Genomic DNA, 283367 nt, shown 5'->3' on the forward strand with positions numbered 1-283367 from the left:
AAGTAAATAAAACAAACTCCTGACACACGAATCAGTGTCTAGAACCTCGCTGGAACAGGGTTTCCTGCCCAGAGAAATCAGAAACACAACTCTTCAATCTCACCTTTCACTGTTTTTTTTCCAAGGGGACAGCACACTATAGAAAAGCCCTGACATTCATGTTACTACCTGCACTGCACCTGGAGAAATTTCAGTGTAAGGAGAAAAAGCTTTGATAAATTGGATTTATCTAATCTCTCTGTGGACAGGTCGGGAAACAGCCAGGAGAACAAAAGGAGGCCAAACTCCGGCTGGTTCCACATAAATAAGGCAAGGGAAAAAGTACAGTACAAAAGCTGCTTACCTCAGCAGTCCCTTGCATTATCCAAAAACAGTCAGATATAGATAGTTCCTACATAGGCTGGCTTCCTGCCTTCTCCCTGGGGCCCCTCTAACCCTTCTGGGCCTTGTTTTCTTTTCCTGTAGTGAGGGAAACTTCCCTCAACCCAGAATCCCTTGCGGACTGGTCCAGATAATAATACGAGTTTCCTATATACTTCCTCACACTCATTCCAGAATACATCTGAGCTATACTATCCCCCCTTATTCCAATAACTCTTTCTTCCTCCTGACATTAATTCTTCCCTCCGCTTTACATTTACGCCTCCTCCCTCCCTCCCTCCAGATCCTCCTCTGCTATCTGTATGTGTTTTTGCACTGCACTTCCTGTGTCTCTCTATCTTTCTGTTTCACTCTCTGCCGTATGTTCTTTCTCTCCATTCCTGTTGCTCTGTCAATCTGTCCTTTTCTCACTCTGTCTCTGTCTCCCTGGTAGTGTGACCAGGTTATAAGAAACAGGTTAATCCTAGTTTAGAAGTATTCTGGGAGTTCCTCAATGTGCAATGTTTTGAAGCAAGAATGAAATCCAGGTCTGACTCATCTGTTCCTTTTGACCCAGAGCCAGATGGCCATTATACTCATTAGCGCACCAATCTCCCAAGATCAAAGTATCAGGAAAGAACAAAAAGTGTACTCGGTTCACACCAGGTGAGGAGATCCTGAAATGTGAAAGTACCAGAGCAGTCGCAGCTGCTGGGCATGTTTCCCCCTATTTAAACCAGTGCCGACGTCTGATAGGTTCATGCCTGCTTCGGCTGCAATTTAAGACAGGTACTTTAATAATTCAGACATTAAAAAAAGGATACGATTACTCTTACACTGCACTAGTCCAGAGTTTCCCCAATTCTCTACTAGAGGCACATCTAGCCAGTCAGGTTTTCGGGATTTGCCAGAATATGCACGAGATAGATTTGCAGAGCCGGGGTCTCCAATGTATGCAAATCTATCCCATGCGTATATTCATTGTAGATATCCTGAAAACCTGACTGGTTAGGTGTGCCTCCAGGAGAGGGCTGGGAAACCCTGTGCTAATCAAAGGTTGTATTAGTAGTAGGTTTACAATTGTAGGCTCCGAACAATCCTGCTTCGTGCTGGTCTCCGCTTTCATTTCTGTCCTGTACAGTAGGCTTTTTAGAGTAGCCTAGTGAGGGCTTTCTGCCTAGCTGGGAATTTAGGGGATTTCCAGAGAGATGAGAGCAGGAAGCTGGTGCTTCTGCTGTGGGGAAGCAGGCGGAGTTGTTCCGTCTCTCCCTCCTGCCCTCAGCAAAGGGAGCGGAGGTGACTGCCCCCCCCCCCCACCCGAGCCCAAGCAGAACTGCAAATGGAAGTGAAAGCAGGGCTTGTTAAGAGGGGAATGGGAGCACTTCCCCGTTTCGGAAAGGCAGACTTCATTTCCTGGGATGCACCTGCGACAGCTCTTCCTCCATTCCAAAGGCAGGTCCCCCAGGGTTTCGGAGGCACCACGAGCTGCACGGCTGGAGAACTCAGGACAGATCAATTCTGGTTTTATAATTCCCACTTCATCACCTCCATTCCTTCCCAAAACAACCCCGCTAACAAAGGGCTCCGACTGCCCCTGCTATGTGGCATTGACCTGGTAAAGCAGTGACCCTACAAAAAGACACCCAGGCCTCAGGACACTGGAGTGGTCAATGTCTTCGAGAGACTTCTCATACCCTCCTTCTTTTTGGTCCTATTTCCTATCTGCCTTCCTGCATCTCTCTCTCTTCCACACCTGTCCTAAGAGGGAGATACGGTGAGAGAGAAAGGCAGGTGTTGTCACCTGCCATTGAAGGAAGATGTTAATTTTGGTTATAGAAGTGGAGTTTCCTTGCCAAAATGAGAACTTTGCTGTCTCTCTCTCTCTCTCCTTTTATCTCCTTTGCTTCTTTCCTTATTCTCTCTCCCCCACCTCCTGTAGTCTCCGATTCAGTTTTGTACATGTGCTTCCACAGTAACACATGGGGAGGACAAGTTTCAAAGCCCTTTACCTGGGTAAAGCTGCCCTCTGCCCGGCTAAACGCTATTCCTAGTCTGCATCCTTACAAAATATCTCTTCACATAAAAAGTACTGCATGCAGGGGAGGTGGCAGAGACAAAAGTGATAACAAAATCTAAGAAATTCTGGAATAAGCACAGAAGATCTCTAGTTACAAAGAAGTGAAGGAAAAGCCAGAGAGAAACTGAAGTTCACGCCATGTACCAGGAAATAAATTGGGCAGAGACTGCATGGGCTTTATGGCTCTTACCTGCCATCAGATTCCATGTTGCCTGTAGTGTCTTCATACCCATGCGTTGTTCTGCCAAGGTGCATGTCTGAGTGATAGGATGTGGGGGAGAGACGTGGGAAGGAGGGAAGTTTCCCCTTCCCCTGACCCAGGTAATCCATGCCAATCTGACAGGCTGATGCAATATCACACGTGTAAAAAACGTGCGTCCAAACTGGGTGTCCGTTTTCTCAATGCACGCACATCCACCTCTCCTGGGTGCACGATGCTATATTTTAATGAGCTGCTGTGTTAAAAAAGGAAGCGCTCGGCTAAAATTGTGTGTCCCTAGTGCTCAAAAGCATCAGGGGCACAGGAGACACGGCTGTGCGCGGGCCAGGAAAACAGGCGCTCAATACTAGTGCCCGTTTTGTCCCGCCGCACATAACTGCAGTGTGTATACTGTGCGCCCAGAAATTTGGTTTTTTTTTGTAATCGAGCCCTTACATTTTCCCCTTAATTTTAAGCGCTGCAAGCAGTAGAACTTAGTATTGCAACAATACTAAGTTGTAGGAACCACAGAGACCAGTTTTTTTTGTTTTTTGATGTGCCTTTGACTTGTGGTATGACTTAACATCAGTTCCAGGGCTGGCATTAAATTTGCTGCGTTAAAAAGTGTGCTTTGGTTGACCAGTGACTTTTTGCATTGGGTTAATAGCCTCATCTACATGGCATTTACATGTGATGAGCACTATTAGCTTTGCGTTTGTTTGGCTGCACTAATCCCCTTATCGCATTGGGTGCTAGTCTAGCGTGTCCAAAATGTGCATCCAACCGCACGTAAACCTGAGCACTTTATTTGCATCGTCCCCTGAGTTGGGAGAAGAGAAAAAGGTTGAATATCTTCTCTCCTAACTAATCCACAGGAATCTCAGGGTAATCAGATCTCAAAAGTTTAGGGCATGCTCTATTTCTTTATTATTGAGTTAAAATTTGTTGGAGATTTTGCGGCTTTTTTTCCTGCAAAATCCTACCTGTCGCCTTTTCCAGATTCACATGGGCCCATAATTTGCAATAATTCAAAACAAACATACGTCTAAGAACAGAGGGTGAAAGATATCAACATATAGATCCTTAGAGACTTGAACATGTAAACCACAATTATGATTTCTTTTCTGTTAGAATGTCAGAGCACACAAACTAATTCTGAACTGGCAGGCTCCTTATTATCCACTAGAAGCCAAAAGCAATCAGTTTCCCCTCTTCTCCAAAATAGAGTCAAATGCTATATTAATTGCAGTAAAGCATGCAAATAGTCTCCTATGTGGGGGGAAGGGTTTCCCCCCCCCATGCTTCTTAATTAGTGTCTGCATGATGCAGATGTGGTCACTGGTTGTGCTTAGGAGGAACCCAGTCTGTATTGTGTGCAGGGTTTTGATGTTCAAGAGGAATTGCAGTCCTGTTGGTGAGGACAGGACAGAACAGTTTATTAATGATGGAGATGACACAGATGCTTCTATAATTATTTGGATTAGTGACATGCCCATGACTGTAGATGGGTGTAATTAACCCGTCTGACGAGGTCTGTCTCCTTCTTGCTTCCTTCCTCTCTCTTGCCTATGTTCTCTGTGTTCAGTCTATTGTTATTACATTTTCAGATACCTGAAGACATACAACACTGGAAGCAAATAAGGCAGATATATAAGGAGAAAAAGAACAAGAAAAACCTATTAACAATGATCATGGCTGATATTTTATCATAAACTGTAGGATAGGGAAGGCGAGAGATGAGTGGAGCTAATCCCCCAATAGAGGTACAACAAAGGAAGAAAGAGGAAATACCAGCAGCAAACATTTTAGAGAAAAAAAAAAGTCAAAGAATTTTAAAGTTCAAACAAACCAGAAGTGAGAGTCAGAGACAAAAAAAGGATTCAAACCCATTTCCCCTCCCATTCTCTTGCCTGCACAGGAAAAGATCCAATTAATCAAAAGTCTCAAAAAAATATACCAGAAGTTCCTACAATTGAATCCTGCATTTAGAAAGAGAAAATGAATGAAACTGGGCTCCAATTAAAAGAGCCCCCGCTCTCAAATTTAGGAACTTCTTTCTTCTGGCTTGAGGGGCATAAATCAAATTCTCCTACCCAGAAACCATGTTCCAAATCTGCACACCCAGGCCCCCTCTGCTTCCAGCAGGAGATAAATCAGGAACGTCTGTGCAGAAGAAACCTCTGAGGGATCAAAACTTGAGGCCAAACTGATCACTGGTTCAGCGTTATCCTTTTCCTCCAGCGATGATTTTTCTTGAAAATAAAACATTTAAAACTGAAGGAAGAGTCACTTTAAAAGTTTAAGGAGTCTTCACATTAGCTTAGCTGTTGAAATACAGTCAACTGTAGGAAAGTGTTCTTAAAATGTCTTTGCTTCAAAGAGTTTTTCATACATTCACACACACAGCATCATCTTTAATAGGAATTAAATCAGCACACTTTACAGGCTCGGTCTTTAAGGCTATCTATTGGACTTCTTGGATTTTAAGCACCACAATTCCTTGAGTAGAGTTCCCCGGCTTCCAGAGGTCCCGCACCCCTTGCGGCAGATGAGGACCAGTTCTCCACACTTTCCTGGCTGCCCACCCTGGCAACGCCTGCAGGAATAGTGGACCCTTGGTGCTGCGGAATGATTGGCACTGCACAGTGAGCAAGCCCACTAGGCCCACACCGGCAGATGATGGAAAGCCCTGTGCCGGGACCGGCTGGAGCTTCGCTTATACCAGCCGCCTTCCCCGCAGGTTGAGCCCTAGGGTTCTGGCAGCCAGCAGGTCTCAGGTGGGTCCCTAGCGCAGTCCAGAGATGAGAGTCTGTCGAGACTTGGGGCAGGCGGCAGACAACGAGCCAGAAGTCAGGGCAGGCAGCAGGCTAAAGCAAGGTCAGGTTCAGGCAGCGATCAAGGAAGGTCAGAGTCCAAGCCAGGGTCAGAGCTCAGGAAATCAAGCCGAGGGAAACAAGATGAGACAAGCACACAGGAACTAGCAACACACACTGGGACCAAAGGCACACCAGGGAACTTGTTGTGGAGGCAAGGGGAGAGAATCTGAAGAGCCCTTAAATAGGGCTAGGGCCAATGATGTCATTAGTGGGCCCTGCGGCCTTTTTCCGCCATGGACCCGTTAATAGAGTGGCTGTCGGGCGCCCACATCTAAGGAAGGACATCTGGAAGCAGCGGTCATGGCGGCGTCCTGCCGTGTTGAAGAATCAGCTGAGGCGCGGCATTGGGGGTGAGGCGGTTTGTAGGGCTGTCCTGCAAGCCTCTGATTACAACAACCTTGTTTCAGGTTTTGGTATCAGCAAAAAAGACAAACCTTTCCCGACAATCCTTCCACAATGTTGCTCACAAAAATGTTGAAAAGAAACGGTCCAAGGTCTGATCCCTGTGGAACACCCTCCCCCGGAGTGAACTCCATTTATTACTGCCCTTGTTGCCTCCCACTCAATCCAGTTTCTAACCCATTCAGTCATTTAGAGCCTATACCAAGGGGGCTCAATTTACTTATAAGTCGCCTATGCGGAACCGTGTGAAAGGCTTTACTGAAATCCAAGAACAGTAGATCGAGCGCTCTTGACGTTCAGCAAGGCTTCTGACAGTTCTTTCCTGGTTTGTATAGTACATACAAGAGGTACACAGCGCTGTACAGAGATGGACATTCCTTACCAGTGCACCACTGGCCAGGGCGGTCATGACAAGATAAAACTTTAGTGTTTAGAAAAGTAAGTCTCTCCACTTCTTATTCTTTTGCCTTATTCCTAACTTCCAGGTCCCGGGCAAAAGACAACAAGGATCCCACAATTTCTCATCTATTATCAGATCTACGGGAAAGAATTACCAGGATTAATACAAAGAGGCCAAGCTTGGGTATCGCTGCTCCTATAATACCACTTTTTTTCTGGATTTAGAAAGGCTGCCTGTCACTCTACTCTGTATTCAGGACAGTCTCCCCCCTCCCAAAGAAGAGTTTAACTATTCCAGTGGTGTGAAATAATTGTCATTTTCTTTCACTTTCTTACCACTTCACTATTCTTTCTTCTCTCTCTCTCTTTACTCCCTCTTTTTCGTCTCTTTCTTCCCCCCCTCTTCTTTCTCCCCTTTTCCTCGCCTGCTCTTTTCTTCCGCTCTTCCTCCTTATTTCTTCCCCCTCACCCTCTTTTCTCCCCCTCATCTTCCCCGTTTTCTCTCCTCCTTTGCTCTCCGCCGTCGCCTCCTGGCTTTCTTTTCTTTCCTTCCTCCCCTCTCCTTCCTAGACCCCGCCCCACCCGACGTCAGCACCACCGGACGTTCGTGTAAAGCTCCAAGATGGCGTAACGAACCAGGAAGTGAGTCTGGAGCGCCGGACCAGAGAGAGAACCGGGGCAAGAGCGGAGTGGATCCCAGGTAAGAGCAGCTCGAGCCGGAGCCTTCTCCCTTTCTCCCCGTCTTCCTACGCGCCTTGGAGGGGGCCGGGCGTTCTGCCTGTGGAGGTCTCTGCGGCGGACAGTGCCGAAGGAAGGAAGGGAGAGAGCCTAGGGGGGAGGGGAAAATGAGGGGGATACAGAAGGGGAAAGGAAGGTGAAGGGTGAGGGAAGAGGAGGAAGTCTGGGGAAGGAGAGTCAGCACATAGCCTGGGGAAGAAGGGGAAGAGATGCTGGGGGTGGAGGGAAAAAGAGTGCGGGGGTAGAGTCTGGGGGAGGAAGAGAAAGTCCTGTAGAGGGGTAGAGAAAGCATAAGGGGGGGGGGGAAGAACTTGAGAAGGAGATTTTGCATGGATATGAGGAGAGATGGAAGCGAGCGAGTCTGGAGGGCAGGAGAGCCTGAGAATGAGGAAGAGAGGGCAGGAGAGACGAGGGAGAGAATCTGATGGAGGGGGATGAGGGAAGGAAGGGAGAGGGTGAGAAAGAATTGTGTCGGGGAAGCGAGATGAAAATAAAAGTATGAACAGAGTGGAGAACCGATAGGCATGAGAGACTTAAGAGAGAAGGTGGAGCCTGAGGGGGTAGGAGAGAGGTTAAGAGATGGGGGGGAGAGGGCAGGGCAGGAATGTCTAGGCCTGTGAGAAGTGGAGGCACAGAGGCCAGACGCTGGGCTGGGTTGAGTTGTGAGACGTCTGAGTGATCCTACTTTAGGCAGAAATCTGTCCATTGAAGTCTCTTTCCTGGGAAACAGAATGCACATGCTTATTCTTTTTAGTGCATTTAGATGCCCTCCACTTTAGGTTTAATGATCTTCAATTTTGCTTGAGTTGGTGTGCTACTGCTAGCAGTTCTATACAGGACAGTGAATAACTAGTTTAGTCAATATACTGGATCAAATTTTTTCTGTTATTAAGATTGTGGTTGCCGTTCAGTGCGTTCCTAACAGAAAGCAGAGCCAAATTGTGGTGCGTGAGATGTGGCAGAGTCTCTGGGATCCTCTGGAACTTCTATTAGCTGGGCATGGGTGGTGGCAGTATCTGTGATAGGCATTTCACTGTGTTATACTATAGCATGTTGGTGGTGCTTAGTCTTTCTCTGTCACTGAGCTATATTTGCAACCACCCCATGGAGCCACATTCAAATGGTTTCCGTACCTAATCTTAACAAGACTGGAAAGGTATATTCCGTTAAGTACACACAATTTCCAAAGGCACTCGTTACATTGAGCACACAATTCCAGAGTGTATATAAGAGTGTGAGATATTGGTTTGTTTGTGTGTGTGTGTGTGAGAAAAGCATACTGCGTACGTAAATAGTGTTCGTAGACATGACACATGGGGTGACATCATTTAACAGTGTCGAACGGTCCCATCTCTCTAGCTCGGTAGTGCTTTTATATCCTGCTGAGTCTGGAATGTACTATTACTGCCCTGGTGTAATCTGTACTGGACTATATCTATTAGGAAGCTGTGGAATATGTCTGTTTAAATCAAATAAAATCAAAATCAAGCGCAAAAGTTCCCACATGAGTACTGTCTCATGGGCCTCTTCAAGTCATTTGTGGCTAAGCTATAGAGAGATTGTTGAATCTCCAGGGGAGCAGGCAGCTATCAAGGATGGCTAATTCATCCTGCTGTCTATGGAGAACTTAGTAAGCAAATGTGCTTTTCTCCCCATTGACAAGCAGGGCTGAATTAGCCATGACATGTGGGGAATCCCAAACTGAGGGTTGCACAAGCAGATCAGTTACTGAAAAAGCAGCTCAGCATCCCCATGGAGAGTGGACTACTCAGAGAACAGATTGCGTAAAATTGCTTGTCCAAAATTACTTTCAACCTTGGAGAGATTGTCCAGTCAGTAATGGGAAGCAAAGGTATGCACAGATGACCAAGTCTCAATTTTGTAGATGTCATCGATAGAAATCACACTCAGATGAGCAACTGAGGTAGCTATGGTTCTGATTTGATGAGCCTTGATGGAGTCTGATATTTGCTGTCCAGAAAGTGCTATACAGTCCACCAGCCAGTTGGAAATGGAGTGTTCAGTAATAGCTACTCCTAGTGTACTAGGATTGTAAGACACAAACAGCTTGAGAAGCTTGACAATGAGGCCAATGCTCTTTTTCAGTCCAGTGTAGGAAGGGTTTTTTCACCCTTATGTGCGTGGGTCCTGGGGAAGGGGGGGGGGAATGTAGGCAAGACAATTGACTGGTTGATGTGAAAAGCTTAAACATCTTTGGGAAGAAACTTAGGATGGGTCAGAGCACCACCCTGTTTATGGAAAATCTGAAGTTATGGTGAATAGGAAACAAAGGCCTGAAATTCGCTGACACACTGAGCCAATGTAACAGCCGCCAGGAACACTACTTTTCATGTGAGGCAAGGAAGACAACTCCAGATGCTCAAATGGAGGCTTCATAAGCTGTGTTAAAACTATGTTGAAGCCCCAGGGAACAGCAGGTTTCAAAATCAGCAGCTTTGTATGTAGCAAGCCCTTCATGAACTTAGACAATACAAGATGAACAGAGAAGGGCTTGTTGTCCCTCTTCACATGGTAGGCTGCTATTGCACTAAAATGGACCCTCACCAATGAGATACTGAGGCCAGAAGATAACTGCATTAAGTATCTAAGTAAGACCTTGGGTTCGCAAGAGAACAGGTCCAAGGAAGCTGCTTTGCACCACAAGGAGAACTCTTTCCACTTGAAACAGTATGACCTCCTGGTAGACTGTTTCCTGGCTGAAATAAAGACGACATCTAAATGCTAGAGAGGGTACTACTGAATACTCAACATCCATACTGTCAGGTGGAGGGTCTGCATGTTTGGGTGAAGCAGGTGACTATCCTCCTGCATCGATAGTGCCAGGTCTGTTCCCAGGTGGATCAACAAACAAACTGATGAGATATGAAAACCAACTTTGCCTGGGCCAAGCTGGTGTGATGAGGATGAGGTGGGCTCTGCTTTGAGTCCCTTCTTTACCGTCCTTGCCATCAGCGGAAAAGGAGGGAATGCATAGAGGAATCTCCTGGTCCAAGGAATTGAGAAGGCATCCAAGTGAGATGAAGAACACTTAAGCAGATGGAATGGAACTTCTCTCGACTTTTCTGTTCCCATCCGTGGCAAACAGTTTGACCGCTGGTGTCCCTCCAGAGGTTGAAGAGAGAGTTTGCCATGGAATGGCTCACCAAATACCTATGAGGCAGTCCATGAATGTATTTGCCATTCCCAGGAGGTAAGCTGTGTGCAGCGATGCCCCATGGGCGATTGCCCAGTTCCAAATCAGCTGGACTTCTTGACAGAGGGCGAGGGACACCATGCTCCCCTGTTTACTGATATAAAACGTGGCCACGTGATTGCCAGTTTGGATCAGAACATTTTATCCTTAAGAACACCTCCAGAGCTTTTTGAATGGCATACAACTCCAAAAGATTGATGTGGAGCTGCCATTCCTTTCACTTGCCATGAGTGCATAGTGTTCCATTGTGCATGCCCCTCCCTTTGGTGGATGTGTCAGTGCTCACAGACAGCTGACACGGCAAGGGTCACAACGGGCAGCCCATTTTCAGAATATCCGGGTTCATTCACCATTGTTGGGATGATCGCATTGCTGGAGTTACAGTGAGCGGCCACGAGAGGGGCTTAGCTGATTCCATCGTAGACAGAGGCCCCACTGCAGAGGTCTCATGTTGAGATGGGTGAGAGGACCAATATGGACTGCTGCACCGTGTGACCCAGAAGCACTAGGATGGTACTGGCTGAAGTTCATGAGCTTTGAGATAAATCGGAGGTCAGAGACCTCCACTTTAATGCCCTTTCTGCCGGCAGGAATGCTCCCTTCATCAGGGAATCTCTCCAGGCTCTGAACTTGAGCCATTAAGCTGAAACCGGATGGGACTTGGGGTAGTTGATTTAAAAAAAAAAATAAAACCCCAAGGAGTGGAGGAGATTGATAGTTTTGTCCCAGGCATTGCACACCAACTCCAGAGACGAGCCCATTACTAGCCAGCCATTCAGATAAGGGAAGATGCAAATTCCTTGGTGGTGAAGAAATGTTGCTACCACCACCAGACATTTTGCAAAGGCCCTCTGTGCCACCAACAGGCCCAACAGAGAGACTTTTTGTATTGCTAGTGGGAACCGTCCAACATTGAAGCAAAAGTATTTCCAGAGAGCTGGATGAATCGGGATATAGGTGTAAATGTTCTTCAGATCTAGGGTGCACATCCAATATTCCTGTTGAATGAAGGAGAGGATGGTGTGGAAGGGCGTACATTTTGAACTTTTCTCAACAAATGCAATTGTTCAGCTTCCTCAAAACCAAGATAGGTCCCAGGTCTCCTGATTTCTTTGGGATAAGGATGTATCTGGAGTAGAACACTTGGTGACGCATCTGTGGTGGGACTAGTTTGACAGCCCATTGCTGAAGTGGAGATTCCATCTCCAGGCAGATTTGAGGGGTGTGAGATGAATCTAGGTTGTATGTTGGCTGCGAACAGCATGGGACATGGGAAAAGTGCATGTGGTAACTATACTGCACCACTTTTAGGACCTAGTTGTCTGAGGTAACCTGCTATCTGAACAGGAACAGTTGAATCCTGCCCCTGACTGGGGCTTCTGTGGCCTGAGGCTGTGGGACCATCAAAAACTGAGGCCTGGCTTAGGCTGGGCCTACAGTTGTTGCTTCAGCTGTCTGTGTTCCCATTAGTGACTCCATGCAGGAAGCTGTTGCGAAGGCAAAATGGCTGGAAGCTTGCATCTCTGGAAAGACCTGAAGGAGTACCTCTGATAAATCGTTCTCATATAGGAGAAGTAGCATGACTGGATCGCTGCATGCTGTTCTTTGATTTTTGCAACTGTATCCCTGACTTTGTTGCCAAAAAGATTGTTGCCAATACATAGAACATTGGCCAGCTTCTCATAGACGTTCTTTCTTAGGTTGCTAGCTTGAAGCCAGGCTGCAATGGTGGCAGCTGATGAATGTGCCAAGGTGTGGAAGGATTTGTACACTGGGAAGAGTAAGTGATGCTGACATTCCTCCATGTCCAGGAGGACCTGATGATAGGCTTCGTGTTCCCCTTCCAGGGACAGAATTAGGGATTTCAGATCCTCCAAAGTATTGGATCATGTATAGCTGATGGGCTGCAATGCTCACTTTCATCATCGAGCTGTGAAACATCTTTTTCCCAAAGTTGTCTAGCAACCTTGGGGGAGTTGGAAAAGAGGTGGATCTTTGTGGTCCGTTTCAAAGCAGATTTGACCACACCATCTGGTGGGGGATTTGAACATACCAAACCCTAGGGATTGCTGGTCTCTGTATTTAAGGTCGAGCTTACACATGGCTGGCAGACTTGATAATGGAGGCTCCTATATCCTGAATTGTAGATCCTGAAGAATCTAGTGAACGGGATTACAGCCAGTTCCACTGGATTTTCTGGGATCTTTAGGATTCCAAAGACCTCTGTCCTGGGATCAGTGTCCTGTCCTTGGTTGAAACCCCAGTGCTTTGCCCATTTTGACCAAAAACTTGGCATAAATAAGGTCCTTGGATGGTGAGGAGTATTTCAGGGAGTCAGGAGGTGGGTCAGATAAAATCCTCGTGGAACCTTCTTCCTCTGAATCATTAAGTAAGGTGTACACCTACCCAGGAACCGGAAGGGGATGATTGGTCATATTTCGACTCTCCAGGAGGAGAAAACTTCATGTCTCCTGTTGCATTTTCCAAGGCTGGCTCAACGTCGCCACAAACAGGAGAGGCAGGAAGTTCCAGAGCAAGCATATTCGCGGAGCCTCTTGTCAAAGCTTCTGAGGGTAGGTGTTGCAAAGTGGTCAGCTGGGTGAAGAAAGGTTGTAATGTGCCATCCTGTGAATTGTCCATCAGGGAGGAAAAGAAGCCCTTCATTAGCTCTGGATTTCGTCAATGGAATGTTGAGACCTTTGGGTCTGTGTCAGGGAGGAGTGATCCTCCTCAGACACCAGGATTGGTTCATCCTTTTGTGACAACTCTAGGAGATTCTGGAGGGGGTGGGGTGCTGTCCTTCTAGAATGGAATAAATTGGGTCCGAAGTAATATTTCTGGCACCCAGGGATGAAATGGGCCCTCTGGGGGCCTGGAGTCCAGCTAGAAGAGTTACAAAGGGGACATCAGCTTCTTCCTAGCCAGAAAAGAGGAAGAGACTTGTGCAGAGCCCTCAGGCAAAGAAACCTGAATTGCCTGCACTCTCAGAAGAGGGAACGAGTAAGGCCAAAGATGTGGAATGTTTGTGGTGCCTTGACAGTATCAAGGAGTTCAGAGATGCTGACTGTGTTCATGGTGCCAAGTGTCTTGATAGGCTCCACCTGCACTGATGGAGCTAAATGTTTCAGATGTGCTACTTGCACCAACTGCTTCTTCTGCATTCATTGTGCTGGTAGCTTTGATTGCACCAAGAGTGCCCGGTGCTCTGATGGTGCTTGGGGTGCCGATGACACTGGGTGCGTCGCTAGCGCAGATGGCACTCCGTGCATCTGATGTGGAATGTGCTCTGTACTTGGAGAAGGCTTCCAAGGAAGAGTGATGTTTCTTGCAGGAAACCCCAGAGGCCCCTTTGAGGGATGATGTCCGGGATTATGACACAGAGCTAAGGGACACCGGTGCCCCACACTTTCTCGATTTGCTCGACTCCCCCCGCCCCCTATACTGTACTGCAGTCCCGTGGTCAGACCATCAGGTCATTTCATCAGAGTTACAAATCAAAGATCACCCCCAGCCTGTCTTCCCTAACACCACCATTCAGTTCAGGAAAACTTGTCCCATGGACGATCTAAGTAATTTGCTTGCAAAGGATCTAGCGCAACTTGATCTTTCTGATGCCATCACCGCAACTTCCTTCTGGCTTAAGATAACCAACAAGATGGCAGAACAAGTTTGTCCACCCGTTATCAAATCACTATACCCTCATCAGGATAACAGGAAACCTTGGTTCACTCCAAATCTAAAGGCCCTTAAACAAGATCTACGGAGCAAGGAGCACAGTTGGCGCAAGAACCCTTCAACATCGCTATCAGCCTACAAATCACTGCTGAATACCTACAGGAACGCTATTCTTAGAGCTAAGAAGGATTTCTTCTCCAAAAAAATACATCATTTCTTCTTTGATTCCAAAGCCTTATTCTCGTATGTCTCATCACTTACTAAACCTTCCCCTCCTACTATTCCAGATGTCCTTGCACTCAACAAAGCCACAGAGCTGGCAATCTTCTTTGAGAAAAAAATAGTAAACCTCTTAAAGCCTCTCAACTTGTCCAAAGTAGGTACTCACTCATCCTTACCTTTTACTCCTAATAATAAAACCACACTAGAAGCTTTCGAGACTTCCTCCTCCTTGGAAATCGAAAACATCCTCAGAAAACTCAAACCTTCATCTCACCCTCTGGACGCAATGCCCTCAAACCACCTGCTCTCCATCCCGAACACTATTTCAAAAGCTTTAGCAGCCATAATCAATTGTTCCTTAATACAAGGTATGTTTCCTGACCAACTTAAAATGGCTATACTTAAACCCCTACTAAAAAAAACCCAACCTTCCAACAACAGATCCTGCTAACTTCCGACCTATAGCCAATTTACCACTGATCTCTAAAATTATGGAAAAAATAGTAAATAAACAACTTTCAGAATACCTGGAGGAGAACAACATCCTTTCCCCTTTCCAATTTGGATTTCGCAAAACTCGAAATACTGAGTCACTTCTAACATCACTAGTGGATACCATTCTCCTTAACCTTGAAAGGAAACAGTCTTACCTACTTGTACTTCTGGATTTATCTGCGGCATTTGACACGGTAAATCATTCCATTCTTCTCCAGCGACTAGCTGACATCGTTATCAAAGGAATGGCTCACAGTTGGTTTAAATCCTTTCTGGAAAACAGATTCTACAAAGTGAAGATTAACAATAAGGTTTCTCACCCCATCAGAGCAAACTTAGGAGTTCTGCAGGGCTCAGCCCTCTCTCCTACACTATTTAATATCTACCTGCTTCCCCTCTGCCAACTACTTTCTAACTTAAAATTAACTTTCTACCTTTATGCTGATGATGTCCAGATTCTTCTTCCGATCACAGACTCTCTTCACAAAACCTGGTCCCACTGGAACAAACTGTCTTCAAACATTAACAATTTACTTACTAGCCTTAACTTGATCCTTAATACAAATAAGACTGAGACTCTCATTATTTCTGCTGATGAAAACCAGGTTCTCTCCAACCCCTTAAATGCAACACAATCACTCACAACTGATATTAACCACTCCTCCTATGTCAGAGATTTAGGAGTTCAACTAGACAACCAATTCAATTTTCAATCATTTGTCCAAAACACTTCAAAAGAATGTTTTTTTAAATTACAAGTATTAAAAAAACTTAAACCTCTCCTTCACTTTCGAGATTTCCGACTTGTGCTACAGTCCTTAATCCTTACCAGATTAGATTATTGTAATTCCCTCTTGTTTGGTCTCCCTGCGATAAAAATAAAACCTCTGCAGATGGTACAGAATACCGCAGCGAGACTACTTACTAATTCAAACAAAAGAGATCATATCTCTCCCATACTGCAGTCCCTACACTGGTTACCTATCAAAGCCAGGATTTCATTCAAAGTACTCATGATACATAAAGACATTCATAAAACCGCCCCTCTCAATCTGTGCCATCAATTCCGTGCTCACTCCTCTGAAAGACCTATCAGAAGAGCTTACAAGGGCTCTCTGCATGTCCCCCCTACTAAATCTTCTCTAAGCAAATGAGCGTTATCTACTTCTGGGCCGACGCTTTGGAACACTCTCCCACCTGACCTCCGTCAAGAACAGTGTCTCCTAACCTTCAAGAAGGACTTAAAAACTTGGCTGTTCAATCAAACTTTCCCTGAAAACCCTGGTTCTCCTTGATGCAGATCTCAAAACATGAATGCAAGACTTATGACTAACATTTAGTCGACTTATTGAACTTTCTCTTCACAGCCCTTTAAGGTCACAATCCTATTTTAATAATGTACTATATGATTTTTTTGCTTCATTCATTTCATGTCATTTATTTATTTTATTATTGATTCACAATTTTATTTATTTTTGCTCTCGGCTTGCTGTTCTTCCTTGATTCCAATTGTTTTTTAAATGTTCAATGGTTCATGTTCACTGTTTAATGTATCGCCTTCTAGCGAAAGTTTAGTTCTTTTGTAAACCGGTGTGATCTATATTCTTTATAGGAATATCGGTATATAAAAAATTCAAATAAATAAATAAATATACTTTGGAGGACCCAGAGGGTATTGAAACGGGGTAGACTGGCGAGACTAAGATTTGCTGGAGCCTGATGAGCAGAGAAAGAGTGGAGCCTGTGTCCCAGGGCCTGGTGGAGTTTGGCTATCTTATAGGCCATTTTTTGTTTGTTTGTTTTTTTAGCTGTGAGACATCCTGTTGCAATGGCAGTTGGCCAAGTCATGGTTGGGGCCAAGGCAATGAACTCTATCCCTGTCCAAAAGGGACATGATCCTACCACATTCGTAGGCCTGGAAGCATTTTGGGGTGGTGCCCTTTCCTGGTATCACAGTTTTTTTAGTAAAGATATAATAGTTTCTTGTTAATAGCACTTTTCAGTGTTACCATGGGAGCAGCAGGAGCAACAAGGCATTGAATGAGATCAAAAAGGAAAAAACTTTTAGAAGAGAGAGGGTAACTGTCTGTGGAGCTGTGCAGATAAAAAGAGACTGAGGAGATTCATGAGGCAGTGCTCACATGGGAACTCCCGCTCATGCTCAGTAGGGTGTAAAAGCTAGAGAGAAGGGCCTGTTCAGCGCTGTTGGATGATGTCATCCATATGTCATAGATAATTCAGGCCTGCTTGTTGATGGAGAAAGAGGTTGATAGATTAAGAGGATATCATGACCTTAGGAATTTAACTACTTTCTTATTAAAGTTATTGAAAGTTATTGTAGAGCTGGCTTTAGAATTTGAAAAGTTGGCGGGAGATTTACTGTTCGGGGGGGTGGGGGTTTAGGATTCACTCAGAACATCTGTGAGCTAGCTCGCACTGCAGGACATAAATTTGATTTTTTTCTCTCTGAAATACCTTAGGACTTAGGTTTTTCTGCTCTTTCTTGGACTGATCATTATCTGATTAACTTCAAACTGAAGGAGGAATTAGGGTTGGCACTAGTTCACAAGCTACTAAGAAATTTTGCACCTGGGGTAAAGTTTTTTTAAACACATTTTTGAGCTTGCAGTCCATCCTTTTGAATGGAAGGTGAAGCATCAGGAGCAGCGTTAATGAATGTATGGGATTCAGAAGTAGCTAGGATTAGCGACCACATGTCCCCCCTCAAGGATCCTATCCTTCTAAGCTGCAGAAATATGGTGCCTTGGTTCTCTAATGATCTTCACCAAACGAAATATTAAAGACACAGATTGGAGCAATAATGGAGGTCCTCACAGATTCTGACAAAGTACTGTGTAAATCTTTTGCTGTAACTTTGAATAAGATAATTACCAATGCCAAGACAGATTTATTTCTCAGCTGAAATTTCCTCTCCTAAAAGCTTGACTAAAGAATTGTTTCGAGTTGTCATAAGCCTTATGACATGAGCTTCTGGTATTAACATGTTCTACCATCTATTCAGAAGTGGGAGCGATTTGCAACTTGTTTTGATGATAACATTTCCCAGGTTAAGAAAATCATTGATAAAGAGATTTAGCGCAACTAGTTTACGTTCCCTGTCCTTCCAATTGCTACAATGAATTTGTTCTTTTTGATTTCATCTGATGAGGTAGGTAAGATCATTGTAGACACAAATCCAGCTGCTTGCTCTTTAGATCCATGCTCAGCATGAATAGTTGAGGCCAAGGTGGGTCACAGGGATGGATTAGGTGAATTCCTTGTTAAATGAAGGCAGATTCCCAGATACCTTGAAGAAGGCAGTAATTCATCTTGTATTAAATACTATATTGGACTGAAGTGACTTAGATAATTTTAGATCTGTCTCCAGTATTCCATTTTTAGCAAAATTAATCGGACATTCAGTGGCTGTACAAGTGGTAACATTTTTAGATGATTTTCAACTTGGGTCAATTTTTAACCTTTGTACCTTCTGTAAACATTTTAAAGCTTGGCTTTTATGAAACTCTTTTAATTAACGATGTACTTTATTAATTGTGTATTTTATGATGATGAGCTGCTCTGTTTTGTATTTCTAAGTTTATTAAATTTGAATTTAAAATTGTGTTCTGTGACTGACTGGGTTGTACATTGCATTGAGCTATGTTTGTAAATGCGATTTATAAATTGAATGAATAAGTAGATCAGCAGCAGTCAAGTTTTAGGGGGGGGGCCACAGCAATGAAATGGTTTTGATTTAAGCTTCTAGATGTCCCCTTACATGCATCTGATAAGGATCTGTTGCCCGCATTCAGTACTATAAGACAATGATATTTTATTGGTTTGATTAATGGAATTGGGACTGGGTGGCACTATTTAAACTTGGTTTAAGTAATTTCTGCAGAGGAAGCCCCGGCAGGCGGTTTTCAGGGATTTCCATGCCTCTCTGAGACCTCTAAGTCACAAGGATCAGTTCTAGCCTCAATTTTTTTTTTTTTTTTAACATCTAGTAGTGGAACGCGTGTTGCATTGCATTGAGTGGAGAATGATGAAGACAGTAGTGGGTTCTGTGGAAAATAAGTCTGAGGAACGTGGCAGACTTTGGATATGGAAATACATAAGAGTAGTCTTTCCTCACCTAAGACTCCTTTATATTCCTCTGACTCCTGGCTTCTTTCTTTGTCTCTCTTCTGCACCTTTCTGTAATGACTTAGTTCTTTCCTTCTAATACCGTTCATGCTTTGCCTATACTGCTTTCTCCTTCGACACCTCGTACTGCTCTCTTATCCTATTTCCCTGCTTTTCTCCCTTCTCTTTTCTTTTGGATCTTTTTTGAAGCCTCTATGCTCTCTTCTCTGGTGATTCAACAAGTCTTTTTTTTTTTCTCTTCATGTTTCACTTGCTTTACCATCATGTCTGGGAAGTCATCCTGTTACCGTCCTCTCGGTTTGTTATCCAGCCCTGATAAGGCTTTCTCTGTCTGTCATTACTCTTTGCTCTTCTGGTTCCTCATTACTGAGTCAAACTTTACTTTCTTCACGCTCATTTTAATTTGTCTGTGGAAACAAAAGATGTCATCATGTCCTCAGAGAAGAGCATCTCATGCCAACGAAATACATTTTTTTCTTTGGTCACACAGGCCTGCGAGGTGAATTGATGTGATCCTCAGCTTGTCAGCAGGGTAGTCTTCAACCGGTTCACCCAGCATGCCAAGAAACGCCCCCAGATCAAATACCTGCTTGATTTCTGGGTTTAAACCCAGGCTCGGTTTTGAAATGTATAAGCGATCAACGTTTCAGTCATCCCTCCTAGCATCAGCGATCTGTAGAAATACACCCAAACTCCACCCCATATCAAATAACTGTCTTACTTCTAGATTTCAGCCCATACTTGGTTTCGAAATTTGCAAGTGATCAGTATTTCAATCATCCCTATAGTCTTAGCAGTTCTCTTGCAATACATTTGAGTTCCGCGCAGATATTTATATGGGTAAAGCACTGTTTTACCTGCAAAGTCCCTTTGACAGTTACCCTCAGAGTAGGTAATGGCCTCTTCCACAACCCCTCCTTAAACTAGCAGGAGTTCCTCTGCTCATGAAAAACCAAGCTTGGAAGTGGCAGTAGATTTGGAGTTGAAAATGGAAAATCATTTTGCAAACGTTGCCAAGCTTGCTTTCTGTCAGCTCCATTGTACATATCAAATGTGTAATTATTTTGCTAAACCATACCTTGTTCATGTTCTGGTAGTCACATAACGAAACTACTGCAAAAGACAGTACAGAGATTACAACTTTATTTTATTTAGATTTATATTCTTCTTTTCGCACTTTTTTTCAGCGCTTCAAAGTGGATTACATTCAGGTACTGTAGGTATTTCCCTATCCCCTCAGGGCTTACAATCTAAGTTTTGTACTTGAGGCAATGGAGGGTAAAGTGACTTGCCCAAGGTCACAAGGAGCAACAGCGGGACTTGAACCCTGGTCTCCTGGGTCCTAGCCCACTGCTCTAACCAGTAGACTACTCCTCCACTCCAACTTGTTTGTAATGCTGCAGCCAGGGCACTCTCTAAGGATCAGGGTATGGAGAGAAGATGATAACTTTTTTTTTTTTTTTAAAGAGCCTTCATTGACTCCTTATTAATTTCCATGCCCAGTTTAAAGCACTGTTCATGGCCTTAAAAGGTGTGAATAGTAAAGGTCCTTGTTATCTACAAGACTGTCTGATGACAGAAGTACTTACTCTCTTGTTATCTAAGACCTCCAAACCAGGCCTTTTTGTCTGCACCCTATCGAGAAGGCAAACCTAGGCTTTTTCCTGTTCTCTTCCATCACTGTGGAATTGCCTTCCAAGAGAAGCCTTGCTGGATGAAGAAAATCAGTCTTTTTGTTTGTAAAGCTTTGCATAGTTAAATTTTATTTGCTTTATTTAGCTTTGTTTATCTAAGGTTTTGCTTTTGAGGTACTTTTATTAAAGTTTTGATGTTGTCATTGATTATTGTTAATGGTTAGCTTTCAGTAGTATGAATTTTCTGAATTTGTGTGTTTAACTCTCTCTCTCTGTTCATACAGTATATGGCTTGTGTCAGTTGGTTGGTCACATTGTTGTGTTCGTCTGTGGGCACATGGTGGTAGGTGCACTGTGCAAAGACAGCATGCCTTGTCTGTCTGGCTCCCCCCTCACAGGCTTAAGAGGCTGAGCAGCAGGGGTGTTCTGCTCCAGCCCTTACTCCTCAGGCAGCCTGCAGGGAAGATAAGATAAGAGGAGAGGCTGAGCCTAAAGCACACAAGAGAGGAGAACAGCCATTCTGCTCCCTAATCCATCCCCTCCTCTCTGGTTCCCCCTCCACCCACTTCTCCTCCTGTATTGCAGGGAACAGAAGGGGAAGTGGAGTGTGAGGAGGGCTGAACAACTTCAACTTTTATTACCATAAACAGCAAATCAACATCACGGTTGACTGCCTATCTTCTTAACAGTGTACTTACAAGAGCTGCCCTCTCATGGAAACATAAACAACACTTCAACATTACAGTAGACTTCCTACCTTTGCAGTGTACACACAATACCTTCAAGTTAGGTTAGAGGTATTGTGGGAGCTGCTTTCTCCTGGAGATGTGGGGCCTCCTGATCCCAGCTGAGCTCACAATCTTATTCCCCTCCCAGCAGGGTCCCACCCACAGAGCTTTCTGTCCTGTAGGATTTAAGGTGGGTCAGGCTAAATGCCTGGTTCTGCACAGGTAAAAAGGGGGGGGGGGGGGAAACAGGGTCACTTCATCACAGGGTGATACTGAAGCAGAACAAAGAACAGACACAAAATGTTTGAAAGTTGTGAGCAATAATGCCAGTTGTCAGTGCTTCAACCCTGGTCTTGATGAATGACACCACTGCTCATAACTTTCACATTTATGTTAATTCAACCCCTTCTTTGTGTCCCTTATCGAGGGTTTAATCTCTCGCAGAGCAACCCAGAGCAGTGTTCTGCCACCTCTATTCTGGGACCCGAGGAAGCAGAGCTGGCAGTGTACATCAGTTCTGGCTCCCCTGAGGAAACGGACAGATCCAGTAGTTACATGGATCATTTATAGCCCTGCAGCCCTTGGAGGAAGCAGAGAAGAACAGGGAGCTGCTTATCCTGCGACAAGGGCAGCCACATGACTGATTCGGGTATATGAGAGAGAAATTACACCTGGCCCTGGCCCTTCCCCTCAGCCCTGGCCCTGCCCATCTCACCCCCCCACTACAGTTTCACTGCCTTTCTGTCTATAAATTAAGCCCTGCACACACCCACAGGCTCCCCACACATATACAGACACGCACTCGCACAGGGCCTCTTCTTCAGCCACCGCCAGAATTTCCTCAGACTGGCCACCAGGCGTCATCAATAAGCAATGACCATTAGTCCTTCCCCAGCCAACCTAGGGGACTGAACCAGGCCCTTTCCGCATGGCAGTGGGCAGCAGCAGTCCAGACTTTGTATTGTTTTTAAGTACTTACTGTACCACTTCTTCAACACTTCTGTGGCAAGGCATGTAACAAAATGCTGTGTGTGGGCGGGTGATAGAGAAGTAAGATTTGTGAGTGGTTCTTTGTGTGTATATAGATTTGAGAGAGAGAGAGCCTGAATCTGCGGTTGTATTGGTGTCAGATGCTGCTGTTCTGTTTGTGTGAAATAAAGGAGGTTTGTTTGTATGTGGGTGGGTCAGAAACAAGTGTGTTTTTGGTGCAAGGAGAAGGAATGATTGAGAAGTGGAGTGTGTGTGTGTCTGTGTGATTTTTGAATTTTACGTATGTCCTTATTTTTCAGCTTCCACACATAACTTGCTGGAGGATTTACCTACACAAGTTCTACAGCATTGAAAGAATCTGCTTTTATGTAGACCTGGATGTGTAATCAGACACCATCTTGACACCTCCTGATTTATTTGATGCATGCACCTCTCTTTCCTGTGTCGTAGAACTTATGTGCCTAATTATGAAAGTTACGTGTGTAAGTCGAAAAAGGAAATGATTGGAAATCTGCACGGCCACGAGGAGTTCTCCAGTAATTCCTGTACAGAAGGCTTCTCCTTCATTCTGTGCTGTCTAAGGGGGCCTTAAGGAGCCACAAGCAGAGCAGCCCAAGTAACTCAGATCAAGGAGGGAGCTTTCAGGCCAGGCCTGTAGTTGTGATGTCAAATAGTAGATATAGGGTCTACAATACTATAAGGCCCAAGGATGGAAGTTTAAAAAAAAAAAAAAATCCGGACTGGCCTAAAATCTCCCAGCTTGAACCGGGTCACCTGGCAAAGACTGGGAACACTTCAGATTTCCTGCTGAGGCTGTTTTCACACAGAATATCAGCACCCGTGGACTCTTTCTTTGAATAGGCTTTAGAGTGAGCTTTATCTGCTTGTTGGCTTCTCTTTATCCTCTGGGTTTGCTCCAGGCTCTGAGTGTAGCACATCTGTTTCTGGTGCAATGTTTGTCTTCAGGACTGATACCAGTCTGTACAAAAGTTCAGCTTTTTAAAGCTTTCTCAATTCCTTTTCTTGTGCCTCATTATGCTGCTCCCACCCCTTTCCGTGTAGTCCTCGCCCTCGGCTGCTAATTCTGAATCACCTTCCCTTTATTTTTTGTGTTTTTTCAGCTGCCTCTCTGCCCAGATATCAATCTGTAAAGCAAGCTAATTCCCTCCAGCCGGGGGGGACAGCCATGCTTTTTGTAGTTACTGAAGCAGCTTGCCTAACCTTGGGGAAAGAGGTTTTGTTTGTCCATGCCTGTAATGTGATGTGGGCTATCGGAAAAGTGTGGAATAGGTAGGGCCCCTTCCATTTCATACTGCCTATCAGATCCCAGGGAGGTGTCTGTAAACTCAGCCTGCTCTCAGAAACTCATTCAGACTTAGGCGTGAGCCACATGGCACGTGCTTAGGGTGCCAAATTCTGAAGGCACCCAAGGACTATAACTCCTGCTGCTGCTCTCTGACATTCAGGGAAGAACCTTGTGCTCACAAATGGGGATAATGTCCGGGTAGGTGCTCACCCGAGCACCCATAATCCGTCAGACAGTAAGGTTCAATATCACAGCCAGGACAGAGAGAAGTCGCACGAACATCCAAGTTGTGAATTTCAAAAATATAGACTTTATCCAAATGGGAACGTACCTGGAGGAAGAACTAGAAGGCTGGTAGAACAGCAGCGGGCCAAATTAAAAGGAGCTGATATTACAAAGATGACAAATCTATGCCAGAAAAACTAAACCGAAGTAAGAGAAAAAAAGAAACCTATTTGGTTCTCAAAGGAGGTGGCTGAAAAAAGAGAGGCAAAAATTACAGCATTCAAGAAGTACAAGGGGTTGCAAGAAGAGGAACACAGGGAAGGGACTACCTGGTGAAGCTGAGGGTGACGAGGAAGGAAATCGGGAAAGCAAAAGGTCAAGCAGAAGAGAGAGGATTGCCAAAGAGGTGACAAAACATTTTTCAGATATATCAGAGATAGGAACAAGGTCTGAGGAGATATAGTGAAATTGAAATGTGACCAGGAACAAGGCATAGCGATAGATGAAGAAATGACAGAAATCAGTTTGCTGTTCAATAAAGCAGACCCTGAAGAAGGACTGATGCTGGTTGACAAGAGCCTGGATGGGAGTGGGGTAGATGCAACCCTATTTACAGAAGAGAATGTATGGGAAGAGCTAGGAAAACTGAAGGTGAACTGGATGAGGTTCATCCCAGGATACTGAAGGAGCTCAGAGATGTGCGAGACCCGTTCAATAGATCCCTGGAAACGGGAGTGGTGCTGGAAGAGTGGTAGTGGTCCTGCTCCACAAGAGTAGGAGCAGAGGGGAGGCTGGAAATTACAGGCCAGTTAGCCTCACCTCGGTAGTGGGGAAAACTAATGGAGACTTTTGCTGAAGGAAAGGATAGTGAACTATCTATAATCCGGTGGGTTGCTGGACCGGAGGCAGCATGGATTCACCAGGGGGAAGGTCCTGTCACACAACTCTGATTTATTTTTCAATTGGATCAATTGAGGAAGAGCGCTTGATGTGATTTATCTGGATTTTAGCAAAGTTTTTGATACGGTCCCACATAGGAGGCTCATGAATAAAATGAGAAGCTTGGATGTGGGCCCAAGGTGGTGGAGTGGATTACAAACTGAAGAAGGAACAGTGCTAAGTGAAGTACTTCAAGGATTGGTTTTGGGACCGGTTCTGTTCAACATCTTCATGAGCATCATTGTGGAGGGGATAGAAGGTAAGGTTTGTCTGTTTGCGGATGATAGTAAGATCTGTAACAGATTGGGCACGCCTCAAGGAGTAGAGAGAATGAGAAGTGATTTAAGAAAGCTTGAAGAGTGGTCGAGGATTTGGCAGCCGGGATTCAATGCCAAGAAGTGCAGAGTCATGCGTCTGAAGTGCGGTGATCCAAAAGTGCTTTATATGGTTTTTTTTTTTTTTGGGGGGGGGGGCAGGGGGACCTTGGTAAGATAGTGTCTGGCGATCTGAAGGCAGTGAAGCAATATGACAAGGCAATAGCTAAAGCCAGAAGAATGCTGGGCTGCATAGAGAGAGAGGAATAACCAGTAAGAAAAAGGAAGTGGTGATGCCCTTGAGCAGGTCCTTGGTGAGGCCTCACCTGGAGTATTGTGTTACTTCTGAGACTGTATATCAACGAGGATAGAGACAGGACGAAGCTGGTCCAGAGAAAGGCACCCAAAATGGTGTGGGGTCTGAATCGGAAGGCAGGCTGAAGGATCTAAGTATGTACACCCTGGAGGAGAGGAGGTGCAGCAGTGATATGATACAGACCTTCAGAGAGCGGAAATGCATTGATGATCCACAAACTTCAAAAGGAAACTGTAGAACTAGGGATCACAAAATGAAACTCCAAGGGAGTGTGTGTGTGTGTGTGTGTGTGATGCTGTAACCCAGCTTGAGGTCCCCAACCAATTGCACAGGTGGAAGGGGAGAGCCGCTACTGAATAAAATGTGCTCGCCCCTTAGAACAGGAAAACAAAAATGGCTGAGTGGAGGAGTGGCCTGGAGCAGTGGGCTGAGAACCAGAGAAGTTAGGATTCAAATCCCACTGCCATTCCTTGTGAACTTGGGCAAGTCACTTCACCCTTCATTGCCTCAGGTACAAACTTAGGTCCTTGTTTACTAAGCTTTATTTCCCCATAGACACAGAATGGGAGAAAAGCCTTTAGTAAATTGAGGCTTTAGATTGCAGGCCCTTTGGCGATAGGGAAATATCTACGGTACTCGAATGTAATCTGCTTTGAAGTATTACAAAAAGCAAAATCTAAATAAGAAAAATATCATTATTATTACTGTTCCCTGCCGGCAAGTGAGTAAGATCCCAGCAGAAGAAACGATCCTGATAAGCCATTCGATTGATTAAAAAAGAAGTCCGGTAATAGCCAGCAGACATACATCTCCATTTTACACGCACAAGAAGAAAAAAGGATACGTAGAGGATCTCGTTTCATGCTGCCTGGTCAGGGAATTTGCCTTTGCTTTTTTTTTTTTTTTTCTCTGCATCGTTTGCTCGTGGGATCCTCTCTTCTGAACCCTGCCCTACAGCAGCACCAGCACACGGATCGGTGGAGAAGCCATCGTCCGCTAGTTAAGATGGAAGAGAGCCCCCCCAGGACAGGGGCTAAAGGTTTTGAGAGGAAAGTCTGTGCCGGGACTTAGGCTCGGATCTTGGACTATGGAGGAGGTTATCTCGTGTCTGACTGGTAAAGAAGTGGGAGGAATGTGGTGAGAGCTGCACGGATTGGGTCCGATCCTTGGCTCTCGCCAGGCTAGCGATTGTTCAAAGCTTGGGGGAAAAAATATGCCCAAATTTCCAGCCTTGGGTGACGCAGTGGTTTTTGTCCTATGGTCCTTAACCTGACGTTTCAGTTCCTACTTACACTGGCATTTAAACTGCAAGAGGGGGGGTGCACAGCCTGCTCTTCCTCATAAGAAGAATCAGGTGATGTCAACGTGGTAAGCCTTGAAGACATAAAAGCCCAGCGTAGATTGGGCAGCCGCGTACAGGAAACAGCAAGGAAAAGGAGAGAGAGAGCCACCAACATAGCTTAAGGAAAAAAAAAATAGACATGGAAGCCGACATAGTGAGCAATAAACTGCCCAGGAGGGTTCGGGTATCTGCAAGTTCATTTTCCAAGGGTATAAATGTTGCTCTTATAGTAACCTATTAAATGATGGCAGGTAAAATCCAGGTAGTCCATCCCCTCTGCCCCTCTCTAGTTTTCGGCCACTTCGGCTCGCTGATTATGTAAATTTCCATACTTGGACTAGCACCAGCTCCCCCCTAATATTATTCCTATTTCTACCACTGCCCTCCTTAACTTTCCCAAGCTTGTCCAGGTTCTGCTGCAGTTCTTCCTCCACCCCCTCTGCTGGTAGGCCACGTCAGGCCTTGTCGTTTTTTTACCATTATTTAATCCAGGACCCGGGCCCTTTTCTGTGTCGTACCAGAGGAATTCATAACAATTCACGCAGCCATCAAGATTTGTGAAAGTGTCGTCTCCTGAGCCTCTGGCTTTCTCATAGCAGAAGCAAAATGAGTTTAGTTGTAATCACTGAGTCTTGGCGTAGTGGCAACCCAGATTGGGATGTGGCCACTCCTGGCTGTATAATTTCTGCAGGAGAGACAGAGTAGGAAAAAGGAAGAGAGGAATTGCACTTTTTATCAGAAATACAACAGCCCCTGAAATAAAGGGAGAAACTGAATTACTGTAGCTTGCCTTGGAAAACATCAAGAGACGTTCTGTGTACATGGACATATTATACAGACTTCCAGCACAGGGAGAAGAAGTGCGTTCAGACATAAGAGGTATTACAAGGATGGTGTGCAGGGTAGGTTCTGCTTGTAAGTAACTTCAGCTTACCAGGTATGGACTGGATGTTACCTGCTGTGATGTCAGCTAGGAGTGGAGAGTTATGGTTTTGAGGTGTTGGAGTGGATTCTTGGGTACTGCGGTGGTGGCCTCTCCCACGGGGAGGAGCCCCGTGAGGAGCCACAGTACTGGGCTAGACTCTAGACACGCAGACACAGAGATTTGTCTTTTATTATACAACTGTAAGATACCACCAGAGGTGGCAGAAGTGAGGTGATCCAGTAGTAGCAGTCCAGGGGCCCTCGGCAGAGGATACCCGTCTCACAATGGTAGATGTTAGCAGCACACGATTGTATAGGGAGTTCTGGATGCAGGTTCCCAGTGCTGAGCTGTAGATGAGACAGACTGACAAAGGTTAGATTACTCACTAATAGGCCGATACAGTAAAAATCGCGGGAGAGCGGCCGAGCGCACAGGCCACTCTCTTGTGCGTGCGATTCAGTAAATTAATTTATTCAAATGAGGGCCCGCGGTAAAAAGAGGCGCTAGGGACACTAGCGTGTTCCTAGCACCTCTTTTTGGACAGGAGCAGCGGCTGTCAGCGGGTTTGACAGCCGACGCTCAATTTTGCCGGCGTCTGTTCTCAAACCCGCTGACAGCCATGGGTTCAGAAACTGAACGCCGGCAAAATTGAGCATCCGGTTTTCAAGCCGCGGGCCCATTTTAATTTTGAACTATTTGTAACTTTTGGGACCTCCGACTTAATATCTCCATGATATTAAGTCGGAGGGTGTACAGAAAAGCAGTTTTTACTGCTTTTCTGTGCACTTTCCCGGTGCCAAGACAAATTAACGCCTACCTTTGGGTAGGCACTAATTTCTGAAAGTAAAATGTGCGGTTTGGCTGCACATTTTATTTTTCTGAATCGCACGGGCATAATTTAATAGGGCCATCAACATGTATTTGCATGTTGCGGGCACTATTAGTTTTGGGGGGGTTGGATGTGCGTTTTCGGCGCACTGTTACCCCTTACTGAATAAGGGGTAAAACTAGCGCGTCGAAAACGCGCGTCCAAATGCCGGTTAACAGTGTGCTCCGCTGGAGCGCACTGTATTGTATTGGCCCATCAGATGGTAGCTGTATAGATAGAGATCCCAGCAGGCAGAAGTAGTTGGATTACAGGCACCGAGGCAGGGAGAGCAGGCCCTCAAGGAGCGAGTACCTGATCCCAGTAAGGCACCTGAAAGAAAGCAAAGGGCCCCCGAGGAGTGGGTACCCAGGTTAGAGAAATACCCTGAAGGGCAGAGAGAGAGCTTCAGCGGCAGCAAGGAAGCAGCAGAGTAGCTTAGACCGGACTAATCCAATCCTTGCTAACTCGATTTGTTAGCAAACGAAGGGCAGGGTAAATACCCGGATGGCGTGACGTCACTCGAGGGGGATGCCCCCGAGGTTCCCACCATGATGTGGATAAAGACGTGGGTGGCGTGCGCATGTGCACCCTAGGAGGCCCTCAGGAGAAACATGGCGGATTGCCTTGCCATTGCCATTCCGGGGACGCTGGAGAGAGCGGCATGCAGACACGGCAGTAGCCATCTTCCCAAGGCTAGCGGGGAGAGCAGAGAGAAAGGTGAGGCACAGAGGTCGAAGCTGTCTGAGGCCGACGGACGCAACATGGAGAAGTCCTGGATGTCCTGTAATGGGTGTTCTTCAGGCAACTGGAAGAGGTGTGCCACTGAATCTATCCAGCTATCCTAAAGTTAGCCAGATAAGTCTCTCCAGCTGTTTTCAGGACAGGTCTACAGGACAACCAGACTAAGCTGGATAAGTTATCTAACTTTAAAATCAGAATTAACCAGATAACTTATCTGGCTAACTCAGCTCCTCCCTAGTAACACCCTCAAAATGCCCCTCGCTTACCTAGCCGGATAAAAAAAAAAAAAAGATCTGGCTAGAAATTAACCAGACAAAGTGCCCAAACATTCATTTAGCCGGATGACTTCTGAATTATCTGCCTAAATGTTTCTGAATCTGGACCTCTTAGTACAGTGACCGCTAGACCCTATCTGGTTCAGTATTCAACTCCAACCTGAACCGAACTGTTTGAAGACTAGGGGCTTGGACTTCAGGAGGATGAGTGGTGATGTTGAGGAGGCTGTGCTGGAATCCCAGGAGCTGAAGGGTATGGAGGAACTTTGAATGGCAGTAAAATTTATGGAACTCATTACCAGCTGTATTGTGCTCTTTAAAGGAGCCGAAGTTCTTTTAAAAAGGCACTAAAGACCTATCTTTTCCAGCTTGCATATAGTGACCTTATTTGATTTTGCTGTTTTTTATGATGCCATAATGTAATGTTTGTTTTAAAACTATTATGAATGTTTTTATGTACCACGCCCTGAGCTATGGAAGGGCGGGTAACAAATATATTTTAAATAAATAAAAAAGGAGCATCGAGAGGGCAACAAATCTTTGTGCAAAGATCATGCAGCCCTTTGAAACAAGTAGAGTACAGGACGCATGCTGGGAGGAGTGAAAAAAATGAAAGGGGACTTGAAAAAAACGTGAAAAATGGTCATAGGTTTGGCAAATGAGCTTCAGTACCAAAACATTTTAAAATCCTGCATTTGGGATGCAGAACCATATTGGTCGCGTATCAGTTAGATTAGAAGGACAAGAACTGGGAACTGTCAAACTAAAGGAAATCTTTAGGAGTAATTATCTCAAATGACTTGAAAGTACAGGGAGATTCACTCGAAAGAGGCCCCAAATATTCTGTTGTAACTTCAGTTAGGTTGAAGCAATCTGAACCAAAAAAATACGCTACATACCTTGACGTATGTGTAATCTTTTGCATTACATGCGATGCTGGAAGCGATCGCCGTTTTCTGCCAGATACATTTTGACGCGGCACTCAATGTACCTGAACGTGTCTGTGAGCATATCGGCGGGGGGGGGGGGGGGGGGAGAAGGGGGGGTGGGGGGGGGGGGAGAAATAGCAATTTCACGTTGGATGTTTTCCTTCAAATCTTCTACAGTGCGAGGCTTGTTCAGATAGACTTTTCTTTTGAGCATACCCCAAAGGCAGAAGTCTGGTGGTGTCAGGTCCAGTGACCGTGGTGGCCAAAGCTCCTTTGAAATTACCCTGTTGCTGAAAAAGCACTCGATGGACACATTGCTCCATCTCGCAAACAGAGGTTAAATGTCGCGACGGCTGTCGAGCACTTACCTCATCACTCCGACGCGGGGGCATCCAGGCTTGTTTGAAGCTACATATACTGAGTAGCACATCGCACTTTGTTTCGTCCAGATTGCTTCGTCCTAGTGAGAGTTATTACAGAATATTCGGGGCATCTTTCAAGTGAATCTCCCTATAGCAGATCAATGAGAAGAGCTAACAGGGTGCACGGTTGCATATATCAGCTGGGGAAAGAGGTCACATTGCCTCTGTGTTGATCCCCCACCTTGAGTACTCAGTTCAGTTCTCCATTCAGTTCTGGTATCTTTGTAAGGACATGGAGAAGGATGGAAGTGGTTTAGGGAATGGCTACCAAAGATCATGGAAAAATTAGTCAATGCGCAATTATCAGATTACATCGAAGATCACAAAATTCTGTACCTCACCCAATACGGGTTCCGTAAAGCATTAAGCACCGAAACTCTACTCATATCCCTGACAGACCACCTCATCATGGGCCTTGATAAAGGTCAATCCTTCTTACTGATTCTCCTTGACCTCTCGGCAGCATTTGACACCGTTAACCATTCCATCCTCCTCAACCAGTTGTCGGACATCGGAATAACAGGAACAGCGTTTACTTGGTTCAAAACTTTCCTTAGCAACAGAGGCTACAAAGTCAGAATTCACAATAAAGAATCCCCCCGGTATAACTCCTCCCTAGGAGTTCCTCAGGGTTCCTCCCTATCCCCCACGCTCTTCAACATATACCTTCTTCCACTTTGCCAGCTGTTAACCAACCTAAAACTAAAACACTTCCTATACGCCGACGATGTCCAAATTTTGATCCCCCTTAAAGAATCTATCACTAAAACACTTGAATATTGGGAAAATTGCCTTTGAGAAATCAACCTCCTCCTCACCAGCTTAAACCTGATACTTAATTCATCTAAGAGTGAACTCCTCATCTCCCCGGAAAACAGTAATATCACTTCGAGCCCACCAGCCAACTTACTCATTACCCAAGTAAGAGACTTAGGAGTAATTATCGACAATGGTCTGAATTTAAAATCATTCATCAACCAAACAACTAAGGACTGCTTTTATAAATTACAGGTACTGAAAAGAATTAAACCACTCCTTCACTTTTAAGACTTCAGAACGGTCCTTCAAGCAGTAATCTTTTCTAAGATAGACTATTGTAATTCTATCTTACTAGGTCTCCCTTCCTCCTCCATCAAACCTCTTCAGATGCTCCAAAACGTGGCAGCTAGAATACTGACAAACACTAGGAGAAGAGACCACATCACTCCCATTCTCAAAAACTTACACTGGCTGCCAATACATTTCAGGATTATTCATAAGTCCATCACCATCATCTATAAAGCCATCCATCACCATGCTCCACTAAACCTACAAATCCCGCTCAGACGGCATTCCTCTTCCAGACCCATTAGAGAAGCTTACAGAGGATCACTACATGTACCCCAATCCACTCATTATCTAACATTCAGAGACTGGGCCTTCTCTACAGCGGGACCCTCGATAGGAGCTCCATTCCCCCTGATCTGAGACAGGAACCATGCCTACTAACATTCAGAAAAAGGCTTTAGATTAAACAAGCCTTTCCAGACCCCAATTGAATCTCAGCAACAACGATAGAGAGACGCTGCAGAATATTGTAAACAATTACTCCTCCTTTTGTTAAGTTACTCGAGCTTTTGCCTCTTCCCCCAAGTTTGATCAGCCCTGTTTTATTGTAACTTCATTGCTTCTATTCACTTGTTCAAGGTTCAAAGCTATTACACCCCCTGTTATTTGTAAACCAGCATGATGTGATTGTATCATGAATGCCGGTATAGGAAAAACTCTAAATAAATAAATAAATGATACAAGCCCAGCAACCAACTCTACTAATCACACTCAGGATGTATTTGTGGGAGGAGAGAAGGAATGGGTGAGACCAGGCAGAAACATTCCAGTATGCGTCAGACTTCAGAGAGGGGTGGAAACGTCCATGGCAGAGGAAACCGAAAGACAACAAAAATCATGGGCTGAAGCTGGAGGGAGGAAGGCACAAAGGGAACATGAGAGAAACCTTCTTTTCTGAGAGGGCAGTAGGTGCCTGGAATAGCAAGCCAAAAGCACCACAGAATCTATGTAGGTTATAGGCTTTAATTTCTTGGTTGCTTCAGATTACTTGCAGTATATCCAATAAATATAATAAACCTGCTTGGGACCAGGGATGTTAAATATCAGATGGTGAAACAGTAAGTAAAGGTCTGTCTGTTTTAGACTCCATTTAATAAACCATGGCCCTTTCTGCTATGGGGACAGTGCGAGTAACTTTTGGCACTTCCTGTTTGTGTCCTTTGGATGTCTCTCACTGCCTTCCTGCGCAAGGCTTCTTGCCAGCGAGAAAGCTCTGCTGCCCCTCACCTTATGTTAACATTTAAATGATTAACTTTATGAACCGTACTTACACCCTTCCTTGGAGCAGACACAGAGTGCAATGATAAAGCAGGTAGGTGGGGGGGGGCTTGAGTGTTGGCTGTTTCATATGAAACTTTAGAGGGCCGACGAGGAAAACATACACGCCAAGAGGCAGAGCGTGGTGGCACGACTTTAGGCTTTCAAGAAGGCTGGAATGAGCTACGTGAAGGGGCTGGTGCAACCTTAACAGCAGTGCTATAACTGTATTGGGCTTCCAGGAAGCCTGGAGAAACCTGCATGGAGTGAGCACAGTTAAACCCTCCTCCAGCCACACTGAATGTAAGGAAGTCAGGTGTTTAGGACAGCACTCTTACGGGTCTTGGTGGGTGGGTGAATTGTTGCAGGGCTTAGTTAGGGCTGCCTGAGCGTTGGCTCTCGTGGGACTCTAAGAGGAAGATGACCAGGCCTGGGACGGCCTGTTGGCAGAGGTGGTAGAGGCTGGCATAATGGCAGGGCTTGAACATGCTTGGGATGGATGATAGGGGAGTGTGTGTGTGTGTGTGTGTGAGGGTGGGGGTTTGAGATAGGGTGGAGCTAGAGTTAGCTGGTTTGGGTATTGGAATTTTGTGTGCTTGTCGAGCCAGAGAGGAGGAATCGTACCAGGGCAGACTGGATAAGCCAATTGGCCTTTATCTTCTGCCGTGTTCTCTCTTACCATGTCCTGTCCCATGTGAGACTTCAGTTCATTGGCCTTGCTGCCTGGTGCCAGTGAGCTCCATCAGAACAGTGAGGTGTGGAGCAGTAGGTGACTTCTGATCCTGCAGGTCAGCGTTTGCATTTACTGTCCTGGCTGGTGACTAAGGGAAGCCGGGTGTATTTCAGGGCAGAGAGATGAAATATACAAATGATGGGAAGTGGAATTCTGTTCTGCATTCATCCCTTTCTCGGACAGATCTCTCTGCATAATTTTCCTGACATGTGTTGCTGGCATCTAATCTGCAATTCGTGTGACTTCATCAGGAATGCCACAGTGATTTCACTCTGTCCACTAAATAGTATTCTCGGTTGTGACTAAGACCCTTTGTAACCTGGAATTGGAATGGTATGGGAGGAACGTAGCTGGCTTGTGTGAGCATCCCAGGGATCTTGTACTGAGATCTTGGACAATCTCCCCCCCAGATCTCATTCTTCTTTCATGTTTAGAAGAATTTCACTGCAATCCTGTACATCTCCCCTTGCCTTTTTTTGCTGTCTAAAGGCATCACTCTGCATTGTTTTAGCATTAAAATAGGAGTGGAGAGCTACTTAGTGGTTGGAGCAGTGGGCTGCGAACCAGGAAGCCAAGGTTCAAATTCCACCACTGCCCCCTCGTGACCTTGGGCAAGTCACTTCCCTCTGAAGTAAGACTGTAAGTCCTCTGGGGACAGGGGAAATACCTGTAGTACCTGAATGTAATCTGCTTTGAAGCGGCCCGAAAGGCGGAATATAAAATGAAATAAATAATGGATTTTGAACCCTGTGCACCTTACCATCCAGGGCATTTTTTTTTTTTTGTATCTTGTCAGAGCAGTGGCGGCAGGTCCTCCTGTCTCGGGGATACTGTAGCTTTAGCAGAATATTTGGGTTTGTTTTTTTCCTGGCCGTCCTTGCTGGCTGGGTCCAGATCCAGGTTCTATATGGAGCGTTAAGAGCATTTTCCTTCCTGACCCAATCGAGTTATGTCCGTTACAAGACCCACCATAAATTAATGATTACAAGCTGTTGGTGGTGAATATTTTTTTTTTTTTTTTTTTTAATATATAAAGTAGGAACGTCTCTGAGCTCAGGTTATTTATTGTAGCAGCGCCTCGTGGGACAGGATCCAGGCTGGCCATGCTGTCTTTGTTGCTGAGCTTCTCGGGTCGAGCCTTTTGGAAGCACTGTGTTGACATTCTAAAATACTTTGTTTTCACGTGAATTATAAATGTGGTATTGTAAATTGCTGGGACCTTAGGAATAGCGATTTTATAAATAAATAAAAATTAAAGTAAGTGACATTCTGATGCCACTGCAGTCTGTTTCTGATGGAAGATCCTGAGTAATCCTCTTGTCAGTGGATCTGAAAACACCAGAGAAGTGAAAGCAGGGCTTGTAGCTGAGCAACTGTGTGACCTTCGAGGAAACTTGGCTGTTTTTCCTTGTTTGTACCTGTGTGTGTGTCAGATACTTCATAATAATAAAAGTCTGCCCTTTTTTTTTTTTGAGAGACAGAGTTTGATGGGATGAACCCTTTCCTTGTGTCCAGCGGGAGCACATCGGATCATTCCCCCCAGGACACATCCTCTAGTCAGCTCATCCCACAGGGTGCACAGCCCCTGGAGTAGCTCTTTCTTGTCCCCTCTCTCCCCCAAGGCATGACCCCGAAGCACAGCTCAACCCCCGCATGATGCAGCCTCCTTCACAGCTCACCCCACCCCACAAGGCATTATCCCGGGAACAGCTCAACCTGCAGGGCCCAGCCTAGGGCACAGCTTGAGGCCCTTCTAACTCCCCCCACGCATCTTGTAAGTCGAGAACTTGTGTATGCGAGGGGTTTCACAGACTTCTGCCTTGTTCTTTTTTGGGTAGGCTTCTCGCACAAGCATAGGATTGGTTGATGCCTGTATTGGGGTAATTTATAACCGAGAATGAGAGGTGTGCTGGTTTTTTTTTTTTTTTTTGGGGGGGGGGTGCTGATTTATGCTTGGTCAGTCTTCCTTTTTGTTCTCCTCACCGACTCGTACGCTGAACTGGTTTCCCAGGAGTGTGACTTGTATCTTTCACCTGGTCTGCAGCCAGCAGTTTGAGAGCGTGCATGGAAGGGGGAAGTGTGTGGTTCACTTTCTTTTCTGCCTTTAGGACGAACTAATTCATGCGCCTTTTCTTTCCCCAGCTTTGCTTTTTAGACTGTTCCAATGTCCCAGCATAGACTTAGGGTTAAGAGCAGTGGGTGCTCAGAGGTGTCCTAGAGTAGCAGGAACGATATTAAGTGCTGAGTGGTCTCTCTCTCTCATATATGTGACCTGGAGTGGCAGGGCTACTACTACGTAGCATTTTCTATAGCACTGCACGACATATGCAGCGCTGTACAAATATAAAAAAGGCAGTCCCTTCTCAATGGAGCTTACAATCTGTAAGACATGCACACAGGATAAGAGACTTGGGTGTTTCATAAAGCAAGCCAATGGTTAAAATGAATGTTAGTTAAGACTAAAAGCAGATAAATCGGGGGTAAAGATTTAAAAGCGGTTTCAAAAAGGTGGGTCTTTAGATGGGATTTAAACATGGCAAGAGAAGGGAGCGTGACGCACCAGTTCAGGAAGACTATTCCAAGCACACGGTGCAGCCAGGTGGGAAGCACGGAGTCGGGAAGTGGCAGTAGTGGAGAAGGGCACAGATAGGAGTGACTTATCCAATGAGCGAAGTGCACAAGGAAGGGGTGTAGAGAGAGATAAGAGAGGAGAGGTAGTGAGGTGCTGCAAAGTGAAAGCTTCTATAAGTGAGACAGAGGAGCTTGAATTGTATGTGGGAGTGACTCGGAAGCCAATGCAGTGACTTCAGAAGAGGGATTATGTGAGCATAGTGACTTTGGCAAAAGATAAGTCATGCAGCTGAATTTAGGACAGATTGCAGTGAAGAGAGATGGCTTGCTAGGAGACCTGTGAGGAGCAGGTTGCAATAGTCTAAGCGGGAGTTGATGAGAGAGTGGATAAGGATTCTGTTAGTAGGTTCAGAAAGGAAAGGACGGATTTTGGCAATGTTATAAAGAAAGAAACGGCATGTTTTAGCAGAGTTTTGGATATGCGTAGAGAAGGAGAGGAGTCTGAGAGGACTTCAAGGTTATTGGCTAATGGGACCAGGATGATGACTGTGTTATCTACAGAGAAAAGAGGGAGTTGGGCTTGAGGGGGAGAAGATAAGGAGCTCCATCTTGGTCATGTTGAGTTTAAGGTGGTGGCGAGACATCCAGGCAGAAATGTCAGACAAGCAGGCCAAGATCTGGGACTAGATTTCTGGTGAAATTTCTAGTGCAGAAAGATAGATCTGGGAGTCATCAGCATAAAAACGGTATTGAAAGCCATGAGAGGAAATCAGAGCATCAAAAGAACTAATATATAGTGAGAAGAGGGCCCAGGACAGAACCCTGAGGCTCACCAATTGATAGAGGAGAACCACCAGAAGAAATGCTAAGAGTGTGATGGGAGAGGTAAGAAGAGAACCAGGACAGGACAGAGTCCCAAAATCCAAGCGAGGACAGAGTATCAAGGAGGAGGTGGTGATCAGCAGTGTCAAAAGCCGCAGACAGGTCAAGGAGGAGAAGGACAGAGTAAAGACCTTTTGGCTTTAGCCATAAACATGTATGTGACCCGGAATAGCAGGGACTGCAGATAAACCTCTATAGTTGGCCTGTGACTGTGCTTACGGTAAAGTGCTGTGCACGTGTGGTAGCGCTGTGGAAATGAGAAATAGTAGTGGAGTGCAGCTGAAAGGGGCGTTGGGTTGAAGGTTTGTCCTTCCGTCTGCTGCTGTTTTCATACAAAAGCAAGAGAGGGGGGGAAAAGTAAAGTAAAGGAATGGAGACGGAGAGGAAGAATTTCAGCACTGACCGTGGAGGGGACAGGCTTGCCTAGTTCGTTTTTTTGTGGCAGGAAACGAAACCCCCTTTCATCCTCTCTCTCATAGGACAAGTTTCGGAGCGGCATGCTGCGCTAAGGACTTGCGTACCAGTCTTTGCTGTGACGCCATGCTGCAGAACGCAGCCTGATGCTCTCTGTGTGTCGCGCCATGGACGGCGGGAAGAAGTACCCACAGCATGAGCAGCAGCAGGTGGGCAGCGTGCTGTATGGTGTGCCCGGCCTCCAGTCCCCGCTCTGCTTGCCTGCCATGGAGGTGAGTGTGAGGCCCAGGCCTAACGTCAGGGGCTTGGGACGAGCCTACTTTTTCAAAGGGAAAGTAGGCTCGTATTTTCCCTTTCAGAACTGATTCAGAATTACCCGTGGTCTCTGCATCTATGGGGGAAACAACAAAGAAGTAGATGCCCAAGAAAGTCTTTGCCAAATCGTTATTAGGTGGAGACGTGTAATGTTAGTGAGACTGCCCGACTCGGGCCGGATTTCGCCACATTCCCAGTGGCTGCCTCAGGGGCTTAGATTTGAACACACTGAGAAATATCGCAGTTGGATTCAAAAAGCCATCCGCAGTTTAAACATATCTTAAATGAAATAAGTTGCGCTTAAGCCTCTATCGGTCCCATTCACTAATGGTGCCGCATGCGTTTTCCTGCAAATCAGCGCGGATCGTCTTCCCCTCTTATCAATGCAATGCTTTGATAAGATATGTTTAAACTGCGGATGGCTTTTTGAATCCAACTGCGATATTTCTCAGTGTGTTCAAATCTAAGCCCCTGAGGCAGCCACTGGAATGTGGCGAAACTCGGCCCGAGTCGGGCAGTCTCACTAACATTACACGTCTCCACCTAATAAAGATTTGGCAAAGACTTTCTTGGGCATCTACTTCTTTGTTGTTTCCTCACGGCTTTGTTAGGTCGCCTGCCTTGCTGTTTTTTGGGCCCCTCTGCATCTATGGGCCTGCTTTTCATAGTTGCCCCAGAAATGTCGGGCTTGCGGAGAGCACCGGCACCCTCTGGCATGTAACGCTTCTCTTTCCCATCAGTTTTCCATTTTTCTCTTTCAGTTGTGGTTGTTTTTTGTTTTTTTTTCCCCCCCAGCTCTGTTATTTTTGGTTTATTTTGACACCAGTTTTTGCAGCAAATGACATTCTGAAAGTGATAAATAATTAGTGCCCACCCAACACAGGCCCATCCACTCCTGGTACTCTGCCGCCAGCCAGCTAAGGACAAGGCTACAACTGTCCTGGCTTCTAGTTCTGCAATATGTTGGAGTTTTATTAGCTAAGTAGCAAAGGCACCTTGGGCTTCCATCACGCTATTGGATTCCTGTGGTAGAATGTTATCGCCAAACATCCAGACCTAACAGAGTCCCAGCAAATCTATGATGGGCACAGGGGAGCAACACTCAACCCTATGATAAGACTCCCAGCAAATTCAGGGCTGCTAGAGGATAGCAGAACACTTTCACGGTGATGGTAACATAATACAGTAGTCAAATACAATGCAATTGGTAAAACAAAGTTCAGAAACAAGCCACCCTGCCTGGAAGAAAAGACCAGATTTACTGTCTCAATATGTTCTTGACCAACAGCTCAGGTAGGCAGTGAGGGTCAGCTCTGGGGTCAGGTGAGTATTAGGCGAGGGGTGGGCTTTGGAGATGGCTGGGTGTCAGGGAGCATGGGTTCTGGTAGGGGGGGAGAGTTAGTCAAGGATAAACAGGGTGGGCTGTCGGGCAGTGATCGTCTCTAGATGGTGGAATGTGGTCTGGGCAGAGAGGGTGGGCTCTGGGTGGGTGTGGTGTTGGGCCAGGAGTAGAGTCTCTGTTTGTGGTGGGTGTTGGCAAATAAAAATTCTCTGGTTGTGGGGGTGTCATATTGAGAGCCGAGGCTGTGGGTGTGGATGGTATTGGGCAGAGGGAGAGCTTTGGGTGGGAGTAATGGGCAGAAAACAGGAGCTCAGGTTGTGGGGCTGTTGGTCGGAGAGCAGGGGCTTTGGCTAGGGTGGTGTTGAGCAGAATGCTTGGCCCTGGTTGTGGTTGGTATCGATTGAAGAGCAGAGGCTGTGGGTGGGAGTCATGTTGGGCAGAGCACTGGGCCTCTGGGTGGGGTGGTATTGGGTAAGGGGTCTCTGGTTATGGGGCTATCAGAGAGCAGGGCTCTGGTTGAGGAAGGAGTTGGGCAAAGTATGTGGGCCTTGGCTGTAGGGGAGAGCAGAAGCATATATAACACAAATCAGAGAAAATTATTTTCCACTCAGTGCACAATAAAGCTCTGGCAATTGGTTGCCAGGGGATGTGGTTAGTGCAGTTAGTGTAGCTGGGTTCAAAAAAGGTTTGGATAAGTTCTTGGAGGAGAAGTCCATTAATGGCTATTAATCAAGTTTACTTAGGGAATGGCCACTGCTATTAATTGCATCAGTAGCATGGGATCTTCTTAGTGTTTGGGTAATTGCCAGGTTCTTGTGGCCTGGTTTGGCCTCTGTTGGAAACAGGATGCTGGGCTTCATGGACCCTTGGTCTGACCCAGTATGGTAACCTCTGAGGTTCTTATGTGTGGGTGTTGTTGGGACAGAGAGCAGGGAGGACTGGGTGGGGGTAGTATTGGGTAGAGCACATGGGCCGTGGTTGTGGGGATGTCAGTCAGAAAGAAGCAGCTCTGGGTGGGAATAGTGTTGGATAAAGAGCAGGGGCTCTATGTGGGGTGTACTGGGCATAGAGTGAAGGTTATAGGTGGAAGTGGGGTTGGGCTGAGAATGGGGTCTCTGGTTGTGAGGAGTGTTGGTTGGACAGCAGAGGCTCTCTGGATGGAGATGGTGGCAAGAATGTGTAGGCTTTCGGGGGTGGTGAGCAGAGAACGAGAGCTCTGGTTGTGGGGCATGTGGGTCGGAGAGCAGGAGCTCTGGGTGTGGGGTCTTGGAGAATGGAGACTCTGGGTGGGGCTGGTGTTGGATCGATTGTATGAGCTCTGGTTGTTGGGGTATTGGTCAAAGAGCAGAGGCTGTGGATGGGAGTCATGTTAGGCAGAATGGTGGCTCTGGGCCTTGGTGGTGTTTGTCAGAGAGTGGGGGCCATGGTTCTGGGTGCTGTCAGTTGGAGAGTGGAGGATCTGGGTGGGGGGGGGGGGGCCTGTTGGGCAGAGAACAGGGACTCTGGTTGTAGGGGGTGCTGTCAGTTGGAGAGTGAAGGTTGGGGGTTCTGCTGATATTGTGGGAGCTCTGGGTGGAAATGGTGTTGGGCAGGGAGTGAGTGCAGGTGTTGGGTAGTGCACATGGGCTTTGTGTAAGAAGGATGTTAGGCAGAGCAAGTGGGCCCTGGGTGTGGAGTGTGTTGATTGGAGAGCAGAGGCTCTGGGAGGGGTGGTATCGGGAACAAAACAAGGCCTCTGGGTGGATGGGATATCAGTGGCTCTGGGTAGGGGTTGTGTGAGATAGAGCTGTGGGCCCTGGTTGTGGGAGGTGTCAACTGGAGAGCAGAGGTTCGGCTGGGGATGGCGCAGCAGAACAGGGGCTCTAGGTTGGGGAGAGGGGGTGTTGGTCAGTGCAGCAGCTTTGGGTTGGGTTTGGTGGTATTTGGAGAGTGGGGGCTCTGTCTGGGTGTGTTTTGACCTGTCTTTGCTCTGCTTTCAGAACTCGATGCTGTCTCCCAGTTTGTGGAATAATTTTTCATACCCATCTGCCCCTTACTTGCCTCATACGCCATTTGCCAGTGAAAACCAGTAAGTGTTTTTGTGCTTTTATATATTTGCTTTCTTTTTTCCCCCATTTCCTTTGTTTTGAGTTTCTATTTTGTTCACTCCATGTTTCCCCTAGCCCCTGGTGTCCCTCTGCGGTGCTGAGAAGGCACTGTGTCACATGCTAGCATGAACAGGGGTGGATATGAGCTGCCATTGTGCTTTTAAAGACGGATGCAGAGCACGCAGGATGCAACACTCTGACCAATAGCAAGGCTTCGTCATCGGCTTTTGATGACATCGCTGTGCACGCTGCTTCTCTGACCTGTCATCTGATATTGCTGCTACTTAGCTCTTTGTTACAATTTTAAAGTGGATAATTTGACTGTTGGATCCTTTTTTTTTTTTTTTTTTTTTAAGAGCAATGACCCCATACAGGGAATTTTGCTTGTTAGTTTCCCAGTGTTTTCCAGCATCCTCCTGCCTTCTGGCACAGTGATCCTCCTCTTTTGGTGTATGGCTTGCTCGCAAAGCGACTTTCACTTGGGATACCGAGGATTTGAAAGGGGCGTTTGTGAGTGTGAGCAAAAACGTCTGCATGTGCTGTGATACAGGATGATTGCTGGAAATCTTATGGCCTCCTGGGAGCTGGAAGCACGTTTCTGCCTGGCTGCAGTCTGTTGCTGTTTTAGATCATGTTAGCAGGTACAGTTTCTTCCCCTGGCCATTGCTTGCTCGGGCAGCCTCTACAGGTTCTGGTAAGATGGACTATAAATCCTGTAACAAATAAATAGATAAGGCCGCAGATAGCAACATGGCACATGCCGTTGGGTATGTGTGCGTGTCCCTATATGTTTTCAGCAGGGTTCCTGGCATGCCGCGCACTAGTGTGTGTGTGTGTGTGTGTGTGTGCGCCTCACTCATGATCTCTGTGCATGAGAGAGAACACCTCGGCTGTTCTTAGTTTCTCTGGTGACCAGGTGTTATCCGCCCCGTACTTCAGACGGCCTCTTTGAAAAGGGATTTGGTCTTCAAACAGGTATTTCCTGCTCTCGCTCCGCATTTGATGGCAGGGTGAAAAGTGCCTACTTTTGGTTTGACAGTGTGCGGCTGGCTGCTTGTGACTTGGGCATGCTTTTGCTGCTCCTTTGTGAAGTGCCTGAAGGCCCTGAGTGCTCCTGTGAGTGGCCCTTGTGTGGAGGCTTCTGCCATGTGTCAGACACAAGCTCTTTGACCAGCTTACAATGATCCTTAGGTTGGGACCACAGTTGGAGTTTCCCCAGGCTTTTCCTTGTGAACCACACACTTCATTGGAAAAGAAACCATTTTTTTTTTCTTTTTTTGCATTGAAACAGAAATATAATGGCAGAAAAAGACAGTACAGCCTATCAAATCCGTCTATCCTCACAAACTACTTAGCTCTACAGTCCCACTCCTTCAGAGATCCCGTGTGCTTGTCCCATGTTTTCTTGACTTCCGATACTGTCCTGGTCTCCCCCACCGCCACTAGGTGTGTCGCGTCTCCTGGTGTCCCACTGTCCCATTGTACTTGCCTTCTCCCTTTTTCCAGCCCCCGTGGGCCAATTGGAAGCCTCCTTTCTTCCTACCCCATTGCCCAATGGGAAGCCTCCTTCATTCTGTCTGCCCCCACGCAGGCCAATCGGAAACCTCCTCCCTTCTACCTGCCAGTGGGAGTAGCAAGAAGGGAGGAAGCCTTTGATTGGCTGGTGAGGCAGGCATCAGAATGCCCAGGGGTGTGTTGGGAGGAATAGAAGTGTTGAACGCCGAAGCAAGGCCGCCATGGGACCGTGGCGGCGAAGAGGAAACCGACCCCCGATGAAGCAAGGCTGCCACAGGACTCCATTTCCATGGCGATGAAGAGGAAAAACCCAACCCTGACGAAGCAAGGCCGCCACGGGACCCCATTCCCATGGCGGTGAAGAGAAAAACCCGACCCCGACCAAGCAAGGCCACAACGGGATCCCATTCCCATGATGGTGAAGAGGAGAACCCGACTCCGACCAAGCAAGGCCACCACAGCCGATGGCAGTGAAGAGGAAACCCGACCACGGGAGCCTATTTCTGTGGTGGCGCAAAAAGAAGGCCTCCAGAGTAAAGCCGCGACGGAACTGGAGCCCATCCCTGCAGTGAAGAAAGAATACGTTTGAGCCGGTATGTCTGGGTGTGAATGGGTGCCTGGGTGAGAGCTTGTGTGTCTGGGTGTGAATGGGTGCCTTGGTGAGAGCTTGTGGGTGTGCATGGAAGCCTGGCTGAGAGCTTGTGTGTGGGTGTGCATGGAAGCCTGGCTGAGAGCTTGTGTGTGGGTGTGCATGGAAGCCTGGCTGAGAGCTTGTGTGTTTGGGTGTGAATGGGAGCCTGGGTGAGAGCTGATGTGAATGGAAGTCTGGGTGAGAGCTTGTGTCTGTGGGTGTGAATGGGTGCCAGGGTGAGAGATTGTGTGTGTGGATGTGAATGGGTGCCAGGGTGAGAGATTGTGTGTGTGGGTGTGAATAGGAGCCTGGGTGAGTGCTGATGTGAATGGAAGTCTGGGTGAGAGCTTGTGTCTGTGGGTGTGAATGGATGCATGGGTGAGAGCTTGTGTCTGCGGGTGTGAATGGATGCAAGGGTGAGAGCTTGTGTCTGCGGGTGTGAATGGATGCACGGGTGAGAGCTTGTGTCTGTGGGTGTGAATGGTGCCTGGGTGAGAGCTTGTATCTGTGGGTGTGAATGGATGCATGGGTGAGAGCTTGTGTCTGTGGGTATGAATGGATGCTTGGGTGAGAGCTGGTGTGAATGGATGCTTGGGTGAGAGCTTGTGGGTGTGAATGGAAGCCTGGGTAAGAGCTTGTGTGTGTGTGGGTGCGAATGGAAGCCTGGCTGAGAGCTTGTGTGTGTGTGTGTGGGTGCGAATGGAAGCCTGGCTGAGAGCTTGTGTGTGTGTGTGTGTGGGTGCGAATGGAAGCCTGGCTGAGAGCTTGTGTGTGTGTGTGTGTGGGTGCGAATGGAAGCCTGGCTGAGAGCTTGTGTGTGTGTGTGTGGGTGCGAATGGAAGCCTGCCTGAGAGCGTGCGTGTGTGTGTGTGTGGGTGCGAATGGAAGCCTGGCTGAGAGCGTGTGTGTGTGTGGGTGCGAATGGAAGCCTGGCTGAGAGCTTGTGTGTGTGTGTGTGTGTGTGGGTGCGAATGGAAGCCTGGCTGAGAGCTTGTGTGTGTGTGTGTGTGCGCGCGCGAATGGAAGCCTGGCTGAGAGCTTGTGTGTGGGTGTGAATGGGTACCTGGGTGAGAGCTTATGTGAATGGGTGCGAGAGCATTTGTGTGAGATTGAGAGCTTGTATATAAGAGACCATGAGTGTGATTGAGAGGGAGACTGGTCAGGGAGGTGATGTGTTTCTGTGTGTGAGAGAGAGAGACCGGTCAGGAAGATGACTGTTGTGAAAGAGACCGAGACTGGTCATGGGGTCTAATTGGGGGGGGGGGGGGGGGGGGGGGGGTTGTGAGTGACTGGTTGTGGACGCTAAGGAAGAGGACTGTGAGGACAGAGCTTCAGCAGCCCTTGCTGCTTCTGGTGAGTGCTATTGGCCTGGAAGGGAAAGGAGTAGGAGAGTTGCTGGAGAGGGCAAGTAAAGGTGGCTTTTTAAATTTATTTTTCTTGATTGACTACCATTTTAATTTTGGGTATTATGCGATGTCTGCTGTTTTTAAATATTTTATTGATATTTGGACATGTTTTAATAATTTTTATGAGTTTTTAATTGTTGGATATTATTCTGTTCAGCAGATGTTTTGTAACATTTTTAGTGTAGCTTTACAATTATTTCTGTGTGGGGCTCTATAGCAGCTTGGCTTATTCTGTTTTCCCTATAGGAAATGTATTAGTGTTTAGGGCCTGGTTTAATAGTTACATTTCTTAGCTAGGGTTGTTACTGTTTGAGTGTGTTCCATAATACAGGTGTAACTTTCTGCGGGTTAGTTTGTGTGCATTATTGCAAATCTTGAGAGTCTGTTAGGTGCTATATTTCTCTTTCAATTTCTCCAGGTTCGCACTGCATGCAGAGTGGCTTTTTTGATTTTCCATTCCAGTTTCTGTCTCCATATTTATAATTTGTGGTTTTTCTGTACTTGGTGAAGGGTGTGTGACCGAGGTGAGGTATTTTAACTAGCATGTAGGCATTTGTATCAGTCTTATTTGTTGTGTTTTCTCAATAGGATATGCATTAGTGGTAAATTACTGTCTTTTCATAAGGAAGGCTATTTTGCCTGGTAGTAAAAGGAGTTTGTTTTGCTTTTACTGGGATGTCATCAGAACCAGAATATCTTTTTTTGTATGGTGAGTTGTACAGGGTAATGCCCTAGATCTGCTCTGCACTCAAAGCTGGGGGTTGAGGGGATTCCTGTGGATGCAGAGTGCATGTTTACCTTTAGCGCCGTGATGGTCACATGTTCAGTTTGTCATGCATGTGAGAACCATCTGTCAGGTGTGTCCTGGCCAAAAAAAGGTTGAGAACCACTGCTCTAGGGTGTACATGTTCAGATCTTTGTCGGTCCCCATATGATTTAGCAGGAAGACCACTGACCATTTTAGAAGGCACCCTCTGCACAGACTCCATCCTGTTTATATCATTTTGAAGATGCGGTCTCCAGAATTGTACACAGTATTCCAAGTGAGGTCTCACCTGGGACCTATACAGGGGCAACATCACCTCCCGTTTTCTGCTGACCATTCCTCTCCCTATGCAGCCAAGCATAGGGAGAGGCTTTTGCTGTCACTTTATTCACCTGTTTGGCCACCTTAAGATCATCAAATATGATCAGTCTCAAATCCTGCTCTTGTGTCATGCTTAGAAAAATTTCGCCCCATGTACTGTACCTCCCCCTTGGGATTTTGCAGCCCAAATACATAACTCTGCATTTTTTTAGCATTAAATCTTAGCTGCCAGACTCTTCCTCAGATTTTGCTAGCTCCCTCAGGGTTTTCACATCTTCCTGAGTGTCTATTCTGTTGCAGATTTTGCTGTCAACTGCAAAAGAAGACAAAACTTTCCTGCTACTCTTCCTGCAATATCGCTTACTAAAATTTTGAAAAGAAGCGGGCCCTGCAGCACACCACTAGGCATTCCTGTTTTCACAGGCTTTTGAAGACATAAATAGTTAACATGGAAGTATATGTTTCTCACAGGACAAGCAGGATGGTAGTCCTCACATATGGGTGACATCATCAGGATGGAGCCCAATCACGGAACACTTTTGTCAAAGTTTCTAGAACTTTGACTGGCACCTACTGGGCATGCCCAGCAATGCACTAACCCTGCATCCAGCAGGGGCCCCCCTTCAGTCTTCTTTTTTCCATGCAGAAGTAGCCATGCGGGTTAAGGAGCTCTCTGGAGATTCCTGACAGGAATTTTCCTCACGGAACTTCATTCAAAAATTTTCAAAAAATTCTATCCCATAGGGGTCCCCCTATCGATATCCATACTCCACGGTCGAAAGGTAAGGTTTTACCCTTGTTGCAGTCGATTCCCGTCGAATTATCCCTTCGGGGCCTACCGGCCATCGACCACTCCACGGCTAAATTTTTGTCTGAGTCATGGCGTCGGGTTTTCGTCGGTGCCCCGACTGTACTCAAACAATGTCCATCACTGACCTGCATGGGGTCTGTGTTATATGTTTGGGGTCTGGCCACGATGCCCTTTCTTCCACCAAATGTGCCCAAATGACACTTAAGAGGTTGTAAAGCTCGTTTAGAGAAGATGGACTTTCTCTTTCAGTTAAAAACCCCGACTCCATCGATAGCTTCGACGTTGTCCAAGCCGGTGCCATCGACTTCTCGCCAGCACCTGGACATCGCTGCTGTTCGACCGGCGTCGACAGTTCCAAAGATGTCGATTGCCTCATAAGAACATGCCATACTGGGTCAGACCAAGGGTCCATCAAGCCCAGCATCCTGTTTCCAACAGTGGCCAAACCAGGCCATAAGAACTTGGCAAGTACCCTAAAACTATTCCATGTTACCATTGCTAATGGCAGTGGCTGTTCTCTAAGTGAACTTAATAGCAGGTAATGGCCTTCTCCTCCAAGAACTTATCCAATCCTTTTTTAAACACCGCTATATTAACTGCACTAACCACATCCTCTGGCAACAAATTTCAGAGTTTAATTGTGCGTTGAGTAAAAAAGAACTTTCTCCGATTAGTTTTAAATGTGCCCCATGCTAATTTCATGGAGTGCCCCCTAGTCTTTCTACTATCTGAAAGAGTAAATAACCGATTCACATCTACCCGTTCTAGACCTCTCATGATTTTAAACATCTGTCACATCCCCCCTCAGCCGTCTCTACTCCAAGCTGAAAAGTCCTAACCTCTTTAGTCTTTCCTCATAGGGGAGCTGTTTCATTCCCCTTATCATTTTGGTAGCCCTTCTCTGTACCTTCTCCATCGCAATTATATCTTTTTTGAGATGTGGCGACCAGAATTGTACACAGTATTCAAGGTGCGGTCTCACCATGGAGCGATACAGAGGCATTATGATATTTTCCGTTTTATTCACCATTCCCTTTCTAATAATTCCCAACATTCTGTTTGATTTTTTGACTGCTGCAGCACACTGAACCGATTATTTCAATGTGTTATCCACTATGACGCCTAGATCTCTTTCTTGGGTTGTAGCACCTAATATGGAACCCAACATTGTGTAATTATAGCATGGGTTATTTTTCCCTATATGCATCACCTTGCACTTATCCACATTAAATTTCATCTGTCATTTGGATGCCCAATTTTCCAGTCTCACAAGATCTTCCTGCAATTTATCACAATCTGCTTGTGATTTAACTACTCTGAACAATTTTGTGTCATCTGCAAATCTGATTACCTCACTTGTCGTATTTCTTTCTAGATCATTTATAAATATATTGAAAAGTAAGGGTCCCAATACAGATCCCTGAGGCCTTCCACTGAGAAAATTGTCCATTTAATCCTACTCTCTGTTTCCTGTCTTTTAGCCAGTTTGCAATCCACGAAAGGACATCACCACCTATCCCATGACTTTTTACTTTTCCTAGAAGCCTCTCATGAGGAACTTTGTCAAACGCCTTCTGAAAATCCAAATATACTACATCTACCGGTTCACCTTTATCCACATGTTTATTAACTCCTTCAAAAAAGTGAAGCAGATTTGTGAGGCAAGACTTGCCTTGGGTAAAGCCATGCTGACTTTGTTCCATTAAACCATGTCTTTCTATATGTTCTGTGATTTTGATGTTTAGAACACTTTCCACTATTGGCAAGGAGGCAATCGAAAAGCGTCGACAGCGCCATCGGAAGGCTCAGTCCGTCGATCCAGGCATGTCCTCTGCATCTATGTCGACAGAGCCACCGACAAAGAAGCCCCGTCCAGAAAAGGCCCCATCCTCTTCTGTGACCAGGTCACTGAGGCGTTCCCCCACCTTCAGTGGTGCCGGAATCCGCGATTCCACCTTCACCGGTGGACCCTCCGGCTACCCCAGTGCTGCCTCCTACTCCGGTGCCAGGGTTCCATGCCCCAGGTTTTCGCGAGGAATTGGATCAGATGATCCAAGAGGCCATCGGTAAAGCACTTCAGGGCTCCCAACCTCCATCGACGCCGGTACTGGTCCCCGAGCCGGTCACCGATCCGATTCCCGTAGCGCTCGCACCGCTATTGGGAAGATTGGATGTGTTGATTGGTGCCCTGCCTCCGATGGAACCAAGAGCATCGGTGGGTCCAGTATCTTCCATACCGATTCCCTTATCAGATGATGCAGAAACACTGTTACCCATTCCACAGTCTGAAATTTTACCACCGACTCGTCCATCAATGTCACCGGTCACTTCGGTGCCTCCATTGATGCCATCTGTGCCTCCTTCGATGCCTTCTGTGCCCCCTCCGATGCCGTCAATGCCTCGGCCTGGTCCTTCAGGATTAGCACCATTTCTCCTTGCTGGAGAACCCACTAGGTGCTCGAGATCAGCTCTACAATCCTTGGACCGATGATTTGTCCCAGGATTCGGATGATCTACCATCAGAGCCTTCTCCCCTAGATGAGACGACGCTCTCCACCAGACGATCTGTCTCTTATTAATTTCATCAAGGAAATGTCTGAAACCATTCTTTTTCAGCTTCAGACGGAAGAGGACTCTAGGCATAAGATTCTGGAAGTACTCCAATTTCTAGATGCCCCTAAGGAAATCATGACCATACCCATTCATGAAATCCTGCTTGATCTCATGAAGAGAAACTTGATCTCATGTTCGGTCCCACCGGTCAACTGCAAGACAGATGCCACCTATCTGGTGCAGTCAGCTCCGGGGTTCCAAAAATCACAGTTGGATCATCACTCTGTGGTTGTTGAATCAGCCCAGAAGAAGGCACGACGTTCAAAACCTCATTCCTCCATCCCTCCAGGGAAGGAACAAAAATCCCTGGATGCTTTTGGCAGGCGTGTCTTCCGTGGCTCCATGCTCATATCTCGCATCGCATCTTACCCTGTTATACATGACACAGTATAACAGAGACCCTTTCAAAAGGATCCAGGACTTCTTTGATTCTTATCAGAGCAACTCCAGACTCAACTTCACGCTCTGGCTCAGAAAGGTCTAGATGTGGGAAAGCATGAGGTACGAGAGACCTTGGTGTGCCTCCAGGACTTGGGGGTGGTCATTCCGATGCCCTCGGCAGAGCTTTGAAAGGGATGATACTTCATTTATTTTGTGGTCCCAAGGAAGGAGGGCACGTTTTGCCCATCCTCAATTTGAAGAAAGCCTTCAACTAGAAGAAATGATGCCTTTAAATGGAGCAGGTCTCACCATGGAGCGATACAGAGGCATTATGACATTTTCTGTTTTATTAACCATTCCCTTCCTAATAATTCCTAACATTCTGTTTGCTTTTTTGACTGCTGCAGCACATTGAGCCGACGATTTCAAAGTATTATCCACTATGATGCCTAGATCTTTTTCCTGGGTGGTAGCTCCTAATATGGAACCTCCTATTATGGAACCTAACATCGTGTAACTACAGCAAGGGTTATTTTTCCCTATATGCAACACCTTGCACTTGTCCACATTAAATTTCATCTGCCATTTGGATGCCCAATCTTCCAGTCTTGAAAGGTCCTCCTGTAATGTATCGCAATCCACTTGTGATTTAACTACTCTGAATAATTTTGTATCATCCACAAATTTGATAACCTCACTTGTTGTATTCCTTTCCAGATCATATATATATATATATATTGAAAAGCACCGGTCCAAGTACAGATCCCTGAAGCACTCCACTGTTTACCCTTTTCCACTGAGAAAATTGACCATTTAATCCTACTCTCTGTTTCCTGTCTTTTAACCAGTTTGTAATCCATGAAAGGACATCGCCTTCCTATCCCATGACTTTTTAGTTTTCTTAGAAGCCTCTCATGAGGGACTTTGTCAAACGCCTTCTGAAAATCCAAATACACTGCATCCACTGATTCACTTTTATCCACATGTTTATTAACTCCTTCAAAAAAATGAAGCAGATTTGTTAGGCAAGACTTCCCTTGGGTAAATCCATGTTGACTGTGTTCCATTAAACCATGTCTTTCTATATGCTCTACGATTTTGATCTTGAGAATAGTTACCACTATTTTTCCTGGCACTGAAGTCAGGCTCACCTGTCTATAGTTACCCGGATCGCCCCTGGAGCCTTTTTAAAATATTGTGGTTACAATGGCCACCCTTCAGTCTTCAGGTACAATGGATGATTTTAATGATAGGTTACAAATTTTAACTAATAGATCAGAAATTTCATTTTTGAGTTCCTTAAGTACCCTAGGATGCATATTATCTGGTCCAGATGATTTGCTACTCTTTATTTTGTCAATCTGGCCTACTACATCTTCCAGGTTCACAGTGATTTGGTTCAGTTCATCTGACTCATCACCCCTGAAAACAATCTCCGGAACTGGTATCTCCCCAACATCCTCATTAGTAAACACGGAAGCAAAGAATTAATTTAGTCTTTCTGCAATGGCCTTATCTTCCCTAAGAGCCCCTTTAACCCCTCTCTCATCTAATGGTCCAATCGACTCCCTCCCAGGTTTCTTGCTTCGGATATATTTTAAAAAGTTTTTATTATGAGTTTTTGGCCTCATAATAAAAACTTTTTAAAATATATCCGAAGCAAGAAACCTGGGAGGGAGTCGGTTGGACCATTAGATGGCCGAGGGGTTAAAGGGGCTCGTGGGGAAGATAAGGCTGGATACTCCTTGAAGTACTCCCCCCATTTTAACAAAATTAGTTTTCTGATGTCTTAGACCCTCGCCTTTGACTGAACCTTCACCGCTTTTGCTCTAATGTTGACCCACACCATCTAATGATCATTCATTATGACATCAGAAACACTCTTGCCGGAGGTAGAGGTGAGAGGGATCGCTGCTGGAGGGGCTTATTTCCTCGATAACTTAATTTCTTTCTTGAACGAAGCCCTTTCGAGCCGGAGTTGAACTTCCGCATTCTGATGTCGAGGAGGCGGGACTTGGCTAAGATTAAGAAGCGACGCACTGTGGCGCCAAAGCCGCGCGCGCCAAAGGGGCGCGTGGCTTTACTTTTCCAAATTGGTTTTCGAAAGAAGTTATTTGATCGAATGGATCAGGATTAAAAGTGAGTAACCCTCGAGATTTGTGTATCTCTCTCCCAGAAGCCTCCTCTTGTAAAGTTATCATTTATATTAATTGAGTAAGGGCTAGGAAGAGGACTTTCTGGCAAAACTGATAAATTACTTTGTACAAATGCCTCATACAAAGCGCAAGGCTAAAGTCAGGGAGATGTCTACATCATCCCCTGTACCTGAGCCTTCCCAGCCTCGGATTCCATCTTTCTTTGCCCCTTCAGCAGGTTTAGAACCGGAGCATAAGGTCGCTGGAGGGGGCAGAGAGCAATTGTCGTCCTCCCTGACCGAAACCACCTTAAGTCCTGGCGCCCCAAGCACTCCTGCTCCACCTCTCCAAATTACTTCTGATTTTTTAAAATTGCAAAACAATTTTCAACAAGATGGAGAAGGAAACTCAGTCTCACTGGGGAAATTAGAATCAGGACTGCAAGAAATTTCTTTACCAAACCTGGTAAAACCAGCGGAAATAACTATGGATACATTGTGGGATGCCATAAAAGCATTGGAACTATCAGTGTTAAATTTGACGAAGATAACAATGGACTCGAATCATAGGTCTAGAAATATTGAAACCTCGCTATCTCATACGGATGTTAAAGTACAACAGATAGAGAAAAGGCTAGACAATTTGGAAGTATGGCAACAGAAGTTTGCCCGTGCTGAGATAATATATGATAAAAAATTAGAGCTTTTGGAGAATTCATTTAAGTATTTAAATCTTAGAATAATGAATTTTCCCAAACATGACATGATATCGCCGTATGATATGTTTAAAGAATATTTGGTAGAGATTCTAAAGATACCACAACCTATTATTTCAACTGTATCTAAAATATATTATGTAATACCCAAGAGGTTGTCTACACAAATTAATAGTGAAGAGCAGAACGCCTTAAATCTAACAGGAGTAATTGAATCAAATGTAGATACAGTTATTGCTAATAGATCGGTTCTTTGTGTCTTTCTCCTTTGCGACAGATAGGGACTTAGTCTTTAAATCCTATATGAGAAACAGATTGACTCCATTTCATGGAGGTAGAATCCGGATTTATCTAAGCAGTCTCAGGATAGAAGGAAGAAGTTCCTAGGTCTAAGATTAGAGGTTGAAGCTAAAGGGGGGAAAATGTTATTAAAGTTCCCGTGTAAGTGTGAAATAACTTTCCAACAACAGAAGTTCATTTTCTTCGAAGTATCTCAATTAAGAGCATTCTTAGATTCACGTCCCCGCGAGAGTGAGACTGTTGGCTGAGGCAAGAAAGAATATACCTGTTAATGAGTATTTATTTCAATTGTTCTCTTTTCCTCTGGTATTGCTCTAAATACGAATAACTTTACGAGATATTACCTATTGTATTTTGAATATGAATAATTAGACAGGATAAATAGTTCCATTTGTTATGTGAATTAATTTCAGACCGTCTATTGTTCATCGTTATTCTGTTTTGTTATTATTTTGAAATGCATAAATTAAAAATTAAAAAAAAAAAGAAACACTCTTGCCATTGGTAAGCACCAGGTCCAATACTGCCCTTTCCTGTGGGGGTTCAGATAATAGTTGATGGAAGAGTACTCTCTGCAGAGAATCCAGTATCTCCCTGCTTTCAGATGATACCACAACCAGAATGTCCTAATCAACATCCAGTAGATTGAAAACACCTAGCAATATCATATCACCTTTCATAGCAATTTTGTGAATATCTTCCATTTAATCTCTCTCTCTCTCTCTCTCGCTCTTCTGTCTATGCTGGAGGTCTGTACATTGTACTTATTGTAAAGAAACATTGTAAACTGGTGTGAAGGTTTCTACCAGCATCGATCTAGAAAAACCAGGAAATAAAATAAATAAATAAATACATTACACCAATGCAAACCAGTGTTCCATTCCCTCTTTCCAGATTAACCTACAGTACCTCCTCTTCACCTCGTAAGCCCTGCAGTCTGTTGCTTTAATATTGTTTTTATTTTATGTATAGTGCAGCTTCTCTTCCCATTTCTTCCTGCCTTGTCCTTCCTGAATAGGTTGCAATAGGGTCTAACTATATCACAGCTATTTTATATGTGTATGTGTGGTCACAATCTGTTTTGATGGTTGACCAATCACAAAAGGCAGAATATATATATTAAATCAGAATTAAATTGTAGTGGAGGTGGCTCTGCCCTGACAGTCCAGTGACCGCTGTCTTCTCCATTGGTCTTGGGGCTGTCCTTTTCAGTCCCTAGAAGGCTTGTTCCAGAGGTTTGGATAATCCCTGTGATAACAGGAATTAATAGCGACTTGTCCTTAAATTGTACATGGGCTTCTAAGAGGCTTTATAACACTGTCATAAGTCTAGTGCCAGATTATTGAATGAATGTGACTGAAAGGCAGGAAACATGTCTTCTACAAATTCAGATCTCTACTTGCATCTTTTACTGTCACTCAGTTATGGTTGTAGCCACATCCTAGCAGATAATGCTGCAGTAGAAGGAGGGAAGTACTACCTAACACTTAACTCTTCCTGTTGGTGTTTTCAAGGGAAGGGTATAATGAAGGGGTTTATTTTGTAGTCGCTTCCAAAAGACAAATGTATGCATTTACAGCAAGGCGTGACAAGAAGACTAAAACTTCGTCTTTTGTTCCTGAAAACTGAGGGGAAGGGCTGCTTTCTCCTGCAGCCTCTGGTTCTGTAACGTGTGCATTCTCACCCAGGTTGCATGACTGTAAGATTCATGGAGCCTTGTTGCTATGGTGAGATTGGCTCAACCTTCAGGAAGGGGGAGGTCCTGTAAGTCCTCACTGACAGCTGGTGGGACTAGGCTAGTTGGAGACTGGACAGGAGCTTTGCCTATACCAACCCCTTTCCCCTTGGGTTGAGCCTTTAGGGTCTGGGGGCCGGCAGATCTTAGACGAGAGCTCATAGGAGGAGCATAGGTCCTAGGCGAAACTAGGGTCAGAGGTAGGCGGCGGTCTAGGATGGTCAGAGTTCAGGCTACGGTCGGTTCCAGTAATTAGTCTGAAGGCAGTCACAGAGAAGGACTGACAGCAGGGTAGGCTGGGAGACAGTGATCGAAGAAGACAGGGCTGGAAGGATGAGGCAGGCTGGGCTGGAGAGGTGAAGCAGGTTCAGGAACAGGACCAGGAATGCAGGACGAGCAGCAAGTCACTCGTGCACAGGATGCAGGGAATGGAGATCCTGGGAAGCCTTTTATAGGGCTGGGCGAATGATGCCACAGGCTGCAGGCCTTTTAAAGGTGGCCGAGTCCGGCAAGCGCGAGCCTAGAGTGCCTGAGCAGGAAGCAGCGTGCTGGACCCAGACACTTTTAAAAGGCCTGTGGCTTGTGACATCATTCACCCAGCCTTAAACGGGGCTTTCCCAGGACCTCCATTCCCTGCCATCCTGTGCACAAGTGAGTTGCTGCAGCGCTTGCAGACAGCAGCATCCCACCGCAAGGGAGAGGGGCCGGCTGGTAGGCTGTGTCAGATGTGGGGCATAGCCATTAGCCACAGCACTCGAGCCATGAAATGTAAATGATGTTGAGATTTAAATCTTTTGTGTGCCTTAAAGCAGTGGTCCCCCCAACCCTGTCCACTGCCTCCATAACATGCAAATTTTCTCTCATGCATATGCATTGTGGATATCCTCAAAACCGGACTGGCTGGTGGGCCCCCAGGACAGGGTTGGGGACCACTGCCTTAAAGCATCAGTGCTTATGCCTAATGGAATTCTGCATACACAAATTTAAAAATCTGGGCACAAAAATTTAAAATTCTGCATACTTTATTTTGGTCAAAATAATACAGTATATATCACAGTCTCTGAGTAATTAATTTAAACTCTGGAATTTGTTGCCAGAGGATGTGGTTAATGCAGTTAGTGTAGCTGGGTTTAAAAAAGGATTGGATAAGTTCTTGGAGGAAAAGTCCATTACCTGCTATTAATTAAGGTCACTTAGAAAATAGCCACTGCTATTAGCAATGGTAACATGGAATAGACTTAGTTTTTGGGTACTTGCCAGGTTCTTATGGCCTGGATTGGCCACTGTTGGAAACAGGATGCTGGGCTTGATGGACCCTTGGTCTGACCCAGTATGGCATGTTCTTATGTTCTAATACTTAAAAATTATTACTCAAAGATGCAGAGTTTTAAATATTTTGAGCAGAATTTCCCTAGAAGTACACTGTCCCTTCCACCTTCTCTCCCTACTCCCCTGACCAGATCAGATTCACTCTGCCCTCTCAGGCCCAACTCCTCTGCTGTTTACTGTCTCCCCTTCTCTCTCCAGGCTAGACTCCTTCAACTCCACACCCAGCTCTCCACTCCCAGAGTTTGAATCCTCTCTCATACACCTCTTCACACAGGTTCCTCTGTTTCACACACACACCCTCACGCAGGCTCCCTCTGTCCCTCACACGCGCACCCCCCCCCCCCCCAGGCTCCCTTGCTCACACACACACACTCTCATGCACCCTGACATGCACACGTCCTCTCTTGTGCTGTTATTCTGGACCTCTGTCGTCTTCAGCTGCATGCGGGATGGGCTCCACCCACGGCCTGCTGGGCCTCACTGATTTTTTTTGCCTGCACGTGGGATGGGACTCCGCTTGCAGCCGCGGGGCTGCTCTCCAGATTCTGCGCAAAATATGCAAATTCTGTGCAGGAGGGGAATTCTGTGCAAACTCTGCACTGCGCAGTTGTGCAGAATTCCCCCAGGAGTAAGTGCTTTATTTGGGTAAGTAACTTTAAAGCTAAGAAAATCTCTCAGCTCTCCCTTTCTCCTTCTGATTTTCATTTCTTTTCTGAGGAGATATTGATACTTAAAGATTGTATACGTTTCCCCGTTCCTCCTGTCTTTTGCATTTTAACTAAGTTGCTGGGTGCTGCTGACCCAATCCTTCACACGCACCTGTACATGAAAAGTGTGAGAGTAGCAAGGACGGCTGAAGCAGCATGAAGTCCTAATGCACATGCCTTTATTAAAATACAGGACGAAAACCCCGTGAAGCATAAAGTATGAAATATATTAGGGCAAAACAGAAGGACACGAGAATAGAATAATGATGCAAAGAAAGTTGATATGTAAGTTCATTTATTGAGTCTCCAACTCGGTCAGAACCAGGGTGGGGATCAGACGCCATGAGCCTTCATCTGCAGCTACCCAGGGAATTTTCTCCCTGTTTTATATTCCCTTCCAGTCATTGCACGTGACTGACCTGGGCCAGGAACCCTGCAATCGTGAGTCCTGAGTCTGGCCACTGGATGTCGTAACCTTAGTAGTAGTAATAATGCATGCAAGGTCCCGAGTTCATTTTCCAAGAGCAGTGGGTATAGTAGAAGATAAATACAAGGGCAGGTATTCATATAATAAGAATATTTTGTATAAGATATAAGTGTGTAGGGTCCCTCGTTTTCAGTTTAAACCAATTTTCACCCATAAATTCCCGGATTTTTCCAGAAGTGGTAATCTGTTTAAACAGAGTTTCTCCCCGATTTTAAGACCAACTGAAGAGTAGCTTCAGGGACTTGCAGATGGCAGTGCGTCGTGGCCCTCCAGGGGCCGCAGGAAACCAGCGTGGGCCCCAGAGCACTTGCAGCATTTCCAGGCCTGCGCGCTCTTCACTGTGGCTGATGTGGCACTGGAGAATGCCTCCCCCAAGCAGCCAAAGTGCCTGCTGCTTGGTGTTGCAAATGTGGCATTTGAAGCAGGCCTTGCCCACCAGAAGCACCTTCCAGCAGACTCCCGGGCCCCACACACTCAAGCCAGAAGTGCAGTGCCGCAGAGCACGAGACCCTCAGTAAGCTACTGCCAGAGGAGATTGGAGAGGCCTGGAGCCACCATTAGTAAGGAGGAATGGGGGTGGAGAAGAGGGAGATTCTCAGGGGTGTGGGGAGAGAAAGGGACATGCTGGGGGGTGAGAGTAGGGAGAGGGATTCTGCTGAGTGAGTGAGAGTGGGAACTGTGCTCAGTATTGTTTTATTGTACCCAGACAAATGAGTCATACTTGTCCACTGATTTTTCTCCTGTTTTTGTTCTTGTCATAACAAACCCTGATAAATTCATGGGAAAATAAAAAAAAATAAAACCCGAAAATGAAGGTTCCTAGATATAAGCTTGTCACAAAGTTGTATCGCACAGAATTGTGCAGCTGTTATACATAAACAGAGAGAGAAAGGAGGAGGAACGTGTGACGAAGGGAGCCTGAGAGCTGAGAAAATGTAAAGGCTGGAAAAGGTGGTCTGTGTGTGTGTGTGTGTGTCCCTTTTAGCAGTTTGAGATGGTTCAGTGAGGAAATCACGAGAAAAACGAAAGAGATTAAAGAGATGATTTTTACCTAAACGTCAAAAGCAAGTTTCTTTCAAATTAATATCTGCCTTCCTGTTTACTGATTTGTTCTTGCTGGTTTTGTGTCTCTTTATTGCCAGTGTATTTATTTAGAAATTGGTCAGTGTCTTTTCAGACAAGACAATATCTGAGACGGATTTCTTCTGGTTTTCTCACAGTGCTAACAATAATATGGTGGGAGAGGGGAAATACATTAAAAAAAAAAGTTTCAGATCTATCAATTTTTGGGAAATTAAGAACACCCCCCCTCCCTACAGCTGCAGATATTTTCCTCAAAATACCAAATTGCAGGCCAGCCTCAAGTTGCCTTGTGGAGGCCTTGGATCCAATTCCCAGACCAGGACTCCACTCCTCTCCCCAAGCTGTCTGGGGATGCTGCGGAGGCAATGTTCACACCCCTGGGGGTGTGACACCTGTCCGTGTTGTACATATCCACAGTGTAAGTCAGTAGGGCTCTTGGGCCTTCATACAATACCCACTTGAGCTAACCAGGCCCGAGCGGAACCTTCTGTAAATTATTACGGCCCTTGTACATATTACTCCTTTTGTACTTGTGCTCACCCTCCCCCCGCCCCCCTCCCCCGTCTCGACCACCCCTACCCCTCCCTCCACAAGTTTGCTAGTTACTTGCTCTGTTTCTGAGCGCATGTTAGACACTCTTCCTTGTAAAGGCTTTGCCTATATATCCATTGTTGTAAGTTATCTGTAAACCGGCACGATGTGCAAACGGTTGCCGGTATATAAAAATAAATAAATAAATAAAATAAATAAATAAAGAAGGAGGCCCTCAGACTCGCTGGCTGCAGTCTTAGTGGGAGGGAAACATTCTCAGTGACGTGAAGTGTCCTAAACACGAGCTGCTGCATTTTCACATTGCGTGTTTGAAGAACTTCAGGCAGTTGCCGGTCGATCTGTTCATTTCTCAGCTGTAGCTCTAGGAGGGACAGAACCAGTCATTTGGATTTGAAACCTCGCATGATCTCAGACTGTGATAGATTCGGTGTGGCAGGAACTGATTTGCTGCCCATCGTGCTTTATACCTGCACACTAATTTTCAGATAGACGCTTCGGGCCGGCAGGAGAACGTCAGTGGCCTGCGTACGTTGCGCTCGCTTTATTATTGCGTACGGGAGGGTATGTGCATTAAGGTACACATTGGGACGTGAAAGTGAAATTCCTGCATGCCTTATCCTTTTCCCAACCTAACTGCAAGCTGTGAAACGGTGCTTATTTTTTTTTTTTTACCTGCAGTAGGGTTGGGGCAGTATTTGAATTCATGTTTACCTACGTAAAACCTTTTGGATGGTGCCCCTAGAATCATGTTTCTGTTAAATCTTAACCAGTTAAGTTAGGTTCTGTTAGGAGACTGAGGGAGAGAGGATGCTGCTGCTGAGCACTTACATTCTCCTATTCTGAGTGCGTTGGCTGCGGGTCCACAGGAGTAGGCGACTGATTTCTGCAAAATAAGCTTTCTTGATGGCAGGAATTCAATTTATCGGTTTCATAAAAAATTAAGGAATTTCCTCCCAACTGTCCGGAAAAAAAATGCCTGTTCTCTTTCTGCTGCCACGTTTTTCTAGAGGCTGCCCGTATTCGTGATTAAAGATACCTCCTTCCCAGGTCCAAGGTTTCTGCTCCCTGAGCTGACTGGGGCCAGGAATGTTGCGGAGGCAGCGCTCACAGCCCCTGGAGGGGAAGGAGTCCCAGCCATCAATGCAGCGGGGACAACTGGGTGGCTGGATTTTTTGGGCCAAGACTGTTGCAGCCGTGACTGGGCTGAGAGAGAGAGGGGAGGGATGGAGAAAACCATCCCCCCCCCCCCCCCCCCGGATAATTGTGAATGAAAGATCATTGCACTTTATCCCAAGGCTCCGATTAAAATTGGGAGCCCGAACGAGCAGGAGGAAACTCTCGGGCCTCTCCAAAAAAAAAAAAAAAGAGATGCCTCCCGAGTCTGAAAGTGTCTTTGCTTCTGTGTTTGTGTGGCCCCTGAGAACGTAACTATTCCCACAGATGTTTTGGTTTTTTTTTTAAAGATAACGTGCCATCAATCTCCACTTTTCCTGGGGATAAAACGTTCTCGCTGCCTGTGTTTTACGTGCTACCTGGTTGCAGCAGGGGCTGTTAAGCTGCCCCAGGGGGCATTGAGGTGTGTGTGTGTGTGGGGGGGGGGGGGGTTGGCGCTCCTCTGCTGCAGATGAGGGCTGGAGCGGGATGGAACGGCCATGACTCTGACATGGAGGGGGGGACGGGGGATGGACGGTTTGCCTTTTGCTTCAGGGAAATGCCAGAAAGGGCTGATGTGGAAAGAGAGGGCCCAGTGGCTTGTGTCCCAGTTAGGGGGCGCTCTTTTTGTGGGGGGCCTGGGGTTGGGGGGGGGGGGCCCACATGTAGTGTGAAGGCAGGAAAAGAGTAATAGTTAAGTAGTGGTAGCAGCAGCAGGAAATGTCATCTCTCTCCCTCTTTCTTTCCGCAGGCAATATTTTAACAGTGTAGATTCGTACTCCAATGCCATCAGCAGAGCCGCCTTTCACAACACAAACTATGCAGCCGGAGACTCGTCCTTCAGCTTCTTTCCGAGGAACGGAGGCTTTCTGCAGGTACAATGCACCGCCGTCCACTCCCTAGCTCTTTTTCTCTCTGTCTCTGGGAGCTGTGCTGATTGGTTTTCTCTGTAATCCCTGGAGAAGGTAGTGCGTTTTTGCTGTCTTAGCCCACCTGAAAATAATCCCTGAGAAGATGAGGGAGCATTTCTTCTGGGTTGGTTGTTAACTCTTGTTATGTGTAACATACACTGCTGTGAAAATGTTGGGAAGGTGTGTGTGTGTGTGGATACCGTTTGCTGTTGGTCTGGTGGAAGACCGAATAATTTTCCAGCTGCCTTTGTCCCTGCTTCGTGCGCTGAGCTCTTGTTGCGTGCTTTTGGTCCTGGTAAAGCAAGCTCTCAGCTTCAGCGACCCTGGAACTGGTCCCACCCCTTGGCCTGTTTGGGTTAGACTTGAACAAGGGTCTGTGGGGAAGCAGATTTGCTGCTATACTTTCAGAAAACTTATTTTGGTGAAAGAGGAGTCGGTACTGAGAAACAGAATTTTGAATCTAACTTGGCAAGGGCTTTTCCCCCCTATAGTCACAGAATAGTGATTTTGTTGACAAGCTGAAAGTTTTCAAAAGATGTGAGTGTCTTTTTTTCTTTTTCTTAATTTTGACAAAATGTCCTGGTTGTGTTACTTTGGGACTTTACATTTGCTGTAATGTAATGCAATCTGCCTGCCTGCTGCACTTCCCTGCATAAAGAAATGTGACCCCTCTGTGCTCTAGGCTGTGATGGTTATCAGTAACTTCCTACTGCATGCTTTTCTGCCATCAGACTGGATCTGTTTGGAAAAGGCAGTGGAACTCATAAGATTGCGGATGAATGCAGGTTCCCATACTGTCACAGACCAATGGCAAAAGCCCATCCAAAGACGGGAAATGCTGTGATGCGTAGGAAGTGTGAAAGTGAGATGTGTGTGGTGGTAGAGAATGCAGGCTGAGCTTGGGTATACTGTGTGGTGGCAGAGAGTGGCTTAACTATTCAGAAAGAGAGAGAGAGAGGGGTGGAGCTCAATTTTCCTTTTTTTGTCAAAATCATTTTTATTAAAGAGCAACACAAGGATAATCAAACCCCCCCCCCCCCGAAACTAATAGCACCCGCAACATGCAAATGCATGTTGATGGGCCTATTAGTTATTCCCACGCGATACAGAAAGTAAAATGTGCAGCGAAGCCGCACATTTTACTTTCAGAAATTAGCGCCTACTCAAAGGCAGGAGTTAATTTCAGCCAGCACAGGGAAAGTGTACAGAAAAGCAGTAAAAACTGCTTTTCTGTACACCCTCCGACTTAATATCATAGCGATTAAGTCGGAGGCCCCAAAATTAAAAAAAAAAAAAAAAAGTAAAATCTGCCCGTGGGTTGGAAGACGGACGCTCAATTTAGCCGGCGTCCGTTTTCCGAACCTGTGGCTGTCAGTGGGTTTCGAGAACCGATGCCGGTAAAATTGACTGTCGGCTGTCAAACCTGCTGACAGCCACCGCTTCTGTCAAAAAGGAGGCACTAGGGATGCGCTAGTGTCCCTAACGCCTCCTTTTACTGCGGGCCCTCATTTAAATACTCGATCGTGCGCCCAGGAGAGAGGCCTGGGCGCGCGTCGGGAGAGCGGGCGCTCGCCTCAGATTGCTGGCTCTCCCGCGGTTTTTACTGTATCGGCCCATAAGTCAGACCCAAGAGTCCATCACACCCAGAATCCTGTTTCCAGCAGTGGCCAATCCAAGTCACAAGCACCTGGCAAGTACCCAAATGTTAACTAGATCCCATGCTACTAATGCTGGTAAAAAGCAGTGGCTATTCCCTACTGTTTAATAGCTGTTTAGGAACTTCTCCAAGGACAAGCAGGATGGTAGTTCTCACACATGGGTGACATCATCTGATGGCGCCCAACACGGAAAATCTTTGTCAAAGTTTCTAGAAACTTTAACAGGCACACTGAGCATACCAGCATGCCACTAACCACGTGTCCATGCGGGGGGCCTCTTCAGTCTCTTCTTTTCCACGAAGCTGTTGCCTCGCAGTAGCAGAGCTCGTGCTTCTTTTGAGCAGTTTTGCTTTTTTGAAGTGTTTTCTCTCCACAAGTCGCGTAGGGTCCCCTCTCTCCTTCTCCGGGTCCTATTTTCAGTGACCTGGTAAATACTTTTGTATTTTCGCAATTGATCGCCAACAGCTTCCTTCCCCAGTGCCTACTGACAGTTGAACCGCGTGCTGCGTACTTTTTTCCATGGCATCGACCGGCTTTCGCTGGAGCCTCCAGTGCCCCCGGACCATGTCCATCACAGACTCCCCACGAGGTCTGCGTCCTCTGCCCGGGGGCATCCCATGATGTCCGTGGTTGTGATCTTTGTGCCCAGATGATCCCCAAGAGTCGTCGAGCCCATCTTGACAAAATGGAAAAATTATTCGGGTCCAAGCAGTTGGATCCGTCCTTGGCCTCGGGAACCTCCACCCTGGTTGGGAAAGAGGTCCCAGTCTCGATTCCGTCAGGATCACCCCTTCCTCCTTTCCCTGGCCCCGATCTTGGGGCAGGGAACCAACCGTGGTCTTTGTCGTCCCGTTCTCGGTTGGGTTCCTCGCTGTCACCATCTGTTCCAGGAAAGGACTGTAGGGACCATCAAGAAAGGTCGAAGAAACACAGTCATTGATCATGTTCATCATCTAAGCCAGACCATGGGCACTTATCGACATCAGTGCCTCCCATGAAGCAGTCTAAGGCGGAGGAAGCGATTCCCTCTGATGCCTCCAGGTGGCCTCCATCAACTCTGGTGGAGGGCTCTGTACCCCTCAATGCTCCAGGGCACATCTCGATTCCACATGCTCCTCCTTAAGCCATTTTATCTATGGCTGCCTTTGAGGAGGAGTTAGAGAAGTACCTGCGGTTGGCAGTCGGCCAGGCCCTTCAGGATTTCAAACCTTCTCCACTGGTGATTGTGCCATTACTGGAATGACTCGATATGTTGTTGGTGTCCTACCGCCGCAGCCGGCTCCAGTGCCCCAAGCCCCTTCGTGGCCAAAGAGAGCACCATTGCCACCGCTCCCGCCCCCATACCAGTGAACGATTTCTCCAAGGAGGAAGGGTCATCGGGTTCAAGAGTGGCTTGGGGACACACAGTGCTATGTCACCTCCCAGCTCTCCCAGGGCCATCGGTATCAGTTCCATCAGTGCCGTCGGTGCCTCCAATCCCGCCAACGTCATTGGAACCATCGATGCTCCTACGACCACGAGGCCCTTCGAAGCCTCCGGCTCCTCTCTCGGTGCCCTTGAGACCTACATCTTGCCCACTGTTGGGTCTTCGACCCCCGGCATCCCCGGAGGGTCGCAGTGAAGGGGAGACCCCTGGGAAGGGGAGGTATCTATATCCTCCTCTGAGGAATCGGAGGATCTGACTTCCGAGCCCTCTCTACCGGAGGAGCAACAAAAATCTCCCCCAGAGGATCTTTCTTTTGCAGGTTTCGTAAAGGCCATGGCAGAATTGGTGCCTTTCCGACTTTTAATGGAACAGGACACTAGGCACAGGATGCTTGAGATTCTGCAATTCATGGATGCCCCAAAAGAGGTGGTGGCAGTGCCAGTCCATGACATCTTTAAGGATCTGGTAAACCGCCTTTGGAAATACCCCATCTCAGTGCCACCGGTTAACTGGAAAACGGACGCAGTGTACTTAATCCAGCCGTCCTCTGGGTTCGAGCGCCATCAGCTCCCCCACCAATCGGTGGCGGTAGAGTCAGCCCTGAAGAAGGCAAAAAGGATCCGCACTCATGCCTCATACTTCCCCACGGAGAGCGCATAGGGCCTTTGATGCCCTTGGACGCCAGATTTTTCAGGGTGCTATGTTGTCTGCCCGGATCACTTGCTACCAATTATACATGGGGCAATACTCCAGGAACCTGTGGAAGCAGGACCTGGAATTTAGTGAGCGCCTACCACAGCAATTCCAGGAGGATTTTCAGGCAATTGTCCAGCAGGCCCTGGAATGTGATAAGCACGAGGTTTGCTTTGCTTATGATGTCTTTGAGACAGCCATGAGGACCGCTGCAGTGGGTATAGGAGCCCACCAAACAGTGTGGTGGTTGGCCTCAGATTTGTGCCGTGAGATCCAAGACCATTTGGCGGACGTACCGTTTACGGGGAAAATCTGTTCAGAATCAGAATTAAGGAAGCAGTGGCATAACTGAAGCCAGTACCTCTAACACCCAGCCACCCAAGAAGCCCCACGGCAGTACCCTAAGAGGCCCTTTTATAGGCCCCGAAAATACTACCCACCAGCGTCCAGGGCTCAGGGCCTACTCCCAGGGTGAGGCCAAGACAACCTTGGCCACCCCGGGCAACCACAGTTCCACTGCAGAACCCTGCCATGGGGTTTTGACTGCCAACCAGGGAGGATGAGTCAACCTTCTCCACAGGACATCGTCCTCCTCAGTTGGGGATCAATTCCAGCTGTTCGCAGATCGGTGGACCTTGATCACATAGGACTTGTGGGTCCTGTCCATTGTGCGTCATGGTTACAAGTTGCATTTCCAGTGTTGTCCATCCCGCTCGACAGCGACAGGGGACTTACAGATACTTCAGGTAGAACTTTCCACCCTCGTTCAGGCTCAAGAGGTTGAGCTCGTCCTGCCCAGCCAACAGGGCAAGGGGTTCTACTCCAGGTATTTTCTAATTCCCAAGAAAACAGGTGGTCTCCGACCCATTCTGGCCCTGAGAGCTTTAAATCATTTCTTGGAGAAGGAAAAGTTCAAAATGATCTCACTGGGCACCCTGATTCCCCTTCTCAAAGCGGGCGGTTGGCTCTGCTCCCTCGACCTAAAAGATGCATACACCCATATCCCCATCATTCAGACGGATCAGCAGTACCTACGATTCCTGGTCAATGGGAATCACTATCCATATCACGTTCTGCCCTTTGCCCTGGCATCTACGCCCCGTGTCTTCACAAAATGTCTGGTGGTTGTCAGAGCCCATCTTCAAAGGCGAGGATTCATGTTTTCCCATACCTTGACAATTGTCTTATCAAGGGCAACCCCCAACAAGGGGCTCAGACTGCCTTGAGTCTCAAAATCAAAACTTTGGAGACCCTGGGATTTTTGATCAACTATCCCAAATCCCATTTCCAACCATCAGTGCAACTGGATTTCATTGGGGCTCGACTGGACATGATCCAGGCGAAGGCTTTTCTACCTCAGGACAGGGCGGAGACCCTCGTGGCTCTTGCTAGAGAGGTCTCCGGTTGCCCCCGTGTCTCAGCACACCAATTCCTTTGGTTGTTGGGCCACATGGCGGGAACAGTATATGTCACCACGTTTGAACGGCTGCACGTGTGCAGAGCACAGTGGACACTGCGCTCCCAATGGTGTCAGGCCACTCAGGACCTGTGTGCTCGTGTTCTTATCATGACACTATTAAAACAGTCTCTCCTGTGATGGGCAAACCCCTGGAATCTGGAGCTGGGATGCCCCTTTTGGAGCCCTCAGCCCCAGGCCACACTCACCACCGACGCATCTCGGCAGAGTGGGGAGCTCATGTTTCGGGCTTCCACACCTAGTGGTTTTGGTCTGCCCAGGAATCGCAACTCCAGATCAACCTTTTGGAGTTGCGAGCAATTCGGTATGCCCTTCAGGTGTTCTGGGAGCAGCTCCTGAACCAGGTGGTTCTTGTTCAGACTGACAATCAGGTAGCCATGTGGTATCTGAACAAGCAAGGGGGGAAAAGATCCTTTCCCCTCTGTCAAGAGGCAGTCTGCATTTGGTTGTGGGCCATCGAACATGGCATCACCCTCCAGGCAGTGTACCTTCCGGAGGTGGACAACACCCTGGCGGATGCCTTCAGCCGGGTGTTCTGCCCTCGCGAGTGGTCCCTCAGTCAAGAGGTAGCGAACTGGATCTTTCGCTCCTGGGGGTTCCCCTGACATAGACCTCTTCACCTCCTCAGAAAACAGGAAAGTGCTCTGCCTCTGCTCCCTCGGAATGGCAGGAGGCCTGTGGCACAGAGGGCTGACTTCCTGTTACGTTGGTTTTAATTTGGGAGTCCTGGCTGGGATAGTGTGTGTGTGTGGTGCAGGACCAGGGGGGTATTTTATTTAGTCTGGAGGGTGTTAGAGGTGCTTCCTTCTCTCATCCAGTCCCTGCTGCACCTTGTCCTCTCCATGCTCACAAGCTTTCCTGCCCCTAATATTGCTAATGTGCAGTTCATTATGTTTGCTTATATTTTTGAATTCTTATGTCTTGTTTTATTATTCTGGCTCTAATATTTAATTTTTTTGTGCTGCATTTATTAGTTTAAGAATTTGCTTTAATTATGATTATTTTGTTGTTCCATGCCTTGGGCATCTTAAATAGACACAAATCCCACTCAATAAAATAAAGACATGAAATAAGTTAATCCATTTCTGAGAACAACTGTCAGCATTATTCTGAGGGAGCCAGCCTTCGTGAAATTGTCAGGAAAGGATTCTTGAAATTGTTCTGAGAACTGGTTTTGCTGTCTGCGAATCCTGTCTGCGCAGTCTGCACTTGACTTTGCAAGAGTATTAGTGAGAGAAGCAAAGCTCTTTTCTTTGTGAGTGTGGTGCATTGAATCCAGTGTTTAGCTGCATTGAGTGAGAGGCTTCACATATCTTCCTGTTGTCCTCTCTCGGGGAAACGGCAGTACTTGCCAGGACAGGGAGAGCAATACTTTACGGTTGTGACTGATGATGGAAATACAGTAATCTGAAGTTGTGACACTGCCCAAGGTGGGTGATAGAGAGGCTCTAGATAAGATTCTGCCTCCGGTGCTCGGAGATGTCCCTGCCTAATGATGGGGTTGTTTGGATGTAATGATGGATCCCAGGTGCATAAAAGTGCCTTTCTGTACATTATGCTGGTTATTCACTGGGCTTGCTCTGTCGCCAGTCGCAAATTTTTTATTTTTTTTTTTCCCCCAACATGACACTTATGTGGAAAATCAAAAGAAAAATTTAGTAAAATTCCAGCCTGCTTTTGGCTGTGACCCAGTTGTGGTGACTTCATTGGAAAGCACCTGTCTGACCCGTGCATCCTTGCAGAAAGTGAAGTGCGAGGAGAGTGACTCTTTCTAGAAGCAGGAAGTGTGCAAATCCTGTGAGCGCTAATCTGATTTTCGATAAGCTGGCTTTGTGTCACCTGATCTTCTGCTCCCCGGGCAAAAGGTTTAGGACTAGCTTTCACCTGGGTCCAGGAAACCGTCAGACCAGAATTTTTATCCCTGCAAATCGGCAGTAAGATGTTTGCGTGCCAAGCCGCCTTAGCGTTCCACTGTGTTTCAGAATTCAGGACCGCGGCAAGTGTCTTGTATACTTTACACGTATTCATTTTTGTAATCAAAGGGTATTGGGAGAAAAATTTCACAAAATAAATTCTGACAAATGCAACAGTTTTCCCTTCCATTTTAGCTGCCTTGCAAAACCCTGTCCTTCCCTGACCCCCTCTTCACCCACTCAACCTTCAGAGGAAATCCTTTTATTAAGATGTTAATCAACTGTCTTTGAGAGGTGCACCTTCATTCATACCCCCCTAATGCTAAGGAAACATTTTAACCTTTTTACATTTTATCTTCTGAAAATTTGCAAATGTCTCCTGAATTTTGGCAATCATCTGTTCATAGGATGCCATAAAAGAAACTCTTGGCCCCGGTGGCTTAAGGGATAAGACACTGGCCTTCTAAACCAGGGTTTGTGGATTCAAGTCCCAACTGGGGTGGAATTTACTGGCCTTGCTTTGGTAAACATGACAGTATTTCACCACAGAAATAGACCAGGTTTAATGGGGAAGAGTCGACATGGTGTTTGCAAAGGGAAGTCCTGCTTTATCAGTTTACTAGATTATCTTTTGAGGGTGTAAATAAACGTGCAGACAAAGGTGAGCCGGTTGATGTAGTGTATTTGTATTTTCAGAAGGCATGTGACAGTCCTTCATGAGAGACTCCTCAGGAAATTGGGAGATTGTGGGATCAGAGACAGTGTCCTGTTGTGGATTGGTAACTGGATAAAAGATGGGAAACAGAGGGTAGGATTAAACGGTCAGCTTTCTCAATGGGAAACGGTTGTTGGTGGATTGCCCCAGGGATTTGTATTGGGACCTGTGCATGCATATTTATTTATTTGTTTGTTTGTTTGTTTTTATATACCGCGGCTCGTTGGTAAACATCACCTCGGTTTACAATGAACATTAAATTAGCAACAAGCTTTACAATCCAACACAATTAAAATAATGATGCATCGCTGAAAACATTGAAATTATAATATAATTAAAATAAACTAAACTAGATTTAGCAGGAGCGCATAGGGCTGGCATTATTAACAGTACGGATATTTACAAGGTCAGAATTAATTGACAGATAAATTATAATATTAATATTGCAAGAAAATAAGTTACCATGGTGTGTTTAGCGTAATTGAAAAGAAACTGATTGGAAAGAGAAGATAGAATTATATAAATGTCATATTATATTTTTTAATCTGAAGGGAAAGGTTCACAAATTGTAGGCTTGTTTAAACAGCCATGTTTTTAAGTTCTGTTTAAATTTCTTGTGGCAGGGTTCCAGGCGCAGATCAGTGGGTAATTTGTTCCATATGTTAATTCCAGCTATCGTAAATGTTCGTTCTCTAGTTGAGACATATTTTATCTGTTTAAGCGTTGGAATATTTAGCTTAGCCTGGTGCATTTTTCTAATTGGTCTGTCCGAAGTATGGAATGTAAAGAACTCAGATGACCAATGCATGTCTTGGTTATATAATGTCTTGCGCAATGGTCCATCAATCACCTGGAAACAAGGGCGGTGCACTTAGCGTTGCGGAAATTTCTTCCTCTCTTCCGCAATTGGGCAGTGCGAGTTTTATCCGACAGTGCGACGACAGTGGCGTACATCAACCGTGAAGGAGGAACCAAGAGTCATCCGGTAGCCTTAGAAGCGGAAAAACTGATGGCCTGGGTGGAACATCATCTAGCTCTGTTGGCGGTTTCTCACAGGGCGGGGACAGACAATGTTTTGTTCTTTGTAAAGGCCATGCCTATTTATACTTTTGTTCTAAGTTATCTGTAAACCGATACGATGTGCAAACGGTTGTCGGTATATAAAATCTTTAAAATAAATAAATAAGGGTGAGTACTTTGAATATTATCCTAAATACGATCGGAAGCCAATGTAGGCGTTGTAGAGCTGGAGTAATGTGTTCGTGGCGGTGCGTGTTAGTAAGCTAGCGTGCAGCTGCATTTTGTAGCATCTGTAATGGTTGTATTGAGTTATTTGGTAGACCTAGTAATAAGGAGTTACAATAGTCCAATTTAGATAATATAGTAGCCTGTGTCCGGAAGTCATTGGGGTGTAGTAGTGGCCTTTTCAAAGTATGAAGTTTGTGGAAACCATTTTTTAATGTTGGAGGTGATACATTTTTTTAATGTAAAATGATTGTCAATTATGACACCAAGACTGCGGACTTGTTGTATAGTGTGATGGTCAGATAGAGATTGTAGAGTAGGGTTAGAATGGTTGTTGTTTTGTGAAGAAATAATGAGAAGCTCTGTTTTGTTGGTATTTATTGCCAATGAATTTTCAGTTAGTAAACTCTCAATTTCCGCTAGTGCAGTATTCCAGGTTTTAAGCGCATTGGGTAGGGAGTCATTGATAGGAATTAGGATCTGCACATCATCTGCGTATATAAAGTGCGGGAGATCCAGTTTCATTAACAGTTGACAGAGTGGAGTGAGGTATATATTGAAAAGTGTGGAGGATAGAGAGGAGCCTTGGGGTACTCCTTGTAGCAGGTTTTTTGGTTTGGATTCATGCTGGCCAATTTTTACACTGTATTTCTTGCCGTTAAGAAAAGATTCGAGCCAACCTAGCGCTGTGCCAGTAAACAATCTGGAGAAACGATCTGGAGAAAGGAACGATGAGTGAGATGACCAGATTTGCAGATGACACAAAATTGTTTCACGCCATTAAAAGAGCAGCGGATTGTGAAGGACCTTATGAGACTAGGAGGCAGGGCTTCTAAATGCCAGATGCAATTTAATGTGAACAAGTGCAAAGTAATGCATAGAGGGAAAAATAATCCCAACTACAGGTACATGATGCTGGGTTTCGTGTTAGGAGTCACCACCCAGGAAAAGGAGTTCAGAGTCCTTCTGGACAATACCTTGGAATCCTCAGCTCAGTGTGTGTTAGGAATTATTTGGAAAGGAATAGAGAACAAAACTGAGAATTTCGTAATGCCTTTGTATAGATCCATGGTGCGACCGCATCTCAAAAAAAAGACATAGCGGACATAGAAAAGGTACCGAGAAGGGTGACAAAAATGATAAAGGGAATGAAAAAGTTTCTTATGGAGAAAGGCTAAACAGATTAGGGCTTGTTTTGCTTGGAAATGAGATGACTGAGAGGAGATATGACTACGATTTATGAAATGATGAGTGAGCTGGAACGGTTATTTTTTTTCACTCAGCGCACAATCAAGCTATGGAATCTGTTGGCAGAGGACGTGGTCAAGCAGCTAACAAAGTAGGGTTCAAAAGAGGATTTGACAAATTCCTGAAGGAAAAATTCATAAACAGTTATTAGCCTGATAGACTTTTTGGGGAAAGGCAGCGCATACTCCTGGAAGTGAGGTGCAAGAAATGGAACTGCTTTTGGGGATCTGACGGATACTTGTGACTCGGACTGGCCACTGTTGGAAACAGAATGCTGGGCTCGATGGCCCAGCATGGTGTTTCTTATGTTCTTAATTCAAATCCCTCTATTCCTTAAACAAATGGATAATCTTCCAGATTCTTAATGTGACACTTCTGCCCAAGCAATGGTAGTATCCATACTGAGGGAAAATTCCTGTAGGATAAAACCAAACAGAGCGCTCTAGGACAGTGGTTCTCAATCTTTTTCCCATCGTGACACACCTGACAGACCACGCTCACATGTGTGACATACTGCTCATTACAATTCATGGTGGAAATAAAAAAAAAAATAAAGGTCCAGTATTATTTTTATTAAGAATGACACAAGGGAAAGATAAGTGCTCTGTCTGAGCAGAAATTGCATAAATAGTAAACATCCCATACCAAAACAGTTTCCAGCACGCAAACAGTAACCACCTTACCTAAGAAAAGGCAACACTGAAAAATTACACCAGGCCTTAGGACACCAATACACCTCCTATTAGGAAAAGGACCAAGCCAGGTTGCTATAAAGCCCTATACAGAAACTACATGCCAGCAGAAAACCTCACCTGAATTACATTGTTTATTATTATTATTTAATAATTTTTATATACCGAATTTTTCATGCGAACATATCAAACCGGTTTACAGTAGATAAATATTAATTTAAAAATATTTGCATTTCCAAAAGAGAAAAGGAAGTAAATACATAGTTTCATAATATAAATAAAATATTAAACTAAATAAAATAGTAAACTAAATAATCATAATATTTAAACTGTTAGAGAGGCAGTTTAGTAAGAGCAGAGATAGTAAATTCAAAAATATACATTACCTTGAATTATAGTCAATAGACTGAATTGATTAAGTTAGCAGCTCTTGGAAGGCTTGTTTGAAAAGCCATGTTTTAATGCCCTTTTTAAATAATTTAATGTCTGCTTCTAATCGTAATTCCTGTGGTATAGAATTCCATAGTTGGGGCCCAGCAATAGAAATAGTTCTTTCTCTAACATTATTTAGATGCGTAATCTTAGGGGAAGGAATTGGTAACATCCCTGTACTTTTTGATCTGGTAGTTCTTGAAGGGATATGGAAATGAAGTGATGAAGTTAACCATTCAATTTTGTCATTGTAGAGCGTTTTATGAATTAGAGACCGAATTTTATGCTGAGCCCTGTATTTAACTGGCAACCAGTGAAGGTCCTTTAATATTGGGGTAATATGATCAGATCTTCTAGTTCCTGTCAAAAGTCTAGCCGCTGAGTTCTGCAGAAGTTGTAATGGTCTTGTAACATTTGCAGGTAGGCCTAAAAATAATGAATTGCAGTAGCCTAATTTCGACAAGACAAGTGCCTGTAAAACTGTTCTAAAATCTTTTGGGAATAGAAGAGGTTTTAATATCTTAAGGACATTTAATTTAAAATAACCATAATTAATGATTTTTTTAATGCAGGTTTTCATTGAGAATTCACAATCTAGGAAGATCCCTAGATCTCGTACTTCAAGGGAGAAAGGGGTACTTTTTAGCGGCTTCTTGAATTTCAAGTTCCTTTGCCTTGCTTAATTTAGGAGAGATATATATAGAATTTCAGTTTTATTTGTATTTAGGGAAAGATTCATTTGGGTTAATACTTTTTCAATGGCAGATTGATATATATCCCAGAGTTTGAGTTAGGTCAATAGATTTTTTGATAGGAATTAAAATCTGAATGTCGTCTGCATAGACAAAATGTGTTAGACTGAAGCCAGAAAGAATTCTGCACAGTGGAAGCATATAAATGCTGACCCTCATCTAACAAAGAATAAAGAGACCATAAACCATAACTAGAAACATGCAGACAAAATCTGAACTGGAAACCGCAACAAGCCAGAGAGACTGTATGCAGTGTAACAAAGGAAAAAGAAACTTCACCAGTCCTCAAGACAAATCAAGAAATATAAAATCAATAGCAGTAAAACCATACTAACAAAAAGAACAGATTTCAAAATAGCTGATGAATGGAATATCCAATATTTAAAAACTCATATCAAAAATTTCTAGATACCAATAAAATATTTCAAAATAGCAGACACAAAGACCCAATAATGAAAAATAAGGCTAAAAAAATGCTTTGTTCTTCTAGGACAAGCAGGATGGTAGTCCTCACAGATGGGTGACATCAGATGGAGTCTGGCACGGAAAACTTTAGTCAAAGTTTCTAGAACTTTGATTGGCACACTAAGCATGCCACTATCCAAGCGTCCATGCGGGGGTCCCTCTTCATTCTCTCTCTCTCCGCGAAGTAGTTGCCTCGCAGTAGTAGAGCTCTGCTTTTAGCTCATCATTTTCAAAGTATTTTCCCGGTCGTTTTCAACGTTCTTAGCGCCGGGTCTCTCTTCGGTCGGTGCCATCCAGCATGTAGTAGGTGTTTACATTTTTCCCTTCGTGCGGTCACATCATGGTGATTGATGGCCATCGCCCACTCGCCAGCTATTTTTCATAGCGTCATCCGGTTTTCGTCGATGCCTGGGACCTATCCGCATGAGGTCTGCCTGGGGGCTTCGCACGACGTCAGAGTGTGCCATCTGTGTGACCAAATAACCCCCAAAGGCCATCGTGCCTGGCTAGATAAGATGGAAAAGCTTTTTGCCGGAAAGTCTGATCCATCTACTCCGGCATTGGGGGTGTCGACACCTAGAGGCCGAGGGGAGCTGTTAGGTACGCCGTCCCTCTCTACCCCTCCAGCGGGTCCCTCTCATGAGAGTGGAGCTAGTGATAGGCCATCTCCAGTGTCATCGCACTCAAGATGTCAGGATCTTCACCTTCCTCTGCTCCGGGGAAAGACCGGGCCAAGGACTGAGGGAAGTCCGATAGACATCATCACCAGTTGCTATAGGCACATGGCTCCTGGACCAGTGCGTCCTTGGCGGCCACAGTGCCGCCACCAGTTACCCCGTGGGCAGAGGCACTGTCTTCTATCAGACCGGAGAGTCCAAGGCATTCCCCATTGGTTGCAGTACTGGGTACCGAGCTTCCTCAGGACTCCAAGGAAGCTCTGGTGATGCTGCCGCCTCCTCCTCCTCCTCCTCTATCCATCTTAACTACAGTGGACTTTCAGGAGGAGTTGGACCGCAGGGTTCAGCAGGCAGTGCTCCGAGTCCTGAGGGATATTGAACTGCCGTCGGCACTGGTCCCCATGCCGATGCCAGAGCCATCTCTCTTAGTACCCCTGCTAGAGCGTCTAGACATCCTTCTGGGTGTACTTCTGACGCAGCTGGTGCTCAGGATCCATCTGTTTCCTAGCAGCCACCGATGCCCCGCTCCAGAGCAAGTCCCATTATCTGGTGGTCCGAGGAGGAAGAATCCATGCGGCAGATGGTACCCTCGGGTACCGTTCCCAGACCATCAGGGATCTCAGTGCCGTCAATGCCCATGATGCTCTCGATGCCAAAACCAAGAGGCTTGGGCAGGGACCCTCCACGCTGGTCCCTGAGGGACTTTAGCGAGGAGGAGCCCCCGTATGAAACGGTGGCGAGGGTGGCTGCAGCGGGCATTGGTGCCCACAGAATGGCCTAACTTCATGCCTCGGACCTTCGACCAGAGGTCCAGGAGAAACTGGCGGATGTACCCTGCACAGGGGAGAATGTCTTCGGAGATAAAGTTAGGGATGTTATAGCCCACTTAAAAGACCACCATGAGACCCTGCAATACTTCTCAGTGAGTACCTCAGATTCACTTTCCTCAAATAGGAATTCCTTGCAACAGGGCTCCAGGAAGTCCTTTTACCACCAGAGAAAATACTCCCTCCTGCCTCACAGGAACGCATGTCACGTGCCAGCTCTCAGGTTCACTCACGTCAACAATGGACCCCAGACCTCAAACCGCCCCCCCCCTCCCCCAGCAAAACCCCGCTACGGGATTTTGACTGCGGGCAAGGGAGCATGTGCCAGAGTGCCGTACCCTTGGCTCCCTGCCCCCCAGAGCGGGGGCCAGGAACGTCTACTTGCAGTCCTCTGGCCCAGCATTACATCAGACCAGTGGGTTCTCGCCATCGTTCGCCGAGGGTACCAGCTGAACTTCAGGGATGTCCCTGCGGACTCTCCCCTGTCTCCATCGTGGGGTCTGTCCTCTCACCAGGAAGTGCTTATGACAGAGCTCTCCACCCTACTATTGGCCGAGGTGTTCGAAATCGCACCCCCCCCCCCCCCCCAGCAGGGCCGGGGGTTCTACTCTCAGTACTTCCTGATACCAAAGAAAACGGGGGGGCCTGAGCCCTATTCTCGATCTGAGGGCCTTGAACAAGTTTCTTCAAAGAGAAAAGTTCAAAATGGTCTCTTTGGGCACCCTGATCACTCTCCTGCAAAAAGGAGACTGGATCCGCTTCCTCTACCAAAGGATGCCTACGCCCACATTGAGATCTTCCCCAGCCACAGGAAGTATCTCCGCTTTCTAGTGGACAAGGAGCATTTCCAATACTGTGTGTTGCCCTTCGACTTTGCTTCAGTCCCACGGGTCTTCACCAAGTGCCTGGCAGTTTTGGGGGTACACCTGTGCTGGCAGGGAGTGCACATGTTCCCCTATCTGGACGATTGGTTAATCAGAAGCAACACTCAGCAGGGGGAGCTCCACTTCCTGATGCTAACTGCCCGTATGCTGCAATCTTAGATTTGTCATCAACTACCCCATGTCCCATCTCAGCCTATCTCCACATCTGGGCTTTATTGGAACCAGACTGGACATGGTTCAGGCCAAGGCGATTCTGCCCCACGATCGAGCACTTGCCCTGACATCACTGGCAGGTTTGGTCCGCCGCAGTCATCAGGTTTTTGCACGCTTGTTGTTCCGTCTTCTGGGTCACATGGCTGCGTCTGTCTATGTTACCCCATTCGCCTGCTTGTGTATGCACAGTGCTCAATGGACCCTGCGCTCTCAGTGGCTGCAGGCAACCCAGGATCTCAACGCACATGTCTGTATCACACAGCTTCTTCATTCCTCCCTGTCTTGGTGGAAAAATCTCTCCAATATGGAGCAGGGATTTCTGTTTCAAGCTCCCCTGCACCAGATTGTGCTCACCACTGATGCATCCACCCTGGGTTGGGGGGTGCAAGTGGACAGCCTCCATACACAGGGCTGGTGGACGGCACAAGAAGCTTGCTGCCAGATCTGCTTCCTGGAACTCCGAGTGATCAGCTACGCTCTTTGGGCGTTTTGGGATCATTTGTCCCACAAAGCTGTCCTGATCCAAATGGACAATCAGGTTGCAATGTTGTACATCAACAAACAGGGAGGCACGGGCTCCTTCTCCTTTATCAGGAGGCGGTGCAGATATGGTCCTGGACCCTATCCGAAAGCTAGGATGGAAAATTTGGTGGCGGAACACCTGAGTTGGGCATTCCGACCAAACAAATGATCACTGAACTTCTTGGTAGCAGACCGGATCTTCCGCCTGTGGGGAGCTCTGGATGTGGATCTCTTTGCCTCCCCTTGCAACAGCAAAGTGAGCCACTTCTTCTCCTTGTGCAGGAGTGACGGGAAGCTAGCCTCGGCTGCCTTTGCCTACTACTGGGGCAAGGGTCTTCTGTATGCGTATCCTCTGCTTCTGCTGGTAATGAAGACTCTCATAAAGCTCCAGAAGAACAAGCGGACCATGATCATGGTGGCCTCTTATTGGCCGAGGCAGGTTTGGTTTCCAATCCTACAGGACCTGTCGGTTAGAGAGCCCATCTGTCTGGGGACCTCCCCTGATCTGATCACACAGGATCAGAGCAAGCTGTACCATCCAAATCTCAGGTCATTAGCTCTGATGGCCTGGATGTTGAGAGGCTAGTCCTGCAGTCCCTCGACCTCTTTGATGACGTGTCTCAGGTACTGGTAGCTTCAAGAAAGCCTTCCATCAGGAAGTCTTACAGGCTCAAGTGGAGAAGTTTCTCCATCTGGTGTGGAGGTCATGGTTTGGATCCATTCACCTGCCCCATGCCGCAGTTGCTAGACTACCTGTGGCACCTCTTTGAGGCCAGCCTGAAGACCAACTCGATCAGGGTCCACTTGAGTGCCATCAGCGCTTACCATCAAGGTATAGGTGGTACACCCATCTCTGTACAGCCCATAGTAGGGCGATTTATGCGAGGGTTGCTTGGACCTCAATGTGATGCTAGCATGGCTCATGCGTGACCCATTTGAGCCTATGCACTCCTGTGATCTGAGGTACCTAACCTGGAAGGTTCTCTTCCTCGTGGCGGTCACTTTGGCTCGCAGAGTTAGTGAGCTTCAGGCGTTGGTGACGTATCAACCCTACACGAAGTTCTTTCACGATAGGGTGGTCCTGTGTACTCACCCTAAGTTTCTTCCTAAGGTGGTGACTGATTTTCATCTCAATCAGTCTATTATTCTGCCCACATTTTTCCCCGAGACCTATTCTCACCAAGGCGAATGGGTTCTACACAGCTTGGACTGTAAGAGGGCTTTGGCCTTCTATCTTGAACGCACTGCAGGCCACAGGCAGTCCACGTAACTCTTCATATCCTTTGATAAGAACAGAATGGTCTTTGTGGTGGGCAAACAAACGCTGTCCAACTGGCTGGTGGATTGCATCTCTTTCTGCTATGTGCAGGCGAACCTTCAGCTTGGAGGCCGCATTAAAGCTCACTCAGTGAGAGTCATGGTGGCATTGGTAGCCCACTTATGACGGTTCCCATTGCCGAAATCTGCAGAGCCACAACGTTGAGTTCACTACACATGTTTGCTGCTCACTACTGCTTGAACAAGGATGGTCGATAGGACAGTAACTTCAGCCAATCTGTCCTTCATAACCTCTTCTAGGCTTAAAAACACCCAACTCTCCCTGCCGGGGCTCATTGTTTGGGTTCATACTGTCTCCCTGTGTTACCAACAGCACTGCAGTTGTTTTTGTGCCCATTGTCACCTGGTTCAGTGCCTGTTGGTCCTAAGCCTTGTTGGGCGCACCCTGTAGCTTGGTATTCACCCATCTGTGAGGACTACCATCTTGCTTGTCCTAGGAGAAAGAGTTGCTTACCTGTAACATGTGTTCTCCTAGGACAGCAGGATGTTAGCCCTCGGCAAACACTCCTGCCACCCCACAGAGTTGGGTTCTCATGTGTTTTGTTTTGTTTTTTGCTCGTGAATTCTATGTTACGAGACTGAAGAGGGACCCCGTGAGGACGCTTGGCCAGTGGTATGCTGGGCATGCTCAGTGTGCACAGTCAAAGTTCCAGAAACTTTGACAAAAGTCAGGCCCTAAGTTTGTTCCTGAGGCAATAGAGAGTGAAGTGATTTGCCCAAGGTCACAAGAGGTGTCAGTAGGATTTGAACCTTGGCCTCCCTGGTTCTCAGTCTGCAGCACTAACCACTAGGCCACTCCTCCACTGAAACTTAAATAGAATAATTAAAATAAGAACACCCAACCGTGCACCTGGGGTGAGAAATGAGACACGAACACATTTTTGCTGGGAGCAGAGGTCAGCAGGACGCTGAGAGTCCAGGGGATTCTCCATGGGAGAGTCGGAGCTCTTGAACAAGAGAGCAGATTGAGGAGGAGAACTGAGTCCCAGGCTAAAGAAGCTGAGGGAGGGCAAACGACAAGCAACCCCATCCAAAGAATAGAAGGGAGAGTATTTGCAGTGAGGGACCTAGGGTGCTTCCTTCCCCTGCATGGAAAGAAGAAGGGGGAGGGCGGTGCTGGGAAGGTGCAGCTCCTCCTCTTCCTCCCTCCTCCCTGCTCTTATAGAAACATAGAAACGACGGCAGAAGAAGACCGAACGGCCCATCCAGTCTGCCCAGCAAGCTACGCACTTTATCCTTTTTTTTAAATCTTTTTCTCTCTCCCACCTGTTACTATTGGCTTCCAGTACCCTCCAGCCCTAATTCCCCTCCACCCCACCACCAATGTAGAGAGCAGCTTTGTATCTGCATCCAAGTGAACATACAGCTCAATTAGGGGTAGCAACCGCTGTAACAAGCAGGCCACACCCCTGCCCCATACTCTTACCCACCCCTGTTTTGTTTTTTGGTTTTTTTTTTTGGAGATGGCAGCCCTCCAACCTTCCGCTCCGTGAAGGTGGAACACCAACCCCCACAGCCTCAGGCTCCATAGCTAAGGAAGGGCAGAACTTCTGCCCTTCCTTAGCTATGGAGCCTGAGGCTGCAAGGTAAGAGTTCAGGGGGTGCAGAGAGTCCCGGGCCGGTTTTCAGAAGGCCCAGCAAGGAAGTTTTGTCCTGAAAGCTGCATCTGTAAATATTCATTACCCTAATATAGGCATCCTCTCTACCTGGTTATTCTACTGGTTTTAGGATGAGTGGCATCAAACCCACGAAAATACCTCTCCCATAAATAAATAGTATTGTTTGTTTATGCATCTGCCCCAGCCTCCCCTGACATCTCATCTATTATCTTCCTGTTATTATTGCAGGGCAGAGTACTAATCCTCCGGCCTGCTTATAGGTCACACATACACACACACACACACACACGCACTCTCACACTCTCAGGATTGTGTGCCGTGTACAACAGCATTCTCCAGATCCCCAGTATATACTGTGCCAGGCCCCCGTGATTAGCAGAATCCCTGGAGCACTTATTAAATGCTTCTGATGACTTGTCTGAGAGAGAGAAATGAAGTTTCTGTTTCCAGGAATAAGAAACCTGCTGGATTTCATTCTCATCCACCATTCAGAGGTCCGCACCCTGGGGAACCTTCCCATTGAAATCAATTCCACGGCAATGAAACAGCAGGCCGGTGACGGCAGGCAGCCCTTCTGTGAGAGGGAGGAGGGAGTGGGGGGGGGGGGAGGTAGTGTTTGAGCCCCTATGATATTCAGGCAGGAGAGAGGCTGAGGCCTGGCTGACTCAGGTCGCTGCTGTAAGGTTTGAGGCTTGCTGTGTGCAGCATTCTTGTGTTGATGACAGCAGTGGTGGTGATAGAGGGAGGTACGCATAGCCCATCGCAGCTGAATAGGTTAAATTTGGCCTGAGGCTGACCTGGTGGCCCGGTGGCAGTTCCCCCCCGGGCTTGATTCCCTCAGCCAGCTGGAGATGCTGGAGAGACGGCGTTGAAAGATACCATGGGAAAGGCCGTCTCTGCCATTACCCGTTGGGTGTCGCACACAGATTCGCTTCAGGAGGGAGCTGCTGTCTTAGCTGGGCTGGGTGGGGATTATAGAATAGGGAAGAACCCTTGATTAGTTGTGAATGAAAGAATCATGGTGTCTTATCCCAAATCCAGACCGCTTTGACTGAAATGGGAGCCGAAAGAAACAGGAGAGAGCAATATCTCTCTTTGGTTCTTGCCGAAAAGGGAGAAAGCATCTCGCCCTGTGCTGTTGCTCTTGAAGTTAGTAGAATCAATATTCGAAGTGGTTTGTCCAGCTTAGTTTGGAGTTTTGCTGGACAAATTTCAGGATTTAAAAATCCCGCCAGTTTGATTGCCCCTGATTTAGCCAGATAAAGTTTTTAGCTGACTCTAAACTTATCCAACTAGATCAGGGTGCTCCTGAGCGGAACTATCCAGCTACATTAGATAGATAACGCCAACTGTTAGGGTTAACAACAAACACAGCGCTGAATATCCCAGCTAAGTTTATCCAGCTCACTTTGCTGGCCTCCCAAGAAAATGGGCCCTAGTATGTGTGTGTACATAAAATTATTATTATTTTTTTTAATCCTAAACCTCTATGCAGACAATGATTTTAGTTGCTTTGTTAGTCTATTTGAATATGCAGAAATAAGGTCAGGAAATGAATTTGCTACCACTTAAAGCCAGTGTGGGTGCCTTCCATTGATGAAGCCATGACCTTTTTGGGGCTCCCCTTCTGCTGACAGGTGTGGGAGGGGGAGCGGGTTCTCCTCCGATGATATGAGGCCTACTTCCGGAGGAGGAGGACTGTCATCCCTCTGACGATGAGAAGCGTGGTGGGAAGAGTCTGAACGACTTCACTGCTTGAAAAGGGGCCACCAGCACAGCTCAACCAGTCTGAGCCTACGTGACTGCCATGCTGCATGGGAAGCCGATGCACGGGCTCAGGTTAGCGGGGCTCTCAGACACACCCTAATCCTGGTGGGGGGGGGTCCCCTTCATTTATCCGTGCTGGCTGTCCCCTTTCCTGTTTAGTTCCACCACCGATGCCCTCTTTTTTTTTTTTTTTGGAGAGCAGCAAACCTTAAATCCTTCTTCAGAAACCTGCGCCAGCAGCAGGACCGCCGCTGAAACCTCTGCCAAGGCTTGGGATGCAAGACAAACTTCTTCCATTCTCCCTATAGTGCTTTACCGACAGGCATAGCCCTTTAGAAAATTGTGCGACTGATACACAGTAAAATTCTACGCATGCACAAATGTATGCTCGTACTGTTACGTGCATTGGGGAGAGGTGTCGTGGGTGCACATAGAGTGTGTGTGTGTGTGTGTGTGAATTCTCTTGGCAAAACTACGTGTACCAGAAAATTGTGTGCAAGTAGATGTGATGGGATAATTTTCAAAGCAGACTTATGCACGTATATATCGGCCAACTTAAGCACAATGTTACAGAATTATCCTTTTAAATGAAAACTTGTGAAAATTAGTTAAAAGTTATTACAAACGTGTGATGTACCTGTAGTGCTGCATGCAACGCAGTTAACGGTGAGTCTGACTTTGTAATACCAGTGCTTAAACTCACCATTCTTTTAGCTGCATTTTGTAGGAAAGGACTTATCATGTGGCCGGTTGTGGTGGTCATGGGGTGGTGTCCTGTGATAGTAAAGGTTATTGTAACTGGTGGAATGACACGCATCTTGGATTGTTCTCTCCTGTATTCTGCTTGGAGGCTGCTGACCGGTCTACAGTCCTGAGGGCTCTGTTGATGGTATCTCTCAGGCTGACGTGATGAGGCTGTACAGACCATGGCCTCTGTCAGTGGCGGCATCTCTCCAGCATCACAGACTCTGTGTAAACCGAGGTGTCTCTCAGGCAGATGTCACAGGCTCTGTACAGACTGTGGCCTCTGCCAGTGATGATATCTGTCGGGTGCGATGGGTCTGTACAGACTAAAGCTTCTGTCAGTGCTGGTCTGTCTTAGGCAGGTGTTACAGGCTCTGTACAGACTGTGGCCTCTGCCAGTGATGATATCTGTCGGGCGCGATGGGTCTGTACAGACTAAAGCTTCTGTCAGTGCTGGTGTCTCTTAGGCAGGTGTTACAGGCTCTGTATAGACCGTGGCCTCTGTCAGTGATATCTGTCAGTCAGGCGCGATGGCTCTGTACAGACCATGGCCTCTGTCCGTGGCCGGCGCCTTACGGGCAGGCATACGTGGCTCTGTACATAAGCAGATGAACTCTCTTCACAGAATTGCCATCTGACCAGCATTTCACCCAAGTACTCCGCAGTGGCTACTTTATCATTTGTTTTATGTCGTCGTAATGGGTGAGGATAACAGGAACGTTTTTACATCCCACTTCCAGGAAAAATGTCATGCGTTGCAGTTCGGTGATGTTTACAGAAGGTTGAGCAATGAATTCCAGGCTTTGCCCCTATAAACCGCCACTCCATCCTGACTGCAGGATGCGGCCCCTGCAGGGTTCTGCTTTGTGCCCTGCTAGGTGGGCAGTGTGGGCCCGGCGCTGCATGCTGACCTGAAATGGGGGATGTGACCCTTCTGAGGTTGTGCTGGATGCTGCCCTGGCTGGGGGGGTTGGGGGCCCTTCCAGTGCTATCCTGGATGGTGGATGTGGGCCCTCTGGGATTGTGCCAGTTGCTGTCCTGGGTAGGAAGTGTGGGCCCTCTGGATGTTGCCCATTCAGAGGAAGAGTTCATTTGCATTTTTCAGGGGTTTTTTTTTGTTTGTTTTTTTGCAGTGGTTGTGCATGATGTGATAAGTATTTGTGGTAACTGGGTCCTGTTCAATACTTTTTGGGTTTTTTGTTTTTTGTTTCCTTCTGAATTTCTTGACCTCGTTTCACAAACTTGAAAGCAAGACTCCCCGCCCTTCGCCTGACTGCAGGCTCGCGCCTCTCTGCAGAGCTGAGGAGAGCTCATCTTTGTGAGGTGAAATGTGCAGGGGCAAAGCCAGGAGAAAACAGGGAAAAGAAGGTTAAAAAACCAGGGAGGGGAATTTGGACAGGCTGGCAGAGTTGTACAGCAAAGTGCGTTTTGTGATAGGAAGGAAAATCCCTCCTCTTCCCCCTTCCACCCCCCCCCCCCCCCCCCAAGCTCAGGAGAGAGTGAGCCCCCCCCCCTCCCCCGCTGTGGCTTTCACCGCACCTGGCACAGGTAGCCACCCCTGAAAGCAAAGGGCGAATGGCGAGGAGCCCCGGCAAGCAGGGGGAGGACGCGGGCAGGAGCGATCCTGCTTTGTTTACAGTCTCTCTGTGGTTAGATTGCACCACATACAGTAATTCTCAGCAGACTGCCAGTAATTTCACTGACTTACCAAGCAGGCCTGGTTTCCTGTAAGTCAGCGCCTTCCTTAGAGGAAGTATAGAGCACCGGGACCAGCAAATGACCGCAGGCTTTCATACAGTTGCGCTCTACGCAAACTGAGATTTTGTTGCTTGTTTTTTTTTTTTTCCCACCCCCTTTTCTGTTTTTTCTTTTGTGAATTTCTCTCTCTCTCTCTCATGTGTTACCGCCTGTGGCTGCTGCTGTCATGTATGAGACCTGCTCCGTAACTCGGCACAGCTTTGCTTTCTGGACCTTTTACCGCTCTGACACGGACTCTCTTTCCCTGCTAAAATGTCACAGATGCAGTTATGGGTGAAGTTCCTGTCGTTTGACAAGGTAACGCGGCGTTCCTTGCACGCGAGCTCGCGGCGTTTGCACGGTCCGTATGGGTCGGTAAGGGGAGATACCTACGGGAATACCTGCGTGAGGGCTGGTGATGGGCGGCAGTGGGGGGAGGGAGGAAGGGGGGTTCCATGGCTGGTTCGGGGCTCTCTCCCGGGTGCCGAGGGGTTCTAGAAGCGAGCTAGCGTTTTTTGCTGAAACTTTTTAGATAGTTTCGTGCCCTGGATGAGGACAGCGTCAAGACTGGAGTGTGCACGGTTTCTGATGTCTGTTTTGTTGTTCTGTTTCCGAGTTTCGGGCTGCAATCCTGGCATGGGGGGGGGGGGGGGAAGGCTGTAGTCTGCTGTGTAGCTCTTTCCAGGAGTGGCACTCGTGGCAGTGTTTTGGGGGGGGCTGCTGTCAGCTGCGGGGCGGGGGGGGGTGTGGCCACACTCCTGTCCATTCTGCTGGCAATGCTTAGGTCTGGCTGGCTCTTACCTTCATGTTGCAGTTAATGATGGGAAGCTCACATTTTTTTATTGCCATCGGCTCGCCTCGGGGGTTAGGGGGACTTTCAGAAAACTAAATCTGCCAAAGCTGTGGCAGAACCACAGACCTAGATCCTGGAAATCGGGCAAGAGGAATGCATCATGGTTGCTTTTATATGCCGTTCGTGTGCGCGTGTTCGTGAAGACTGGTGTGCCTGCCCTGCCGTCAGTTCTTTCACTTCATCTGGGTGCAGCTTGAACTTTCAGACAGGGATATTATGGTAAATGTTTCTTGATTTTCTCCTCGCTTTCACGCTTTTGACCAGTGTGAAGGAGTGGGTCTCTTTGTGTCTCTTCCGGTGAGGGGGGAAGGTGTTAGCAGGTGCTGTAGGCTGTGTCGTAAATGGTAGCCTGGGTGCCATCGTACACGGTCTGAGTAGTTCTGCCTGTCCCATCAATGGGTATCTAGCCCACTGTCCTCGCCTCCGCAATCTCTCCCCCTCCCCGGTCATTTCATGCCAATGAATTACCTACTAAGCTCAGTTGCAGGCTATGAATTTCCTTACTGCTTAGGTATTACTTGTTCTCGTTGTTAACAAGTGACAAGAGAAACCAGGGCTGAAAATGAAAGCAGAGGGGCAGCTAGAACTGAAACTGAAAAAAAAAAAAATGCAGTCACCATATCAAACCTCACAGCAAATCTGGATACTCCTACTGCATAGACTGCAGCGCTGGGCACTCTAGTGAGATGCCCACTGCATCGATCACTGGTACTGCAGAGCTGTGCACTCTAGTGCTACTCCTGCTGCATCAAGCACAGGTACTGCAGAGCTGTGTGCTGGAGAGATACTCTCGCAGCATCTAGAACTGTTACTGCTGAGCCGTGCACTGAAGTGATGCTCATTCCGTGGAGTACTGCACAGCTGTGCACTCTAGTGATACTCCTGCTGCATCAAGCACAGGTACTGCAGCGCTGTGCACTCTAGTGATACTCCTGCTGCATCAAGCACAGGTACTGCAGCGCTGTGCACTCTAGTGATACTCCTGCTGCATCAAGCACAGGTACTGCAGCGCTGTGCACTCTAGTGATACTCCTGCTGCATCAAGCACAGGTACTGCACAGCTGTGCACTCTAGTGATACTCCTGCTGCATCAAGCACAGGTACTGCAGCGCTGTGCACTCTAGTGATACTCCTGCTGCATCAAGCACAGGTACTGCAGCGCTGTGCACTCTAGTGATACTCCTGCTGCGTCAAGCACAGGTACTGCAGAAGTTTGCACTCTGGTGATAATCCCGCTGCGTCAAGCATTGGTACTGCAGAGCCCTGTGCTGTAGTGATTCACCCCCTGCATTAGAGTATTGGTACTACTAACCATACACTCTGGTGATACTCCTGCGGCGTCGACCACTGGCACTGCAGAGCCCTGCCCTCTGGTTGATGGTCCTGCGGCGTCGACCACTGGCACTGCAGAGCCCTGCCCTCTGGTTGATAGTCCTGCGGCGTCGACCACTGGCACTGCAGAGCCTTGCCCTCTGGTTGATACTCCTGCAATTGAGCACTGGTACTGAGTCATACTTTTGAATAAATAAATCTATTCCCATGTTCATGGCCAGTACAGAATATGATGTATCATTTTCTCTAGAACTTGCAGATCTAATAAAGTGTTGTCATTTCCAGTATAATTAGAATACTTCCATGCTTGCAGAAGATTTTACCTGGAGCAGCAGCTTGGGGAATGGTCTGTGTATGTTTAGTTTAGAGAGCCCTGGAGTCAGGCCTACCACGAAACCTCTATGCCATTACTCATCCGAAAGGAATCGGGTGGAGGAGGAAGCACAAATCCCCCCCTAGCACTGGCTGTTCTTTCATGAGTTTGACACCACACTTTTCTTTACAGGAAGTGTCCTGAATGCACCCTTTCTTTTCTCTTTTCATGGGTAGATCCCAGGGCAGGACTTCAGAGTCACTAACAGCTGTCTCTTTGATGGAGGTGAGAGAATCACATGACAGCGGGTGTGGAGACCTTGCTGCTGAGGAAGGGACTTCAGAAGGGGGTGGTTAATATGTTGTAACTGCTACGGCAGTTTGAAAAATGTTAAAACGTGACATGCGATCGCCATGTCTACAGCTACGTTATAATTTGTGGACGATTTGCTTTGCATGATTATATTTAATTGTATGTGGATTTCGTGTACCTTGATTTGTCTCATGTTGTAAATAGAAGGGGTTGTTAATGTATTTGAATATATTTAACTTGGGCAAAGGAAATGTCAGAAAAAAATATTCCTGCTTTTTTCCAGCTACAGAGAGCCAGATTGGAAATGTTTGATGTAACCTCCCCTCATGGGATTCTACCCTCACTGGTTAATCCTTCTCCCATCCATAGGATTAAGAACGTAAGAAGCGCCATGCAGTGTCAGACCAAAACTCCATTGAGCCCATCCACCTGCCTCCCACGGCGGCCTTTCCTGGTCACTTTTCCCAAAGTCATCCAGGAACTTGGCCAGACTCCTTTATATCTCGCTATGCTCGATGCTTTGATCATGTGCTCCAGCAACAAATTCCACCGTTTAATTGTGTGTTAAGTGAAAAATACTTTCTCTAATTTATTTTAACTTATCAGCTTCATGGAGTATCCCCCTAGTTGAAAAAGTAAACTACCATTCCCTATTTATCTTCATTGCGAATTTATGAATTGCCTACAACTGAATCCATAGCCGATGCACAAGTGACAAATACATAATTATAAAAATACAGAGGTCCATATTCAGTCTCTGTCCAGATAGCAAAGGTAGCTGGATAATCTTCTGTCTGCCTTTGGAAGTATATTCAGTGGTGCAGCCATACTATTGAATATAGCCAACTATTTTAAGTTAACCAGCTAGAATGTACCCGGCTAACTTTAGGACACATCCATGGGCCAACCAGACTTAGCCAGTTAAGTTATCCGGCTAACTCAGCTCTCCCCAGTTACTCCTCTAGAGTACCCCTAACTTAGCTGACTAAGTAGTAGGCCAGATTGACAAACTATTCCCCTGGACCAGATGGTATGCATCCCAGGGTTCTGAAGGAACTTAAAAATGAAATTTCAGGGGGCGCTAGAGAGCAGCTTAACAAGATGGCCGCCTGATTTGATTGCTCCTCCTAAACCCGGTCTAAAAACGGCATTTACAGCGGCAGTTGCGACCCCTGCCACACTAAAATAGCGATCAGGGCTGCAGACTCCGTGTGCGATGGCAGCAAAAAAAAAAACTACGGATTTAAAACAATTTGCGTTCAGCAAACTTGCGGAGGAACTCCTCCCGGAGGCTGATGCGCAGGCCGAGAGGGCCTCAGGCCACGAGGACCCGGCTGCCGGCGTCAGCCACGAGGACGCGGCTAGCACAGCCTTAGTGACTTCAGGACCGCCGGAGTTCCCCACACGTTCCGAAATGAGGAACTGGTTCATAGAACTGAGAGCAGATTTAAAAGCTCACAAAACGGAAATTGTAGCCTCCATCGCAGATGTTAGGGAGGATTTGAATGCATTGGGACGCCGGGTTGACGACGTGGACACCCGCCTGGAGGGCCAAGAGGTATTGACAGAATCGCTAGCTGCCCAAAACACCCGGGTCACCATTGAACTAGATCTCCTTTCCGAAAAAGTGGAGGATCTGGAAAACAGATCGAGGAGGGCAAATTTACGCCTAAGGGGCATACCGGAGTCTGATTTATATAATGACTGCATGGCTACAGCTATTGCTATTTGTCAGCATATATTATCTAACCATAAGCCCGCTGCAGGAGGGGAACGGGGCTTCCCCGAGGTGGATCTCGAGCGTGCTCATAGAGCTTTGGGCCCGAGAACAGATGGGCGCCCACGGGACATTATTTTAAAATTTCATCATTTTCGCATTAAGGAGGATGTACTGACGGCCGCGCGAGCTCTACAAGTGGTCAAATGGCAGAATTTGGAGATTTCTGTGTTCAACGATCTCGCTCCCATCACCTTGCAGAAGCGTTACCAGCTTCGAGAAGTGACCACGGCATTTCGGAATGAAGACATCAGGTATCGCTGGGCGTTTCCGTTCGCCCTGATTTTTCAGCGTAAGGGTATCACCTATCGTGTCAAGTCTCTATCCGACGCCATCGAATGTTTTAAGAAAGCTGGGCTGGACGCACCTTTTTCGGCTTCCGAACCCCGGCAGCAGGGACCTGGGTCTACAAGGAGTTCCAAATGGCGACGCCCGGGGCCAGGACGGGGTAGACTACGCAGGCAACAATCGCAATCTGAGGTTACACCGGAGGGACTGGGCTGATAGCGGTCCTAACATGATGGGAGGGAGATTCCCTCTTTACTTGCAGTACTGGTTGAGAGGGTCCAGCTGTTGGGCCCTGCGAGCGCCCGGTTTCTAATTTTATAGGGAGCTACTGCTTTATGAAGGTTTTCAAGGTTAAATGCCGTTTTTCAGTTTCAAATGTTCACGGTTGGGTCTGTGTTTTTGGACCGGGGGTGGGGGGATCTATGATGGGGGTCTGAGTTGTCTGTACAGCGTTTCCCATATTTGGTTCGCCAGGATGCCGCGAACCACTGTAGGAAGGGGAGGGGGGGATTTATGGCAGAAGTTTCTTCTTATTCTATGCATTACACACATCGGTAACTTTGCTTATACCTTACTTTTATGCTTCTTCGGGGGGGAGGGGGTCATGGCCCAAAGGTGTCCAGTTATTATTTTCCTTTGTACTCAGTCTTTAATGTCTCCAATTATGTGGTACTGTTCATGTGGAGTATGCTTCCACGGATTTCCTAATGGTTAAAATAATATCCCTTAACGTAAGGGGCCTCAATACCTATAAAAAACGCTTTCTTCTCAGGAAAGAACTTGTTTATCTTAAGGCGGATATCGCCTTTATACAGGAAACTCACCTTAAACGCAGATATACTCATTTGTTGGGATGCAGGGAGTTCCCTCACGTATATGCTGCTGCCAGCTGCGCAAAGCACAAATATACAGGGACGGGAATATTGATATCTTCTCGCTTAGTTTTTGATGTGCTGTCACACATTGAGGATCCAGCTGGTAGATACTTACTACTCAAAATTCAAGTGGGTTCTCAAGTTTACACACTTGTGTCCCTCTATGCCCCAAACGTGGATCAGAAGGCCTTTTTTCAGACCCTGCAAGGACTCTTACTGCAGCACACAGAGGGTTCATTAATCTTGGGGGGGGACTTTAATTTGACCATAAATCCAGAGTTAGATAATTCAAAGCTTCAAGGTATGCCCCAACAAGCCCCTCGGACTCAGTTACGGGACATCCTGGGTGACTGGCAACTGATAGATGTATGGAGAAATAGGTATCCACACTCCCGCTCGTATACCTTTTACTCTCCCCCACATGATAGCTATTCGAGGATTGACTATTTTTTAGTAGACAAACGGTTGAGCAATCGAGTTACCTGCCCTGAAATAGAACCGATCACCTGGTCTGATCATGCCCCAATCAGTCTAGAGGTCAACCTGGGAGTCAGTGATAATGGTTCCAAATTTTGGAAATTGAATGAGTCCTTACTCCAAGATCTGGACTTTGTGAAAACTCTGGAGTCCCAATTGCAAGAGTATTTTATTAACAACGATTGCCCTGATATTTCCCCAAGTATCTGCTGGGACTGCTCTAAGGCTGTAGCCCGGGGCCTCTTGATAGCCAGGGCTACCGCGTGTAAGCGGAAGAAGGACCTAGCTAGAGTCGAGCTTCTGGCCCAACTAGGCCAGCTTAACAGTGCGCACATGCAGAGTCAGTCCCAGAAATGCTACCATAAGATTCTAGCTCTTAAAGCACAACTGCAACAATTTGATAACCAAAGGCTTCTTTATGCTATGGACATCACTAAGCAAGTATATTATGAAGGGGGGAACAAGGCGGGGAAGCTTTTGGCGCGTCAATTAAAGGCAAAACTCTCTCAATCCAGTATCTCTAAGATTCGACACCCTACTGGTAGCCTTGTCACTGACTCCGGAGGGATACGGGAAGCCTTCTCCCGCTTCTATGAAACACTGTACTCAGCTGAGGGCACTGTTTCACTTTCTGACATAGAGGATTACTTAGCTTCCGTTTCTCTTCCCGGAGTTACTGGGGACCAGAGGCGGAGGCTCGATGAGCCCATCTCTGTAGATGAAGTTGAAGCGGTAATTAGAGCACTAAAACCTAGCAAATCTCCGGGGTTGGACGGCCTTTCGGGAGCCTACTACAAAAAATGTGTAGATACAGTCGCGGAGCCCCTGACTGCATACTTTAATAGTCTTCAGGCGGGTATCTCTATACATCAGCAGGCCAACGTAGCGGGCATCACTGTGCTGCCTAAACCGGGCAGGGATCACACCCAATGCAGCTCGTACCGGCCAATATCTTTAATAAATGTAGACCTTAAGATACTGGCTCGAGTGCTAGCGCTGCGACTTAACTCTTGTCTTCCAGACTTGGTACATACCGACCAAGTCGGCTTTGTTCCAAAGCGAATGGCAGCTGATAACATTAGAAAAGTTATTGACCTTATGTGGTGGGTGCAGGAGACAGGGGAGCCGGCGGTTTTGTTGTCCCTTGACGCGGAAAAGGCTTTCGACTTGGTGCACTGGCCTTTTTTATTTCAGACGCTGCGGAAGTTAGAGTTTGGGCCTAATTTTATCACTTGGATACAGAGGTTATATGAACACCCGCAGGCTCGAGTCAAGGTCAATAGTGGTTATGGCGAGGTTTTTCCTATAGGGCGTGGCACCCGACAGGGATGCCCCTTATCCCCATTATTATTCGCACTATATCTTGAACCACTCACTTCCCGAGTGCGGGCCTCTGGGGATATTCAGGGAGTCACCATAGGAGAAAGGCAATACAAATTGTCGTTGTTCGCCGACGACATTCTCATGATCCTTACTGACCCCATGCGCTCCTTACAGGGTGTGATGAGGGAACTTTCCTGTTTTGGCCAGGTGGCGGGTTTACGTGTAAATTTTGACAAATCCGAATTGCTCAATATCAATGTTTCCCCACAATTGGTAAGAACATTAGGCTCTACATACCCATTCCGATGGGCCAAATCTCATATTAAATATCTGGGCATCTTGCTATCCTCCAAACTAACAGACCTATTCGACCTAAATTATAACCCGCTACTCCGTAAGGTGACTACTGACCTTAGTCGATGGAACAAATCCGCCTTTTCTTGGCTGGGACGGATTGCTATAACTAAGATGTCGGTGTTACCGAAATTTTTATATCTATTTTCATCTTTGCCGGTGTTTATATCCTCTAATAGGTTACGGAAATGGCAAACAAGAATTTTTGATTTTATTTGGAGACGCCGACCCCCGCGGATATCCAAATCCGTGCTCTATCTTCCTAAACTTCAGGGGGGTATGGCGGTACCAAATCTCTTAAGGTATTATCATGCAGCCCAATTGCGGGCGGTATTAGATTTTTCTCGACTGGCTGCCCGTAAGCAATGGGTTACTATTGAGCAGGCTATATTGGGACCAATGAATCTCTCTGCTGTTTTATGGCAGCCGCGTAATACGTGGCTGCCGATATATCAGATACCCTGGTCCTTGGGAGTTACCATGAAGATCTGGGCCCATTCCAGGCAAAAATTAGTGGGTACTCACCGATACTATTATCAATCCTCATTAGTGACCAATACTAGCTTTTCACCAGGTTATCAAACGTCTCGCATGCAGCATTGGGCGGCGCAAGGGATCACTACAATGGGGCATCTTTTGCAGCTAGGTTCTCTGATACCTAGGGAGCAACTCTTTACTTTGTATGACTTAGATCACAAGGATTGTCTGCTATATGCACAAATTGCGCACTTCATTCGCAGCGCGATTAAAGGCAACTACATGCGCACGGGGAGAACCTTATTTGAATTATATTTCCTTCAAGGAGATGCCCTTAGTGGGTCTATATCCAAAATTTATCAATTATTTTATCCTCCCAATGCACTAATTGGCACCCACATTGTCCAATGGGAGCGGGATCTCGGCAATAGCATCAGCCCTGAGCTATGGAGCATTATTGCTTCACAGGCCCGCCATTGTTCTATATCTGCTACTTTACAGGAGAACTGTTATAAAATGATGTACCGATGGTATCTTACACCTGTCAAGCTTCATAAAATGTATGCGCAGGTCCCGGACGCATGTTGGCGAGAATGTGGGGATTTAGGCTCATACCAGCACGTTTGGTGGACCTGTCCCATCCTTAAGCCATTTTGGGAAGGGATTTTTAAAATGATCAGCGATATGCTTGGGGTTCTTAATTCTCCAGTGATGGAGATGGCCTTACTGCATGTATTTCCCGATACGCTAGATAAAATGCAACAGAAATTGTGTATACAGGTGTTTATTGCTGCATGTAGTCTTATTGCTCTTCATTGGCGGTCTCCTCGCCTGCCCACACTTTCCGAAGTATTAGTAAAATTACACTCATATAAACACCTGGCATCACTTACAGCTGACAAGTATCACAGACACACTTCTTTCCACAAACTTTGGAAGCCCTTTACTGACTACATCTTGACACTGTAAGAAGCTTATCATTTTCTGTTATATACTATGTATCGTTTCTGTTTTGGTGGACTGTTAAGGCTGGATTTTTGTTTCCGGACACCTGGATCATCACCTTCTGCTATGGTATATTTCCAAACCATGTATTTTGTATTCTGCTGAAGCTTTATACTACTGTTACTGAATTGGTGTTTCTTGTGAGATTCTGCCATGCGGTGGGAGGGAGGGGGGGAAGGGAGAAAAACAGTTATTGGAAACTTATTGAATTCTGTAACCAGATTGGTTTCTATGCTTTTGTTCATTGGCCGGTTCTTTGTACTGTGTGTTATTCATGTGCTGAATGGTTCAATAAATGAAAAACTTAAATTTCAAAAAAAAAAAAATGAAATTTCAGATGTATTTGTTAAAATTTGTAACCTATCATTAAAATCATCCATTATATCATTATATCATCCATTATACCCTCCTCCTCAGCGCAGACAGTGCTGCTGGAGCAGCTCAAGAGGAGGCTACAAGAGCTGCAAGGTGGCAACGCTGGCCAGCTTCCTCCCTCCCTCCCGCGCCTGGGTCTCTCGACAAGGCTGCTCGCACCATCACCTGCAGGAACTTAAAGGACGAGGTATTTTCAGGACATCGCCTTCAGACTTTGACTGCAACATTGGACATGTTTACCGTAATATCAGGCCATAGTAAAAGGTGGAAATCCACAGCTTCTGGAAACGTTACCTGTTCTGGCAGCCTTGTGCGACCGGCATGGACCCATCGGGGTCAAGGGCTAGGACTTACCTGGAGGCCACCCCAGAGGCCCGCGACCGACGCACGAATCGACCCCTTCCCCCCCACCCCCCCCGGAACCAGCGGTAAGCTCCGCCCACCAGCCTGACGTCATCCCAGCGTGCCCGAGCCCTTTAAAGGGCTGACAACCGTCCTAGGCCAGCCATTTTCTGGCCGGCCAGCCCTGCGCGACCAGCGTGGACCCATCGGGGTCAAGGGCTAGGACTTACCCGGAGGCCACCCCAGAGGCCCGCGACCGATGAATGAATCAACCCCCCCTGGAACTTGCAGTAAGCTCTGCCCACCGGCCCGACGTTGTCCTGGCGCGCCCGAGCACTTTAAAGGGCCGACGACCGTCCTAGGCGTCCAGCGCCAAAGGTGCGCGACAAAGGGACCTGCCTCTTTGTACGCCGCTCAGCTATTGTCCACTTTCTCAACCCTCCAGCAAACGGACTCTCAATCAGCTTTCATCCACTTCCCAGCTCTCCAGCAGACGGACGCTCATTCAGCATTCATCCCCAGCTCTCCAGCAGACGGACGCTCATTCAGCATTCATCCACTTCTCAGCTCTCCAGCAGATGGACGCTCATTCAGCATTCATCCATTTCTCAGCTCTCCAGCAGACGGACGCTCATTCAGCACTTATCCTCTTCCCTCACGACAAGAGAAGCATGACACCACAGTCTCCTCACCATTGAAAAATCACCCAAGCAACCCCGGACACGCTCTACCAGGACTCTCATCCCAATCATGATCTCCCCTTTTACTCAACTCCTAGGTCTTGCACTATTCTCCTTGACACTCTTCAATGCACAATCTCTCACAAAGAAATCGCATATTCTCAATGATTATCTCCTTGACTCAAAGCCAGACATCTGCGCTATAACGGAAACCTGGCTCAAACCTACAGATATAGCATTGATAAATCAACTATCTACACATCTTTACGATTTTTTCTCACTTCCCAGACAAAAAAAAAAGAGGCAGCGGCCTTCTTTTAGCTGCCAAAAAAGAGCTGAGGCTAACCCTACAGCCAGCTAAGTCTGCATCTAAACTAGAATTAGGCCTTTTCAAATCTATCCTGCTTCAAATCCTCCTCATATATGCTCTGCCAGGTCTTCTAGACATAGATGCCTCCCCTATTGTAGAAACCCATAGCTAAGTATATAAACTTGGATTCCCCAGCTATGATCTTTGGGGATTTCAACCTCCATGTTGATTCAACCTCACTCTCTACCAACTGCGATGCATTTCTCACCTCCCTCACGGCCATGGGCTTCAAACAAATTAACAAGCCCACCCACAAAGCTGGCCACACTCTAGACCTTATTTTCATAAACTCTGGCTTCACGCACTCCACCCTCCCGAATGCTTTCCAGTCCCCTGGTTAGACCATTCACTGATGATCACCACCCTCACGATGAAAGAAAGTCCTACCTCTCACCCCCTCCTATCCACATTTCACTACAGGAGATTGTGCACCCCTGATGTCCTCAGCGAACACCTAGCCAAAGAACTTCTTAACCTAGATGTCTCAAACCCCAACTCGGCCCTACTCTCATGGCACAGCATCACAGAATCGGTAGCTAACAAATTATGCCCACTGTCGGCCAAAAAAATCAGTCCGGCCTTGAACAGAAAACAACTGTGGTTCTCCAATGAACTCCGAAAACTTAAGCAAAACCTTAGACAGAAAACAAATGGCGCAAAGCCCCCTGCCCCAACACGTTAGCTGCCTACAAATCCGCCCTCCACTTCTACAGGAACTCCACCCTACGAATAAAAAGAGATTTTTACGCTCTCAGAATTCACGACCTCGTATTTGACGCCAGGGCCCTATACTCCTACGTATCTGAACTCACAAAAACATCACCCCGTCCATCCTGGGCGACCAAGCACAATCTAAGGCCAACGAACTTGCAACCTTCTTCCAGAGCAAAATCTCCAACCTCTTAACACTCCTGCCCCCCAGCTCTACCTCATCTCCTATCTCCTACTCCTCTTTTTCAAATACGGGAGCCTCACTTGAATCATTTGGACCTAGATCCGCCCTGGAGATTGAATCCCTAATGAAGAGAATGAAACCCTCCACCCATCCTTACGACCAAATCCCGACTAAACTACTCCTATCGGTGCCGGACACTATCTCCAAGCCTCTGGCTGATATTATAAACATGCTCTCTATCACAAGGAATCTTCCCTGATGTTCTAAAACTCCCCACTCTCAAACCCCTTCTTAAGAAACCAAACCTAGACCCCAGGGAACCCAACAATTTCCGCCCTATCTCCAATCTGCCTTTTGTCACCGAGATTATAGAAAAACTAGTCAATACCCAACTGTCAGATTATCTTGAAGACCATAAAATACTCCACCTAACTCAATACGGATTCCGCAAATCGCTGAGCACCGAAACCCTCCTCATCTCCCTCACAGACCCCCTCATCATGGGCTTGGACAAAGGACACTCCTTCCTACTAGTACTTCTCGACATCTCGGCGGCTTTTGACACAGTGAACCACTCCATCCTCCTAAATCGACTATCCGACATTGGGATAACAGGAACGGCCTTCAGATGGTTCGATTCTTTTCTCAGTAATAGAGGCTATAAAGTCAAAATCAACAACAAAGAGTCCCCACGCATCAATTCTTCACTAGGAGTACCTCGGGGCTCTTCCCTGTTCCCCACTCTCTTCAATATCTACCTTATTCCCCTCTGCCAGCTGCTAACAAGTCTAAAACTAAAACACTATCTTTACACCAATGACGTACAAATCCTGATCCCTATAACTGAATCCCTTGTGAAAACACTTAAGTTCTGGGACAACTGCCTCCAAGCTATCAACCTCCTCCTCACCAGCCTAAACCTGGTACTTAACTCAGCCAAGATGGAACTCCTCCTCAAATCTCCTGACTGACAGCGATATCCTTCAGCTGACCCACCCCAACACCCTGGTCACCCAAGCAAGAGATCTTGGAGTAATAATTGACAACCATCTGAATTTAAACAAGTTCATCAATCACACAACCAAGGACTGCTTCTATAAACTACAAGTGCTAAAAAGACTTAAACCTCTTCTGCACTTTCACGACTTCAGAACTGTCCTCCAGGCCATTCTATTCTCCAAGATAGACTATTGCAGCTCTATTCTGCTAGGTCTCCCCGCCTCCTCCACCAAACCTCTTCAGATGTTTCAAAACGCGGCCGCTAGATTCCTAACAAATACCAACAGAAGAGATCACATCACGTCCATCCTCAGAAATCTGCATTGGCTACCAATAAGCTTTAGAATCCTACACAAGTCCCTCACCATCATTCATAAAACCATTCACACCAGGTCCCCATCGGCCTTCAATTCCCACTCAGACTCCACACCTCTTCAAGACCTATCAGAGAAGCTTACATAGGATCTCTGCACGCCCCTTCAACCAAATCCACCCATCATTCAGCCACTAGAGAACAGGCCTTCTCGACAGCGGAACCAGCCATCTGAAATGCTATTCCCCCCCTGATCTCAGAGAGCAACCCTGCCTGTTGACGTTCAGGAAAAAACTCAAGACCTGGCTGTTTCAACAAGCCTTCCCCTAACTCAGGCCCGTCTCAGCTATGCCACAGTTCATATACTAATGCCTTCTATTCAGTGCCCTCCATTTCAGACATTGTAAATGATTTGTTATAGTTACCGAGTTACCTTCTGCTACTGGCTTCTTCTTCTCCCTAGTTCCATTACCCTTGTTTTATTGTAACTTTGCCTTTCTCCTCCATGTTAATGTTATAAACCCCTGTTCCTTGTAAACCGATATGATATGATCTGTATCATGAATGTTGGTATAAAAAAGCACTAAATAAATAAATAAATACCTGAAGATTGGAGGGTGGCCAGTGTAACCCCAATATTTAAAAAGGGTTCCAGGGTGATCTGGGAAACTATAGACCGGTGAGCCTGACTTCAATGCCAGGAAAATTAGTGGAAACTATTCTCAAGATCAAAATCATAGAGCATATAGAAAGACATGATTTAATGGAACACAGTCAACATGGATTTACTCAAGGGAAGTCTTGCCTCACAAATCTGCTTCATTTTTTTGAAGGGGTTAATAAACTTGTGGATAAAGGTGAATCAGTTGATGTAGTACATTTGGATTTTCAGAAGGCGTTTGACAAAGTCCCTCATGAGAGGTTTCTAAGAAAACTAAAAAGTCATGGGATAGGAAGTGATGTCCTTTCATGGATTACAAACTGGTTAAAAGACAGGAAACAGAGTAGGATTAAATGGTCAATTTTCTCAGTGGAAAAGGGTAAACAGTGGAGTGCCTCAGGGATCTTTATTTGGACTGGTGCTTTTTAATATATTTATAAATGATCTGGAAAGGAATATGACGAGTGAGGTAATCAAATTTGCAGATGATACAAAATTATTCAGAGTAGTTAAATCACATCTGGATTGTGATAAATTGCAGGAGGACCTTGTGAGAGTGTAAGATTGGGCATCCAAATGGCAGATGAAATTTAATGTGGACAAGTGCAAGGTGATGCATAGAGGGAAAAATAACCCATGCTGTAGTTACATGATGATAGGTTCCATATTAGGAGCTATCACCCAGGAAAAAGATTTAGGCATCAGTGGATAATACATTGAAATCGTCAGCTCAGTGTGCTGTGGCAGTCAAAAAAGCAAACAATGGTAGGAATTATTAGGAAGGGAATGGTTAATGAAATGGAAAATGTCGCAATACCTCTGTATCGCTCCATGATGAGACCGCACCTTGAGTACTGTGTACAATTCTGGTCACCGCATCTCAAAAAAGATATAGTTGCGAGAGATGGCTGAGGGGGGGGATATGATAGAGGTCATTAAAATCATGAGAGGTCTAGAACTGGTAAATGTGAATTGGTTATTTACTCTCTCAGATATTAGACTAGGGCAGTGGTTCTCAACCTTTTTTCTGTCGGGACACACCTGACAGATGGTTCTCACATGCGTGACACACTGAACACATGACCTTCATAGGGCTAAATGTAAAAGTACAGTTTGCATCCACAGGAACTCCCTGACCCACAATTATGGATGTGAAGCAGAATTATGACATTCCCCTTACAACTCACCTTACAAAATATATATTCTGCTTCTAGTGTCATCTCAGTAACAGCAACACAAACTCCAACTATCAGGCTCAATAGCCCTACTTATGAAAAGACAGCAGTTTATCACTAATGCATGTCCTCTTGAGAAAATACAACAAATAAGACTGATACAGTAAAATATCTCACCTCGGTAAATTATACAGAACTGACCTAACATATTCCCAGGATCTGCAGTAATGCATATAAACTAATCCGCACACAGTTACACCTGTATTATGGAATGCACTCAAACAGTAACAACCCTACCCTTGAAAAGGCAACACTACAAATAATAAATCAGGCCCTAAACACCAATACACCTCCTATTTGGAAAACAGAACTAGCCAAGCAGCTATAGATCCCAACACAGAAATAATTGTATAACTATACTAATAAGCAGAATAAATGTTTCACAACAACTATGAACAGAATAATATCCAACAATTAAAAACTCATAATAAAAATAATTTAAAATTCTCCAAATATCAATAAAATATTTCAAAACAGCAGACACATCACATAATATTCAGTAATTAAAATGGCAGTCAATCAAGAAAAATAAACTTAAAAAGCCACCTTTACTAACCCCCCTCCAGCAGCTCTCCTATTCCTCTTCCATGCAGGCCAGTAGCATACCCCAGAAGCAGTAGTGGCTGAAGCTCTGTACTCATGGTCCTCTTCTTTAGTGCCTACGACCAGTCTCTCTGTCTCTCTCACACACACACCATACCAGTCACACCCCCATGACCAGTTTCTGTTTTTCATATACCAATCATCTCCCAACCAGTCTTTCTTTTACACACACACTAGTCACCTTCCCAAACACTCTTTCTTATGCGCGCACACACACAGGCTTCCCACTCCCATGTTCTATCTTACATATACAGGCTTCTCACTCCCATGCTGTGTCTCTCACACACCCAGGTTTCTTATTCCTGTGCTAGCTCTCGCCACATGCACAGGCTTCTCATTCCCATAATCACTTTCTTTCTCTCACACACACTCCAGTCACTTCCATTGTCTCTCCTACATACACATACATCACCTCTCTGACCAGTTTCTCTCAATCACACACATGCTCTCTCACACACTTTACATAGATGATCTCAATCAAATGCTCTCACACACAGGCTCTCAGTCACAGTTACACATGCACACTCTCAATCACACATACATTCTCTCACTTACAGGCAGGCTCTCAGTCAGTTACACATGCACACTCAATCACACATACATTCTCTCACTTACAGGCAGGCTGCCTGTCTCTCTCATTCCCTGCCCCCCCCCCCCCCCGAGCACAAATGGTAGCTGCAGCAGCCTCCTCCTCTAGCCCCCACAGGCCCAAGAAAGAAGAATCCTATCTGCCATGGGAGGCTAATTCTGCTGTCTCCTGTGCCGATTTCTGGCTGCTTCTGATTTTGCTTCGAGCCCATGCTACTGCTCGGGGCTGTTGCTGCCGCTACTTTTTCATGCAGCTTGGCTCTTTCTTCTTCCTGCGCACCCCACTGTACATCACTTCCTGTTCCGGGCCAGGGTGGGGGCAGGTGCGGGTAGGCCCAGCCGCAGTTGCCAGACTCCACTAACACTGCTGCCATTCCCATTCAGGCTTGAATGTGCTGATAGCCCGGGCGGCAACGGCAGCAGAGGAAGATATCCTGCCTCTTGTTCGGTGAAGGAAGAGGGGGAAAGAGCAGCGGGAGACTGGTAGCACGCGACACACCTGCCGCTGCTTGGCGACACGCCGGTTGAGAAGCGCTGGACTAGGGGGCACTCCATTAAGTTAGCAAGCAGCACATTTAAAACTAATCAGAGAAAATTCTTTTTCACTCAATACGCAATTAAGCTCTGGAATCTGTTGCCAGAGGATGTGGTTAGTGCAGATAGTGTAGCTGGGTTTAAAAACGGATTGGAAAAGTTGCTTTTAATCAAGTTTACTTAGGGAATAGCCACTGCTATTAATTGCATCAGTAGCATGGGATCTTCTGAGTGTTTGGGTAATTGCCAGGTTCTTATGGCCTGGATTGGCCACTGTTGGAAACAGGATGCTGGGCTTGATGGACCCTTGGTCTGACCCAGTATGGCATGTTCTTAAATTCTAGCTGGCTAAAATTTAGCCCGATAAGTGCCCAAATCTTCATTTGGCCATCTAACTTCTGAGTTAGCCGGCTAACTGCTTTTGAATATGGACCTCACCCTTCACTTTAATGGACTTAATACACAAATTTTAAAAATGAACTTAACAGATGATAGCAACAACAAACATCAACCTAATAAACGAAGGTTGACCGTGCCGCAAATGCGCAGTAGAGAGCAGCTCTACTGCGCATGCGAGCATGTCGGTCACAGTGTGCCTCTTAAAAATAAAAATGGCGCTGTAGGAGCGGCGGCCCGAAGACCCGGAGCGGCGGCGGCACCGGCCCGAAGACCCGGAGCGGCGGCGGCCCGAAGACCCGGAGCGGCGGGAGTGGCGGCGGCACCAGCCCGAAGACCCGGAGCGGCGGCGGCACTGGCCCGAAGACCCGGAGCGGGCGGCATCATGCGCGCGAGGGAGGGACAGACGGACGGAAGGAAGTCTGTCCCTCCCTCGCGCGCATGCCGCCGCCGCCGCTCCGGGTCTTCGGGCCGCCGCTCCTGCCGCTCCAGGTCTTCGGGCCGCTCCCGCCGCTCCGGGTCTTCGGGCCGCCGCTCCGGGTCTTCGGGGGAGATCGACTGAGGGGAGGAGGGAGGAGTGACTCAGGGGAGGGGGGAGAGAGGAGTGACTGACTGAGGGGAGGGGGGAGGGAGGAGTGACTGACTGGGGGGGGAGGGAGGAGTGACTGAGGGAGGGAGGAGGGGGGAGTGAGTGAGGGGAGGAGGGGGGAGTGACTGAGGGAGGGAGGAGGGGGGAGTGACTCAGGGGAGGGGGGAGGGAGGAGTGACAGGAGGGAGGGGGGAGGGAGGAATGACTCAGGGGAGGGGGGAGAGAGGAGTGACTGACTGGGGGGGGGAGGGAGGAGTGACTGAGGGGAGTGACTGAGGGAGGGAGGAGGGGGGAGTGACTGAGGGGAGGAGGGAGGGGAGGAGAGAGAGGAGTGACTGAGGGGAGAGGGGAGAGAGTGGGGGAGGTGGGAGGGAGAATGAGGGGGAAGGAAATGATCCAAAAAAAAATGTTAATGTAGCCCGTTTTAACGGGCTTAACGGCTTGTATAGAATAAATGAAGAATCATAAAAACAAATAGAAATTAATGTACCGCACATCAAAATATTTACCTGTCCCATCGCTCTCAGGATTTTATAAACCTTTATTATATTCCCTCTCCCATCTCTTCTCCAATCAGAAGAGCCCCAGACTGTTATGCTTTTCTTCATAAGGTAGCATGCCACCCTTTATCACTTTTTGTGCCCTTCTCTGTACTTCTTGTTCTGTTATTTATTTATTTTTTAGATGCGTCGAATGAGCTGTTCACAGTTCTCAAGCAGTGGTTGCAACATGAATTGATTCAGAGGCATTATAATGATCTCCGTTCTATTCTCCCTTCCTTTCCGAATAATGCCTAACATTCTGACACCAGAATATATCAGGGGTGACCACCTCCCGTCGTGGGATTCTGCCATTTGCGCTTGCCAGGGGTGATTCCCCTCATGGGGATTTTGACATCAGAATATGTCAGGGTGACCAACTCCCCTTAGTAATGCAACAGGAATAAAAAAAAACAAAAAAAAACCCCACCACAGAACAAAACACCTAGAGAAAATGTGGAGCCTTATCAAACATGTACCAAAGGAACACAGCAATTAATTAGAAGCATCAGTCTCCCATTATTTTCTCCATATTTTTCAATTTTTATATTGATGCACTTAAAATTCAAAAGTCCAATGTAAGCAGCTGTACTTCTTTTTCCAGCTAAAATTAAAAAAAAAAAAAAAAAACTATGGAGAAACTAATGGGAGGACTGATTCTAATTAAGAGCTGTGACCATTTGATACATATTCGGTAAGGCTCCTGAGGATGGTGGTCTCCTTCTCCACGTTTTTCTAGGTGGCTTTGTTTTGTAGTTTTTTTTTATTTTTTTTATTTTTTATTCTTGTTGCATTAGTAATTTTACTGCCTAGTGATCTATCCTGTTGGAGTGTCGCCCACCCCTTAGTAACATCCTTTCTCCTCTCAGGATTCTGACATTGAGGGTATGCCGAGGACGACCCTCTCTTTTTTTCTTGGGCATCTGTCGTCAGGTTTATTTTGGTCATTCTGTCCCCTCGCTGGCTGGAACATCAGCCTCCTCTCGTCTTTTGTCCAGGGCCTGGTGTTGGGGTTTCCGGTAACCAAGCACCAGGCAGCAATGTTGTGAATGGAGACTGGTCACGGCAACTCTTATAGTCAGCACCTGTTACTGCATCTGAGGACAGTTCCCACAGGAAGATGAAACGAAACACCACAGTCAGCTAAGAAGAGGCAGAAAGGTTAAAAGCCGAGAATAAGTATATTGTGTGCCCCAGGAATGCTCCCTGCATGTACTGGCAGTGTCTCTTTGAGGGCGAGGTCTGCATCCGAGAGATGCACTCTGACTGATTGAGACATCACAAGTGTGGTATTCAAAACCCAGCATGTCGACTTTCTCTCAGCTGCTGGGGCCATTCCGGTCTCAGTGGTGTAGGCAACGTCTAATACCGGGGTAGGCAACGCCAGTCCTCTAGTGCCACAGGCAGTTCTGGCTTTCAGGATGTCCACTATGAATGTGACTGAGGTGTATTTGCATATAATGGAGGTAGCACATGCAAATATAGTTCATGCATATTCATTGTGGATATCCTTGAAAAAAAACCACACCTGTTTGTGGTACTCAAGGACCAGAGGTGCCTACCTGTGTTCTAATAGGTAAAGCACTGACTAGTTAGTCTGTGAGCTATCGCGCTCTGCCACTGAGTCATGGTGACCTTGGGTGAGTCACTTTATCTCCCTCTGTCACCCCTGGGTGAAAGTAATGATGATCTGGCCCTCATCATTTCTCAGAGTCCTTTCTAGCCCTGCTGCTTTTTTCACTGTGCTGGCACACGCTTTGAATGAAAAGCACCATATAATTGCAGATTTATTATATATGAGGCAGGTGACGTGGGAAGAAACCTGATCCGTAGTTCTGCTATTTCCTCCCATGTTGACGTGTCTCCTGCAGCACATTCTTCAGACTTTACACCGGGATGAGCATTCTCCTCCCCTCCTTCATGGCACTCCAAGCCTACATGGGAGGTCACAGCTGTCTCCTCCTCCTGTTCTTTACTTCCTGCATCTGGCCTGACCTGCAGCCGCCTCGCTGCTGTCTATAAATCTCTAACCACAAAGGTGGTGACACCCCTGCAGTCCCATAGTATCCTACCTAGTGCATTCTTATGTGGGAGTCGGAGAGAGCTACAGTCTGCAAAGAAATAATATTATTTCAGTTCAGGATCATGATAAACTTTGAACAAGGTTATCTCTGGGACCCCAATTTCCTGGCGTGTGAAGGTCAAGGCTGTCGTGCTGTTCAGGGTTTTGCTATTAGGAAGAACTTACATTAGATCGCAGCAATTTTCAGCAGTCCATTTATGCACTGTAGAAACTTTGGACTGTTGAAAATGGCTACATATGGAGTGATATAGCAGCAATAAAAGCTAATAATTAGAAACTGCAGTATATTTGCTACTTTTACATGCACAGCTCCTTTGAAAATTCACTCATATATTTAGATCAACAGTGGATGTTCTTGCTACATGAAAATCAGGACAAACAGCAATGATCGGTAAAATCAGGGATTCTTTATTGGTGTTAGCCCGACTCTGGCCGAGTTTCGCTCTCTCAGGAGCTGCCTCAGGGGCTACTACAAGAACAATATTAAGAATTAAACATGACAGACATATATATATACACAAACAAATGAACATAGATATATGTCAATACATATAAAATGTCATCTACTTAAAAATGAAACAAAAATAAAATGAAGAACATATATAGATATCAACAGTAATCCAAAAGTAACTTGTTTTTTATATATATTACACATTATGCGCACACAATGTTTTTTGACATATTCTTTTGGATTACTGTTGATATCTATATATGTTCTTCATTTTATTTTTGTTTCATTTTTAAGTAGATGACATTTTATATGTATTGACATATATCTATGTTCATTTGTTTGTGTATATATATATGTCTGTCATGTTTAATTCTTAATATTGTTCTTGTAGTAGCCCCTGAGGCAGCTCCTGAGAGAGCGAAACTCGGCCAGAGTCGGGCTAACACCAATAAAGAATCCCTGATTTTACCAATCATTGCTGTTTGTCCTGCTTTCCAGCATTATTGATCGGCTTCCAATTTGCTTCTTGGGTCCTACATGAAAATCATTAAATAATAATAATTCTAACATTTAACAGACACAATTAAAACTACTAAGGATTTAAAAAAAAAAAAAAAAATCAATGCTGTCCATAACTGGGAACTTTTGCTTTCCAGATGCCCTGAGAATGCCGCAGATCAGCAAGTGGCGGGGGTGGCCGTTGAACACACAAAGTTTCTTCTCTTGCTCAATCACACACGTGTTCTGTCTCTCATAAACATGCTCACACACACACACATACTCTCTCACACACATACACTCTCTCTCACACACCCACACTCTCTCTCACACACACACACTCGCTTATTCACTTTATTCACCTCTGGAAGCAGAAGCCACAGCTGCAGCTTCCTCTTCCTTTGGGCCAGGGCTGTTCATTCTCCTACTCCACCTCATTTCTTTGGCCCTGTCACTGTTGAAGCTCCTGCTGTGGTTCGTTTCAAAATCCCCATGGGCGCCGCCACTGCTGGAGCTTTTGCTCCTTCATTTTTCTGCGGGCCTGGCACTGCTTGGCTGCCACCGCCTCCTAGTTTCTTAGGCCACAGTGGCCTCTCTTTTCTGCCAACACGGCCCCACGTGATATCACTTCCTCTTCAGGCCTACACCGCAGGAAGGAAATGCCAAAGTTGTGCAGTTCCCAGGACAGTGACGCTCTAGGCAGCTGCCTAGTGCTTCCACTGGTCTTGGGATATACCATGCTGGGTCAGACCAAGGTCAATCAAGCCCAGCATCTTGCCTCCAACAGAGGCCAATCTGGGTCACAAGACTCAGTAAATCTGTTTCTTGTTCATCACTCCCAGGAAAAAGCCAATGGCTTTCCCAAGTCTACTGGGCTAATGATTGTTTATGGACTATTCCTCCAAGCGCATATCCTGAGTTCTTTTAAATGCCACTATGCTCGTTGCCTTGACCGTGTCTTCTGGCAACAGATTCCATAGTTCGATTGTGTACCAAATAAAAAAAAAAAATACTTTCTACAAATTTGTTTTAAATCTGCTGGTTGTTTTTCATGGAGTGTCCTCTTGTTTTTGGTATTTGAAAGGTGTATAATCTACTCCTATCTGCCTGTTACACTCCACTCATGATTCTATAAACTTCTTATATCCCTTCTGTCAACTCTTTCCAAGGAGAAGAGTCCCAACCTTTTAACCTTTCTTCAACAAGGAGCCATTCAATCCCCTTTATCATATTTTTTATTGCTCTTCTCTACACCTTTTCTAGTTCCTCTATATTTATTTTGAGATGGGGTAATCAGAACTGCACATAATACTTCAAATGCAGTTACACCATGGATCAATTCAGATCAAGTCATAATATTTTCTCTTTTATTTTTCATCCCTCTCCAAATAATTCCTAATGTTCTATTTGCTTTTTTGACCTCCACCAATCACTGAGCTGAGGATTCCAGCATATTGTTCCCAGGGACTCTGAGGTCCTTTTCCTGGCTAGTGACTCCTAATATGGAACCCAGCATTGTATATCGGTATTTGGGATTATTTTTTTCCCTGTGAGTATCATTTTGCAGTTATCTACATTTAATGCCCAGCCTCAGAAGGTCCTTCTGCAGCCCCTCACAATCTGCTGCAGTTTTAAAAACTTTGAATAATTTTGTGTAATCTGCAAATTTGATCCCCTCTCTCTTTGTTCCCTTTTCTAGATCATTAATGAATACATTTAAATAGCATAGGTCCCAGTAGCAATCCCTGTGGTACTCCATTAATGGCCCTGCTCCAGTTGGGAAAACTGACCTTGTAGTCCCGCTCTGTTTTCTGACTTTTAATCAGATAATCCAGAATAGCTTAATTTTGGTAGGCAGGCCATGTTATAAGGATGGGAGGACACAGAATTCCCAAACATGTGGTCTATGTCAACTGAAAAGTGGAAACAGATCACAGGGAAGACCACGCCTCAGATTCAAGGACACTCTGAAGTACAACCTTAAAATCTATAAGGAAGACCTCAACAGTTGGGAGGACACGACCTTAGGCAGAGTCAGATGGTGAAAGCTCAGTCACTTGGCTGACCATAGGTTGGAAACCAAATGAACACAAGCACAAAAGGAGACAGGCTAATTCCACAAGTTCATCATCTGCAGGTTTCACCTGCGTCACCTGCAGTCTCATTTACGGATTAAGGATCCGTTTTACATCAGCGGACATATAAAGAAATTTAGTCTATGGGAGTTGCTGAAAACTCATTTTGTGGTCATCTATGGGAGGCTCCACCAATCCACAATAGGGCACTGCCTCATATCCCATGACTTTTTAAAATTTTTCTGAGGAGTCTTTCATGCAGGACTTTGTCAAATTGATTCTGAAAATCCAAATACATTACATTAACTAGGTCACGTTTATCCATATGTTTACACCTTCAAATAAATGTAATACATTTGTAAGGCAAGACTTCCCTTTGCTAAAACCGTGTTTACTCTTTCTTATTAAGCCACGTATATCTAATTTTGATTTTAGCCTCTGTCATTTTGTCTATCCCAGACATCAGGCTCAGAGATCTGTTTACTGGATCAGTTCTGGAGAACTTTTTAAAAATCAGCATTATATTGGCTACCCTCCAGTCTTTGCATATCATGGCTGTTTTACAGATTACTAGTAACAGGTTTGCAGTTTTATGTTCGAGTTCTTTTAGGACTCTGGGTGTGTGTTTTTATTGTTTCATTTATCATTTCGATCTATTACATTTTCCAGTAATTTGCTTAAGTTCCTCTGACTCATCCCCTTCAAGGATTTTAGATGGTGGTATCTCCCCAACATCTTCCTCGGTAAAGATCAAGGCAAAAAATGTATTTCGTTTTTCTGCTATTTCCTTGTCTTTCCTGAGCACCCGTTTTACCCCTTTGTCATCTAACAGACCAACTGACTGCCTCACAGGCTTTTTGCTTTGAATGTACTTGAAAAAGTTTTTATTAGTAGTTTTTTCCTCTGTAGCAAGCTTTTTCAAATTGTCTGTTGGCCTGTCTTACTACTACTACTACTACTACTACTACTACTACTACTACTACTACTCCACCACCACCACATCCACATTGCCAGTACTTATGCTACTTTACGTTATATTAATGATTCCCTTTTTTGGCTTTAATTGCCTGTTTCACCTCACCATTAAACCATGCTGGCAGTTTTTTGGTCTTCCTTCGACCCTTTTTAAGCTTGGAATACATTTTATCTGGGCTTCCAAGACTTGTGTTTTTAGATAGCATCCAGGCATCATGCAGACCTTTAACTTTGCAACCATTCCTTTGTTCTAATTTCCTTGTATTATCGTAGTCTCCTTTTTCAAAGGGAAATGCCATTGCAGTAGTTTTACTTAGATCACTTTAAGATAAATAAGTTTTCCATGTAATTTGGAGGAATGCAGCTAGAACCGAAGCTTCCATTTGTTCCTTTTTTTTTTTTTTTTTTTTTTAAATCCAAGAAAGAGGGAAAAAGTGGGAGTAGTGATGGTGAGACTTGTGAGTAGGTTTCGACTGTATTGTTGAATAGAGCTTGGTCCATTGTCACGGTCTCCTGTTTTTCCTCTCTTCTTTCTGGACTCTGGAGTTCATTGTCCTCCTACTGTTGGCTTGGAGCACCTGTCGTTCCTGAGCAGCCTCAGATTCCCTTGAAGCATCTCAGATCTGTTGCTGGTGCAGTTGTTGAAATTCCCTCAAACCTGAAATCTAAAAACATACTGGATTCCTAGAGTGAGTTTGTAGGAGCTGCGAGTGAGCTGCTCTGTGCTGTATAAGATGCCCTCTCACATTGGTTGGCTCTAGCCATTGGGAAAGGGACATTTTACTTGGCTATAAATTTTTAAGTACATGATTAGGGTATGTTATAGTCTTAATCTCTCAGATTTACAGCTAGTTCTCTGCTTAATATGTGCATTGTCAGAGAAGGTCAGTTCTGTCTCTTGGATACTTTAAATTGAAGCAATTATGACACCTCAGCCCATTCTTGGGGAAAAAAAATCGATTTTTTCGCATGATAGTGCAGGCCTTTATATTGACAACGATAGGTTATCCTAACTCCTTATATGCAGGTCTCCCTAAAAAACTCACATTCTTGTCATGCAAACTTTGCAGAATTCTGCGGTGAGATTAATTAACAAATGCATCGCACCATGAGTACATCCACCCCTGCTCTGCAAAGTCAGTGCATAAAATTTAAAATAGTAATGCTATTTTTTTAAGGCACAGCAAGAAAATGCACCTGAATACTTGGGCCAAGGTTATAAAAAAAAAATGATGTTCCTATTCAATCTTTACGATCATTGTCCCAAAACTTAAGTGTTCCAAGTAATAAGGAGACTCGTAATCATGCCCTTTTCATCAGTGGCCCCATGTGTTGGAGTTCATTGCCAGATGATTTAAAGCTGATAACTGATGTGAACTTGTTTTGAAAAAAACTAAAAGTGCTGCTGTTTGTAGAAGCTTTTGATGCTAGTGAGGAATGACATTTTCTTCCTCATGACTTTTTAGGGTAATAGTTATGTAAACTGTTAATACAAAAGTAGGAGACACTGTAGTAGCTTAGCAATAGTGGGGACTGATATTATTAGGATTTTAGCATGTTTTATTATGTTATTTTATAGTGATATAAATTTTTATTATCTTTTATTAACCTGCAATTCACTTAGCATGAACTCGTTATAAGTGGAATATAAATGTTTTAAATAAATAAAAATAAAAAGAACCTCCTTCTAGAGTTCACAGAATGCGAAATATACAGGCAAGCGTGATGGCAGCCAAACAGGTGGGATTAGTTCTGTATCATTCTGCCACATTTTTTGGGTCTCCAATTCATCATTTGGTACTTGAGGAAACTTTTCTCTACCAAACATTGTACAGATTCCACGCTTGGGACTGACACTTCTATTTGTAACGTCACTCTTTTTCACTCAACACATAATTAAGCTCTGGAATTAATTGCCAGAGGATGAGGCTACAGCAGTTGGTGTAGCTGGGTTTAAAAACGGTTTGGATAAGTTCCTAGAGGAAATATCCATAAACTGCTATTAATCAATAAGGATTACTGGCTTGGGATGTATTCATTTAATGTTTGGGTACTTGCCAGGTACTTATGGCCTGGATTGGCCACTGTTGGACACAGGACGCTGGGCTTGATGGACCCTCTGTCTGACCCAGTATGGTGACTTTTTGTGTTCTTGTGCTTTTCTCCATTACTGTAATATCTGGTTTTCTTGCATCAAGTCTTTAATCAGTTGGAATAGTAATGTCCTAGATGATCACAGCTTCTTCATTCTCTACAATTCTGTCAGGGTCATGATCCCAGTGCTGCTTTTCTGTGTACAGCAATGTTATAGGGTTTACACAGTTGCCAGTGGATGAGCTGTACCAGCTTATTGTGCCTTTCTGTAACACAGGCCTTCTGACATCTCGCACGTCACACCCAGCGACGAGATGTCACCGTTTCCGGTTCTGTTTTACAGAATCTGCATTTGTCTGTTTTTCCAGTCTTTTGTTGTGAGCCATCTTGTCCATAGTCCATGGACTTGTGCTGTAATTATCAGTCTCTCTTTATTAGGTGGATGTTCACCTTTCTTTAGCCATTCTTGAGTCAGGTTTTGCTTCACAGGCGGTTGCAGCAGCTCTCTGCTGTGAAAGAGGAGGCTTCCCTGGGCAGATGTGGCTTGGTCACAAGGGGTGGAACTGGACGTCCGTGACGAACTGTTCTTCTTTTTCAGGACTCCTCATACTTGGATGAGCTCTCCAACCACTCCATCCTCTCATCTCCTGCAGATTCTTTGTCAGATATAGCTGATGCCCAGGAATTTCTGCAAGCTGACGGACTGAACCAGGTGCCAACCATATGGGACATCAGCACACACCAGCAGCCTCCGAACCAAAATGAGGTGAGTGAAGGCGCGAACAGAGAGACTTTCAGCCCTGGCGACTGCACATCTGGCTTGGCAGGACCCAGCAGTGCATGGAACTGATTGATTGTGTCTCTGTGAGAAGGAAGGATACACTGGCAATTTTGGGTACTGGCCCAGCAAAGCAGAACATCCCCCCCCAAGCAAAGTTTCTGCAGGTGGGCAGTACACCTGAATAATGTCTGTAGGATGCAGATCCAGTCAAGTGCGAGGCACTGCCAGAGAGAAAGGCTTTACAAATTTTTTATTATGATTTTGAACCACAATAAGGGAGCTAACAATTCATGCTAAAAAAAAAAAAATTTAATGATCGTGGCAGCGGTCCCATAATAAAAAGAACAAAATTATTATTGACTGGGTGTAGTGCTGTCTCACTTCAGTGGAAGGATAGCTCTCCTCCTTTTTTCAATGATGGGATCAGTCAGGTGTGGAGCTTGCAGGAAATGGATTTTTCTTAGGAAAATGAAAGAGGAGCACAAAAAGAACTATCTGGGCTGTGTTCTAAAATTATCGTAAAGTATTAACAATAATATTCAAACAGCTTAAATAGTGACAATAACGGGATTACTAGAAGTGAGACTCCAAAACACAGCTGAGATCTCAAAACAAAGATCTCTTAAAAACAAATCCCTACAATAAGAGACTCATTTGACTCAAAGAAGAGACAGGCTGTTATCTGTGGCTGGCCCAAAACTCAGGAACTCCGAGCCAGAAGAACTAAGAATTTCAAGCGTGACCTGAATAATGCCCGTAACTTTAACATAGCCTTATCATTCAGACAGCACAATTGATAAACAAGATGCTCTGGAAAATATCCCTCTGGAATTGTTTTTATGTTATTATTAATCCTTTATTTTATGCACGAGTTTACCTTGTATGCTGTTTTTATCTATGAATGTTTTTGTGTAAACCCTTACCATCTTGTGAAGTCCGCGTGGAATGACGGTATATAAAACATTTAAATAAATAAATCTTAAAAGAAGGTTTGCAGAGAGGATATGGGGGAGGCAGGGACCCAAACATAAGGTTAGAAAAGTTGCTGAAAACTATTTCATGTATTATTTGATGAACTGGCTTTAGATTGATGATGGGATATAATCGACACTTTCTATACATGTTGTGAACATTTTCAGGTCACTATTCAATAAGCATGTAGCCGGATAATTAAAAAAAAAAAAACACAAACATAACCGATTATGTTTGAATATGGCTGGTTAGATTGTTTAGTTATCTGGCCGTGTATGGCCGGATAACTTCCTACTTAACTGGATATCTTCAAAGATAGAGCCACTTTGGTGCTATTTAGCCAGATATAGCTTATCTGGCTAAATAGCACCAAATACAGGAATATTCAGCAGCATAGCCATGCTGTTGAATATCCCCATGTAAGTTAGCTGGATAAGATTTATCCAGTTAACTTTTAGCTGTTTTCTTCTGAATATCGAGCCCAGAATGTCTTTAATAATTGTGTAAAAATCAAATAAAAAAAATACACACACTTTTTTTTGTCAAATTCACATGTACCCATACAACTTGACGCCGATATTCAGCACCACTTTGCCAGATAAGCTTCAGCTAAGTGGAGCTGTTTGAATGTTTGGTCCCATTCAGCGGCCATCGCTTAGCCGATAAGTACCGATATTCAGTCTTATAAGTTAGCCGGATAAGTTAAACCTGCTATTGAGCAGGGTTTTAGATAGCTGGGTATATTCAGTGGCGCAACTGCACCGATGAATATCCCAGCTTTAGTTAGCCGGACATGTTTATCCAGCTAACTTTTTTAGCTGAATATTTATCCCATTCTTTCTACATACTGGAATGATACATCCTTATCCAGGCACATTCTCAAGTATGATGTGTTCACACATACTCTCATATAAGCTGTTCACTGGATATTGACATTCAGTATTGATTTCTGACTGTTTCTCCGAGAACAAGCAGGATGGTAATCCTCACACATGGGTGACATCATCGGATGGAGCCTGGCACGGAAAACTTATGTCAGACTTTCTAGAACTTTGACTGGACATACTGAGCATGCCCTAATCCATGGGTCCATGTGGGATCCCTCTTCAGTCTCTTTTTTTCTACATAGCTGTCATCTCGTGGTTCTCTGAATTTGTGCTCTTTTTTTTTAAGAAAAGTGAAGGAAATTTTTTTCCTTTTTCGCGTCCGGGTCCCTCTCTGGTTCCTTCCAGCTTCTTAGTCAGGTTTTTTGTCTGTTCAGTAAGTTTATTTTCGTTTTGTTCCCTGTGGCAGTGGTATTGATTGTACCGCCATTGCCGGTTTCACCCCTTCAGTTCATTTCAACCATGCTTCACTGGGTTTCCACTGATGCCCTCAGTGCCTGAGAACTATGTCCATCCCGGATCCGCATGATGTGTCCATCTTCTGCCTGGAGGCATCACACGACGTTGGGGGGGGGGGGGGGGGGGGGGTTGTCGCCTCTGCAACCAAATGACCTTGAAGGGAAATTGCGCTCGCCTTGACAAGATCAAGAAGCTCTTTGGGGTGAGAGAGTCCGAGCCATCGACATCTGCATTTGTGGCATCAATGCCGAAGGAGCATGGAGCCGCACCAATGGACACCGAGCCATCGACATTGGCAGGGCCGTGTGTTCCATCGATGCCGTCGTTAGATAGGGGCACCAGAGACTGGCCACAGTCCGTCTCCTCCAGGTCGAAGACATCAGATTTGTCATCTTCGACCTCAGCACCGGGGAAAGATTGGACTGAGCACAAAGGGAAGCCAAGGAAGCATCGGAACCAATCACCATCGATGCACGGTGCCAGGCTCTGGCTGGCACAGGCACTTGCTGTAATGCTCTGAAGGAGTGCCTATCCTCCATTGATGCTGGGGGTCTGCGACAGTCTCCACAGGTTTTGGTCTCAGTCGTCAATCCACCTCGGATCCGAGGAAGATCTGGCCAACCTTCTTGCCTCCCAGGTCATATTGGCATTGGTAACTTTCGAGGAGGAGTTGGAGCACAGAGTTCAGCTGGCAGTTGATCGGGTGCTGCAGGGCCCCAAGCCAGCGGCTCTGATGGCACCAGTGCCCATGCTGTCTCTATTGGAACTGCTGCTGGAGCGTCTCAATGTGCTTATTGGTGCAATACCAACCTAGCAGGAGCTGGTTCCTGGGGAACCATCAATGCTCGGTGGGACACTGATGCTTTCCCCGACTGATGCGGTGCTTGTCACCGGTTTCTCAGAGGAGGAAGCTCCATCGAGGCTGGTGGGGACACTGTGGCCTATCGCCCCCAATCCAGCTTTACCGGGGCCAGCACCGGTGCTACTGGTGCCTATGCCACTGGACGAAGGCTAAGCACCTAGGGCCCCCTCCCCTGCAGATGTCAGTGAGGAGACCCCATATGACCCCTGGGGAATGACACTACGGAATCTTCCTCTGAGGACTCGGAGGTTGTCCCCTCAGAGCTGTCTCCTCCAGAGGACCAAAGGAGGTCTCCGCCTGAGGAACTGACCTTCGCAGGTTTTGTGAGGATGATGGTGGAAGCCATGCTATTTCAGTTATGATGAAGGAGGATGCCAGACACAAGATACTGGAAATCCTGCAATATGTGGAGGCTCCTAAGGAGATTGTGATGGTCTCTGTACATGAGATCTTTAAGGAGTTGCTGTTGAGGATTTGGGAACACCCCCTCCACAGTTCTTCACAGGAAGGCTGATGGGGTTTACCTCATCCAACAGACTACCGGATTCGAAAAGCGTCAGCTGGCACACCAATCTGTAGTGATTCAATCTGCTCTCAAGAAAGCCAAGCACCATGCTTTGGCACCACCTGGGGAGAGACCACAGGGTGCTTGATGCTCTTGGGAGAAAAGTCTTTTAGAGGGCAAATGCTTATAGCCTGCATTGCCTCCTACCAGCTCTACACGAGTCAATACTCTCCCACCCTCTGGAAGCAGGTGCAGGAGGCAGCCAACCAGCTGCCTCAACAGCATCAAGACGCTTTTCTGTCACTGGTGTGTCAGGGCCTGGAGTGTGGGAAAACACGAGGTGCATTCCACCTACGATGTTTCCAAGAGTCTCTGCAACGGGAATTAGTGCCAGCAGAATGGCATGGTTGCAGGCCTCAGATCTCTGACCAGAGATACAGGAAAGACTCGCTGACCTGCTGTGTACAGGAGAGAATCTCTTTGGAGATGAGGTGAGGGATGCAGTGGCCCAGTTGCGGGATCACCATGAGACCCTCCAACATCTCTCTGCCAGCCCTTCGGACCTGCCCTCCTCAGCCAGGAGGTCTGCAAGGCAGTGACAGAGGAGGACTTTCTATCGCCAGAGGAAGTACTGTCCTCTGGCCCTTTGCTCCCATTCACAGAGGGGGGGGGGCTTTTGCAGCCGTCCCAGGCAGCAGCGAGCTCCCAAGCCCCAACTGGTGCCCCAGCCAAATCCCATGACAGGGTTTTAACTGGATCATGGAGAGCATATGCCAGCCACTCGTACCCGAGATTCTGGGCCGGGGGCAGGCTGCGGTTCTCTGTAGATCAGTGGCCCAGTGTAACGTCGGGCAGTGGGTTCTGTACATCATCCGTCAAGGGTACCAATTGAATCTGTTGGGTGTCCCACCAAATTCTCCTCTGTGCCATTTTGGGGAAGTACTATCCTCCGCCCCCTCACTCCTGTCAATACCAGTAGGTCTCTTGCAGCCGCCCTAAGCAGCAGACAGCCCCCAAGCCCCCAGCTGGCTCCTCGTCAACTCCAGGGATGGGATTTTGACTGGGTTGTAGGGGGCCATACGCCAGTTGCCCATACCTAGGATGATGGACTCTCCGGTGGGGGGAAGGCTATGGTTCTTTGTGAACCTCGGACCAATGGATTCTGTCCATCATCCGTCAGGGGTACCAATTGAATCTTTTGGGTGTCTTGCCAAATTGCCTTCCGTGCCCATTTTGGGGGCCAGTAATGCATCAGGAGGAACTACTAGTGGAGCTCTCCTCCCCCCTCTTAATGTCCAGAGCGGTCAAGCCTGTTTCGCCAAGCCAATGGGGGTGGGGATTTTATCCCTAGAACTTCCTGATTCCACAGAGAACAGGGGGACTCCATACCATCCTAGACCTAAGGGCCTTAGAACACGTTTTTGAAAAGAGAAACGGTCAAGATGGTTTCCCAGGTGCCCTGATTCCCCTCCTGCAAAAAGGGGACTAGCTATGCTCCCTCGATCTAAAGGACACGTACACCTACATTAAGATCTTTCCAGATCACAGAAAGTATCTCCAATTTGTGGTGGGAAAACTGCACTTCCAGTACAAAGTGTTGCCATTCGGGCTAGCTTCATCCCCATATGTCTTCACAAAATGTCTTGTCGTGGTGGCAGTGCACCTCCGCAGGCTGGGAGTGCAAGATTTCCCCTATCTGGACGATTGGCTGATCAAGAGCACCTCTCAGGCAGGGGCAGAGCGACTCCTGTGCTTGACCATCCGGGTGCTGGAGTCACTAGGGTTCGTAATCAATTACCCAAAGTCCCTTCTCAGCCCATCACCTCAGTTGGACTTCATTGGAGCCCTGCTAGACATGGCTCAGGTGAAAGCCTTCCTGCCATGCACCAGGGCTCTTATGCTGGCATATATTGCGGGGGCTATTCAACAGAGCTAGCAGGTATCAGCATGGCACCTATTGAAGTTGTTGGGCCACATGGCCGCAATAGTCCATGTTATTCCCCTGGCACGGATCCACATGCGCAGAGCCCAATGGACTTTGAAGTTGCACTGGCCCCAGGCCACTCAGGGCCTCCAGGTTCACATCCGAATCACTCCACTGCTCCAGGACTCTTTCCTGGTGGTGGGTTCTCTCAAATTTGGAACAGGGAGTCACCTTCCAAACTCCGCCTACCCAAATTGTCCTTACCATGGATGCTTCCAGCCTGGAGTGGGGTGCCCATGTAGACAGGCTCTGCACCTAGGGTCTATGGTCCGCTCAGGCAGCACAGTGTCAGATCAACTTCCTGGAGCTCCGGGTGATCAGGTACGCTCTATGGGCTTTCAGAGATTGGTTATCCAACATACATGTCCTGATCCAGACAGACAACCAAGTGGCAATGTGGTATGTCAACAAGCAGGGAGGCACACTACTGTTCCTCCTTTGTCAGGAAGCGGTTCAGATCTGGTCCTGAGCTCTGACCCAGGGGATAGTGCTCCAGGCCATGTATCTGGCCAGTATGGAGAACATGGTAGCGGACAGACTAAGTCATTCTTTCAGGCCCCACACTTGTTCTGGACCAGGGGTTAGTGAATCGGATCTTCTGTCTCTGGGGAAGTCCGGACATGGATTTGTTCGCGTCACCCTGCAACAAGAAGATGACTCAGTTTTGCTCCCTATACAGGAGAGAGAGCAAAGCAGCCTCCGATGCCTTTGATTGCCATTGGGGCAAGAGCCTTCTGTACGTGTATCCTCCGATTCTGCTAGTGACAAAGACTCTTCTGAAACTGTGACAGGACTGAGGGACTATGATCCTCATAGCCCCAAATTGGCTGAGACAGGTCTGGCTCCCGCTCCTTTGGCAGTTGTCCTTCTGGAACCAATCAGTCTGGGTACTTCCCCAGATCTTATTTCACAGGCTTTGACATCCCAACCTCCAGGCCCTGTCACTCACAGCCTGGATGTTGGGAGGTTAATCCTGCAGCCATTTGATCTTTCAGAGGATGTATCTCGAATCCTGGTAGCTTCTTGAAAGCCTTCCACTAGAAAGTGCTACGGACTGAAATGGAGGAGGTTTTCCCTGTGGTGTGAAAAGAAGGCCCTAGATCCTTTCTCCTGCCCCACACAAAAACTGCTTGAATACTTTCTGCACCTCTCGGAAGCTGGCCTAAAAACCAATTCCTTTAGAGTTCATGTAAGTGCAATTGGAGTACCACCATGGTGTAGATGGTACGCCCATCTCTGAACAGCCCATAGTTGTATGGTTTATGTGGGGCCTGCTTCAATTGAAGCCTCCCCTAAGGCCACCCGCTGTGTCTTGGGACCTCAACATGGTGCTAGCTCAGCTGATGGGAGCTCCTTTTGAACCTCTGTGACCTGAAGTACCTGACCTGGAAGGCCATGTTTTTGGTGGCGGTCACTTCAGTGTGCAGAGGTCAGCAAGCTCCAGTCCTTAGTGACTTATCCAACTTGTACTAAGTTTTAATATGACAGGGTGATCCTGCGTACACACCCTAAGTTCCTGTCTAAGGTGGTGACAGATTTCCATCTTAATCAGTCAATTGTCCTGCCAACATTCTTTCCCAGACCCCATTCCACCAAGGTGAACGAGCACTGCACAATTTGGATTGTAAGAGAGCCTTAACCTTTTATCTGGAGTGGACAGAAGCCCATAGACAGTCCACCCAACTTTTCATTTCTTTTGACAGGAATAGACTGGGAGTTACCATTGCCAAACAGACACTATCCAATTGGCTAGCAGATTGTATCTCCTTCTGTTATGCCCAGGCAGGACTGCATCTTGGGGGTCATGTCAAGGCTTATTCTGTCAGAGCCATGGCAACGTTGTTGGCGCACTTGCAAGCAGTTCCTGTGGAGGAGATCTGCAAGGCTGCGATGTGGAGTTCTCGCCACACATTCACATCTCACTACTGTCTGGACAGAGATGGCCAACGTGACAGTAGGTTCGGCCAGTCTGTCCTCCGGAATCTCTTTGAGGTGTAGAACCCAACTCTACCTAGGGCCCATTGTTTGGGTTCAGTCTGTCTCCCCCTCTGTTACCAACAGCACTGTGGTTGTTGTGCCTGTTGGCACCTGGTTGGTCCCCTTTTGGTTTGGGGAGCAGCCTGAAGATAGGGATTCACATGTGAGGATTACCATCCTGCTGTCTTAGGAGAACACCTGTTACAGGTAAGCAACTCTGATTTCTTTCAGCTTCACGTAAAATGGTAAAAGACAGAAGCAGAATTTGATTATGATTTTTTATTACAGAATTGGAAACAGGAATTGTATATAGAAGCCACTAACAAGAAATTAACTCAGTGTTTCGCTGTCATTAACTCCACAGCCAGCAATATGCTACTGAGAGAAACCCAGTATAAATTTCTAACAAGATTTTGTATTTCACAAAAGTGCTCATTTTTAATCAACTTTGCCTCATCTGATCTATGTATTAAATGTATGTCAAAGGTTGGAATCTTGGGTTATACCTCTTGGTCTTGTGCAGTAAATCGGAGATTTGGAGGTACTGCTGATGTGCTTTTGTTCACTGATTTGTCTTCTTGCTGGGCATAACAATATAAATCTATGGTTGAAAAGGAACTTCCTTCTACCTAAAAAAAAAAAAAAAAATAGTAATTCTATGTTCTTGGCGAGAGCCTGGTTCGCCTAGTTGTATGCGCTGGAGAAATGCGTTACATAGTCTTGCAGTTACGGAAAAATTAAGCGTCACTTGTAAGCTGTTTAACAATCGGAGTTTATACCTGGACTCTCTACCTCACAGGACTAGGAGTTTGATTCTAAATGATTTTTAACTAACTGTCATTTGTTCGCCGTATTGCTCGTTGGCTGTGTTTAATCCTAATTGTTACATGAAGATGTTTTGCATATTTGCTCATGCTGAAATGAGTAATGGAGGGAGAGGGTGAAAATTACCTCTGAAAATAACTGTTCTGATTAGACATGGAAAAATACTACACTGTGTCTTGCAACATTTTATCATGATCCATAAAGATTTAAATAAAAAAAAAAAGTTACATTTTTAGGGCTTCCTATTTTCCCTTCGGAACTGCCTATGTAATCCATTAAAAGTTTTTCCAGGATTTATGATGTCTCACTTTTATTCCTTGTAAGTTTTTCCATTCTGAAAACATCTCACAATCTGATACACCAGAAGCAGAGATTTTATACTGAAATCGTTACGTGCTGCAGATTAAGAGGCATCCTGTGTAGGGATTCTGTTGTAACAGTTTATTTGTCCTGAAGATGAAGTGCTGCCTGTAGTTGTGTGGGCCTGGAATATCTTCACCTGGTGGTGCTGCCCACTGGGTTGTGGGAGCCTCGTCAGCCGCTAGTGATGCTGCTGGGATGCGGGATCCTCTGCTGCCACTGGTGCTATTGCTTGGAGGAAAGGAAAAACAAATTGAGGTCCATATACAAAAGCTTACCTGGCTATATTCAGCCCTTATTCGGCTAAATGTGTTAGGCGGCTAGAATTTAGCTGGATAAGTTAGGGGGAAGTCCAGGGGCATAACTGGGAGGAGTTGTTAGCCAGCTAAAGTAATCAGCTAACTCCAATATTCAGAGTTAGCCAGATGACTTAGCTGGCTAAGTCTGAACGAGTCAAAGAGCTGTCTTAAATGTAACCGCTATAAATACCAAGCTAACTAATAGCTGGCTATATTCAATAGCATAAGTGCATGATTGAATATGCCTCCAAAGTTAGCTGGATACGTTTGTGGCTAATTTTGCTATCCGGACTATGTCTGAATATAGACCTCTATATGTTTTGTAAAATGTTCAGAGGGATCATCTCAGCCCAACACGTGCACTCAGCCATCCCAGATACTGAGTGCTTAGGTGTAGCCTAATGGAGCTGCAGCTCTTGGCAATGTTCCTGGATGGATGTGAGAGACTTGGAGAAGATTAGAAGAGTTTTCCTGCCAGGCCTGCTGCTTTCTTTTGACTCATTCACATCCACCTCCCATATTCTGCATGAAGGGTCTGTGCTTAGAACAAGGGCAGCTTTATAGTCAGGGCGAGAATCCACTTGCCTCTTGGTCTGGAGTGGACGAGGAATCCTGCATTGCGACTTTGCTGGCACAGGTGGTTTGTTTCTTTTGGCTGTCAGCATACTAGAAATGATTCCAGTGTTAGTTAAACTGTTTGCAAAATGTTCCCAGTGACTCCAAGCTTAAATGTCAGTTAATTGTTATTAATGTTAGATAATTGTTAGTTAAATGTTAGTAAAATACTACCATTGTCCCGGACTTAAATTAATGCATCTCGCCATCAACATATCCAACACAGCAGCTGTACCTCATCTCCTTGTATATAATTTAGTCTCTGCTAAACTATCTTTATTTCCTCTGATCCCAGTTCAATAGTCCTTGTTAATTGTAACTGCTTTCTTCGACACGTCATTTCTGTTTTGATGTATTTATTGCACCCCTGTTTATTTGTAAACCAGCATGATGTGATCATTTCATGAATGCCGGTATATAAAAACCTTAAATAAATAAAATAAATGTTAAAAAATGTTATGAAGTTTCAATGTAAAGTAACATTTCTTACTAGCACTGCGTTGCACTGTATACCGTCGTGATATACAGCAAACAAACAAACGGTGGAATTGGTAAAAATGGACTTTATTGGATCTTGCCCGTTTTTTGCAGCATTGTCTTGAGTGGCGAGTAGCTGTATGCCGTTCACTGAAGAATTACGATATCACTATCCTCACAGTGGTCTGTGATTGACAGCATCTGTTTGTAGAACAGGTCTGATAAATCAGGTCGTTAACTCATGTTCCTCCGACTATGCTACACACAAGGTCTGCACTGATTTGAGCCAAATCGAGTGGTTCAAAAAGCCCCTGAGGCAGCTCATAGAGCGAAACTCGGCCAGAGTCTGGCAAGATCCAATAAAGTCCATTTTTACCGATTCCACCGTTTGTTTGTTTGCTGTTAGCCACATTGGATCGGTTACCGGTTTGTTTTCTTGTACCGTCGTGATATGCCAGACTGAACAACGGTATATAAAAATAAATAAATAAATAAATAAGAGATGCCTTTATTTTCTGTTTCAGCTCTTCTCTCCCAGCAGACATTTCTCAGGATTAGAGAGTTTGGATGACTTGGCTGTTATCATAAACGCACCACCACTCGTAAACTATCAGGTGAGGCCTGCAGGTGATCCAGAGGTGGGCTTGCACTGCCACTCATAAGCTATCAGGTGAGGCCTGCAGGCAGCCCCCCTGGATATGCTCATACTGTCGCTCCTAAGCTATCAGCTAGGGTCTGCATGAGATCCAGGGGATGGAGCACTATGAGAGACAAGTTTTAGTTGCACCTGGGGCTGTGCCTTGGTGAGCACTTTACCATGTGACTCCTAATGCAAGAGCTACTGGTGCCTGGGGTTCTGCTTTCCTGATTGGCCCATCCATCTTTTTGTGTGTGTTTTAGTCTCAGAATCATGCAGAAGAAGATGAAGAAGAGGAAGAGGCAGAGGCAGAGGAGCTTGGCCATGCAGAAACCTATGCAGATTATGTTCCTTCAAAATGTGAGTGCTTGCACCCCCTCACCATAACAAAATAAATGTCTCCCTTGCCTTGCTATATCATGCCATCCTGGCAGCTATCACATTCCAGAGCTGGCATGCATCAACAATTCATGGGACATAGGAATGATCTTTTCCTTCATGTTTGTTTATTTCAGCAAAAATCGGAAAGCACCATCCGGATCGTGTGGTGGAAACAAGCACTCTCTCCAGCGTCCCTCCTCCTGACGTCACTTACACCCTGTCTCTCCCCAGCTCGACAGCAGACAATGGGTCCCTTTCAGCACTACAACTGGAGGCCATTATATATGCCTGCCAGGTATCTGCTGTGTGTGTGTGTGTCTCATCCTGGAGAGCTTGTGTCCAGGTATCTTCTGTCTCCTGCTGTGTGTGTGTGTGTGTCTCTCTCTTATTCTGGAGAGCATGTGTCTAGAAAATCCCCTGTCCTCCTGCTGTGTGTGTCAGTTTGGAGTGCATGTTTGCAGATATCCTCTGTAATCCTGCTTTGTGTGTGTGTGTGTGTGTGTGTGTGTGTCTGTCTCATCTTAGAGAGCTTGTTTCCAGGTATCCTCTGTCCTTCTGCTGTGTATGTATGTCTCATCTTGGAGAGGATGTAATCAGGTATTACCTGTCTTCCTGCTGTGTATGTGTTTAATTCAGTGTCCATGGCTGCACATTTGTGAGACATCTGTTTATGCATTTCCACTGACTTTCATGTGTGTGTGAAAAATATTTAAGTTTATCACATCCATGTATTCCTTTCCCTCTTAGTAATGAGAGAGAGATTGGAAGAGAGGGGCAGGTACGTCCGGGACAGTTAAGGAGGCAATTTTCAAACTGTCTCCATTGAGTACTTTTTACCCGCAGATTTTTCACCAATTTTCACAAGCGAGAGCGCACACGTAATTTCACTTTAAAATTTTGGACTTTTGTACCTGCTTTTTGCATGGATAGATTTTCTTCAGAAAATAATGCATGTAGATTTGAAAAAAACCAATTTACATGTGGTTTCCTCCCCCCCCCCCCCCCCCCCCCATCCCCATCCTGTACCCCAATAGGCTCCTTGGAAAGCCTCTACATATGTGCATTGTGGAACAATGGGGCCTGCTTTCAGCTCTATTAATGGAGGGCAGTTCCCAGACAGACAATTCATGCGCATTTATTGCTGTTGACTCCAGTTATGACTTTGTGAAACCTGTTCCTCTGAACGACTTGAGTGCAAGAGGTGGGTTTGGGCTCGATAGGATTGCAGCAGAGAGCTGACTCTGGCTTTGCTATCTGCAGCAACACGAGGTTACCTTGTCCAGTGGCCAGCGAGCGGGATTCCTCATCGGGGACGGGGCTGGCGTAGGAAAGGGAAGAACCGTCGCTGCGATCATCTTTGAAAATTACCTGAAGGGGAGAATAAAGTCCCTCTGGTAAGGCTGCTTCTGTTGACATGCTCTTACCTCTGTCACTGTCCTGCCTTCTCTGTTTCTGCAGAGAGAGTTCTTGCTGCCTCTTCCCTTAGTGCTCGGTGCTTTCTCTTCCAGGTTTAGTGTCTCCAATGACCTCAAGTACGATGCCGAGAGGGACTTGAAGGACATTGATGCAGTCTGCATTCCTGTTCACGCTTTGAACAAGGTAAAGCGAGAATAGAGGCTTAGTGGTGGCTGGTTAAGAAAACAAAACAGAAAAATCAATGTCTGTGCGGAGGGAATGAGGGTTATGAGGTTCACCGGTGTATATTTAACTGGTATTTTGAAGCATTCTGGGTTTGATAATGGGATTAGGCTCAGAAGGAATGTGAGAAAATACTTTTTTTTTTTTTTTTTACTGAGAGGGTGATAGATAGACATATGGAACAGACCACCAGTGAATTCAAGACTGGGTGGGACTTAATAGAGGGAAGGGAAGACCACAGATTGAGTAAAACCCCCAATAACACAGTAGCCAGGCAGGAGCAGTGAAAGTTAAAGGGGTACAATCATGCTTCTTAGGATAGCTGGCATGGTAGCTCCAGAATATTTGCGAGAAAAGGTTCAAAGGTATATCAAACCTGGAGAAATTTATGATCTTGTGGTTCTCTTTTTAAAATGATACGAAGGTGCCGAATAAGATGAAGGGCTGGTATTATAATATCTGCAACAGGGATTAGATTGGATTTTATTTGTGTTTCTTCTTTTGTTTTTAATTATATTTTTATGTTAAATGTTATTTTATTTGATTGTATCTGTGATTAATGTATACTTTATTCATTTGTACACCGCTTTGATTAGTCTAAGGACTTGAAAGCAGGATATAAAAAATGTTTAAGTAAATGTGGAGAAGGAACGTTACAATTAACTTCCTTTGCTCTTCCTGCAGTTAAGGTATGGTGACACAGCTACCTCAGGAGTCCTCTTTGCCACATATTCTGCTCTGATTGGTGAGAGTCAAGCTGGTGGGCAGCACAGGACCAGAATAAAGCAGATTTTGGATTGGTGTGGGAATAACTTTGATGGAGTTGTATCCTTTGGGAAAAACAAATCCTTTTTTTTAATCCTCTCAGCTGAATTACACTAATAACTGCTTCTGTGGTCTTATTCCACACTTCACATCATCCTCTCCATCTCTTATAAAGCTCTGCCACTTGCCACGATTATTCTCACTTTTCTCACTGGCTTCCCATTAAATATAGGACTATGTTCACATTTTTAGCACTCACCTGCCATTGGAAGTATGCTTTGCTCTTTGATTACTGGACTTCTCTTGATCTCGGCTATTGATATCTTTGGTTCCCTTGCATCCAATCTTGTATTCCACATTGAGCAAGCTAATTCCTATTTCTGGCTTTCTTGTTTCTTGGTGCTACCCTGTGGAATAGATTCTGCAACATGCTTTTTCTCTCTGCTTTCTGATCTACCTTTAAGCATCAGCTCGGAAGTGCTCATTCCACTTACCATATCTACATTATACCGCTGATGGATCTAGGGCACCCTGGTCAGAGTGGCCATAGTAGAATCAAAATGGTGGTAATGTAGGCCTGGCTCCCCCTGAAAGGCAGATCAGCTGAGCAGTGCAAATGTGACATTGATTTTCTTATGTATGTATTCAACTTATTAAGGATTTTACCAAACAAATTGTTTATTGTGTCCTGCTTTCAGCATTTATCTTAACATTGCAAAGAAAAGGACAAAGACCACAACAATGTACAACATAGAAACAACAAAATATCATAAAAGCATCAAAACAAAATCCTAAAAAGCATAAGTTATTGGACTTGGAGGAAGGGATCTGTTCATTCATCACCGTATCCAAATGTCCTAGTTTCTCCTCCTGCCTTTGTCACTTGCAGGCATTTCTCCAGCTCCTGCTCGCCTCTTCCCACTCTTTCTGCTGCGTTACCCCCTTATGTACGTTCCTGCCTTTGCTCTTGCACACTTGTTCTATCTTTCCCCTTCCCCACGTGTTTTCCTCCTTTTCACTGTTACCTTGCATGCTACTCTCACTCACTCATTCTTTCTTCCTTTCTCCAACTCGTTGACACTTCCCTTTCCTTCCTCATTCCTATGTATGCTTCTTTCCTCTCCTTGTGCACACTTCCCTTCCTATATATGATCCTGTCCCCTCTGTGCACACTTTCCTTTCCTCCCTCACTTCTTTGTGCACCTTCCCTCCCTTGTTCCTGCGTATGCTCCTTCCCCTCCGTACGCACGCTTCCCTTCCCTCCCTCGTTCCTACGTATGCTCCTTCCCCTCCGTACGCACGCTTCCCTTCCCTCCCTCGCTCCTACGTATACTCCTTCCCTTCCCTCCCTCGCTCCTACGTATACTCCTTCCCTTCCCTCCCTCGTTCCTACGTATGCTCCTTCCCCTCCGTACGCACGCTTCCCTTCCCTCCCTCGTTCCTACGTATGCTCCTTCCCCTCCGTACGCACGCTTCCCTTCCCTCCCTCGTTCCTACGTATGCTCCTTCCCCTCCGTACGCACGCTTCCCTTCCCTCCCTCGTTCCTACGTCTGCTCCTTCCCCTCCGTACGCACGCTTCCCTTCCCTCCCTCGTTCCTGCGTCTGCTCCTTCCCCTCCGTACGCACGCTTCCCTTCCCTCCCTCGTTCCTGCGTCTACTCCTTCCCCTCCGTACGCACGCTTCCCTTCCCTCCCTCGTTCCTACGTATACTCCTTCCCTTCCCTCCCTCGCTCCTACGTATACTCCTTCCCTTCCCTCCCTCGCTCCTACGTATGCTCCTTCCCCTCCGTACGCACGCTTCCCTTTCCTTTCTCGCTCCTACGTCTGCTCCTTCCCCTCCGTACGCACGCTTCCCTTTCCTTTCTCGCTCCTACGTCTGCTCCTTCCCCTCCGTACGCACGCTTCCCTTTCCTTTCTCGCTCCTACGTCTGCTCCTTCCCCTCCGTACGCACGCTTCCCTTCCCTCCCTCGTTCCTACGTATACTCCTTCCCTTCCCTCCCTCGCTCCTACGTATGCTCCTTCCCCTCCGTACGCACGCTTCCCTTTCCTTTCTCGCTCCTACGTCTGCTCCTTCCCCTCCGTACGCACGCTTCCCTTTCCTTTCTCGCTCCTACGTCTGCTCCTTCCCCTCCGTACGCACGCTTCCCTTCCCTTCCTCGTTCCTACGTATACTCCTTCCCTTCCCTCCCTTGCTCCTACGTATACTCCTTCCCTTCCCTCCCTCGCTCCTACGTATGCTCCTTTCCTTTCTCGCTCCTATGTCTGCTCATTTCCTCTCTGTGTGCATACTTTCCTCCTATTTCCACCTGATACTGTAACTTCATATTATTTCTTTCTTTCTTTATTATGATTTGCTAATTCTCTCTTGAAGGAGTTTCATCCAAGGTGATGTAATTAAACTGACTATGACCACACAGAGATATAACAATAACACCACCTGGTTAATGATACAAATGCGTAGAATGATCTCTTTCAGGCTGTGGATCTGTAGTCTGCCAGCTTTAACTCAACCAGTGCCCATTTTCCTCCTTAACCCTTTAATTCTTTGTAGATTGTGTTTGACGAGTGTCACAAAGCTAAAAATGCCAGCTCCACAAAAATGGGCAAAGCAGTGCTAGATCTTCAGAACAAGCTGCCTCTTGCTAGGGTGGTATATGCCAGTGCTACAGGTAATGTCTACACTGAACACTTGCATGGTAACTCAGAGAAAAGCACCTCTCGGGAGCTAGTGAGCTGTCCTGCTCCCTCTGTCTTCAGCATAGTCATTGGATCTGTAGATCTGTCCATGTGACACATGTTTCTCTGATTCATTAGGTGCCTCTGAGCCCAAGAACATGATCTATATGAGTCGGCTGGGAATCTGGGGGAGTGGCACCCCCTTCCGGACATTCGATGAGTTCCTGCACGCTATTGAAAAGAGGTAGATCTGGAGAAAACCCTCCCTCACCACAATCTTGAGGCAAAATAGGATGAGCCTGGAGTGCTTCCTGTTTGGGACACTTACCTGGGTGCAGTCTCCTGAGCTCTATACAGTCAGGGTGCTTACTGTGTGGGTTTAGCCCCTCTGCTCTACTCTTTCTAAAACTGTACAAGGGCAGGGGTTTTCCTGGTGTGTTACTTCCACACCCTCCCTCCCACTTCCAACTTGCATGTATGTGCTTATTCACGTGTCCAGACACGCATATTCATGTACATTTGTATTCAGCCTCCCAGTGTCCATGCACATATACACTCACTTTCACCCTCAAGGACCCTTACATATACACTCATATTCAATCCCCTAGTGCCCAGACACATACAGTCACACTCAACCCTAATGCCTTACGTTTCATGCAACCCTCCAGTGCCCAGTCACAGACATATAGTCATACTCACCTCCCCAGTGCCCACAGACACAAACCTTCGCACTCAACCTCAGTGCCTTACACGCGCACTCAGCCCCCAGTATCCAGACAAATACACTCTCACTCAGCTTTACTGCCTTACACTTGCATTGAGCCCCTCCCCCAGTGCCCAGACACACTCACCACCCTAGTGCTTACATTTGCTCTCAAACTCGGACACTTATACTCACATTTAAAACAAATCGGAGAAGGTATTTTTTTCACTCAGTGCGCAACTAAATTGTGAAATTTGTTGCAGAGGATATGGTGAAAGCAATTAGTATAGCTGGGTATAAAAAGGGTTTATACAAGTTCCTGGAGGAAAAATCCAGAAACATAGAAACATGATGGCAGAAAAAGACTGTACGGCCTATTGGTCCGTCCATCCACACTCAGCTGTACAATCCTTACCACTCCCTCAGAGATACCTTGTGCTTATCCCATGCTTTTTTTTTTTCTTTTTTTTTTTTTTATTCATTTCCTGTTCGTGCCCCATATCAGTCCAGACAAGTGGGTTTTGCATCCCTACCAGCAGATGGAGGCAGAGAACAAAAGCTTTGAGGCACCGCTTCATATACGAGAGTGCCACCTGCAGTCCCTCAGTATTTTTGTCTCCAGCAGATGGTAGAGGTGTAGACCTGCAGTCTGGTTTAGAGTAGTTTAAATAAATAAATATAAATAAGAGGAAAGGCAGGAAGAGACAGAATCTTCTGCAGGAGCTCTCTGAGGTGCTAGGTACCTTTGTGGGCCATCCCTCAGGTTGAGCCAGGCAAGTGGGGGGTTGGTGATCCGTGAACTGCTTTTGCCTGCATCAGCCCGGGGTCCTGGTTCCCTCATTCTCTCGAAGGGATACTTACCGTGGTGACGGTCAGCAACAGGAGAGTATTTTGTTTTTTGTCAATGTGCAGTGCTAGGCTGTGGCTCCTTTAAAAAGAAAAAAAAAATGTAGAAAGGAGTAAGAGCAGTGGCTGACCGTTTTCGTTGCGAGTGCTGCATCTTCGGGGCAGCAATTACGTGGGGAAGTGCAGGCCTATCTACCCGACGCCGCCTGGGGGAGAGTTTTCTGGGCCATTGTGGGGTTCGCCTGATAGGTGCTTGGAGCGCGTGTTCCACATGGTGGGCCAATGGCATTGCAGCGTGCAAAAGATTGTAAGGCCTGCAGATAGCAGCAGCATTTAAATTCTGCTGCGCTTTTCTGCGAATATGCCTCTGGGATTGAAGGAACCTCTGCGGGAGCTGTGAGTGCTCAGTCGATCATCGGGGTCAGCGCTGGAGGCTCCCTAGGAGGGGCAGATCATACACAGACATTCTGATAAGCACATGGCAGAGAGTCAACAGCAACGGCAAGGCCCAAGGATTCCCCTCCTCCTCTTTTCCCAGTGGGGCTGCCCTCAGAGGAGGAATCGGAGGCTGGGGAGGATCCAGATGTGGATGACCTTGTAGAGGCAGAGGAGTTTTCCACATACTTTATGTTGCTTCTTCACAGGACTTATTTGGCCAGATAGCGAGCAGGGGGAAAGTGGTCCCTGTGAGGAAAGCTGTAGTGTTCCTTTAAGAGACCCTTGATGGTCCCGGCTGTGGAATTGGGATCCTTGCTTCTTGGCCTGGGTTTGGCACATCCCTTGGGGGAGAGAGGTGAAGAGAATCAGGATTTGGATGACCCGTTTGTGACTGAAGGTCACCCGGCAGAAGATCCAGGGGAAAACCTTGCAGCGAGCGAACCAGTCGATGACCCAGAGGCGAACAAGGATGGGTGTGGCCCGAATGAAGCACCAGTGATTGTTCCGGAAAGAAGCGTTAAGGGCCCTTCATTCCCCAAGTCTTGGAGGAACTGGGGATCAAGGTCACCCAGGAAGATTCAGATAATAAAGGGATGGATCTGGTGCTGGACAACCTATGGGGGCCGCCAAAGGTGTTTCTGTTACCAAGAAGGTGAAAAAGCTGGTCAGCTGGTAGTGGGATACTCCAGAAGCTGGTTTGAAGGTCAGTTGGGCAATGGCGAAGTTGTACCTAAGATGGATGCAGCTGTCTCAGCGGTCACCAAAAAGACCACGATCCTAGAGGAGGGATTGGCTGCATTGAAGGATGTGCTGGAAATTTAGCTGAAGAGAATGTTTGAAGTTTCAATTTTGAGTCTACAGGTGGAGATTTGTGGTAGCCTGATGCAGAGAGCTTGTTTGCGCTAGGTGCGGGAGAAGGAGCCTAGTTCTGGGGGTTCCAGTCAGGCGGCCCAACTGGAGGCCAGGATGGCCTATGTGGTGGATGTGCTTTGTCTTGGTCCGGATATCGGCCAGGAATATGGTCTCTGTGGTAGCAGCAAGGAAACTTTGTGGTTATGGAATTGGTTGGCGGATGTGTGGGCTAAATCGCAGCTATGCAAACTTCCTTTCAAGGGAAAGCTCCTGTTCGGGGAAGATTTGGAACAGTTGATGAAACATCTGGGGGAGTCCAAGGGCAACAGATTCTGGAAGACAAGAAAGAGGTTAAGAAAACCTTTCTGCCATGGTCCTATTTTCAGGATGTCGGGTGTTTTCATTCAGTCAAGAGTGCCTCAAGTTCAGGGCAGCAGCAGTCCTTTTGGAGTAGCTGCAAAACCTCCAGAGATGGCTCCAGCCAGGCGGCCGGAGGAGGAAAGGCTTTGCAATGAATTTGGGCAGGTCCTCTCTTCGGAGAAAGTAGGAGGGAGGTTGTCCCTGTTCTTCAAAGAATGAAACAAGATCATGTCGGACCAGTGGGTTTTAGAGGTGATAAGAGATGGTTAAGCTTAAAAATTTTCTTGTTCGATGAGGGGAAGTATGCATGGTGTCCAGTGTGTGTCCCAAAGCAAATGAGAGGCCATACAAGATACACTGCATTGCTTACAAAGGTTGGATACAATTGTGCCGGTTCCTCTGCTGGAAAGGGATTGAGGAAGATACTCAATTTATTTTGTAGTTCCTAAGAAGGATGGCACTTTTCGGCCCATTCTGGACCTCCAGAAGGTCAATATGGCTCTGTGGGTGCCACGTTTCAGGATAGAAATGTTGCGGATAGTGATCACAATAGTCCAAAGAGGAGAGATTTTAGCGTCCCTGGATTTGATGGAGGCTTATCTGCATATAGCCATTCGGCAGGAGCATCAGACGTTTTTACGCTTCATGTTGCTGGGACATTTCCAATAACAGGCTCTTCCTTTTGGGTTGGCAAAGGTTCCATGAACGTTCACAAAAGTGATGGTGGTGGGGACAGCAGCGCTGCGAAAGGAGGGGATTCTTGTCCACTCTTTTCTGGACGATTGACTCATTCGGGCGAAGTCAGAGGGGGAATGTTGCCAGGCAGTGCTTCAGGTGATGGACACGTTATAGTTGCTCAGATGGGTAACAGGCAAGAACTGTCTAGTGCCGACCTAATCGTTGGATTACCTGGGAGCGCAGTTCGACACCCGGGCTGGCAGGGTCTCTCTTGCCACAGAGAGGGTGGTAAAGATTCAATTGCAAATAGAGCGTTTCTTATGCCTGCCAGTTCCCATGACCTGGGATTATTTACAGGTGCTGGGTTCTATGGCATCTACGCTAGATTTGGTGCCACTTGAAGCTTCTCCAGAGAGCATTACTGTCCTGCTGGAGTCTCTTGTTGAAGGAATATCAGCCTTTACCACTTCAGGGGAAGCCCAGGTCCAGTCTCTCTTGGTGGCTTTCTTATCGTAATTTAGAGAAAGGTGTGGATCTGGAGACTTTGGACTGGGTGGTGGTGACCACAGACGCCAGCCTCAGTGATTGGGGGGGGGGGGGGGGCGGTCCAAGGTCGGTGGTCTCCCATGGAAGCAACAATAAAAATAAGAACTTGCATGGGCGCTGATGGGTTTCTTCCCTCATGTCAGAGGTTGAGTGGTGAGAGTATTCTCGGACAATGTGATGACTGTGGCATATATCAATCGGCAGGGTGAGACAGAGTCATGCTGTGGCTCTGGAGGCCCGGGAGCTTTTTCTTTGGGTAGAACTGCATCTGCAGGGGATAGTGGTTTCACATGTGGTTGGAGTGGACAAAGTGCAGGCAGACTATCTCAGCAAGCAACAGTTGGATCCAGGAGAATGGGAGTTGTCGGGGGAAGCTTTCAACCTGATGCAAGCCCGTTGGGGCAAGCCCCAGCTGGATCTAATGGCTTTGCGAAGCAATGCCAAGACTGCATGGTTCTTCAGCCATAGGCGAGAGGTTGGAGCAGAGGGACTAGATGGTCTGGTTCTGCCGTGGCTGGCAAGGTTCTGCTGTACGTGTTTCATCCATGACCACTAGTAGGTCACATGTTATGTTGTATCAAGAAGCATCCGGGAAGGGTCATACTAGTTGCACCGGAGTGGCCATGGTTTGTGGTTCTGATTCATCTCGCGGTGGACGGTCCATTCAGGTTAGGTCATCTAACAGGCCTTTTGAGACAAGGACCTATTTTCTTGGATCGGGTAGATCGCTTTTGTCTTGTGGCTTGGATTTTGAGAGGTGTTTAAGAGCTAAAGGATACTCAGAGCCGGCAATTGCTACTTTGCTTCAGGCCAGGAGACCATCCACATCTATGGCATATGTCAGGACATGGAGAGTGTTTTGAGGCCTTGTGTATTGTGTATTGATGAAGGCCTAGACCTATTGAAGGTAAATGTCCCTCAGGTGTTACAGCTGAGCTTGTCCAAAGATCTAGCATACAATTTCCTGCATGTGCAAGTGGCAGCTCTGGGGTGTCTCTGAGGTAAGTTGCAAGGGAGACCCTTAGCGTCGCTTCTGGATGTAGTCCAGTTTTTGAAGTTAGTCGAGCATTTGCGTCCTGCTGGTTCAAAGGATGTGCCTGGCATAGAGTTTGAATTTGGTTCTTTTGCGCTATGCAGACTTATTAGTAAAAATTTATAACCTTTCATTAAAATCATCCATTGTACCTGAAGACTAGAGGATAGCTAATGTAACCCCAATATTTAAAAAGGGCTCCAGGGGCGATTTGGGAAACTACAGACCGGGAAGCTTGACTTCCGTGCCAGGAAAAATAGTGGAAAGTGTTCTAAATATCAAAATCACAGAAAGACATGATTTAATGGAACAAAGTCAGCATGGCTTTACCCAAGGCAAATCTTGCCTCACAAATCTGCTTCACGTTTTTGAAGGAGTTAATAAACATGTGGATAAAGGTGAACCAGTAGATGTAGTGTACTTGGATTTTCAGAAGGCGTTTGACAAAGTTCCTCATGAGAGCCTTCTAGGAAAAGTAAAAAGTCATGGGGTAGGTGGCGATATCCTTTCATGGATTACAAACTGGCTAAAAGACAGGAAACAGAGAGTAGGATTAAATGGATAATTTTCTCAGTGGAAGGGAGTGGGACCCTTACTTTTCAATATATTTATAAATGATCTGGAAAGAAATACGAGTGAGGTAATCAAATTTGCAGATGATACAAAATTGTTCAGAGTAGTTAAATCACAAGCAGATTGTGATAAATTGCAGGAAGACCTTGTGAGACTGGAAAATTGGGCATTGAAATGGCAGATGAAATTTAATGTGGATAAATGCAAGGTGATGCATATAGGGAAAAATAACCCATGCTATAGTTACACAATGTTAGGTTCCATATTAGGTGCTACAACCCAAGAAAGAGATCTAGGCGTCATAGTGGATAACACATTGAAATCGTTGGTTCAGTATGCTGCGGCAGTCAAAAAAGCAAACAATGTTGGGAATTATTAGAAAGGGAATATTGAATAAAACGGAAAATGTCATAATGCCTCTGTATTGCTCTATGGTGAGACCGCACCTTGAAAACTGTGTACAATTCTGGTCGCCGCATCTCAAAAAAGATATAATTGCGATGGAGAAGGTACAGAAGTGCTACCAAAATGATAAGGGGAATGGAACAGCTCCCGTTTGAGGAAAGACTAAAGAGGTTAGGACTTTTCAGCTTGGAGAAGAGACGACTGAGGAGGGATATGATAGAGATGTTTAAAATCATGAGAGGTCTAGAACGGGTAGATTTGAATCTGTTATTTACTCTTTCAGATAATAAGGGGCACTCCATGAAGTTAGCATGTGGCACCTTTAAAACTAATCAGAGAAAGTTCTTTTTCACTCAACGCACAATTAAACTCTGGAATTTGTTGCCAGAGGATGTGGTTAGTGCAGTTAGTGTAGCTGTGTTTAAAAAAGGATTGGATAAGTTCTTGGAGAAGTCCATTACCTGCTATTAATTAAGTTGACTTAGAAAATAGCCACTGCTATTACTAGCAACAATAATATGGAATAGACTTAGTTTTTGGGTACTTGCAAGGTTCTTATGGCATGGATTGGCCACTGTTGGAAACAGGATGCTGGGCTTGGACCCTTGGTCTGACCCAGTATGGCATGTTCTTATGTTCCATTTGAACCGCTGTGGTGCACATCATTAAAGGGCCTCACCTTGACGGTTTTTCTGGTGGCAATTTGGTCAGCCAGACGAATTTCAGAGCTACAGGCTTTGGTCTAGTAGAGAGCTGTTTCTGAGAATTATGGCTGATGGGGGTACCCTTGCATATGGTGGCCTCATTTTTACCCAAGGTTATTTCATCGTTCCACCTTAACCAGATGGTGGAACTTCCCAGGTTTCCAAATTGCTCATCCAAAACTCCAGAGGCGAGGAGGCTTCATTTGTTGGATGTCCGAGCACTGTTGCAGTACCTGAAGGTCACCAACAGTTTTTGGCAGTTGAATAATCTGTTTGTGGTGTTTGGAGGACCTAAGAAGGGAAATTTATTTATTTATTTATTTATTTAAAGCTTTTTTTATACCGGCATTCATGATAAAATCACATCATGCTGGTTTACAGGAAACAGGGGAGTGATAACATTAAAATAAAATAAAAATAAAATAAAATAATAAATAATAAAATTAAATAATAAATAAAATTAAAATAAAATAAAATTAGAAATAAAGTTTCTAAGGTCCTGATTGCTTATTGGTTGAAGGAAGCTATTTTTTCTGCCTATATTTGCAAGGGTCTGCATATTCCAGAGGGGTTGCGAGCACATTCTGCGTAGGCAGCCTCATGGGGCTGAGTGTCAGTTGGTGTCGCCACAGGAGGATCTGTAGGGCAGCAACGTGTCTTCATTGCACACTTTTTCCTGGCATTGTTGTTTGAATGTTCATGCATCGGAGGAGCTGATGTTTAGTGAGAGTGTCTTTCAGATGCCAACCCAGTGTAGTGGTGCTTTGGTACATCCCACTTATCTGGATTGATCTGGGGTACGAACAGGAAAGGAAAATTGGTTCCTACCTGCTAATTTTTGTTCCAAAAGTACCACAGATCAGTCCAGAGACCCGGCCCCTTATCTGTGAAAGACTGTTCTGGCTGCGTTGACAATTGGATCAGATTTTGACTTTGTATATATTCAGAGCCTATAGGATGACCAGGTTTGGTTGGTTTCCTTGGGATAGATGTGGGCCTCCAACTTTGTTTAATGGTTGCCCTGAGAAGACTGGATAATTGAGTTTTTCACTATAGTTTGGCTTGGGTACAGGTCAATACTGAGGGACTGCAGGTGGCACTCTCGTATATGAAGCAGTACCTCAAAGTTTTTGATCTCTTCCTCTGTCGGCTGGTAGGGGATGCAAAACCCATTTGTCTGGACTGATTTGTAGTACTTCAGGAACGAAAATTAGCAGGCAGGAACCAATTTTCCTCTACTGTCTTTGTCTCCACCATTTATCTCCATCCTCTCTGTAAAGAAATATTTCCTAAGATTCTGAATCTTATGACCCCTCAATCCATAATCTCCTTTCTATTGAAAATGTCCTGCCTCCTGTACATGGAAACCTTAGCGTTATTTAAATGTCTCTATCATATCTCCCCTATCCTGTTTAGAACTTTTAAATTTGTCCCCATATATTTTAGAACAAAGGCCACTGACCATTTTAGTAGCCACTGTCTGAGCCAACTTCATCCTGTAATTCTAGTGAAGGTGCAGTCTCCAGAATTTCACCCTATTCCAAATGAGGTTTCACCAAGGGCTTTACAGGGGCAATATTGCCTCCTTTATTCTATTGACCATTCCTCCCCACTATGCAGCTAAGTATTTTTCTGGCTTCAGTCATCGCCTTATCCACCTGTTTGACCACCTTAAGATTATCAGATATGATCACATTCCTTAGTGCTTAGAAAAATTTCATCTCCAATACTGCACTGCTCCCTTGGGTTTTTGCAGTCCAAATGCATGACTCAATTTTTAGCATTAAATCTTAGCTGCCAGGTCCCTCTTCATGTTTTCCACAACCTTTCTTTCTACCTACCCCGTTGCAAATTTTGCTATTATCCGCAAAAAGCCAATCCTTCCAAAATATTGTTTATGAAAATGTTGAAAAGAACCAGTCCAAGAACTGATCCCTGCAGCACACCATTATTAGCATCCTTCTCCTTAGAATGAACTCTATTTACCACTACCCTTTGTCATCTCCCCCTCAACCAGTCACTTTAAGGCCTATACCAAGGGCACTCAGTTTATGTATAAGTTGCCTATGTGGAACTGTATCAAAGACCTTATTGGAATGCAAGTACACTACATCCAACCCCCACCCTTGATCCTACTTTCTGGACATCCAATCAAAGAAGCCAATGTTGACCAAATAAATTTGGGGAAGCCACTGCTAATCCCTGGTTATGAGCAAGGAAGACTGGCTCTGTTCTTTGGGATTCTGCCAGGTCCTTGTGACCTGGATTGGCCACCGTCGGAGACAGGATGCTGTGCTTGATGGTCCTTTCAGTCTGACCCAATATGGCATTTCTTATGTTCTTATTTATGCCCCCCAGTATCCAGTCACAGACACTTACGCTCAACTCTAGTACTTTATACTCATACTCAGTCCCTTCCACCGGGCCCAGATGCATACAGTCATGCTCACACTAACCCTCCAGCATCCAGACACTCACATGTGCACCTGTATTGGCACCTGTGTATATTCACCCTTACCCCAGTACAGACGTGCCCATACACTCACCTCCCTCTCACCCCAGCACGCCCATGTGCTGTGTCTTGTTCCCACTATACCCACGTACACACACTTTCACAGTCCCTGGTTTCCATGCTTGAATAGAGACTGCGGCTTGGGGACATTTCACTCCTCTGCATTCTATTCCTAGGGGTGTTGGTGCCATGGAGATCGTAGCGATGGACATGAAAGTGAGTGGGATGTACATCGCTCGGCAGCTGAGTTTTACAGGTGTCACCTTCCGCATAGAGGAAATACCTTTGGATGAGCAGTACAAGCTGATCTATAATCGGGCAGCACAACTGGTGAGGAGAGAGACACCTGAGGCGGGGTGGTGGGGGAGGATTACGCAAAAACCTCCTTAAATGCATCCAGAATATTCTCAGTGGTAATAAAGGGCAGAATGTCTTTGTGTGCAGTATGTGTAAAGACCAAAGAAGGTGCCAGAGTATCTAGCAAAACAGTGCAGTGCAAGACACTGTGTCTTCTCTGTGCCTAGAAGAGCAACAGCATCGTACATCTGAGCTGCCCCCTACACAGAATCACTTTCTGAATCCAGTTTTCCTTCACTGTGAGATTAATTTGCCTAAACCTCTGATGAAAACAAGATGTGCTAGGCAGTATTTTAACTAGACTCTAATGGGTGATTATAATTTTCACGGAAATGCACTTTCATCCTCTCCCTCAAGGCTTTGCAGACAATGGCTGAGGTGCAAGATGCCTTGTGAAGCAAGTGCTTCTGTACAGGAGGTGCACTGAGCACAGCAGACACTGTTAGCGTAGGCAGAATGGTCTTGGGTGGGTGTGTGTAGATCTGCTCTTATTCAGTGATACTGGATATTGCTGAGTGGGTGAGGCTTAGGAAGCTCAGGTTGCCTGCATCCTACTCATGATGTATAGGAGGTAGTGACTCTCACTGTCTGATGTCATAAACAGGAAGAGCAAAGACAAATCTAAATCCTTACTGCATAAATGAGCTGATGGAACCCCAAGAGGGCTCTGAAAAGTGACTTTTAGGGACTTGGTAGGTACCGTCTCCGATTCCTCCATTCAGTGCTGGTACAGAAATAGTGTTTCCTGTATGTGAACATTCTGGCTTTACATATAGCATCCTACAGAGGGTGCCTGGGTTTGCACCACTCCTGTGCACTGGCCTGCTGTGTTCTCATGTCTGCATTCTCGTTTTCAGTGGGCAGAGGCGCTGACTGTGTTTCAACAGGCAGCAGACTATATAGGTCTGGAGTCCCGCAAATCCCTATGGAGTCAGTTCTGGTCTGCTCACCAGCGCTTCTTCAAATATCTCTGCATCGCTGCCAAAGTCCGACGTCTGGTGGAGCTTGCAAAGCAGGAGCTGGCCAAGAACAAGGTGAGAGCTGCTAGGTGGAGAGGTTCACGAAAACAGAGACTAGGAACATGGTTGGGAACTGTTAAATATGTCCTAGGAGTCACCCAAAGAATCTTCCAAAAAATAAATCACACATCACTGCCACAAAAGCACAAAAGACAGTGTACCTGATGCTGCAGGAGTTCTGGCAGCCTGACAGCGTGCTGACACTGGCACTCAGGGAAATTTATGTGACTCTTACCTCAGTCTCTCGTTTTGAGTGTGGGCCTTCGTGTCGGGACATGCAGCTTGCATGGTCTGTGTGGGATGCAGCACTGAGCTGTATTTTTCTCATGTCTCCTCAGTGCATTGTCATTGGACTGCAGTCCACGGGAGAGGCTCGAACACGGGAGGTCTTGGATGAGAATGACGGACACCTGAACTGCTTTGTGTCTGCTGCAGAGTAAGTAGGAGGAGGGGGGGAGGTGGGGTGAGTGGGCACAGAGGGGGGGCTTTTCACTTCTGCTTCCATGCAGACTTGGACTGCTCATTTCAGGATACTGGAGCGGCCCAATGGATTCCTCTTCCATCGGTACAGAGCCGAATATTATAGGGCAGGTCATTCCTGCCGCACAGCATAGCAAAAAAATGATGAATCCCCACACTATCAGGGGAGCAAGGGACTGTGGCCCCCTTCCCTGTATGCATACATGGAAGCACTTAGCCCTTCCCTATATACATATTGTACGCTCAGCCCTTCCCTGTATGCATATCATTGTGCATGCATACAGAGCTCAGCCCTTCCCTTATACGTATTGTACACACACAGAGAACTCAGCCCTTCCCTGTATACGTATTGTACACACACAGAGAACTCAGCCCTTCCCTGTATACGTATTGTACACACACAGAGAACTCAGCCCTTCCCTATGTACGTATCATTGTGCACGTACACAGAGCTCTAGGCTCTTGCCTATATAAATATATCATTCTACATGCACATACAGTGCTCAGCCCTTCCCTATATACAAATCGTGTGCACATACAGAGCTCTATTCATTCCCTGTATATATTTTGTACATGCGTACAGAGCTCAGACCTTCCCGTCACACTGCATGCACACACGGAGCCAAGCCTTTCCCCGTACACTCCTCTGAGAAAAACTTTCCATAATCTTGTCTCAACTGGAATAAATTTTGCATCTTTCTTTCAGAGGTGTTTTTTTGTCACTAATTCAGAAGCACTTTCCTTGCAACAAAAGGAGGAGAGAGAAAGGGATGGGTGTCAAACGAAAACGTAAGCTACTGTTCAATGTCTGATCTCTTCAGTGCTGCAAAGAGACTGCTGTGGCTTGGTTATTAAGTGCTCAGCTTCTGTGCTTCCTCCCCTTCACTCCATCCCCCTTCTGTTTGCCGCCTCTTCCTGCAAACCATTCCCGTCTCCTATCATCTGCCTCCCATTCTTGATGACATCTCTCTTCCTCCTGTCTGCCTCCTCTTCTTTTTGTTACTCTCTCCTGTCATCTGCCTCCTATCCCTCCCATCTGCCTTCTTTTCTTCCTGGCACTCTCTCCTCCTCCTCCTCATGTGCACCAATGAGGAGACCTGAATGTAGTGAAACACTGTGATAAGGTGGTAGCTAGAGCCAGAGGGATGGCAGAGTACATGGGAAGAGGCGTAACCAGAAAAATAAAATTAGACAATGATGATGCCTCTGTACAGGTCATTGGTGAGACCTCACCTAGAATATAGTGTATGGTTTTGGGGGACATACTTCCAAAAAGGGTGTAGATGGGCTTGAAGTGGTCCAGAGAGAGGCAACTAACATAATATGGGATCTGCACCAGGAGGCCACCTAGAGCTGAGGTTCAGGAGAGCTAGGCGCCAGAGACAAACAGGTCCAAGCATCTTGCCATCTGAGAGCAGTTCAGTCCTCGCTCCCTCCGTTTGTGTCAGTGCTGTTTAGATGCTCTAAGCGATTTGACTACTTAAGAACATAACATAAGAAATTGCCAAACTGGGTCAGACCAAGGGTCCATCAAGCCCAGCATCCTGTTTCCAACAGAGGCCAAACTAGGCCACAAGAACCTGGCAATTACCCAAGCACTAAGAAGATCCCATGCTATTGATGCAATTAATAGCAGTGGCTATTCCCTTTTGTTCATGATAGGACATCCCCTCGGCCTATGAAATCTCTGGACAGGAGTGGAGTGGGAGGTGAGGCAATGGTCAGTTTCCTATACGTACCTGGATCAGTCAGGCTCCTGTGCACCCCCCCCCCCCCACCCTAGCAGATGGAGACAGAGAAGTTTTCAAAACAAAACTCCGCCTTATATAGGATGGTACCACCTACAGTCCGGCAGTATTTCTCTGTGTCCAGCAGATGGTGGAGGTACAAGGCCTACAGTCTGTGCTGATTGCTCAATGGAGCTAGAGTAGTGAGTTCTGAGAGTTTTAGAGAGTTTTAGGTCTGTAAAACTTTTTTACTTTGATTTAAAAAAAAGGAGCAGTTTCTGTCCTGAGCCTCCCAGGGGGTTTGTAAGGTCCTGAGGGGACCATCCCCCGCTGGTTGTTGAGGCAGCTGCATTACAGGGTCAAGTGCCCTCTTGTTCCAAGCTAGCAGCTGGGTGCGACACCGGGGAGCCCGGTTCAATCCACCCCGCCGGATCAGGACCGTGGACCACTGCTGGGCAAGTCTTTAAAAAAAAAAAAAAAAAAGTTTTGATTTTCTTTCATTTTCTGTCAGTGTCACCGGCGCTGCAGCTCTCTCTTCCCTCCCTGACTCTGCGCTTGGGCGGACCACGATTATTTTTTACAGAATTTAATTTTAGCTTTCTCAGGCCTGCTGCCCGATGCCGCGCTCGTCTGCACGCTGCACATGTGGCTCGGCCCGTGTGCGTCTTTCTCGGGAGGGGCTGTGCTCGGCGTGTCTTCCCGGGTGGGGAGGGATCCTCCGGGGCCTTGAAAATGGTTAAAGGCAAGGCTGCCCAAGCTCCTTCAGTGTTAGCTGCACCGAGATCAGCTGAGGGAGATCCATTCCCACTGAGCACGGGAATGGAGGCCATTTTGGAGTCTTTTAGATCAGTGACTCCTCTCTCTCTCTCTCTCTCTCTCCTCAGCCAGGGTTTCCTGGAGGGAGCAAACCTTTACAGCCTCTCTCACCTGCAACGGAGGATAGCCCTGAGTGGGCTTCTCACTCCTCCTCCTCTTCCTCCTTCACCTCAGAGTTTATTTTATTTCTCCATAAGCTTTTAAAGCCAGGAGGGAAGGGAAGCTGCAGGCTGGGGTAAGACTTCCTCTAGTGGTCTTAAGTCTCCTTCTCGAAAGCGGTCTGAGTCTAAGGGAGTCTCTGGGTCATCTAAAGCTAAGCGCCCTTTGCGTACAGGAGCTCATCAGACCGATACTGATTCCACGGGTCAGGATACGGACCCAGGGGACCAGGACCCGCAGGGCAAGCCTCTGATGGGGGTGGATATAGACCCTGATCAACATCCACAGGATCCAGCATGAGGTTCTCACATTGTGGAAGGAATGACCCTAAGGTGGTCAGTCTGTTTAGGAGGAAGGAGCTGGCTCTGCTTATCCCTGCCATACTCAGAGAGCTTGGCATAGATGTGCCGCCAGAGGAGTCCAGGCTAGGGGCCATGGACTCAGTGTTGGTGGGTCTGAGGGGCCCAGCTACTTCCTTTCCTTTTCACTTTTCTGCCACGGACCTGCTATATAGAGAATGGGATTCCCCGGATCTGGGATTGAAAGTTAGCAAGGCTATGGATAAGCTATATCCTCTTCCGGAGGAAGCAATTGACATACTGCGGGTGCCCAAGGTGGACGCGGTGATGTCCGCAGTCACCAAAAAGACCACAATCCCGGTTACGGGTGCTACAGCCCTGAAGGACCTGCAGGATAGAAAGTTGGAGCTGCAGCTCAAGAAAATGTTTGAAGTCTCGGCACTGTGAGTGCAGGCAGCTATGTGCAGCAATTTTGCCTTGCGAGTGGGCCTTCGCTGGGTTCAGCAGTTACAGGCTAATGCTGGTCTTTCTGATGCAGAAGCACAGCAAGCAGGGCATCTGGAAGCTTTGATCACTTATAGCGCGGATGCACTTTATGATCTGTTACGGACTTCGGCCAGATCCATGATGTCGGCAGTCTTGGCTCGTTGGCTCCTGTGGTTAAGAAACTAGTCGGTGGATATTTCCTCCAAGGCTCAGCTGGGGTCGTTGCCTTTCAAGGGTAAATTGCTTTTTGGCAAGGACCTCAAGGAAATGAATCAATCCCTGGGGGAGAACAAGGTTCACCGACTGCCAGAAGATAGGCCCAAGTCGTGAGGCTCCTTTTCTTCACGGTCTCAATTCAGAGGGAATTGGAGATTTTGTCCGTCCAGAGCTCCAGCTTCTTCCTTTTGGCAAGCATTCGGTCGCCAACAGTCCTGGTCTCAGCCCTTTCGTGACTGATGCTTTGGCAGAACCGGGGCTACCCAGTCCGCAATTGGGCCAAGTCTTCCCAATGAAGGAACGCCAACCCATTCCTCGGTTCCAGCTGTCGGGGGCAGATTGTCCCTGTTTTACGAGGAATGGGTCAAGGTGTCGTCGGACCAGTGGGTCCTTACTGCGATAAATCAAAGCTACACTTTAGATTTTTCACACCGCCTTCCGGAGCGGTTTCTGGCCTCCCCATGTGGTTACGAAGAGAAACGACAGACAGTACAAGATACCTTGCAACGCCTTCTGCAACTGTATGCCATCACCCCGGTTCCTCAGGCGGAGCAGCGAAAAGGGCGTTATTCCATTTTCTTCGTAGTCCCCAAAAAAGAGGGGTCCTTTCGACCCATTCTGGATTTGAAGCACGTAAACCGCTGCCTCAGGGTGCCACGTTTTCGCATTAAGATGTTACGGTCAGTCATTGCCTCGGTAAGAAAAGGAGTTTCTGGTGTCACTGGACCTAACGGAAGCGTATCTTCACATAGGCATTCGGGCCGACCACCAGAAGTTTCTGAGGTTCTCTGTGATGGGTCGCCATTTTCAGTTTCGAGCTTTGCCTTTCAGTCTTGCCACCGCACCCAGACTGTTTACCAAGGTAATGGTTGTGGTGGCGGCTCATCTGTGCAGAGAGGGGTTCCTGGTGCATCCATACCTGGACGACTGGCAAATTCGGGCAGAGTAGGAGTCGCTCAGCCAGTTGGCAATTCGCAAAGTGCTTCAACTCCTGCAATCACTGGGTTGGGTGATCAACTTAGCCAAGAGCCGACTGGTGCCCATCCAGTCTTTGGAGTTTTTGGGAGCTCTATTCAACACTCAACAGGGGAGAGTGTTCCTTACCTTGGACCGAATTGTCAAGCAGCAAGGACAAGTGTGGGACTTATTGGCCAACCGTCTCCCCAGAGTGCGTGATTATTTGCAGGTTCTTGGCTCCATGACTTCCACCCTGGATCTGGTGCCCTGGGCCTTTGTTCATATGCGTCCTTTACAGTCAGCGTTGCTTTCGCATTGGAATCCAGTCTCCGAACAGTTTAATTTACCACTCCCTCTTACGGATACGCGTGCTCCAGTCTCGATTGGTGGCTTATCTTGGACAACTTATCCCGAGGAGTTCCCCTGGAGGTGCCAGAATGGACAGTGGTGACCACGGACGCCAACCTCTCTGGTTGGGGAGCGGTTTGCCTGAGGAAGTCTGTGCAGGGACAGTGGTCCCAGGAAGAATCTCAGTGGTCGATCAATTGTCTGGAAACCAGGGCAGTGTGGTTAGTGTTGCAAGCGTTCTGCCCTCTCTGCCATGGGAAGTCAGTCAGAATTCTTTCCGACAATGCGACCATCTTGGTTTATATCAATTGCCAAGGGGGAACGAAGAGTCAGGCAGTTGCCATGGAAGCCCGGCAGCTGATCAGCTGGGCAGAGAAGCATTTAGTAAGTATTGCAGCGTCTCACATAGGAGTCGACAACGTTCAGGTGGACTTTCTCAGTTGGCTCTGCATCGATCCCAGGGAATGGGAGCTTGCAGACGAAGCTTTCCAGCTCATATGCGACACATGGGGCGTACCCTGCATGGATATCATGGCAACGTTTCAGAACACCAAGGCTCCGCGCTTCAGTCGCCGCAGAGAAACAGGAGCAGAAGGGGTAGATGCCCTGGTGCTGCCCTGGCTGACTGGCATGCTGCTGTACGTCTTCCCTCCTTGGCTGCTGATAGGCAAAGTGCTCAGGAGAGTGGAGATACAGCAGAAGTCATCCTCATAGCTCCAGAGTGGCCGAGACAGCCTTGGTTTGCAGACCTGGTCAATCTGGCAGTAGCAGGTCCCCTGAGGTTGCCACTGCTCCCGGACCTTCTCCATCAAGGGCCCGTGTGTTTGGAAGAGGTTGATCGCTTTTGTCTAGTGGCATGGCTTTTGAGAGGCGCCGCCTGAGGAGCAAAGGGTATTCGAACGCTGTGGTAGCAACACTTCTCCGGTCGTGCAAGACATCCACCAACCTCACGTATATGCGCGTGTGGAGAATCTTTGAATCTTGGTGCGTAGACCGGGCGATTGTTCCTACTCTGTCTTCTGTGTCGGATATTTTAGGTTTCTTGCAATCCGGACTCGCCAAGGGCTTATCGTGTAGTTCCCTGAGGGTTCAGGTGGCAGCTCTTGGTTGTTTGCGCAGTTCCATTCAAGGCGTGGCGTTGGTTGCTCACCCCGATGTGGCTCATTTCCTAAAGGGCCAAAGCATTTATGTCCCCCGATCAGGCACCCTTGTCCTTCTTGGAATCTGAACTTTGTTCTCTCAGCTCTGTGTATGGCGCCCTTTGAGCCTCTGAAAACGGCTACAATAAAGGATCTCACATTAAAGGTGATTTTCCTTATCGCTATCACATCTGCTCACAGGGTATCGGAGCTCCAGGCTCTATCCTGTAGGGAGCCGTTTCTGAGAATTTTGGATTCTGGTATGTCTTTGCGGACGGTTTCTTCCGAAGGTGGTGTCTGCTTTTCACGTGAATCAGTCAATGGAGCTTCCGTCGTTTCCTGTTTTGGACCGGTCAGACTCTGTCTAAAGACTTACGGAAGCTGAATGTTCATCGGGCGTTGTTGCATTATCTGGACGTTACTAACGCATTTCGTGTGACGGACCATCTTTTTGTGCTGTGGGCTGGTCCGAAACAAGGAAATATGGCATCTAAAGCTACGATTTCGAGCTGGTTGAAAGAGACTATAGGCTCTGCATATTTGATGCGTGGTAAGCCTGTACTGTTTAGTCTTCAGGCTCATTCTACCCGTTCACAGGCTGCTTCTTGGGCAGATTGTCAAATGGTCTCACCGCAGAAGATCTGCAGGGCGGTGACTTGGAAGTCTTTGCATACCTTTGCCAGACATTACAGACTGGATGTTCAGGCACCGGGTGAAGGATGCTTTGGAGAAGCAGTGCTTAGAACAGGCCTCTCTAGATCCCATCTCAGGTAAGAAAGCTCTGGTACATCCCAGGAGTCTGGACTGATCCGGGTACGAACAGGGAAAGGAAAGTTAGTTTCGTTCCTGTAGTATCACGGATCAGTCCAGAGTCCCGCCCAGGGAACGCATGGAAGTAAGGGAGAGTCCGCTCAGTTATTGATTGATTTGTTTTCAGATCTGGAGAAATTGGATTGATCATCCTCAAGTGGTTCTACAGGTTCAGTTCCTAAAAGGGTTAAGTGAACCGGTTATTTCTTTTTCTTGTTGAAGAGTTATTGTACATAGTTATGGTGGTTTTTTTGAGAGCCATTCTGCTTTGACATTGAGTAATACTGCCGGACTGTAGGTGGTATCATCCTATATAAGGCAGAGTTTTGTTTTGAAAACTTCTGTCTCTCCATCTGGTAGAGGTGGGGGGCAAAACCCAGGAGTCTGGACTGATCCGTGGTACTACAGGAACGAAAATTATTAGATAAGAAACTAATTTTCCTTTCTCCTGCTCCTCCCTTGTTCCCGATGGCAGAAGCTTCCCCGAGAGTGAAAGGCTGAACAGAGCAAGACTGGGCCTATGTGCTCTGGTATAGATCTGTCCTTCTCCTGGCTGGAATGTTTCCAGGGCCTGTAGATCTTTGTGCAGGGCTGCCCAGCGAAGGCAATGCAACCTACTATGTAGGGATCGCGTGCTTGGGTCTCCCATTTGTCAATCACAGTGGGAAAACACAGCAGGGAGGCTGTCCCTGGTAATGTTCAAGGGGATGTGGATCACGAGACATCGGAGGAGTCCGATAGGGCTTTTGCTTTCCTGTTCATACCCAGATCAGTCCAGACAAGTGGGTTTTGCATCCCTACCAGCAGATGGAGGCAGAACAAAAAGTTTTCTGAAACTGCTACATAAGCTAGACTGCCACCTATTGTCCCTCAGTATTGACTTGTTTTTCTCTGATTCCAGCAGATGGTAGAGGTGCAAACCTCTAGGAAAAAACAAAAAAAAAAGAGACTAGAATAGAAAGTTTGAGGTTTTAGAGGCTCCCTGGGGAGCTAGGCTCCTTCATGGATCACCCCTCAGGTGGAGCAGGATGACCGGGGGGTTGGAAATCCCTGGCTGGTGTTCATCGTTGTCTGGCCGGAGGCCCTCATAGCCAGGGGACTGGCTTCCTCAGGGTTTCTGAGGTCGTCTCCTGGTTCTTCACTGAACAATCAAGGAAGTACCCTGTTAACCTTAAGCTGTTATTTAAAAAGAAAAAAAAAAGAAAAACAAAACCCTTTTGTGGCAGCGCCTAAGGGATAGTCTGAGGTCATGAGTGAACCGGGGACTGTAGGAGCTGTCGGCGCTTTCAAGAGGGGAAGGTTGGGAAGGTTCTCCCTTGGTCCCTTCTCCCTGGGGATCCCGGGGCTTTTGAGGGAAATCGCAGCCATGCTGGTACAAGCCATGGGTGTGGCTGAAGATTGTCGGACCAACGCTACTGTGGGGCGGGGGGGGGCCTCCATTGTTGCCGTGCCAGCGACCTTCGCCGTTCCCATGCGCCACCTGGGCTGATTTTTTTTTTCTTTGTAACGCATGTCATTGCAGCCATGTGTGTGGCCTACTGAGCCTTTGGCGTGCGCCGCGTGTGTGCGTACGGCCCAGTGAGCAGTAGAACTTCTGTGTTTTATACCTTTCTCTAGGTCTGTTATTATACAATAATTGTAATTGTTGCTTGCAAACTGTTATTTTTAAGATCCAGTATACCTGCTTTTCTATTATTGTATAGCTGTTCTTTAATAATCTGGTTAATATTGGCACAGACGTGCTGAGGGGGTCCTTTAATAGCTAAAGGACTAATAAAGTTCCAGAAAGTGTCCTGCTTGTCCCAGGTTCAACTGTTTGTTTCCCTCCCACCCTACCCCTCTACCCACCCACCCCTGGAATTAGATTACTATTATAGACTGTCTAAATTAGCAACAACATTAATTAGTAAGTTAACAGCTAAGGACATACCAATCCCAAACTTAACCAATATGAGAACTATCCAATGCAACTGTTGTAGAGCCTTTATTCTGAGGGAAAGCATCTGGAGACTTGGAGCTTGCCCAATCTGTGCACAGCTCTCTTCTTTGAAAACGGAGCTGACTGAGGTTAAAGCTCAATTAGCTTCAATTAAAAGGATTACACCCATATTGCATTACTCAGAAAATAATTCCCCAACATCAAAGAATAACCAGGAGTCAAGAAAAAGAAATACAGTAGACTCAGGTAGGATAACACATGTGTCCCACAGTCACCCATTCTTGACAGATGGGAAACCAACAAGTACACCCTCCCACTCAATCAGTTCATCAAGTAAATCATTAAAAAACAGGATCACAGTGGGCTCTGGTAGAATTAGACCTGTAACAAGGAGACACACACAGTATCAAATGTAACAAGAACATAAAGCCCTCCCTATATTAACTGAAGTAATTCTAGAGAAAAACATTGAGATGGATAACTCTGTCATCAATGGCACAACTGCAAAAGGAACGAGTAAAGTGAATAACAAATCTCAACTAAAGTCTCATAAGGAGTACAGGAAAAGCAATAACTGTAAAGAGAGTACCTGGAAAGCTATGACTACAAATGCTCATAGTTTGGGAAATAAAATCCCAGATCTGCAGGCCCTAATGACAGAGGCAGAATTGGACATCGTTGCTATCACAGAGACATGGTTCACAGAATCTCATGATTGGGACACGGCAATACCAGGCTATAACTTGTTAAGGAAGGACAGAGTGGATAGAAAAGGGGGAGGTGTGGCTCTTTATGTCAGAAATAATATCCAAGCATCTGAGCTGCAAGGTAGTTGGGGCAAGGAAGAAGCACTATGGGTCGACCTAAAAACAGATGATGGAGCATCCATTTATATTGGAGTGGTTTACAGGCCTCCAAACCAAAAGGAAGAGCTGGACAGAGATCTGGTTGAAGACATCCATAAGATAGGTAAGAAAGGGGAAGTGGTGATCATTGGTGACTTTAATATGCCAGATGTAGACTGGAAAATCCCATCTGCAGAATCTAAAAACAGTAGAGCAATACTGGATGCCATGCAAGTATCTTTGTTCAAACAAATGGTATTGAAACCCACGAGAGAAGGAACTATTCTCGACTTAGTGCTCAATAATGGAGAAATCGTCTCTGATGTCAAGGTGGGCGCCCACCTCAGCACCAGTGATCATCAAACGGTATGGTTTAATATCACTAAAAGAATAGGGAAAAGAACCACAAAGACCCGAGTTTTACAGTTCAAAAACACAGACTTTGAGGAAATGGGGAAGTACCTAGAGGAAGAACTAAATGGATGGGAAAATGAGAGAGATGTGGATCAACAGTGGACCAATCTAAAAGGAGCAATCGCCAAGGCAACTGCTCTATATGTTAGAAATGTAAAGAAAAGCAAAAGAAAAATGAAACCTATCTGGTTCTCAAAGGAGGTGGCTGACAAAATTAAAGCTAAAAGAACTGCATACAAGAAATACAAAAGATCCCAAAGGAAGGAGCACAAAGAAGAATATCTGATTCAACTGAGGGAGACAAAGAAATTAATCAAGTTGGCAAAAAGTCAAGCAGAAGAGAGGATTGCCAAGGACATAAAATATGGTGACAAAACATTTTTCAGATACATCAGCAAAAAAAGAAAAGTCCAAAGTGGTATAGTGAAATTGAAAGGTGGAAATGATCAATGTGTGGAGGGAGACGAAGAAATGGCAGAAATATTAAACGAATACTTCAGCTCTGTGTTCACTAAAGAAGACCCTGGAGAAGGACCATCTCTACACAACAAGAAACTGGAGGGAAGCAGAACAGAGGAAAATCCATTTACAGTAGATAATGTATGGGAAGAGCTAAAGAATCTGAAAGTGGACAAAGCCATGGGGCCTGATGGGATTCATCCAAGGATACTGAGGGAGCTCAGAGATGTGCTGGCGGGACCGCTGTGCGACCTGTTCAATAGATCCCTAGAAACGGGAGTGGTGCCGAGTGATTGGAGAAGAGCGGTGGTGGTCCCTCTTCACAAGAGTGGGAACAGAGAGGAGGCTGGTAACTACAGACCAGTTAGCCTCACTTCGGTGGTGGGAAAAGTAATGGAGTCACTGTTGAAAGAGAGAATAGTGAACTATCTACAGTCCGGAGAATTGATGGACCAGAGGCAGCATGGATTCACCAGAGGAAGATCCTGTCAGACAAATCTGATTGACTTTTTTGACTGGGTAACCAAGGAATTGGATAGAGGAAGAGCACTCGATATCATATACTTGGATTTCAGCAAAGCTTTTGATACGGTTCCGCACAGGAGACTGGTGAATAAAACGAGAAGCTTGGGAGTGAGTGCCGAGGTGGTGACCTGGATTGCAAATTGGTTGACGGACAGAAGACAATGTGTGATGGTAAATGGAACCTTCTCTGAAGAGAGAGCGGTTTTAAGTGGTGTACCGCAAGGATCGGTGTTGGGACCGGTCCTGTTCAATATCTTTGTGAGCGACATTGCGGACGGGATAGAAGGTAAGGTTTGTCTTTTTGCGGATGACACTAAGATCTGCAACAGAGTGGACATGCCGGAAGGAGTGGAGAGAATGAGACAGGATCTAAGGAAACTGGAAGAGTGGTCGAAGATATGGCAGCTGAGATTCAATGCCAAGAAGTGCAAAGTCATGCATATGGGGAGTGGAAATCCGAATGAACTGTATTCGATGGGGGGGGAAAGGCTGATGTGCACGGAGCAGGAGAGGGACCTTGGGGTGATGGTGTCTAATGATCTGAAGTCGGCGAAACAATGCGACAAGGCGATAGCTAAAGCCAGAAGAATGCTGGGCTGCATAGAGAGAGGAATATCGAGTAAGAAAAGGGAAGTGATTATTCCCTTGTACAGGTCCTTGGTGAGGCCTCACCTGGAGTACTGTGTTCAGTTCTGGAGACCGTACCTTCAAAAAGACAAAGACAAGATGGAGGCGGTATAGAGAAGGGCGACCAGGAAGGTGGAGGATCTTCATCGGATGACGTACGAGGAGAGATTGAAGAATCTAAATATGTACACCCTGGAGGAAAGGAGGAGCAGAGGTGATATGATACAGACTTTCAGATACTTGAAAGGTGTTAATGATCAAAAGACAACGACAAACCTTTTCCGAAGGAAAAAAATCAGCAGAACCAGGGGTCACGATTTGAAGCTCCAGGGAGGAAGATTCAGAACCAATGTCAGGAAGTATTTCTTCACGGAGAGGGTGGTGGATGCCTGGAATGCCCTTCCGGAGGATGTGGTGAAGACCAGAACTGTGAAGGACTTCAAAGGGGCGTGGGATAAACACTGTGGATCCATAAAGTCAAGAGGCTGCCAATGAAGAGTGGGTGACTCGCCAGAATGATGGCTACTGCCTGGAGTCAATACCCTTATTAAATAAACATACACAGGCTTACGGTGACTCCAACATCGCTCTAAGCTTCAACAGCAAGAGGAAATGTGGAAAAAAGGATTCACACTCACAAAGAGGGGAGTAGCTGGCTTGTTACGGCGGTTACTACCCCAAATCAAATAAGCCTGATACTTCACTTTCAATGCATATACAGCAAAGTTCTCTGATTCAACGGCAGGGGAGAAGAAAAACTGATACTTCACACATCCAGCAGAGCTCTCTGCTTCAACGGCAGGGGAGAAGAAAAGAGGGTTCGCACTCACAAAGCGGGGAGTAGCTGGCTTGTTACGGCGGTTACTACCCCAAACCAAATGTGCCTGATACTTCACTTTCGATGCACATCCAGCATGGCTCTCTGCTTCAGCGGCATGGGAGAAGACTTATACGTCACACACATCCAGCATAGCTCCCTGCTTCAACAGCAGGGGAGAAGAAAAACAACCAATAAGGGCTAATAACATAGTCTGGGTAAAACAAATAAGCATGGGTGCAGCTTGCTTATTGCGGCGGCTACTACCCCTAACGAATCAAGCTAGATATTTCACTTGGATGCAGCTCCATCACTGCTCTCTACATTAAAGGTGGGGGTGGAAGGGAAATAGAACCAAGAGCTAAGAGAAACAGATAAGTATGAGAGAAAATATGTGTGAAGCTTGCTGGGCAGACTAGATGGGCCATTTGGTCTTCTTCTGCCGTCGTTTCTATGTTTCTAAGTCGCGTGGGAAGCCTACATTGGAGCACACAGATTTGCTAATGGCGCCAAAGCCGCGTGTTGCGGCCTGCAGGGTCTGGTCTTCCCAGCTCAGAAGCAGTTTCCCTGTGCTCTGGCTGCTCGGTTGGAGAGGCAGGGTCCTCAATGGGGGGGGGGGGGTGCTTTGGAGAAGAGGGCCCTCCGTTCCTCGGGGGCTGCAGCTACCATCCCGAGCGGGCCTCGGGGGACAGCTGTACCCACCAGTGATCGCAGGCAGGAGCCCACAGCAGTCGGAGATTCCAGGAATTCCCCTTCCCCCCTGACACCTGTGTTGGCAGGAGGGTCAGGATGGGGGAGGGGATTTGGATGGCAGCCTTCTTGATCAGGGGGTTGAGGATCCGGAAGATTTCTCACCGGGGGTTCAACCTGCTTCTCCATAGGGCCTTCCTGGCTTAAGGCTCTGCCTTCTGAATGCGATCTTGTGCTGTCCCCTGAGGCATTATGGGACCTCTCTTGTTACTTGTCTCTCCTCGGCAGGCCGGCCCAGAATGCGCTGCCCGAAGGTCCCCAAGGGGAGCCTGGAGTTTGCGGGGGTGATCAGGATCAGTGAAGACAGCAGCAGCGACTCAGAGTTGGGCCTGGACAGTGATTTCAACTCCTCCCCAGAGTCTCTCTTCGACAGTGATGATGTTATTTTTGTGGAGCACACCATCAATGGATTTGCATTGGAAGAACGAGGTAACCTGGGAATGGAGGGAAGGAGGATTGGGAAAAATGGGAAGGGAGGGATGAGGAGTGTGATTTGAAGGGAGGGATATGGCAAAGGGGAGAGGGCTCTCATGTGTTCCCCTCAGTTTTGGAAAGCGAGGGAAGAGTGGGAAGGGCTGTTACAGGGCAGTTGATTATTAAAGGCAGCAGATGGCAACGGCCCAGAGGTCTGTCCTTAGCTTTCTGCACCTCTAGCTTCTGGCAGATTCTGTAATTGTGTGTGTGCTTCCCACAGGGGCTTTGCCACTTCAGGGGCTGCAGAGGGACCTTCATTCCACCCCAGGGATGCTAGAACACGTGGAGAAGATGAAAATGGACTTAATGATGAAGGTGAAGACTCTGGGGAAGGACCTACCGCTAAACACTCTGGACGAGCTGATTGATCAATTCGGTGGGCCAGACTATGTGGCGGAGGTGAGTTCTTCCTACCTTGCTGCATGCCTCCTGCCAGCAGAAGGCACAGGTTTCTGCCCATTTGTGGCTCGAGGTGGGAAAAGGGCCAGGCTGAACCTGCTTAACAGGGGTAAGGGCCCGGCTTCCACTGTGGCATGGGAACGCGCCTGGGAACTGTCGTTGAACATGATGGTTGTGTTCTCTGCATGTTTGCAGATGACAGGCAGGAAGGGGCGTGTGGTGCGTCGGGCAGATGGTGCCATTACCTTTGAGTCTCGAGCGGAACAGTGCCTCTCCATTGATAATGTGAACCTGAAGGAAAAAGAACGTTTTATGAATGGAGACAAGGTGAGTCTGAATCTCCAGGCCAGGGCTCTATGCCTGCTGCAGTGCAGATAGGAAAGAATAGTGACACCAATACAGCATGAACTTGAAAGCCTCCGGCCTAGCTGGCTGTCTCTGCCCATGATGGAAGCTGCATTGTGTTTGTGATTGGACTGTCTCTCTGATTTTTGCTGTCCTGTGCCTTGCAAGTACCTTCAGAAACAGCTGGAGGTTAGTTGTGTGCTCTCTCTCTCTCTCTCTCTCTCTGCTGACGCTTCCATTTGTCTCTTTCAGCTTGTAGCAATAATCTCAGAGGCCTCCAGTTCTGGAATCTCCCTCCAGGCAGACCGGCGGGTTCAGAACCAACGGCGACGGGTTCACATGACTCTCGAGTTACCATGGAGTGCAGACAGGGCCATCCAGCAATTTGGTGAGTGCAGGGTCTCCTTTTTTAGCACCAATGATCCTCCTCTTACAGAAACATCAATTTCAGCTTTCCTGTTCCTCTCACTCCTCAGCCTTTGGCAGGAATACTTCTGCTGAAGTGCAGCCCATACTCCTTTAAGACTCTGGGGATTCTTTGATGTATGCCCCTTCCCACTAGGAGTAACCTAACGGTTAGAGCACTCTGCTATGAACCAGGGAAGCTAGGGTTCAAATCCCACTTCTGCCCCTTGTAATCTTGGGCAAGTCACTTCACCCTCCTTTGCTTCATGTATAAACTTAAGGCCCTATTTACTAAGCATCTTTCCCACAGATGCAAAATGGAGAAGACCTTTAGGAAATGACCACCTTAGATTGCTAGCCCTCTGGCAACAGGGTAATATCAGCTGTGCCTGAATGTAACCCGCCTTGAAGTAGCTGACCAGTCACAAAAGGTGAAATATAAATCAAAAATTTAAAATAAGCTAAATCCCTCCTCCTTGCCGCTCTCTTCAGGTCGAACTCACCGATCAAACCAGGTCTCAGCCCCAGAGTACATCTTCCTGATCTCGGAGCTGGCAGGGGAGCGCAGATTTGCATCCATTGTGGCCAAGCGTCTGGAGAGTCTTGTAAGTTTACCCTGCACTCTTGAAACATGATCACAGATAGAAATGTAGCCAGATTAGCACACCCAGTCCCAACATCTCGCACAGGTTATGCCAGCGAGATGGAGAAGGGAGGCTGCTTAGAGTGACCAGATAGCTCTATTTCCAGTGGAACAATCCTGGTTTTATCTCATTGAATGCATGGATATGTGGTTCTGATTTCTCATCTGAGTTTCCTAAGAAAAGCAGGATTAATGCCCATGCATTCAGTGTGCTAAAACCAGAACTGGATCAGCATGCTGCTCCTGGACATGGCATTATATGCTTACCCCCTAAGTATCACTGTGTCTATCCCATGGCACATAGAGAGGCCCCTTGGAGGAGTCTTGTATTACCATCGTGCCACCACACTTGGAGTATTGTTTGCAGTTCTTATTGCCCCATCTCAAAAAAAAGATATAGCAGAACTAGAAAAGGTACAGAGAGAGGCAACAAAAATGACATTCTGATTTGGTTTATTAAAATTTATTAATTGCTTAACACAAATGGCCTAAGCAATGTACAAACAGGAAATAAAACATTCATAATAAAAACATATAAAAGGCATAAAAGACATAAAATCTCAAGCAGCCACATAACATAAGAGGGTCAATACTGTGGTTATTAATAAAAAGCTTATTTTAGTAAAAACCTTTTAAAAGAAGTCAAAACTTTTTAATGCAGTCCAGCCTTCAGAGTTCCATAGGTAAGGAGTTCCAAAATATAGACGTCGCAACCGAGAAGGCAGAGTCCCTTGTTGTAAGGCAAGCATGTCTGACAGAAGGTACATCGAGCAATCCTCGTTGAGAGGATCTAAGTTGACAAGATGGCTCATATATCTTTAGCAGAACATTAGACCATGGACAGGAAAAGAAAATTGGTTCTTACCTGCTAATGTTCGTTTTTGTAGTATCACGGATCAGTCCAAACTCCTGGGTTTTGCCTCCCCTCCAGCAGATGGAGACAGAGAAGTTTTGACGGACTCTGTCCTAAACCTATAGGCCATCAGTATTTCTCTGTCTCCAGCAGATGGTGGAGGTGCAAAACCTACAGTCTGGTCTTAGTCAGTTAGTTGTGTAAAAAAAACAAACAAAAAACAATTCAGAAGAAGACAGAAGAACTTACTTTCTACACAGCCTTCAGAGCCTCCCAGAGGTTGGCAGGTCCCGAGGGGACTTCCCCCCCTGGTATTTGAGGCACTTGGAGCGAGAGATTGAGAACTTCCTTGTCTGTCTGTCTGCCCGCCCCCCCTTAGGTTTTGGGGTGATACCGGGGAGCCCGGCTCACTCACCCTCGGAGGCAGAGGACCCAGGAAGACAACAAACAGGTTTAAAAAAAAAATTTTTGCGGCTTTGTTTTTCCTGTTACAGAGGCAGAGTGCCTCGCCGTGCCGGTTCTCCTTCCGTTATCGGGCTGCGCTGGGGGGAGGGCTTGGTACCCAGTTGGCGTTCTTTTACTTATAGTGCGGCCATTTATTTTCTTCACGCTGCGGTGAGCGGCCTGCAAGGCGTGTGGAGACACAGGTGCGCGCGTCTCCAGAGACTGCCTTTGCTCCGCCTGCCTTCCTGGGGGAGAGGGAACGTTAGCCGCCGCCGGCGTTTCTAAGCCATGCCGCGAGCCAGGGAAGCTTGGGTGGCTGCAGCAGGACACCCCAGATCCGTTCCCGCTCAGTGCGGAAACGGAAGCCATTTTATAATCTTTTCACGTGGCTGAGCTAGCTGCGGGGAGGGAGGGGAATTTCCACCCACCTTTATCGCCACATTTTCAGGCCCCTGAGGGGGGGGGGGGGTAAGCAGGCAGAGAATACCATTGACTAGGAGGGGCAGAGCCCTAAGTGGGATTCTGACTCCTCCTCTTCTTCATTTTCTTCCGAGTTTATTATGCTCCTGCACAAAGCATTTAAAGCCCACAAAGCTGCCAAGAAAGGGGCAGGAGCTGCCTCGCTGGTCTCTGGGGCACGTGGTCCTAAGTGTCCTCTGCTTCCAGAGAAAGGGGATGCTCCGGTATCGCGGTCCCTCTGTTCCGCCCCATCCTGTCTGGTGGGCGATGTGTCCTCGTCAGATTCTGACCCGGAGAACCTGAATTTAGGGGACAAGCCTCCACTGGGGGCGGATCCTGACAGTGATTTGGACCAGGTCAAGCCACAGGGCATGGAGGGAGCTGACCCTAAGGTGGTCCATCTCTTTAGAAGAGATGAGTTGGACCCACTCATCCCTGCTGTTTGGTAAGAATTAGGTATTGAGGTACCTAAGGAAGATTCCCGATTGGGGTACATTGACTCGGTCACGGTGTGTCTCCGGGGGCTGACAAAGTCTTTTCCCTTTCATTTGTCCATCACCGATTTACTGTTCTGTGAATGGGACACTCCAGAGTTTGGGCTGAAAGTCAGCAAAGCAATGGATAAACCTTATCCGCTGCCCAAGGAGGCTCTGGATCTGTTGAGAGTGCCTAAGGTGGACGCAGCGGTGTCTGCGGTAACCAAAAAGACCACCATCATCCCGGTGACAGGAGTGACGACACTTCAAGACCTTCGGGACCATAAGCTTGAGGTGCAGCTCAAGCATATATTGGAAGTTTCTGCGCTAGGGGTCCGGGCTGCTATGTGCAGCTGCTTTTCTTTGCATGCAGGGCTTCGTTGGGTCCAACATCAGCAGAACATTACCTCTCTTTCTCAGGAGCAGACTGTACAGGCAGGACACGTAGAAGCCGCGGTGGCGTACAGTGCGGATGCCTTGTATGACCTGCTTCGAACATCAGCCTGGTCCATGGTGGCAGCTGTCTCGGCCTGCCGCCTACTCTGGTTGAGGAACTGGTCGGCCGACGTCTCCTCTAATGCTCAGTTGGGATCTTTGCCATTTAAGGGCAAATTGCTGTTCGGAAAGGAATTGGAAGATATGATACAATCCTTGGGAGAGAACAAGGTCCACCGCCTGCCTGAGGAAAAGCCTAGACCAAAAGGGTGCTTTCCCTTCCCGGTCTAGTTTCCGAGGGAATCGTAGATTCCGAGCTTCTCATTTGTCAGGTTCCTCCTCCAGACAGGCTGCAGGCAGCACTTATGATCTCAATCCTTTTGTGGCCGTAGATTTGGAAGATCCGGGGCCCCTCAATCCACAGAAGGGATTAAATCCTCTCAATGAAATGCGGCTGGTCCATTCCTCTGTTTCGCTTGTGGGAGTCAAACTGTCTCAGTTTTACGAGGAATGGGCCACATTAACGTCAGATCGGTGGGGCCTCATGGTGATAAGACAAGGCTCACTTTAGATTTTGCTCTGTGCCTTCGGGACCGCTTCCTAATCTCCCTATGCTCGTACGAAGAGAAACAGGTGGTCCGGGACACTGTAAGACGCCTTATCGATCTGGGAGCAATTGTTCCAGTTCCTCCTGAGGGTCAACGAAAGGGCCGTTACTCCATTTACTTTGTGGTTCCAAAGAAGGACAGCACCTACCGGCCCATCCTAGACCTAAAGTGAGTCAACAGATGCTTTCATGTTCTGTGCTTTCGCATGGAGACTCTACAGTCGATCATTGCCTTGGTTCACAAAGGTGAGTTCCTAGCATCCCTTGATATCACGAAGCGTATTTACACATCGGTATCCGTCCTGACCACCAGAAGTTCCTGCGGTTCTCCGTTCTGGGAGATCATTTTCAATTTTGCGCTCTACCCTTCGGCCTGGCTACGGCACCCAGGATCTTTACCAAAATCATGATCGTAATGCATCCCTACCTGGATGACTGGCTGATTCAAGCAAAGTCGGAGGATCTCTGTCATTCATTGGTGAGCAGAGTGCTTCAGCTGCTACAGTCTCTCTGTTTGGTAGTCAACCCTGCCAGGAGCCACCTAACTCCCTCGCAGTCTTTGGAATTCCTGGGAGCTTTGTTCGACACGCGGTTAGGGAGAGTCTTTCTGACCGAGGATCGCATTGTCAAACTGCAAGGACAGATTCGAGATTTGTTGTCCAAACATTCTCCAAGAGTATGGGAATACTTGAGGGTCCTTGGTTCCATGGTCTCCACTCTAGAGTTAGTGCCATTTGCATTTGCTCATATGAGACCTCAGCAGTCAGCATTGCTTTCCCTTTGGAACCCAGTTTCTGAACAGTTTCATCGTCTCCTTCCTCTTACAGATTCTGCTCAGTCCAGTCTCAACCGGTGGCTCCTCTCTGACCACTTGAACCAGGGTGTGCCCCTGGAAGTGCCTGTTTGGACGGTGGTGACCATGGATGCCAGTATCTCTGGCTGGGGAGTGGTTTGTCAAGACAAATCGTTACAGGGCCTCTGGTCACTGGAAGAATCCAGGTGGTCCATCAACCGTCTGGAGACCAGAGCGGTGAGATTAGCGTTGCAAGCCTTTCTGCCGCTTCTGCAAGGGAAATTGGTCAGAATCCTGTCTTGACCGCAACAATGGTGGCTTATATCAATCGCCAAGGAGGAACCAAGAGCCAACCGGTGGTGATGGAAGCTCAGCTCCTGATTCATTGGGCAGAGCAGCATTTAATCAGTATTGTGGCCTCTCACATTACTGGAGTCGACAACATTCAAGCCGACTTTCTCAGTCGCCACCGTCTCGATCACAGAGAGTGGGAACTCTCTGCAGAAGCTTTCCAGATGATATACAATGTGTTTTCCAGATTGAGCGTGGATCTCATGGCCACGTTCCGGAATGCCAAGACTCCTCGTTTCTTCAGTCGGCGCAGGGAGACGGGGGTGGAAGGAGTGGATGCCCTGGTTCTTCCTTGGCCGACAGAATTCCTACTGTATGTGTTTCCGCCCTGGCTACTGATCGGAAGAGTGCTTCGAAGAATAGAGACTCATCTGAGAGAAGTGGTACTAATTGCGCCAGAGTGGCTGAGGCATCCCTTGTTTGTTGATCTAGTCAACCTAGTGGTGGACAGCCCCCTGCGGTTCCGAGAGTTGCCGAATCTTCTGCATCAGGGGCCCATTTGTTTGGTAGAGGTGGATCACTTCTGTCTCATGGCATGGCTTTTGAGAGGCAACGTTTGAAGAGCAGAGGATACTCAGATGCAGTGATAGCTACTCTCTTGAGGTCCTGAAAGACATCTACCTCTCTAGCTTAGGTCAGAGTGTGGGGAATCTTTGAGGTCTGGTGCATTCAACACAGGATAGATCCCAACTCAGGTGTTGGTGTCGGATATTCTCTCCTTCTTGCAGGCAGGCCTAGCTAAGGGCTTGTCCTGCAATTCGCTACATGTGCAGGTAGTGGCCCTTGGATGTTTCCTTGGTAATTTACGAGGAGTTTCCTTGGCCGCTTATCCGGATGTGGCACGTTTTTCTTAAGGGGGTGAAATATCTGCATCCTCCGCTCAATTGGCCTTGTCCATCATGGAATTTAAACTTGGTTCTTAAAGCTCTGTGTAATGCGCCATTCGACCCCATAAAGAGGGCTACTTTGAAGGATGTTACTTTAAAGGTGTCATTTCTCGTGGCCATTTCTTCGGCTCGCAGAGTGTCTGAGCTTCAAGCATTATCCTGCAGGGAGCCCTTTTTACAGATTACGGATTCGGGAGTATCCTTACGGGACAGTTCCTTCCTTTCTTCCCAAAGTGGTATCTTCTTTCCATTTGAATCAGTCTGTGGAACTTCCATCTTTCTCTGACTTGGATCTTTCTGGTCCCCACTCTACTGATTTACGGAAGTTAGACGTCCACCGGGCCCTGTTGTGTTATTTGGAGGTTACAAATAGTTTTCTCATGTCAGACCATCTATTTGTACTATGGAGTGGTCCCAGAAGAGGTCATGAAGCATCTAGGGCTACTATAGCCCGTTGCATAAAAGAGGCCATTGGCTCAGTGTACCTCCTTCATGGTTGTCCCCTCTCGGAGAGTCTCCGAGCGCATTCTGCACTTTCACAGGCAGCTTCGTGGGTCGGGTGCCAACAAATTTTGCCACAGGAGATTTGTAGAGCAGCCACTTGGAAGTCTTTGCACATCTTTGCTCGTCATTATCTATTGCATGTGCGAGCCCCAGACTCTGGGAGTTTTGGGGAAGGTGTGATCTGAGCGGGACTCTCAGGGTCCCACCCCGGGTAGGAGAGCTCTGGTACATCCCAGGAGTCTGGACTGATCTGGACTCCTGGTTATTTACTCTTTTAGATAATAAAAGGACTAGGGGGCACTCCATGAAGTTAGCATGTGGCACATTTAAAACTAATTGGAGAAAGTTCTTTTTCACTCAACCACAATTAAACTCTGGAATTTGTTGCCAGAGTTAGTGTAGCTGTGTTTAAAAAAGGACTGGATAAGTTCTTTGAGGAGAAGTCCATTACCTGCTATTAATTAAGTTGACTTAGAAAATAGCCACTGCTATTACTAGCAACAGTAACATGGAACAGACTTAATTTTTGGGTACTTGCCAGGTTCTTATGACCTGGATTGGCCACTGTTGGAAACAGGATGCTGGGCTTGATGGACCCTTAGTCTGACCCAGTATGGTATGTTCTTATGTTCAGGGAAAAGAAAATTAGTTTTTACCTGCTAATTTTTGTTTCTGTAGTACCATGGATCAGTCCAGAGTCCCGCCATTTTCAGCGTAGGGATAACTGAGAGTCCGCTCATTCAGTTCTTGGTTAATTTGCTCTGCAGATAAGTGATTTAGATAATTTGAAATTTTTTATTGATGTTTTTCAAACTTGTTATGGGCTCTGCTGCCGGTTGGGTTAGTTAGCCTGGTTTCTAAGGAAGTAAACCGTAGTTATAGCAGATAGCTAGTTGAATTGGGTTTTGGATCACTCTGCTTTGATACATTGAAATACTGACGGGACTGTAGGTGGCACCTCAGGGTTTAGGACAGAGTCTGTCAAAACATCTCTGTCTCCATCTGCTGGAGGGGAGGCAAAACCCAGGCGTCTGGACTGATCCGTGGTACTACAGGAACGAAAATTAGCAGGTAAGAACCAATTTTCCTTTTTTGACATATTGAGTGAAAGTTTGTTTTGATGCAGCCAATGTTTAATAGTAGAAATGCAGATATTAAGGTGCTCCAAAGTTTTGTCCCAAGTTGGATGTCATTGAATAAAAACTAAATGTCATTAACATACATTTTATAACAGTCAGCAAGAGTAGCAAGAAGCTTAGCAATTGGCACCAAGTAGATGTTAATGAAACTGCTGATAAAGCAGAACCTTGTGGAACACCAACTTTCAATATTTGCCAATTTGAGAAGTTATTGCAAAATTTAACTTGATATGACTGGTTATTAAGGTATGATGAGAACCAATTGAAGACATTCCCTGAACTACCACATTCTCAAAGTAGATATCTAAGAATATCATGATCAATGGTGTCAAAGGCTGAAGAAATAGCCAAAGAAATAAGTAAAAATTGGTGGCCGCTATCCATACCTCTTCTGATAGTGTCTTTTAGTGATAACCTGGAGTTTCTGAATCCAAACTGATTGGAATCTAGTATCTTTTTCTTTTAAAAACTGTTAATTGCTGTAAAACAGTACTTTCAGTAACTTAAGAGATGAAAGGTAAAGAGGAAATAGGCCAATAGTTACTTGGATCAATGCAGTCTAGACCAGATTTTTTCAGGAGTGGTTTTACAACTGATTTTTTTTTTTTTTGATGGGCCTATTAGTTATTCCCGCGCGATACAGAAAGTAAAATGTGCAGGAATTAACTCCTGCCCAAAGGCTGAAGTTAATTTCGGCCGGCACAGGGAAAGTGTACAGAAAAGCAGAAAAAACTGCTTTTCTGTACCCCCTCCGACTTAATATCATAGCAATATTAAGTCGGAGGCCCCAAAATTAAAAAAAAATTTTTAAATCTGCCCCCAGGTTGGAAGACGGACGCTCAATTTAGCCGGCGTCTGTTTTCCAAACCCGTGGCTGTCAGCGGGTTCGAGAACAGACGCCGGTAAAATTGAGCGTCGGTTGTCAAACCCGCTGACAGCCGCCACTTCTGTCAAAAAGGAGGCACTAGAGGCGCGCTAGTGTCCCTAGCGCCTCCTTTTACCGTGGGCCCTCATTTAAATACTCGATCGCGTGCCCAGGAGAGTGGCCTGGGCGTGTGCCGGCTCTCCCACGGTTTTTACTGTATCGGCCCGTATGGTTGTTAATGAAGGAGTAATGATGTCTTTGATTGCTTTGAAATGAGCAACTGATGAATTGGTAGAGAGACAAAAGACATTATTCATTGAAGAGAGAATTTTAGTTACTTCAAGTTGGGACACATCAGCAAAAGATGACCAGTTTGAACAAGGAGAGGAGGTGAGATCATTATACCAAGGAGAAACATTAGCAAAGGTCAAACTAAGATTTCTCAATTTTTAGGGAAAAGAATTTCAGAAATGCTTCTGCAGATGGCGTATTGGAGGAAGGTAAAGAGGCATTTGAAGTGCAAGTCAGATTCTTAGCTAGCTAAAACTAGTGCCTTTGGATTATAGCCGATACTTCTAACTTTTTTTTTTTTCAGAATAAAAGTTCTTTATGGCCTCTAACGTTTTAAATTGATATTCAGACAGTAAGAGTCTAAAGTTAGTTGCACCTACAGCTGACGTTCGCTTTTCCTAAGACTTTCTAAAAAGAATCAAAGAAGGAGTAAGCTATGGTTGAGGTTTCTTGTTAATGCTAGAAACAGGTCTAAAAGGGGCAATAGAGTGCAGTACTGAGGTAACTGAATCCGTCCAACAAGCAATTAAGTCTTCTAGATCATCGGGTAAAGAAGCATTTAAGAGAGAATGGCTTCCCTGTGAGGAAGAGGCTATGCAGATTAGGACTCTTCAGCTTGGAAAAGAGACTGCTGGGGGGGGGGATATGATGGTGGTTTATAACATCATGCGTGGGGTGGGACAGGTCAATAGGGAACGGTTATTTATCCTTTCAGAAAACACTAAGACGAGGGGACGCTTCACTAACTGGTTGCAGATTTAAAATCAATTGAAGAACACGTTTTTACAGTCCGTGGGCAACTAAGCTGTGGAATTTGTTGCTGGAGGATGTGATCCAGGTTAATAGCACAGCTGGGTTTAAAAAGCTTTGGCAAGTTTCTAGAGGAAGGATCCATTAACAATTGTTAGTCAGGCAGACTTGGAGATCACCACTTAACTTCTGAGCATGAGCGACGAGGATTGGAAGGATCTGCTGGGTACTTCCTAATGATCCGGATTGGCCATTGAGACAGGATGCCGGGCTCGATGACCCATTGGTCTGACTCTGCATGGCAGTATTTATTTATTTATAAACATTTGATATTCCATCTTTTCCCAAGTTAGGCTCAAGTTGGATTCCAAGCCAAATTACAATCAATCTAATCAAGAGTAGCGGACATACAGTGAAGTTACTAAGTAGTACATTTAAAACAAATAGGAGAAAAACATTTATTTTATTTTTTTTACTGAATGCATAATTAAAGCTCTGGAATTCATTGCCGGAGGATGTGGTGAAAGCTATTGGGGTAACTGGGTTTAAAAAAGGTTTGGAGAAGTTCCTGGAAAAAAAAAATCCATAAACCATTATTAAAGTGGACTTAGGGAAATCCACTGCTTAATCCTGGGGTAAGCAGCATGAAATCTATCGACCTTTTAGGATCCTGCCAGGTACTTGTGAGCTGGATTGCCATTGTTGGAAAACAGGATACTGAGCTTGATGAACCTTTGGTCTGACCCAGTATGGCAAGTCTTATGTAATCAAAGACACTAAAGAAGAGATCAGCGCATGTATACAGAGGTAGTGTGTAAGAAGTGATGTAGGTTGAAACAGAACATACAGAAAATAACAAAATGTTCTTACCAAGGAGTAGGGACTGGCCACCCTGAGCCACTGCTGACTTGTTTGCCACCTTGTAGCACTTTCCAGGATTTTGGGTTGTTTTTTTGTGGTGTTTTGGTTTTTTTGAGAATTCCCATTTTCTGTTTTGGCAGGGTGCCTTAACTCATGGAGACCGGCGAGCAACTGAATCCCGAGACCTCAGCAAATACAACTTTGAGAATAAAGTAAATAATTTTATTCTGTATGTGATGTGTGTACCTTTAGCATCCATCCCTTATCTGCCCCTGCCAATTTCATTTTGCCTCAGCCATGTTCAGAGTTTTGAACTGTGGCCTGGCTGTCCTTATCTGTGTAATTGTTGCCTCGTTTTCTTGCAGTATGGGGCCAGAGCACTGGAGAAAGTCCTCGCCACCATCTTGAATCACTCCACCAACAGGGTTTTGCCACCCAAGACATATCCAGGAGGAGATACTGCTTTCTTTCATGGTGGGAACAATTGTATTTCCTACCTTTTAAGCACCCTTTAAAGGTGGGCTGAAGCTAGGCGAGGTGCCTCTTCCGCGCAGGCACCCTCGCGTTGGGGAAGTTGGCAGTCTGTCACCTAAATCATTAGAACTGTCTCTAATTTTATGCCCTTTTGTGCTTTAATATACTGTGAACACCATCTATTCTGTTAGCTTGAGTGTGCATGCACCCACGTATGGGCTTGTGTTGAGGGAGAAAGGGACAAGTGTGTGTGTGTGCGCATGGACTTGTGTTGAGGGAAAAAGAACAAATGTGTATTCCTCTTCATCCAGTTAGGACAATCTATACAAATGGGTTATGCACACTAACCAGCAAATGGAGACAGATTAACAAGCTTGCTGACGTCACCCTTTGTTTTCCTGTGCTGATACCAGCCTGCGGTATTCTCTGTCTCCAGCTGTGCTGTGGCCTAAGGCGTAGCTGAATGAAGTTAGGTGATTGGGCTCTTGAGGTAAAAGTATAGTTCTCCCTCCCTCAGTCAAGCGGGTTCTTGCCAGGGAGGGCTCCAGCGATGACATTTGACATCCCCCTCCCTCTGTTGAGTTGGTTGGTTTGAGAAGAGCTTCCAGAAGGGTAAGGTTGGCATCTATTCTCGTTGCCCTTCCTTGCTCTTCTTCTGTCCCCCTTCTCTCCCTCAGTATCGTTTTGTACATCCTCTCCCCCCAGTCGTAGTTTCTGTGCCTTAAAGAGCCTGGTGTTTGTATTTTTTTCACCCCTGGGTGAGCACATTGCAGCGAGGCAGCCATTTGCAACTGCATGATGTGGAGAAGAAGGAGCTGGTGGCTCAGCGCAGGAGAAAGTCCATGTTCTCACAGGCCAAGCAGGATGTTAGTCCTCACATATGGGTGACATCATCAGAATGGAGCCCAATCACGGAACACTTTTGTCAAAGTTTCTAGAACTTTGACTGGCACCAGCATGGCACTAACCCTGCATCCAGCAGGGGTCCCCCTTCAGTCTCTCTTTTTTTTTTTTCCACGTAGCAGTAGCCACACGGGTTAAGGAGCTCTCTAGAGATTCCTGACAGGAATTGTCCTCATGGAACTTATTTCTAAAATTTCAAAAAAATTCTACCCCATAGGGGTCCCCCTATCGATTCCGTAATCCGCGGTCGATTCCCGTCGAGTTTTCTCTTCGGGGCCTATCGGCCATCGACCACACCGCGGCAAATTTTTGTCGAAGCCATGACGACAGGTTTTCGTCTGTCCCCGGATTGTCCTCTGACAATGTCCATTACAGACCCACATATGGTCTATATGTTTTGTTTGGGGGTCGGTCCACGACGTCTTAACTTTGCACCAAATGTGCTCAAATGACACCGAAGGGCCATAAGACCTGCTCAGAGAAGATGGAGTTTCTTTTTCAGGCAAAGCCACCAACTCCATGAAGCGCTTCGACATCGTCTGAACCAGTGCCATCGACCTCTTGCCAGCAGCGAGACACCAGTGCTGTCCACCCGGCACCAACTACTCTGAAGGCATCGATAACTTCTTCTTCAGCTCCGGAGAAGGACTGAGGGGAACATCGTGAAAAGAATCAACACAGTCATCGGAAGGCTCAGTCTGCTGATCCAGGCAAGGCATCGGCATCGACAGAGCCACCGACAAAGAAATCCCGTCCAGAGTAGGCCCCATCCTCCTCTGCGACTGGGTCACCGAGGCATTCCCCACCTTCATTGGTGCTGGGAGCCACAACTCCACTTTCACTGTTGGACCCTCCGGCTACGACAGTGCTGCCTCCTACTCCGGAGCTGGGGTTCCACGCTCCAAGCTTCTGTGAGGAATTGGAATGGATGATCCAAGAGGCCATCGGGAAGGCACTGCAGGGCTTCCAGCCTCCATCGACGCTGGCACCGTTCCCTGTACGTATCCGGGTCAGTCCAGACTCCAGAGTTTTGCCTCCTCTCCAGCAGATGGAGACAGAGAAGTTTTAACGGACTCCGTCCTATACCCCTGAGGTGCCACCTAGAGTCTGTCAGTATGTCTCTGGTGGAGGTGCAAAACCTTTAGTCTGGGTTTAGTGTTAGTTTTTTAGTTTTGTTGGCATTCGTTCCTTAGGTAATCTTAAAAAAAAAAAAAAAGAGAGAGAGAAGATATCTCTTTAAGCCTCTTTAAGCCCCACAAGATGCTGGAAGTGCTCCAATTCGTAGATGCACCCAAGGAGATCATGTCCATACCCATTCATGAAGTCCTCCTCGACTTGTTGAAGAGGAATTGGGAGCATCCAGGATATGTACCACCGGTGAATCGAAAAACAGATGCCACCTACTTGGTACAGATAGCCCCTGGTTTCCAAAAGCCATAGGCTGGATCACCATTCCCTGTACGTACCAGGATCAGTCCAGGACACCTGGGTTGTGACTCCGCACCAGTAGATGGAGACAGACTAAAACTTGTGGGCGGAGCCATATATGCCCCTGTGCCAGTCACAGCCCCTCAGTCTTACTCTGTCTCCAGTAGATGGTGCAGGTCCGGTCACAGCCCTGCCTGCCCTGGTTCTGGTACTCGACCAATTCTGGATCTCAAAGGGGTGAACCGATGCCTACGCGTTCCTCGCTTCAAAATGGAGACCATCCGGTCCGTCATCGCCGCGGTCCGGCCAGGCGAGTTCCTGGCCTCCCTGGACCTCACGGAAGCGTATCTTCACATAGGTATCCAGCCGTCATTCCAACGCTTCCTCAGATTCTGCATTCTGGGTCGGCATTACCAGTTTCGGGCGCTCCCTTTTGGGCTCGCAACGGCCCCTCGTATTTTCACGAAGGTGATGGTCGTGGTGGCGGCGCAACTGCGCCGAGAAGGTCTCCATGTCCATCCGTACCTGGACGACTGGTTGATTCGGGCGAAATCCGAGGATCAGTGTCGGATGGCGGTGGCCAGGGTCCTCCATCTGTTGCAGTCCCTGGGATGGGTGGTCAACTTCAGCAAGAGTCATCTGACACCAACGCAGACCCTGGAATATCTGGGAGCTCTTTTCGACACAAAGCAGGGCAAGGTGTTTCTTTCCCTCGAACGGATGGTCAAATTGCAAACTCAGGTACAACGCTTGTTGTCTCTCCGCCAACCACGAGTCTGCGACTACCTTACGGTCCTAGGGTCTATGGCTTCCACGCTGGCGCTGGTGCCATGGGCGTTCGCTCATCTGCGACCTTTACAGTCATCCTTGCTTTCCCGCTGGAAGCCGGTCTCGGAGGATTTCCACTTACCACTTCCTCTAGCGGGACACGCGAGATCCAGCCTGCGTTGGTGGCTGGACCCCAGTCACCTTTCCGCCGGAGTCTCCCTCCTGGTGCCCAGTTGGACAGTGGTGACCACGGATGCCAGCCTCTCCGGTTGGGGAGCGGTCTGCCTAGGGAGCTCAGTTCAAGGCCTATGGTCGGTGTCGCAAGCCCAGTGGTCTATCAATCGCCTAGAGACCAGAGCGGTCCGTCTGGCCCTGCAGGCTTTTCTACCATTGCTGAGGGGAAAGGCGGTCCGAGTGTTGTCGGACAATGCGACCACCGTGGCATACATCAACCGGCAGGGGGGGACCCGGAGCCCCCAGGTGGCGGAGGAAGCTCAGCGCTTGATGGCCTGGTCGGAGCTACATCTCAGCAACCTCGCAGCGTCTCACATTGCGGGAGTCGACAACGTGCAGGCGGACTATCTCAGCCGTCATCGTCTAGATCCCGGAGAGTGGGAGCTGGGGGACGAAGCTTTTCTTCTCATTTGCGAAATGTGGGGAGTGCCCCACATGGATCTGATGGCCACGTGGCACAACGCGAAGGCCCCGCGATTTTACAGTCGACGTCGAGAGCGGGGGGCAGAGGGCGTCGATGCGCTGGTGCTTCCCTGGCCGACGGATGTGCTGCTCTACGTGTTTCCCCCATGGCCGATGATCGGCAAGATTCTACGGCGCATAGAGTTGCATCCGGCCAACGTGATCTTGGTGGCACCGGAGTGGCCTCGCCGGCCGTGGTTCGCAGACCTCGTACAACTGGCAGTGGCGGCACCCCTTCGGTTCCAGGGAATGGCGGCCCTACTCCATCAGGGCCCCGTCTGTTTGGAGGATGCGGATCACTTCTGTCTCGCTGCATGGCTTTTGAGAGGAATCGACTGAAGAGAAAAGGTTATTCAGATGCGGTGGTGGCCACGCTACTGCGTTCCAGGAAGCAGTCGACGTCTTTGGCTTACGTCCGTGTCTGGGTTGTCTTTGAGGACTGGTGCGTGCAGCGCGGGGTGGACCCCACTTCGGCTTCCGTCGCTGAGGTTCTGGCGTTCCTCCAGGCGGGTCTGGCCAAAGGTCTGGCGTGCAGTTCCCTACGAGTCCAAGTGGCGGCGCTGGGGTGTTTGCGAGGTAAGTCTCTGGCGATTCACCCGGATATTGCTCGTTTCCTTCGGGGTGCTAAACACCTTCGCCCCCCGTTAAGTCTGCCTTGTCCGGCTTGGAACCTCAATTGGGTTCTCTCCGCTCTATGCATGGCGCCGTTTGAGCCCCTGAAACGCGCGACTCTTAAGGATCTCACTTTAAAAACGGCATTCTTAGTGGCGATTGCCTCGGCACGGCGTGTTTCCGAGTTACAGGCCCTGTCCTGTAGGGAACCTTTCTTGCGTATCTCTGAATCGGGGGTTTCCTTACGGACGGTCCCTTCCTTTCTACCGAAAGTGGTCTCGTCTTTTCACGTTAATCAATCGGTGGAGTTGCCCGCCTTTGCGTGCGGAGACTCCTCTGCTACTGAAGAGAGGGAGTTACGGAAGCTTGACGTGCGGAGATCCCTTCTCCGATATCTGGAGGTCACTAATCCGTTTCGGGTCACAGATCATCTGTTTGTACTGTTTTCTGGACCAAAGAAAGGAGCTACAGCGTCCCGCACAACGATTGCTCGTTGGCTCAAGGAGGCCATTGGTTCGGCTTACTTGGTGCGGGGCAAACCTCTTCCCGTGGGGCTGCGGGCTCACTCGACTCGTTCTCAAGCAGCGTCTTGGGCGGAAGCTTCTCAGGTGTCGCCTCAAGAGATTTGTAGGGCGGCCACCTGGAAGTCGTTGCATACTTTTATCCGGCATTACCGGCTGGATGTCCGGGCTACCGATTCTGGGGGTTTTGGAGAGAGGGTACTCCGAGCGGGACTCTCTGCTTCCCACCCTCAGTAGGTTGCTCTGGTACATCCCAGGTGTCCTGGACTGATCCTGGTACGTACAGGGAAAGGAAAATTAGTTTCTTACCTGATAATTTTCGTTCCTGTAGTACCAAGGATCAGTCCAGGATCCCGCCCGCAGTGCTGCGCTGAAGTAATGGAGAGTCCGCTCTGTGTTTTTGATTTGCTCTGTTCCGCTTGTTCGCTCTCTCGGTTGGAGAGTCCGTTTCCAGAAGGGGTGTTTCTTTCCCCGTTAGTTAGCGGTATCTAGTTTGGTTTACTTCTCTGGTTGTGTTCTACTTTGACATTCCGTAAGACTGAGGGGCTGTGACTGGCACAGGGGCATATATGGCTCCGCCCACAAGTTTTAGTCTGTCTCCATCTACTGGTGCGGAGTCACAACCCAGGTGTCCTGGACTGATCCTTGGTACTACAGGAACGAAAATTATCAGGTAAGAAACTAATTTTCCTTTCTGTGGTTGTGGAATCAGCCCAGAAAAAGGCACGACGTTCTAAGCCTCATTCTTCCATACCTCCAGGGAAAGAACAGAGGTCCCTGGATGCATTTGGCTGTCGTGTTTTCCTTGGCTCAATGCTTATTTCTCGCATTGCTTCCTACCAGTTATACATGACCCAGTATAACAGAGACCTATTTAAAAAGATCCAGGAATTTTCTGAGTCTTTATCCGACCAGCTTCAGGATCAACTCAATACTCTGGCTCAGAAGGGTCTAGATGCTGGCAAGCATGAGGTCCGCACTGCCTATGACATTTTTGACACTGCTTCTAGGGTGTCCGTAGCGGGGATTAATGCAAGAAGACGGGCCTGGCTGAAGTCCTCTGACTTAAGACCAGAAGTACAGGCTGAACTGCCCTGCGCTGGAAATAATCTCTTCAGGGACAAATCCAGGAGACTGTAGCACAGCTCAAAGACCATCACGAGACGCTACGCCAACTTTTGTCGGTGCCTTCTGATTTTCCATCCACCTCTAAAAGGACATTACGAAGAGACTCTAAGCAGCCACCCTTCAAGCCATGGAGATGATATCCTCCTGCTACTCGAGGTCGCCCCCTCCAGCCCTTACCAGAAAGGTCAGGCCAGACAATCCAAGCCTCAGAAAACTCAGCCAGCTCCTCCACCGGGCCCAGCTGCTGGATTTTGACTCCTCACTGGAGAGCATAAGCCAACCTCCTCTACCGTCCGTACCCGTCAGTGGTCAGTTGTGCCACTTCACCAACATATGGCACACGATCACTTCGGTGGGTACTCGCTGTACTGACTCAAGGTTACCACCTCAATTTCCTGTCTGTACCAGCAGACTCCCCACCTCGGCCGACATGGGGATCATCCGACCACTCCTCTCTTCTGGAGGAGGAGGTTTCAACCCTCCTGAAGTCACGGCGATAGAACCAGTGCCCCTCTCCCAGCAGGGGCAGGGGTTCTATTCCCGGTATTTCCTCATTCCAAAAAAGTCAGGAGACATTCGTCCAATCCTGGACCTGCGTGCCTTAAACAAGTATCTACTGAAGGAAAAGTTCAGGATGGTAACCTTGGGCTCTCTACTTCCTCTTCTGCAAAGAGGAGATTGGCTTTGCTCTCTGGATATTCAGGACGCGTACACACACATCTCGATCACTCAGTCTCACCGCAAATTCCTTTGATTCCTAGTGGCCCCCAGGCACTTCCAGTACTGGGTACTGCCCTTTGGCCTAGCATCCGCACCTCGAGTCTTTACCAAGTGCCTTATAGTGATCGCGGCCTACCTGAGGTGTCAAGGCATCCATGTCTACTCTTATCTCGACGATTGGCTGATAAGGGCTCCAACTCAAAAGGACGCACTAGCCTCCTTACGTCTAACTCTCCATACATTGCTGTCTCTTGGATTTCTGATCAACTATTCCAAGTCCAGCCTAGTTCCATCTCAAACCCTATCCTTCATAGGAGCCAACCTGGACACCATGCAGGCGAAAGCATTCCTCCCTCAGGATCGAGCTCGTACTCTCATGTCCCTAGCACAATTCCTCCAGGATCGAGATTACATGACAGCTCGTCATTTCCTCATTTTGCTGGGTCACGTGGCATCCTCTATGCATGTCACTCCCATGGCATGCCTCGCCATGAGTCATACAATGGACTCTGAAGTCCCAGTGGATTCAGGCTTATCATTCAATGTCCTGCATTGTCCATGTTACCAAGCAGCTCCGCCTGTCGCTGGCCTGGTGGATGCGGCTTTCCAATCTTCTTCAAGGCCTTCCCTTTCAAATTCCAGAACCTCAAATTATCCTGACAATGGACGTGTCCAACCTAGGTTTGGGTGCTCATGTCGATGGCCTCCAGACTCAGGGAACCTGGTCTCCAGAGAAAGCCAAACATCAGATAAATTTCCTGGTGCTTCGCGCGATCAGATATGCCCTCAAAGTCTTTCAGGATTGCCTCTCAAACAAGGTCATCCTGCTTCAGACCGACAATCAGGTGGCGATGTGGTACATCAACAAGCAAGGGGGAATGGGCTCCTACCTTCTGTGTCAGGAAGCTGCACAGATATGGGCGTGGGCTCTTTCCCACTCGATGTACCTCAGAGCGACCTACTTGGCAGGCGTGGACAATGTTCTAGTGGACAAGTTGAGTCGAACCTTCCATCCGCACGAATGGTCTCTCAACCCCAAGGTAGCAGACACAATCTTCCAAAATTGGGGTATCTACAAATAGACCTCTTTGCGTCCATCCACAACCGCAAAGTAGAGAACTTCTGCTCTCCCACTCGCAGCCGCCACTCACAGCCGAGAGACGCTTTCGCCCTCTCGTGGTCCAGCGGTCTCCTGTAAGCGTACCCTCCACTTCCACTCATATCGAAGACTCTCGTGAAGTTACGAAGGGACAAGGGCTTAATGATTCTGATAGCCACTCACTGGCCACGCCAAGTCTGTTTCCCAATCCTCCGGGATCTATCAGTTCGCTGACGCATCCCTCTAGGAGAGAACCCGCTTCTGATAACTCAGAACGACGGGTGCCTTTGCCACCCCAAACTCCAGGCCCTGTCCCTGACGGCCTGGATGTTGAAAAGTTAATACTCCAACCCCTTAACCTTTCGGAGTCAGTATCCAGAGTCTTGGTAGCTTCACGAAAGCCTTCCACGAGACACTCTTATCGTTCTAAGTGGAAAAGGTTTACGGTGTGGTGCACGTCCATGACCTTGGACCCCTTCACTTGTTCCACTGCGAAGTTTCTGGACTATCTCTGGTATCTATCAGAGTCAGGCCTGAAAACTTCCTCTATAAGAGTGCATGTCAGTGTGGTAGCCGCTTTCCACAACAGAGTAGGAGATGTCTCTATTTCGACACAGCCCTTAGTCACATGCTTCATGAGAGGTTTGCTCCACTTAAAACCTCCATTGTGCCCTCTGGCCCCCGCTTGGGACCTTAACGTGGTCTTAGGGCGGCTCATGAAACCTTTGTTTGAGCCTCTCTACTCCTGCGATCTCCGCTATCTCACCTGGAAAGTAATTTCTCTTCTCGCTATAACATCCGCTCGCAGAGTTAGTGAGTTACAGGCATTAGTCACCTATCTGCCTTACACTAAAATTCTGCATGACAGAGTGGTCCTCCATACACACCCTAAGTTTTTACCAAAGGTAGTGTCGGAATTTCATCTTAATCCATCATCTTACCTACTTTCTTTCCAAGGTCCCATTCAAACCCAGGAGAAAGGGCTCTACATTCCCTGGACTGCAAATGTGCCTTAGCCTTTTATCTGGAGCGCACGTCAGCCCACAGGAAGTCCACTTGATTATTTGTTTCTTTCGATAACATCAAATTGGGAAATCCAGTGGGAAAACAGACCCTTTCCTCCTGTTTGGCGGACTGCATCTTCTTTTGCTACCAGCAAGCAGGCATTCCGCTACAAGACCATGTGAAAGCACACTCTGTTAGGGCCATGGAACCTTAGTGGCACAACTTCGTTCGGTGCCACTTATTGATAGATGTAAGGCTGCGACCTGGAGCGCTCTCCATACCTTCGCAGCCCATTATTGCTTGGATAAGGCTGGCTGGCAAGATTCCATTTTTGGCCAGTCTATCCTACGAAGCTTATTCTCAGCTTAACTACCCAATATCCTACCAGCAAACCCGTTCAGGGTTTTCAGGATGCCCTCCTGCCCAAATCCACCCCAGTTGTTGTGCCTGTTGCATGTCTTTGGGTGCATTGCTCGGGCATACTCAGCTCGCTACTCACCCATATGTGAGAACTACCATCGTGCTTGTCCTGTGAGAAAACAGAGTTGCTTACCTGTAACAGGTGTTCTCACAGGACAGCAGGATGTTAGTCCTCACGAAACCCGCCTGCCACCCTGCGGAGTTGGGTTCACTTGCAATTTGTTTTATTTTCGCACATACAACTTGCTATACACGAGACTGAAGGGGGCCCCTGCTGGATACAGGGTTAGTGCTATGCTGGGCGTGCCCAGTTGGTGCCAGTCAAAGTTCTAGAAACTTTGACAAAAGTGTTCTGTGATTGGGCTCCATCCTGATGATGTCACCCATATGTGAGGACTAACATCCTGCTGTCCTGTGAGAATACCTGTTACAGGTAAGCAACTCTGCTTTGTGTTCAGCATGCTCTCTTTGCTTTGTTCAGCCAGGAAATGTATAGTGGCTCTACATAGTGTGTCAGGTGGCACAGTGTGAAATACAGGACTGAGGTTGTGGCAGCAGGAGGTTCCTGGACAACTGTATTGGAAGAGTTCAGTGCTCCCCTCGACCACTGGGGTGGAATCCAGGTGGCCATTTTGGAATGGAGGAGGACGGGGCACCTTCTCTGACTCGAGTGCAAGCAGGAGCAGGGGACTAGTCTCACTCACCCAGATATACCAGCACTGCCTGTCCCAAGGATGGAGAGATCCTCTCATTCATGGGTCAAGATTTTCAGCTTGTATTGAGGAACAAGGGACAGGTGTGCGCATGTGTGTATGGGGCTGTGTTGAGGGAGAAGGGGCAAGTGTATATTTATGCATAGGCTTGTGTTAAGTGAGGGCAAGTATGTGTTTGCTTGCATTGAAAGGTATGAGTGGGCATGGAGATGTGTGTATATGTATGATCCCGTATTGGGGAGGTTTTTTTTCATGGCTCTGTGTTGTTGCTATTGTGTGCACACATGCATGATCCTGTTTGAGGTGTTAGTGTGCAGGTGTGACCAAGTGCGTGCAAGCATGTATAACCCTGTCTTGAGGTGTTGGCATGTGCACTCATACATAGCCCTGTCTTGAGGTATTGGTATGTTTGTGCATTGACCAATGCCTGCTCTGTCTTTGCAGATATGAAGCAGGGTCTTGTTTCAGTTGGGATCTTTTGTAGAGATTTGAAATATGGATCTATCACTGTGGAAAAAGGTAAATATACCCTCCACCCCTCCCCCTTACTACAGTATCAATTTAGTTGATACCTAGGTAAAGAGTATTGTACAACTGAGCTCTGGTATATCTTTGTTGGCTTACTTTCCCTTTTCCAATCCATTATTCTGGGTATCATTACTGCTTTCCCAGAGGATGCAGTTCTGAAGGGGAGACACAGGAACCCAACTCAGTCAAAAAGGGTGCAGGAACAGAGAGAGTTTGTGCTGCCCTGAGGATTCAGGGGAGAAGAAAGCCCAGGTAGACTTGAGGTGGTGGGGAACTGATGTGAGAAGCTGCACTTGTTGGCTCTTTGGGAGAATGTAGGAGGGAGCAGAGGTAAAGTGCTGCTTTTGCTGTCAGGTTGTTGGGGGGGGGGGGGGGGATGAGCAGCTGCCAACTTTGGCTCTGGGGAGGGGGAGTGATGAGCAAGGAGGTGATTTCACTGAGGATGACATGAGGAGCTGCCTTTTCTGGCTCTGGGAATCAGGGGATAAGGAATTGCCCTTATTGGCTCTTGAAGGTGGAGGGGTGAAGAGCTTCCCTTGTTGGATCTAGGGAGGGGGAAGAAAAGACTGACCTCACTGGAGATGGATAAGGTGCTGCACTGGCAGTGGAGCTAGGAGAAAGAAAGGAAAATTGGTTCTTACCCGTTAATTTTCATTCTGCCGCAGCTGGAGACAGGTGTTTTACTAACACTGCTATATAACCTAGTGTGGCACCTGCCGGCCCTCAGTATTGACCTGTATCCAAGGCAAGATACAAAAACCTACAAAATTTAACAGCCCCCACCCTCCCTCACGAACAGGAGGGTGATGACACTGTAACACCCTGGAAACAAAATCTCTGTCCCAGAGTAACAGTAAGACAGCATAGAGAACTGTTAACAACTCTGCATTAAATACAAGCAGCAGACAAAACAAGCAATAGACTCTCCCCCTTTTCATGGGCAGGTCTCTGGGCTAATCTATGGTACAAAAGGAACGAAAATTAGTAGGTAAGAACCAATTTACCTTGCCAGTACATACCCAGATCAGTCCAGACTCCTGGAATTTACCTAAGCCCAATAAACTGGGTGAGACCTGGAGAGTCCCACTTGCAGAATGCTCTCACCAAAATACACCACAGTCAGAGCCCTGACATCCAAGCGATAGCGTCTGACAAAAGTGTGCAGAGACTTCCAAGTCACTGTCCTGCAAATCTTCTGTGGTAATACCTGCTGGGCCTCAACCCAAGAGGCTGCCTGTGCACCCATCAAATGAGCCCGCAAACCTTCAGGCACTGGCCACCCCTTAGAGATATACGCCGCTCTGATTGGCTGTTTGAGCCAACACACAATCGTGGCCTTGGAAGCTTGACGCCTCTTCTTTAGCCCATTCCGGAGAACGAAAAGGTGATCCGGAGAACGAAAATAATTAGTGACTTTCAAATACTGTAACAACGCATGCTGGATGTCCAAAAGTCTCAGCTCTCTTGCATAAGGAGTGGAGGAATTCAAGTTCGGAAAGGCCAGTAGTTCCACAGTCTGATTAACATGAAATCTTAACATCACCTTTGGCAAAAAGGACACCATCCATAAAGACACTCCTGCCTCTGAAATCTGTAGAAACTGATCCCGGCATGACAAAGCCTGAAGCTCCAAAATTCTCCTCACCAACCAAATGGCCACCAGAAAGACCACCTTAAGCATTAAATCCTTCAAAGTTGCTCTCCTCAGCAGTTCAAACAGTGCCGCACACACCCTAGTAAGCACCAGATTAAGATTCCAAGCTGAACATGTCTTCCACACCGGCAAACTCAAATTCTTCGCTCCTCAAAGAAAACGTACGACATCTGGATGCGCCGACAGGGAATAACACTGTACCTTACTATGGAAACAGCTCAAAGCCACTACCTGAACCCTCAGAGTTAAAAGCCAGTTCCCTGTACGTACCCAGATCAGTCCAGGACAGTTGGGTTTTGCCTCCCCTCCAGCAGATGGGGACAGAAAAAGACTTGGCGGACTCTTTTGTATACCCCTGAGGTGCCACCTAGTGTCTGCCAGTATTTTTCTGTCTCCAGCAGATGGTGGAGGTGCAAAGCCTAGTGTCTGGTGTTAGAATTTGATTTTGTCTGATTTGGTTGGTTTGTAGACGCGCTGGTTCTCCCTTGGCCAAAGGACATCCTGTTCTATGTGTTCCCACCGTGGCCGTTGGTCAGAAAGGTTCTACGCCGCATCGAGGGGCACACAGACAGGGTGATTCTCGTGGTTCCGGAGTGGCCGAGGCACCCGTGGTTTGCGGACCTCTTGAATCTGGCGGTAGACTGTCCACTGAGGTTTCGTCCGTCTCAGACTCTATTGCATCAGGGCCTCGTTTATTTCGCAAAGGCAGCTCGCTTTTGTCTAGCGGCATGGCTTATGAAAGGCTGAGGAGTAAGGGTTACTTGAATGCGGTGGTGACCACACTCTTGCGTTCCCGTAAAACCTCTACCTCTATGGCGTACGTTAGAGTGTGGGGAGTGTTTGAGTCCTAGTGCATAAACCGCCAAGTTCAACAGTCCACGGCGTCAATTCCGGAGATCCTGGATTTTTTTATAGGCAAGTTTAGTCAAGGGTTTGGCATTCAATTCCCTGTGGGTGCATGTGGCGGGCCTTGGTTGTTTTTGAGGAAAAGTGCAGGGGGTTGCGCTAGCCTCACATCCGGATGTGGCCCATTTCTTAAGAGGAGCTAAGCATTTACGTCCTCCAGTCCAGAGCCCTTGTCCCTCGTGGGAACTGAATTTGTTGCTGCGAGCACTTTGTAATGTCCCTTTTGAGCCATTGAAGCGAGCAACCCTGAAAGATCTGACTTTGAAGGCAGTCTTTCTGGTGGCTATTTCTTCCGTGAGGTGGGTATCCGAGTTACAGACCTTATCCTGCAGGGAACCTTTCTTGAGGATTTCTGAGGCAGGGAGTGTCCTTGAGAACAGTTCCTTCCTTTCTCCCGAAGGTGGTATCCTCCTTTCATTTGAACCAATCAGTGGATCTCCCTTCCTTTGCAGGTTTAGATTCTTCATCTCCAGAGTCTAGAGATTTGCGGAAGTTGGATGTGACGAACAGTTTCCGACTCTCAGACCATCTTTTCGTGCTGTGGGGTGGACCCAGAAAGGGGCAAAAGGCTTCCAGGGCCACAATCGCACACTGGTTGAAGGAAGCGATAGTGTCGGTTTACCTGATTCAGGGTCGTCTGATTCCGTCTGGCCTTAAGGCTCACTCTGCTCGTTCACAAGCAACTTCTTGGGTGGAATGTCAGCAGATGTCTCCACAGGAAATTTGTAGGGCAGCTACCTGGAAGTCTCCGCATACCTCTGCCAGACATTACTGATTGGATGTCTGGGCTCCAGAGCCCGGTTCTTTTGGAACCAGTGTAATCCGAGCGGGACTCTCTGTCCCACCCTGGTTAAGAAAGCTTTGGTACATCTCAGCTGTCCTGGACTGATCCGGGTACGTACAGGGAAAGGAAAATTGGTTCTTACCTGCTAATTTTCGTTCCTGTAGTACCATGGATCAGACCAGACGCCCGCCCGGGAGGAAAATGTAGAGTCTGCTCGGCCGGTAGCTGATCAATATTTTCTGCTCGTTTTTTACTGGCTGCCCCCCTTTTCAGGGAAAGGTCTTGGGCATGTTTTGTTCACTTATTGAGTTTCGGGTTGTTTTCTTCTCCTCTGCTATTCGGGGAAGTTGATCTGATTGTTATGGTTTATATAGTTTCTGCTTGGATACAGTGGAATACTGGCAGACACTACGTGGACTCTGTCCTATACCCCTGAGGTGCCACCAATTCTTTTTCTGTCTCTATCTGCTGGAGGGGAGGCAAAACCCAGTTGTCCTGGACTGATCCGTGGTACTACAGGAACGAAAATTAGCAGGAAAGAACAATTTTCTTACTCTTGACCAAACTCTGCTGAAAAAAAGTCAAAGTATGTGACATTGTAGCTTACAACGCCTGCACACCCCTGACCATAGACCAGGATTCGAAGATTTTCCAAACTCACACATAAGATAAAGACTTGGAAGTCTGCCTGGCCTGCAGCAAGATGGTGATAACCGCTTCGGGATAACCCCTCCACCTTAGCCATCTCCTCTCAAAAGCCAGGCAATGAAACAAAAGTGAATCCCTGGTCGAAAAATATAGGCCCCTGGTGGAGAAGATTCTCCAGATGGCTGAACCTCAGGGCCAGCTATGGCCATGTTGAAGAGATCTGCAAACCAAGAATGGCTCAGCCACTCTGGAGCCACCAGAATGATGTTACCCGGATGCTTCTCCATCCACCGTATCACCCTGCCCACCAGAGGCCATGGGGGGACACCATACAGTAGTACATTGAGAGGCCATGGCAGAACTACCATGCTCTCTTCCTCGGCTGAAGAACTGAGGCACTTTTGCATTCTCTGGTCACCATTAGGTCCAGCTGAGGCAAGCCCCATCTCCTGCGAATGAGAGACATCGCTACCTCTGACAGCTCCCACACTCTGGGGTCCAAAGCCTCGTGACTCAAGAGAATCAATGCCTGTGCCTCCTGAGCCACTGCCTGACTCCATGTTCTACCTTGTCAGTTAATGTCACACTTGTCGCATTGTCTGAAAGAACCCTAACTGGACCACCTCGCATCCATAGCAGAAAGGCAAGCAAAGCAAATCGCATCGCTCTAGTCTCTAACAGATTACTGCTCCCCAGTCCGAAAGGCTGGCATTGTTAGTGACAACCACCCAATATGGAACTTCCAACGATTCCCCACATTCTAGATTGGCCTGAAGCAGCCACCAGGCAAAGACGGTCCTTGCCTTCCCCCTCGAGTGGAAGAGGAATAAAATTCCCCTGACAACAGATTCCACTGGGAGAGAAGAGCCCTCTGAAGGGGCCGCATATGTGCGAATGTCCAAGGAACTAATTCCAAGGTCGATGCCATGGACCCCAGGACCTGCAAATAATCTGAAACTTTGGGTACCAGAAGCACCCAACACAGATATGCTCTCTGCAACAGACTGCTGCACACCGTGGCCCTTATGGCCAGAGCTGAAACCTCAAAGATACTCTTGAGATGAAGCTCCAACTTTCGATCTTGCACATCCCTTAAAGTAGCTGAACCCACTCAGGAATGGTTGTTTTCTTGGAGACTGCAACACTGAAGTATCCACCTTGGGAAGAGCAAACAACTCCAAGGTATCTTCCAGCAAAGGATAAAGCTTAGCCACAGCTCTGCCAACTCTCAGCCTGGATGCCGGAGTATCCCACTCCCAAAGTCCCAGCTTCTTCACTGCGCTGGCCTCCCTCAGGCCATCCAGCACCAGATCTGCTCTCGTCAAGTCAGACTCTTCCTGTGTCATCTTGATTCCTAGCTCCCGAAGAACCTGCAGAACCAGTGGCTAGCACTCCTCTCTGCAAAAGAGACAAACCACCTTGGGATCATCCTCTTCAGCCACGGGAACATCCTCTGGATCACTGGCCAGATCCAGCACTTCCTACAGTGAATCCGCCCCAGGGACCTCCCCAGGAGTCCCCTGCAGATCCTCAGAATCATCTGAATCCCCCTGCAGATCACCAGACACAGAGGCCATAACCAAAACGCACCAAACCCCATTGGCTCGCTGCCGTTTAGGAAGACCAGACTTTTTTCGTGATTTGGATCCACCCATGGATCGAATCTGCCATGCTCCCCTTGATGCTTTCCTGGCCAAGACGACCCAGTGCATCAGGAGAACAAACTCTGAAGAAAAGACCTGGAAGTCATCCGAATCCTGGCTATCATTTAGAGGGAAATCCTCCCCTTCAAAATCTTGTTTCATTCCAGCGCTTGCCGGGACAAATGCAGTGGGGAAACATCAGGTTCTCCCGAGGCCACAGAGGACTGCATGGCAAAGTCCAAGATGGCTGCCATTGCTCCTGGGCTGCAAGGGGAACCCTGGGAGCAGGCCTGGCACAGTGTGCTGAAGATCCCGAGCAATCACAAGTGGAGGGTCCTGTTGACATGCCCTCCGTACCAGACGTTTTTGCTGGTTGAGGCGTGAATACGAGCCCCCCCCCCCCCCCCCCCCCCCCCCAAAGCCTGGCATTCTGTGCCATGCAGCATTGCCTCTACCGTATGGCTCAGTGCTGTGAGCTTCCCTCTGCCTCGGGAGACTGTGCAGTTTAGCACCGCGAGCTTCACCTCCTCCGGAGACCTGCCTGCAGCCCTGTAACAACCACAGGCCACCAGCCCTAGATCCCAAGCACTACAGCAACTGCCCGACACAAAAAATGAGTTTTAACTTTTTTTCCTTTTTTGGGCAACTTTACAAATACATCAAACCCAAGGAAGAAGATATAATCGAAAAATATTTCCCTGCTTCTTCAGGACTCGAACACACAGGATCGCGAGCAGGTCACCTTGCTGCCTTGTTCAGGCTGAGGGATCTGGACCACCAGATGTCCGTCCCCATGGAACTCCTGACAGAGCTAATGGTCATCAACCCCCTGCTCGTCCGCCTCAACCAGGGAGGCTAGCTCCACCAGTACCTCACAACTCCTTGGGAGGAATCCACTGCATATCTTCTGCTCCTTTCCTCCTCCCCCCCACCCAAACTGCAGGTAGCACACTAGGTTATATAGCAGTGTCAGTAAAACTGTCTTCATTTGCTGGCAGGGGTACAAAACCCAGCAGTCTGGACTGATCTGGGTACATATTGGAAGGCGCTATTGTCATCTGTTCCTGGTTGAGAGGGTGAGAAGCTACCCTTGCTATCTATAGCAATAAGGCTGCTATTATTGGCTGCCTGGGAGGGGGAGGGGGGGGGGGACTGGGGCCTGTGTGTAAGGATTGGGAAAGGGTGGGTGGGGAAGGAGATGAATAGCTGCTCTCTGGGGAGGATCCACTGTCATCAGCCGGTTCTGAGGTTAATCTTGCGTTTTTCCTGTTGCAGACTGCTCTATTTCTAAGTTCTTGAACCGGATTCTGGGCCTAGAAGTGCACAAGCAGAACAGCCTCTTCCAGTACTTCACAGACACGTTTGACTACCTAACTGAGAAGGACAAAAAGGAAGGCAAATATGACCTGGGCATTCTAGGTAGGGTAATGCTGCCCCAGGCAAGCCCCTCTCACCATGCTTTGCTAAATGCCTCCATGCTGAATGCTTTCTTGGTTTCTCTCTCTCTCAGATTTGGCACCAGGTGTGGATGAAATTTATGAGGAGAGTCAGCAGGTGTTCCTCACACCAGGTCATCCTCAGGATGGTCAGGTGGTGCTCTATAAGGTAAAATCAGATGGAAGTAGGCAAGACCTTGGCTAGCCCTGCATCCCTAGCTGCAGCGTGTCAAATACTTCAAGATTAACTACGCACCTCTCTGTCTGTGATGCAGCTCAGCGAGGCCCTGCCCGGATCTGATTCTGTATTTCTCTTTCTGCATGATAGATTAGTGTGGATCGAGGCTTGAAGTGGGAGGCAGCCTATGAGAAGTCACTACAGCTAACAGGACCAGATGACGGGTTTTACATCTCCTACAAGGTGGGTGCTGTAGAGTTCAAGCTCTTATCTCTATATTTAAACATCCTTGGACCAGCACATCCATTCAAAAGCTACATCCAGATCTGGAAGACAAAGCATTCTCTTCCCTAGCATCTGGGGGGAAGTGTGGGTTAGGAAGGTGTGTCTATATCCGGCTGTGTCAGAGGAGTAAGGGCTGGTATATCAACTATGTCAGAATATTTGGAGGAACAGTAAATTGAGCAGAGAGTGGGCTGTATGTGTTCTAACAGGAGAGGAGGGGTTAGAAACAGCTTTATCACAAAGGGTATAGTCTTTGGCTAACACTGGAGTTGTGCTTCTCAGGTCCGAGGTACCACCAACACCACCCTGCTGGCAGAACAGGGACGGGGCAAATACTTCATCATCTACAAACCCAACATTGGGAAGCAGAACCAGCTGGAAAACCTGGACAGTCTGCAAAAGAAATACCGACGGGTAGGGAATGCAGCCCAGCTTGTACTTACTCCACCCAGTAATGGCCATTTGCTACCAGGCTGTTCGTGTATGGTTAACCACAAAGTTGCGTGCCTGTCATAAGTGTCTCTTTTCCTTGAAGGGTACATGAGGCATATTTCGCCTTCTATTGCTAAACTCTCTTAACATCTTTAAACAAAATGAAAGGCCCGAAACAGCTCCAATTCTCTAGAATGAAAGCATGATTAGGCTTTAACATTAATGGACAGACACAAGGGTAATGTTAGGCCACTCCTGACATTGACACGCACACTGGAGAAAGCTGGGAACTGCCAAAACATAGTGACAGAGAAAGATCAATCTGCCTTTTCCTAGTGTGTATACAGATGGACTCAGGACCTGTGGGTTTATGCTCCCCTGCCAGCAGATGGAGACGGAGCAAGCTGTTCCCTGTACGTACCCGGATCAGTCCAGACTTCTGGGTTTTGCCTCCCCTCCCAACAGATGGAGACAGAGAAGTTTGAACGGACTCTGCCCTATACCCTGAGGTGCCACCTAGAGCCTGTCAGTATTTCTCTGTCTCCAGCAGATGGTGGAGGTACAAATCCCTTCAGTCTGCATTAAATAGTATTCTCTTTAGAATTAGATTAGTTTTTAAGACTTAGTTTATTGGGGAGCTTAGTTTCTGTTTTTTAATAAGACTTTCCGGTTTAAAAAAACAGTCTAGGAGCCTTTAAAGCCTCCCAGGGGTTGTCAGGTCGTGGTGGGGCCATCCCCCCCTGGTAGCAGAGGGTTGAGGACCCAGAAACCTACCCTCCGCAGCAACTGAGGGTTGATACCAGGGAGCCCGGTTCAGCTGAGCCCCTTCAGCTGAGGACATGGTCATCATTCCCGTGCCCAACAAGAGGGTACTCTGTCTTCAGAGGCGATCTCATGCCTGTGTTTTGCTTTCCCTGCCGCTCCAACGGCACCTCCGCCCGCCTTGATCCGCCCTCTCCCCCAGAAAGGCATTGAGAACGGAGCCCAGTGTGCGAAAGTTGCGCGCAACATCACCACATGAGCAGCAGGCACCGCAACCCGCCATCAGCCTGAGAAGAAAAAAACTGCACTAGAGAGGAAAAAAAAAAAAAGGGAGGGGGGCGCGGCAGCCTGGCTGATGAGCTGTGCCACCCGAGAACTCCCACCTCAGCAAGGCAAAAAACTGAGCAGCTACCTCCTGCAGGCCTTCCCGGTTGCTATAACACTGCTGCTCTGCTCTGCTTGCTTTTTTTTTTTTTTTTAAACTTTAATCAAAGTAGAGTCAAAGTAGAATTAAAAAGAGAGGATACTTCCCAGAGCTGCAGGATGGCACGAGTTCTCCAGGAAACCCACTTGGCTGGACTGATCAGGGATATGAACAGGAAAGAGGGATAGGGGAGTGATTCTCTTACCACATATCTGTATTTTTCCCCTCCTTCTATAGACTTTTGCTACTAGTAATCTGCCTAAAAAAGGTTTGTGTCATGTCTGTGTCTGGCCATGAGGTGGTGCCCAGAGCAATGGCAGACGCACAATGCAAAGACGATCTTCTCTGTCTGGAAGGCCTGGTCTGTCAGGCAGACACATGCCCCTGCACACCCACTGGCACAGGTACATGCACGCAGACTACCTGCGCAATGCCAGGCACTTTGCGCTGGTCATCGATGTGGCATTTGGTACAGAAAAGACTGGATAGCTTCCATCATGCTGCTGGACATCTGCATCTTAATTTTCATTGAGTTGTTAAGGTTTGTAAGGCTGTTTAAGAATTGGGTATGTTTGTTAAATCTAAGGGTTTTTAAGTGAGATTAGGTATGTTTTTAGATTAGTTTGTCAGTGACCTGCAACAGGACTAAAATTAGTATTGTTACTAAAAGTAAGGTTAAGTGCACATTGTTCTAAGTCCCTAATTGATTTATATAGATTTACCTTCATTAGGGGAAATCTTCAAAATATCAAAACATGAGGTGGATAGGAATCACACACCAGTAACTAACTGCCCAGGAACCAGTTCTCTAACCTCCTCAAATCATGCAAGTGACCTTTTGCAAACTCAGTTATTTAAAAAAAACAACAAAAACTTATAATTCAGTCCTTAAACTAGCTATAGGATTAATTCAAGCTCTTGAACTACTTAGCAGACAGATAAGTAATAATTCAGATCCCCATCCAGTTCTTTTGCAGGATGTAAGCATTCTCTTCTCAAGTTCTATTTACTCATTAGCAGATGCCTCTTCTGCTGGCAGCGTTCTCTCAGGAGAGAGGACATAGGCACAGATTGTGTAACCATTACAGAGAAGAGAAAGTAGTCCCCCATCCTCCCCCAAACCCAAGTCACTCCTTGGAGGTTTTAATGCAGTGCATGTTACATAAGGATTTATATCTGAACCCATAGGTATACCTGTGGATATTTACACAACTGGCTGAGGCTTATAACAGTTGACTTCTCTGCTGTGGCTGTAGGTCTCCCATGAAGAAGCTGAACACCACTGGCAGAAACAGTACGCCTTCTCCTTTCAGAGCTGCAACCATGCAGTGTGGTAAGTGCACCGTGGACTCCTTGCTCACAAAAGACTCCTAGGACAGGAGCTGGGGGGGTCCATCTTAATTATAAATGGGAAGCTGTAAGTAACTCCATTTTTTTTTTAATGGGCACAGAAGTAACTACATCATTTAACACACACCATGGCTGGGTTTTTACATCCTAACATTGTATGGAAGTCATGACCTTTGCCTCTCTCCTCCCCCCCCCCCCCCCCCCCCCTTATGGTTTCTTCCTGACTTTGGCCAGGAATGGGAAATGCAGACTGATCCAGGAGGGGAAGGAGTGCTTCCAGGGCATGCGGCTGCGCCATTACTACATGCTCTGTGGAGCCCTGCTGCGGGTCTGGAGCAGAATTGCTGGCATCATATCTGACATCACAAACAGCAGCTACCTTCAGATTGTACGGCTGAAGACCAAGGAGAAACGGAAGCAAGTGGGTAAGGCCACACCTGTACCTGCTGCACTCACCCCGCCACAGGCTACTAGAATCTTAACTACTTGTATTTTACTTTTGTTTTAATGCAAAGTGATTTGTAAATTTACAAAGTACTTATGCATAAAAAACAAAATCAAATCTTATGGCAGTTTCTAGTTATCCTCTATCCTAAAGTTCCAAGTGACAAACCCAGCCCATACAAGAGGCCTTGCACTTATATATTTTATGGGAGGATTGTGGAGCACTAAAATGCATACATTAAAGAACATAGACTCAAATCTTAACTAAATCTGCTATTACCATTTACTGTCTCTCCAGCACTTCCACAGCTCCAGCTGTGTGACAGAGGATGTGCCACTTGTGGGGAGCTACAAGAGCTGTAAAGAAAAATGGGTTCTTATCTGATAATTTTCATTCCTGTAGAACCATAGATCAGTCCAGATTCCTGGGTTTTGCCTCCCTGCCAGCAGCTGGATACAGTTTCACTGACACTGTACATAACCCAGGGTGGCACCTGTAGTCAGTCCTTCAGTAGTGAGCTGTACCCAAGCCAAGAAGACAGCAACACCCATATTTCTAAGCAAACTCCCTCCCATGAGCTGGAAGAAGGTGAAGTTGCCCAAAAAGACAATGAAAAACTTGTTTCCCACATTCAACATAAGCAATAAGCATTGAAAACGTCCAACAACTCTGCACTATATACAAAGCAACAGTACGAGCAGTGGTCTCTCCCTCCCCATAAATGGGCAGGTCTCTGGACTGATCTGTGGTACTACCGGAACGAAAATTAGCAGGTAAGAACCAATTTTCCTTTCCCTGTACGTACCCGGATCAGTCCAGACTCCTGAGATGTACCTAAACTCCCTTTAACTCAGGTGGAACATGGAGAGTTCCACTTGTAGAACATTCTCCCCAAAGCACAATGGAAGCTGGAGCCCTCACATCCAAGCGATAATGCCTAGCAAACGTTTGCAACAACTTCACAGTAGATACACTACAAATTTCATGCAGAAACACCTATTGTGACTCAGCCCAGGTTGCCTGAGAAAGTGTTGAGTGCACTCCTACATCCTCTTTAGAAATGTAAGTCAACTCAAATCACTTCCTTCCCCTACCATGCAATTGTAACCTTAGAAGCCTTACCTCCCTTCTTTGGGCCACTCAATAGAACAAAAAGAGGTGATTCAATCTATGGAAATCATTAGTGACCTTTAGATACCTCAATAATGCATGCCTCCCATCCAAGAGCCTAAGCTCCCTTGTGTGAGGTGTAGAGGAATCCAAATCTGGAAAAGCTGGAAGTTCCATTGCCTAAGCAAGAACGCTGAGACTACTTTAGGCAGCAAAGAAGGCACCATGCATAAAGATACCCCCGAAACAAACAGCTATAGGAAGGGATCTTGACATGACAGCACCTGGAGCGTTGAAATGCTCCTGCCTGAACAAATAGCCACCACAAATACTCCTTTAAGCGTCAAGTCCTTAACCGTAGCCCTCTTTAGTGGTTCAAACCAAGCCTCACACAATCCTCTAAGGACTAAATTCAGATTCCAAGACAGACAAATTTTCCACACCCAAGGATGCTAGTTCTTAGCTCCCAGAAGGAACTGCATAACATCTGGATGTGGGGATAGAGGAGATCCTTGCACCTTATCCTGGAGACAACTCACTGTTGCTACCTGGACTCTCAGAATTAAAGGCCAGTCCCTTGACCAGAACATGTGGCTTGAACAGGTTGAGGCTGCACTTCATCAACAAACCAGGACTCAAAGACCCTCCAAATTCACAGATATACCAAGGATGAAGGTGGTCTCCTACCCTACAATAAGGTGGAAATAACTGCTTCAAAATCACTCCTCCATCTGTCATCTCCTCTCAGAAGCAAAGCCATGAGACAGAAGTTAGTTGCCTGACCCGAAAATATTGGGCCCTGGTGGAGAAGAATCTACTGATGTCTGAACATCTGCAGCCTTTGTATGGCCATGTTGATCAGATCTGGGAACCAAGGTCAATGTAGCCACTCTAGAGCTACCAGGATCATGCCAGATGTTTCTCTAGCTGTGGTAATCCCTTGTCCACCAGAGGCCATTGAGGGAAGACAAAGAATCCCTTGCATCTACAACAGAACCAGAGCATTGATTCCTTCTGTACCATATTTTCTTCAGCAGCTATTATACCCTGATGCCTTAGTGTTCTCTTTGGTCACCATTAACTTCATATGGGGATACCCCCATCTTCTGTGAATGTCACTGCCTCTGACAGCCCCCATTTGCTGGGGTCTAACTTTCTCCAGCTGAGAAAATCCGCCAGAATGTTGTCCACCCCGGTGATGTGAGGTACCACCAGCCACTCCAAGTGCTGCTCTGCCCAGAGAAAACTCCCAGGCCTCTTGAGCCACTGCTTGTTTCTTGGTTCCACCTTGATGGTTGATGTAGGCAGTCATTGCAATGTCATATAGGATCCGTACTGAATGCTGTGTAACCATGGCCGACATGCAAGCAATACAAAACTCATCTCTAACAGACTGAGAGGCCTCCTGTTTTAACCACTGGCTCTACTCCAACTGATTTTGACACCCCACTCTCCATCTGGAGAGGCTTACATCAGTGGTGACTATTACTCAATTTGGAACCTCCAATTCTGCACCGGGTTCGAGATTGGTGCGAGTAAGCCACCATGAAAGACTGGCCCTAGCTTCCCCCTCTAATGGAAGAGGAAGATGAAACTCTTCCAGTAACAGATTCCAGCAGGAGAGAAGAGTCCCCTGCAGAGGCTGCAAATGCCTATTTCCCTGTACGTACCTGGATCAGACCAGACTGCTGGGTTTTGCCTCCCTTCCAGCAGATAGAAAAAGCTTTTGAGGGCACCCCCCTCTTAACCTGGTGTGCCACCTGCAGTTCCTCAGTATTTCTCTGTCTCCAGGAGATAGAGGTGGTGGAAAACTGTGGTTTTGAACCTTTTATTCTTGGGTTCACTAATTAAAAAAAAAAAAAAGGAATTGTTTAAAAAGGCTGTCAGGGTAGAACAGGAAGCTTCAGCAGTCCTCCCAGGGAGTTGGCAGGTCCTAGGGGAACCATCCTCCCTGGTCGTAGGCTTCACGCAGCTTGGGTTGGTAACCCAGTTAGCACACTTTTTAGCACAGAGGGTGATAGCCGGTGGTCCGGCTCCCTCCCCTCTCCCTTCAGGGACTCGGAATGTTTGGAGGCGGCGGTGGCCTATGGGGCGGATGCCTTACATGATCTCCTCTAGGACTCTGGTGACTGCTGTTTCCGCCAGAAGACTTTTATGGTTGCCCAATTGGGCGGCTGACGTTTCCTCCAAGGCGCAGCTTAGTGCACTTCCTTTCAAAAGGAAAGCTCCTCTTTGAAGATTTGGAACAACTAATTAAGTCTTTGGGTGACAATAAGGTGCACAAATTGCCGGAAGAGAAGTTGAAGGGTCCTAGAGGGTTTTCCCCGACCCAGTCTTGTTTTTGGAGTCAACAGCGTTTTCATCCAACCAGAACATCAAGTGCAGGTCAGTGACAAACCTTGGGGAGGCCTCATTCCTGGTCTCAGTCCTTTCAGGGATGTCGAGGGGGCCGTGATCCCTTGCCCCCAAGTTCTCTCATTGAGATACAGCAGGCCCATTCCTCAGTGCCAGTCATTGGGGGGAGACTGTCCCTTTTCTTCGAGGAATGGGTCAAGATAACTTCAAACCAGTGGGTTCTAAGTATCATCGCTCAAGGCTGTGCTTTAGAATTTGCTCGGCCACTCAGACCTCTGTATAATCTCTCCAGCTGGAGTGCCAGCAAAGAGGCAAATAGTCTGGCAGACCATCCACAAGCTGGAATCTCTAGGGGCCATTGTGCCCGTTCCTACAGAGGAATGGGGTACGGGATGTTACTCCATTTAGTTTGTGGTACCAAAGAAGGAAGGATATCAAGAAGATGAACAGGGCTTTCAATGTACCGCATTTCCGGATGTAGACCATGCATTCCATCATTGCGGCAGTGCACAAGGGAGAGTTCTTGGCTTCTGGATCTGACTGAGGCATATCTGCACATAGGTATTCACAGTGATCATCAGTGGTTTCTCCGGTTCGTGGACCTGGGCATGCATTTTCAATTTTGCACTCTCCCATTTCAGTCTAGTGACGGCGCCACATACTTTGACCAAGGTGATGGTGGTGGTGGCAGCGGCAGCCCTTTACAGGGAAGGAGTTCTAGTTCACCCATACCTGGATGACTGGCTCATTCAGGCAAAATCGGAAGCTCTCTGCAGTCAGTGGACATGGTCCTGCATAGTCTGAAATCCCTCGTGTGGGTCATCACTCAGGCCAAGAATCATCTGCCTCCTTCTCAGGTCTTAGACTTTGTGAGAGCCCAGTTCAACACCCAAGTGGGCAAGGTCTTCCTCCCAGACAAGAGGGCCTCCAAGCTCCAGTCGCAAGTTCAAAGTCTTTTGGCGGCATCTGTACCCAGGGTCTGGGATTATCTGCAGGTCCTGGGCTCCATGGTGTCGACTCTGGAGTTGGCCCCGTGGGCCTTCGCTCATATAAGACATTTACAGAGAGCATTGTTGCCTGTTGGGATCCAATGTGGGAGGAATTCCAGGTCCTCTTACTGCTTCTGGACTCCACCAGGGACAGCTTCAGATGATGGTTGGCGCCAGGTCACTTGAGGAGTGGATCTCGAGGTGCCTCAGTGGGTGATAGTGACCACGGACGCCAGTCTCTCTTGGTCCAAGGCCGATGGTTGCAGAAGGAGGCATCGAGGTCCATCAATCTGCTCAAGCAGAGAGCAGTGAGGTTGGCATTGCAGAGTTTTCTCCTGCTCAACCAACAGGGTGGTGCGGGTCCTCTCTGACAATGCTACAGCGGTGGCTTACATCAGCTGGTAAGGCAGGACCAAACGTCGCCTGTAGCCTTAGAAGCCGATCAGCTGATGACCTGGGCGGAGCGCCATTTGTCCATGCTGGCTGCATCACACATAGCAGGAACAGACAACATGAAAGCATTTTCTGAGCCATCTGAGAGTGGGAGCTCTCAGACGAAGCGATGGATCTCCTATCACGCAGATGGAGTCTTCCCCATCTGGACCTGATGGCAACTCAAAGGAATGCCAAGGCTCCATGCTGCTTCAGTCGCCAAAGAGAACATGGAGTGGAAGAGTAGATGCCCTGGTACTCCCTTGGCGAACACAGTTCTATTATATATTATTCCTCTGTGGCCTCTAGTAAGCAAGGTCCTTCGAGGAACAAAGGTTCATCTCGGTGGCTCCGGAGTAGCCCTGAAGGCCTTAGTTTGCAGACCTAGTCAATCTGCGCCTGAGTCATCTTCAGAACATTCTACAGCAAGGCCCTATATCTTTCGACCAGGTAGATTGCTTTTGCCTAGCAGCCTGGCTTTTGAAAGAAGGCGATTGAGGGAGAAAGGATACCAGGAAGATGTTATTGCCACCTGCTTTGAGCTTGCAAGAAGTCTACATCCTTAACCTACATCAGGGTTTGGAAAGTCTTCAAATCCTGGTGTGGCTAGCAGGGAGTCTTCCCGCGTCAATCCTTGGTGGCTCAAATTTTGGCCTTCTTGCAGAGAGCCCTCAGTAAAGGCTTGTCTAACTCCCTCTGGGTACAGGTGGCGTCCTTGGGCTGCCTCAGAAGCAAACTTCAGTAGATGTCTCTTGTGGCACATCCTGATGTGGTTCGTTTTCTCCGTGGAGTGAAGCACTTGAATCCTCCAGTTAATCCTGTGTCCCTCGTCCAGGAGTCTCAACTTAGTCCTTAACGTCTTGTGTGACAGTCCATTTGAGCTTCTTAAGAAGGCCTCTTTAAAAGACTTAACTCTGCAAATGGTGTTTTTGGTGGCAATTTGTTCTGCTAGGAGGGTATCAGAATTGCAAGCTCTTTTTTGTGGATTTCAGATTCAGTAGTTTCCCTGCAGATGGTTCCTTCCTTAGGTTGTTTCAGCTTTTTATATGAATTGATCTATGGCTTTACCAGCTTTTCCCAATGCGGAGGCAGAACCTTCTCACGTGTGAGAATTGAGACGCTTGGATGTCAGGAGAGCCCTTTTGCATTATCTTGAAGTTACTAACTCCTTTAGTCTCTTGGATCATCTTTTTGTTCTATGGAGCATTGCCTGCTGGTTGAAAGAAGCTATTGCTTCCTCATACGTGTGTTGCAGTCACCCAGTGCCGAAGGGTTTGAAAGCGCATGCCACTCGATCATAGGCAGCTTCCTGGGTGGAAAGTCAGTTGGTGTCGCCACAAGAAATTTGCAGGGCGGTGACCTGGAAGTCTTTGCATGCTTTTTCCAGGGCATTTGGATGGCCAGGCTGCGGCAGTCACCAATTTCGGTGACAGTGTCATCTGAGCTGGACTCTCAGGATCCCGCCCCAGATAGGGCAGCTTGGGTAGATCCCAGCAGTCTGGACTGACCCGGGTACATACAGGGAAAGGGAAAATTGGTTCTTGCCTGCTAATTTTTGTTTCTTTAGTACCATGGATCAGTCCAGACGCCCGTCCATGTTTGTCCTTCTCCTAAGCAGAAAGTTCACTTGTTTATAGTTTTAGCTACTTCGTTCTTCATTGACCATTACGTGACATGTTCAATAGTGTTATACAAATGCTTGGGTACTGTTTATACTGAGGACCTTCAGGTGTGGCACACCAGGTTAAGAGGGGGTGGCCTCAAAGCTTTTCTTTGTCTCCATCTGCTGGAAGGGAAGCAAAGCAAAACCCACCAGTCTAGACTGATCCATGGTACTACAGGAACAAAATTAGCAGGTAAGAACCAATTTTCCTATGCATTAAATCAATGCCATAGGAGCCAGGCCCTGTAAATAGTCCCATACCCTAGGCACTGAAAGCTCTAGCAGATGCTGAATCTGACTTTGTAATTTCATCAGTCTCTTCTTGAGACACACACTCTTTGCCTGCATCTCAACCTAAGCTTTCAGCTACTCTAGAGTTTGAAAGAGGACTAAATGGTTCTTTGCTAGGTTCACCACCTATCCTTGAGCCTTCAAGTGCATCAGTACCTTTTGTACTGATTGATGATAGAGGTCCTCTGCTTTCTTATGAATGAACCAGGCAGCTACAGCTGTGTGCATGCACACAGCTGTTGCACTGCTACTGCCACTGCCACCACCATCCATCGCCTTGGTGAAGGGATGCAGGAGGACTATGAACCTTAAGAATCTCTGATGCTTTGGCCTGATGCCTATGTACACAACAAGTCTGTCCAGGAACCACACTGTCTGCCTCTTGACATTGCCATGGGGCCTGAGCAGCACACCCCTATCTCCACCCTATTTACTGGAACCTCAGGAAACCCTCACGTGACCAGTTCTGCAGCAGTGCTCTAAGCCCCAAGTTACCAGCAACTATTCCACTGGTTCCTGGGTTGCTTTTTTTTTTTTTTAAACAAGCTTTAAAACTGCCTCCACTACTTTAACTAGCCCTGGAACAGAAAGTCAGTACTTCCCTGCTCAGATGGGACCCAAAAGGCAGAGCTGCCAGCAGAACTAACACTGCCTCATAGGGGACAAGGGATTTGGACCACCTGCTATACACTCTTGATGGAATCTCAGCATGAGCTACCATCAAGAGTTACCAATCCCTTACTCATCCACCTTGAACGAGGGGTGATGGTTCTACTAGGACCTAACAACCCCCTGTGAAGAACTGGAGGTCTCTCTTTTATATACACTCCAGACTGCAAGTTTTATACCATCTACACTCTATGGGAGACAAATACTAAGGGATTGCAAATGGCACCCTGGGTTATGTACATTGACAATGAAACCTTCTCCCTCTGCTGGCAGGGAGGCAAATTGGAGGAGTCTGGACTAATATGGGTACCTACAGGAAAAGTCAGGGTTTGGTTTTTCTGATAATCAACTATGAGGGACATTGCCCTGCACTTGCATTGCTGGAATGCAAATTGAGCCCCACCCTTTTCTGTAAGGAACTTGATCCATCAAAGAATTGGCTGCCATGTTCCACAAAGGTAGGAAGTTCCACCACCTGGTTAAGGTGAAAAAGAGGACACTACCTTCAGCAAAAAAAAAAAAAAAAAAAATGACAGAACCTTTCCTAAGGAGATGCCATAGTCTGAAAAAACATAGGAAAGGGTCCCTACATGACCATGCTTGCAGCTCAGATTTATATAACTGAACAGACAGCCACTAGGAAAATAATCTTCAAGGTTAAATCTTTTGATGATGCCCTCGCATCAGCTCAAAGAGGGAGCCCACACAGCACCCCCAGATGCTGTGTCAGGCAGATCTTCCGCACTGGAGGATGCACATGCTTCACCCTTCTCCAAAAATGATCCACATCTGAATCAGATGCTGCCAGCTTTCCCTGAATCCTGCCGTGTAGGGAACGTAGAGCTATTCCTTGAACCCGGAGGGTTCAAGGAATAGCTCTACGTTCCCTACACGGCAGGATTCCCTTAGATAACCCGCATTGCAGAAATTCCCTTAGATAACCCGCATTGCAGAAATGCCAATATCTGTGGGATGTCCACCTCTTAAGGGCTGCACCCTCTTCAGCAAACACCATGATTCAAATATTCTCCAGACCCTGACATAAGCCATTGCAGGGGAAAGCCACCTCGCCTGAAGTAAAGTTGCAATCACCGGCTCCGAATATCCCTTCCAAATAGAGCCACTGCCTCTCAAAAGCTAGGCTGCTAGACAGAAGCAAAATTGGCCTGGACTGAAAATAAGAGTCCCTGCCAAAGTAACCCTGAGAGGTGAGCCAAGCGAATAGGTCTGTCTACCATGAGGTGCAGAAATTCCACCAACCAGTCACCGCAGCCACATGGGTGCCACTAGAAGCACCTGCTCAGATGATTTCGATGTGCCCCCTGCAGCAGCCATAGAGGAAACATGTACAGCAAGAGGTGTGGCTGTCATGGTTGAACAAGAGCATGGATGCCCTCCAAACGGACCTGTCTGTGACTGAAAAAGTGACCCATTTTCACATGCACCAGAGTCGCCATGAGGTTTAGCACTGGTTTGCCCCACCTTGCTTGTAGCAAGGCAAAAGCTTCTGCTGCCAATTCCCACTCGCCGGGATCCAGATGTGGTCTGAGGAAGCCCACATGCATATTGTCCACTCCAGCACCCTGAGGAGCAGGTCGTCTCTCCCGATGTTTCTTCACCCACAGGGACAGCTCCTGCGCTTCCACTGCCACCGCATTATCTGAGAATACTCACACTGATTTGCCTCGAACAAGCAAAGGAATGCTACCCAAGGTCTTGCCACAGCTCTGGTTTCCAGTTGATTGATCTACCAAGCCACCTCCTCTGGCAAGCACTGACCCTGGGCAGATTTCCCCAGACAAATTGCTGCCACCCGCCACCCCCCCCCCCCCCCCCCCCCCCCCGCCAGAGAGGCTGGCCTCCGTGGATTTGAGTACCCAGTCTGCCATTTCCAGATCCATTCCCTTTGAGATTGTGCCGTGACAGCCACCACAAGGGACTGGGCCTGGCCTCCTCTGGCAATGGTAACAAAAGCTGAAATTCCTTCAACGGTGGGCTTAAGCAGGATAACGGCAGCCCCTGCAGAGGATGCATGTGAGCAAAAGCCCCTGGCATTTCATTCCAGCCTAGCAGCTGTGGATCCTAGGACCTGCAGGTAATCCCAGACCTGGGGCAGCACCAAGCTCTGCACCTAAAGAACCTGACGCTGCAGCTTGAGGACTCACACTGAAGTCAGGAACACCTTCCCCAGACAGGCATCAAAGAAAGGCCCTAGATACTCCAAAGCTTGAGTCAGCTTCAGAGGTTCAGTAGCCAGCCCAGCACCCCTAGAAGCTGGAGCACCTACTGGACTGAGAGACCATACTCTGATGAGCCCGTGGGCCAGGTAAGAGTGTACCAGGATGCCCTCCTTCCTGAGGGCCACTGCCATTACTACCAACCATCTTGTGAATGTGCATGGCTCCATCGCAAACCCAAAAGGGAAGCACTTGAAACTGTAAATGTTCCCCCAAAATCATGAATCTCAGAAACCACTTATGTTCAGGTTGAATAGGGATATGAAGATAGGCCTCAGACATTCAAGGACCCTAAAAAGACTCCCCTTTGCGTACCACTGCTATCACTGTGCACAGCATCTCTATCCAAAACCGCAGCACTCACCTTCTGCAGATTGAGAATGGGCCGAAAGCTCCCTTCCTCCTTTGACACCATGAAATAGACAGAATACCTGCCCTCTCTCCTGCAGGGGCACTGGAACAGTGGTGTGAAGAAGCTGCAACCACTCTAGCATGTCCTGCACCACCGCCTGCTTGCTCCAGCACGAGACTGCAACGGTGTCCCTGAGTCACAGAGAAAGTTCTAAGGTGTAACAGTCTCTTACCACCTCCAGGACCTGTCACTCTAAGCTTATTCTGGTCCACCTCTTGTGTGTGTAGAGAGAGATAGATACACACACACAAGGTGGGAGCAGAAAAATTCAGATAATGAAGGGATGATGATCCACTTTATAAATATAAAGCCTTCCTCCAATAACTTCCTGAAAGACGTGGATCATCATCCCTTCATTATCTGAATTTTTCTAGTCCCACCCTCCCTAGGGGACCAGGGCTGCACTCTGCCTGAACTCTGCTCTGCAAAGCTTGTACAGGGGCTCTGCCTGCTTTTGAAGTCTCCTGGGCTCACAGCAGAAAGGACTTTGGACCCTTCCTGTTTTCAGGCAACTTGTTGCCTTTCCACTCTGCCAACCTCCATACCAGCTTCTCCAAATCCTCCCTGCAGAGGAGCTTCCCCCTGAATGGGAGGTTTGATAGCTGGGCCTTAGACCTCAAATCTGCTGCTCAATTTCATAGCTACAACAGCCTGCCTGCTGCCACCTCTGAGCCCACACTCCTGGCAGAGGTCCAGACCATGGCAAAGAGCGTCAGCCACAAAGGCCACTCCCACCTCTAAACAGTCTCATATGCCATTCCTGAATGCTTGTCCTGTGCCTTCTGTAGCCAGCACAAACTGGCTCTCTGTATCAGACCTCCACCCACCACTGCTTGAAGGGCCAAAGCTGAGACTTCAAAAAGCCACTTCAGCAGAACCGCCAGCTTCCTATCCTGGAGATCCACGAGTGCTGCTGCTCCCATGACCAGGGCTTCTTAGTAACGGCTGCATCCACCGTGGGAATTCTCCATAACTCCAAGGTCTATAATTTACCTATAGCTCTCGTGACTTTCAGGCCCCCTTTGGGAGATTCCCACTCCACCAACCTCAGCACTGGAAAAGCAGTAGGAGGCCCCTACAATCCCTCCAGGAGCTGATTCACTCCTTTGAGTCTTCGGGATGTCTGCTGCCAAGCTCCTCCAGCACCTGGGGAATCAATGAACTCCGTTCCTCTCTGCTGCGCAGCCAAACACTACACAGGTCCTCACCTTCTGTGACCAGGAAGGCCTCCAGGTCGTGAGCACCCAGATCCTGCTTGGGATTCTCCAAACCCCACCACCAGGTGTCCAGTCCTCCTTGGAGCTGACCAGGATCATCCATGGGCCTGCCTGAGAGCTAGTAGTGGTAGGACCCCTTCTGACTTCACAGGCCCTGTAGCCTTCATGGTGGTCCAGGACTTCCTATGCAAAGGCCTGTTTGCCCCTAACTCCTTTTAGGCTAAATAAGCCTTCTGAAGGAGAAACACAAAGCCCATGGAAAAGGGGTCTGAGGAGGCGGAGTCCTAATCCACATCCTCCTGAGGGCTCACTCCCCCCCCCCCCCCCCCCCCCCCAGGAGCTGACCCAGCTGCCTGCACTGTCACCAGGGGTCCCACCCCCCAATTATGGCAAAATGAAGCCATATTGAGGCAAGATCACCTCTGCCTACAGCAAACTCAGCCACACCGTGCAGGAGCCAGCATGAATAAGTGGAGCTTTAGTGATCGCACCGATTGCCTCTCTTTATTGGGGTTAGTGCTGTATTTCAGCACCTGGATAGCAATTTGGCTGCTCCTCCTGGCAGACAAGTAAAACTTTTTTTTTTTTTTTACTCCCTTAGCCCTGTACAGAAACTCTGCTACAGCCTCCCCTGCTTCACTACTCCTGCACTTTATTAAAAAAACAGGGCCAGACACCACCACACCCCCACAACCCCCCCCCCCCCCCCCCAACAGGGAAAGCAGTACTCCCCTGCTTAGGAACCAGGCATACCAAGGAAGTAGAAAGAGGGAACCAGGGCACCTGGTTCTCTACCTCCCAAACCCCCCCCCCACCCCCCCCAACAAAAACAAGTGCAGAGTCCTGGATTGCCAACCCCCACTTGCCCTGCTTTACTGGAGGGATGGCCCACTAAAAAACTTAAACACCTCTGGGAGCTGAATCCTCTTATCTTCCTTAAACAAAGGAACAAAAAACCATGCACACCTGGGGGACTGCAGGTCTGCCCTTCTACCATCTGGAGACAGAAGTACCAAGGGACTGCAGGTGGTGCTTCTCCTTTCTGTAGCAGTGCCTGTTTTGTTCTCTACCTCCATCTGCTGGTAGGGATGCATAAACCCACCTGCCTGGACTGATCTGGGGTACAAACAGGAATGGAAGGTTTTGAAGCCCAGGGTTCAAAGCATGATCCTCAGGGCAAGAGGGAGGGAAAAGCAAGAGGTATTGTAAGGCCATCCTTCTCCACCACTTTTTTTTTTTTTTTAAACCACAAAAAAATAGCAAGGCTCCAGACTGCAGGTGTGTAGCTCTAGCCTCTGCTGGAGACAAATACTGAGGGGACTGCAGCTGGCACTCTTGGTTTTATAGCAGTGTGAGAAGTTTCTCTGCCTCCATCTGCTGGTAGGGATGCAAATGCCACTGTCTGGGCTGATCTGGAAATAGCAGGAGGAAGGAAATTAGAGAGGAAGAGTGAGGTGATCAAAGTGACTTTGGAAAGTGGGACAAGGAAAGAGATGGGGGTGGGGTTTGATTCTACTACTCCACCATGGGTGGTCAAACCAGTCCTATAGGGCCCCTCAGCCAATTGGGTTCTCAGGATACCCCTATTCAATATGCACGAGAAACATTTCCACACATGGGGAGGTAGTACATGCAAATAAATCTCTTGCATATTCACTAGGGATATCCTGAAAACTTGACTGGGGGGGGGGTGTAGTCTATAGGACTGGCTTGAACACACCTGTACTACACCTCTCAATTATGCACTTGGGTCTTGGATAGGCTTTTAGTACTTGTCATAAGGTTCTAGGGAAAGGGGATGTCTCCTACATGCCTATCCAGGGGAAGGGCTTTGGGAATAATCCTTCCAGGACTCTGATGGTACCCACACCCCCAATTACTCTGCCTGAGCATACAGGCAAGGCATCTCACATCTTTGTACTTTTATGATACTTACCTGGCTATCTGGCATAGGAGGGTCTCCCACTCTACAGGTCCCAGGCCATTTTTTTTCCTTTTTTCAGATAGTTTGAGCTTGCATTTGGAAAGGTAAGTAAAGTTACAAAATCAGATAGAGTAGGTAGTTGATTTACAATCAGATTTTTATATCTATGGGAAGAATGCTTAGGAAATAGGGTCCCAATAGTTGTACCTAAAATGATACAGGATTATAACTTGCCCAAGGTCACAAGTAGTTTCAGTGGGAGAAGTGAGATTTTAAGCTTAGCTTCCCAGTATGCTGCTATAACCACTAAGGCTACTCCTCCACTCAATACAGAACAAAGCTAAAACGATGTCTTTTTACAGGAATAAAGATCCCAGAGAGCTGTGTGCGGAGGGTGCTAGAGGACCTGAGACAGATGGACGCAAGTGTGAAACGCAAACATGAGGCAAACCAGCTGAAGGAAGACAAAGCACGGCTCCCAGCACTGCCGTACTCTCTCCCGCCAGTCCCTCTCCCCCGACACTTCCTAGCACCTGACGAGATTGTGGACTTGACTTGCAGCCCCATGAACCACCTCTTGCCAGCCCCAGCCAGCACACAGGACTCCCTCGCCATGCCCTTCCCATCCGAGCCTGCTGCACTGCACTTCAGCTTCATGCCTCCGTTTGAGAACCAGAGCCTAGCAGGGCACAGCAGCCCTGTATCCCAGGAACCACTGGCATTGCTACAGGAACATCTGCACATGCAGCAACAGCAGCCACAGCAGCAGGAAGATCTGAACTTTCGGGAGATTCTGGAGGAAATGCTGAATACACTAAATGTGCCCCCACCAGAGAGCCCTAGCACTGACCGGCAGAGCGTCATCCAGTATGGGGGTGAAACGCTGGCAGGATTCTGGGATGCTGGCTGAGGAGTGAGGGAGAAATGGAACAGGCTGCTTTTAATTAACTATTTATGGAAAAAAGGGGGGAGAGGGAAATATAGCTCTTTAAAAAAAATTTATTTATAAGATTATATAGAGCTAGATATCTAGATTAATGTAGATATCACTCTATCAAAAATGTAAAGAGGAAGGGTCTGATGGTACACAGCAATTGTGCCAGCTGGTGGGGAGAACAAGCCCTCAAGTAGCTACAGGACTGGAACCATCTTGGCAACATATGTTCCAGATAACATGAAGCTAGTCTTGTTCTCAGCCAGCGCATCCCTCCCAGCCCTGGAGGAGCAGCTGCCCCCTTCCTCCTCTAATCATAACTACTCCGGTCCTGCACTTACATGCTTCACCTTGCTCCAGTTTGCTGACGTCTGTTCTGGATGGGCTGTATGCTTTGTGCTGTCAGATTGTGTTTGCAGAAATACCCTGCAGAGTGTTCTGTGCAGGTGATTGCACGGAGTGGGGAGGGGCACAGAGCAGTACGTGAGAGAAACTATTTCAAATACCAAAGAATCAGCCACTATGTAATGTGGGCAGGGTCCCCAACAAATCCCCTCCTTCTGTGTGTTAGTCCACTGACCTTGTCTCCTTCCTGGCATCAAGGATGGAGGCTAACAGCTGCACAGGATCACTGAACTGGTTGTTTTCCTATCTCCCATGAGCAGTCCTGGTGTGCAGGTCCCATTGGGTATTGAATTTACAGCTAGTGCACAGCTCTGGGATGCAGTACTCTGGAATTAGCAATTCTATTCTGTAGGTAAAAGGAGGTAGTTTTCATTCTCAGCTGGAGCACTGGTGGCAAACCATATTGTATAGGAGTATTATTGTATTCAGGTTTACTGTGCACAAGTTTGGCCTGATTGAATAGCTTCTACACTAAAATGTCTTCTCCACCTCTAATTTATAATACAGCCTTTTATAAATCCACTATTAGTACTATAAGTTTCTCTTTGCTCCAGCCCCTGTTAAGGAACTGATGCAGGACTAATGGTCACCTCCTCAGACCTTGCACACCCCTTTCAACCTCACTGGCCTGGGAGCTCTCCTGCTGCTTTTCATAGCTGATGGAAGTCTCAGCATTTTTCTTCATAGCTCTTCCTTTGGCTTCAAAGGATACCCTTCCCTTTCATTTCCTCAGAACAATCTGAGCTTTTATTTCATTTGTTTGCTGTTCAAACACCATAGGGGCATTAAGGGATTCACAGTCTGTCCCTGGAAGACCTGTATGCTGAGGTTTCACACAGCATTATGACAGATTTGTGCATCCACAAATCCACCAGTTCCTCCCAGGACTTAATCAGTGGTGGTACAAGTTACAGTTTGACCTAAATTGTAACTATTTTATATTTTAACAGCAATTTTTCATCCTTTACTGCACCTACTGGCACTTATTTGTAATCTGCCTTCTGCCTCTTTCACAGGCATATTTATAATTAACTAAGATGTATATATGTAAAGCTTTTTTTTTTTTTTTTTAAATATGTGCCTTTAACTAATAATTCCTAAATTTTCTACTTGTACCTGAAGGATAGTTTTGCATTCTGTCCAGTAAAGATTTGAATGGAACAGGCTGCTGCTTCTCTTACTTGGCACAGATGGTGAAGGCAGCGTGGCCGTTTGATGCTTGGATCTCTCCACCCATACTGTGAAACGCAATGTAAAGACTGCATGCCTTGCACTAAAGAATCACACATTGGGACAGACAACTAATGACAAAAGATAAGCAATCCATGAAGTATCACTCAATTATGAAGTTTATTTAAAGTTTCTCCCAAGAATATTAAATTTGCAATGAAAACTATGAGGGGGGCTCTTCTAGCATGCGACTGCTACTAAGACAAGCCTCCCAGAAAGCTACTTCCGAGGTGTGACATTTACAGGGATATTTGTTCTCTGCTTCTGCACGAGTCTTCCTCCCGCTGATGCATGCCAAATGCCATCCAGTCTGTCTCACCCAGAGCCTGGTTTGGAGACAGACCTTCATTGATGCTTGGGTTGAAGTCACCTGACAGAACGCAGATACCAAAGGAACAGAAGAGGAGCAGCAGCGCTACAGGTAGCTGGGCAGATCCTTCTCCATCACCTGGAGGGAAAGAGATAGGGTGAAGCACTCTTTACCCCTGTGGAAATTCACACAGTTCTATACTAGCCAGCCAGAGCCACAGGCAAGGGCAGCCATTGCCCTTCCTTTTTCCCAGGGAGGATTGCTGAATAAGATTCTAGCATTACAATACTCCAACCTACCAAGGAAAAAAGCAAGAAAAAAAAGTCTCCATATAGCAAAGGTTCAGGTTAATAACTAAATCTGCATGGTCTGATAGGAAAAAGGTGTACATCTCTCCCTCACATAAAAACTTTTATAAACAGATGTAAGCTGAATAAATAAATCCAGTGTAACTTTCCAAGTCCCACAAGATAGTAACTTACAAGTGGATCATCCATGGGGCTGAACCTCTTCACCACCTGCCCCTCTCGGTTAATGAGAAACTGTCACATTCAAACAGAAAAACAAGACTTCAGAAGTCACAGGGCAATCTCTCACTGGGTGCATAGCATCACAAAACTAAGGCTGGAACACAAGGTGTGAAAGCCAGCAATTCAGCTACTCCTAGCACTAGTGACAAGTGTCCCTGCACAGGAGGCCCATCAGCCTGCCTCACACCTTAACTTGATGGTGGAAGAGCTGAGTGTTCAAGAGAGCCTTAGGATAGGATTTGACTGCACTCCTGGGTATTGAAAATTACCCACTAAAGACCCCATAATGGAAACAGTTATTTCAGCTGTAAAATGTTAAGGGCCTTGCTTACCTTTGTGAAGTTCCATTTAATAGCACTAAAAAAAAAAAAAAGCATGAATCAGAAAAGATTGTGTAACAGGACAAAATAGCAATGGCAGCCATGGCAAGAAGCCAAAAAGTGGCAAACAGGTCTTTTAACTCAAAGCATTCCTGAAGCCAAGAGACCCAACAGATTCATCTAGCATCAGAACATTCCTCCAAAAACATGCAGCTGTTTTCACAGGTAAGTCCCACTGCAGTATCAACAACCCTTGTCCACATTAGTTCACCCTTCTGCAGCTGCATCACTGCAACGTGATCCCCACAGGAACCACCATCCTGTTCACAGTAGTTTTCCTCCTGCGGCTGCATTCACTCACTTGCCCAGAGTTCCCCTTCCCTTAGGTTGCTCCTTCATCCATTTCCTCAGTCCCTCTGACTTCAGGCTGAGCTAAAACCAGGGATACCAATCCCCTGCTTGCCCTGCTCCACCCGAGTGATAGCCCACGAAGCTGCCTAACGCCTCAGAATCCTAGTCTTTTTTTTTTATTATTAAATTCTCCAGACTGCAGGTTTGCACCTCTACCATTTGCTGGAATCAGAAAACTACCAAGTCAAATACTGAGGGCCTACAAGTGGCAGTTTCAGAAGAGTTATTATTCTGTGCCTCCATCTGCTGGTAAGCATGCAAAACCCACTTGTCTGGACGGATTGGGGTATGAACAGGAACCACCATCCTGTTCACAGTAGTTTTCCTCCTGCAGCTGCATTCACTCACTTGCCCAGAGTTCCTCTTCCCTTAGGTTGCTCCTTCATCCATTTCCACAGTGGATGGGCAGCCTCTCCGTTGACATCTATTTTGCTGAATATGTCAAACTGTACACCATAGGATGCAGTAAACTCTTTAATCTGAGCCTCATCTCCTGGTTCCTAAAATGTAAAAATGAACAATCCTCCGTGAACTTCTACTGGCAGACAACCAAGCTCCCTGTTGTGCATTCTCCGTGCCCTTCTCGCCACCAACTTTGTAGAGCAGTGCCAGCATCTGCCCCTGTGCCCCACATTACCTGTTTTCCAAATTGATTGCAGGGGAAGCCAAGTATCCGTAAACCCTTCTCAGCGTAACTGGCATGCAGCTGGACAAGCTGAGTGTAGTTTACGGCAGTCTTTCCTCATTTAGAGGCCACATTAGTGATGATGCAGACAAATCCTCTGGGGAGGGGAGATAATAGATTAGAATAATTTCGATTCACCAAGGTTAGACATTTAACATGGAACAAGAAAGAAAAAACCCAAAAATGTAGCTGCAGTTTCAGTAAAGTTGGTGTCTGCAAACAAATCTGAACCTCTGGCGATCTTCGTGCCTCTCAGGCTCATCTATGAAGCAGGGATTCAGTGTTTTGTTCTAGGTTATACCTACTGATGCTACCAGGCCTTTGTGCATTAAGTTGTAGGATATGGACAACTACCTTTAATATAAGAAGGTCAATTCTACTGCCTTCAAACTGGTTTCTTCTCCCTTTGGCTGCTTCCTAGCCTGTATGTGGAATTGTGCTTCTGTACCTAAATATGCAATAGCAGCAGTGGGAGAAGATGACAGAGCCCCTCCAAGCCACAGAAGAGATTCTGCAAATGGGTACAAATATTTTATTTAAATCAAAATTTCCTTAATTTGTCAGCATCTTGTGAAAAGTTCATTTGGGGCAGATACATGACTGATGGACTAACAAGAAGCAAAGTCAAAGAGGCCAGTGCCTGAAATGGCAGCCTCTACCTCAGCAGATTTTTGGTATGCTTTGGACAGATTGTGTAGGATGGTGATGGGAAAGGGTTAGCCTGATCAGTTAAAGCATGAAGACTGGCGACATTAGTGCTGAGCTGCATAAGGGAATTTATATTCTCCGTGGACAATCGTAACAAAGCAGCACATAAGATGGGTGCTGTTATCACAGTGCCAAGACAAACAAACATTCTCCCCTAGCCCAGAAAGGATGTGTGTTCTGGGCATGTGTAGGACTTCCTGCGTGAACACAGCCTCTCTTTCAGTCTTAATTCATCCACATCATGAATAGTCACTCTCTTCACATATCAGCCACAAAACAAATCCCAATACAGAGTAAGAGCTGAAAGTTTAATACAGATTTACAAGTGTCAATGAAGAAATCTACTTTGGACAGAAAGGGAAAAGCACTTAAATCCTGTGAAAAGTGCTGGCACAAAATGCTTTTGACGAGCCACCAGAGCCTGTACTTTTGATGCTTGGGCACAGATCTTAAGAGTACCACTTGTGGTCCCTGACACAATGTCCCCAAGGGTGCTAGTATACTGTTTTCAAGCTCAAATATGAACTTAAGAGCTCACCTGATTAAGAATGCTCTAAACATAAAAAACTCTCCAGTGAACTCTACAACTTTAAAACAATAAATAAGTGGCAAGTCACTGTTCCCTGTACGTACCTGGATCAGTCCAGACAGTGGGTTATGTCCCCAATCCAGCAGATGGAGTCAGCACAAGCTTTGAGGGGGTGTATCCATATATACTACTACCCCCTCTGCAGGAGTTCAGTATCTTCTGACTCCAGCAGATGCGAGTAGGGGAATCAGGCTTCTCCTCCTTTTCCTTCTCACTTCTTTTGCTTGATTATTTTGCTGCCTTTTTCTCATGGATCAAGTTTGTATCAAGTCTTGTATAAAGTTAAAAAAAAAAAAGTAAAGCAGGGTCCTTTCACCTTTGGGGGAGTGACATCTCTGTCTCTTTTCTGCAGCCGTGCTGTTTTCTTTGTCATTGCAGCAGGGGTAAGTAAGTTTTATTCCTCTAATTTTTCTTCACAGCACAGCTCCCGGTGCCCGCGAAAGCCGGTGGTGCCGGCCTCTTCGTTTTTCTTCACTCACCCGCGGCCATTTTGCAGCTCCTCGTGGGCTGCTGCCGCGCTTGGGAAAGACTTCTGGGGCGGGTTGTGTGGCCGGAAAGGCCCCCCCCGCGGCACCCTCCTGTAATTTCGGACAGCGGGCAGTGCAGGCCGCCCGGGCCCCCCCGCAGCGGCGCTTTCATGCGCGTGGGCCCCCCCCCCGAGGCTTTTGCTCTTTTTTGCCGCCGTTTTTCATCTCTCCCCCGGCGATCCCGATGCCGCGGCAGTTGCGCTGTGCGGCCTGCGGCGACCCGGGGTCCCGGATAGGCATCTGTGCATGATGCCTTCCCAGGGGGGAAGGTACCTCACAGTCCCTTACTGAATTTTCTTTTTTGCCCGGGCGGCGCGGGCCGGCCACTCCGCCATTTTTGGCGGGAATGGGGGCCAGCTTACATTCTGAGCGCCCGGAGGCGCAGGCCACGAGGGAGAACGTCTCTCGGGAAGACTCCAAGCGGGGATTCTCTCCGGAGTTTATCCTGCTCATGCATACCGCTTATCTACAGGGACTGGACACACCTGTGGGAGCCCCCCCCCTTAAGATCCCATAGATGTCGCCCTCGGCGCCGGCCCCCCCCGACCCTTCGGGAGCGGGGGCCTCACGTCCTCCTACTCTGGTCCATTCGGCGCCAGCGGCAGTGGGGGCGGTGCCCGACCCAGCTGGACAGGGACCTGACCTCCCGGACGGGGGCCAAGGGGACGATCCACGTACCCTACGCCTCTTCCAGAGGGAAGAACTGGACGAATTCATCCCGCAGATCATTCAGGAATTAGATTTGGACCCTCCACCGGACCCGCCTGCTCCAGTGGCTCCCGCTGTCGTCACCTCCTCAAAGAAGGGAGATCCGGTCCTGGCGGCGCTTCGGCCGAGGGCTCGGGCTTTTCCTATCCATGACTCGTTTTTACAACTTCTCACCAGGGAATGGGACACCCCGGAGGCCTCCCTGAAGAGCAGCCGGGCGATGGAAAAGCTGTACCCGCTCCCTGAAGATTTTCTGGACCTCATCAAGGTCCAAAAGGTGGACTCCGCAGTGTCGGTCACGAAGAGGACGACTATCCCAGTAACGGGAGGTGCGGCATTGCGAGACACAGGATCGTAAGTTGGAGGTTTTCCTTAAGCGGGTCTTCGAGGTCACCGTCATGCGGGCGGTGATGTGCAGTTCGCTTGCCCAGCGGGCTAGTCTCCTTTGGGTACAACAACTCCTCACGTCTCAGAATCTGCCGGCCAATGAGGCTACCCAGGCAGATCGGCTGGAGGCCGCAGTGGTGTATGGGGCGGACGCCTCGTACGATCTTTTTCGGGTCCTCGCAAGATCCATGGTATCAGTGGCGGCACGCCGACTACTATGGCTACGCAACTGGGCGGCAGATACGTCCTCGAAGTCCAGTCTGGGCTCTCTCCCCTTCAGGGGCAAGTTCCTCTTCAGGGAGGATTTGGATCAGATCATCAAGTCCCTGGGGGAGAACGCTGTTCATCGGCTGCTGGAGGATAGGTTTCATCCATCCAGAGCGTTTTCTTCTTCTTGGACCAGAGCCAGAGCGCAGCGGCGCTACAGGGGATACAGACAGGCGGGCGCCCGGCCATCTGCCCCCAGGTCTCAGCCCTGGTCGCGCTCCTTTCACGGGCGTCGGCCCGCATGCACTACTCCCGGACCCGGGAACCCCTCTAACAAGTCTTCACAATGATGCCAGTCTCGCCCACTCCCCTGTCCCCAGGATTGGGGGCCGGCTAAAGTTTTTCTACGTGGAGTGGGCGCGGATCACCTCGGACCAGTGGGTCCTGGATACCATAAAACATGGCTACGCATTGGAATTTGTCCGCCCCCCGCAGGGAAGGTTCATCTTTTCTCCCTGTGGCTCTGACCTCAAAAGAAGGGCGGTGCAGCTGACACTGGACAGACTCCGGGAGATTGGTGCTATTGCGCCCTTCGGAGAGGTGGGCTCGGGCCACTATTCCATCTATTTCGTCGTGCCAAAGAAGGACGGTTCCTTCCGGCCTACACTAGACCTCAAGGAAGTCAACAAATCCCTTCGAGTCGTTCGGTTCCGCATGGAAACTCTCCGATCAGTGATTGCGGTGGTACATCGGGGGGAGTTTCTCGCCTCCCTGGACTTAATGGAGGCCTACCTGCACATTCCCATCCGCCTGGACCACCACCGTTTCCTTAGTTTCAAAATCCTGGACCAGCATTTTCAGTTCACGGCTCTCCCGTTCGGATTGGCGACAGCGCCGTGCACCTTCACCAAGATCATGATAGTCGTGGCTGCAGCTCTCCGGAAGGAAGGCATCCTGGTTCATCCTTATCTGGACGATTGGCTCATCCGGGCGAAGTCATTCGATCATGGACGCTCAGCGGTGACTTGAGTAGTACGGTTTCTACATTCCCTGGGATGGGTAGTGAACTTCTCCAAGAGCTCCCTCACAACGCTTGGATTTCTTGGGGGTGACCTTAGACACCCTACTGGGCAAAGGGTTTCTGCACCAGGACAAGGCTCAATCCTTGCGGGATCACACACGACGGTTCTCTGCGTTACCAGAGCCCACCTCCTGGGACTACCTACAACTCCTGGGAGTGATGGGGTCCACCATCGACCTTGTACCTTGGGCTTTCGCGCACCTCAGGACTTACAGTGGGTGCTCCTCTCCCGGTGGAAACCAGTATCACAGGACTACCAGATGATTCTCCCGCTCCCGCAGAATGCCAGGGACAGTCTGGGCTGGTGGTTGGATCTGCCGAACCTGGCCTGGGGCGTGTCCCTCAATCTGCCAAATTGGGTGGTGGTGACTACTGATGCCAGTCTAGCAGGCTGGGGTGCAGTATGCGATCGAAGCGCCACGCAGGGGACGTGGTCAGCGGTTGAGGCGAAGTGGTCAATCAACCGTCTGGAAACCAGAGCAGTCCGGCTAGCTCTGCGACATTTCCTCCCGCTTCTTTGGAACCGGGAAGTCAGAATTCTATCGGACAACGCTACCACCGTGGCCTACATCAACCGACAAGGAGGCACGCGCAGCCCGCAGGTCACGCTCGAGGCGGCGCTACTGATGCAATGGGTGGAGCGTCATCTCGTCCGGCTAGCGGCCTCGCACATCGCTGGGGTGGACAACGTCCAGGCGGACTTCCTCAGTCAACTGCTGGACCCAGGAGAGTGGTCTCTCTCTGACAAAGCAATGCAACTTATCGTCCATCGGTGGGGGGCCCCCCACCTGGATCTGATGGCGTCCGCTCTCAACGCCAAGGCTCCACGCTTCTTCAGTCGCCGGAGAGAGCGCGGGAGTGGATGCCCTGGTCCTTCCGTGGCCCCCACATCTTCTGCTCTATGCTTTTCCACCGTGGCCCCTGGTGGGCAGGATGCTCCGCAGAATAGAAAGCCATCAGGGGACCGTGGTCTTCGTCGCTCCGGAATGGCCCAGGCGACCCTGGTTTGCAGACCTGCTACAGCTGGTGATAGACGGGCCAATCAGGCTGGGGCACCTCCCCCAGCTCCTACATCAGGGCCCGGTATTTTTCGAGCAGGCAGAACTCTGTCTTGCGGCCTGGCTTTTGAGAGGCGCCGCCTCCGGCGTCGGGGCTACCCGGAGGCGGTAGTATCCACACTATTGCGGGCACGAAAAACATCAACTTCGGCGGCCTATGTTCGAGCTGTGGTGTACCAGCCAGGCCACGAGACCCGCTGAGGCTTCTGTACCTCAGATCCTTCAGTTTCTACAGGCGGGAGTGGAAAAAGGGCTCACCTATAATTCACTACGGGTTCAGGTGGCCACCCTTGGTTCGCTGTTGAGCGATGGGGTCTCTCTTCTACAGCATCCTGACATTGCTCGTTTTCTCAAGGGTGTCAAGCATATGCGTCCTCCGTTGCGGGACCCTTGTCCCTCCTGGAGTTGTGCTTCACTCCTTGTCGGGACCACCGTTCGAGCCGCTGCGCAGCGCAACAATAAAGGATCTCACTCTCAAGACGGTTTTTCTTGTGGCCATCTGTTCCGCTCGACGCATCTCGGAGCTGCAGGCTCTGTCGTGTAGAGAGCCTTATCTCCGTTTTTCCGACTCTGGAGTTTCGCTTCGCACAGTTCCCTCCTTCCTTCCGAAGGTGGTTTCTGCATTCCATGTGAACCAGACTGTGGAGCTGCCGTCCTTCTCCTCCTCAGAGCCGAAGTCTCTCCGTCTCTTGGATGTCAAGTGCACTCTGCGCCTCTATCTGGAGGCTACAAATGAGTTCCGGATCTGACCATCTCTTCGTACTCTGGTCCGGACCTAAGAAGGGGTCTCAGGCCTCGAAGGCTACCATTGCAAGATGGTTGAAGGCCGGCATTGCTGCTTCCTACATTGGGGCGGGACGGACTCCCCCACCCGGCATAGTCGCGCATTCTACACGTTCTCAGGCGGCTTCCTGGGCGGAGTCTCGCTCGGTATCCTCAAGAAATTTGTAGAGCAGCCACCTGGAAATCGTTACACACGTTCGAGGCACTATCGTCTGCACCTCGCTTCTTCGGTCTCTGGACACTTTGGCGAGCAGGTTCTCCGAGCAGGCCTCGCAGGACCCCACCCGATTTAGGGAAGCTTGGGTACATCCCACTGTCTGGACTGATCCAGGTACGTACAGGGAAAAGAAAATTATTACTTACCTGCTAATTTTCGTTCCTGTAGTACCATGGATCAGTCCAGACGCCCACCACGTTTTGGGTTTTTGATCCTGCTCAGCTCTGCGCTATTTCCTGTTCACAGTGCTCTGTGTCTTCACAGTCGTTTCCTTTTTTGCTGTTTTTCACAACTCCCTACAAGTTGGTAGGATGTTTGTAGTTACTTGTTGCAGTTACAATTGTTTTAATTATCTGTTTCCACAACCTTGATCCTTTGGGGGTTTCTACTCGGGCTTTGATATACTCGATACTGAACTCCTGCAGAGGGGGTAGTAGGATATATGGATACACCCCCTCAAAGCTTGTGCTGACTCCATCTGCTGGATTGGGGACATAACCCACTGTCTGGACTGATCCATGGTACTACAGGAACGAAAATTAGCAGGTAAGTAATAATTTTCTTATCAAAGTCACCTATGCTGAACATGATAGGGAGCTATTGGTGCAGAGAAATAATGGCGAACTCCAGTCCTCAAATGCCAGAAAACAGGCCAGGCTTTCAGGATATCCACAATGAATATGCATGAGAGATTTGCATGCACGGCCTCTATTGTTTGCAAATCTCTCAATCATTCATTGTGGATATCCTGAAAACCTGGCCTGTCTTGTGGCACTTGAGGACTGGAGTTTGCCATCACCAGCACCAAGAAGAATCAGCACAGATACCATGAAGCAAGAGAGGCATGGTGAGAACTCAGTGTGAAGAACTAGCAAAGCACCAATTCACTAGAGCCGACCAAAATAGGCACAAGAATCTGCTCCAAAGAGAAGAGGAAGTAGTATTGCAGGCAACCGCAACAAAAGCAATTCAGACGGAAAAGCTTCACGAAATTGAATGTTACCACCACTAGTATTGCAGCCAGAAGAGCTTCCTTCCTCTGTAAAAAGGCAGCAAAACCGTTTTCCTACAATACCTGATTTTCTGGACAAGTTTCTTAAAAACATGTCAAAGACCTGCAGGGTAGTGAACCAGCTTTACCTAAGCATATTTTGGAACCCCTAAAAGCATTAGAAGCTACACTTCCTGCATCCCGTTTTGAAAAACAAAGAAAGGGGGCCTTTAGAAATAACCAATTAGGAATCTGCAGAGATGAAGCTGAAATCGGTCAGCATCCTATGTCACCTCCGATTCAGAGGATTCTCTACATGTCTGACTCTTTAGACTGCCTTTCAAGTTTACATTCACTGATCTTCCATCAAACCTGTCTCCAGAGCAAAATAAGACAAACACAAAAATGGCTGAAGTTACATCTTTGCAGGGAGAGGAGAAAAGCAAGCAGCAACTAAAAAGGGAGTTCTTAAATGCATACAACTGCCAAAATAGTTTAAGTCTGTACTTCTGCAGCAGGTGCTATTAGCAGTATAGACAGATACGGAACACACCATACTCTATAAGCACAGAATGCAGAGATATCAAATATAAGTCACAAAAAATGTATGGACTGAAGTCCAACTACCATATGATTCACTTACCAAGTCAGCAATGAAAAAACACAAACCAAGACATTCAAACACTCCTCCAGGGAAAGACAAAAAAAAAAAAAAAAAAAAAAGAGTACTAGACATGACAGGAAAGTATTCCAGGGGTCGCTTACAGTTGATATTGAGGCACACTAATTGCAGATGATCCAATACCTCTTCAATAATCTGCCAAAACTGATCGTGTGAGTAAGTTACCAGAGCACAGCAGATACCGAAGGCTGTCTCCTAAACATGTTACACATTAAAGCTAGGACTCATTTAAGTCCTCTAGAGCCGAGGTTCCCAGGTCTGTCCTGCAGGCCCCCCAGCCAGTCAGGTTATCCAGAATGAATATGCACGAGAGAGTCCACATACTATACATACAAATTCATTGTGGATATCCTAAACATCTGACTGGCTGGGGGGGGGGGGGGGGGGTCCTCCAGGACAGGTTTGGGAAGCACTGAGCTAGAGTTTCAGCCTCTGGCAAAAAACAAAAAAAAAAAAAAGACTACAGGCATGGCTGCGTGCTTCTTGGCTCAGGGAAGTACTTGAGAAGTAAGCAGACATGCCATGTAGGGGTGACAATTTGAAGAAAAAAAAAAAAAGCATTTCCTGTACATACCCAGATCTGTCAGACTGCTATGTTTTGCCTCCCTTCCAGCAGACAGAAAAAAAAACCCCAACTTGAAGAGCACCCTCTCTTAACCTGGTGTGCCACCTGCATCTCTTCAGTATCTGTCTCCAGCAAATGGAGGTGGTGCAAAATCTACAGTCTTGATCCAATCTCAAAGATTTCAAGAACAAAAAAAAAGGTTAAGATTTGATCAAGCAGAACAAGACATGTCGAATTCTCCACCGGGAAAGGGGGGAGTGGCGGCAGGCCCAGCTATTTTTTACTCTGGACTTTGTGCTGTTAATGCACAAAGCTTACCTTGCTAGTCATTTGCAGCAAAGTGGTGGGTCACTGCTCAGGCACATAGAGGGGCCTACCAGGAAGGTTCCCAAGTGGCTGGAGCCTCTCAGGGTCCAAAAGATGCAGGGCCCCTCACTTCCAGGAGACTTGAGCCCTAGTCGGGGCATCTCTGACCTCGGCAGACATCCTGACCCTTCCTCGGTCGATCAGAACGAGGAGCCTGAAAAAAAAGACTTCACATCTGGAGGGAGACGACCCGAAGGTCATTCACCTGTTTCAGAAGGAGGAATTAGACCCTCTCATTCCACATGTCCTAGCGAAGCTATGAATGGCTCTCCCCCCAGATGTCTCAGCACAGGATTCGGCAGACCCGGTCCTGGCTGGTTTACAAGGTCCTGCAGAGACTTTCCCATTCCATCGTATGGTTCAGCAGTCAATAGTCTGTGAGTGGGATACTCGAGTCTGGCCTAAGAGCGGGCCGGGCAATGGACAAATTTTACCCATTGCCTGAGGAGACTAGAGCTTTTAAAAGTTCCTGAGGCAGATGCCTCTCTGTGTCAGCAGTCACAAAGAACCACTATTCCTGTAGCAGGTGCAGCAGCTCTTAAAAGACCTCCAGAACAGGAAGCTTGACGTTCACCTCAAGAGGATATTCAAAGTCTTGGCCCTTGGCTTTCAAGCTATTGTCTGTAGAAGTTTTATGCTTTGGGCAAGCCTGAGGCGAGTGCTGCAGTTGCTGACTACCAGGGACCTACCGCCTGCACAGAGTCCTGAGGTGGGGCACTTGGAAGCGGCTGTTGCATATGGTGCGTTTGCCTTATATGACCTCCTTTCTACCTCCTCCAGGACAATGGTCTGCATCTCGGCAAGGAGGCTCTTATGGTTACACAGCTGTCAGCTGATGTTTCCTACAAGGCCCAGCTTAGCTCGCTCCCTTTTATGGGCAAGCTCCTTTTTGGAAAAGACTTGGAGCAGCTGATTAAATCTCTAGGCAACAAAGTCCATAAGCTTCCAGAGGACAAACCTAAGGCATCTACAGGTTTCTCCTGACCCGCTCTCGTTTTCAGGGGTAGCGAAGCTTCCAACAGAGCAAGGCTCCTGTTCTGGGTCAGCAACAGGCCTTGGGGAGGTCTCGGTTGCATTCCTTTTGCAGCCATAGAGCAACTCCAGAAGTCATCAGCCAAGATAACAACCAAACAGTGGGTTCTAAACATCCTAGAACACGGCTACGCGTTGAATTTGCTCAGTCAAACCTGTTTCCGATCTCTCCTTGTGGATCCCCTTTCAAAGACATTGTTTGGCAGACCATCCACATGCTGCAGTGCCTAGGAGCCATTGTTCCTGTTCCACAGGGAGTGGAAGACAGGATGCCATTGCCATCTATTTCATGGTACTGAAGAAGAAAGGCTCTTTTTGCCTAATCCTGGACCTGAAAAAAGGTGAACAAGGCCTTCAAAGTGCTACATTTTTGGATGGAGACCCTGCACTCTAATTGCAGTGGTCTGCAGCAGGGAGTTTTTGGTTTCCCTGCATATCGGTATCCACAAGGTTTACAAGAAGTTTTTGATTCATGATCCTTGGAATGCTTGTCCAATTTCAGGCCCTTCCATGTGGTCTGGCTACAGTTCCTCGCACTTTCACCAAGGTGATGGTGGTGGCAGCTCTTCAACAGGAGGGATTGCTGGTTCACCCGTACCTGGACAACTAGCTTATTCGAGCAAAGCTGAAAGAACTCTGCAAGCCAGCAGTCAGCAAAAGTCTCTCAGATGGGTTGTCAATCAGGCCAAGAGTCATTCCCTTCCCTCTCAGGTCTTAGACTTCCTGGGAGCGCAGTTCAACACCTGAGTGGGAAACGTTTCTCCAGGAGGAGCAGATTGCCAAATTAATGCAACAGGTTTGGCAACCATGAGTTATTCCCATGGTTTTTTTTCTTCAGTTTCATGATCCTAGTTTTTGTAATCCCTTGTTCAATGTAATTGCACTCTGAGGCACTGTTACTGTTACAATGTAAACCAAATTGATTTGTAACTTCTTACAAGAATTTTGGTATATAAAACTGTTAAATAAATCTCTCATCGGCTCCTCTGCCTACAGTCTGGGACTATTTGCAGGTCCTCAGTGCAAAACATTTGAATCTTCTAATGCGGCCGGTATGTCAGTCCTGGAGCCTTAATTTAGTCAAGTTGTGTGAGGCCCCTTTAGAACCTCTTAAGCCAGCCATCTTGAAGGACCTCATGTTGAAGGTGGTAATCTGCTCAGTTAGGTTTTCTGAACTCCAAGCTCTTTGCGAATTTCCAAATCCAGAGTCTCCCTCAGAATGGTTCCATCCTTTTTGCCAAACGTTGTCTCAACCTGTGGAGCTCCCAGCCTTTCCAAATCGAGACTGAAGTGCCTCACGCTAGGGAGTTAAGGCATCTAGATGTCAAGAAGGGTTCTGTTGCATTATCTTGAGATCACGAATTCCTTTCGGGTGTCAAGGTCATCTGTTTTGTGGAGCAGCGCTAAGAAAGGGTCACAAAGTGTCAGAGGCGACCATAGCCTGTTGGCTGAAAAAGGCTATTGCTTCCGCTTACATTTTCCGCGGGCAGCCTGTACCCAATGGTTTGAAAGTGCATTCGATTTGATCTCAGGCTGTTTCCTGGGCAGCGTGCTAGTTGGTCTTGCCACAAGAAATTCGCAGGCAGCAACCTGGAAGTCTACATATTTTTGCCCGGCACTACCGCTTGGACGTCAAGGCACCGGATGTCAGCAGTTTCAAAAGCAGTGTCATTTGAGCTGGACTCAAGGTCCCACCCTAGATGGGGAAGCTTTGGTACATCCCAGTCTGGACTGATCTGGGTACATACAGGGTTCTTCTTACCTGCTAATTTTCGATCCTGTAGTACCACAGATTAGTCCAGACGCCCTCCTGTCAGGGGGTGGGGGGAGGATGTCAGTTTGAGTATCTGCTCTGGTTGTTCCAAGCTCTGAAGGCCTAATGTGTCTTCTTATCCTGTGGTCAGTTTTTTCAAGTTTATGGTTACTTTTGTTGGGTTTCTTGTCCTTTGCTTGATCCATATTTTATTTAGTCCTGGGGGAATTCTGTGCTACTGCAGAGCACAGAATTGCCATATTCTGCACAGAATAGAGGAAACCCTGGCATGCCACGAATGGAGAGCACGAAGACGAAGGCCCATATGTGCCATGGGATTCGCTCTGTTCGCGGCAAAGAGAGCGCATGGGAGGTAAGAACGGGGGGATGCTTGCGTGTGGGTTTCAGAGAGAGGAAGCCTATATGAGGAGATTGTGAAGGTGTGTGAGATTGGGAGCTCGTGTGTATGTTGAGTGTGCTAGCCTGTGTATGTGTGAGCGACATAGGTAGCCTGTTTGAGGATGTGTGTGAAAGAGAAAGGGAGCTTGTGTGGGTGTGTGCCAGCGTGAGAGTGAGGGAGCATGTATGAGAGAGGGAGCCTGTGAGGGACAGTACTGAGAACAATGTCAAACTCTGGGACTGGCTATAAAGTGAAGGGGAGAGATACTGGCAGGTGGAGGAGTTGGAGCCTGAGAGGGCAAAGTGGTCAGGGGAGTAGGGAGAGCAAGTGGAAGGAACTTACAGTGAATTTCTAGGGAAATTCTGCATCTTTAAGTAACTTTTCTGTATTAATTTAAAATGTAATTACTTAAGACTGTCATGCAAATTGTGTTATTTTGACCAATATAAAGTTTGCAGAATTTTAAGTTTTTGTGTGCAGAATTCCCCCAGTAGTTATTGTGTTCTGCTTTAGTAATACTGAAAAGATGCAGGTGGCACACCAGGTTAAGAGGGGGTGCTCTTGAAGTTTGTCTCCATCTGTGGCAGGGAGGCAAAACCCAGCAGTCTGGACTGATCCGTGGTACTACAGGAATGAAAATTAGCAGGTAAGAGCCAATTTTCTTCTGCTCTCCAGTCCTCAGCAGCATCATAGATGGATACTTCCTCACAGAGACGTTACCGACAAGACATAACAGATCCTATTACTACTCCCACATGTGCTTTTGCTCAAGGCACAGCTTCAAAGGCTGCTGCCATTCATTTCTTGCTCTGGGCTCTTTGGTGGATAGCAAGATCTCCACCTGCTGCTGTAACTTGACTATTCTTTCAATAGGAACAGTGTCCCCCTTCATTGCGTTGAAGAGGGCTCCCAGATACTTGAGCATCTGGGATGGGCATAAGTGAATTTTGAGCTCATTTACATCGAAGCTAGCGTTTCTATTTGTATGACTTTCTGATGCGAGGGTCCCCTCCTGCTGAGTCTGCTTTTATTAGCCAGTCAACCAGATAAGGGTGGACAGATTCCTTCCTTGCATAAAGCAGCTGTTACCATCAGCACCGTGGAAGGTTTTTGGTGCCATCACTAGCCCAAATGGCAGGGCCTGAAACTGGTAATGTTGGCCCAAGACTGAAATGGAAGGACTTCTGGAGGCTTTCCCACATCAGTATATGCAGGTAGGCTTCCATCAGATCCAGAGGAAAGAAATTTGTCTTCTTACTGCAGCTTTTTGACTGTCCTCAGATTTCATTCTGAAATGTAGAATCCTTAGTGCCTGGTCTACCTTTTTGAGGACCAATACTGGGCGATATGAATCGTTCTTTCAGGATTATAAAGAATATGGAGTATGTCCCTCTCTTGGCCGGGGACTGGAATGATTGCCTTGAGGTTTAACAGCCTGCCCTTTTGTCCTGCTGCAACATAACAGGACAAAGTCCTCCTTTATGGTGTCTTTTAGCTGAGGGTAATAGCCTTCTCTTATGATACCAAGGACCTGCCTCTGACTTGTGGGAGTACAGAGTGGGCCCATGTACCTTTTGCATTGCCTTGCTAGGGGGTTGGCTTCTGCCACTAGCATCTCTGGAGCCACACCTGGCTCCCCAAGAGGGCTGCCCTTGGGGCCCCAGTCTGCCTTCCTTGCTAGTCTGGGGCCTTGACCATCTAGGCTGTCAACTATCTCTGGGCCATTGCCTGCCAGAACCCCCTGTGCGCACCTGCTTCTGTCACTCAAACGTCTAGACTCAAGTTCATGAGCTTTTCTAGGTCCTCACCGAAAAGTAATTTCCCCTTAAAGGGGAGCTTACTCAGCTTGGATTTTAGTGAAGAGTCTGTTGCCCAGTTTTTTAGCTACAGCAACCACCTGACAATTGCCACTGTGGCAGACTGCTTGGCTGTGGTTCTAATCAGATCGGACAGAGTATCTGCCACAGACTCTGCTTGTGCTGTTTCCAAGCTACTGGGGTGTGGGATCCTTCCTTCTAGTCTCCTTGTAGGAGTTGCTGCAGTGTTCAAAACAAGGCCCTTGCTGTGTACCCACCACAGATCACTGAAGTAACTAGCCTAGCACTGCATACAAACTTTCCTGAGCAAGGTCTCAATCTTTCTATTATGCACATCCTCAACTGGAATAGTGATCTTTGACACCGCTGCATCTACTCTGGGTAGAGGTAGTAAGCTCTCCCCCACCACCTGGTCCATCATGTGCAGTCTCCATATTTTTCCTACTACACAGCCTCAGCTCTAGGGCCATCCATTCAGCTATCATATCCTGAATTACAGAGTGGATGGGGAAAGGCTTTTGCTGCCTTAATGCCCAAGGATTAGGTTGCCTTTCAGCCTTGGGTCTTTAGGATGTCCTTCCAACAGCCTAAGGACCTGGGAGACCTTGGAAATAAGGGCTCCTAATTCGTCTGACCTGAACAGATGTATGGCTGAGTCATCCTGCTCTTTCCCCATGTCTTCCCCTTCCTCCATAGTCTCCCTCTGAGGCTTACTCATGTGAGAGCCTGAGCCATTCACCCTCGCTGGAGTCAAGCTTTCATTTCTTTCCTCTGGAGGCATGAGCTTCAGGGAATTTCCCTTCATGTCACTGTAGGCTTTTACATCATTAGCACAATTCAGTTGAGAACTCTTCTCCCTCCTCCAAAACAGCTGGAGAGTGGACAGGAGCCTGACCAGCAGCTATTTCCATCTATTTGGCTGCAGGTAATGCCAGGTAGCTGGGGGCAGAACAACCACTGGGCCCTCCCCCAGTAACTTTAGCAACACAACCGCAGTTGCAGCAGAATGAATGTTTGACCATGGGAATGCACTGTGCCCCATAAACAAAGTTCATTCTCCCCCTTTCTATCACCACTGCTTACCGTTGGGAAAGGAGTTCGGGGCTTTGGGATGGGTTTAAGGTTTTAGTCTTCTAGGCCTACTTCCTTCACCCACATCTTCTTTACTTGCTCCTGCACTAGGGAAATGCAAGACCACCAGCCTGATTGCCCCAGGGGACGGAAAAGCAATCTTAGGAGGGCCTTCACCCCAAGGAGTCCCTGATGCTGGTGTCACCCCAGGAAAAAAAAAAAGCTACAATAACAGGGGTGATGGCCTCCTTGAGAAGCTAGCCCCACTACTGAATCCTTCCCTATAGAGAAGGGACCGCAGGAAAGAGGTCTGGAATTCTGCCTCCACCTGCTGGTAGGAGGATGAATCTGTGAAGAGTGGTTTGGCTGGATGAAGAGGAACAAGCCTTTCACACACGGGATTACAGAAGAGCATTCCTATTATCAGGAAGAACAAAAGCTTCTAGCCTTTGACAAAGTAAGAAAGAATTCAGTAAATAAACCATCAAGACCATACACTGAGAAAGCTCTCATTGTTAGAGAAATTCACACTCAATAGAAGCCATTATATTAACACATACATTCAGCTTCCATTCAGGACATCTGCAAAGCGGCCTTCAGTACACACTTTCACGCAACCTGTTTTGGAGCAGGAGTCTCAAGCAGACAGTATTTGGAAGGATTTACACTCAATATATTCAGTTTCCCATAGAATACAAAACTTTTTTTTAATGGATTAAAGATCAGACAACCCTTAGCTGGGGAGTCCTCTTATGTGGCTTTGTTACGCTTGTCCACGGAGAACGTGAAGCTGCTTACTTGTAACAGGTGCAGCCACACAATCTCTCTCCTTCCCAGAAAGCTGGACACTGCCAGCAAACAGTCTGAAGGAGAAGTACATGGCTGCATTTGCTTGGGAACTCCTGCATGTGCCCAGAACATACACACTTTCTGGACTAGGAGAGAGTGTTAGAAATGACGGCAGAAGAAGACCGAATGGCCCATCCAGTCTGCCCAGCAAGCTTCACACATTGACCAACTCTGTGCTGTTAGATGTCACCCATCTTGTGTGGCTGTTTGTTCTGCTGTCCACAGAGAACACCTGTTTCAGGTAAGCCAGAGCTGTAGCCTTGACCATAGGGGGGTCACTGTGCCACCTCCCCCACCCACATACAGTTATTCATGGTGAAGCTCGTGTGCATGCTGGTGGTCCTAACACTTCTTGATGCTAAGTTTCTATCCTCCTGCCCACCACCCCTTCATCTCATGAGTGGCCCCTCCCCTTGCCACCCCCTCCTATACTGGAACTAGAGAAGGAGGTAGCAAAAAAAGTGCACTTCTGTAAAAGCAAAGCAGGAGACACAGAAAGCAAATGCTGGGCCTATGTACAGAAAGCACTCAAGTCCTACAGTGACCCCTACCCCAACATGGGTTTCCTAATGCAGAAAGGAGGAGGGCAAGGCCGCAGCAGGACCTGAACGTGCAACAGCTCAAAGACAGACTCCCGTGTGCACTTTCATTTTTGTCTCCTCCTGGTTCTTCAGTCAGGTAGGGAGGAGAACCTGAGATGGGGTGCCATGGGGAAAAACAGGGCAGGCAAGGACTGCTGGGCCAGGGGAGGAAGAGTGATACTGGGTAGTGGTAGGGGATAGAACAAAAGGACAATGCTGACTAGGATTCAATGGTGAGAAAGGGGTGGGGGTTATAAAAGGAGTAATGCTGGGTAAGTGGAGGACAGAGAGAAAGTTAGAGCACAGGCAGTGTAGACCACTGCCTCTGGCACCACTTTTTTTTTTATAGCTGCCAGAGCACTGCGCCATTACGGTATCAGGACCTGCAGCCTACATGCCATGACCTACAGCAGCACCTGGAGACAGAAGCTTCAGGCGGGACCTCCTGCAGCCGCTGCATGCTGACAGGTTCTACTGCGCTCCGCCCCGTGCAGGTTTCTATGGTAACAGGAAGTCAGGGCAGGGCACCACATGGCCTGCCAACACACCACAGCTGAAGGCAGCCCCCCACCCACTGTGGAGCCAGCACTCCTAGAGAGCAAGTGGTACTGCAACTTGGAGGTGGAGGATTGGGCAGGGAAGAAGTGAAAAAAAAACAGGAGGAAAGAAAACAAAATCAGACAGTAGCCCCTGGAAATGAAGTTAGTGGCAAATAAGACTGGGACAAAACAAGAAATAAGTGTCCAGACAGAGGTAACAAGAAAAAAAGAAAGTGGTTTTCACTTTAGTGACTGGAATGTGACAGCTTTTGCAGTGTATTTCTTATACCTTTATTTTTTGCTTAGAGGAGAATAGGTTTCTTCTGCACTGTACTACCCTTACAGTATGGCTTCTTGGGGATTCCATTTCATTTTGTCTACACATTTCAGATGTGTGATCACATTCTTTATTTGGTGAGGATCCATCCATGTTCTGCATGTGTGACAGAGGTGAAGGATTTTGCTAGTGTTTAGCTTCTGTGTGGGGATCTGTACCAGTTCAGCTTATTCTGTTTTCCCCAGTAGGAGACATACGTGTTCTAGGGCACTGGCGGGCAAACTACAGCCTGTGGGCCAATCCAGCCCTTATAGGTTTTTAACCCAGCCCATCACTTGGACACTATCCATTATGTGCAGCCTGCCAATGCTGTGACCTGCCCGCCCAACGTCAAAGGTCTGGTTATCGCCCTTGATGCGCGATGCTTGAGCAGGGAGGTTGGAACAGCGGCGCATTTTAATACAAGGAGAGACCCTGTTCATTGGCTTACAAGTGAGGAGATCCCGCCAGTGCCAATGAATGGAGTGTCCCCACCTCCACCAGTAAGGAAAGGCCCCATTGTTGGCACACTGGCGGGGTTCCCATCCTCCGCCAACAAGGAGATGCCCCGAGCTGCTATGAGGAGTGATAATAGGGAAGTAAGGGAAGGGACAGAGAGAGAAGGAAGAGAAAGTGGTTAGGATGGTGGTGAAACAGGACATGAATGAATGGGAAGGAGAGGGTGAGTGACAGAGCTGTTGAGTGTTAGGGAAGGGAATGAGTGAGTGGGAGAGAGAGGCTGGTAACTGAGTGGGAAGGGGGTAAATGGGAATAAGAGTGAATGACTACAGGAAGGGGAGAAATGGGAGAGTACCTGAAGGGTGAGGGGGTGAATGACTGAAGATGAGAGAGAGGAAAAGGGAGGAAGGAAGAGGGTAGACATGTACACGTGTGTATAAGAGAAAGGAAGTTTGCTGTACCCTCCTTCCCCCTACTATTCCAAGTCTACAATCTCAGGGTGACTGGAAATGAAGTTTCCAGGTATGGAGAGGGGAGTATGGTATCCTTATTAGTTTTAATTATTGGGCATTTGATAATTCTCTTTTGAAATATTTGATTTTGGGGAAATGTTTAAAGTTTAGGTTTTTATCCTCATCATTTGGAATATGCTTATTAGTATGGTTTCCTTACTGTTATGATTTATATGTCTTGACTGTTTTATGAGCAATGGGGATTTCTGTTTTTGATTTGTTGCACTGCATAAAAAGCTGGCTTTTAGTGGTTTTCAGTCCACTTTGTGTGTCTGCACCTTACCATTTATACCTTATGGCTTGCATGTAACCAAGGTGAGGCAGTCTGCTAGCTGGGAAACACCTTGTACCTGTTGGGTTGAAGGTTTTCTTGTTTTGGTAGAGACTGGAAATCCATGAGTGAAGAGGTTCATTGGGTGCTAAAAATGATAGTGCTTAAGACTGCTGGATACTGAAATACCTGCAGCAAGCGAAGGAGATCTGATTGCAGTTTTGAGGACCTGGCACGTCCCGTCCTCCAGCCCTAGTTGTGCTCAAATAACTTGTAATGTGGCTCCAGCACATAAAATATTTTCCCACCCCTGTTCTAGGGCCTCTTATGTTTGCACTGCTGCAGGATTCTCTGGTGCATCACAATGTGCCTGATATTGGGAGTTTGCTTTGCTGTTGAGATCTAGAGCCTAATTAGTTTAACATAATAAAAATTCCTCTAATTCAATAGAACAGAATAATGTATACTCACCTCCACTGACAAAGGCTATCTAAAACATTTGGCTTACAATTTAAATGACATTTGCCAAAAAAACATTAACTGACTTGAAAAACTTTAAATATTCACATATTTCTATTAATATTCTTTAAAATGTTTGCCACATTCAAAAGTTACTTATTCAAAACAGATTATGGTAATTTTGTGTTTATGTATGTTTTGCAATCCAGTGCACCTCATGGAATAGAAGATGTAATAAGTCCTGTGAGGTTTAGTTTGATTTAAGATCCATAACTCCCCCTCCCAATTAAAAAAAAAAAAAAACTATGCCTAAGGATAGGTATCCATTTCCCAAAGCTTTACAGATAAGTTTCCAAAAATACCAGTGAAGTTCCCCTAAATCTGCTCTAACCTAGGCATGCACTCCTTTTTCAAGTCCTCCTTCTTAAGGTACAGATGAGTAGGGGTTATGGATCACATCCACACAGACCGAAGGATCACACTTGTGTATACTTACAGATTAAAACAATTTGTTCATAAAAAAACATTAAAGTTTCCCCAGCCATGGTGTCATGTACAGGCTAAGGGTGCACTTTCACTTGGACATAGGTGCCAAATTGCCTGGCTATGGTCCTGAGGTAAGCAACTCCTCTGATGAATCATGTTGGACTTTAGCTGTTATAATTTACTATGTTATTATATAACATACAAGCCGTAAAGCCCGTTAAAACGGGCTACATCCCTCTGTCTCTCACCTCCCCCTCATTCTCTCTCCCCTCACTCTTCACCACCCCCCTCCCCCACCCACTCCTCTCCACCCTCCCTCTCCTCTCACTCAGTCCCCCCTCTCCCTCACTCCCTCCCACTCAGTCCCCCCTCTCCCTCCCTCCCACTCACTCCCCCTCTCCCTCCCACTCACTCAGTCCCCCTCTCTTCACCCACCTCCATTTCCTCCCGGCGCCGTAAGCGCGACTTCCCGCAACCCTCACCCGGCTCCATGAACTCCTCCCGCTCCTGCCGGCAGATCTCGGGGGGGGGGGGTCACTCCCGCGCGCGCGCGGCAGTGACCCCCCCCCCCCCCCGAGATCTGCCGGCAGATCTGGGGAGGAGAAGCAGCGGCACCGCGCGCGCGCGCGGCGCCGCTGCTTCTCCTCCCGCTCCTGCGGCCCCACCGCCATTTTTTTTTTCTGATCGACATCCTTGCCCGCACATGCGCAGTAGAGCTGCGCTCTACTGCGCATTTGCGGGCCGTCGGTCACAGGCCATTTATAAGGTAGATAGAACAGGGGTCGCGAACCTTTTTGGCTGAGAGAGCCATGAACGCCACATTTTAAAATGTAATTCCGTGAGAGCCATACTAACTACAACCCCCCACCCTCCTGACTCCCCCAAGACCTACCAAATTAATTTACTACAACCCCCACCCTCCTGACCCCCCCCCACCAAGACCTGCCAAAGTCCCTGGTGATCCAGCGGGGGTCCAGGGCTCAGACAAATCTTTAATAAAAAAGTAAAAATCTAACAAAACCCCCCACCCTCCTGACACCCCCCCCAAAGACCTCCAAAATTAATTTACTACAACCCCCCCCCCTGCCCCCCCCCCAAAGACCTGCCAAAAGTCCCTGGTGGTCCAGCGGGGGTCCGGGAGCAATCTCCTGGACTTGGGCTGTCGGCTGCCAGTAGTCAAAATGGCGCCGACGGCCCTTTGCCCTCACTATGTCACTGGGGTCGACCAATGGCAGCGGTAGCAAAGGGCCGTCGGCGCCATTTTGACTACTGGCAGCCGACAGCCCAAGTCCAGGAGATCGCTCCCGGACCCCCGCTGGACCACCAGGGAATTTTGGCAGGTCTTGGGGGGGGGGGTCAGGAGGGTGGGGGTTGTAGTAAATTAATTTTGGAGGTCTTGAGGGGCGTCAGGAGGGTGGGGGATTGTTAGATTTTTACTTTTTTATTAAAGATTTGTCTGCGAGCCAGATGCAGCCATCAAAAGAGCCATATCTAGCTCCCGAGCCATAGGTTCCTGACCCCTGATATAGAATGTGGTAGTAACCATCAGGAGGGGCATTACAGCTGTGGGATCCTATCAGTCTGTCAACTGTGGAAACAAGAATTAAAATAGTACAATTATATAAAGAAGGCCATGCACAGACCATCTCCTGGGTATAGCCATCACATCTGTGCAAGCTGAAAGGGAGGGGGGGGGGGGGGAGAAGATGTTCCTAGTTAGTTACTTACCTGTATTTCTCCAAGGACACCTCATGCCCATCGATGTCCTTGGCAGAGAAATCATAAATAGAGTTGGCTGTTTTCCAATCATTCACCTGCGCACACTGCAAAGGAGAGCAGCAGAAGTTACCTGAGATACAGCCACTGCAGCACACTTCTTGGATCCTAGGCTACAAGCAGACTTTAACCCTAGCAAAGGGAACAATGAGTCCTAAAGATGGTGGGAGTAGGACCTTTACACCCAGGCTGGGGCTCATTCCACCTACACTCCCTCCAGCTGCTAGCCCGAGTAACAAATCCTAACCAGCCATCATAAAAATTGGACAACAGGCAGAAACCTGGATCCGCCGGGGGTGGGGGCCTAGAGCAACTGTGCACTGGCTGACCACACGCACAAGCCCAAGGGGTTAGTGAGCGGCCCCCTCTGTGCCCCGGCCTGTTTAAGCTGTGTTGGTAACGCCTCCTCCAAAAATCCCTTTATCCGAAAGGGATAATCAGAGCAGCTCTAACCGAGACCAGAGGGGGAGGAATAAGCCTCCAGAAATCCTTTATGTAAAGGGGATAAACCGAGTGCAGCTCCGACCAGGGGGAATAAACCCTCAGAAACCCTTTATGTGACGATAATAATTGGAGCACGCTCCTATCAGTAGCGGGCGGAGGGAAGGGAATAAACCCCCAGAAATCCTTTGCCCTAAAGGGAATAACCTCAGGGAGGTTCCAACAAGAATACACCCCTAGCAATCTGTTATCTGAAGAGGATAATCTCAGGCCAACTACAATCAGGGTCGGGGAGAAGCCCACACCCCACTTACTCTCTCGCTCAGACCCCATGCCTGAGCTCTCTCATCTCCATTCCTTCTCCTCCCCTCCTTCGGCTCTCTTCCTCTCCAACTACTGCTCCTCCTCCTCCTCCCACCATTCCTTCTCTTCCTGCTCTCTTCCCCCCTTTCTCCCTTCCAATTCAGACTTACATAACTTTATTAACACAACAATTTTACATGCGTCGCCACAGTAATACACAGAATGCTTAACGGGGAGAAAGGAAATAATACTCTCCCCCTCTCTCTTCCCCGTCCGTCCATTCCGCCCTCCCAATGCTTCGCGCTCGCCCCACTCACCATGTTTCCACCTCTTAACGCTCCTAACAGCAGCGTACGACTTACGACTCCAAAAAGTGGGGGCACCATGACTGCTCTGCGGCCACACCCTGCTGCTGCACAAACCGACCAATCAACGCGCGGGAGGCGGGGAATTGGTGGCCTGGGCAATACCATCTCGAGCGCGGGTGGGCGGGCGGGGACAGAGTCACCTTTACTTTGATTCATGTTATCCTTTTTTTTTGTTTAAGCTGCTGTACAACTTCCCGCAAGAAGATCCCAAAATTCTAAAAGGGCAAATACATCCCCTTGTCACATGGAAGCTTTTGCTTCTGTATGCCGCGCCACCCCCCCCCCCCCAGAGCTGACTGCTTTTGGCAGCTGTCAGTCAAAGGCGGTGACGATGGTGTGGCCAATAAGAGAAATAGAGGCGGGTATTCTACAAACTGCATTACTACGTAATGCGGTCATAGTTAAAACGCTGGCGTATGCTAATTTGCATATGCAATGTGATGGGGCCTGGGGCTTAGGATTTGGAAGTCTTGAAAGAATTAGACTTCAGGATTGCAAGGCTTGAAATGGCAGATCAGCAGAAGTCACGTGAAGGCCTCTAGTGTGGCCGTTTCAGGGAATACTTGGGATAGACATGGCAGATGGTGATGGGAAAAGAGTTGAGAGGATAGTTAAAAGGCGAGGGAGGGGGAAGTTGGTGTTGGGTTGCATGTGGGAATTTATAAACTCATCTTCTTATAGTGGAAGAATCTCAACTGAGCAGACTGCATGGATCATTTTGGTCTTTATTTGCTTTCATTTCATTTGCTGTGTTATTATGATGTTACAGCTGACTTGGGCCTAGATTTATCATTTCGTTATAATTATAGCAAAATGATCGCCCGCGGCCAAAAAAGGGGCGGGGAGGCAAAAGTGTACAACCGGCAGCATCGTGACGGAGCGGTATGCACGCCGCAGTTGTGGCCCCGCTGTACACTTTTTCTCCCCTAGCGCCAGTAGAAAAGGTGTAGGTATTTACAGCACTACTGCTGGTGATAATTTGTGAAACATTATTACCTGCAGCGCTACCGGCTACTCATTTTATCAAACCCTGCCCAAACCTCTCCCCTTTTCCTTATTTATTTTTTAACATCGCGATAACGGCCTATCACGATTTGATAAATGACCCCCTTGATTTGTTATATGTGGCATTAAGAACCTAAGAAATTGCCATGCTGGGTCAGACCAAGGGTCCATCAAGCCCAGCATCCTGTTTCCAACAGATGCCAAACCAGTCCACAAGAACCTGGCAAGTACCCAAACACCAAGAAGATCCCAGTAATAGCAGAGGCCATTCCCTAAGTCAACTTGATTAATAGCAGTTAATGGACTTCTCCTCAAAGAACTTATCCAAACCTTTTTTGAACCCAGCTACACTAACTGCACTAACTGCATCCTCTGGTAGCAAATTCCAGAGCTTAACTGTGCGTTGAGTGAAAAAGAACTTTCTCCGATTAGTTTTAAATATGCCACATGCTAACTTCATGGAGTGCCCCATAGTCTTTCTATTATCTGAAAGAGTAAAAACCGATTCACATCTATCCGTTCTAGACCTCTCATGATTTTAAACACATCTATCATATCTCCCCTCAGCTGTCTCTTCTCCAAGCTGAACAGCCCTAATCTCTTCAGCCTTTCCTCATAGGGGAGCTGTTCCATCCCCTTTATAATTTTGGTAGCCCCTCTGTACCTTCTCCATCGCAACTATATCTTTGTTTAGATGCGGCAACCAGAATTGTACACAGTATTCAAGGTGCGGTCTCACCATGGAGCGATACAGAGGCATTATTACATTTTCTGTTTTATTTACCATTCCCTTCCTAATAATTCCTAACATTCTGTTTGCTTTTTTGACTGCTGCAGCACATTGAGCCGACGATTTCAAAGTATTATCCACTATGATGCCTATGCACCTAAATTTAAAAATGTGCATTCAGCACAGGCCAAACACACATTCCCTGTACATACCCAGATCAGTCTAGACTCCTGGGTTTTGCCTCCCTTCTAACAGATGGAGACAGAGAAAGTTTTACTGACACTTAAGCCGAGGTGCCACCTGCAGTCCCTCAGTAGTTCTCTGTCTCCAGCAGATAGTAGAGGTGCAAAGCCTGCAGTCTGATTTCTAAAAAAAAAAATATATATATATATACATAGGTAGGACGGATCTGCTCTTTGTAGCACAGCTTGCCTCCTGGAGGGTTGCTAGTTCCTGGTGGGACCATCCCCTCTGGTATTCGAGACAGACGAGCAGGGGTCAGGTACCCTTTTCCAGTTCGCTCTCTCTTCTTGCCGGGCAGGGCTGACACCAGGAGGATCCGGATCGCTCGCCCTGAAGAACCAGCGGAGCCTCAGGCCACACACTAGGAAGTGCCTTGTTCTTTGTGTTCTGGCTAAAGTTGGTATTTAAAAAAAAAAAGTTTCAGAAGAGCAGCCAGCAGCAGCAGTACAACTCCCGTTCGGGGTTTGCTGTCTCTTCTGTGGGCTCCTGCGCGTTCCCTTCCTGGCACCTCTCTTCCTGTCGGCCCAGTGCAGACTCCTTTTTCTCCCCGCCTGGCCCCGATTTCCATGCCGCATGGGGCAGCCTGTTCTGCTTGTGGGGATGCACGTGTCTGTCCCGCAACAGCCTCTGAGCTCGCTGTCTCCCCGGGAGGGGGGGAGTGCGGGAGGGGACCTTTAGGGAGCACAATGGGGGATCGTTCCAGCAAGCGCCATGAGCCTGGAAGACTCAAGTCGGTACGGCAGCCATTTTGGCCACATTCAATGCTCCTGCACGATCCGCAGAGGGGAGCAGGGATTCCCCCCCCCCCCTTTATCTCTAGAGGTTGGACCTCTGGGGGAGGACCTGGGGCTCCTCCAGGGAGTGAGGAGGACCCCGGTGGGGGGGGGGGGAGTGTGTCTCTGAGTCCTCCTCCTCCTCCAATTTTGTACTTCTCTTGCACAAGGCCTACAAGGCGCGAAAGTCAGCTCGGCGTAGGTCCGTGAGGGAGCCTCCGATGAAGCAGTCCAAGAGGGCCAAGGCTGATGTGGGGGCCACGAGAGTCCGGCAGCTCCTAGGGGCCTCGTTCCCACCACCTGTTGCTGATACTTCTCTAGACACCTCTGACAAGGAAGAGCACTAGGAGCTGCGCCCTCAGGATTCTTTTCCCGCTGAAGTTCAGCAAGACCCGGAACGGGCGTCATCGCAAAGTACAGCAGTCGAAGAGGATGATCCCAAGGTGGTCCATTTATTCCACAAGGAGTAGTTGTCTCCTCTCATTCCTGCAGTTCTTGAGGAGCTGGGCATCAACATCCCTCGGGTGGGTTCCGAGTTGGGAACTGTGGACCCGGTCATGCTTGGCCTAAGGGGCCTGGCTAGATCTTTTCCTTTCCATTCTTCGGTCAGTGCTATCCTATTCAGGGAGTGAGATACTCCGGACATGGGTTTGAAAGTCAGCAGGGCTATGGATAGGTTGTATTCATTGCCTGAAGATGCGCTGGAACTTCTCAAGGTCCCTAAGGTGGATGCCTCTGTCTTAGCAGTTACTAAGAAGATGACCATTCCGATTACGGGCACTGCAGCTCTGAAGGATCATCAGGACAGAAAGCTGGAAGTACATCTCAAAAAGATTTTCGAGGTGTCTGCACTTGGAGCCCGAGCAGCTATGTGCAGCAGTTTTATGCTGAGAGCAGGCCTGCGTGGGTGGTGCAGCAGTTACAAATGGACAAATCTTTGTCTGATTCTGAGGCTCTTCAAGCATAACAGTTGGAAGCCGTAGTGGCCTATGTGCGGATGCATTGTATGATCTTCTCAGAACCTTCTCCAGGACCATGATGTCGGCAGTTTCGGCCCAGCAGCTCCTCTGGTTGAGGAATTGGTCGGCCAATGTTTCCTCTAAGTCCCAGTTGGGGATGATGCCTTTTAAGGGGAAGTTGCTGTTTGGTAAGAACCTGGAAGAGGTGAACAAGTTGCTGGAAGATAAGCCAAAAGGAAAAGGCTCCTTCCCTTCTCGCCCTCGCTTCAAGGGGAGTCACAGGTTTCAAGTATCCAGGCCTTCAGGAACCACTCAGGCAGTTCTCAGGTAGACAACAGTCATAGATTCAGTCCTTTCGAGGATGTCGGTCTGGCAGAGATGGTTCTTCTCAGGAAGCAGGTGGTGCCAAATCTTCCCAATGATGCCAGGCTGGTCCACTCCTCAGTTCCAGGGACAGGAGGCCATTTAGGCTGCTTCTACGAGGAGTGGACCAAGATCACGTCTGACCAGTGGGTCCTAAATGTGATAAAACTAGGTTACACTTTAGAAAATAGCGGTAAGAGACACCGTTTCTCGCCTTCGCCAATTAGGAGTCATTGTCCCAATTCCTCCGGACAAGCAAGGGACAGGTTGCTATTCCATCTACTTCATCATTCCCAAAAAGGAGGGTACGTTCCGTATGATCCTTGATTTGAAGGTGAACAAGACTCTCAAGGTTCCTTGGTTCCAGATGGAAACTCTAAGTTCTGTAATCATGGTGGTGCACTGGGAGAGTTCCTGGTGTCCCTGGATTTAACCAAAGTCTACTTGCATATAGGGATTTGCCCCGATCATCAGAGATATCTAAGGGTTCATGATTCTTAGGAACACTTTCAGTTTTGCGCTCTACCCTTTGGTCTAGCGACTGCACCGTGGACCTTTACCAAAGTGATGGTCGTGATGGCAGCGGCTCTCCAGAGGGAGGGCGTTCTGGTCCATTCGTATTTGGACGACTGACTGATCTGTGCGAAATCAGAAGCCCTTTGTTGGAAGGCGGTGGATCTGGGGTCTTTGGCGCCTGAAGTCTTTGGGATGGATAATCAATTTTTCCAAGAGTCATCTTATTCCTTCCCAGTGTTTGGAATTCCTGGGGGCATGTTTCGATACAAAAGCGGGAAAGGTCTTTCTCACCGAGGAGCGGATTTCCAAGCTTCAGACCCAAGTTCACAGATTCTTGGACATGTGAGTACCCAGGGTCTGGGATTACCTGCAAGTACTCAGGTCTATGGCCTCTACCTTGGAGTTGGTTCCCTGGGCTTTTGCCCATCTGAGGCCTCTTCAGTCCGCGTTGCTTTCTCGCTGGAATCCATTGTTGTAAAGTTTTCAGCTTTCTCTCCCTCTCCCGGAGTTTGTGTGTTCCATTCTTTCTTGGTGGCTCCTCCTGGACATGTTGAGCTGTGGTGTGGATCTCGATATCCTGGTCTGGACGACTGTTACCACCGATGCCAGTCTTTCTGGCTGGGGAGCAGTGTGCCAGAGCCAGGCCGTTCAAGGTCGTTGGTAACCAGAGGAAGCCTCTTGGTTCATCAGTCGCCTAGAGACAAGAGCAGTATGCTTAGCACTGCTGATTTTTCTGCCCTTGGTGAGGGGAAAGCCAGTGAGAGTCTTGTCGGTGTTGCGTCCGTTGGTCACAAACGGCTGCGCCCTCTCTGCCTTACCTCTTTTCTCTCTCTTCCTACTCCTCTGGGAAAGATGGCTGCCTCTGCTTCTGTTTGCCATTCTCTCCGGCGTCCCCGGACCGGCATGGGCGATTGCGTTCGCCATGTTCCTGATGCCGCCTAGGGCACACACGCGCACGCTGCCTCTCCTTATGAATACGTCATGGCAGGAACCTCGGGGGCGTCCCCACCACATGACGTCACTACCTCCGGGTATTTAACCACCGAATTCCATCTATGCTATGAGTTAGCAAGGATTCCGGTCCAGCTAATTTTGACTTCTGTGATACGCATCTCGGCGTACCGCTCCTGCCTACCCTCCAGGGTTACCTCACTCTAAGAAGATTCCTGGAACACCTGCTCCTTGGGGGTCCTATTCTCTTCTGCTTCTTCTCAGGTACCTGCTCAGAAGGATGCCTAGGTACTCACTCCTCGAGGGCCTTACTGCTCCTGCCTACATCCGGTACCTGTACCTGAGCTCCAGATTGGCACTGGCCTACTTCGCTACCTTCTTCTTGGAAGCTATACCCTCGACAGCTTATCGGCCTAGTGAGTACCTCTGCATTGGTCTCTCTGCTTGTCTCACCACCACAGATTCTCGGCGTACTCCACTTGCGGGACCACTAACAGATCTGTCGCCTCATCGTCTCATCAGAAAGGGTTCTCGGCGAACTCCGCTCTGCAGACCACTACCGGACCCTCCATCATCATCAGCGGGTGAGATCTACCCTGCACCTCCACAGTGCACTGACTAAGCTACATCTTCGGGGACTACTCTGTGGCCAGAGGGAGGACTGCCATTCTCCGTTTACCAACCTACTGCTGTACAATAAAGCTTCCTTTCCTTGTGTTCACTTTACTCCAAGAGTCTAGCCTATTGCTTTGGTTCCCCACGGGTCCCCTCCCCGTGGGAGGAGTCATCACAGCATCAACCAGGGGTCCACAACTATGCCACAAACAGAACAGTCGGACAATGTGACAAGGAGGGACCAAGAGACAAGCTGTAGCTCAGGAGGCTAGTTTTTTGGTGGCCTGGGTGGAGCACAATCTGGATCACCTGGCAGCCTCCCACATAGTGGGCTCGGGCAACGTGCAAGCAGACTTTTTGAGCCGGCAACAGTTAGACCCCGGAGAGTGGGAGCTGTCACAGGAAGCAATGCGTCTCGTCACTAGCAGGTGGGACTCGCTGTGTGTGGACTTGATGGCAACCTTCTGTAATGCCCCACGTTTCTTCAGTTGCCGAAGAGAAAGAGGGGCAGAAGAGGTAGATGCCTGGTTCTGCCCATGGCCACTAGTAGGCAAGATCTTACGTCGCATAGAGAGGCATCCAGGCAAAGTTATTCTGATCACTCCAGAGTGGTGAAGGTGTCCATGGTTTGTGGACCTAGTCAGCCTAGTGGTAGATGGACCTCTACAGCTCGCTCATCTTCTGCATCAGGGCAGATTTGTCTAGCGGCTTAGCTTTTGAAAGGCAGCGTTTGAAAGACAAGGGTTATTCGGACGCAGTCGTCACTACCCCCTTAGTCTTGAAAGACCTCCACTTCTCTTGCTTATGCGAGAGTCTGAAGGTTTTTGAGATCTGATGTACCAATTAGCGAGTGGATCCTAGGTGTTATGCTCCTGCCCGCGGACCCCATCCTGCGGACAGGCTCTCCACTTACTGCCACTGCCGACGACGGAGACCTGCTTCTTAGCTGGAACCTCCACGGCCCTAGTGCCGCCACTGGGACTCTGCCGCTCTATGGCCCTGTTGCCGCTGATGTCATTGCTCTTTGCGGCCCTAGCGCCGCCGCCGGGACTCTGCTCCGTGCAGCCAGTGCCACCGTCGTCTCCTCTGATCTTCGCGGCATAGTGCCACTGCCACAGATATCCTCTTCGAGCAGCAGGAAGCCACCACTGCCGCTGCCTCCACTCTTGTGGCCTGAGAGACGCCGCTGGGATTCCCTCTGCGGCAAGAAGCTGCTGCTGCCACTGCCTCCATCTTGTAGCCCGAGCGCCACCGCTGGGACCGCCCTCGCGGCATGGAGCCGCTGTCCTCGTCCTCTCTGCAGCCAGACTGTAGCCGCCGATTTCCTTCATCTTTGGATTCTTCATAAGCGCGGGCGTGCGCTTTTTCTACAGATTTAAAGGGCCAGTGGCGGGAAAAGGCCCGTGGCCCCAACGGATGACATCATCAGTCTTCGCCTGGATCAGCCCTATAAAAGGGCTCTGCTTCTTTCCCTCAGGGCCTTCAAATCTGGTCTGCACAGTGATCTGTGATCTTCCTTCCGGTTCAGGTCCTCGGTGGTCTTCCTGTGCCTTGATGGATCTTCGTTCCATGTTCTTCATGTTCCTGATCTTCTGCATCTTGATGTTCCTGGTCTCGTCCATCGTCGGAGCTCCTTCGTTGCTTGTTCCTTGTTCCTGATGTTCCAGATGTCCTGCTGTCCAGTCCTGATGTTCCATGTCTTGATGTTCGATGTTCCAGTCCTGAATCCATTTTCCTCATCTCCTGCTCTTCATCCAGTTCCCAGGTTCCTTGTCTGTCCACCTTTCCTGGTGTGCCACCGTCGTGGTCCGTGACCAGCCCATGGGGGGCTGTGTAGGGCACCTCGTGGCACAAGGCCTACCTTCTCATCTGCAGCGCACGCCTCCAGAAGACTCCTATTTTTAATGCCTAGCTTTTGATTCCTGAGTCTTGAATCCTGTCCCGGTCTTCGGAGTTCCTTGTTCCTGCTTCCGTCCATGCCTAAGACTCTGCCAGAACTTGCTCTGCTTCAGTGTGGTCCGCAACCAGCCACCGGCGGCTGTATATGGTACGCCCCGGTGCAGGCCTCTCCTGAATCTTCGTAATGTCCTGGCTTCAAAGTTCCACTGCTTCATCTGGAGTCTGCTTCGCCTTCGGCGTGGTCTTCAACCAGCCATGGGCAGCTGTGTAGGGCGCGCTGCAATGCAGCACTCACCCAGTACTTTCTCCTGAATCCTGAGCCCTCGCCTGAAACCTCCAAGAAACCTGAATCCTTATCTGAGTCTTCTGAGCAACCTGAATCCTTGTCTGAATCTTCTGAATATCCTGAGTCTTCATCTGAGTCTTCTTGTTCCTGCCCTCAGCCTCTGTCTGGCCTCACGCACTCGTCGTTCCCAAGCGGCGGGTCCGGAAGGGCTATCGAGTGGCCGGAGCGCTACTCTCGAGACCAGCATTGCATTGCTGGGTCTCATTGGTGCATATAGATCCAGTGGAGGGCTGAGCCTGCTTTGCTCCTGTTCCAGTTGTCCCTTGCCTTGTCTTCAGTCCAGCCTTGTTTCTGCTCTGCCCATGCTGGTACTCTCTCACCTCCCACGGTGTGCATCTTGGGGCTCCTTTCTGAGCCGTCCCATGGTCCAAGGGCTCACAATCCCCCTTGAGAAGCGACCGTGCCTCCGTGACTCACAACACTAGGCGAGCCGCAGTGGGGCATATTCTGGCCTTTCTCCAAGATGATTTGGTCAAGGGGTTGTCCTTTAATTCTCTCAGAGTTCAGGTGGTGGCGCTAGGATGTCTGCGAGTTAAGGTTCGCGGATTTGCTCTTTCGGCTCATCCGGATGTTGTGCGTTTTCTTCGGGGAGTGAAGCATTTGCGCCCTCCAGTTCGGCAGCTGTGTCCTTCCTGGAGTCTGAATGTGGTCCTAAGGAGTATGTGCGCGCCTCCCTTTGAACCTCTGAGACGTGCGACTATGAAGGATCTCACTCTGAAAGTGGTCTTCCTGGTGGCTATTTGTTTGGCTCGTAGGATTTCCGAGCTTCAGGCTTTATCCTGCAGGGAGCCATTTTTGAGAATCTCGGACGATGGGGTATCCTTGCAAACAGTCCCTTCCTTTTTGCTTAAGGTGGAGTCGTCGTTTCACTTAAATCAATCGGTAGAGTTTCCCTCCTTTTCCACTATGGATCCTTCAGAGCTGTGTTCTAGGGACTTAAGACATTTAGATGTGAAGTGCGCATTGATGCAGTACTTGGAAGTCACCAACAGTTTCCGCATATCCGATCATCTTTTTGTTCTGTGGAGCGGTGCCAAAAAGGAACGTAAGGCGTCAAAAGCCACTATTGCGCAGTGGTTGAAGAAAGCTATTAATTCGGTGTATATCTGTCAGTGTCGCCTGGTTCGGATGGGGCTTTGGGCGCATTCTACTTGTTCTCAGTCGACCTCCTGGGCCGAGTGTCAGCTGGTTTCTCTGCAGGAGATCTGCAGAGCAGCTACTTGAAAGTCATTGCACACTTTCACCAGACATTATCGTTTGGATGTCCAGGCTCCAGAGGCTTTGGTGAAAGTGTGCTTCAAGCGGGACTCTCTCAGTCCCACCCTGTTTAGGGAAGCTTTGGTACATCCCAGGAGTCTGGACTGATCTGAGTACATACAGGAAAGGAAAATTGGTTCTTACCACCTAATTTTCGTTCCTGTTGTACCACAGATCAGTCCAGAGTCCCGCCCTCTGGAGGATTTGGGTAGTTGGGAGAGTCTGCTTGATTTGTCTTTCCTTTCTGTATGCTCTCTGAAGAATGGTAGAGGTTCCATTGGTCCTACACGAGTTTTTTGTGTGGGAACTGTTTCGTTTTTAAGGTTTCCTTCTCCTCCTGCTTGTTTGGGGGTCTCAGTATAATTGCTTACATTTCTGGCTTGGGTACATATTAATACTGAGGGACTGAAGGTGGCACCTCGGCTTAAGTGTCAGTGTCAGTAAACTTTGTCTCCGTCTACTGGAGGGGGGGCAAAACCCAGGAGACTGGACTGATCCGTGGTACTACAGGAACGAAAATTAGCAGGTAAGAACCAATTTTCCTTTTTTTAAATAGGGAAAGGGAGGAGGCATCCTTGACAGGCTACCACCACTGCCACTTAGCTATTTAAACACTGATTTATCTGCCTATAGAGGAAGCAGCTGCCAGATAGCGGCATAAATCAGTACATTTTTTCTTTATCTTAGACAATCTGGCTTCCGGAAAGGGCATAGTACAGAAACAGTTTTGATCTAAATGACATTAGTCTGGGTATGAATTAAAGGCAAAGCTGTTGTCATGGTCCTTCTGGTCATGAGTGCAGCTTTTGACACTCTTTTGATCTCCCACTTGATGGAAATAGGATTGAGTGACATAACATTAAAATGGTTCTTCTCTTACTTGACAGACAAGACAATTTCAGTTGTGTGGAACTCAACTCATTCTACTTCACACTTAATCTCCAGGGTCCCCAAGGATCCATTTTGTCCCAAGTTCTTTTTAATCTTTATTTGGCTCCATTGGCTACCCTTATCCAAAGTTTAGGTTTCTCGTTACTTTTATGCTGATAACATACAGATGTTTTGACATAAAAAAAATCAGGATTTTCTGTCTCACTTTAATATTTGTCTCTCTAAAGTAATAGAATGGCTATCTGCAGCCAGATTAAAAGTTAACCCTAACAAGTCTGAAACCATATGGATCTCCAGGAAGGTGGACACTTTGCTTCTTCCAGCTCCTATTATGTCAGGAATTCAGATCCAAGTAAAAAATTTAATTTCTTCTTTAGGAATTTTATTTGACTTCAGTCTCAAATTTGAACCTCAAATATCCAAACTGATCCAAAAATCTTACTTCTTTTTCTAATTTGTTGAATTAGACCTTTTCGAAACACTTCAGACTTGAGATGTTTAATTCATTCCCCGGTTCTCAACTGTTTAGACTACTGCAATTTTTTGTATCATTCCATTCAAAGATTACAATTTGTACAAAACATGGCTGCAAAACTTATCTTTGGAAAAAAATGTGATCATGTCATCCCTCTATTGCGTGAGCTCCAATTGGGTGTCTGGCCTTTGTGTTTCGTGCAGGAACCTCTTCATACCTGTCCAATTGTTTAGTTCCTTATGTCCCAGGCTTCTCACTCCATTAATCCCAACGTGTTCTGGTCCAGGTGCCTTCTTTTAGAGAGATTGTTTATGAAGATACACGGAAACGGGTGTTTGCCTTTCTTGTCCCTACGTTCTAGAATTCATTACCACTCTCTGTTCAGCTTGAAAGGGAATATTTTAAATTCAGGAAATTATTAAACTCCTTTTTTATTTGCACAGGCTTTCTCATTCTTTTTACACTGATTTTATTTTCTGTCTGTTGTATGTTTATTGACTTTTACTATATGTTGCTACTTTTATGATTTTATATTTCTATTGATTTGTTTTTATTATTTCGATTTATGATTGTAGTTTTACTTTTCATTGTAAATTGCTTTGATTTATGTAAGAAAAGTGATACATCAACTATAATTAACTAACTATAAGTATTTTATCCAGCTAAGTAGCAGCAAACCATGCCAGATAGCTGGATAAGTACTGATTTATGTGGCTATCTGGCAGCTCTTGGTGCTGCCAGATGGATAAATATAGTCAGTAATTATTTGGTTAAGTGACTATTTTGTTTTTTCTTTTTACTTTTTTACTATTTTTTATAGCACTGGAAACTTAACTCTAGCCCAGACTCAAGCAGTTCAGTTTCCAGTGCTAAAAAAGGTGAGCTGGCCAGATGCAGTCTCTCTGCATCAGGGAGTACTGCTTAATGCCCTCATTTACTTGGGATTTCCATGCGAGGGCGCTAAGCAGTACTCCCAATTAGGAACGCACATTTTCTGGAGGCAAAACGTTTTGCTGCATGGCCTGGATGTGTTGTTGCAAGGCTAGAATTCCAGTTAGGATTTATAAAACGGTTTTACCCTGGGCAGTGCATGGGGATAAATGCATACCTCTCTCCCTATCCCTCAGGAGAAATCACTTTCAATTGCTGCCATCTCTGACTCTACCTAAGCTGTTGCGGTTCTGGCCGTGAGTACTGAGGCCAGGCCCTTACCTTCAGGCTCCCGGACTGGCTCCTGTTTCCAGAGGCCTGGTTTGCGGCCTGTTTGGTGGCGTCCCCGCTGGGGCTGCGCCGCTGAGAGCTCTCCCATGGACGCCCGGCTCCTAGGCACGCACCACTTGGGTGCTTTTCTAGGCCGTTTCCCGCCAGTGGTGACTCTGCCCAACTCCTGACGTCAGACGCCGCAGCCTTGATAAGCCGGCCGCGGCCATCCAGTCTTTGCCTTGCAACGGGTTAGCCTCCCGGTTTCCTGTTGCACTGTGCCCCGGAGTGACTTGCCTTGCTTCGTCGCTCCGTTCCTGCTACAGTACCTGCCTGGTTCCTGTCTGCTTGCTACAGTACCAGCTTGGTTCCTGCCTGCCTGCTATTGTACCTGCCTAATTCCTGCTTGCTTGCTACTGTGCCTGCTTGGTTCCTGCTTGCCTGCTACAGTTCCTGTGCCCGAGTCTTGCTACAGTTCCTGCCTGGTTCCAGTACCTGTATCCTGCTACAGTTCCTGCCTGGTTCCAGTACCCGAGTCTTGCTACAGTTCCTGCCTGGTTCCAGTACCCGAGTCTTGCTACAGTTCCTGCCTGGTTCCAGTACCCGAGTCTTGCTACAGTTCCTGCCTGGTTCCAGTACCCGAGTCTTGCTACAGTTCCTGCCTGGTTCCAGAACCCCTACCCAGTTACAGTATTGCTACTGTCCTAGTCTGGTTCCAGTTACCTGTCCTGATCCACCACCCGCCTAAGTCCCAGCGGCCGGGCCCCTACGGGCTCCTCCCGGGGGGTCTTCAGCTTCCAAGTGTGAAGCCACCTAAGTCCCAGAGGTTGGGCTCTTATGGGCTCCTCCCGGGGGAGCACCAGCTTCCAGGGTGAAGAGCATCTACGTCCAGCCTGAACATCTGCCTCCCGGCCTGCTGTTCATCAGAGACATTGACCATCTATTCCCAGTCTCCAGCAGGTTGGCCCAAGGGTCCACTAAAACAGAGACTCCCATAACATAAGCTGCTAGATTGATATTTATAAGGAAGCAGGGATCAGTCAGGCACATTCTACTGCTAGCTCTCTGAAAAAGCAGTTGAGCCATATCTCTCCAGGCAAGATGCCTAGCACATCCGGCTTATTATGCAGAATTCTGTTCAAACCATCTTTTTTTACTTATTTGTACAATGTAAACAGTATCCAAGTTCCCCAAGCGTCACGAGAGCACAGCTGGCACTGGATCTGTGCTCTGACTAACAAGCATGTGATGTTTCCAATTTCTGTAAACAAATGCAGAAGTGAAAAGGGAGGAACTGAGTAAAAAGTTCTGTAAAGCAGGCCTCCCAGATAGAGAGCACTGAGATGCTTTTTTAAAATGTTCATTTCCACCCCGAACATGGCAGCGACCTCTATCTAAAAAATCAAAGTGTTCCACAGAACGCGACAGTGTATTCAATATTTAAAAACAGCATATGAAAGCAGGAGGAGTGGTCGAAGGCCTGACAGTTAACATTCAATGCAAAACAGTGCAGTCATGCATTTAGGGTGCAAAAATTCAAAGGCGCTGCATACAATGTGGGGAGGGAGAGATGCTGATGTGCACTAACCAGGAGAGAGAGGTTGTAGTGATAGTGTCTGATGATCTCAAGGCACTGAAACAGTGTGGTAAATTGCTGGCCAGAGCCAAAGGGATGCTGAGGTTCATAGAGAGAGGCATAACCAATAGGAAAAAGGAGTTAACAGCCAAGATCATTAAGGGATAGATTTTCAAAGGGTTACGCGCGTAAGATGCGCGCTTAAAATTTAAAATCGGCCCCTAAGTGCACTTAGGGGCCGATGTAACAAGACCTGCGCTGAAATTGGCGCTATTTTTTCTGCTCGTATTTTTTTTTTTAGCGCACATGACAAAAGCAGGCAGCTTCACTGGATGTAACAAGGGGATGGCATGCAAATGAGATACGTGCAAGATCAAATGCCCACGCTAATGCCCACATAATGCCCACATTGTGCACAGCTCTCTTCTTTGAAAACGGAGCTGACTGAGGTTAAAGCTCAATTAGCTTCAATTACAAGAATTACACCCACATTGCATTACTCAGAAAATAATTCCCCAACACCAAAGAATAACCAGGAGTCAAGAAAAAGAAATACAGTAGACTCAGGTAGGATAACACATGTGTCCCACAGTCACCCATTCTTGACAGATGGGAAGCCATCAAGTATACCCCCCCACTCAATCAGTTCATCAAGTAAATCATTAAAAAACAGGATCACGGTGGGCTCTGGTAGAATTAGACCTGTAACAAGGAGACACACACAGTATCAAATGCAACAAGAACATAAAGCCCTCCCTATGTTAACTGAAGAAATTCTAGAGAAAAACATTGACGTGTTACCAGAAAAGAGAAAAAACCAATGCATGCAGAATTTCAAGATCCATAACCAAAAGAAAAAGCTAATTGAGATGGATAACTCTGTCATCAATGGCACAACTGCAAAAGGAAAGAGTAAAGTGAATAACAAATCTCAACTAAAGTCTCATAAGGCGTACAGGAAAAGCAATAACTGTAAAGAGAATACCTGGAAAGCTATGACTACAAATGCTCATAGTTTGGGAAATAAAATCCCAGCTCTGCAGGCCCTAATGACAGAGGCAGAACTGGACATCGTTGCTATCACAGAGACATGGTTCACAGAATCTCATGATTGGGATACGGCAATACCAGGCTATAACTTGTTAAGGAAGGACAGAGTGGATAGAAAAGGGGGAGGTGTGGCTCTTTATGTCAGAAATAATATCCAAGCATCTGAGCTGCAAGGAAGTTGGGGCAAGGAAGAAGCACTATGGGTCGACCTAAAAACAGATGATGGAGCATCCATTTATACTGGAGTGGTTTACAGGCCTCCAAACCAAAAGGAAGAGCTGGACAGAGATCTGGTTGAAGACATCCATAAGATAGGTAAGAAAGGGGAAGTGGTGATCATTGGTGACTTTAATATGCCAGATGTAGACTGGAAAATCCCATCTGCAGAATCTAAAAACAGTAGAGCAATAGTGGATGCCATGCAAGTATCTTTGTTCAAACAAATGGTATTGGAACCCACGAGAGAAGGAACTATTCTCGACTTAGTGCTCAATAATGGAGATATCGTCTCTGATGTCAAGGTGGGCGCCCACCTCAGCACCAGTGATCATCAAACGGTATGGTTTAATATCACTAAAAGAATATGGAAAAGAAGCACAAAGACCAGAGTTTTACAGTTCAAAAACACAGACTTTGAGGAAATGGGGAAGTACCTAGAGGAAGAACTAAATGGATGGGAAAATGAGAGAGATGTGGATCAACAGTGGACCAATCTAAAAGGAGCAATCGCCAAGGCAACTGCTCTATATGTTAGAAATGTAAAGAAAAGCAAAAGAAAAATGAAACCTATCTGGTTCTCAAAGGAGGTGGCTGACAAAATTAAAGCTAAAAGAACTGCATACAAGAAATACAAAAGATCCCAAAGGGAGGAGCACAAAGAAGAATATCTGATTCAACTGAGGGAGACTAAGAAATTAATCAAGTTGGCAAAAAGTCAAGCAGAAGAGAGGATTGCCAAGGAGATAAAATATGGTGACAAAACATTTTTCAGATACATCAGCGAAAAGAGAAAAGTCCAAAGTGGTATAGTGAAATTGAAAGGTGGAAATGATCAATGTGTGGAGAGAGACGAAGAAATGGCAGAAATATTAAACGAATACTTCAGCTCTGTGTTCACTAAAGAAGACCCTGGAGAAGGACCATCTCTACACAACAAGAAACTGGAGGGAAGCGGAACAGAGGAAAATCCATTTACAGTAGATAATGTATGGGCAGAGCTAAAGAATCTGAAAGTGGACAAAGCCATGGGGCCTGATGGGATTCATCCAAGGATACTGAGGGAGCTCAGAGATGTGCTGGCGGGACCGCTGTGCGACCTGTTCAATAGATCCCTAGAAACGGGAGTGGTGCCGAGTGATTGGAGAAGAGCGGTGGTGGTCCCGCTTCACAAGAGTGGGAACAGATAGGAGGCTGGTAACTACAGACCGGTTAGCCTCACTTCAGTGGTGGGAAAAGTAATGGAGTCACTGTTGAAAGAGAGAATAGTGAACTATCTACAGTCTGGAGAATTGATGGACCAGAGGCAGCATGGATTCACCAGAGGAAGATCCTGTCAGACAAATCTGATTGACTTTTTTGACTGGGTAACCAAGGAATTGGATCGAGGAAGAGCGCTCGATATCATATACTTGGATTTCAGCAAAGCTTTTGATACGGTTCCGCACAGGAGACTGGTGAATAAAACGAGAAGCTTGGGAGTGAGTGCCGAGGTGGTGACCTGGATTGCAAATTGGTTGACGGACAGAAGACAATGTGTGATGGTAAATGGAACCTTCTCTGAAGAGAGAGCGGTTTTAAGTGGTGTACCGCAAGGATCGGTGTTGGGACCGGTCCTGTTCAATATCTTTGTGAGCGACATTGCGGACGGGATAGAAGGTAAGGTTTGTCTTTTTGCGGATGACACTAAGATCTGCAACAGAGTGGATACGCCGGAAGGAGTGGAGAGAATGAGACGAGATCTAAGGAAACTGGAAGAGTGGTCGAAGATATGGCAGCTGAGATTCAATGCCAAGAAGTGCAAAGTCATGCATATGGGGAGTGGAAATCCGAATGAACTGTATTCGATGGGGGGGAAAGGCTGATGTGCACGGAGCAGGAGAGGGACCTTGGGGTGATGGTGTCTAATGATCTGAAGTCGGCGAAACAATGCGACAAGGCGATAGCTAAAGCCAGAAGAATGCTGGGCTGCATAGAGAGAGGAATATCGAGTAAGAAAAGGGAAGTGATTATTCCCTTGTACAGGTCCTTGGTGAGGCCTCACCTGGAGTACTGTGTTCAGTTCTGGAGACCGTATCTTCAAAAAGACAAAGACAAGATGGAGGCGGTACAGAGAAGGGCGACCAGGAAGGTGGAGGATCTTCATCGGATGACGTACGAGGAGAGATTGAAGAATCTAAATATGTACACCCTGGAGGAAAGGAGGAGCAGAGGTGATATGATACAGACTTTCAGATACTTGAAAGGTGTTAATGATCAAAAAGACGACAAACCTTTTCCATAGGAAAAAAATCAGCAGAACCAGGGGTCACGATTTGAAGCTCCAGGGAGGAAGATTCAGAACCAATGTCAGAAAGAAAGTATTTCTTCACGGAGAGGGTGGTGGATGCCTGGAATGCCCTTCCGGAGGATGTGGTGAAGACCAGAACTGTGAAGGACTTCAAAGGGGCGTGGGATAAACACTGTGGATCCATAAAGTCAAGAGGCTGCCAATGAAGAGTGGGTGACTCGCCAGAATGATGGCTACTGCCTGGAGTCAATACCCTTATTAAATAAACATACACATGCTTACTGTGACTCCAACATCGCTCTAAGCTTCAACAGCAAGAGGAAATGTGGAAAAAAGGATTCACACTCACAAAGAGGGGAGTAGCTGGCTTGTTACGGCGGTTACTACCCCAAATCAAATAAGCCTGATACTTCACTTTCAATGCATATACAGCATAGTTCTCTGATTCAACGGCAGGGGAGAAGAAAAACTGATACTTCACACATCCAGCAGAGCTCTCTGCTTCAACGGCAGGGGAGAAGAAAAGAGGGTTCGCACTCACAAAGCGGGGAGTAGCTGGCTTGTTACGGCGGTTACTACCCCAAACCAAATGTGCCTGATACTTCACTTTCGATGCATATCCAGCATGGCTCTCTGCTTCAACAGCATGGGAGAAGACTGATACTTCACGCATATCCAGCATAGCTCCCTGCTTCAACGGCAGGGGAGAAGAAAAACAACCAATAAGGGCTGTATAACATAGTCTGGGTAAAACAAATAAGCATGGGTGTAGCTTGCTTATTGCGGAGGCTACTACCCCTAACTAATCAAGCTAGATATTTCACTTGGATGCAGCTCCATCACTGCTCTCTAAGTTAAAGGTGGGGGTGGAAGGGAAATAGAACCAAGAGCTAAGAGAAACAGATAAGTATGAGAGAAAAAATGTGTGAAGCTTGCTGGGCAGACTGGATGGGCCATTTGGTCTTCTTCTGCTGTCATTTCTATGTTTCTATGTTTCTATATAAAAGCCCCCGTGCAGAAAGCTGTGGGAAAACAGGCACTAAAATAGGTGCAAAAGGATTTCCCAGGCTGCTCCAAATGTCTGCCGTTTACAAGGACTCCAATATCCCTGCTTCATTATTGCATTTTATTAATATAGTAACATAGTAAATGACGGCAGATAAAGAACTAAATGGCTCATCCATTGATCACGGACCTTTTCTTCAGTAACTTTTCCAAACCCCATTTAAATTCAGCTGTGTTAGATGCTTTGACCACATCCCCTGGCAACAAATTCCACAGCTTGATAGTGAGTGGACTGAGTGAAAAAAAAAAAAAAAGACTTTCTCCAATTTTGTTTTAAATTTACTGTTGGTTTCAGTGAGTGTTCCCTAACCTTATTACTATTGGAAAGGGTAAATAGCTGTTCCACCCCAGTCATGATTTTCCAAATCTCTGTCGTATCCCTTGCAGTCATCTCTTCTCCAAGTTGAAGAGCCCTAACCTGTTTAGCCTTTCTTCAAAAAGGAGCCATTCCATCACCTTTATCATTTTTGTTCCCGTTCTGCTCTATCTTTTCTAGTTCTGCTCTATCTTTTTTTTTTTTTTATCAGGGGAACAAGAATGCACCAAGGGGTAGATTTTCTAACGTGCGCGTGCTTCCCGGCACGCGCACACACGGACGTGCCAATTTTCTAGCATGTACACGCCACCGTGCGCATGTTACATAATCCGTGCGCCACACGCACATGCGTGCCAGATTTTATTATCCGGCACGCGTAAGGGGGGAGAGGTGCAATTTCCGCGCTGAGAGGGAACGTCCCTACCCCCTACCAAAATTCCCTCCCTCTTCCCCTCTCCTCCCCACCCCCTAAACCCTCCCTTTTTTCTTTTTTTTTCCTTTGTTTGACAACTTACTTCAGCACCTGAGCTGAAGTTGTGCTCGCCAGCCGGCACGCATTTTTGTAACAGCCATCATAGCGCTGTCCTGGCCCGCCCTGCCCCCTCCCAGAACATGCCCCCCCCTCCTGGCCTGCCCCTTCCAGGAAGTCAGGCACTTGTGCGCATCCCGGCCTTTATGCACGTGGCCGGGCCTCTTCGAAAATTCGCCCGGTGCACGCAAGGCCCGGCCACATGCATAGGACTTTGAAAATCTGCCCTAAAATGCTCAAGGTGTTGTTGTATCATAAGATCTATACAGAGGTCTCATGATATTCTCAGTTAATCCTCCATTCTGTCCGGAATAATTCCTAACATTCTATTTGTTTTTCGACCACCGCTGCACCCTGGACATTAATGAATATGTTAAACAGCATGGGTCCCATTACAGATCCCTGCAGCCCTCCACTATTTACCTTTCTCCATTGAAAAAAATGATCATTTTGTTCCCCTCTTTGTTTCATATCCTTTTAACCAGTTACCAGTCCACAGTATCATGACCCTGCCTCCTGTCCCTTGGCTTTTTAATTTCCTGAGGAGTCTTTAATGAGGGCCTTTTCCATTGAAAAGGTTTACTTTTGCATGGGGACTCAAGAGCTGTCTGGTCTGAGTGGAAAAGAAGGCTGCCGACAGTAAATAGGGGGCTAAAAGCAGAGGGCGTCACCTACACAGGAAGCATGGCAGCAGATTCCCATCCCAGGACCCCAGGAATGTGAGGAAGGCTGAAGGATTCTTGGAGCCAGGTCCTGCTTTTAAGCAGCTTTGACTTGGTTAATGAGGGCGTCTTCCTCAAACTGTTACCGCTTGCTTTCTGTGAAGACAACAAAAGCACCAGATATTACAAACTGAATTAGAAGACGATTAAGGTGAATGAATAGAAACTTTTTCTAGAGTGCCAGTGCACAACTACAGTTAAGTATTTGCACTGATATCCCTCAATTATATTGTGTTAATTCCCAAAATAAAAAAGCAACGGTTTTTTTTTTCTTTTTCACTTGTTAAGAGTTTGCCAGCAGAAAGTCCTGTTCTTTGCCTGGTTAGACCCCTTCCCCCCAAGAGTCTCCAATATTTTATCATTTTGATGTGTGTGTGATTTTTGTGGTGGTCATAATATTGTCTATTATCATTTATTATGGATGCTATTTTGTATCTCACCCAGAATGGTCAAAGGGCGAGAAATATAAATAAAACTAAATAAATATATATTAATACATTTCAGGTATTTGAATGTCACTATCGTATCTCCCCCGACTCTACTCTCCACAAGAGTATATATAGTTATGTCCTTAAGTCTCATCTCATACAGCTTTTGGTGCAAACTGTGCACCAAAAGGTGAAATTAAAATCTTATCTGCTAATTTCCTTTCCTTGAGTGCTGCCAGACTAGTCCAGCCTCGTGGGATTTTTCCCTTCCTACCCACAGTTGGAGGTAGAACGAAAACTTTGCACTGACATTCCTCTTCCTCATATAAGTCTAGTACAGCAGGGGACATAATCACTACTCTTGCTCAACCTAGTGATTGAGTTCCCCTGGAGTAAGTTTAAAAAAAATCTCTACCAATGAAGAACAGAGAAATGCAAAAAAAAAAAAAAAAAGAACTGAGTAATCTCCTTGCAGTTCCTTCCCCAGGCTGAATCCCTGTCCAGGAATAGAGGGAAATACTTTTTTTTATTAATTAAAATTGAACCACCTTCCATTTATCCTTACTTTCCCTTTTTTTTTAATGCTTCCATGTTCCCAAGTATCTCTTCTCTCCATTGTACTCACAGTGGGCTCTGGACTGGTCTGGCAGGACTCAAGGAAAGGAAACTAGCAGTTAAGAGTCTAGCTTTAAGTTAGCCAGCTGTATTCAATAATGCAGCTGCATCTTTGAATATGCCTCCAAAGTTAGCCAGATAAGTTTATCCGGTTAACTTGGCTATCCAGTGACTAAATATAGCCCTCCCAAATTTTAGCTAAAATATTAGTGATCTAGGTGGCAAGTGTTGTCCAGGGTTTGCGCCATCCTAATCAACTGGGTTTCATCCCAGGTCATCAGACATCAGATAATATCAGAAGGGTCTTTAACTTAATTTGGGTGGCCCAGGAAAGAAAGACATCTTCTTTGTTACTTGCTATTGATGTGGAGAAGGCCTTTGATCAAGTTCACTGGCCTGTTATGGTTTTTTTTTTTTTTACATGTTCATGTGAATGAATTGTAGAACGTAACTTGGCATAATTCTGCAGCTCAGTTAGTTGTTAATATGATAGTTGCTTTAGCTTAGTAAACAGGACCTATGAAAACTGCAGACGTGTTCTCACGGTTTATATGGAGCAGTTTCACAAAAGTAACATTTCTTAGTTGGATTTAGTGCTGGTGAATCTTACTTATTGTGTTATGGTCCAGCTTCCACCATTGTAGTTCTTCTGACTAAAGGTGTATTGTTCTACCAACCCCTGCCTCCCCCAATTATTATGGGGGGTGAATCCTTCATCCCATGAAACCCTGTTGTAGCACCATTTTATTTTGAAGCTATAACTCTATGCTTCTGCGGAAGAAGGAACTACATCAAATTAGCTTCATCTTACACAATTATGCATGTTGCTGATGCACTTCTGCTATACCTGTTGCAGAGCATGATTGAACATGGTCCATGTATGCTAGTAGGATATAGTTTATGGGATAAACCGTATCAGTAAATTTACATCTCCTGGCACCCTCTGTTGAAATTATGTCATGGCAGATTATCTTGTTAAAGGAATGCAAATGTGACCAGCAGGTCACATTTATTAAACAGTATTAATTTATAAACTGAGACGGGATTAGAATATAGGATCATAAGAATTGCCATACTGGGTGAGGCCAAAGGTCCATCAAGCCCAGGGAATCCAGGTCAGACGTACCTGGCAGGATCGCAAAGGCTGATAGACTCCATGCTGCTTATCTGAGGGATAAGCAGTGGATTTTTCCAAGTGCACTCCAATAATGGTTTATGGGCTTTTCTTCCAGAAAGTCATCCAAATCCTTTTAAAACCCAGATTATTACATTAATAGGATTCTGTCTGTATTACGCAGGTATGTCTTTTTAAGTGTATGCTCCTTTTCCTTTAAGCAGTTTTCTATTTTTCTTTTTTTTTTTTTAGAATGAGACGGTGCTTTGTGTATCCCATTTCTAACTTTTGATGAACTCAGAGCTATACACATACAAAAAATTGATTCTGGGCCTATTAACTTAATTTACATATGTGCAGGCATATCGAACTGTTGCAGACATCTGATCCTTCACTAAATTGCTGTTTGTATATACCCCACCTCTTGCATAATTACTTTCTGTTTGCACATCTCCCAAGTATTTGTTGCAGAGTTTAACAAGCCTATTTGCTAATGTCTAGAGCAGAAGGGAGGGAGTCTCTCACAGATGCAGATGCTGCTGATTAGGACTGTGGCCAAGAACAAAGGTCTGATGTGCTTAACAGTGGCACCAGGAAGATCCTCCCTCCTGCTTCAAGTTTACTTATTCCCACTTTATGCATCTGCTAGTGTTAGACTTATCCTGATAGGATTTCTTATAATCTAAAAGCAAGCAAAGCAAAAATTTGATTAGAACATTAAACATTTCAACTTCCAAAAATGCAGAATAGACGGAATGTAAGCTTTAGTAGTGATTATTATTATTTGCAATCAACTCTCCAATGTTTATTCCTCTGTTGAATTATGATTTTGTTGCTTAGCAATTGCTCAAATAAACTAACCATTAACTACCTGAACCTCAATATTTGTGTTGTTTAGATTAGCCCCGAGGTGAAAGTCACTCGGTACATCCTTTCTTTGATTTGGGCCTGTGTGAGCTTACAGCGCATAAGCCCCAAGGTACATGCTGTATGTGCGGTCTGAACCCAAAACACCTTTAAACACTATGATGAGGAAAATTGGATGACATTTAAGTAATGATATCAGTGATGAAGTAGTAAGAAGGTTGAATTCCCTCAGGTGCTGCTCTATATTTACTTTTATAGCAGTTTATCTGAGCATCACTCCCAGTGGTTGTGACTTCTGTATGAATATTTAAAACATCTTTGACCATAGGTGCCAACTTTGTGGGCTCAGTGGATGCAGGAGCACCCCCAATGCTGAACAAACTCCTTCACTGTGACTGTGTTTAGCATCCCCACCCCTCCCATGTCTTTGAAGGCTGAATGTCTTACAAGGCGTGGAGTTTTTGTGAATTTGTATGACTTTTCTGTTTTTCTCCTTTGCTACATAATAATAATTCTTGAGAATAAAGGGGTTTTGTTTTTTTTTTATTTTGTCATATTTAAAGACACAATGTGTGATCAAAGTTCCTCCACTAATGAGTAACACTCTGGATATTTATTTATTTATTTATTTATTTAGCAGTTTTTATATACCGATGAACATTGGGAATATCTCATCGGTTTACAGTAAACGAAATGCAGCTAAAAGAGCTTTACAGTACAACATAGAACAATGAATATAATATTAAGTTAAGTAACCAAACAACTAAGGAACAACGCATATAAGATAAATAAAAGAATACAGGGGGAAAGTAAAGAAGAGAGGAACTTAACGGATTACAGTTTATATGGCAAAACAGAAAAGCTAAAAAATTATGTGGCATAAAGAAAAAGATTAAAAGCCAGAGGGGAAAATGGAGTCAGTGTAGGGGAGTCAGTGTAGGGGAAAAGAGAGTTAGTGTAAGGGAAAGAATTGTTAGTGTAGGGGGAAAGAATTGTTAGGAGTATACTTGCTTGAAGAGGCAGGTTTTTAGGTTTTGTTTAAATTTTTTAGGACATGCTTCTTGCCGTAGGGAGGATGGGAGTTTGTTCCATAAGGCAGGTCCCGCTAAGGATAGTGCCCTAGCTTTAGTGGAACTGTGTTTAAACTGTTTGGGCGAAGGTATAGCTAGTGTTGCTCTTTGTTGTTGTCTTGTGGGTCTGTTTGTGTTGTGAAAAGTGAAGTTTTCTTTGAACCATTGCATATCTTGGTTGTGGAGGGCTTTGTGGATGAGAGTGAGTGATTTGTATTTTATTCTTTCAGTGACTGGTAACCAAGGTGTTTTAGTACAGGGGTAATGTGGTCGCTTTTATGTGTATTAGTGAGTATCCTTGCAGCAGCGTTTTGGAGTAATTGAAGCGGTTGCAGCGTGCTTTTGGGTAAGCCTAGGAGCAATGCTTTGCAATAGGCAATTTTAGATAGAATGAAGGCTTGTAGAATGGTGCGAAAGTCGTTGAGGTGCAGATGGGGTTTAATTTTTTTGAGTGAGTGTAGTTTGAAATAACAGGCTTTGAGAGTGTTGTTGATAAAAAAATTTTAAGGTAAGGTGGTTATCTATAGTGATGCCCAGACTGCGCACATGTTGGTTGGATGCAGTGGCGGAGTGGGAAGAATTGCCAGCCGGAGGGGAGGGGAGATACTTTGTGGTGCGATATATAGTAGCTCTGTTTTGGCAGTGTTGAGTGCTAGGAAGTTGTTAGTCAGGAGGGTGTTAATGACCGATAGGGTGGAGTTCCAGGTATCCATGGCTTTTTGCAGTGATTCATTTAGAGGTATAAGTATTTGCACATCATCAGCGTAAATGAAGAGTGGGAGGCCTAGTTTGAATAGTAGGTTGCAGAAGGGGAGGAGGTAAATGTTAAACAATGTGGAAGAGAGGGAGGATCCTTGTGGAACACCTTGTATTAGGGGGATAGGTTTGGAAGTACAATTGCCTATTTGGACACTGTATTGTCTGTCATTTAAGAAGGACCGGAACCATTGAAGGGCTGATCCTGTAATGCCTATATCAGTGAGGCGCTCTATTAGTATTTTATGATTGACAGTGTCAAAAGCAGATGAGATATCAAGTAGGATCAGGATATGTGAGAGACCTTTGTCTAGGCTTTTGAGGATGTAATCAGACAGAGAGATCAGTAGTGTCTCTGTGCTGTGATGTCGTCGGAAGCCATATTGAGACTATGAGAGAATGTTATGTTGGTCAAAGTAATCAGTCAATTGACGGTTGACTGATCTTTCAAGGATTTTAGCTATAATGAGCAGGTCTGAGATGGGTCGAAAGTTAGAGAGGTCGGATGGATCAAGAGTGGGTTTTTTCAAAATGGGTTTGATAATGGCATGTTTAAGATTTTTGGGAACGATGCCAAGAGTGATGGATTTATTGATGATATTAGAGATGGGTTTGGCAATGATGTTGGGGATGGTGAGGAGGGTTTTAGTAGGGATGGTGTCCGATGGGTGTGTGCATGGTCTCATTTTTTTAAAGATGGATTCAATTTCCATTGAGGAAGTGGTTTCAAGTGAGGTGAGGCTTGCTGTGTGGTTCTCTAAATGGAGGTTAGAGGAGGGTTGAGAAGGGGGGAAGCGAGACATGATATTGTTTATTTTAGTGTGGAAGAATATAGCTAAGTCTTCACATTTGCCCTGTTGATCTGCATCTTGTGAGACATTTGGGCCAGAGTTTGTTAGGGTGTTTACTAATTCAAATAGGGCGCGAGGATTGAATTGGAGGTGGTGGATTTTGCAAGCATAGAAGTCTCTTTTCGTTTTATCGATGGCTGTTCTGTATGTATGGAGGTAAGCTTTGAAGGTAGATAGTAGTGTAGGGGTGGGATTTTTGCGCCAGTTTCTTTCCAGGCTTCTGAGTTTGCGCTTCATGGATTTTAGCTCTGTGGTATACCAGGGTTGTTTTTTCCTTTTAGCTGGGTCAATCACTTGTGACTGAATGAGGCATAGCTCCTCCGCAATTGAATTGGTGCATTGGTACCAAGAATCAATGGCAGTGTCTGCGTCAGTAAGGTTGAGTTGCATTGTGAGGGAAGTAACTAAGTCTTCTTGTTTGCAGGAACGTCTGAATTGAATGTTTTATTTGGGTTGTATGGGTGTAGAGGAGTTGTTGATTGAACAGTTGATGTCAATGCGGAAGTGATCAGGCCAAGGAATAGGGGTGCAAGTGGGTGCGTTGGTCTGAATTTGTGAATTGGTGAATATGAGGTCCAAGGTGTGGCCTGCTTCATGAGTGGGGTTAGAGATGAGTTGCTTGAAGCCTAGAGCATCTAATGCTGTTAATATGGCTTCATAGGGAGGTGTTATAGGTGTAGCATCAACGTGGATGTTGAAGTCTCCGAGGATGATTGCTGGGAGGTGAATGTTTATGTGTTTGGAAATGTACTCAGGAGGGAGGGGTTTTTTTTAGCAGACCTGGGGTAGTATAAGCAAGGCAGATTTGTAGGTTGGGTGCGGTGATTAGGCTCATTTCCAATTTGAGTGGAGGGGGAAGAGATTTGTGTGACAATTTAAAGGCCTTTTTAGCTGCTAGGAGGAGGCCTCCTCCTTTTTTTTTTTGGGTCTGGGGGCAGAGAAGATATAAGTTTCGATAGGTAATTGGTTGATCAGGGCAGTGTCGGAGTCCTTAAGCCATGTTTTGGTGATAGCTAGTATGTCAGGTTTGTCGTCTGAGAGGATGTCGTTGATTAAGGGAGTTTTCTTGGAGATGGAGTGTGCATTGAGCAGGAGGATTGAGAAGGTAGTAAGACCGATAATTTGTGTGAATGGAGTGGTCATGATGGGAATAAGGTTTCTGTGATGCTTCAATGTGTAATTGGCGGGGGTGTTATGGGGTGTCATGGTATAGTGCTTGATGGTAGGAATGTAGAGCTTGCGCATGGTTGAAACACAGATGGATGGAAGCTAGTTCGAAACAGGGGAGAAGAGATGGTATTGCAGGAGGGGAAGGGGGCAATAGGAGGGGAGCTGGGTTGGGCCAGAAGAGTTTCTTTAGTCAGAGACAGAGGTGGTGGTGGTGGGGGGGGGGGGTGTCTCAGTGTATAAATTGTACTGGGAGGGAAGGGGAGGGAGGGAAATCTCAAGAGGTATTAGAGTGAGAGTATTTCTGTGGGGTTTATGATGAATTGTAGTAATAAAAGTCTTAGTCTGAAGAGCATTCGGATAACGGCAATGGATCCTGTGGAGTCGTGAGTTGCAGAGGGAGGAGGGAGGGTTTGTCTTGATCCTGTGTTGTCTCCGTTGACTTGGGTGGAGAGGCGCAGTAGAGTTGTGTCCATCAATGAAGGTGATGAGTAGGTCCAAGGTGGATGCACGAAGGGGCGCACTAAGGGGCAGGCCCCTTAGGTCGTGCTCCTTCGTGCGCGCGACACCCGGCGCGCGGCGGCGCAGGAGCGTGCCCCAATTTAAAGGGCTGCTATGCCGCCTCCCAGGCGTCGACGTAGACACGGCTCTTGCCTCCTGATAGGTTTAGGAGCTCAGGGCGGCGGAGGCGGCGGAGGTTTCCTTACTATGATAAGGAAATGAATATGATATGATACTATGATAAGGATATGATAGATATGTCTTGTCTTTTGGTGAGGCAATTGCAATGCAGTTTAGATGCTTCGGTACTGATAGCTTGGCTGTGCAATAGCACCAGTATGTCAGATCCGCAATGCTTCAGCGCTGATTTTGGCTATGGTGTGGATATTTTGGGCTGTACTGTAATTTGGCACCAATAAATTTGGCTGCAGCATGCTCCAGTGCCAATACTTTCTGCTGTACCGTGCTTTGGGGACAATAATTTCAGCCACGTCCTGCTTCAGTGCTCATTTTTCTGGCCACATCGTACTTTGGTGCTGATATTTTGGGCCACACCGTTTTGGCTCCAATCACAATAATGCAGTACTTCAAAGTCAGCTGATTGCACTGCACAAATTGCAGTGCTACTCACTCGATGGATTTGAACTGTTTTAGCGTCGACATGTTTGAGTCATCCTTTGGCATTGATACAACGCTCACATGTTCTTTCAATGTTGACAATTTTCAGCACTATTATTTTTTTTTCATGGCTTCTAAGCTTTTTCAAAGATGATTGTCATATGTGCTGATAGTACTACGGCATCATGTAAACTGCATATCAAATTTCCACACTTTATTCCTCATTTTGAGGTAATTGACATTCTTTGCATTCTATTCTCTGACCTGCTTTGAGATTTTTTTAACTCATAGTTGTAAGAGTATAATTTAGTAACTTATATAACTATGGGAGTATTATTCCCTGTGTCGTTCATATAGCTATCTGACAGGGAATTATACTCCCACAGGAAGCTAATATTATTTATTTTGACTATAGACATTTGCGTTAAAGATCCAGTTGATTATGCAGAGTTTAAAATGTTCCTTCCTTTCGAGTATTCGATGCTAAGTACTAACTTGAAAACTAAAGAAAATTAGGAAAAAACTAAATTAAAAAACCTAAATGTTCATGGGGACGTACTGGGAACAGCAAGTTTTACGACCGTTCACTCAGTGGATATATTGTCAGGCTGATGCAATAAAGTGCACGTAAAAAACATGCGACCAAACTGGGCGCCCATTTTTTACGCGCACACATCCGCTACTCTTGGGCGCCTGATGAAATATGTAAATGAGCTACTACGCTAAAACACACTAGGCATACGTTTTGCGTCCCTAGTGCATCCTTGGTAAAGGGTGCCCAGGAGACGTGGCTGTGTGCGGGTTACCAAATCAGATGCTCAATTTAAGAGCATTTGTGTGTATTGAGCATGTATATTGTGCGCCCAGAAATTTTTTTCCTTTAAACCTTTTTTTTTTTCAGGATGCTTTCTGTGGTTCCTCCTATTTGTCTCGCGACAATCAGAGGTAGGAGGAACCACAGAAAAGCTGTATTTTTTTTAAGCAGACTCCTTGTTGCACGGCAAGATTTTACATCTGCTCTGAGGCAGGCATAAAATTTGACAGGTTAAAAAGTGCATCTTGGGCGCACTGTGATTTTTTGCATTGCGGAGTAATAGCTAATAGCCTTATCTACATACTATTTACATGTGATGAGCACTATTAGCTATGCCTTTGTTTGGACATGCATTTTGAAGGTGCTGATTCCCTGGATACGAGTCCAGGGAATCAGCACCTTCCCTTGGCCCCATTGCATGCATTGTCCATGCAGAATGTTATTGACCTGTGTGCTAGGCTGGGCGCACTTTACTGCATTGGCCTTAGACTGAGGTGGGTTTGCATAGTGGCGTTGGTTCAAGAAGCAGCGCACATTCTCAGGAAACTTCTAGTTAAAACCTGAGCTAAGAGGGAGCAGTACCTGCCTTGGCCCCATTGCATGCATTGTCCATGCAGAATGTTATTGACATATGTACAGACAGCTGTTGGCCACTAATCTGGCACTTGAGTCAGATTCAGATAACATTATTGGCATGAGTATTTTACATGTTTGACAAAGTACTATACAAAATGACTAAAATAAAAGGGTAGGAAAAAGGAAAATTATAAAATAGTAAATAAAGTAAAGGCACAGGTTACAGAAAATAAGGCATCAGGGACATGTCTCAGGTCCTGGTGCTGAACCGTATTGTCCTTCGTCAGATTTCATTTCTGGCCTAGTGCCGTGGTAATTCACCACATATTTTCTATTCATCATGACCGGCTCGTAGATCGGGTGACGTCATACAGAGTATGTTGCTCACACATGCGCAGACGGTTGTTGGCCTCGTACTTGTCGTGGTTGCCCATGTAGATGGGAGTCCTGCAGAGAATGTTGCTGACGCATGCGCAAACGACTGTTAGTCGCTGCTCCGGCACTTGCCGTGGCTACCTGTGTAGGTGGGGGCCCTGAGAAGTATTTTGTTGACGCATGCGCAAATGGTTGTTGGCCGCTGTTCCGGCACTTGTCGTGGTTGCCTGTGTAAGAGGGGGGGTCCTGCAGAGTATGTTTTTGACGCATGCGCAGATTAGTGTGCGTGCACTCTTGCGTTAGCGATCATGGATGATGAGGAAGAGACTTACCGGCTTTGGAAGATTCGTAAAACTATCATGCAGGTGCTGGGGGGGGGGGGGACGGCGTAGAAGTTATATTAACAGATTGTGTTTAGGACGGGGAAGATGCTAAGTTAACTTTATCAACAGAACGTGTCCACGCTATCGCTGTTACTGTTCTGGTGTGTAGGGGGAGGTCACCCACTCTCTGTTACTGTTCTGGTGGTAGGGGTCCTTTGTTTAACCCCCTTACTGTCTTGGAGCGGAAGGCCTTCCATGGGGGCAGGTCAACATGTAGTTTGGCTGGTAGGAGACCTGTGTTTTATTTCTCCCTTTGAAGTTGCCAAGAGCGCTCAGCTCAGGTTCTCCATACCCGCAGCGTGGGGTAGTGTTGGGGACATCTACTTTCCAACAGATGGATAGTGTGGACTCCGGCTCAGTTTCAGGATTGCTTTTTTTCTGCACAGAAGTTTACGGATCTCTAGTTTTTACTGTAGAGTTTAATGCAGAATTGTCTTCCCAGCTCTGCCATGACCGGGGGTATCTAGTGACTCAAGATGAGTTGGATCAAACATTGGATGAGTTTAAAGCTCAATTTGGGGATAAGCCCAGTGAAGGACGTCCACGGCGTACTGACCTCACGGTGCTGGTGGCACATAATGATGACCCAACAGATCAGATGTTTGTCTTTTTTCCAGGTGGGTAACAGGAGGTGATTGTCAGAGGATAGGCATGCATGGACATAATAAGGAATAATAAGTCTATTGATATTTTGTGTGAAAATCAGCTGTTTAGTTGTTGCCATTCTCTTTCAGAGGAACCAAAGGTTGGCATTAAGACTATTAAAATGTACTGCCAGAGAATGCAAGAGGAGAACATTACGAGAGCTTTGATTGTGGTGCAGCAGGGCATGACACCTTCAGCAAAGCAGGTACTGTGTGCCCACCTCTGGATCAGGGATTGCTGATGCTTTGTGCAATGTTTGGGCCTTTTCTTTTGCTTTAAAGTCATGGGTCATTTATTTTTTATTTATTACTCATCTTTTTTTGAATTGTTCACTCAAGGAGGGAGGCAACAGCTTAGATAAAGTACAATAAGTACCAATCAGAGAGAGACAGCAATTTAAATAGCTTTAAGTAAATAAAGGTGTAACAGTCTGGATAAGCAAAATTACAACCAAATAAATAAACAGGCAAATAACCAATGGGAAAACCACATAAATAAATAGATCACACAGCCAGGTGGGCTATATACCCATGGATTCATAGATGCTAAAAGGAGTCAGATATACACCTATATGGGTGAGAACTTGGAAGATTGTTATTCCATCATAAGTAGAATGATTGGTTATACTTTTTGTAAAATCAATTATGTAAAATTTCTCACGTAGCTGGTAAATTATTATAACAATCCAAAGAAATCATTGTTTTTAGATATGATTGTGTGATACCTTGTTCTTGCTCTCATTCTTGTTAGAAGATTCTGCAATATTCCCAAGTGTCATGACTTTCTTATCCATTTATCTTAGACAATTACGCCTTATTTTATGATTTGATTTCTCAGAGACTTTGCAAGTTTATCAGTGTTATTATTCGAATCTGTTTTCCATGTTTTCCAAGTTCTATAACCTTGTTATATGTACCGCCTCTTGGCATAATTTTTATGTTTCAATGTAAACCGATGTGATCTGTATTTTAATACAGGAACACCGGTATATAAAAATCTAAAAATAAATAAATAAATAAATGTAATTTTAGTATAAAAACTGATATTACACACCAGCCAGAAACAAAGTGCTGTATGAGCTAGAATATCACTGCTAGCTATGGTCTCCCCAGTCTGGCACAGACTTGACATCAAGGTACCCCCTCACCTACTTCATCTTTACATGCAGAGGTTCTGAAGACAAGTTAGACTCTTATGGAAAAGTATGGGGTCCTTATTGGTCAAGCCATGGAGATGCGTGAATGTCGCTGATTTATATTGGCTTGGTTGGGTGGGAACAGTTTTTAGATAAGGGTGTGTTTCATTTATTAGCACACTCAAATATACATTATCTACTTGCCATGAAATATTTTGTTCTTTCTATGATAGATAAAAGGTTAAAAAATAGACTCAAGCTTGAAGTTTGTATGCTCTGCTGTGAATTTTTCATTTCTGACCTACAGTGATCCTTTTTCTGCTGGTTTATTTCAGTCGCTCGTAGACATGGCTCCAAAATACATACTTGAGCAATTTCTACAACAGGAGCTACTTATCAATATCACAGAACACGAGGTGAGTATCATCCTCTTCCCTGCTTCTGTTTTATCTTGCATACCTTGTGGTCTATGATAGGAGAGCTATCACCCCCTTCCCTGTACGTACCAGGATCAGTCCAGACAGTGGGTGGTCCCCCCCTCCAGCAGATGGAGTCAGAGCAAAAACTGAGAGGGCGCTCTCTCATAAGCTGGTGCGCCCTTTGCATCCCCAGTATTTCTCTGACTCCAGCAGATGTAGGTTACACCTTCGGTTCCCCAGTTACTTTAAACAAATTACTATTTGGACAATGTATTTTTCTTTTCTCTAATACTCTTTCCTGGAGGGATCATAAGTTAAAAAAAAAAATAATAATTTCCTCTGTGGACAGTTCTGCTGAAGACTTGCAGGCAGAACTTTTGCTCATGTCATTTTCATTAGTTATTGCTGTTTCTGTTATTTGGGGGAAAGTTGTAAATTTTACCTTTTTACAGGATTGTATTTGGCTGCCTTAGAGATGAATGTTGGTGGTCCAACCTCTCCCCCTCGATAACGACCTGCTGCCTGAGATGCCGTTCCCTCGGGACAATCCTAAAGTTTCAGAGACGCAGCATTCCTCTGACTTATAAAAACAAAAAAACGCTCGAGTGAGTGGGTCGTTTCGTTTGCAGTGCAGGCACAGAATTTCTTTTTCTGATCTCCCTTGCTGCTGGCAGCCTCCGGAGGTATTCTGCTGTTTCAGCTCCCTTCTTACCTCCATGCCAATTCCATCGTGATGCAGCGCCTGTGGAGAGCCCGGATCGCGGCTCTCATGGGAAGGCCTGTGTGCCAGGTGCCTCCCCGGCAGGGAGGGCACCTCGAGGCTTCAGGGGTGGTCTGTTTCGCATGCAAACGCGCGCCAGGCTCAGGGGAGGTCGGCCCCGTTCCCGTCAACATGGGAACTGCGGCCATTTTGGATCCAAACACAACTGTTCCGGTGCAGCCTCCTGCTGACTCGGACCCAGACCGAGCTTCTTCGCCACCGATTCTTACTCCGGCTCACCTCCCCGACGCAGAGCCACCATCGGAAGACCCTCCTGCTCCCCCTCTTTCCATCCCTCCCCTGGAGCCTTTTTCTACAGAATTTATTCTGTTGATGCACAATGCTTATCTGGCAAGGCTCAACCAGCACCAGGACCCTGCCCTGGCCCCCCCTCCACCTAAAGTGATCAGACTGGGGGGACCCCCCCCCCCCCCGGATCTGGCAGGGGTTTCTCAGGGCTCTGTACCGCCACGTGGAGGTACAGCACCAGGGTCTCCTCCTTGTCCTTCAGTACCAGTGGCTCCTCTGGGGTCTTCTCAGGTTCGAGGACCGTTCCTGATCCTCCGGCTGACCTGGCAGTGGACCCGGATTTGGATGACCCTAGTCCTTTGGTGCATGTTGAGGGGGATGAGCCTCGGGTCATGCGGCTTTTTCAGAGGGATGAGATGGACCCGCTTATTTTGCATGTCCTGGCCGAATTGGATATCAAGGCTCCCCAGGAGGCCCCTGGACCCAGCGCTGCGACAAAGAAGGGGGACCTGGTCCTGGCAGGCCTCCGGCCTCCATCGAAGACCTTTCCTTTTTCATCATATGCTCCTCCAATTGTTGTCCAGGGAGTGGGAGCCTCCGGAGGCTTCTCTGCGGGTTGGCAGAGCGATGGGCAAGCTGTACCTGCTCCCGGAGGAGTCCCTTGACCTGCTGATGGTATGTGGATGCTTCAGTATTGGCATTCACGAAGAGGACTATTATTCCAGTGACTGGAGGAGCAGCCCTCGGAGACCTGCAGGACCGCAAACTTGAGGTTTACTTGAAGAGGGGTTTTTTTTTAGGTCTCCGCCCTGGGTGTTAGGGCTGCGGTGTGCAGCTCCCTAATGCAGAGAGCAGGTCTTCGGTGGGTCCAACAACTGCTGAGCACGCAACAGCTTCTTCCAGGGGAGGCACAGCAGGCGGAACGACTAGAGGCCAACCTGATGGAGGCCTACCTTCACATCCCGGTCCGCCAGGAACATCAGAGATTTCTTCGTCTCAACATTCTGGGATGACACTTTTAGTTTCGAGCACTCCCATTCAGTCTTGCCACGCACATTTACCAAGATCATGGTGATAGTGGCGGCCTTCCTCCGGTGGGAGGGAGTCCTAGTCCACCTGTACCTGGATGACTGGCTCATTCGGGCAAAGTCGGAGAACCTGTGTGTGATAGTGGTCAACCGGGTCTTGTTGGTTCTCACCTCCCTCAGGTGGATAGTCAATTTCTCAAAGAGCAACCTCAAGCCCTCTCAGGTCCTCGAATTCTTAGGAGCACGCTTCCAACACTCGTGTGGGCAAAGTTCTGTTACCCAAGGCCCGTGCACTCAAGCTAATGGGTCAAGTCCAACATCTATTATCTCTCATGGTCCCCATGGCCTGGGATTATCTCCAGGTTCTGGGCACTATGGCGTCAACTATAGATTTGGTTCCCTGGGCTTTTGCGCATATGCGTCCTTTGCAGAAAGCTGTGCTATCCCGCTGGAAGCCGATCTCGGAGGATTTTGACACCCTTACCACTTTCCGATGTTATCAACAGCATGCAGTGGTGGCTCTCTCTCGCCCACCTGTTGAAGGGGATGCCCTTACAGACACCTTAGTAGATTGTTGTGACAACGGATGCCAGCCTCTCCGGCTGGGGAGTGGTGTGTCAGAATCAGTCTACCCAGGGACGTTGGACCGCAGTCCAGTCTCAGTAGCACATCAATCGTCTAGCGACCCGAGTGGTCTGTCTAGCTCTCAAGACTTTTCTGCCCTTGATCCATTGCAAAGCTGTGCAAGTCCTCTCCAACAATTCCACCACGGTAGCTTATATCAGTCACCAGGGGGGCACCAGGAGTCATTCGGTTGCCCTGGAAGCCAGCAAGCTGCTAGCCTGGGCGGCTAGCAGCCTCCCACATTGTGGGGAAGGAGAACTCTCAAGCCGACTTCCTGAGTCATCAGCATCTAGATCCCGGAGAGTGGGAGTGGTCCGGAGAGGCGATGGATTTGATCGTGCACAAGTGGGGGGTCCCTCACTTTGACCTGATGACTACTCTGAGCAATGCAAAGGACCCCAGATTCTTCAGCCACAGAAGGGAGCACTGCTCAGAAGGAGTGGATGCACTGGTCCTACCCTGGCCTCACAATGTCCTCCTTTACATGTTCCCACCTTAGCCTCTGGTGGGAAAGGTACTCAGAAGAATAGAACTCCCCAAGGGGCCGGTCGTCCTCATGGCGCCGGAGTGGCCTCTGAGACCGTAGTTTACAGATCTGGTGAATTTCGCTACGGACGGTCCTCTCCGCCTCGGCCATCTGCCAAACCTGCTCAGACAGGGTCCAGTATTTTTCGATCAGGCAGATTGCTTTTGTCTAGCGGCCTGGCTTTTGAGCAGCGGCGACTAAGGAAGAAGGGTTATAAGGAGGAGGTTATCTCCACTCTGTTGCGGGCCCGTAAGACTTCTACCTCTCTGGCTTATATTCGGGTATGGAGAGTGTTTGAGACTGTGCGCTGAGTCTGGAGTTCTGGCACGTAAGGCTTCGGTGTCCCAGGTTCTCTCCTTCCTGCAGAATGGTCTCTCCAAAGGTTTGTCTTTCAATTCCTTGCGGGTAGAGGTTTTAGTGCTCTGTTCCCTCCTTGGGCGGGTCGATGGTTACACGTTGGCGACCCATCCGGATGTCATTCAGTTTCTCAGGGGGGCTAAGCACTTGAACCCGCCTGCCCGGGCTACTTGACCGTCGTGGAGCCTTAACTTGATACTTTGCGAGGCGCCCTTCGAGCCCCTTCGGCGAGCCATACTTAAGGGTCTGACCCTTAAGACTGTCTTTCTGGTTTCTATTTCCTCAGCCAGGAGAGTGTCCAAACTCCAAACCCTGTCTTATAGGGAGCCTTTCCTTTGCTTTTCTGATTCAGGTGTTTCCCTCCAAACAGTCCCATCCTCCCTGCCAAAGGTTGTGTCCTCCTTTCATGTAAATCAGTCAGTGGAGATCTCTGCTTTTTCTCAAGAGAACATTGCGAACACGCCTGGCGCGGATCTACTGCGCCTTGATGTGAAGAGGGTCCTACTGCAATATTTGCAGGTGACGAATGATTTTCGAGTCTCTGATCATCTCTTTGTCTTATGGAGCGGGCTGAGTAAGGGGAATAAGGCTTCTAAAGCTACTATCGCTCGCTGGCTAAAAGAGGCGATTGCGTCGGTGTATATTTGTCGGGGCCGGTCAGTTCTGGAGAGCTTAAAGGCTACTCTTTACGTTCTCAGGCTACCTCTTGGGCGGAGAGTCTGCCAGTCTCGCCGCACAAAATCTGCAGAGCAGCTACTTGGAAATCCCTCCATACCTTTGCGCATCATTATCGCCTCGATGTTCTGGCGCCAGTCTTTGGTTCTTTTGGCAGACAGGTACTTCGAGTGGGACTTCCAGGCGTCTGGACTGATCCGGGTACGTACAGGGAAAGGAAAATTGGTTCTTACCTGCTAATTTTCGTTCCTGTGGTACCACGGATCAGTCCAGAGTCCTGCCCTGACTACATCTACATTGCTACGTCTGCTCGGAGTTTTTCTTTCACAGGTTCTTTTTGGGATTCTCTACTTCCTATTTGAGCTTTAAGACACTGGAAGTTCATCCGAATTGTAAGGCACCGGAGGTATCTGCTATATATATATTGATAAGAACATAAGAACATGTCATACTGGGTCAGACCAAGGGTCCATCAAGCTCAGCATCCTGTTTCCAACAGTGGCCAATCCAGGCCATAAGAACCTGGCAAGTACCCAAAAACTAAGTCTATTCCATGTTAATGTTGCTAATAATAGCGGTGGTTATTATCTAAGTCAACTTAATCAACAGCAGGCAATGGACTTCTCATCCAAGAACTTATCTAATCCTTATTTAAACACAGCTATACTAACTGCACTAACCACATCCTCTGGCAACAAATTCCAGAGTTTAATTGTGCGTTGAGTGAAAAAGAACTTTCTCCGATTAGTTTTAAATGTGCCCCATGCTAACTTCATGGAGTGCCCCCTAGTCCTTCTATTATCTGAAAGAGTAAATAACCGATTCACATCTACCCGTTCTAGACCTCTCATGATTTTAAACACCTCTATCATATCCCCCCTCAGCCGTCTTTTCTCCAAGCTGAACAGCCCTAACCTCTTTAGTCTTTCCTCATAGGGGAGCTGTTCCATCCCCTTTATCATTTTGGTAGCCCTTCTCTGTACGTTCTCCATCGCAATTATATCTTTTTTGAGATGCTGCGACCAGAATTGTACACAGTATTCAAGGTGCGGTCTCACCATGGAGCGATACAGAGGCATTATGACATTTTCCGTTTTATTCACCATTCCCTTTCTAATAATTCCCAACATTCTGTTTGCTTTTTTGACTGCTGTGTAAGAGCATTTTTCATACCTGTTTGCATTTCTTGTTTCATTTTGATAGTTACAGTTTACTTGCTTGATCTTATCCTGGTTCTCTATGCTATTTTGGCTGCTTTGATATGATTATTCTGAAGGGACGCAGGGTGAGCACTGTCCTGTTATAGGATACCTTTTCAGTTTTTCTCTGTCTCCCTCTGCTGGACAGGAGGCTCAACCCACTGTCTGGACTGATCCGTGGTACTACAGGAACGAAAATTAGCAGGTAAGAACCAATTTTCTTATTCCTTACCTGCTAATTTTCGTTCCTGTAGTACCATGGATCAGTCCAGACGCCCACCCTAAGGATGTTTTGGAAAAATTTTCAGCTCGACTGTCTAATCTTTTCAGGACTGACTAAGCGTTCTTGTTGCAAGTTTGCATTTATACATGTTTACAGCTATTGTTCAATTGTTTTGATCCATCCAAGAGATTTCTTTCTGGCTTTGATTTTCTTTATACTGAGGGGATGCAGAGGGCGCACCAGCTTATGAGAGAGCACCCTCTCAGTTTTTGCTCTGACTCCATCTGCTGGAAGGGGGAACAATCCACTGTCTGGACTGATCCATGGTACTACAGGAACGAAAATTAGGTAAGGAATAATTTTCTTTTCTCCGCTCCCTGTACACTTGTCCTGTCACAAATTACTTATAGGCCGATGCAATATGATCGCGTAAAAAAACGTGCATCCAAAGTGGGCGCATGTGTGTGTTTGAACGTACACACATCCACCTCTCCTGGGTGCTCGATGCTATAGGCAAATGAGCTGCCGCACTAAAAGGATGACCAATGGATAATTTGTGTGTCCCTAGCACTCTGCATCGGGGATCCAGGAGAGTGGCTGTGCATCCACAACAGCCTGGCCAGAGGCCCCCACCCTTTTCCCAAGCAAGGCTGTTCCCAATTGGTCCTTTTCACTGTTACTTGTCAGTGAAAAGACCAATCCCCTTTCAGGACAGCCTTCTGAAAGGAGACTGGACCATTCACTGTCACATGTCAGTGAAAGGACCAATTGGCAGTAAGTGAAGAAGTAAATAAATTTAATATTAAGTGTTGGGTACCTAATATTATTCACTCCTTCAATTGGGCCAGAACTTGGGGATGCTGCTTTCTGTGGTTCCGCCTACTGTCTCGTGACAATGCTAATCGGAGGAACCACAAGAAAGAGGAATTTTTTTTTGGCTGAGCCCTTGAGCGTGGCATGATTCTGCTTTCTTTGGCTCCTCCTACTTAGTATCGCAACGATACTAATAGGAGGAATCATAGGATTTATTTATTTTTTTGGTGAACCCTTGCTCATATCTTGCTTTAACATCTGCTCCCGGGCAAGCATTAGATATTCTGCGTTAAAATAGGCGCCTTGGCCGCACAACAATTTTTGGCATTGCAGGGTAATAGCCTCATCTACATAGCGCTCATCACATGCAAATTCTATTAGCTACGCATGTTTTGGACGCCCTAATCCCCGTATTGCATCGGGATGAAAGTTAAGTGTGTCCAACTGTGTGTTAAGTGGCTCGCTGACCTGAGTGCCCGATATTGCAACAGCTTGATAGTGTCACTACCTTCTCTACACCCAGCACTCTCAGCATAACTCCTGACCATGAGGTGGCACTACCTTCTCTGCTCTTGGTGCTCTCTGCACAGCTCTCAGAAGATTTGTTGAATCCCCACTACTCTGCATGAGGACTCTGAGTGTGCATACGGTATTCTGAATTCAGGCCATGCATACTGGCATTCTGCCCAGGAGCTCTGACCTAGGGGGCTAATCTCACTGAGGTCTATACTGGGGGCTATCTGAGGGGCTTATCGCCTGTGTGCACAATATAAACACACACAATTATTGGGATTATACCTGGGGGCTTGAACCCAGGAGCTTATTCCCTACACAAATAGCCACTCACAAACTTTGGTTCAATACATCTCGGCTCCAGGTACTTAGGAAAGCAAGTTTATTTGAGCAATAGGAGGATAGAATAAATAACATCAGATCCATGCAGAAATAATGGTAGATAATGACAATTGCTACATTACATATATATATCATTCAGAAGTTCTCTCTCTCTTATTTCTCCTTATACCCTAAATGCTTGGGAAAAGCAGCGATGTTCTCTCACTCTGGGTTATCATTAATTTCAGGCACAGCTGAATGGCCTTAACTTTTACTAAAACCTGAGAGACAGCGAATTGCTTGCTTTCTAATTATAGATCTTCTGGAATAACTAGAATACATTCTTGCCTGTTTGTTTATAAGCATTTCACAGTGCAAAACAGCAAATATGAGTTCATTCCGAGGTTGGCCTGTGGTCTGTGTCTGGGTGAGAACTCTGAATCCATACGGCCCAACCTGCATGCCCATCCTCAGCCAAAGAAATAAAAAATGACTCCAACATATGGTGGTGCTGGTGGTGATGCACGCTGAGTTTTCCTGAGATCAGCTGCAAGAATCAACTGCTTGCTAGAATGAACTCTTCCCTTTGCTTTTACAGCTGGTACCGGAACATGTGGTGATGACAAAGGATGAAGTAACAGAGCTGTTGGCCAGATAGTATCCTTTTTCTGTGGAGTGATGTGCCTTTTCTGCAGGGTGCTGCTGTTACAGCTGAGGTAGGGGGCAGCCTGTAGTGTCTGGAATCCCTGGTTCAAGAATGTTGTCTTCAGTTGCACTGAGATGCACTTTTCAGCCTTGTGCATTTACTCAGTATTCTGTGCTAACTTTAACCAGGAGGAGTAGACTAGTTGGGGGAAACTCCTGGGGTTATGCCACAGGCTTTCTGTGTGTTTGCAGACATTTGCTTTCTGCCCATCACAAATTCATTAGCAGTCCAATGATTCTGACCTGTAGAGTTCATGCAAGGAGTTGGGTGAGAGAATGCCCCCCATGTCTGAAATGCTGTTAGTCATGTTTGGATGAAACATACAATATAAATTTAGTTTGGTACAGGATAATACATAGTAACTTTATTTAAATGACTAGGAGAACTGTTATCCTGTTTTATTCACTGGTTTTCTCACAATAAAGGCTCTGTGTGCTTCTAACTTGTTTCCTGTATGTAATCCCATTTGGGCCTCCTCTATTGCCTGTCAGTTCATCAGCATGGTATTTTCCTTACCTGTATCTCAGCAAGCTGAGAGAGTCCCAGCTGCCCAGGATTCAGGCAGGAGATCCTGTGGCTCGCTACTTTGGAATAAAACGTGGGCAGGTGAGCTGCTTTATTTGAGGACCTTGGAGAGGTGAAGCAGCCATTGTGTTAAGTTTGGGGGAAAAAAAAATCTTTATTTGGTAGGAGGAGTTAATGCTCTTGAATTGGAATAAATGCTGGGATGAGTGTTTATGAAGGACACCTTGAGTTGAGATGTATTTTGCATGAGATTTATTGCATCTTACTGTACAGCTCATTCCAGAGACATGGCTCCTAGCTCCCTCTCCCAGACTAGTCTGCAGAAAACCCAACCACACCCTGCATTCAAGTGTCCCATGGCCTGCTCCTGCTGACTTCTAGCTTTCATGCCGTAGGTAGTGAAGATTATTAGACCCAGTGAAACTGCGGGGCGATACATCACTTACAGACTGGTACAGTAACTGGATCTGCCAGGTAGGTCATCTCTGCAGATTGCAGTAAGATATTCAGGTATCCCACTGTCATGTTCAGACCCTTGTGTAGATGCACCAGCGTGCTGGGTCTGGGAGGGAGGGCTGCCTTTTCTTGCATAGCTGTCAGCTGATTGTGCTTGGGTCTATCTGCGTAGGGGCATGCAAGTAGTATGGCAGGAGGGGAGGGTGGCATGTGGTCTTGGTCTGCAGGAATTGTTGTGAGAGGGGGTGGGAGTTGCAGTTCACTTATTTAGCAGCTGTGGTTTCTCTGTGGGGGACGGACGGACAGGAGGGGGTTGAAGAATAACCAGTGATTTTCTTTTCTTTTCTTTTTTTTCTTTTAAGTGTTCACATAGAGAATAAGATGACCGACCAATCTCCACTGCCCCATGGGTTGTGATGGAAGTCTGTCCTGGGTTTAGCGTGACCATGGCACATGAACGTGTCACCATTGAGACAATGTTTAATCTTGCATCTGGTTTTAATTTTACGTGTGTGGAAATCTTTCTGTTGGCTCTGTTCATTTGTTTCCTATCAGACACTGTGTGTTCTGAAATTGTTAAAATAAATGGTGTATTTTTCCTTGAATTTGCACTATTTATGGTAAGAGATAGGTAATAGCTGGATCTGGATCTAGATTTTCTGCAGGGTTACAGTCCACACATTGTTCATCTGTAACCTCCTTCTTCCATTCCATATTCTGATGCACTTTACAGGGTCTGATGAATGCAGCTACTGAGGGAGCACCTGCCAATACTGTCATCCTCCCAGACCCCTTGCCCCATAACCTTGGGATCATTTTCAGCTGTTCTCTTCTTCTCTACACACATCCAAAACACTACTAAAATGTTTTTATCCATAACCTCGCCAAAATATGTCCCTTCTTTTCTGAACACAGTGCCAGAATCCCTATCCACTCTCTCTTCACCTCCTGCTACCTTGATCTGTTCCTCCTGGGTCTCCCAGTCAACCATCTCTCTCCTCTACAATCTACCTCAATTCAACCATGTGACAGTTTTTCAGCAATGTCATTACCCCATTATAACCAGGGCCCCAGGTCTGCATCCATGTAGGGGCTGCAGAATTTGTTACAGGAGACCGGGGGGGGGGGGGGGGTGTTGGGTTATGCGGGGAAGGTAAAAGGCAGTTGTCTCATGGCTGTGTTTTCAACTCCTACTGCACCCCTTCCTCCCTCCTCTTTACATGCTGAATGTGCAGGAGGGGCAGCGCATTGAGCCGTGTCGTCCTCTGCTGCTTTCGGCCGTGTGAGACATTGTACAGTCCTGCAGTTGAAAGCAGCAGAGGCGAGGGACCCAGCCCGATGTGGTGCTGCTGATTTTTCTCATCCTTGTGGGCAGTCCATGGAAATCTTCAGCTCAACATGTGGCGGCAGTCCAAAAGCAAATAGAATTTATTTATGAACATTTGATTTTCCTTCTCTTCCCAACGTTGGTCTCAAGGTAGATTACACTACATTTAAGTGAAGGGATGCATTAGAATAGTTTATAGCTGAATCGGAATTTACAATTAAAGTTACGTTCTCAGAAATGCTTCCCTGTGGCATGCGCAGGACCCCAGAGGCAGGCTCAGCTCCAGTCTCAATGATGGTTTGGGGTAGTAACCGCCATAACAAGCAAGCTACTCCCCGCTTTTTTGTGAATGCCAATCTTTTTTTCCACATTCATTCACGTCCTCTAGACTTTATGGATCTACAGTGTTTATCCCACACCCCTTTGAAGTCTTTCACAGTTTTGGTCTTCACCACTTCCTCTGGAAGGGCATTCCAGGCATCCAGCACCCTCTCCGTGAAGAAATACTTTCTGACATTGGTTCTGAGTCTTCCTCCCTGGAAGCCTCCCACACCCAATGTTGCCAAAGAGACAGAGACAAGATGGAGGTGGTCCAGAGAAGGGTGACCAAAAAGGTGGAAGGTCTTCATCTAATGACTTATGAGGAGAGATTGAAGAATCTAAATATGTACACCCTGGAGGAAAGGAGGAGCAGAGGTCATATGATACAGACTTTCAGATACTTAAAAGGTTTCAACGAGCCAAAGACAATGACAAACCTTTTCCGTCGGAAAAAAATAAGCAGAACCCGGGGTCATGAGTTGAAGCTCCAGGGAGGAAGACTCAGAACCAATGTCAGGAAGTATTTCTTCACTGAGAGGGTGGTGGATGCCTGGAATGCCCTTCTGGAGGAAGTGGTGAAGACCAGAACTGTGAAGGACTTCAAAGGGGTGTGGGATAAACACTGTGGATCCATAACGTCTAGAGGACATGAACGAAGAACGGGTGGCTCATGGGAACGATGGCTACTACCTGGAGATAATACCCTTATTCAATAAACATACACACAACTAATGCGACTCCAACATTGCTCCAAGCTTCAACGGCAAGAGGAAATGTGGAAAAAGATTTGCATTCACAAAAAGCGGGGAGTAGCTTGCTTGTTACGGCGGTTACTACCCCAAACCAAATAAGCTTGATACTTCACTTTCAATGCATATCCAGCATAGCTCTCTGCTTCAAGGGCAGGGGAGAAAGTCTCATACTACGTGCATATCCAGCATAGCTCTCTGCTTCTACGGCAGGGGAGAAAGTCTGATACTTCGTGCAAATCCAGCACAGCTCTCTGCTTCAACGGCAGGGGGAATGAAGAAAAGTGGATCTATATACAGACAACAACCAACAGGGACTGAGTCACATAGGGTAGACAAATGGGCATGGGTGTAGCTTGCTTATTGCGGCGGTTACTACCCCTAACTAATTTAAGCTATATATTACACTTAGATGCAGCTCCAACACTGCTCCTTGCATTAATGGTGGGGGTGGAAGGGAAATAGAACCAAAGGGTTACTAAGAACCAAGAGTAACAGATAAGTATGAGAAAAAAAAAATGCAAAGCTTGCTGGGCAGACTGGATGGGCCGTTTGGTCTTCTTCTGCCGTCATTTCTATGTTTCTATATAAGTTCTACATTATGCAGTTTCCTTTTTTCTTAAGTGGTTTGATACAGTCATTGGTTCTTATGTTAAAGGTTATGATATTTTTCATTCTGCTATGGTATGGGTTATACTGAAGGATCGCAGGTGGCACACCAGTGTAAGAGGGGGTGCCTTTCAGGTTTTTTTTTCTCTGACTCCATCTGCTGGAAGGGAGACACAACCCAGTGGTCTGGACTGATCCTTGGTACTACAGGAACGAAAATTAGCAGGTACGAACCAATTTTCCTGTCTACTTCATATGTTCAAGTGTGGCATGTTTTCTTTGACCTTCTACCAAATGACCATCAGGACTGATTGAAGAGTTGGGCTACTCTCCTAATTGGGGTTGTCCGAGTAATAACAACTTTGGGCCTTAAAAGGTCTTCATTAGTTCTGAGTATATTTCTTGGGATGTTGATAACTTTTCAACATCACTTTTTATTCCCCTGTCTGTGCTCTCTTTAATTTGTACAGTATGCTGATACATATAATAAAGTAAACCAAATCTTTTAAATTAACAAAAAACCAGTGGCTACATTGGGTGTGGGAGGCTTCCAGGGAGGAAGACTCAGAACCAATGTCAGGAAATATTTCTTCACGGAGAGGGTGGTGGATGCCTGAAATGCCCTTCCAGAGGAAGTGGTGAAGACCAAAACTGTGAAGGACTTCAAAGGGGTGTGGGATAAACACTGTGGATCCATAAAGTCTAGAGGACGTGAATGAATGTGGAAAAAAGGATTTGAATTCACAAAAAAGCGGGAAGTAGCTTGCTTGTTACGGCGGTTACTACCCCAAACCAAATAAGCCTGATACTTCACTTTCAATGCATATCCAGCATAGCTCTCTGCTTCAACGGCAGGGGAGAAAGACTGATAATTCATGCATATCCAGCATAGCTCTCTGCTTCAACGGCAGGGGGAATGAAGAAAAGATCTATAGACAGACAACAATGAACAAGGACTGAATTACATAGCCTGGGTAAACAAATAAGCATGGGTATAGCTTGCTTATTGCAGCGGTTACTATCCCTAACTAAGCTAGATATTTCACTTAGATGCAGCTCCAACACTGCTCTCTGCATTAATGGTGGGGGTAGAAGGGAAATGGAACCAAAAGGTTACTAAGAGCCAAGAGTAACAGATAGGTATGAGAAAAAAAAAGTGTGAAGCTTGCTGGGCAGACTGGATGGGCCGTTTGGTCTTCTTCTGCTGTTATTTCTATGTTTCTATGAATATGAATGGTATGAAGGGGGAAGGGTGGAGTTGGTGTGAGGAAGTAAGGAATGAGGGGTGTGTGTGAAGGAGCTGGGTGTAGAAGGGGGGGGGGGAGGTATGTGAGGATTAAAATGCTTTGAAAAAGTTAGTGTGTTTGATAGTACTCTAAAAGTGGGGGTGGTGCAATTGTTCTTTTTATACAATTGTTGTCACTTGAGTATTCAGTGTTATGGATTATGGAAGGAAGTTATTGTATTTGTATAATGATGCATCCCATACAATAAAGAATGTAAAAAAAAAATTGGCATCTCAGAGACCTAGTGGAAGGAGGAGAACCAATGGGCCACGGTGATACCAGGATCCAAATTATATTGCATGACAGGATTGATCAACTAATGGAGGGGTGGTGCTATATGCTAGAGCAGTGGTCCCCAACCCTGTCCTGGGGGGCCCACCAGCCAATTGGGTTTTCAGGATATCCACAATGAATATGCATGAGAGAATATTTGCATGTTATGGAGGCAGTGCAATCAAATTTTCTCCCATGCATATTCATTGTGGATATCTTGAAAACCCAACTGGCTGGTGGACCCCCAGGACAGGGGTGGGGACCACTGTGCTAGAGGACATAGAGTCAAACAGGATAAAAGTTCTGCAGGAAACAAAATGCCTTGTAGAATCTTTATGGATAGAAATTCCTTGTGAGAAGGGGAATAGAAGAGCATTGAGCATGTACTACCGTCCACCTGGCCAGAACGAACAGACAGACGATGAAATGCTAACAAATTAGGGAAGCTAACCTATTAGCAACACAGTTACATTGGGTGACTTCAATTACCCTGGTATTGACTGGGTAGATGTCACAGGAACGTAAAGTTTCTAGATGAAATAAATGACACTCAGGGAGCAGCTGATATCAGAGGGGTAGCTATTTTTGACCTAAATCTTAATGTAACACTTGTATGTAATCTGTTGTTTGATTAAGAGCTTAACTGTTCCTGGATAACGGGTGGGAGTGGATTATTCTTTACAAATATTCATATAGGGTATGAGAGTATTCGGGGGTGTGAATAAGCACTCATCATTTATCTTGGGGGATTCTGTAACAGAACGATTAGAGCTCCCCTACATAGGTGGGGTTGGGGAGGGAGGGGGGGAATTGGGGAAGTATTCTGTATTATGTATTCATCTTGCTATTGTAATAACTTTGTTACAATGAAAGTTAATAAAAGTATTAATTTAAATAAAAAAAAAATAAATCTTAATGTAACACATGCTTTGGTACGAGAGGTAACTGTGGTGGGGCCACTTGCAAGAGTGATCATAACACAATCCAAGCTATCATTGCAATATAATTTGAATCCTGGTATTACAGTGTCCATGTTTTGTTAGTATCCTTCAAAGATACGGAATTTCTATAGTGTTTCAACCTGCATGGAGTAAGGACACTAAGGAAAATTACTGTGATAGCATTTAATGTAAAAAGGAGACTGATAAAATGAGGAAAATGGTTAAGAAAAAAAAATGAAAGGAGCAACTGCAAAGGTTAAGAATTTACGTCAGGCATGGACATTGTTTAAAAATGAACCATAAAAGATAGTATAGCGCTATAAGAGTTCAGAGAACCTTATCTTCAATAACTCAATAGTTGAGACTTGAGAAATAATTAAATCAACATATCCTTTGTTTATTTAACGGTTGCTTGCAGACAAATCTTTCAGTCCCCCCGACACGGCCCGTGTTTCGCCACAAGTGCTGCGTCGGGAGGGACAAAAGCCCAAGCGTGAAACTAGGAGGAATCAAAACCGTACTCTAATGAGGAGCCATAAAAATAACAAAGGTACCAACAGCACAAGGAAATCAATGGCATCAAACCTTGATAAATACATATAAATATGATTACATTAAAACTGAATGACTGCCATAATAGTAAATAATAAAAATGAAAAGACAATACTGGAAATTTGATATTAATATAATTGTAAATGTAGGAGAACGTTTAATGCAATGCCAGGTTTTCAGGGAATGGTTTAAGTATCCAAGAGAGAGAGGATCAGCTAGGAATAGAGTGATGCAGGGGTGAAACAGGAAAACACGAATGAACCAAAAAACGCAAAAAAAAAAAAAAAAGGGTGGAGGAGTGAGGAAAGGACAAGGGGAGTAATATGGGCAACCAGTACTTCACTCGCTCACATCCGCCCTTTTACAAATCGATAACAACACAGACCATAGTTTGGGGTTAACAGGGCTGCAGCTTTAATAACACCAGGGAGGCCCGAGCCTCGCAAATAACATGCACCAATTTTCTAAAGACAAAGTCCCCTGCAAGACGGTCGGCACCAGCCACCCGGCTCTTCCCTCCAGCCCTTAAACCGAGTTCAGACCCCCGCCACCTCCCAGCAAGAAGCCAACCTGGTGGACCCCCGCCGCCTCCCAGCAAGGAGCCTGTTAATGGGTGTCTTCAATGTGATTGAGCATACATCAAAATCATTTGATCCAGGCTGGACAACTTGGCTGGAGCAGAATTTGCACACATTCAATATATGTTCCCATCATGTGTGTACAAGGAACATAGAGTAATTTTTGAACACACATGCAGTGAGTCCTTACCACGGCTACATAAGGATTTCATCGCACCAGTTTTGCAGAATACATATGTTTACCACACCAAGTTGTCCAGCCTGGATCAAATGATTTTGATGTATGCTCAATCACATTGAAGACACCCATTAACAATAGTTGAAATGCAGTTATTTGTTGCTTTATGACATTGAGCTGCGAAACTCGGCCTGAGTCGGGCATTTTATATATACGTCTCTACTCTAATAAACATTTGGAAAAGATAAAGGCATCTATTCTTGTGTTTACCTCACCACAGATATGAGCCTGCGAGGATGGGGAGCCCACTGCCAGGAACTGATGGCCCAGGGACAATGGAACAAGGAAAAGGCGAAATGGAACATAAACTGCCTGGAAGCTCGAGCAGTCAGACTCGCGTGCCTGCAATTCATCAACAGACTCAGGTGCGAGTCAATCAGAATAATGTCGGACAATGCGACAAAAATTGCTTACATCAACCGCCAGGGAGGAATCAAGAGCCAACAGGTGTCTCTGGAGATAGATCCCCTCATGACATGGGCGGAGATAAACCTACAAGGAATCTCAGCCTCCCACATCGTGGGAAAAGACAACGTCTCAGCAGAGAAAGCCTAGACCCGGGGGAAAGCAAGCTGTCGACCACAGCCTTCCAACTGTTAGTAAATCGCTGGGGCCTCCCAGCCATGGATCTGCTGATATAGGAGTAATGAAGAGGCATCAGACAGCTTTCATGGCAGGCAGGAAGAGAGAAGGCAAAGAGGGTTTGTCCTCAGAGCCTCTTCCTTTTATTGTACATTCATACAAAGGCAGATGATGTGTCATTACATGATTGGCTACTTTCCCATAGCAACAGAAGAGTCATTACACCATTGGCTTTGGCTCAGGGGGTGTGCACGGATCATATCATTGGCTGCTGAAATCTATACCTCCTGACTTTGTCCTGCCTCTGACTAGGGAAAACCCCAGCCCCTCCCCCAGGAATTCAGGGCCAACAGGTATCCTTTCCCAGGCAGAGACTTAAGCACAAGTGATGCTTTTATTCAGGCAAATGTCAGGGAGAAGGGAAGTTAATGTTTAACCCTGATGAAATGGCTTGCTGGCAAGCGCATATTTCCCACAGCTAGCAACCCGTTCCAACACCCAGGTTCTATGGTTCTTCAGCGGCAGACGAGAACCACAATCCTGGGGAATCTACACTCTCGTCCAGACCTTGCCACAGAAAGACCTACTGTACGCCTTCCCCCCTTGGCCACTACTGGGCAGGGTCATCCGCAAGATAGAGCACCACAGGGGACTAATTCTACAAGTAGCACCGGACTGGCCAAGACGACCATGGTACGCGGACATGCGAAGACTACTGGCGGAGGACCCTCTGTGCCTACCCCGACACAGGGACCTTCTCAGGCAGGGTCCGATTCTCCACGAAGATCCGTCTCGATTCTCTCTTACAGTCTTGCCCTTGAGAGGACTCGCCTGAAGAACAGCGGTTACTCTAAGGCAGTGATTGACACCCTGCTGCGAGTGCGCAAGTTCTCTACATCATTGTCCTACATAAGGATACGGAGAATGTACGAAGCCTGGTGTGAGGACCACGGAATCCTCCCGCGGACAATCAAAATTCCCATGATCCTGGAGTTCCTGCAGGACAGTATGAAGAAGGGGTTGTCACTCAACTCCCTCACGGTTCAAGTTGCCGCACTGGCCTGCTTCAGAGCCGAAGTGGACGGCATCAGACTATCAACCCATCCAGATGTCTCCCGCTTCCTGAAAGGGAAGGGGTTAAACAACTTCAACTACCCCTAAAGTGGCCAGTGCCTCTATGGAATCCCAATCTGGTATTAGATTTCCTAGCAGGAACTTCCTTCAGACCAACACGCGGCCTGTCACTACGTCTTCTAAACTTGAAGACGGCTTTCTTGGTGGCAATATGTTCAGCCCATCACATCTCTGAACTTCAGGAGCTATCCTGTCGGGAACCATTCCTTAGGTTCACGCCTGGAACCATACAGCTGTGTGCTGTCCCCTTGTTCTTACCAAAAGTGGTTTCCCAGTTTCACCTGAACCAAACCATCTCGCTACCATCTCCAGATGAACATAAGGACTCGGAAGATTCATGCCTTCTTCGTCATCTAAATGTCTGCAGACTCCTAGTCCGATACCTGGAAAGATCAGAACCTGTGTGCAAATCGGACCATCTATTCGTCCTTCACAGCAGGAAGAAACAAGGGGAAGCGGCCTCACAGGCAACCATAGCCCGCTGGATCAAAGAAGTAATCAAGGCAGCCTACGTAAAGGCAGGGAAGCCCTTGCCTCTACAAGTTAAGGCTCATTCGACAAGGGCCCAGACAGTATCCTGGGCGGAAATCAAGCTGCAGTCGCTGGCCGAGATCTGTCGAGTGGCGACATGGTCCTCCTTACACACCTTCTCCAGGTTCTACCGCCTGGATGTTCAGGCCTGGGAGGACACAGCCTTCGCAAAAGCAGTACTAAGTGGGCCACGGGCAGCCTCCCGCCCTGTCTGGGAGTAGCCTTTGTACATCCCATTGGTCCTGAGTTCATCTGGCTACACGCTAGGAAATGGAGAAAATTACTTACCTGATAATTTCATTTTCCTTAGTGTAGACAGATGGACTCAGCATCCGCCCATGGCTGCCCCAGAATTCCAGAACCTCAGGAACAAACCTTGAGACTAAAGCAAGTACGGGTAAGCCATGTCTTACCCCTAGTTCAAGACACCCATGGTTTGTCGGGTGTAGGCGTTAATTGGTTGAGTGCACTGGCGGTCTCTAGTTTGGAAATCAGTTGAACCAGTCCAAGTTAATCAAGTTTAAGCAAGTTAATCAAGTTATTTAAGCGCACACATATCCACAATAGCTTTTCGAGGAGAATACTGAAGAGCTAAGCTACCTGCACAGGTGTATGTAGAGTGACGTCAGCTTTGAAATCTGACTCCGTCTCCCATCTGCTATCAGGAGAGCACAATACCCATTGGTCCTGAGTCCATCTGTCTACACTAAGGAAAATGAAATTATCAGGTTCGTAATTTCTCCCTTGGAAGCCCAGATCATCTGTATTCTGCATACTAAAAAAGGTGGAAGGAAGACCAAATGACTGCCACCTTAGTTAAAAGGTGTAAGATAAGAGTTGCTATGCCAGCCAGAAGAGCATCTTTCAAAAAATGGAAAAGATCCAAATGAAGAAAACCGGAGACAGCATAAGCACTGACAAGTTTGAGCAAAGCATTGATGAGGAAGGCAAAGATAGAATTTGAAGCTTGCTGTAGAAGCAAAAAAAAATTCTTTTTCAAGTATATTCAAAGCACAAAGCCTGCAAGGGAGTCAGTAGACCATTAGATGATCGAGGGGGTAAAAGGGGCAGTAAGGGAGAACAAGGTCATAGCAGAGAGATTAAATGAATTGTTTGCTTCGGCCTTTCCAGAGAAGAAGGAATGCAGATACCCATGCCAGAAGTGATATTTAAAGATGACAATTCAGAGGAACTGAAACAAATTTCAGTGTCCCTGGAAGATGGAATAGGGCAAATTGACAAACTAAAGTGTAGCAAATCACCTGGACTGAATGGGATATATCTCAGAGTGCTGAAAGAACTGAAAAATGAAATTGCAGACCCATTGTTGGTAATCTGTAACCGATAATTAAAATCAGCTATGGTATCTGAAGATTGGAGGATGGCCAATGCAACACCAGTTTATAAAATGGATACAGGGTGATCCAGGAAACTACATAAATATGGATAAAGGTGAGCTAGTTGATATTACCCCTGAGGGAATTCTGCACACATTCAACAGTCTGTAGCCATTATTTATCAATGTATCAATATAATCACTGAGTAATACATTTAAAGTGCAATCGAGAAAAGGTTAGTCTGATACAGAATTTTAAGAAGTTTAAGCAGACTTCTCCAAAATTAAAAATACTTCATAAGATCCAGCCCCTCCCCCCAGCTCTCTCTTTCTCCCCCTCCCTAGTTCATACTTACCCCCAGCTCTTTCTATTTCTCCCTGGTCCAAATCTCCCAATCCCAGCTCTCTATCCCCTCTCCCTTGTTTAACCTCTCCATCCCCCAGCACTCTTTCCCTCTTCCAGGTTCAACTATCCCTTGAGCTCCAGGACAGTAAAAAAAAAACCAAAACAAAACCCCACCCAAACTCTTAAGCAGGCTGGCCTCCCAACCAGTGGCACCCCCTTGGAAGCAAATGACAGCTAAAAGCTTCAAATCCTAACGGCTAAATTTTAAATCCCCTGGGCCAGATTTTCAAAGGGGTACGCGCGTAAGATACGCGTGTACCTCCCGAAACCTGCCCGAAGTTCCCCCTGCGCGCGCTGAGCCTATGTTGAGTAGGCTCGGCGGCGCGTGCATGCCCTGGGGCTTTCCTGGGGGGGGCGTGTCGCGGCGCATCATTTGGGGGCAGGGCCGCGGGCGTGGTTCCAGCCTGGGGGCGTTTCGGGGCGTGGCCGAGGGTTCCGAAATGGCTCCCGAGCCTGGGAATCGCACGCCGGCGGCCAGTGTGGCGCACGCAAGTTACGCCTGCCTTGGGTAGGTGTAATTTGTGCAACAAAGGTAGGGGGGGTTAGGTAGGGCTGGGGGGTGGGTTAGGTAGGGGAAGGGAGGAGAAGGTGCGAGGGGTGGAAGGAAAGTTCCCTCCGAGGCCGCTGTGATTTCGGAGTGGCCTCGGAGGGAACGGAGGCGGGCTGCGCGGCTTGGCGTGCGCAGGCTGCTGATTTTGCGCAGCCTTCCGTGCGCCGATCCCGCGTACTCTTGTTTGCGCCTGGTACGCGAACAAAAGTAAGCGTGTGCGCAAATTTGTAAAATCTACCCCCCTGTGCGTGTGGAAAACGGGGGGAGGGGGTTACGCGTATGGCCAGGCCTTGTGCGCACCACACGCATCTTCAAAGGGGCCCAGCCACGTGCGTAACTACAGTTCCATGCAGAAGGGCCAGGCCCAAGAAAAGGGGCGGAGCTGAGGGTAGCCGGTACAGCGGCCAGGAGCTGGCGTAAGTTCTACAACAAGGAAACTAAAAATAAGGTAGTGCCTTCTAAGGGGTTGGGGAGGAGAAGGGAAGAGGGAGGGAGGGTAGGAAAGACCCCTCCCAGTCTGCTCTTTAATTGGAGCGGACTGGGGGAGGCCCGACCTCATTGCTGCGCGAAACATGCACATTTCTACCCCCCTTGCGCGCGCCGCCCTGGATTTTATAACATGCATGTGCCGGTGCTCGCATGTCATAACATCGCACGTCCATGCGCCGGGTAGTGCGTGCACATGGACGTGCCCGTGTATTTTTTAAAATCTACCCTTAAGGCTATAAGTCTTGAGTCGGGTGAGAAGCTCAGAGGAGCCCTGGAAGACTGCAGGGAGCCTGCTCGGCTCCTTGCTGCTGGAGAGCAGGGTTAGGGGGAACTTAGACTTGTCCAATCAGGAAGAAGCAGTGGTAGCTAAGAGTTAAAAAAACCAAAACCCAACAAAAACCACTACCGCCAGATGCTGCTGCCTTTCTCATACACCTCTGTGGGCGGATGCAGTCATCTCCTGGCTGCCTGGGCAGATGTTTCAACCACTGCCTCTTCCTCTCCCTATCACATTCTGTACAGCAAGCACAAAAGTCTGTGGGAATGGGGAAGTTTGTGCAAATTCTGCATGGCACAGCTGTGCGGGATTCCCCCAGGAGCATGATATAGTGTATCTGGCTTTTCAGAAAGCATTTGACAAAGTACCCCATGAAAGACTCTTGAAGAAATGATAAAGTCATGGGATAGAAGGCAATGTTCTGTTGTGGCCTGAGAACTGTTAAAAAGAAAACAGAGATTAGGGCTAAATGGTCAATTTTCTCAATGGAGAAAGGTGAATAGCGGAGTGCCCCAGGGATCTGTATTGGGACTACAGCTTTTTAACATATTTATAAATCAAATAAATGATCTAGAGATGGGAACAATGAGTGAGCTGATCAGATTTGCTGATGATACAAAATGATTCAAAGGTGTTAAATCACAAGAGGGTTGTGAGAAATTGCAAGAGGGCCTTGCGAGCCTGAGACTGGGCAGATGACACTTAATGTGGACAGGTGCAAAGAGATGTGCATAGGGAAGAGCAACCCAAATTATAGCTACACCAGGCAAGGCTCCACATTGGGGGAAACACCACCAGGTCAATGAACTAGGCATCATTGTGGATAATATGTTGAAATCCTCTGCTCAGTGTGTGGCACTGGCAATAGCCAAGAAAGCAAATAGAATGCTAGAAATTATTAGGAAAGGAATAGAGAATAAAACAATATCATCATGCCTCTGTATCACTCCGTGGTGAGACCACACATTGAGTACTGGGTGCAGTTATGGTCACCGCATCTTAAAAAAGATTTAGCAGAATTAGAAAAGGTATAGAGAAGGGCACCCAAAATGATAAAGGGGATGGAACAATTCCCCTATGAGGAAAGGCCGAAGAGGTTAGGCCTCTTTAGCATGGATAAGAGACAGTTGAGGCTAGATATAATTGAGGTCTATAAACTGAGTGGAGTGGAACCGGTAAATGTGACTTGGTTGTTTACTCTTTCAAAAAGTACAAAAACTAAGGGACATGTAATAAAGTTATTGGGTAATATATTTAAGACAAATAGGAGAAAATATTTTTTTTACTCAATGCATAATTAAACTCTGGAATCTGTTGCTTGAGGATGTGGTAAAAGCTGTTATTGTAGCTGGGTTTAAACAAGGTTTGGACAAGTTCAGGGAAGAAAAGTCCATAAACCATTAAGGTAGTCTTGGGAAAATCCATTGTTTAGCCATGGGATAAGCAGCATGGAATTTATTGACCTTTTGGGATCCTGCCCGGTACTTATGACCTGGATTAGCCACTGTTGGATACAGGATACTAGGCTCGATGGACCTTTGGGCTGACCCAATATGGCAAATCTTATGTTCTTATGTAGCATCGGGGTCCAGTATAGGAAACCCCATTTGTGAATAGCTTCAAGACCTAGTTGTGACTCAGTTGTCTATAAAACAGCCCTTCATGGAAGGTTCAGGAAATTGAGTTGCAGATGTAGTTCTTAGGGGAAGGCCTGGCTGAAAAGTCATGCCTTAGCTTTTTTCCCCTGAACTTAAGGTTGCATAGCTCCAGGCATAGGGTTAGTGTTACTTTGTTCCAAGTTTTTGGTGCCTAATAGCTGAAAGCACAGAGTCTCATGCAAGACAATCTGGCAGCGGTCAGCGGAGGAGAGGAAAGAAGAACCATATCAGTGAACTGGAGTTCCCTTGGGGGGAGACGTTGAAAGGGGTATTCAGGCATTTGAAGACAGAGTTTTACATTTTATCCTGCTTTCTACTGGGAGCCAATGAAGTAGATGTAAAATAGTCTTGATATCATCGGTTGCTTTGCACCTACCTAAATTCTCATGGCAGTACTTTGTAGGAGCTGGAGACGCTTTGAAGAGACTTGTGAGATGCTGTTATATAGGGAACTGCAGTAATCGATTTGGTTGGTGATTGACACATGGATTACAAAGCAAACTGGTGTTCATCAAGGAAATTACATAGCTGGATCTGATGCAGATACATAGAGGACCTTACTGCTTTTGAGATGTGAGGTTCCATTGTGAGGTTTTGGTCAAGTTGAACCCCTTAGGTTTCACACTAACTTCTTAGGATGTTAGGTGGTACCTGCTAGTGAGGGAAGTGATTGTGGGGGTCGACCTTGGCAGCTGCCCCAGAGGAATTCCAGTTTAGATGGGTTTAGTCTGGGTTTGTGTTTGCTAAGCCATTGGGCTACTGCTGTAAAACAGTTATTGAGATTGATAATTGATGGTTTGATCAGATCCCGTTTTGATGCAGATTTGGATGTCATCTGCAAATAGGTGGCACTCGATATTGAAGGACTGGATGAGGCCTCTGATAGGATGCATGAAAAATATCGGGGAAAGGACATAGCCCTGAGGCACTCCACAGGCGAGCTCTCTAGGGAAGGAGTTTGTTGGCCAACTTAACTGGTTGCATTCTGTTGGCAAGGAATGATTCAGAACCATTTTAGGGGACTGACGATGCCCTTTAGGTGCTAGATCAGGAGATGGTGATCAACTGTATGAAACGCACTGAGAGATCAAGTAGGACAATGAGGGAATTGACACCTTGATCTGCAAGGAGGTCGAAATTGTTTGTGATGGCCACCAGGAAAGTTAGGAATGATCTGAAAAGGAATA

The 283367-nt window shown here is 47.0% G+C and overlaps 3 protein-coding genes across 4 annotated transcripts; 2 read left to right on the forward strand and 1 right to left on the reverse strand.

Annotated features, from left to right (window-relative positions):
• Positions 1-6868: 6868 nt before the first annotated feature.
• Positions 6869-203702, forward strand: SBNO2 (strawberry notch homolog 2). 2 transcript variants are annotated; one of them, XM_029613396.1, is made up of 32 exons: positions 6869-7013; positions 37787-37993; positions 41358-41446; positions 60856-60979; positions 111339-111506; positions 122265-122354; positions 122641-122737; positions 122893-123053; positions 124019-124152; positions 124267-124357; positions 125081-125221; positions 127715-127832; positions 127978-128083; positions 137666-137819; positions 138704-138880; positions 139204-139301; positions 140052-140134; positions 152907-153107; positions 153373-153551; positions 153747-153878; positions 154149-154284; positions 154794-154906; positions 164800-164871; positions 165025-165133; positions 175591-175665; positions 182585-182728; positions 182820-182914; positions 183074-183166; positions 183491-183622; positions 186083-186159; positions 186411-186601; positions 200283-203702. In XM_029613396.1, the coding sequence occupies exons 2-32, from the start codon at positions 37868-37870 to the stop codon at positions 200828-200830; spliced, it is 4254 nt and encodes a 1417-aa protein (XP_029469256.1). In that variant the 5' UTR covers positions 6869-7013; positions 37787-37867; the 3' UTR covers positions 200831-203702. The 2 variants fall into 2 exon arrangements, with proteins under 2 accessions (XP_029469256.1, XP_029469257.1); XM_029613397.1 differs by lacking the exons at positions 6869-7013; positions 37787-37993; positions 41358-41446; positions 60856-60979 and adding an exon at positions 84201-84377.
• GPX4 (glutathione peroxidase 4) lies at positions 202591-227132 on the reverse strand. The gene is made up of 7 exons (XM_029613398.1): positions 226997-227132; positions 225888-225982; positions 204698-204842; positions 204409-204560; positions 203662-203686; positions 203282-203341; positions 202591-202937 (listed from the first exon to the last, which is right to left on the reverse strand). The coding sequence occupies exons 1-7, from the start codon at positions 227063-227065 to the stop codon at positions 202905-202907; spliced, it is 579 nt and encodes a 192-aa protein (XP_029469258.1). The 5' UTR covers positions 227066-227132; the 3' UTR covers positions 202591-202904.
• A 29861-nt stretch (positions 227133-256993) lies between these two features.
• POLR2E (RNA polymerase II subunit E) lies at positions 256994-268948 on the forward strand. The gene is made up of 8 exons (XM_029613591.1): positions 256994-257151; positions 257612-257786; positions 257904-258019; positions 259285-259365; positions 267255-267313; positions 267890-267968; positions 268283-268361; positions 268706-268948. The coding sequence occupies exons 1-7, from the start codon at positions 257095-257097 to the stop codon at positions 268346-268348; spliced, it is 633 nt and encodes a 210-aa protein (XP_029469451.1). The 5' UTR covers positions 256994-257094; the 3' UTR covers positions 268349-268361; positions 268706-268948.
• The last annotated feature ends 14419 nt before the right edge of the window (positions 268949-283367 follow it).

The sequence above is a fragment of the Rhinatrema bivittatum genome, chromosome 8 (genome assembly GCF_901001135.1).
Source record: "Rhinatrema bivittatum chromosome 8, aRhiBiv1.1, whole genome shotgun sequence".
Lineage (NCBI taxonomy): Eukaryota > Metazoa > Chordata > Amphibia > Gymnophiona > Rhinatrematidae > Rhinatrema > Rhinatrema bivittatum.

Excerpts from the sequence above, each read along its gene's own strand:
- SBNO2 (XM_029613396.1), top strand. The coding sequence starts at position 37,868 with ATGCTCTCTGTGTGTCGCGCCATGGACGGCGGGAAGAAGTACCCACAG. Across the intron at positions 182,915-183,073 it reads GTCAGGTGGTGCTCTATAAG|ATTAGTGTGGATCGAGGCTT; the intron begins GTAAAATCAGAT and ends TCTGCATGATAG. Across the intron at positions 183,167-183,490 it reads GGTTTTACATCTCCTACAAG|GTCCGAGGTACCACCAACAC; the intron begins GTGGGTGCTGTA and ends TGTGCTTCTCAG.
- POLR2E (XM_029613591.1), top strand. The coding sequence starts at position 257,095 with ATGGATGATGAGGAAGAGACTTACCGGCTTTGGAAGATTCGTAAAACT. Across the intron at positions 257,787-257,903 it reads GATGTTTGTCTTTTTTCCAG|AGGAACCAAAGGTTGGCATT; the intron begins GTGGGTAACAGG and ends ATTCTCTTTCAG. Across the intron at positions 267,314-267,889 it reads ACAGAGCTGTTGGCCAGATA|CAAGCTGAGAGAGTCCCAGC; the intron begins GTATCCTTTTTC and ends CCTGTATCTCAG.